A 288,358-nucleotide genomic window follows, 5' to 3' on the forward strand; every position below is an offset into this window, starting at 1 on the left:
GAAGTAAAATCATCAACTTAACAAACTGTTTTGTTTTTGTGTGTGCCATCAGCTTATTCATATTAAAGACACATGTAATTTGAAGCATTCAGCTTCCATTTTTCACCTGCACTTCCTGCATCGATAGGATGCTTCAGAGGAGCTGGAGTGGGCAGGGTCAACAGCAAACACCTCCCTAGGCACCTTCTGTAACTCTGCTCAAACACATGCACACATACAGAAAGAAAACATATAATTTAAGAACAAGAAAGCGCAACAAAAATAATGAGAAGTGCTCAAATGTTTAACTATAATCTCAGAATGTGTGCGTGTGGTTACCAGGGTATTTTTCAGTGATCTTGGTCAGTCTGTATTGTTTGTACAGAGGACTGGAGGTATCCACCTCACACTGCATTGCTTCGTACAGACACAACTGCTCCTCAAAACCACTGTTGACCCTAAAAGACATACATACAAGCAAGTGTGCTTTAGAGAATTTAAAAAAAAAAATGTAAATTTTATGTGTGGAGTAAGAAATATAATCTCTGGGGGATTTAATAAACATTAAATACAAATAACAGTACTTTAAAGTGAAACACAAACTTACTGTACATCTGGTTTGAGACTCTTTAGTCTATGATAAGCCTCAGTGAATCCCAGTTTGTATCTCTTCATTAGATAAGCAGTAACAATGGTGGCACTGCGACTCCGACCAGCCTGACTAAAACACACACAAAACCATGTTTGCGGTTTGACACTTAACACGATTGTTTCACATTGCATATTTTCACAAGCTTGAGTAAAATAAAAGGAGCATTTTTTTAAAAATCACAATATTGCGATTTGATATATAAAATTGCCTTACCAGTGAACCAGTGCAGCCCGGCCACCATCTACAGCCTCTTTAATGAACCGGAAACTGGTGTCCATGTAACTGAGGAGGTCTGAAGTCTCTTCATCTAAGACATCAATCCACTTCCTAACAAAGGCTCTATCATCAGGAAACAGTGGGCTGGGGTCTACAGAATCTACAGACAGGATGTGACTGATGTTCGCACCGACCAGTTCCTGGTGGTCGTTGAGGTTAGCTGCAGTGCCGATGTACAGCCCAGGGTCCACCAGAATCATGACTGCAGAGACAAACCCAGTAGCACTAATGTCTGTGCAGAAATATGGCCAGAAAAATATCAAGAAGTCATAAATGAATCTGGACATTCTTCCAGGCACTAACAACACAAAGTAGAATGGAGTAAATGGCTGTGTCTATAACCGTTTTTGTAGACCACCTTTACAGCTTTAAACATTCTGATCACTGCCCAATTTCTCAAATCAAACCTTTATATTTTTCCCCTTTGGATCATCTTGGCATTTCATTTGTTAGATACCAATTTAAAATTAGGAGATTAAAATGTGAACATAAAAACATCAATAAGCATCAAGAACAAAAAATACTTTTTATACATACATACATACAAGTATAGGAATAGAATACAACTACGTTTTAATCTTAGAAGCAAATTTGGACCGCTGTCTGAATTTTAATTTCAAAGGTCACCTGGATACAAAAAGTATCGAATCATCAAACAGTTTGCTGTCTTTGGCTTAAAATACGTTTTTTATTAAAAGCTTTTCCTCTTGAAAGCCACTTTTGCCACCATCGTTGCTGTTATTCATCAACTGATTACCATTCAGTGCCATGTTTCTCTATATATTGTCTCTGACACAGCAAAGGATTAAAAATAGGATACTTTGGTTCAAAGAAACCGTCACTAGTATTATTTTCAAGTAACTAGTTTTGTTTTCTGTGTCACAAGTAGCGATCGTCTTTGGTTCAGTGCCGTTGCCAAAATATAAATCTGAACTTTCACTTTAACATCTACTCATTCTGGCAACCCAAACACCCTCACATCGTTCACTCACTCGCGATCTCTCGCAGTCGTTTTCGCCTTTTTGCTGATTCTCACCGGCTTCGCCTTTTAGTGTGTAACACAGCTACTGATTTAAGAGAAAGTGAGTGCAGTGAAATACGTTACAGACTCAAATATAATCCAAAAAGTTAACGTGCTGTAGTCTGCATCAGCATTTGGTTCCTGTTTTAAAATGCTCGGTCGGAAACGTAGACGTACACACAAACACGCGTCGTTAGTTCCGGCCTATTATACTTTCAAAATAATTTCAATAAGTATAATAAGTATGGCAGAAAATTAAATAGTCAAAACGTATTTACATATACGCTCTATGTACAGCCAGTATCTCTGATGTTAAACAAACCAAGAGGAACACAATGGTGAATACCAAATCTGGGTCATTTTATTGATAAAGGGTTTTTTTTACTTGTTTTTCCTGCCCACCCCTATCGACCATACCCCAGAAAAATATTTTTAATTGAAGATAAACTAGACAACGCTTGGAGAGCAATACAAAAATTCCAATAAATAAATACAAAAATTCCAATAAATAAATAAATAAATAACCTGGAGACCCTCTTGGCTCTTGGTTAGGGGAACATTTTTAATTTCTCTTAGCTATTTGTTGAACATGAACATGAAAAGCGTTTACGTTGCCTGGCAGGGCGAAGGACACTGTCTCAGCTGAACTCTGGACACACACACACACACACACACACACACAGAGACATATATATACACATGCAGATATACACTCATCCCCCCTCCCCCTCCAAACGTCCCCTCCGATGCTAACGGTGGATCAAGGAGACCAGCCTTATGCTGCAGGAGCGGATGCACTGTCTACACTGGCTGTCTCTCACCCTTTACCCATCCCTGTTGCTTGCCATGTGTTTCTTTGGTGTATTAAGAGTTTTTTCATGTGCTATGTGCAGAGAGGTGTTTTTTTCTGTTCTCAAACTGATCTCCCTGTTGGAGCTCAGTCTGGGGGGAGTTATTTTTTCTCCTTATCTTTCCTCATGTTGTGCATTTTCCATGTTATAGTCCTCTGACCTGTCTTCCCCATGTGATGTTTGTGTAATGTATGTACGGTGGCCCCTAGAGACAAAGCATGTATAAACTCCAAAACACTTACAAATTCCAAATAGCACGCACAAACTCCTCAACACATACAAAATCCAAAACACATGCAAACTCCAAAACACATGCAAAATCCAAAACACGTACAAAATCCAAGACACGTACAAGCTCCAAAACACATACAAAATCCAAAACACGTACAAAATCCAAAACACGTGCAAAATCCAAAACACGTACAAAATTCAAAACACGTACAAAATTCAAAACACGTACAAAATTCAAAACACATGCAAAATCCAAAACACATGCAAAATCCAAAACACGTGCAAAATTCAAAACACATGCAAAATCCAAAACACGTACAAAATCCAAAACACGTGCAAAATCCAAAACACGTACAAAATTCAAAACACATGCAAACTCCAAAACACGTACAAAATCCAAAACACGTGCAAAATCCAAAACACGTACAAAATTCAAAACACATGCAAACTCCAAATCACAACGGAAGTGCTCCAGGACGCTAGGGGCAGTGTTGAGCTCGATTTGTAAAATAAACGGCAAGTTTGTTGCAAACACATGGGCTCTAGTCTCCGTTGCGCTTCCCAGGTTGCCTAGCAACTATGATACTAACAGCTGGAAACGTGTCATACAACTTTTTTTGACAGAAATGAAGGAGAACATATTTTTTTTCATTTGTTTGTTTGTTTCTACAAGAGCTTTGTGTGATTTGATAAGTATCTGAGGCTGAGACCACAGGACAGTAAAACATGATTTTTGGGCTTCATTTCTGTACTGAACAGTCATTTAAGATTAGCTAGTAAATAACAATTAGCTAATGTTGTTCATGAGACTAAAGTCATATCACTTTGGTAATGTAAATATAATATGGACAATATTATGGTTATTATATTAGTCATTATTAGGTATTACAGCAGTGAACATGAACTCTTTGTCAAATACTGAGCTTCAGTACAGATTCAAGTTGCAGTTATTTACATGTCTTACCACCTTAAATCTTCACTCAAAGACAAGTATATAGGAATGACTGCCAAATTTATTTGCCACTGAAGCCGAAGGATGGCATCTGAATAAAACCTCTCTTGACATGCCTAGATGACATTAAAGCTTGGTTGGCTCTAAACTTTTTAAATTTGAATGAAAAGAAAACAGATTTGTTGGTGTTTGGACCCAGTGGCCCCTGTGAGTCCTCTTCTTTTCATTTGGAACCCCTGGAGGTTTATTTTAAACCTGTTGTTACTGCCCTTGGTTTTAAGTTGGACCAGTCCATTTTTATCATTTAAGGCGACTGGCAAGAGTGAAATCGTTTCTTTCTAGGCAGCACTTTGAAACCGTGATCCATGCTTTTATTTCTTCCCCTGTGGACTACTGTAACGCACTTTATGTGGGGGTCAGTCAGTTGTTACTCTGACATCTGCAGCTGGTTCAAAATGTATATTGACAGTGCATATATAGGTGTATCATATATAAGAGACAAATGTTGTTCCTTCAGTATGTTGGCATTACTAAATTTGGCTCAAATGCTTACATACATGTGTAAAAAGAAAATGTACAAGCTGTGAGCTGTTTCAAATCAAATCACTTTTATTGTCACATCACATGTGCAGGTACATTGGTACAGCACATGTGAGTGAAATTCTTGTGTGCGAGCTTCACAAGCAACAGAGTTGTGCAAAATACAATAATGTAAACAAGCAAAATACAAGAATGGCTACATCTGAAACTAATAAATATATGTACAATATATAATAGTATATATATGTTTCTGATAAAATGAAGAGTAGACTGATGTATTAAATATTCCTTTATTGGGTGAGAAAATCAGACCATGTCATAACTGCTTTAAGTCATACAGAATAGATATCAGAGCTTTAAACAGGCTGACGTCTGCTAAATGGGTCAAACTGGGCAGAAAGTATACAAACACATAACATCCTTATAGAATATGATGTAACACTATAGATCAACTTACCTCAGAATATATAAAGCATATAAACAATTACAGCAATATGATGCAACAAACACAGCAGTGCTACTGATCCAAAATACTCAAAGCTTCATAGAACTGAAACAAACATTTATTTTTAGTTCCATTCTGCTGCTGATACAGACTTTAGGTTTCTGAACATTAAACTTGTTGCTGCCTTTCATAGTGCGTAACTTGAAGGCCCTGAGTACTTTCTCCCACACTGGAAACACTGGAATGATAAAATTATTTGAACATTACCTAATAAGACTGATTCAGGACAGACAATTAGTTATTTTAAACTTTTCTAGCAGTCCTTCACAAACAGGGAACAGTCTGTCTATTCTCTCCATCTGTCAGCTGCTGCTGGCTCTTCCTCCTCCTCTTCCTCACATACTGCTGAGATTGTCCTGGTGGATCATCAGGGGTGCAAAGCCTCACAGATGATGTAATGCAGTGGGTCCCTCAGTCTGTTCTCACTCTGGACACTTGCAGGTGTCACACATAGAAATCAAATGTGTGATAAGCTGCAGGATTCAAACACAAGTGTGACTTATAAATACATGTTCATACTTTTATTCCACAATCAGAGAGAAAGAAACAGAGAGAGAGTGCAGGACAGACATACAGGTGACAGTCTCAGGTGTACACACTGCTACAAAACAGCACCAGAGAAGGAGGATTTAGTGTTTGTGTCATTACGAGTGCTAAACAAGAAGAGTTCCCAGATGGTACAGTGGACACATGTGTGACTCCTGTGATTAAAGCATCTTTCTTTCAGCTTAAGGAGTGAACCGTCAGCTGACTGACATGACTGACTTTAATTACGCATAAAATCATCACATTCTCTGTAAGATTAAAGTCAGCTATTGAACGGCGAATATTTTGAAGTGAAGGCTTTAAAACCAAGTTAGTACAAACGTCGCTAATGTCACATAACTTTCCCGACATGTTGCCAACAGTAATGTTTTAATGTTCTTCATTATAAAAACATTTGCGCATAAATAAGTGACATAATATTCAGTACTTACTTCTGGAAGTTTACTCTTCGTCCGCTCCGCTTCCGCCGTTTTTTTTCGGCAAAATTATCCAAACCACCGCCGCGCTATGAAGTCTGGGATATGTTGGGCCATGAAGGCTACACAGACCCATCCTTAAAATTCAGGGAAATTAAGGACGCATTTGAGGGCCGCATTTCGAGCAGCCTTTGAATTGGGACAGTCTTTGTCGTGTCGCTGTGACATAATCGGCCTTAAAATGCGGCCTTTAAGGCTGCAGACCCCAAATCCGGTCATTGGTACTTCCTGGCTTGTGTAGTTACTAGGTAACAAAAGCTCAACACTGCCCCTAGCGTCCTGGAGCACTTCCGTTGTGTTTTGGATTTTGCATGTGTTTTGGAGTTTGCGCGTGTTTTGGGGTTTGCACGTGTTTTGTATTTTGCATGTGTTTTGTATTTTGCACGTGTTTTGTATTTTGCATGTGTTTTGTATTTTGCATGTGTTTTGGGGTTTGCACGTGTTTTGTATTTTGTACGTGTTTTGGATTTTGCACGCGTTTTGTATTTTGTACGTGTTTTGTATTTTGCACGTGTTTTGTATTTTGTACGTGTTTTGTATTTTGCATGTGTTTTGTATTTTGTAAGTGTTTTGGAGTTTGCACGTGTTTTGTATTTTGCACGTGTTTTGTATATTGTACGTGTTTTGTATTTTGTACGTGTTTTGTATTTTGCATGTGTTTTGTATTTTGTACGTGTTTTGGAGTTTGCATGTGTTTTGGATTTTGTACGTGTTTTGGAGTTTGCACGTGTTTTGTATTTTGTACGTGTTTTGTCTTTTGCATGTGTTTTTTTATTTTGTAAGTGTTTTGGAGTTTGCACGTGTTTTGGATTTTGTAAGTGCTTTGGAGTTTGCACCTGTTTTGTATTTTGTACATGTTTTGGATTTTGCATGTTTTTTGTATTTTGTACGTGTTTTGTCTTTTGCATGTGTTTTTTATTTTGTAAGTGTTTTGGAGCTTGCATGTGTTTTGGATTTTGCACGTGTTTTGGATTTTGTAAGTGTTTTGGAGTTTGTACGTGCTTTGTCTCTAGGGGCCACCGTATAACCCAATTTCTCTTGGGATGAATAAAGTATGATCAATCAATCAATCAATCAAAAGTATGTTAACTACATTTGATTTTGAAAGAGGAAGTCTTACTTTGTTTGATAGTTCTTACATCATTTTAATAACTTTTCAAATGGGAACAATGCATTTAATTTACAACAAAGATAAAGTCAACATCACTTTACAAAGTGATGTAAAACACAGAATGAAGTATAAAGTGCAGAAAACTTCAGCCTGTCAAACATAGCAATGGAGCAATATGTAAAAAAAACAAAACCTAATTAAGCATGCACTCAGTACCCTAAGAATAGTTAAACACAGTGATAGTCACATATCATATCACTTCAAACCAGGGGCGGAGCGTGGGGATGGCTTACTGGGCTTAAGCCCGGGGTCTTTTGGAGTGTAATTTTTTCATAGTTAGATGTCTGGCTGACAACTGTATAAAACAAAAAGTACACACAATATTCGAAGCACATAGTGCACACTGTGGGAATTTACGACTGTGCATGAATCCCCCCTGATATTGGTATGATCCGAGCTCAGTCACTAAGCGACTGAGCGAGAGGGCGGGGCAGCTGCTGCCTGTGAGTGCGCTGTTGTAGAGACGGAGCCAGCCATACTAAGGAGAGCTTAAGTTTGACCAGGTACCAAAGCAAATCATTCATACTGTACAAATAATGTAAATATGATGGTGAATCACGAGAGATTGATATCAAACTGATCACTTGACCAATATTACGTTACCTGCTCTTCAAGTGAATCAACAAATGGCGAAATGAAAAGCCGAACAACAACAATGCTGTTTCTTTAGAGAGTCTTAGCTTACATGTGTGTTTATTTCATATTTTCAGTTCTTACCCTCCCCGACTAAATCGGTTTCAGTTATGTACTGAAATATAAGAATGGACATTAGAGGCTTCTTTCAAAGAAAAAACTCAGGTAAATGTTATTTTATATATTATGCTTTGTATGTTGTTCAGTATATTTCTATGCAAAACAAGAGGGATTTCAGTACACAGCAGGATATTCACATTTGGTTTTTTTTGGTTTTTTCCCGATATTTTTATTAAAGTTTTTGCATCGACTTTTACAAAAGACAAATTGAACAATATGCCGTTTTCTTTTTAAAGAACATAAAGCAATATAAGACATACACTCCCACCTCATAATTATAGCAGTACCAGTGGGTGTACAAACAGAAAAAGGAAAAAATCCAATCTAATAATACTAGTAACAAACCCTAGGGTACAAGACAACAGTTCCTGAGTGTACAAGGGAGATGTGGAGAGTATCCAAAACCCCCACCTCCACACAGACACATAAAAACCAAAACACACAAACAAACAAAAAAAAACAAAAAAACCACACATGATAAATGGTCAGCTTAGTTATAGGGATAAATCAATTCTGTTAGAGAAAAGAAATATGTATAAAGTAGTTAAATAAATACCATCATAGAACGCAGGCACAATAGAATCCATATACTTAAACTTAGGCCTCTTACTTGAACATAAGATAAGAAAAAATAAAATATGATAGAGTCTGAGCTGGCTAATTGGGAGCATTGCGAGACCGCAAAGTCTGAACATGATCAAAAAAGGGTTGCCAGGTCTTAAAAAATTTGGCCGTAGACCCGCGCAGGGTGAATTTAATCTTTTCAAGTTTGCTAAAATGCAGAACGTCTCTGATCCAGATTTCCCAGGATGGGGCAGAAGGGGACTTCCAACATAGCAATATTCTGCGTCTTGCCAATAAGGTGAGAAATGCGACCAGATCCGCTTGAGGCGTCGGCAAGGCAACTGAATCAGGAAGAACCCCAAACAAAGCAGTTAAGGGCACAGGTTGGAGGGTTAGCTGGATGATCTTAGATAAAATCAAGAAAATATTAATCCAGTATTGTTTGAGGGATGAACATGACCAAAACATATGCATTAAAGAGGCAGGTGTTTGATGACAACGGTCGCAGTCAGGGCTAAGATTGGGGTATATTTGAGCTAGTCTGGCCTTAGTCCAATGTACACGGTGCAGAATCTTACATTGAATCAGCCCATGTTTGGCACAGAATGAGGAGCCATGGACCCGGTAAAGAATTTTATCCCAAGAGTCATCCTGAATCACACACCCCAGATCCTGCTCCCATGCCAATTTAATAGCCGAGATTGAAGAGTTGCCAAAGGAACATATTCTCCCATACAAACAGGAGATCAGGCCCTGTAATGAGGGCGGAGGCAATAGAAGGTTATCAAAGTCATGATAAGAAGGTCTAGATGGGAACTGAGAGGATTTCTCCTTAACAAAACTCCGGATTTGTAAATAGCGAAAAAAGTGACTTTTTGGAAGGCCAAATTTCAATGAGAGCTGTTCAAAGGAGGCAAATGTATTCTGAATGTACAGATCAGAAAAAGACCTGATACCCAAAGAGGCCCACAAATAAAAAGCACCATCAGCTAACGAAGGCTGAAAAGAGGGATTTTTCAAGATGGGTGATTGAAGGGGAAAAAAGGTCAACTTAAAATAACGACGAAATTGATACCATATTTTCAAGGTAACTTTGACAATAGAGTTATTATAAGAGCCTGTACTCGAAGGCTGCTTTTGGGCATAAATCAGGGCTGGTAAAGAGGCTGAGACACAGGAAGAAGTCTCCAAACTGAGCCAGGCCGGGGCATTATTCGTGTCTTCCCCCTGTAGCCAATACCTGAGAATACGAATATTACATGCCCAATAATAGAACATAAAGTTTGGTAAAGCCACCCCCCCCATCTTTTTCGGTCTTTGAAGATATGTCTTGCGTATTCTGGGTGTTTTTTTGTTCCAGATAAACCCAGACAGAATCTTGTCTAATTTAACAAAAAAGGAAATTGGAATAAATACAGGGACACACTGAAAAAGAAAAGAAAATCTGGGGAGGATATTCATTTTAATTGTATTTATGCGCCCTGCTACAGACAGATGGAGTAGAGACCATCTGTCCAAATCCTGCCTAACTTTCTCCACAAGTGGGTCGAAATTAAGCTTGAAAAGAGCATGAAAATGACTTGTAATTTTAACCCCTAAATATGTGAAGTTGTCTGATACAACTCGAAAAGGTAGTGCTGTGCACTGATATTTCTGTGCAGCAGCATTCAGGGGAAACAGTTCACTCTTGGCAAGATTCAGTTTATAGCCAGAAATAAGGCTAAACTGTTCAAGTATTGAAAGTACCAAAGGGAATGAGGATGCTGGCTCTGAGATATAAAGAAGCAAGTCATCTGCATATAAGGAGACTCTTTGTTCTATACCATTTCTAGAAACCCCGGTGATACCTGGGTTTGATCTTAGCGATATGGCTAAGGGCTCAATTACAATTGCAAATAGCAACGGCGACATAGGACAGCCCTGCCTGGTCCCCCTAAACAGAGGAAAGAAGTCAGAGCATGTGCCATTTGTTTTGACAGCGGCAAGCGGGGAGGTATAAAGAAGTTTCAACCAGGAGATGAATATTTTACCAAAGCCGAATTTATCTAAGACATAAAAGAGGTATCCCCACTCTACCCTGTCAAAAGCCTTCTCAGCATCTAGACTGATCCCAAACTCCGGGCTGTTGGAGTCTGAGGGATTGTAAAGAACATTAAACAAACGTCTAAGGTTAGAGAAGGCGTATCTCCCTTTAATAAAGCCTGTTTGGTCCGGGTTGATTACAGATGGTAAGACTGCTTCTACACGCATCGCTAGAAGTTTAGCAAGGATTTTATAATCCACATTTAACAAAGAAATGGGACGGTATGAGCCACATTGTAGTGGATCCTTATCCTTTTTTAAGATCAGGGATATAGATGCCTGCAGTAGAGAGGGTGGGAGGGATCCAACTTCCAGTGAGTGCTTATACATATTTATCATGAGCGGAGCCAGTTTAGGCATAAATTTACGATAGAACTCAACCGGAAACCCGTCCTGTCCGGGGCACTTAGAACACTGCAGTTTGCTGATAGCTTGCATGATCTCTTCTACAGTTACTGGTCCCTCCAGCTGGAGGCTGTGTGTCTGATCGATTGATGGGAGCTTAAGATGATTGAAAAATGAGTCCAAAGCCTCCGTACTAAATGCACACTCAGACGCATAGAGAGATGAATAAAAGTCTCGAAATTGGTCATTAATTATTCTAGGATCCGTAGAGACACCACTTAATGTCTGAATCCGAGGAATGGAGTGTGCAGCTGCTGCACTACGGAGCTGATGAGAGAGCAGTTTACTGGCCTTATCCCCATATTCATACTGGGAGTACTGACATTTCAGCAACATCTCTTCAGCCCGAGCAGAGGACAGGTGATCAAACTCAGTCTGCAAAGACAGCCTATCATTATAGACCTCTGGTGCCGGGCAAACAGCATACAACTCGTCTAATTGCGATATGCGTATTATGAGCTCGGACAATTTTGCTTTCCTTTGGTTTGCCTCAAAACCAGCATAAGATATAATATGTCCCCTGATAAAAGCCTTAAACGTTTCCCACAAAATAGAGGGTGATATTCCGGGTGTAATATTTGTCTCTATGAATAAGTCTATCTTGGAATTCAGAAATGTGGTAAACTTATCGTCTGACAGCAAGCGTGTATTCAAACGCCATGGAGCTGGCGGAGAACATTGGCCCACTGCCAAATCTAAAGTCAACGGAGCATGATCTGAAATGACAATAGCACTATGAGAGCAAGAGCGAATCTGTGAAGTAAGTCGACTGTCCAGTAGGAAATAATCAATACAAGTGTATGTATGATGAACAGGGGAGAAAAAGGTGTATTCTCTACGTGTAGGGTTGAGGAAACGCCAGGCATCAATAACAGAGAATTCTTTAAGGAACGTATTAATAATTTTGGAAGAGTTGGATTGCCTACCAGGCTTATTTGAGGATCGATCCAGCGGCCCGAGCCAGCAATTAAAATCGCCACCAAGAACCAAATAGTGGGAAGACAAATCAGAAATTTTAGTGAAAAGAATACTAAAAAAATTTGGATCGTCCCAATTGGGAGCATAAACATTGGCAAAAATGAATTTAGTGTTCCAAATACTACCACTCACAATAATAAATCTACCATTCTGGTCCGCTATAACCTTAGAAGAAACAAATGGCACTGATTTGTGTATTAAAATAGCAACACCACGAACTTTGGAATTAAATGTAGAGTGATAGAGTTGACCCACCCACCCCTTGCGAAGTCTAAAATGATCTGAAATTTTTAGGTGTGTTTCTTGTAAGAACACAACCTGGGCGCCCAAAAATTGCAAATGATGAAGGACCTTGCTCCTTTTAATAGGTTGGTTCAAGCCTTTACAATTCCAGCTACAGAACTTAAATGAGTAACCTGCTTGTTGAGTATTAATATTTAATTGCGATACCATGTTAAAACATAGGTTGAGAAAAGCCAAAGCTGACCAATGAAAAACACGCAAAAAACAAAATCAGTGTACAGAGCAGTACAACATAAAAAACAAAAAACACCCAAACTTCCCCCTAAATGCTGAAGCATCTTCCCTAACGATATTCACATTTGTAACCACATATTTACATACACTTTAGGGAGAAAACATAAAACATTTTTACTGTACAACATCAATTTAGAGTAAACTTTTGTTTTAGATAAATATTGAAATATCTTTTGAATTAGTTAAATGTCAGAATAAAGAGAGACAGAGCTGTCTATTTTTATCACTTTGATCAAATTTAGGAGTACATATACACTAAGTTTGTTAATTAATAAGAAACTCCAGACGATTCCATTCTGAGCTGAAGAAGCTTCTGATTGGTTAGTAGAGTCCATGTGAGTAAATTGGTGGCACAGCTGTGGATGCATATAAGGCAAAACACAGAGCCTGTTTCTTTGACATGGGAAAATCAAGAGATGTCAACCAAAACACCAGGAAAAGAATCGTGGAGCTCCATAAGTGTGGCTCAAGTTTGAATACAATTTGGTGCCATTTGCAATTAAGAAATACAGACAGTTTCTCTCCTTACTCTTAAAGTTAACAAATATGTTTTTTATATTTATCAATCTAAAAAAATAAACATTTAGTCTGATTTGATGTTACAATTAAAAAAGTGTTTGTGTTTTGATCTGAAGAGTTTGTAAATATCTAGTTTCAACTGTATATTTGATGATTGTCAGCACAAAGAGGGAGAGAGAGGAACAGAGAGGGAGATGGAGAATGAGGACACAACAGAGATGGAACAAGAGCAGGTGAGACACATGTTAGTCAAATGGTCGTTTACCAAAACTATCACCGTATCATAGGTACTCATGTATCTCGTACCTAGTGTTTCTTTTTAGGTTTACTATTTTTCAAATTCTACATTTATTAAGTTATGCAGGCTTGTTTGCACAACAAGGCTAAATAATTATATAAACCTTTCTCAATCTAAATAGTGGACTTTGGTAGACTTAAAAAAATAGTGTAGTGCAGGTCTATGATGATTTTTAGTGCTACTATCATCTAGTTCTGATTCTGGTTCTGTCTTGGTTAAGTCCTCAGTAGTCCTGATTTTGAACCGTTGTAGTCCTGTTTTAATTCCGGATCAGTTCTGGGTCTGGTTGAATTGGGGTTTAGTCCTCGTGTCTTGATACAGGCCCGACTTTGTTCTGCCTCGCTGCTTAATTAAAAAACTAGTTTAAGGTGTCCTGCACATATGATATATATTTTTCCCTATATGAAGTCATTCTTTTTTGAACAAAACTCAAAACAGAGCCAATTAATCTTTCAGTCCCCCCCCCAAAAAAAATAAAAAATCCCACGTGCATACTACCCTTTAGGGCTAAGCCCTGGGTGTTTCAAATGTCTGGCTCCGCCTCTGCTTCAAACAGAGGTGATACAGTAATGCTGCACTAATGAATTAGACTAACTATTCACTTTAGCTAAAGTTATTAAGTTAGCTAAAGAGTTGGGATGCTGTGTAAGACATATATAAAGCTAAAATACAAAGGTTTGGACACTGTTTTGCACGTTTCCCTACTGTAGGGGTCTCTGCAAGCATACAGGGCTCTGACAGGGTACAAGATGACAACTTTGGAATTCTACTAGAAACAGTCGATCATATTTGTCAAAGCTGAATTCAGGGCAAACTACGCTAAATTAACGTTTTTAGCTACAATAAGCATAACAGTTACTGTACGGCTATCATTTGTTAACATGACGCTTGGTCTTATACATGTAATACATTTATTACCAACCTGAGAGTTTATCCGCTGGTCATTCGACATGACGAATGACTTCTGAAGTCTTAAGTCAGCTCAAGATGCTGTAGATTCCCGTCAGTAACACTTTCGGTCCGCTAGTAGAACATAGTTGTATTAATCTGCGGTTGATTACCGGAACCGTATGTAAGTCCCAAAAAACTGAATTTTGGAACTGAAATTGAATGGTGAGAAGGGAATCTGAAATTATTCGAGAGCTAAATTTTTAAAGGATAAAATACGGTTTCAAAGCAAATGAATTCATTTTAAAAATATAAAATTAAATTTCAATTTAGGCTAATTCATATTCAGTTTTTAAAAGCATTTATTCAAGTTACAATTCAGATTCAATCCGAGCAATGCAATTCAAATTCAAATTTAACTTATTCAAATTCAGTTTCTGATGGCACAGATTTCTGCCCATAGTTTTACAGCCTTAAAACATCTAATAATAATAATAATAATAATGGATACTTTATTGATCCCCATGGGGAAATTACTTGTTTTTCTCTGCATTTGACCCATTCACTCAGTGAAGCAGTGGGCAGCCCACTAAGCAGGCGCCCGGGGAGCAGTGTGTAGGGACGGTACCTTGCTCAGGGGTACCTCAGGGTAGCCGTTAAGTGGATTCGAACCGCCGACCTTCCAATCATGGGGCGACCACTTTACCTACTGAGCTATCCCTGCCCCTATAATCTATAATATCTATAATAATTGTAAAAAAATAAAGTTAGCTACTTCGCGGATTTCACCTATCGCGGGTTATTTTTGGAACGTAACTACTGCGATAAACAAAGGACCACTGTATTGTGTCTTGCTTCTACATTCCTTTTCTCTCCATATCTCTCTTCTCTAATCTCACTATAGATCACAATGTCGTCTGCAAACATTGGGGACTACTCCTAGACCTTATCTGTCAATCTCACAGTTGGCAATCAAAAAGGGGCATGCAGGGGCATGCAGCCTCCATCTCCCTCCATCATCACTGTTACAAAAGCTTTTTAGTCTAAAAAGTAAACTTTTTCGCTTAAAACAAAATAAAACAGGAAATGACTAATCAGTAATAAGACAGACAGAGTCACAGAGACTTTAGGAAAGTGCAAAAGCTGAGAAATAAGGAATCACGAAAAATAGAAAAAAATAAATAGAAATTTTATGGACCAAAACACTAACTAAACCTCAAAACCATAACACCCACACCCCTTTGTGACTAGTCATTAAAGGCTCTCCTTTTCCGAGAATGATGTGTTACTGGGAAAAGCATTAAGTATTAAGAAGTCTTTTGATTTAGACAAACCAAAAGTCATTAACTTGTGTTTTTAGAAAGTGCTTAACAGATCAATAACTGTGGAATGTAAAAACTCAAATTTATCTGAAAACATAAGATATTGTCATACAAGCTTTTCACATTATATTCCTAATAAAGCTGAAGTTAAAAGTTGGAATGAGCTAATCAAACTAAGTAAACAAAGGAACACATTCCTTTCCCACTACTAAATAAACTTAAGCATGTAATTGGCTCTCACTATAAAAATGAAATAACGAGTAGGAACAAGTGAAGACAGTGAGAGGATGATACCAGGAGGGTGAGGTAATGTGAGCAGACACTGGTCAGCAGCCCACGGTCCCACCAGAGTCATTACCACTGACAGTAAAACTGAACAAAGTGAATGTGATTGGACAGGCACGATGTTCTGTCCCATGGCAGCTACAGACAGCAACAGACACATTTCTCAAGTGAACTGTCTGACTTGTATATTGTATAAGTGACAATTACATGTGCTGGATGAATGAATCAGTTATTTCTACTGCCAGATGCTCTTTAAATACATGTTTCATGATGTCTGTCTGGACTCTTGTTCCTTTACACCTAACAAGTGTGTGTGTGTTGCTCTGAACTGCCCGCCAACATGCATCCCACAGTCTGTACATGGTCACAATGTGGGGTGCTAATAAAGTTTTACGAGCTGCTTTAATCTGGCCATCTCGCCAATCACAATACCCTGAAGTAACCACATCCATCCTTGAGGGCTTATTAGAGGGCTCCCCATCACACATAATTGACTGTTCAAAATGAACCATATGAAGAAGACAGAACACATACACACATATATTCAGTGCAAAGGCCAGCAGGTGACTGTGAGCAGTGTGGGCGTGTTAATGGTGTGTTTGGTCTGGTGGAGTGACTCATTGACATTGTGTCCAACTCAGTATTGTCAAACAGAGCCTTTCTTCTACTTGAAAATAATCCCATATGTCGTTTGAATAAGCAGCTTCTTATGACCATAACGCTGTACATATAAAGAGATGGCTTCAAAAAAAGAACTGATACATCAATTGCCTACATGTAAGGGCTGTGTACAGAACTGACCTTCAATATATAATTGTATTTTATGCCTGATTAGTCCCATCCATAAGCAGGGACTTGGTCCCTGGTTAGACATGTTTTTTGGATAGATATGGGCAAACGAAAACGTCAGTGTGGCTTTTGTTGTGTTGGTTGTTAATTTATTGTCAATATTTTAGAGTAGATGTTTGCTAGTACAACAAGTATAGTTTTTGTCTGTCATAAATTCTGAATTAACTGCTAAGCACTGTGGAAATGACAAAAATCATATAATTATTTATTATAATTATTATTACCACAGTTAATTTTAAATCAAGCAATCAATTTGGAGTTTAACTAAGATATTGTGTTAACCTTTTAGTATTTACAGCCCTTTTTATACATAGTGCCATATTTTGTGAGGTTCAGAAATAATTGGACAATTGACTGATAAGCAGTTTCATAACCAGGTGAGGCTTGTTTTTCCTTATTACACTAAAGTGATAAGAGGTGTGGAGTTTATTCTAAGTGCTGAAGTTACACTTGGTCTCTGTTCGCTGCAACTCTGAATAAGAAGTTTAGAGAAATATATGTGCAAGTCAAGGAAATTAGAAATAAATCCACAGAAAGATCCAAACAGAAAAACAGTTTGTCACAAAAAAAAATCCTTTAATGGAAAACAACTTCACAAAATTTAACCAAGTCAAGAATACTTTCAAGGAAGGAGGCATATCATTTTCAAAATCTACAATCAAGAGATAAACTGAAATACAGACGGAAACCACTGATTACACAAAGGCCAGATTAGACATTGCCAGAAAATATCTGATTTGCATTTTTTTTTAAAAGAAAAAAAATCTTTTCAGATGAAATAAAGATGAACTTGTACTTGGGAAGAGAAAAGCATGGAGCACATGATCTGAAGCATACCATATAATCTGTCAAAAAATGATATAGCTGCTACCGCTATAAGCAGTGACATAATCAGTTAACACCAGTAGCCTGGTTCCTTTGGCATCCCCATCCCATAATTTTGCCTCCACCTCCACCAAAAAAATCTACTTGACTTTTATCAATTTTGTTTTACTGTAGAGCATAAATAAATAAAACTAATATGATGCAGTGCATATACATCAAACTTTAGTAAATGCCTCACCGGATGGACCCCTCTCAGTCATTTCTTCTTTTTGCCTCTGTTCATCTCCTCGTTAAAGTTACCCATATGTAGACACTTTTTATGACACGTATACCAAGTTGAACTATTTAAAATCCACCATAAAAGATTATAAAGCCACATGACATCAGTTTTGGATCAAGTACCTAAGTTGGTTGTTTGGAAAAATGTGGCCAAAAGGTCAACAGGTAGGAGTGGTATCACACAGAAGCAAATGTCTGTACAAATACTTGTAGTAAACATAGCTTCTGATTTAGTGCTCCTTTTTACTTTCAAAGTGCTTTACGGCACATTTGATCTCAAATACGTAAATATTATTTATGTTACTGGAGTAATTAATCTAATTACTTTTTACTTTAAGTCTTGAAAGACGTCACTCTGTGTAGGAGTTGATTTACTGACAGTGTAGGAAGTTTAAATGCATGTTGGCAGTTTTTAATTAGTCTGTGGGTGTACTGCCAGTGTGTGTTTGTGTGTGCTGCTAATTAAAAGTGTCCTGTTCGTGTGTGCTTTTGTCTCATATATAAGACCAACAGACAGCAGATGACAGACAGAGTAGAAGAGGCGAGGTGACACACTGAGGAGGTAACTAACTACTGATTATCTCACTTAGATCTGATCTGATATTGCTCACGGATAAAGGTGAAGATGGTGATGATGATTATATCACTGGGGCTTCTCTTTGTTGGACTTGGTATGACATCAGCTGCTGCTGGCCCAGGTATACATCAACATTTACATTTAATCTGTTTTTCTACAATATCGTGCTGTGATGTCTAAAAGATGTCTAAAATTTTTATTTATTGTCGGAGAATGCACTTACTAAAACAGTTAACATCCTCAGATCTCTAGTTATGTACCTAGCATGCCATGTTTATCTGTCTACAGTTTTCTAGCTATGTACCTAAAATACCAAATCACTCCACTGGCAATTCCTTGGATGCATCCTTTTTGATCGTCTAATATCCAGTAATGCATTTGTCCTGTTTTGCGCTGTATCATTTTGCATTTTACAAAGAGAAATCTTAAATAATGTCTCTACTATGCATAATATAAAAATGCTAATAAAGAATACTGAACCCAATAACTATAAAATAGATAGAAATTAAATTATGACTCAAGTCACATTTCTTCTGTCTTCAGGCAGCTGTGTGGGTCGATGCGGTGAGGTTTTCAACAGAGGCTGGCAGTGTAAGTGTGACTTCAGCTGCCTGCAACATAATGAGTGCTGCCAGGACTTTGAGGCTACATGCACCATCGGTGAGACAGATACAATAACAGCCTAAAAAAACAAAGCTTAAAAACATACAAGTCTACACATTTTACACCTCTTCTTTTTGTAGACGAGTATTAAGATACAACACAGATGAATAAAAACAGAAAAACTACTCGATGTGGAAGCAGTGAATCTATTATTGCTGTTTTCTCCAAAAGTTGAATCTGGACGTAGTGTTTTGTAGGAGAAACGTTTCGTCACTCATCCAAGTGACTTCTTCAGTCTCAGCTGACTCCAGGTTTCCCCAAATCTTATAAACAGTAAATTTGCATAGTGACTGAAACCAGCCCACTGAAGGAACAATGGACTGGGAGGTCAGTTACTTAATCATAATTGTGCAAATTCTCATGACCACTGACCAAAACCCACTGACCAAAACCCACTGATCAAAGACCACTGATCAATGGCCATGAGCACCATTCACAGAGAGTTGGGGAATGGCTGCAATCACAGCATTGTAAGATGGCGAAAGATGTACCCTTATTGTTGTTGTGTTAGATTACTTACTTATCTTTAAGTTATCTGTTTCTGTAAGCTGTTTTGATTTTCTTTTTTTTTCTTTTTTTGTGTTTGCTTTTCAGTGTTTAAAAGTTTTTTTCTCCATTTTAAAATATGATCATGTTTCTTCCTGAAGCCCACAAACGCTTCAAGCTTGTTTTGGGCTCTGTGGATCTTTTGTTTTTCCTGTTATGTTTCTTCTGTTTGCTGTATTAATTACTACAGAACACAACTATTTGTTTGGGTTTGTTTTATTTTGCGATATGTCCTCCTCTTTCTGTTTGTTTAGTAGCTATTTTCATGGAAACATAATGTTTCTAATTGTTTTGTTCTAGAGCTTTCTTCTGTTACACTTTACATTTTGGTTTGTTATTTGTGTTAAATTTTATAGCTGTTTAGAGGTTTCTTTCCAAAGAACTGTTCTTTTCACCTAGTTGCTTCAACTTTGATGATTTCTTTTGTCCCTCTATATATACTTATCAATATTTTTAAGCTAATTGTTTCTTTGATATGGTGTTTAGTTGGACAACAAGTCCAACACTGGCACCAGCCAAATACAAAATATAGTTATCTGTTATACTGGCAGTTTATTTATTCATTTTTAAACCAAAAGAATAATATAATGAAAAGCTATGCTGCATTTTGCTGTAACGTAACGGGCACTAAGCATCTGTCCTGCTGCTATGTTTGACCTAAATGCACAAACAGTGATGGATTTTTTGTGTGCAGTGTTCTATTATATATTACTCCCTTATTATCGAAGTGAAACGTTCTTAAAAGAATGAGTGACAGAAAATAGGATATTTTATGTGACTTCAAACGGTTGAAAAGTTTACTGGTTGGAAGACAAGTGCACGATTGTCTGAAAGTAAAACACGAGATGCTAATTTTTCAGTGGTGTGTCTTTTTCTTATCTTATTAAATCCCATGGCAGATAGAATATCACGGCTTTAAATTTCAAGCCAGTCGAAGCAATGTGCTGTCCTGTGATGACATGCTCCTCTCTGTCTGTGTTTTCAGCACAGTCATGTCAGGGTCGCTGTGGTGAGGTCTTCCGACGTGGTAAGCTGTGCGAATGTGATCCACTGTGTGTCCTCCACAACACCTGTTGCCATGACTACAAATTGAACTGCAGTAAGTATCCACAGTCACGGCTGCAACTGCATAGACTGTCCCATTTCCCAACTCATCTGAACTTGTAGGCCTTTAAGGACAAATGTTATTTCACATGCGATTTGAGCAGATGCTGCATCCTAGATGCATGAAAGAGCGTTTCCGCAGGTCCTTCCTCCCTGCAGCTGTCAGACTGCACAATCAAAACCGCTCCCAACAATCATAGATGTTCACATCTGCGCTGTAACTGCAATAATTTAATCAACCGATTCGCACTACAACCTGTGTTTGCCTCTTATCTGTAGTTAATTTTATTTAATTTAATAACGGTACAGTACTCTGTTTATAGTAACCATTGTCCTTAATGTAAATATGTAAGAAAGAAAAATTGTGTATGTTTCTGTTCTGTGTACTGTTTGTTTGTAATGTGTCTTTCTGGCTGCTGTTAAAACCAAATTTCCCCTTGTGGGACAAAGAAAGGATTATTCTATTCTATTCTAATTTCTAGTTTTTCATTTTTCTCTGTGTTGACAGATGCCACAGTGCCACTCTCACCAGAGTCATATCGCGGCAGGTTCCAGTCTCTAAGGGCCACAGCTTCAGGTATGCCTGTAGTCAGTTACTACAGACATCAATACAAGAATGTTCCTAATGCTTTCATTACAGTTCCTGGTATCTTATTTTAAGCCTTTCTGCTCTGTTTTATCAACCTCAGGAAAGCGGAAATCCCAGAGGAACAGGAAATCCTCCAATAGTGAGAGTGAGGAATATTTCACAGGTGAATGCAGTTCAAATTAGAGATGGACCGATCCGATATTACGTATCGGTATCGGTCCGATACTGACCTAAATTACTGGATCGGATATCGGAGAAAAATAAAAAATGTAATCCGATCCATTAAATATCACGAAAGCAGCTCACAAAACTTGCAACACGCCGTAACTCACCTCAGAACATTAGCACGTCGGAGCAGTATGCATCACGTGATAGAGCGGCTGTGGCATGCGGGACCTGTCGGTGGTCTGGATAGCATTTGGAGCTTCGCTAGCAACCTGGCATTTCATCTCCGACAAAGTTATCCCGAGAGAAGTAAAGCAAGTGTGTAAGTCCATCTCTGAATGTTTGTAAAGCATTCCTGCGTTAAGCTTAACAAGCGACTGCCTCTCCTGCTGCTACTTCAATCATGAAACTGCTTAACGATCAGCTGATCGGCTTTTCTGTCGCGAGTCCGTGTCTCTAGTTTGCTTTTGGCCCACTTTGCACCAGAAAGAGGAAACCAGCGGCTGAACAACAGCAGCACGTTTAAGCTTGATCAGCTGTTGTTAGAATTTATTTAATATTACTTTCTACTCGAGGATCTTTTTCTACGTAGCTGACGCTGGTAACTGTGCAGGGGCGGATCTAGCAAAGTTTAGCCAGGGGGGCCGATAGGGCATTAACAGGGAAAAGGGGGCACAAAGACATACTTTTCTTTCTTATTCTCATTTAAAATGTCTAGCTTTTAATAAATAATTATCTGACACCCAAAGTTTTAATTTGATGTAAAATGAATAGAAGTCAATTACTGTATATAGTAACTATTAAATCTAATATATATACCCTAGTAAGCTATAGTACTTTTTCCTTTGGGAAGGTACCATCTGTGCAGTCTGCAATTTTGTTGAAGAAAGATGTTGAATCTATTTAATATTTCTTGAAAAATAATTGATTTCTGTGCATTTTTTTTCACACTGCATCAAATTAAGGTTGATTACGTCGATTAAGCATCATGAGGTGGAGCGTGAGGGGTGGTTCCCTATTTTTTATTTATTTATTTTTGTTGTTGCTGGGAGTTGGAACCCTATTAGTTAGGTTGCTTAATATTTATGCTAAGTACTCTTTAAAATACCAGAATAGGGAGGATGGTGTAGGTTTAAGTTTATTAGATTGATCAGTATTGCTGAACTATGAAATATTTTTTTTTTGCATACAGGTATAACAGAATAGCTTTAGTGTAGTTGTTGTTTTAAACTTGAGTATGAACTTATACAAAATGCAGCAAGATATTTAAAAAACAGTTTTGTTGATTAAAAAACACTATATCGGATTCATATCGGTATCGGCAGATATCCAAATTTATGATATCGGTATCGGTATCGGACATAAAAAAGTGGTATCGTGCCATCTCTAGTTCAAATATTACTGAATATTTGCCAGTACTGAATCTGGGAACAGCCCTTACTCTGTCCAAAACTGACAAAGCACAAGCAATGCTAAATCCTTCCATCATTAGCTTCCTTTAAAAGAGTAACAAAAATGAATAATAATGCTGCATTACCGTTGTTGTATGTAGGAAGAGGCCGCTGCCCAGAGCACCTTGGGGCTCAGTGTCAGGGTTCTTCAGGCCTCCTCAACTCACTGACTGTTGGCTTATCTGACTCCACCCCTTCTGCTGTATCAGCCAATCAGCTACAACATGGTTTGGACTACTTTCTTTCTTTCGTAACTTAGTTTTCTTAAATGAGCAAAATGCAGGTTTGATTAATGGTCATTAAAGGTAATGTCTCTCATTCCTCCTGTAGGTATGAGTAGCATGCCTGTTGGCCTGCTGCCTTCCTCTCACAGCAGAGCTCCATACTCACCAGCATCAGGCTCATCTCTGCCCATCAATAATGCTCCGTCTCTGGGCATTGGTGCTCCAGTGAGCCCCCTGGCTCATGGAGCTGTTGGCAGTAAACTGGATGCCCAGCTTGTGTTATCCCCTGGGGGAGCTGCTTCATCTATGCTTAGTCAAGGTTTATTTAACAGAAATTATTTCATAATTGTAGATGAACCAAGATTTTTGCAACTTGTTTTAGGTTCATTAAAACAAGTTGTTCAAAAACAATTCCCAACATACTACAGTACACAGCAATGCCGTTCTTTGTGCTCATAGGCCTTGGTGTTCCAGCAGGTTCCAGACCCAGCACTCTTCAAGATGTATTACAGGGCTTGGGGCATGGAGGATCTGAAGGACCAGGAACAGGTAAGCAGCTGAAGGTGCCCTGTGGTTGTGGGTGTGTTTAATAAGCTTCTTCTAAATTACATAAAAATGTATGTGTGCGTGCAGGGGTCTTTGCTGATGTTGACCTATGCAGCCATTCTCCCATCAATGGACTGACAGCGCTCATTAACGGGACCATTCTGGTATTTAAAGGTGAGTGCTGTGACTGTCAAATTATGGCTAGGCGTGAGGGGGCTAGGGTTAATATGCTCTGTAGCTGTGCTGGGCAAACTATATCCTCTGCCAATATATGCTGTGAAGTTTAGTGACTGCAGGTTGTTGCAAGCATGCAACAGTTTTTTCATTTGGATTAATGTTAGCATATTAGCTATAGACTGTCCATGTATATATCATACATTATGATGTTATCAATTCATTTATAGGTTCTGCATTTTGAAGCATCAACATTAGCATTTTTAGCCATGTTGCTCTTTGGAGCAAGAAATGACCGTTCTTAGAAGAGAAGGCAGAGTGTTTGCAAGTTGGTTAGCAGGCTAAATCAAATAACTGTGTGTGTGTGTACAGTTATACATCTGTGTTTGTGTGAGTTAATTAGTGCCAAGTAACAGACTGATAACATATCTATACTATTTTCTGAGAAATTCAATTTAACTTTCTCCAAAAGGCACAAACACAGCAAACAGCAGCCTAGTAGACAGGTAGTGACTACAGCTGACTATGTTGACACAGCTATCAATCAAAGCAGCCACACCTCCAACTTTAACTCTTAGCAAAATCCAGATTCTTAAACAAACAAATAAAAAGATGTACTAGGTTGTACACCTGGGCCCTATTTCAGGAAGCCGGTTTAGTGCAAACTCTGAGTAAGTAAACCCTGAGTTAACGAAAACTCTGGGTTTTCGGTTTCACAAAGCGAGTTTAGATTAATTCTGAGTGAGTTACTATGACGACACACTCCGTGAAGCTAACCTGCCCCCTAGCAGGTTTACTTCAACTAACCCTGACTGTCTCCGCCTCTTTGTCAGAAACCTGAATGTAGGAAGTGTCAGACATGGCGTGCCCCTTCCTTGAAGAGCCAGTAGATGTTGAAGCCCAAATTCTCTCCGCCGGGAGAGAGTGATTAGAGCGCGTTTGGACATTTTATCATTTCCTGATGATTTCCTGTGTGAACGTTACCGTTTTTCAGCACAATCTATAATTTATTTGAATAACATCCTCAGGCCTAATATTGCTCATGTGACACATCGCGGACATTCTCTCAGTTCTGTACATATTATTTGTATTGCACTTCGGTTTTTTGCAAACGGGAGCTTTCTGTATAATATTGGTGACGCTGAGCACGTTTCCAAGGCTACCGTCTGTCGGGCAGTCAGGAATGTTACAGTTGCACTGAAACATCTCCTGTACTCGTTTGTGGTGTTCCCCGGTCATAGACCCACAAGATTTATCAAAGAGGGATGCCACAAAATTGCAGGTATCAGGATGAACAAAACTTAATTCATGATGTGGTGATATTTGAACTACTACTTAAATGTTACATTTATTTTCACGGTTCCCAGGCGTGATTGGCTGTACAGATGGCACTCACATTCCAATCATTGCTCCTTCAGTAAATGAAGGAGACTATGTGAACAGGAAGTCTTTCCACAGCATTAATGTACAGGTACATAGTTCCCTGTAGCATTTCAAACTAACAAATTATTTCATTATAGTAATGGATGCTAATTTGTGTTCTCTGCACTGTGAAGATCATATGTGATGCTGCCAACATTATCACAAATGTGGAAGCCAAGTGGCCAGGCTCTGTGAGTGGTGGTGGTGGAGGACCTCCACCTGTTTTTCAGGCCTCCGCTTTTTTTTCTGTTGGCTATAACGGGTCACATTTGAGCATACAGAGTAAGCAAATATGTACTTGTAATGTGCTCAGATAATTTCAATAAGTGCTTACAGAAAGAAAATTAATGTAGCCTCTAACTACAATTGATTGACATCGGACAAACAGACCAAGCACCATGGCTCATAATACAATTACACCTTACCTGTTTAGACTATATTTTTATATTTCATTTTTACTTGCTGCCAGGAACGTTTGGAGCCTGTTGGGTTGCACCTGCGCTCACATCACAAAATAAAATGTATAAAATAAAAAATAAAATAAAATATAATAAAATAACGTGTTAAATGGGTGGAAATCCCTAGGTCAACGTTTAAATTAACACTCATGCATTGACTCTGTCGGCTATGTTTTGCCATGCATGCTCCCTTTCTTTTGCAGCTGAGGCTGTGTTACTTTTTTTCCGCGGAATTTGCATGTTATCGGCATATGCTGCCATCGGAATTTCGGCCTCAAGCGCTGTGAAATACATTGACCGTGCCTTCTTTCCCTCCGTCTCCATGGTGACTCGCTTAATCTGTGCTCCACTAATCAGGGCTTTATGTATCCTCGTGCGCGCGCTTAACTTGGGGTTAAAGCAACTCCGCGTTGACTGAACTAATTGTTATCAGCCTTTCTGAAACCGAATATTCCGAGTTGGACAGTTCGGGGTTACTCAACCCTGAGTATCGTTTTTAACTCTGAGTTTTCTAAACCGGCTTCCTGAAATAGGGCCCTGCTTTGTAATGCTTTAAAGTTTGGTGTTTTAATACAAAGTGATTGAGCAGAGTGATTTACTTTGAGAGTTGGTCTCAAGTGGCCAGAATTTTATTTATTTTGATAATTACAGGTTGGCACTTGGACAGTGATATTATGTAATGTGATTTACAGGTTATGTGATATGCCTGATATGTGTATGTATGTTTGTGTGTGTTGCAGGCGAGTTATTCTGGTCCGTTGATCCCATCAGCCGCTCTGTGGGTCAGCCACAAAGTATCACAGACACTTTGGGCATCTCATCTCCCATCGACACCATCTTCACACGTGCCAACTGCCAAGGAAACACCTACATTATCAAGGTATAGATATCACTAGAATCCGTCACAGTATCACAACTAAAGCTGCCCTTGTATGTCACCTTTTCTTTTTCTTTTTGTGTCTGCTAAATGTCTAAAGTGCGTGTTGTGATACCACAGCGTCAGCAACAGCACTGAGAACACAGCATAGTCATCAAACAACAAAGCATTGATCATTGTGTGCACAACATGAAATGAGGAGGCCGAGTGCAAGTGGGTTGCAAAGCAGCTTGTATAGGCACACTAACTTTGAGCAGACTAAAACTGCTTAATCAAAGCACTCCATACGAGATTAGATGTGTAGAATATCAGCTGAGCCAGACCACCTTTGTGGATAATCTATAAGCATCATCCTGGACGCTTTCATTAAAGTTTTGAGGTTTAAAAGTCAGAATCTGACGTTTTAAACTAAATACAACAGTTGCTTACCACATTGAAAGGGGATATAGTTTTCAGTACTGGATTACTGTACCATGACCTTTTACAGCAACTAGCTATATGAATACAACAAGGGGGAATCATAGTGGAAGAGCAGTCCTAGAAGCACCCTCTGTGCTGATGGATGTTGGATGTATTAATCACTCTTTGTCTCCAGGGGGACCAGTACTGGCGTTTAGATGGGAACATGGTGATGGAGCCGGGTTACCCCAAACCTCTGGTCTCAGAATTCCCTGGTTTGACAGGACACATCAGTGCTGCACTGGCAGTGCCGGCCACCAGGAGCAAACCAGAAACTGTGTACTTCTTTAAGAATGGTGAGGAACAAAGACAGACCCAAAATAACTCCACTGTCATGGTGCCAATGCTAGTGCCCAATTTAACAGTTTTCACACACTATAAGTGCCACCCCCCACATACCACAAAATTGATGGTCCCCAGAGATGAAGCCAGTGACATCATTGGTTATGGCAGGGGCTACAGTAACAGTGTCATTATTTTATTTTATTTATTTATGGCAGATTCAACCTTGCACTTAGATTAAATATAAACACAATTAAAAAGTATATAAAAGCCTATATAAAACTGAACAAAACATACAGGTAGAATGAATCAATAGTAATGATATCTCTGTATTTGTCCACTAGGAGAAATTTTGCAGAGCTTCACATTCCCACCAGACAGCATTCCTTCCTGCAGCAAGAAACCAAGAAATTCCATGAATACTGGTTTGTAGCTCAACAAATTATTTAAATTCTGTTCCTTTTAGCTTTAAAGAGCTGGTAACCATATTGGACTAAGTGGTCCTGTGCTTTTTAATACCATGCTATTTTTTATTTCTGACATTCAGGAGTTCTTCTGGGTGGAGAGATCAACATCAAAGTGTCTCTGAAGGGATTTCCCACCCCCATCACCTCGGCTCTGTCCATGACCAGCCCTCAGGGGAGCGGCAGATACCATCACTACGTCTTCTCTGGACGTAAGAACAATCAGAGCATTTTGTTTATACACATTAAGTTTTAATAGCGGTAGAGATTACACATCGTCTCATCTTTGTTGGTTCAGTCCATAGCCTGTATATAAAAGGTGTACCTGGCCACCACGAAATCATCCAGTGAATAAGATGTAGTGCTAACAACATGCCAAAAGTTTGGGGGACCATTATTTCTCCTTGTGTGAATCTTTTCTAAAACACGGTTTGTCCTTCCCCTCCTTAAAAGCAGGACATTACAACTGTGTCCACTGTGAATGACCACTATTGATCAGAGGTGGCCTACTACACCAGCTATCAACTACCTGCAGTCTTAAGATCCCTACCCAGACATTTTAAGCCTTACTTACACGCCACCACATGGAACCTTAATGATGGCAGGATAAGGTCTCAAAAAGAACCTTGGCATCTTAATGGACTTTCAATGAATTCATTTATAGTTTTGTAGCCACAGTTTTATCTTTAGGCAAAAAGACCCGGTCGTTGTTAAAACAAAAATGTAACTAGAGCAACAGCCTTGGAGGAACATCACCATGACACTGTGATAAGCAGTATAAGTTCATATGTTAATTTTGTATTCATTGTCTCCTCTACTGCCCTAATGTAGGCAGATATAGCCATAAATACTGCATCAGCAAAGTAACTAAACTCACACCTGTTCTGTCATCTCTGCAGCTCTCTTCTTCAGCATCCAGATTTCGGGTGACCTGCCAGTGCTGACCAAGCCTGATCCATCTGCATCCTTTGCACCTTTGCCCATCCTCAGCCAAACTACTGTGGCAACCAGTTCTGCAAACATGGCTGGCCAGAACACGGTCCTTCCCCAGCCAGCCAACTCTATCAGAGTTTGGCTGCGCTGTCCTTAGGAAAGTCCTGCAGGAGACCTGTTGTGTTTTCTTTGTTAACGCGCAAAAAAAAGGCTCATAATAAATAAGTCTGCTGCTGATTTTCCTCATACATTAATATGACATTTATAATATCTGGAAGGGTCAAATAAATACCATCACAAAAGTCTACACATGTTAACCATATGAGCACAACACCACATATTCTATGGTGGGTTTAAGTTATTCTACCCATCATGAACTGCAACATAACCTTTAAGGATTATCTAAAGCCAGCCCACAGTTTGAGGAAAAAGAAGTTAATTCACAGCTATTTTCATTAAAAGTGGATTCCAGTGATTGTCGACACTGATACAAAACAAAAGCAAAACACGTGGAGCAATTTTATTATTTGATCAATTCAAAAGAAATATTTCTGGCATTGTTTAGATAATTGATCTTCGTGTCCTCCACTACATCCTTCCAAAATATTCTTCATTTTATAAATAAAAAGCATCCCATGACACTGCTGCTCCTCATATTTCCACTTTATTATTAAAACACATGTATAAACAACCAAAGATCAGAGGACAAAAAAAGAAATAAACTAACAAAATAACAGAATCAGAAGTCACACACCTGTCAGATCTCTCCAGTAATAGTCAGATTTTACGTGGACCTAAAATGTATTGACATTAAATTTGTTGCCTTGTTTATGTTTTATTGAATAAGATGATTAAGTCTTCACTGGTGATATCTTCATTAGGAGATTCCTCCTCTTCCCAGAGATCCTCCCCTCCCTTCTCGAGAGAACGTTCCTGAAATATTAGCGAAAGACGACAAAAAAAAAAAAATGTGTGAGGCGATCAGTGAGATACCATATTGTCACTCTTCTTGTTCCCTGAGTGTAATGCTGCTTAATGCACTTCAATAAACTGCTTTATCATTTAAAACTACAGGACTTGAGTCAGTTCTGTGAGTGTACACTATATTCTCACAGGCAGAGGTTAACAACCATCCCAGAAGGATAGTCCTTTAAAGCTTTGACACCTTACCTCTGCGGCTGATTAGTCTCACTCCTCGAGGTCCTGTGCTTGACAGGCTGCTCACCAGAGGCTGACTGGCCACTGTGTGACGCTGCGTCATATTGCTTGTGTCTGTAATCAAAGAAGGGAAATAAAAAACATCACACAAGAGTTTGTGCACATATGAAAGCTTTAGCTGACGAGTGCTTTTCAACGTCTTTCATTAGCAAAATAATGGAATTCCCTTTCAGACTAATGAGCTAATATATTAAACATTTAATTAAATTGACAGGAGAAAAAAAAAAGGATTGCTAATAAGTGTTGTTGGGGTTTAAAGGTTCTATAAGTCTGCACCATGGATTATATATGGACTAAGCATGGAAACAGACACAATGCACTGGGCTGAAAAATGAAGGCAGCGCAAACTCAAAAAACTGCAGTTCCTCTGATTCGCTTTCGAAGCTTCAGGCTGGTCCTCATAGATTCCCAATGTTCAAATGTCCAATTTTACAGCATTAAAAGTACATTAATTGAGGACAGTTTTCACCTTTATAACAACTTTGCACAGGATATGGTTGCTTTGACATCTATCGGTCAGTAAACAGAATACATTACCAGGGTCTTGGCTGGTAGATGGCAGTGACGCATCATCGCTTTGCTGTCCTGCTGATTCCATGTCTGTCTGACTCTCCAGGGTAGACTCAATTCCAGGGCTGGAAACACATCCACAATCAGAGAAAACTTCCAGCGGTGTCAGGTTTAAAATAAAAGTCAACATTTCTCTCACAAATCTATTTTAACACCATGTGAGAAGCTTCTTTTTTAGATTTTTATGAGTCCAAAAAAATAATTTGACAGTAAATCCTACATAAATGAAAACTGAAAACTTAAAAGCTCACCCCTCCACTTCCTGCTCCATGAACACCTCATCTCCATCATCTGTAGCAGCAGCCATTCCAGTAGAGGCAGTTACCATGGGAACTGACTGGGACGCCATGTTGTCACTGCTGTCTGAGGGCAGGGATTCAGTGAAGACTGTCACTGATGAAACAGAGACACAGGGAATACTGAGCTTTTGAGCCCAAGAGCTGGACAGCGCCGACTGAGGAAATCTCGTCTTCGGGGTTTGTGCGTTTTTCTCACCTGGTGCAGCCACTTGTAAAGGTGTGGTGGGGACACTCCTTCCTCCTCCATCTTCATCATGAGCAGCCAGAAACAGAGGAGATTCATACATACCGAGACCTACATACAGATTTAGTTTGACACAAAAAAATGAATGTTTTAACTCGAGTATCAGACTGCATGCACAAGTTACAATTAAGCGTTTGTGCAGTACCTCCTTGAGAAGCCAGCTGTCCCAGGTCAGAGTGTGAGGCTGAAGTCTGTGGCAGCAGATCTTCAGGGGGTCCAAACCTGAATCTGGTGGACAGACCTGCTACCTGAGGTGAGCTGGAGATCAAAAACATCTGCTTAAACACGTGTTAAAATGCATCTTTTCAGCAGCCCACATTTGTAGTCTCCTTTGCCTTCTCTGCATGTTTCACTCAAGAACACATGTTTCATCTGCAGCTTCCTTCTAGAATTAGTTGCTGCAATTAGAGAAAGAAAAAAAATCCCCTACAAAAGTGCTAAAATTGGCCACTTGAATGCTTTTCTAAAAGGAAATCACTTCTCTCTGCCATTTTAAACTAGTTTTGTACCAGGTTGCAGTTTTCCCCTCTAAAAGGTTAAATTGCTTTTAACTTATTTACCTGGTTGCTGGAAATACGGACACTGTAACTGACAGGTTTCTCTACACAGGGAGCAGCAGACCACTGTCTGTTCTGTCTCCATGAAAATCTCACCTCAAAAATCCCTGAGTTAATAAATCTATAATGAGTCTGAGATCTTATGATACCACTATGTCTAGAAACAGTCCAGTTAAGACACAAAATAACGGGGTGAAGGAAAGTTAAAGTGAAGCAGTGGAGTAAAGTATGGGAATCTTTAGTGCGTGATGGACTATCACACTGACTCATACCTTAAAAACAGTAGATTGTGTGAAGTTGGTCTTTTGCCCTAAACTAGATTATTCTTTATTTTGCTTTCAGAAAACATAGGGATCCTAATATTGTGTCCATTGAATTAAAATATGAGGCCTAATCAACAGGTTCTGGGAACCAGCCTTGAATCAATTTATATTTGTCCCATCTCCTCTCAAAGATCAACTTATTGACCAAACTCTAGACCACTTCTGACTCTATAAAGTAGTCCCTTTATGACTTGCACTTTGAGCTTCTCTGTCACAGTAGAGTATCATCCAGAGCTCAACTGAAATATTTTGAAATAGTTTCCTTACTTTAACATCTTGAGGCATCGGAGGCCGAACAACCTGAGCTTATTGTGTTCCAGCCCACAGTGCATTGAAAGCAATGAGAGTTTCTTCCATACAAACACAAAAGTCACCTTTCAACCACTATATTCACTAGATTTGCCTCTCTGAAACTTAATCCTCTTTAAAATAAATAAATAAATAAAGTTCCAGGATAATATACAGAATCTTATACAGCGATCTACAAACATCAGCCATGATGGAAGACATTATGAGCCAGGTGTGTGTGTGTGTGTGTGTGTGTGTCTGTCTCTCTCTCTCTCTTACTGTATAGCCTCAGCAAAACCATCAGTACGATGTGGAACAACCAGAGTGGGAGTACTGGGAACCATTCTGTCATCATCATCAAAGAAAGGCTGCTGACAACACACAGGCACATTTAGGCTAGCTGATCCACAGAAACTGAATAATATGGTCAAAGTTCACAACACACATCTCTTACCATACTGCCTATTCCAGGAGTCAGCTGAGGTCCACGTCCTGACGATGGTCTGCGCAGCTGAGAGGCCTGTCTCTGATTCACACACAGACACCATTACTGTCAGAGTGCTGCTTTCTTCTCCTCTTATATTTCCATGTAATGATTTTACCATTCACTATTGATCGGTATTATTAATCAGTCTTTGCTGATTGGCATTGTGATTTCAGGTGGCTTTATATAACACCAAATAACTGGACAGTATATGTATTAATTTGACTTACTTAAAACTCCCAGATGAATCTAAACAAAACGCTTTTGGCATCTTTCTACTAAACTCTTAATTAAACTGCATCACTCATTTAGCCGATGTGGATAACAAACCTGCCTCCTGTTCATGATAAGTAAGCTCACTCCAAATCCAAAACATATATTTTGAATGGAACAACAATAAAAAAAAGAAATGTCTGTTAGGTTATCACCTGTGTTTGTGGGGGACCCAGCTCAGGAGCAGGAGGCTGGATGTAGAGGCGAGGTGGGAGTGGGTGTGGGGGCCTTCGTGTGTGTGGCATCCGGGGTGTGAGGGAGGATGAGGAAGGTGAGGGGGCAGAGGTTGGAGGAAGGTGTAAAGGGTCTCTAGGGTGGTCGGACTCTGATGGGGCATCACCGCTGCCTTCACCTGGAAGAGATGAGTGTGTCAGGTTGCGATTTTGAGAGAAGCATGCATGAAATGAGATGTCTGTGAAGGTTCTCAGTCATCCAGGTCATCGTAGTCAAAGGAGCTTGCAAAGAAAAGCGTCTGGACTTCTTTAAGTTGCTTGCACACGTTTCACCTCTCATCCGAGAAGCTTCTTCAGTTCTAAGGTCAAATGGTGGAGAGTCCCAGATATAAACCTAGTGGGAGAAACCCCCCACAGAGGGACAAAAGGACCCCCTGATGATCCTCTAATCGCCTGAGCCAAGGTGTGAAACTGGGTGTGGGTCCCAATCAGCCAGAGTTTCGGGTGTGTTCATTGTGAAACCTGGCCCCACCTTATCATGCGAATTCCTGAGATCAGATGGCCCAGGATGTGAGTGGGCATTAAGGCGTCTGGGGAGGGAACTCAAAACTGGATTATAGATGGCAGAGAGTTGGTGTCGTAAACCCCCGCCTCTGTTCAAAGATGGTCGCTCACAGTGGACATAGATGGCTTCTTTCACTCCTCTTTCAACCACCTCTATTTGAACTTTACCTGACAAAAAAGATAAGATGTAGATGCTAAAAATGACAGCCTCAACATGGCATTTAATCTGTTATTAGACTCAATTGGTTTCTCTCAAAATGTAAAAGAACCCACCCACCACTTTAATCACACTCTAGATCTTGTTTTAACATATGGCATAGAAACGGAACATTTAACAGTGTTTCCTGAAAACCCTCTGCTGTCTGATCATTTCCTGATAACATTTACTTTTACAATAATTGATTACACAGCGGTGAAGAGTAGACTTTATCAAAGTAGATGTCTTTCTGAAAGCACTGTAACTAAGTTTAAGAATATAATCCACCCACTGTTATCATCTTCAATGCCCTGTACCAACACAGAGCAGAGTAGCTATCTGAACGCTACCCCAACAGAGGTCGATTATCTTGTTAATAATTTCACCTCCTCACTACGTACGACTCTGGATACTGTAGCTCCTGTGAAAACTAAGGCCTCAAATCAGAAGTACCTGACTCCGTGGTATAATTCTGAAACACGTACCCTAAAGCAGATGACTCGTAATCTGGAGAGGAAATGGCGTGTCACAAATCTAGAGGATCATCATTTAGCCTGGAGAAATAGTTTGCTGCTTTATAAGAAAGCCCTCCGCAAAGCCAGAACATCTTACTATTCATCACTGATTGAAGAAAATAAGAACAACCCTAGGTTTCTCTTCAGCACTGTAGCCAGGCTGACAAAAAGTCAGAGCTCTTTTGAGCCAACCATCCCTTTAACGTTAACTAGTAATGACTTCATGAACTTCTTCACAAATAAAATTTTTATCATTAGAGAAAAAATTACCAATAATCATCCCACAGATGTAATATTATCTACAGCTACTCTTAGTACCATTGATATTAAGTTAGACTCTTTTTCTCCAATTGATCTTTCTGAGTTAACTTCAATAATTACTTCCTCCAAACCATCAACGTGTCTTTTAGACCCCATTCCTACAAAACTGCTCAAAGAAGTCCTGCCATTAATTAATTCTTCGATCTTAAATATGATCAACCTATCTCTAATAATCGGCTATGTACCACAGGCCTTCAAGCTGGCTGTAGTTAAACCTTTACTCAAAAAGCCATCTCTAGACCCAGCAGTCTTAGCTAATTATAGGCCAATCTCCAACCTTCCTTTCATATCAGAAATCCTTGAAAGAGTAGTTGTCAAACAGCTAACAGATCATCTGCAGAGGAATGGTTTATTTGAAGAGTTTCAGTCAGGTTTCAGAGCTCATCACAGCACAGAAACAGCTTTAGTGAAGGTTACAAATGATCTTCTTATGGCCTCTGACAGTGGACTCATCTCTGTGCTTGTCCTGCTAGACCTCAGTGCAGCATTCGATACTGTCGACCATAATATCCTATTAGAGCGATTAGAACATGCTGTAGGTATTACAGGTACTGCACTGCAGTGGTTTGTATCATATCTATCTAATAGACTCCAATTCGTGCATGTAAATGGAGAGTCCTCTTCACACACTGAGGTTAATTATGGAGTTCCACAGGGTTCAGTGCTAGGACCAATTCTGTTTACATTATACATGCTTCCCTTAGGCAGCATCATTAGAAGACATAGCATACATTTTCACTGCTATGCAGATGACACCCAGCTCTATCTGTCCATGAAGCCAGATAACACACACCAATTAGTTAAACTGCAGGAATGTCTTAAAGACCTGGATGGCCGCTAACTTTCTGCTTCTTAATTCAGATAAAACTGAGGTTATTGTACTCGGCCCTGAAAATCTTAGAAATATGGTATCTAATCAGATTCTTACTCTGGATGGCATTACCTTGGCCTCCAGTAACGCTGTGAGGAACCTTGGAGTCATTTTTGACCAGGACATGTCCTTCAACGCACATATTAAACAAATATGTAAGACTGCTTTCTTCCATTTGCGCAACATCTCTAAAATTAGAAATATCCTGTCTCAGAGTGACGCTGAAAAACTAGTTCATGCATTTATTACTTCCAGGCTGGACTACTGTAATTCATTATTATCAGGATGTCCAAAAAACTCACTGAAAAGCCTTCAGCTAATCCAAAATGCTGCAGCAAGAGTCCTGACAGGGACTAGAAAGAGAGAGCATATTTCTCCTGTTTTGGCTTCCCTTCATTGGCTTCCTGTTAAATCCAGAATTGAATTCAAAATCCTGCTCCTCACATACAAGGTCTTAAATAATCAGGCCCCATCTTATCTTAATGACCTTGTAGTACCATATCACCCTATTAGAGCGCTCCGCTCTCGCTCTGCAGGCCTACTTGTTGTTCCTAGAGTATTTAAAAGTAGAATGGGAGGGAGAGCCTTCAGTTTTCAGGCCCCTCTTCTGTGGAACCAGCTTCCAGTTTGGATTCGGGAGACAGACACTATCTCTACTTTTAAGATTAGGCTTAAAACTTTCCTTTTTTCTAAAGCATATAGTTAGGGCTGGACCAGGTGACCCTGAATCCTCCCTTAGTTATGCTGCAATAGACGTAGGGATTCCCATGATGCATTGAGTTTTTCCTTTCCAGTCACCTTTCTCACTCACTATGTATTAATAGACCTCTCTGCATTGAATCATATCTGTTATTAACCTCTGTCTCTCTTCCACAGCATGTCTTTATCCTGTCTTCCTTCTCTCACCCCAACCGGTCGCAGCAGATGGCCGCCCCTCCCTGAGCCTGGTTCTGCCGGAGGTTTCTTCCTGTTAAAAGGGAGTTTTTCCTTCCCACTGTCGCCAAAGTGCTTGCTCATAGGGGGTCATATGATTGTTGGGTTTTTCTCTGTATCTATGAAGCGCCTTGAGGCGACTTTTGTTGTGATTTGGCGCTATATAAATAAAATTGAATTGAATTTCAAACCATCTGTCCTCTCTGTCCAAAATGTGAACATTGGCATCCTCGAAAGAGAGTCCTTTATCCTTAAGATGCAGATGGACTGCTGAGTCTTGTCCTGTGGAGGTGGCTCTTCTGTGTTGTGCCATGCGCTTGTGAAGTGGCTGTTTGGTCTCTCCAATGTAGATCTATAATCTATAATCCATCTATAATCCAGTTTTGAGTTCCCTCCCCAGACACCTTAATGCCCACTCACATCCTGGGCCATCTGATCTCAGGAATTCGCATGATAAGGTGGGGCCAGGTTTCACAATGAACTCACCCGAAACTCTGGCTGATTGGGACCCACACCCAGTTTCACACCTTGGCTCAGGCGATTAGAGGATCATCAGGGGGTCCTTTTGTCCCTCTGTGGGGGGTTACTCCCACTAGGTTTATATCTGGGACTCTCCACCATTTGACCTTAGAACTGAAGAAGCTTCTCGGATGAGAGGTGAAACGTCTTCAAGTAACTTAAAGAAGTCCAGACGCTTTTCTTTGCAAGCTCCTTTGACCATGAAATGAGATGTAAGCTGGCCTTGGTGCTCACCACTGGCTGTTGGCTCACTGGGGTGCTGTGAGCCTGAGGGTGCTCCACACACACTCTCCTCAGTGTTAGTGCCTTCTGTCAGTTCCTCCCGCCTCTGCTCTTCGGCCTCTCCGCTGTCCTCGTTACTTTCCTCTCCCGCTCTCATTCCGCTGTCAGCAGCATCATTGTCATCTTCATCATCATCCTCATCCTCTTTATACTAACAGACAAAGTTAGAAATTAACACCTGCCATTAGATTAAAACTCAAAACATGGTAGTGAAAAGCAGCAGCACCTCATCATCTTCTTCTTCCTCCTCTTCCTCCTCCTCCTTCTCCTCTCCATCTTTACTCTCGCGGCTCTCGCTGTCGGTGTCGATCACAATCACATCTCGGATGATGGCAGAGCCCTGGGAGGACATCAGGTCAGTGGGAACGGACTGGGACACGCCCTCTTCCTCACTTTCCTTGTCGTCCCCCGATAAGACTGGGAAGCTCTGTTCTGGGAGCTCCTACATCCCAAACATAAAAATCAGGTCTTATCACACACCTTTGCAGGCCTGTTTGTGTTCATATGCAAACAATCTGACAAGACATTTCAGTTGTGTGAGCCTTTTTATTTTTTAATGTGCGCTTTATATTCCAACATCATAGCATCATGCAAGTGTTTAAGGTAAATATCCTCTGCATACCCGATTTTGAACAAGATGTGCAGAATAGATGTAAATCACACCCACTGCATGTTACAACTTACACAAGACAGCTTTTAGTCACCCATTTCAGAAATACGGTTTATAATTGTGAATTGTTCACCATACTGTACATCTGAAATCTTAAATGTAACTTGGCAGTGGAAAGATGAACCAAAGGCCTGAATACTGTGTTTCTGAAGAAACTATCCAGAAGCAGCCTTTTCATTGGCTAGAGCTGGAAAATCAGGTAAAGTAGCTGCTTTCAAAAGCATCTCTGCATTTAGAAATCAGCAGAGATAACTAGCTATCAGCTAACGACTAACTTTAAGTTCTATGGTCATATGACAACCAACATTTACTTGAACCAGAAGAGTTGACTTGACAACAGACCTGATTATCATCTGGTGAATCCTGCCGTTCTTCATCTCTGAGCTCTCCTTCCATCTCCTCATCACCTTCCACCTGAAACACACCAAGGGCCATAGTTTGACTTACATTTATTAAACACACACAGACAACAAAACAACTGATAATGTCGTGCCAAGCTTTTGAGGTTTTGACACAACAGATTAAAATGGCTCCTACTGCAGATATCGAATAGGAAGCTCTGGACTTTTCTTCGTGACATCAGTTAAAATTCCCAGACTTTCATCAGTTTGCAAAACTCAAGTGGCCTGGAACAGGTCTGTCTTTAATCAGCATTCACACAACATAAGATACCCTAGAACTAACAGTTTAAGAATGACAGCACTTCTATTTCTAGTTTCTGGGTTTTTGTGTTTACCTGCATTGCTGCTGTTGCTTTGAGGCGTAGCTTTTTGGTGGTTGGAGGTGTGTGTGAGCTCTCGGGTCTGCTTTCTTCTTCCTCCTCATCATCATCATCATCATCTCTGCTTCGCTTTGAAGATGCTTTAGTGGCATCACAAAAACACACCAGGACCTCAGTTAAGAATCTGACCATCAACATTTTCAGTACTATATTTAGTTTTTTTTACTGTTGAGGTGTTTTGTGAGTAAAGTTTCAGGCTTCTCTTTCTGACCTGTTACACTCAGAGAGGAGGGGGATGAGGATGTAGATGGCCGCTCTGCCTCCACGCTGGGCCCTGCATCCTGACTGGCTGCCTGCTGCTGAGTGGGCTGAACAAACGCTGTGGCCTGAGTGCTGCTTGGCTGAGATATGGAGGTGGGTGCATTCACCATACTGGAGCTGGTAGAGTGCACAGAGGCTGATGTATTCATCAGCACTGCTAGGAGAAACACATTTCACTTTGACATATACTGACACATACTGCTTCAAAATCTCAAAGCGCATCTCCAACAGAGATCTACTTTTATTTCAGTTGTCTTCTTCTAGAAGAAAATTGTTGAATGGATGGCATTCTTGTTCTTACCCTCTTGGCTTTCAGTCTGTGTGGTCGGCATTACTGTGGCCATAGGTGTTGGGACAGGGACAGTTGCCAGGGTAACCAAAGGACGGATGCTGGCTCGAGGCGTGGCCTTGCTGCCAGGAGAGGGACTTGGCTTGTTGCTAGGAGATGGAGTACTTGGGGTGGGTCGGATGTTGGCAGTTGGAGGCTCAGACAGAGTGGAACTGATGGAGAAAAGCGATTTGTTGTGTCTGTTCTACATTTAGAAAAGCTCTCTTTCAGGCTTTGAGAGTTCATACTGGCGTCTTTGTAATGTGGTTTTTAAGTTCATCAAACTACAGCCTCATTACGTCCACTGACTTGACATTGTATGAAACGTTTACAATCATTCAGAGCAATTTATAGTTTACCTTCCTCTGTCTTGTGCAGGACTCTTCAACGATATCTGTCTCTGGTCTGCAGACCTCGTCTGATCACCCATCTAAGGACAAACAGGTGTGTTCTTGATCATTACCACAATCACATGATGGAAATAAATTTAGCAAAGCCAAAGCAAACTAATTACAGGAAAAAATGCGGGTTTTTTTTTACTGTTGCAATTTAGACAAAAAATTATTCAATTCCTCGGGGGAAAAAAAAACAAAACACTTTCTCAAAGTTGTAAAATATTGTTTCCAGAGTATTTTTAAAACGATATTTTGAGAAATTTGCAAATACTTAAAGCATACAATTTGTAATTTTAAAAATATAACCATTTGTAAAATATCTGTATTGTTAAAACCTCAATTTTAAGACAAACAAGGTTTCACATTTGAATTTTGGAACATTTTGAAAAATAAAATATTTAAATATTCATAGAAATACTATTGTAATAACACAAAATGATGGGTTATGTTATCCATAATAAAGGCTCTATTTCTGGTGTTGGTCTAGCACAGTCAGTCACACTTTGCTTCTGTAATATTTTCATCTTAGCTTGTAAAGAAGGTTTTCTTATACCACTTTGGCTTTCTTCTTAATTTTGCGACATACAAACATGCATGCACATTAAAATAACAAATCTGAGTTTTAGCATACCTTTAGACAATTGTAACAAGAAAAGGGTGAGTTTTTTCAAAACATGCTCTATGTAATCTGTGCCTTCAAGTCCATCCTGTACCTTAGCTCCACTCTGGTCCTGTGTTTCTTCTCTGGTGTCAGAGTGCGTTTGTGTCTCTCTCCGTTCCCTAAGCTCTCTGTCCAGCCGAAGAAGTCGTCCTTCATACTGAGATTTGAGGGCATTCATTCTCACCTCCAGCTCCTCTTTACTCTGCTTCAGTTCTTCTACCTCCTGACTGAGCTGCTCTTTAGCACCTGAAGGTAAAGGAAGCAAGTCACAAATTTTAGTCACGCTAAGCATATTTGCTTGTTTGTTTGGTGATATTTGTCAGCAGATTTTCATATTATAGTGTTTTTCTGAGCTCACTGTTTAGCTGGTTGATTTTGGTCTTGGCTCCCAGGAAGGCCTTCTTAGTTTTTTCCTCTTTGTCGGCCATCTGCTGTTTGAGCTGCTCCTCTCTGATTTTGCTCTCGGATAGCTAGCGAAAACATTCATAAAAAAAAAAAAACTGCTTTCACAACATCTAATTTTAATTTAGTGCGTAAAATTCAACATAAGAGACTGTGCTTGCATTAAACGATTATGGAGGGAAATCGAACGACAGTTGGACTTGAATGTAGTTTGGAGTATGTAGGATTCTCAGATACCTCCTGTCTGAGTTTTGCAAGCTCCTCTTGTTGTGCCTGGTTTGCCTCAGCAGCTGCGGCAGCATCACTTGAGTGGACAGACTGGGAACTCTGGTTTTGGCTGGCCTGTGCGGTTCGGCTTGCTTCATTAGCTTGTTTGGCTTCAGTTAGCTGCTCCTTCAGATGTTTTATGTCTGCTTCACGCTCAACAACCGTCTGAAGGGGAGGTAAACGTGCCAAAAAGATTAAAATACCATTTTATGCAAGACATTTAAATTGCCTAAATCTTTTTCTCCAAATTTCACTGAGAAAAAAGTATTATGTTAAATAACATTTTAAAGGAAAGAAGAGGACATTAATTAACAACTCATAGTTCCTAATATAGTCTTCTTCCTCAAATTGACTACTTGCTTGGTTAGTGTTTAGACGATTACAGTAAAAAAGCAAAAAACAAACAAAATGTTCGAGTATTCAGTGTCATCACTTTGCCACTTGGGGAAAAAAGACTGCTCATGGCAAAGGTTTCCCTTCAGGTCTGTCTGGTAGAAAGGCCTTTTTAAAATAACATTGTGAAGTCTACTTTAACACAAACTAGAACCTTTTCTCACAAATAACCAAGTAGTTGTTGTAACCAAACTCTGACTGACAGTTGTTAAGTGTAAACCAAATAATCCTGTATTTACTATTGGTTTCAACTACAGTCAAAGTCAAAGTCTGGTTTTTATGTTTGTTGCTCTACCCTTTTTGGCCACACCAACACAACCTTCACTCACTACTTTAACAATTTGTCAGATTCAGTCTTCCTGCAACTTGATCTGTTTAGCACAAACGGAAAACCACGTTGTTTTTGATTGAAGACGATCACATAACAGAGGTAAAAATACAAGGGGATATGACTGGCATTACTAATCCACTGAAAATTGATTGAATGATGTTGATCTCTTTCCTAACCTTCTGCAAGCTCTCCAACTGGCCTTGAAGCTCAGTCACCTGTTAGGAGGTAAGCACAGATACAGAAACTACTTGTTAGTTTACTGCAAATATGACAAAAATACTACATACTGTTAAAAGAAGAAGGCTCATCACCAAGCTGTCAGACTGCAGAAGTAAACTGTTGTGATGTAAACTGAGCCTTTTATCATACTAGGACAATATTTACACAAATATTACATGAAGATGTGAAATGTGCAAAGAATTTGTTTTGTCAAAAATAGTTTTGGTGCATATCAGCACCAGAAAAAAAAAAGATAACTCTTTGACATCACAGAGTTGGGGGGTCATCACATCATCACATGACCTCACATTGTTAATAATTGTTGCTCACCTTACTCTCTGCTTGGCTCAGAGCAGTCTTGAGGCTAGAGATTTCCTGGTCGTGGCTCTGTTGGCTGGTTTGGTGGGTCTGCTGAAGCTCTTTCTGACTGGTGAGGTTCTGCTGAAGGGTTTCTTTAGCCTGCTGAAGCTCCCTTTGGAGCTGCTGAATCTGGTTCTGACGGGCTTGAGCTTGAGACTGAGCTGTTTTTAACTGGTTCTGCACCTTTAAGAAAAAATGAAGCAGGTAATGTGGTTACTGTAGGCCTATTCTCAGATACTGGCTGGGATTCTTTTAGATCTGGTGATGGAGCTCATGTGCATTAACAGTCTTTAGACCAATAGTCCAAATAAATAAAAGGTCAACCACAAATCTAGCAAATAGGTAAAATCCCTGTTCCTGCAAGAATTCTCACCTGCTGGGTGTGACTCTTAGCTTGTTGAAGCTCTTTCTGATTTTGGGTTAGTTGGTTCTGATTCTGCTGCAGTTGAGTCTGGGTCTGGGACAGCTGGGACTGGAGCTGTAGGATCAAAGACATGACAGAGCCAATGGCATGATGAATCTACACGCTATCTGCTATCTGAGCTAGCAGCTATCTGAATATGGTGTTCATTTTTCCCATCTGTGAATAAAGACTTGCAGGCAGTTTCACCTAACTTTGTCAAACCGTACCTGTGTCAGCTGGTTTTGGACCTCCTGGACCTTTTCCTTGAGCTGCTGGTTTTCCTTCTGGGCTCTTTCCAGCTCCTGCAGGGACTTCTGGGCCTGGTGAAAAACTGACAATTAAACTAAAAGAAACAGAACCACTATTGCATCTCTGTGTATCTCAATACACATAAATATCACACATAATTATGTGTGATAAATAAAACTAGGAGATATTTTTTGCTCTGAATTGACTTCAATCATTAAGTATCAAAGTTATTTGGGTGGACTGCTGATTAACTGGATAGGAATTGATCTAGATGCATAGAGCAGAACTTTTTTGTTCCAAATATCTTAAATCCCTCCATGAGCCTTTTTTTATTTTTTGGTAAATATGATAAAAAATTAAGTTGGGAAAAAAAATAAAGACTTGCACTGGTCATGTTTAACTTTGCTCACCTCCTCCTGTTTTTTCTGCACTTCTCCTTTCAGGGCACTCAGCTCCTCCTGGGTCTTGCTGAGCTGCTCCTGAGCTTTATTCAACTCCTGCTGCACCTCCTGGTTTGGAGCCACCTCGCTTCCTGCTTTAGTAGCTGTTTCACTGACCAGCTGGAAAAGACAAACATAAATCCCCATTGCAGTTGTTCTCCACGGTCAATGGGTCCAAACCGTTTCCACAAACCTATCGCCGCACCTTGTCATGCTGGGCTTTGAGCTCCTCGTACTGGGTTTTATAGCGTCGTCCAATCTTCTTCACCTGGGTTATGGTCTTGTTCTTCTCCACAATGTCATTGTTTTTTGTTTCCAGGTCTTTCTTCAGAGAGTCTCTTTCGGACGTCAGGCGGGCAACAGACTCTCTGAGGCCATGTAGCTGCGACTGAGCTGAATTTCCACTCGCACTGGATCTGATTCACACATAATCATCTGTGTAAGGTTATTTTTTTGGATGCATTGATCAATTTTCTACTGAGTTGCTGGAAATTAGGTTCCGATCACTTAGGCAGCAAAACTGCAAAAGTCTGGTACAAACCACACAAAAGAAACTAGAGTTGGGAAAGTACCGTTCAGTTCACCTTTGTGGCGTTAGTGTATTTAACAGGTGTAAGCCTGTGTGTGTTGCTCTACCTGGCCAGCTCAGCCTTCAGCTTGGCTGTCTCCTCAGCCAGCTGTGTGATGCGCTTCTGTTGAGCCTCTCTCTCCGTGGTGAGTTTCTGTCTCTCCTCAACATCACCGTCTTTCTGTTGGCTGATCAGTTGCTGTAAAAATCAAAATCACAAATCTTCTAAATCTTTTGCTTGCTGACTGAATGTATAAACTACTACACTATGGAGCCACTATGTTACAGAAATGAGAGAGAGAGAAAAAAAGCATTTACACATGTACTCAACCTCCTCCACAGAGTGGCATTACCTGATTTTTTGCTTTTAATCGTTTAAAGTCTTCCTCCAACAGCCTCTTGTCAGCCTGCAGGGAGCCATTCTTCTCTGACAGCACAGACAGAGAGTGATGCAGAGGGCTGATGTCTGACTGGAGTTTTGTGATCTGGTGAGACACAATGTTGGGCGTTTTAAAGCTTGCTGCATGTTTGACACCAGACTCTCTGTATTTGTATCACTTCAGCTGATGTGCACCTTTTGATTTCTGTAACTTGGCACTTTGCAAAGCTCGGTTGAAGACACAAGTATACGATCGTGTTGGTTTTTTACTGCCATTTTAATGACATTCCAGTACAGAAGCTTAGAGATATATACAATTACAGTGCGATATTGCTACAGTTTGAAAACTTGTAACTTTGTGGGGGGAAAAAAGTCATTTCTTCTGGTTTTGACTTCCTCCCTTCCTATACAAGTGCTTATGTTGTGATAATGCTCGAGCGGTGGCATCTATTGTTTAGGAGAACATAGCAGCGGCTTCTTGCCTCTTATTGACGGATATAAATAGAACTGCCTGATAATATTGCAGCAGCACAAAAAGTAACCAACGTGGTATATACTGTACACAAGAGTAGTTGCAGTAGGCTTCCAGGTATGCTGTAGTGACGATCTGTATTGTAACTGACTCCACAACATTTTGTTATAGAAATTTGCTGCAACTGCTTAAGGTGAAGTATGTCAGGTAAAGGGGGGTACGTTATTTGAACTTGTTTCCAGTAGCAGAGCCATTTCTCTTCAGCTGTTTATTATTGCAGATTGTAACGTTCAATCTTTTTTTTTTTTGAAAATATTATGCATTGAAGATAAGTTATTTTGTCAGTTATAGCTCTTGGAGAGAAAGGTTACAGTTAGAAAAAAAGAAGATGGAACTGGCCAAGACAAACATGAAGACAAATGGTGACATGCAGTGCAGTGCAAACTCACTTTAGCCTGAGCTTGCTGCAGTTCTTGCTCCAGTTTATCTCGGTCCATTTTGAGCATCTTGTTGGTTTCTCGAAGAGCACTGATAGTCTCCATCTTCTTTAGCTGCTCTTCCTGCTGCACTAGAGTTTTTGCTGTAGCCTGACATAAAGGAAGAAACATATACAGAGAAGTAACAAACAGTATTCTCTATTATGTCCTTTGCACATTTAAAAGTCACACTAGCATCCTACTTGCTGCTTATTTTTAAAAACAAAAAACAAAAAAACACTCTTTCTTGCTAAATCCGGTACGGACGCTCTGTACTTACAATACAAGTTTCTGAACTGACTATCAACCTCACAGTGTTCAAGAAGTTGCATAGTAACAAATTTGTGGAAGTAAAGTTTTACAAAGTATAATGAAGCTCTTCATTCTGTAGTAGATTCTCAAATATTAATCAAGGCCTCTTTTTCCTCCAAAAATAACTTGTTGTTTTGTTTTTTGAACAAACTGATATTATTTACATTTACTCGGCTAAAGTTACAGCATTATGGTGTTTCAAGTGAGGCAAGAGGTGACTCTTACGGCAACAAAAACCAGGACCTCCCACTATATTGGTGTCACAGCTTCACTAATCTAACTAATCTACAGTCACCACACTATATACACCAGCTTTTAATTGACTACGTTATTTGATCCCAAAAGGTTGATTCTGTTCATCTGGACGTAGCGTTTTCAATGGGAGAAACATCTCATCACTCATCCAAGTGACTTCTTGGGATTTACTTACCTGGATGATTGAGCATGGATCAAGATATGTTATTTGATCAAAGGTAAAACAGATCAAACACTCCCCCAACTCATACCTGCATCTTCTCCCTCTCAGCATTTAGGGTTTCTTGTAGTTCCTTTAATTCTCTCTCTTGGTGTTCCACTTGCTGTTTGTAACGAAGAGCCTCTCCGTCAGACGCCTCACATTGCGCTATAGCGATATCCTTTTCCCGCCGCACAAACCTGCACCGCAAACGCACATTTTACACTCAGTTCTACTTTGAACAAGTAAAAGATTTATAATGAAAGAATTATTAGAATTTCATTTCATCATAAGGTGCTTCAGAGGTAACGATGTTTACATACTCTATTATAAAATAAACTGCAGTGTCAGCTATTTCAATACTTTCAATACACAATAACACAAACACTGATCAACCAGCTCGTGTTACAGTACCTGAGTATTTCTAGTATTTGCTCAGTGGTCTTTCCTTCCTCACTGAATGACAAGTCAAGCTGCTGCGGTTGCTGCTGTTGTTGTTGCAGCTGGCGGCTCTTAGCAGCTATTTCATCCATTTGTTCATGCAGGAGGGAATTCTGCTTTCCCAACTCCTCACAGTGATGGCTCTGATTTGACAGATCCTCCTGAATGACAGTCATAGTAAGGACTGTTACGATCATTCACAAACAGTCTTCTAATTACATTTTAATTTTCTTAAACTAAGATTCATAATGTGGTTTGTTCAACTTTATATATCTCAAACAGTTATTCAGACCTGTGTGAAAAGAGGGATGTTAGCTTGCCCGATTAAGATTATTGGGTTGTTGTTCTACCTTCAGCTTTTTCTCTGCTGTACTCCAGGCTGCAGTTTTCTCCTGCAGGAGGGAGGTGGTCTTCTTCAATTCCTCCTCTAACTCCATCTTTTGTGCTGCTCCTTGTTGGAATTTTTTCTTCAGTTCCTGTAGAGCCTCCACATCAGCAGCATGAAGCATTAGCTCCCGCTCATACTTAGCCTGTGCCTCTCCAGCTAGCTTAGTCTGACAGGAGAAGAGAAGGGGAGGGACCTTCAGTTGCATGTCAAGTGTGATTTTCTTACTGTAGGCAAAAATTAAAAAGAAAATACTGGCAACCACCAGCGTTACCCCTCAGCCTCCTAGTAGACACACTTATGATATCATTTTCAAAATCCTACATCACCTTGTTGTCAAGTTATAAAGTCCACAAGAGTTTTGGAAAACTTACTCTGTACTTGAATCTCAGTGACCTTGACCTCAAACTCCTTCAAGAATTTCAGTAGATGCACCTATGTTATCAATTTGAAAATCTAGATAACTTCTTTTTTGAGTTATGAAATTCACAAGAATTTCTGAAAATTAGGTCAAGGTCACTGAGATTCAAGCTAATCCAAGATGTACGTTGCCTTGTTTATGAGTTGGTGGTGGGGTGATGACAATACCCCACCACCTTTTTACGGCTGAAGGGTAAAAACTGGTAGGAGTACAGTAGAAACCAAGTATATTAATCAATGCACGTGTGTGTACCTGCAGCAGACTGTCCTGCACAGCCTTCTGCTCCAGAGTTACAGCAGCAGCTGCCCTCTCCAGAGCCTCCTGTTGCTCTACCCGACTGGCCTTCAGACTGCGTTGCAGCTCACACACCTGTACAAAGAGAGTATAGGAGATTACGGTCATTGCATTATCAAGTTGTCCGTGGATCTATATGTGCCTGAACAATTGAGCTTATTCTATAATTTGCATTTTAAAAACAAATAATTGTTGGTGACTAATTTGTCATATCATTCATAATAATTATGCTCACGTGGGTCATGCAGCACAAAGTTATTAAAGTTGTGATGGTGAAGGCAAACATGGCTGGAAGCGTTACTGCTGGAGATTCAATTCCCAAAAGAGCAGCTTTAGTGGTGTGGAATTATTTTAGATACAAACCAGCATATACACAACAGACCAGTGCAAAAAGCCTGTAATGTCGAAGGGGGGAAATATCTCTAACTTATTTCACCTTCTTAAGCATCAGCACCCAAGCCTGTATCAGGAATGTCTGAAAGCCTGGGAGGAAAGCTCTGCAGCTAATGCTACAAACTAAAACAAAGTAAGCTAGTTCAGCATGGCATCACCAAGTCTCTCGCCAGTTGCATGACTTGATGCATTCTCAATGATCCAGGTAAGTAAATCCCAAAAGGTTGATTCTATTCACCTGGACATAGACGATATTACCCAAACTGTCACCATTTGTTTGCCAAAAGATATGATATGATTTCAAGACGGCACTCCCAGACTCATTGTTATCTGTGAATTACTATGTACTAACCACAGATTTATAGTCAAGTAGTATGACAGCCTTACCTCAGTCTGAGGCAAAGAGCAGGGGGAGAAATTAGTTTTATACTTCTTAAAGTTATTGCACTTTTTAAGGTAGTTTTCATAGAATATTTCAAGTCAATGTGTTACGTTTATTTTGTCAAATGAATAACAACCAATTTTTTCTGTATTTTGGCAAATTTATCGCTATCGTGGTAATACTCTGAAATATCGTGTTTGGGCCATATTACCCATTCCTACACCAAGTGGGTCCTCAGTTGGGTACTGATTTGGGATGCAGACAATAAAACACACGGTATAGGGATTAGTAGAAAAACCTGAATTAAGCCATCTTCAGGGCTTACTTTCCTAGTGACAATGGCATACACAATTAATCATGTGGCTGCCAGTTAATGATCATTGCCATGAGAGTAGAAATAGCTGATGCTCTGTTAAAGCATTTTTGAAAAGCACCTTATATACAAATGTGCAAATAGTTTGTGACTGCCTGGCTTATTTTTTCACGTTTCTTGTTGCCTTTGTATTGTACGTATGGTAGAATCTTGAAGTCGACATCGAGTCAACATTTACAGCTGTGGTCAGAAGTTGACATCATGGGTGTGAATGTGATGGTAAATTTGGCATACAGCCGTAATGACGTAAAAGAAATCAACACAGGGACAAAAATTATACACACAGGCTCAAATATACAAACACTGACTTAAATGTTTTACAAAGGTTCTACAATGTATTTTAACTTGACACAGTCAAAGCCTATTTACTTCTCATTGGTCATCATGATTGACTAACTGCTAGTTTTTCTTTGCCAGCATAAAAATGTATTTGTCTGAAATGAAAATTAGATTGACCAATATACAACAATGGGAAAGTGCCAGAAATTCAGCAAAGATCTAAGAAATTATAGATTTACACAAGTCGGGAAGGTTTAGTGGAGCAATTTCTAAACAAATGTAGATTCCAAATTTTGTTCAAATTCAAGTTATTCAGTGTGTCTTTTTCCAGACCATGGCAAACTAACACAAGAACCTCCAAGGCTCAAGCCCGGAAACTGCTGAAACACCACTGTCACGGTCCACATTAAAGCAAGTTTAATGTAGCCGTGGACTGAGTGGGTGACATCCAAGAAAGAACCCCCTAGTCCAAAATTAACACTTTCAAGCTCAACTTTGCAGCTGCCCACACAGGCACTTGTTTTTAAAGTCATTACAGATGTATGCTGTTCAATTGTTCCACTCTATTCTAAGAGATCAGTAAAAGTCTAAATTACTATAACATTTATCCCTGATAAGTGTATATATGCAAACTTATGACCACAGCACTAAGTAAACGTGTGCTTGTATCAGAACTAGAGATGGCACGATACCACTTTTTTATGTCCGATACCGATACCGATATCATAAATTTGGATATCTGCCGATACCGATATGAATCCGATATAGTGTTTTTTAATCAATAAAACTGTTTTTTAAATATCTTGCTGCATTTTGTATAAGTTCATACTCAAGTTTAAAACAACAACTACACTAAAGCTATTCTGTTATACCTGTATGCAAAAAAAAATATTTCATAGTTCAGCAATACTGATTAATCTAATAAACTTAAACCTACACCATCCTCCCTATTCTGGTATTTTAAAGAGTACTTAGCATAAATATTAAGCAACCTAACTAATAGGGTTCCAACTCCCAGCAACAACAAAAATAAATAAATAAAAAATAGGGAAGCACCCCTCACGCTCCACCTCATGATGCTTAATCGACGTAATCAACCTTAATTTGATGCAGTGTGAAAAAAAATGCACAGAAATCAATTATTTTTCAAGAAATATTAAATAGATTCAACATCTTTCTTCAACAAAATTGCAGACTGCACAGATGGTACCTTCCCAAAGGAAAAAGTACTATAACTTACTAGGGTATATATATTAGATTTAATAGTTACAATATACAGTAATTGACTTCTATTCATTTTACATCAAATTAAAACTTTGGGTGTCAGATAATTATTTATTAAAAGCTAGACATTTTAAATGAGAATAAGAAAGAAAAGTATGTCTTTGTGCCCCCTTTTCCCTGTTAATGCCCTACCGGCCCCCCTGGCTAAACTTTGCTAGATCCGCCCCTGCACAGTTACCAGCGTCAGCTACGTAGAAAAAGATCCTCGAGTAGAAAGTAATATTAAATACATTCTAACAACAGCTGATCAAGCTTAAACGTGCTGCTGTTGTTCAGCCGCTGGTTTCCTCTTTCTGGTGCAAAGTGGGCCAAAAGCAAACTAGAGACACGGACTGCGACAGAAAAGCCGATCAGCTGATCGTTAAGCAGTTTCACCATTGAAGTAGCAGCAGGAGAGGCAGTCGCTTGTTAAGCTTAACGCAGGAATGCTTTACAAACATTCAGAGATGGACTTACACACTTGCTTTACTTCTCTCGGGGATAACTTTGTCGGAGATGAAATGCCGGGTTGCTAGCGAAGCTCCAAATGCTATCCAGACCACCGACAGGTCCCGCATGCCACAGCCGCTCTATCACGTGATGCATACTGCTCCGACGTGCTAATGTTCTGAGGTGAGTTACGGCGTGTTGCAAGTTTTGTGAGGTGCTTTCGTGATATTTAATGGATCGGATTACATTTTTTATTTTTCTCCGATATCCGATCCAGTAATTTAGGTCAGTATCGGACCGATACCGATACGTAATATCGGATCGGTCCATCTCTAATCAGAACACATGTTAAATTATAACTCACTTGTTTCTCCACTGCACCCACAGCCTTTCTTCTTTCCTCTTGCTCTTGCTGCTTCATTTTCTCCAACTCTAAAATCTTCTTCTCCAGCTGCTTCTGCACCTCTTCCGACTCTTTCAGACGAACCTCCAGAGGAGAACGTAGCTAAAGCATGAAGCAAGGTCAGTATGAGAGTATGTTAAAAGGTGCACAGAGCAAGGAAGTACAGTATTTAGTAGTATTTAGGAGCGGTACCTCCTTCTCTTTCTCTAGACTGTCTTCCAGAGTCAGCACCACGGATCTATACTGCTCTACAGAGGCATTAGCACTCTTCAGCTGCTCCTCTAATTCACTCTTTTTCTCCTCAACACTGTGCAGGAGACCTTTCACCTCTGAGAGCTCCTGCTCTGATTGGCTGGGTAGCTGGGAGGCTGCTGGGACTGGAGAGCGCACTGTGGGAGACATTACTATTGTTTTACAGCTGACTTTGAGTATACAGGTACATTAACCCTTTGTACGGCCATAATAACTTACCTCTCAACGGTGCTCGGAGGCCTACGGCCCTGGTAACTGGCGTGGTGGTGGTGCTGGAGGTGGTGGTAGCCTCAGAGGAGGTAGCAGAGGCCAGCTGGGCTTTCAGTGCTGCCACCTGCTGTTCAGAGCTACGCAGCAGCTCCCTGGTCTTCTGCTGCAGTGTGTTTTGGGTCTCCAGCTGCTTCTTAGCTTCTAACAACTGAGCCTGTAGAGCAAATGGAGGTTACAAAGGAACAAGGAATGAAACTCTTATAACACACACACACACACACACACACACACACACACACACACACACACTCAGTCTATCAGTCTACTCGAGCCATGCGCTCTCCAACAACGTTTACAATGAAAGAAATAAACACAAATATTATACATACGTCCATAGTACGCCCAAGGGCATGTCTCTGTGCCACTTCCTGTTCTAGTCTGGTCTTCATCGAAGCCAGTTCTGACTCCAGTTGTTCTATCTTGTTGTTCAGATGCTGGCGTGTCTCTGTTTCTGCACGCTCCATTGTCAACTGGACATGACATCCCAAGAAAGTGAATTTAACACTTTTAAACTTTAGACATGCTTTATACCTATACTGAAGGAGAAAGAGATGACTACCAAAACAGGTGTTCAGAGTAGTCTAAAGCTTTGGTATATTTACATACACCTCATACTACGGCTGGGCCATATTATAAAGTATAAAGTGAAGTATAATGTTAGGCAATGATAAGAAAATGACATAAAATGTGCATGTGCGGTGCCTTTGTTTTCATACGCACATGGCAGAAAAAGCATGGCGGCGACAGAAAACAAGAAGGGCAAAAGTGGATTGTTGAATGAAACAGATGAACAAGAATTGTTTTCAAAACCTGCAACTTCAGTGATGTGAAACTGGTTTGGTTTTTGTCCGTCAGATACCCACCACATTTTTTATAGAACATGCAAGTGGACCGTCGTTATTAACGTATTTTCTGCACTATAATGGGGCGACCGTGGTTCAGGGGGTTGGGAAGCTCATCTTGTAACCAGAAGGTTGCCGGTTTGATCCCCAGCTCTGTTTGTCTTAGTCATTGTGTCCTTGGGCAAGACACTTCACCTACCGCCTACTGGTGATGGCCAGAGGGGCTGATGGCGCGATATGGCAGCCTCGCTTCTGTCAGTCTGCCCCAGGGCAGCTGTGGCTACAACTGTAGCTGCCTTCACCAGTGTGTGAATGTGAGAGTGAATGAATAGTGGAATTGTAAAGCTCTTTGAGGGTCTCAAAAAGCGCTATATAAATGCAATCCATTATTATTATTATTATTATTATTATTATTATTATTATTATAATAAGGCACTCTTAAAAGCCTTTAATTTTCTCAAAAATGAACAGTGCACCTTAAAATCTGGTGTGCCTTATGTATGAATTCTGGTTGTGCTTACTGACCTCGAACTCATTTTATGCTCAAAAATCTGTCAAAAAATGTCTTAGTATGACTTTGGTAAGCTACGAAGCCACGCTACTTGATGGATTGTCAGAGCATAACAGCTACCGTAGTCAGGAGCCTAGCGGAGTAATACGTACTGCGCTTCAACATAATATTACCGTATTGTGTGTGTGTATAAGGACCCCAAAATGGCACCTGTTAAGAGATATGCGTATGAAGCACATTTTAAACTCAAGGCTATCAATCGCGCAGTAGAACATGGGAACAGAGAATTCAGCATTAATGAGTCAATGGTACAGAAGTGGAGGAAGCAAGAAGATAGACTTATCTGACTGATTTGTTTCGCTTAATGTGCCTTATAATCCCGTGCACCTTACGGTCCAAAAAATACGGACTTGACTTATTTATTTGGCACACTGCAGTTTCATATTGCAAAGCACCTCTTTTTAACTTTTGTGGATATTATACATGGTTATGCTCAGGATATGTCAGCCCATTTCCACTGAAAATGCCTTTTGGTTAAACTATCAGCAAGGAATTTGCATTTGCACTGTTACATTTTTATACAGGGAGTGCAGAATTATTAGGCAAATGAGTATTTTGTCCACATCATCCTCTTCATGCATGTTGTCTTACTCCAAGCTATATAGGCTCGAAAGCCTACTACCAATTAAGCATATTAGGTGATGTGCATCTCTGTAATGAGAAGGGGTGTGGTCTAATGACATCAACACCCTATATCAGGTGTGCATAAGTATTAGGCAACGTCCTTTCCTTTGGCAAAATGGGTCAAAAGAAGGACTTGACAGGCTCAGAAAAGTCAAAAATAGTGAGATATCTTGCAGAGGGATGCAGCAGTCTCAAAATTGCAAAGCTTCTGAAGCGTGATCATCGAACAATCAAGCGTTTCATTCAAAATGGTCAACAGGGTCGCAAGAAGCGTGTGGAAAAACCAAGGCACAAAATAACTGCCCATGAACTGAGAAAAGTCAAGCGTGCAGCTGCCAAGATGCCACTTGCAACCAGTTTGGCCATATTTCAGAGCTGCAACATCACTGGAGTGCCCAAAAGCACAAGGTGTGTAAAACTCAGAGACATGGCCAAGGTAAGAAAGGCTGAAAGATGACTACCACTGAACAAGACACACAAGCTGAAACGTCAAGACTGGGCCAAGAAATATCTCAAGACTGGTTTTTCTAAGGTTTTATGGACTGATGAAATGAGAGTGAGTCTTGATGGGCCAGATGGATGGGCCCGTGGCTGGATTGGTAAAGGGCAGAGAGCTCCAGTCCGACTCAGACGCCAGCAAGGTGGAGGTGGAGTACTGGTTTGGGCTGGTATCATCAAAGATGAGCTTGTGGGGCCTTTTCGGGTTGAGGATGGAGTCAAGCTCAACTCCCAGTCCTACTGCCAGTTTCTGGAAGACACCTTCTTCAAGCAGTGGTACAGGAAGAAGTCTGCATCCTTCAAGAAAACATGATTTTAATGCAGGACAATGCTCCATCACACGCGTCCAAGTACTCCACAGCGTGGCTGGCAAGAAAGGGTATAAAAGAAGAAAAACTAATGACATGGCCTCCTTGTTCACCTGATCTGAACCCCATTGAGAACCTGTGGTCCATCATCAAATGTGAGATTTACAAGGAGGGAAAACAGTACACCTCTCTGAACAGTGTCTGGGAGGCTGTGGTTGCTGCTGCACGCAATGTTGATGGTGAACAGATCAAAACACTGACAGGATCCATGGATGGCAGGCTTTTGAGTGTCCTTGCAAAGAAAGGTGGCTATATTGGTCACTGATTTGTTTTTGTTTTGTTTTTGAATGTCAGAAATGTATATTTGTGAATGTGGAGATGTTATATTGGTGTCACTGGTAAAAATAAATAATTGAAATGGGTATATATTTGTTTTTTGTTAAGTTGCCTAATAATTATGCACAGTAATAGTCACCTGCACACACAGATATCCCCCTAAAATAGCTAAAACTAAAAACAAACTAAAAACTACTTCCAAAAACATTCAGCTTTGATATTAATGAGTTTTTTGGGTTCATTGAGAACATGGTTGTTGTTCAATAATAAAATTATTCCTCAGAAATACAACTTGCCTAATAATTCTGCACTCCCTGTATAGCTTTAATGCACATAAAAAACAGCTGAGTGAAAATAAATTGATGGGTTTTTTTTTTTACACTAATAAAGTTGTGGAATTATATCGATATCAGTTATATCGTTATCGCAAATTTTCCAATATATATATCGTGCTAAATATTTTTGTCCATATTGCCCTGCCCTACCTCATACATATAGAAATTACCAAAAGCATCCTGTCTCCAAACCCTGCTGCTGTAATATGGTACCTGTATGGTCTTGAGGTTGGTGAGCAACAAGTTTTGGTTACGTTGTTCAGCCAGCATGGCTTCCTTCTCTCGACTGAGTCGACTCTCTGCTTGTCTCAACATGTCTCTCTCTTTTGTCAGGTTCTCCACACGCACCTACAGACAGAGGCAGGTTACTGACAAAATGACAAAGGTGACAAAAGTGCCCATGAAACAACAAATATGACCATGAACTTGATCCAAATTCAGAGGATCATATATGTAATATTTTGTTCTTGCTCTCACCAAGAAAGATTATTTTTGTTTTGTCTCGTTCAGACCCAAAAGTACACATGATTAGAATTTTAACTTACTAGGGAGCACATTCATTTCCCTTTTTATTCCGTTTATGTTTATGAAGCAACTGCAAAAGCTACGTGAACATAAATTGCTAACTGGTTATGCCTTTATGGGGCAGTCTGGTTTTATTTTTAACATGTAGGTGTCATGTGTGGCTCAGCCATTAAACTGCGAATCCGCCAATGCTAAAAGATGCTTGAAGTAAATGTGGAATTGAAGCCTAAAACGCACATTGATACAGTCTACTATAACCTTTCTTCCCAATCATTCATAGTGACGTTTAATGTACTTCCAAGGTGAGTTAATATAAACTTCTCAGACATATCACAGGTGTTTAATAGACCAAACCAGAAAGAACTCTGGAGTATTGAAAATCCTCTCTTGTTTTGATCAACTCAGGCCGCTGAAACCTAATGTACAGAGAGGCAGATGTACTTTTCCATTGCAAAGAGAGAAAAGAAGGCGCGGAAATTTTACAAGACAAAAATCTGTCAACCGGTCTTTTAGGTTAAAAAGCAGACAGACCCATTAGTCTAGCAAAATAAGTTATAAATAAAACTCCTTGCAGTGGTCAAGTGGCCCAGCTGTAAATTAAGTTACGGTATTACAAGTACAAAAAACAAAACAAAACATGTGCCTAAATTAAGCTACTATGTTAATATTATCTTAGGAAAATATTGGTTTTAATGTTTAATGTTCTCCATAAGTCCCTTTATCTTTCTAGCCGTCCTGATCCCCACTGCTCACCTCTTCCAGAGCAATTTTTTCATTAGCCTGCCTCAGGTCCTGGCTCATTGTGTGGATAATGTGCTCGTGTCGCTGGGCTGTTACAGACATCTTTTGGTTCCTCTCCTGAAGGATAACGATCTCTCGGCGGTATGCTGATACAGCCTCCTGGAGTATTTCGTATCTGGTATTTAGAAACACACACAGATCTCAGCCTTTAAAAATAAATCCTGGCAACTCCCAGTACTACCCCTAAGCCTCCTGGTAGACACACCAATGGTATCAATGCTACATCACTTTGTTTTTAAGTTATTGCATTCACAAGATTGAGAAAAACTTCTTCTGACCTTGAGGTCACTGACATTCAAACTCGTACAAGATTTTTAATAGATGCAACTATTGTATCAATTTGAAAACTGAGTCACTGCATTTAACGACAATACTCCTTCAGCCGTTTACAGGCGAGCGGTAAAAAAAGCATAAACTGTCACATTAGTGTTTTGTGTCCTAAACCCACCGCTTGTTGCTGAACTCCAGCTGAGAAGTCAGCTTGGCATGGCTGGAGCGGAGTTCCGTCAGCTGCCTTTGCAGCCGATCATTGGTTTCATTCAGTATCCTGTCGTTCTCTGCCTTCTCCTTCTTATACAGCGCGAAGGCGTCATTGAGCTGGGAACAGACGGACATCAGAAGAGCTTCAAGAATTCGATTCCTAACTCAACATTCACTTTCATATAGAGATGTGCTCGTGTGTACCTGTTTTAAAGCTGCTTTTGTCTGAGCATTCGGTGCCGACTCTGCAGCAGCAGCTCTCTGAGGAGTAGAGCGAGTAGCTGGTATTGAAGAGCGGCCCTGTGCAGGTTGGGGAGAAGAGTCTTGACCTGAAGTTGCAAACAAAATAAATAAATAAAAATAAAAGCTTGACTGTGTGTGTATTCACCAACAAAGATGCTACATACAGGTCTTAGTATTTTTTTGTCACCTTGAGGGGGCAGACTGAAGCCAGTGCTCTGTGTCAGCAAAGCCTTGTACATGTCTCTCTGCCTTGCATTTGAATCTGCCAGCTGTTTCTGCTGGTTCCTCTGCTCTCTCAGTTGCTCCACCTCCTTATGCAGTCGATCCACACTGGACTCCAACTCTGATATCCTACAAGAAACCAAGGGCACATACTTCACGTTTAAAATAGACAGATATTTTCCCTGATTAACTACGATAAATAAAGATATCAGTTGACTTCATAATTAACTGGTTGAAAACAGTAATGTGAATACCAAGATAAATAATGTACCATTATTAGCTAAAATGTTATTAATTTGCAATATTGTTAAAAATACTACAATAAAGTATTTAGAATCCCCGTTCCATGACAGGTAAAATAGCTATAATTCAATTTGATAATTTGCAAATGAATTAAACCCCATATTTAATTAAAATAGTGCAAATGCAAGATTTAAAAGGTTGAGTCTGAGTTCACTCTTAGGAACTTGGAAATTTGCAGTTTAGAAAACAAAACAATGTTTAAAATTTTCAGCAGCTCAGTAGTTCGTTGCCTAAAAAGTGTCAAAAAAATATTTTCATGGAATGAGTCTGGGCTACATGCTCACCAGTTTAGCCACCAATGTGTTTTAGCATTAATAATAACAAATAAATAATAATGCTGAATTTAATTGCAATCACTTCAATCACTCACCCACAGAGTGGCAGCAAGCCTCTAACGCAGCAGTTTAGCCATGCTGTTGCAGAATGTGTTTTAGCATTAATAATAACAAATAAATAATAATGCTGAATTTAATTGCAATCACTTCAATCACTCACCCACAGAGTGGCAGCAAGCCTCTAACGCAGCGGTCTCCAACCTTTTTTGCGCCGCGGACCGGTTTATGCCCGACAATATTTTCACGGACCGGCCTTTAAGGTGTCGCGGATAAATACAACAAAATAAAACTAGTACCGGTACCGAAAAAAGAAGATTTATTCATAACACACGTGAAAAGACCCAGGAAAACCAAGTTAACAATAAAAACAATAACAAAATAACGCTGAAAACCGATAAAAACCCTGAAAACCATACATTCCATACCTGAGCCTCAACTCTCGCGGCCCGGTACCAAACGACTCACGGACCGGTACCGGTCCGAGGCCCGAAGGTTGGGGATCGCTGCTCTAACGCATCTTTTGAGATTCCTTAATCAATCTTTGATCAAATTACCTAAAAACAAATGCTGACTAGTCCTACTATGACTACCACACCAGACATTACAGTCCAATCTTTTGTCATCTCAGTGGCGTGAAGACACAAAACTCCCAATGGTTAGATTGATTTGCTTCTGTACATCCAATTAAAATCACGTCTACTAGTTACTGAAAGTTCAGTGTTAAGACATTTGTGTTACTGCATTGTGGACACAATTGTACACCAATTATAAAAATAAGTAGCAGGGCTAAATATAATAGCCCCATCACATTTACCGTGCTGATGTTACTTGGCTCTGCTGTTTGTCCTTCTCCTCCTCCAGCTCCCTCAGCCTTCCCAGAAGGCTTTGGTTGTGCCTCTGGAGCTCCTCCACACTGCGGAAAGACAGCTGGTGAGGGCTGATCACCTCTGAAGTCCTAGAAATGTCAGCAGAGCTGCCGTCATCCTTGGTCACGTGGTTGCCCCTGGCTTCCTCCAACTCCACCAGAAGACCACACACCTGGAGAGAAATGAATCAGTGCAAGCTCTACTCTGTGTTTGACATTAATAATTTATTATTTCCCCACTCACATGATGGGCATTAAACCTAATCGGATATAACAGCACTAATGAATGAATTTCTTCTGTGTATTGCTCTGAATATCTTAGGCTACGTTCACACTGCAGGCAAAAGTGCATCAAATCTGACTTTTCTGACCCTATGCGACCCATATCCGATCATGGTATGACAGTTTGAACGGCACAAATCCGATATTTTCAAATCCAATGTAGGTCACTTTCGTATGTGGTACTGAATCCGATACATATCTGATATTTTGGAAAGCAACTGCTGTTTGAATGGTCATGTTGCATTAAATCCGTCTTTTACGTCACTGACACAAGACAGACAGCAATTTCAGCGCCGGAGAAGACAGCCTCTCACATCCCAATCCCACCACTCCTGGTTCTGACTCCATGTCCATATATACCTCTGCACGGAGGTAGCAGCCACTGCTGCAAACAAGGCCATTATTACAGCTCTCTTTTTTCTCAGTGTCCTTCTTTCTCTAATTAATTTGTCAAAATTCTGTCGGTTATGACTGTGCCCAAATTGATAGACTGCTGCAACAACACCTACTAGCTCTGTAGCCGCCATTTTTTCTTCCGTAAACAGAGCATGTGTGTGACGTCTTCTCTTGCACATGCAGGCTGCTTTGAGGGCCGTGAACCGTTCACACTAGAGCGCGTTTGCTGTCACATTTTATTTGTAATGTGAACAACCAGACAAAAAAAAAAAAAATCGTATTTGATCAAAAAAATCGGAATTGAGCATTAAGACCTGCAGTGTGAACGTAGCCTTAGCATACCTGAGCAGATGTATCCTCCAAGAGTCTTTCAATCCTCAGTTTCTCTCTCTCCAGGGTATCACAGTGCTGCTTTACCTCCTCTTTCTCTTTTTGCAAACTGTAGATTTCCTAATGGCAAAAAATGAACAATATGCAAGTTTTATGTAACCAAACAAATCAAAAAGTGAATCAATCGGGGTTATAAAACAGCTGCTTTACTGTCCGAGCTTGCTCCAGTTTGTTGCACAGGGAGGCCATGGATCTCTGCATGCTCTCATACTCCTCCCTCTGTTGTTTCAGGACAGGAGCTTTGGATTCGACCTCCTGAACAATCTCATCCAGCACACGGCTCACTCTCCTCGTCTCTTGCTTCTCCAGCTGAAGCTGTGTCTGACACTCAGCATACGCATTATACAGCTAAACACAGAGACAGCAAAAGAAGAATTCTTAACCACAAACGTCTACACTGCTCTCTACACTACAGTAGTACAGATACACTACTGGAAGGACGATTTACAGCACACTTGAAAATATCTAGAAACTTGCAATATATCAGAGTGTCTCAAGTAACAACCGCAATAAACAAATGAATGGTTATTCTTGGTTAAGCCCTCCATTTTTTTTGACGTAACATAGCAAAGCAATACAATGCTCTCTAATGGCCTAAAATTTTGTTCAAAACACTCCTTTGAAAAGCTGCTCCATGATGATGTGGTTTATGGCACCCTTTCTGGATATTCATAATACCAAATAGCCCTTCTACCACATCCCAAAGGTGTTTTATTGGATTCAGACGTAGTGTCTAATTCTCACTGACACCTTGGTAAAATCCTGTGAACTCACATCAAAGAACTTCATGCCAGGTTTAACAATCGCTGCAATGGAGGCTGCTGAAGGGCACATGGCATCCAACTGTTCTTCAGTCATAGAAGGCATGCCTGGAACACAACATGCACATGTAAATAAAGCTGTTATGTGTTTCCAGAGACATTCTCATAAAAGCAGACTTCAGCTTGATAAGCACAGGTAAGACGTGTGTGTGTGTGTGTGTTCTCACAGCAGTGTTTGCCTGCAGCCTTCACTGTAGCATTTTCCAACTCCTTCTCCATTTTCTTGACCTTCTCTTTAAGCTCTTCTTCAAGACGAGTCTTTAGCTCCTCACCCTCTGACACCTTCTTTTCTAGAGCCTTATTGGCTGCAAAGAGAGCAAAATCAACCACACAGAGGTCATCAGTAACACTTTGAATATGGAAAGGTACAGAGCAGGTTAAATATATTAAGAATACACATTTACTACAAAGGCTTTGGGGTTGATGATAGCACTAGTTTTTGTTTGCATTATAAACGAATATTCAGACTTTCATTTAATGACCAGGTGTGCAGAAACAAAACTAAAAACATGGATTTGTACCTTCAAGTGTTTCTTTCACCAGCTTGCTGAGTTCTTCAACAGCTCTGCTCAGTTCTTGAGTCTTTGTCTCCATGTCTGTTGCTGCCCCCTACAGGGAGGAAAAGAATGACTCTTAGAAGAACATGGCACTACAGTATGACAGAAGGTCTTAGTTATTTAAGCAACAACTATCTTAGTGACTTTTCACCTTATAGAGTGAAGACAACTTGACATGAGCATTGAGTTCGTTGCGGTACTTCTCTTCCATGGCGCTCTTCTCATCTTTGACCTGGAAATACATTTAGAAAATAAATGCAATGCATAAAATATGTGTATGCAATCACTGTATCATTAATTAAATTGGCAGATTAAAAAAATGCTGATCAATTGTTTGATCAATAAAACCATTAAACATACTTGAAGAGATCTTTCAATAAATCCTGGAGCACAAAGTTTCGAAGGCAACTAATTAGGGTTTAAGCGCTTTGACACAGCTCACCACTGTCACCATGGAAACACAAAAACTCATAAAGCTTTCCAAGAAGACAGAGTATAGATGACATTTTTATGACTTATCACATATTTATCTATTTTATTTGACTTTGACTCTACTTGATAGCATTTATACATTTTTGCATTTAAGAAAATGTTTTCTCTAAAAACTAAAATTGAATATGACGCATAAAAACACAGGAGTTTTTTGGTGTTTTTTTGGACAAATGAAACAGATGACGGACAAAACAAAAACAATGCAGTTTCTAAAATGGAAACCAATGAACAGTTCATTTTGAAAGACCTTTATTTTTTTCTCTTTTGAATATTTATTATTGCTCATTAAGAAGTCACAAGTATTTCTTGTCCAATTAATCAATTACTAAAATAATCAAATGCTGCAGCCCTACACAAGTGTTTCTGTGTTACCTGTTTCAGTTTGTTGTTGAGGTCTTCAGCTCTTTTATTCTGACTTTCACCGGTTTCCTTCAGAACAGTGAGTTGACTTTCCAGTACAGCCACCTGTGGAAAGGAAATATTGTTAATAAAGACGTTAGCGCTGTAGCTAGAATAGCTAATTAACCCTACATATTCCACAACTAATGCTAATAAAGGAGATTAAAACCAACAGGGAATTTACATTCAGTTTATACAGTACTGAATGTAAATACAGTACTGTATCAATCTTACCTTCTGCTCGCTGCTCTTCAGACTGCTCTGCAGCTCCAGGATCTCTTCGCCTTTCTCTCTGTTGGTGTTCAGCAGTTCCTCAGTTTTGGTCTTTAGCTCTGCAGTCAACCACTCGATCTTCTTCTCAAGCAGCTCCTTCTCCTGCTCCATGCGCTTCTCCCGGTGCTGTAAGATACATTTCCAGTAACACTTCTCTCTTCACGCCACAAAATATTTCCAGAGGAAAAAAATGGCATTTTAAAGGGGGACCAATTATGGTTTTTACTATAAGCTCAAAAATAAATAATTCGCAATCTTTGTTCAACCTGAACAGGCCTCAACACTTCTTGTCTGAAAGAAACAGTTTCATTTTCTATCCCTTTAAGACTGTCCAACTAAAAGGTCACTGTCTTCTAAAAGGCTGTCCCTTGTCTGGCTTCCACAAATAGAACTCAGTGCCAGTAAGCACCTTCTCTGCAGGACTGCAGGCCTTCTCGATTAAGTCAAAAATAATGATTATTGTGATGAGTCATTTTAGCCTCAAGCCCTTGCAAGACGACTCCAAGCCCATCTTGCAAGTGCAGCTGCTGTTCTTGGCAGACTGCAGTTTAAGCAAACATCTGAAACAGAGATTAAAGCAAAGCATCTGTTTGTGTGTAATATTATGCTTCTTACCTGCTTATTGTGTAGTTTATTTGGTGTGTTTAACATAAGGTGAACCTGTTGGGGTGTGTGTGTGTGTGTGTGTGTGTGTGTGTGTGTGTGTGTGTGTGTGTGTGTGTGTGTGTAGCGCACCTGTACAGATGCTGCAGACGACTGTATCTCGTCCAGTTTTAACTGCAGCTCCATCTTCACTTTGTTTGAGTCTGTCAGTTTCTCATTGAGACGTTTCACATCCTCTGCAAAGACAAATCCACAGACCACAAAAAGAAGCGTTAACAGGTTTCCACTGAACCAAACATGCACAATTTATCGAGGTGTATAGCTTCTGTAGTGAACTTACCAGAGACATTCTCCACCTCCTGTGTTCTCTTCTCTAGCAACCGCTCCAGCTCTCTCTTCTCTGCCTCAATCTCATACTTGGTCTTGGTTTGCTGGATCCATACATACGTGCACAAACAGTACTTGAATTATACTACTACACTAAGAGTGTGTAGAAAATTGAAATGTGTAACAATTATCCGGTATCTTCAGCAGACTTCTAAAGGAATTTCTGTGTTAATCTGTGTTAATGATGAGTAAAAGGTCTCTTTTTTATTACTTGAGGTAATGGTTTTTCACTAATTCACACAGGGTCAAAAACATACAGACTCAAACACATGCGTACATCCTCACTAATACTTGGTTAAATGTCTCTTAGCAAGATGCACCTCAAACAGACAATTTTGGTATCCATCAACAAGAGCTTCTGGTATAACTCTGGATGAATATTTCACCACTCTTCTTGGCAGAATTAGTACAGACTCTTCACTCTGGAGGAGTATGCAAAAATTGTGAAAGGAACCCGATACAAGCCAGTAAGTCAGGAAAGCTCACTTGTGACCAATGACAGTGATACTGACGTGAGTTGTTGAGAATATCCTGGTAAGCGCTGCTGTTTTTACACGTGCTAGTTACTCTTAGCCAGTTTTAGTGAAGCTTTATTTGAAGAGGCTCTAACATTGCTGGACTGTGACACTTGGTGACAAAACTCTCACACAATGTAAGAATAAACTGTTTAGTCTGAAAATGCAGAAAAGGAATTATAATTTGCCTCCATATCAGACACCACAGTTCTCTTCTCCAGACCAGTCTCTAGCACATACATAAAACCCAAGGCAACAGTGTCCATCATGAGTACTATATCCAAGATGGAGGGGCACACATGGTAGCTCCTAATAACTAGTGCCTGCTCCTATGCGTTTTTAATAGATCACTTCTGAGTTTATGAGAATGCAGTAATTACTTAGAAGATGTAATTACACACTAATCAATGTATATTTACAAGTACAATAATCCTTTTTTCTGTTAAATAATCTCAAAAGACTATGATGCTACCATTACCAAGCTTAAAGATGTTGATTTTAGAATAGAGTTTATATTTTTGGTGAGTCCACTACAGCATAAAATTCTAGGATATATGCTTCAGTGGGAAATCCCTCAGACCTCACCTCCCTAGAAATGTAACTATACGTCAAGTCAGCACAGCCCATGACTACTGTGATTGGCCTGTTCTGTACCATCGATTCCTCCTGTGCATTTCTGGCTATTTTTTCACTGCAGTTTATCAATTTATCAGTAACAGATTAACAATCATTGTCTACTAGCAGCAACCAACCAACCCACCCAGTGACATCATGCTATGTACTCGCACAACATGGCAGTAAACACTAACCATGTTCAAAGATTTAGCTAGGTGTAGCACCGATAAATGAAGCATAATTGTATCAACACAGCTTTTAAGTTATGTCAATATAAAGCCTGTTACCTGTTGCGATGGTTTATCTTCGGTGCTCTCTCCTTCTATTCCCTTTAGAGCGCTCAACTCTTCATCTGAAGAGAGAAACATTACAACCCATGGCATCACGAGATCCAGAAAAACAGTGCTAGACTACACTAAAACCTCATGATTCATTTAAAAATAGTCTCTGGTAAAGCATAAAAAGACTGTACAATGAATTACACTAGATTTCTTTTAATAACCCTCACACCCAAATCAGGTGCCATTGGCAGCTGTAACCTCTGAAATGTCTAACTGAGAGTGTCTTTGCAGAAACATTTCAGCCAGTGTTATAAACTAAATAGGCCTTGTTTAGGCCTATAATATAGAACACCAACAAGGATGGTCATCTATAACAGCAGAATATCAGCATTGGCTAAAACCAATATCACTTGTTATCAGCCTTATAATACTGTGCAAACGTTTCAAGCCACCCCTCGGTTATTTATTTTTTTCTAGGAAAAATGGGAAATTTAAGTGAATAAAAACAAAATATTGTTAAAACTGTTCAGTTACTAAAGATCTATTTGATCTGAAACAACAAAATTTTTTTTAAAAAGAAACTAAACAAATGGAATAACATATCAGCATCTGATTTCAACCTACATTTTTTTATAATCCTGTTTTCCCAGAATTTCACAATCAGTGCATCATTAAACATCAATGTATTTTTTTTTTTCAAAGTGGACTGTACAATTAAGTTCTGTGCTGATATAGACAACATGTAGAATAAAGACACCGGCTGATATGCATATGATGACTTACTGAGCTTTTTATTTTCCTCCTTGAGGGTCTGCAGATCTTTGGTAGCAGACAAGATCTGTTCCTGACTCTCCGCCAATCTCTTCTCCATGTCAAAGTACTGTTGCTCTATATGGGGCAACAGTCAACAGGAACACAGGTGTACACAAGAAATATACACTTTAGTACTTGTCCGGTCACAAACACAGAGATCTGCAATGCTGATTATTATTTATTTATATATATATATATATATATATATATATATATATATACACACATAATATTTACATATATATTAACTTATAATTTGACAAAATCCCTTTTTCAGTACTGATAAAAGGTAGTGCCAACTCTATTCGAATTTACAGTAACATTGTGTGCATTTGGTTAATGGCGACAGCATAAAAACACAGGCTGGTACAAGATGTTTTTCAATAATTTGGGAACTGTTTTTTATTTCAACACACTACACATCACTACTTAATAATAAAATAACTTCAACAACTGGACAGATCTCCCTTCCGCCAAAATTAGCCTTAGCTTGATAGCGCAGCTAACGTTAGCGTGCAGGAGTAAGGGTAGCGAAACACATACAACATGTTTTATACCCAAACAGAGTGAGTACTCTAAATACTAGAATACTGGAATCTAGCAAGCAACAAAAGCAAGTTAAACGCCAAATAGCTAACCAATACGGACTTGTTCTAGGTACCCACCGCTGTCTGCTTTGAATCGCTCATGTTGAGTCTGGAGCACCTCGTTAGCATTCTGCAGCTCCGTTACAAACTTCTCCAACTTGTTCTGGATGCCTTTCGGGAGCTTATTCAGCTCCGTCCGCTCCAGAGCCTGAAGCAGGACGACCGCCATCGCTACCTACTCGTCCCGAAGAATAACGGTAAACTCTTGTAAAATAATCTTAATCTGTGCACCGTCTACAACCAAACTAACAACTAAAAAATGTCAAATTAGACGCGTACACAGGCAGGAAGTTTGCTTCATACTTTCAAAGTAAGGTAATGAAGTTAGACGAGGTAAATGAAAACTACTTATTAAAGCTGAGATGCGATGAATCGATATACGCTCTTCGAATATAAAAGTTAAATTGTTAATTTAATGTATATGGGCAGCTACAATGTATTTATCTGGTCTTGCCTCCAAGCCTACTTGGCTCTTATTGCAGCAAATTTTATTTTGAAGAAAAACTCTCAGCGCTAGTTTGCTTTGGTATGCTGACCATTTCCATCCCGAGTCACCTATTACGACACAGACGTGCGACGGAAATCTGTCAATGCATTTTTATTTTTTTTTTTGGTCTGCTGACGAACCATTAGACCTGTCAAAATTGCCTGCTTTTTTGGTTGAGGTTTTAGCAACTGTTTTACTTCTTTTGAATATTTTCCATGGTACGTGGAAGCTTATGACGTCCACGCTGTATTTTATAGTGAACCTGAACTGTTATTTTAATGAAATGTAGCTAAAATATGAGCTAGCTAAAGTTAGAGGGGCAAACAGCTGTAAATAATCAATGAGCGACTGCATATTTACTGCTTTTAATTCAACCGTATTTATAGATTAGAAACACTCACTTGTTGTAGTGCTCCACATCTCTTTTCCGTGAACTGTTTATTTACAGAAGCTCTTGGATAAAGTGCAATGTTTTTATCACCTCTTCATTTCCCTGTCAGAAATAATGGGTCGTGGATATATAGTCCAAGATGATGTGGAGGGATATCTGTCGAAACTCTGTGAACAAAAGGCAGACCCAGTCACAGGACTGCTAATTGGACAGGTACCTGTGTATACTAACATCTGTCGTGTATTAGGCCATGTGTAAAAACAGAACTTTGCATTCATTATACCAATTTTTTTTATATGCAAAGAGTGTGTCTAGCGGTGGCATATGTAAAATATGTTCAAGATATTGAATCAGGGCTACAACCAAAGTCCTTTTTAGAAGCAAGCAACAGTCACAAATACTTTGTCCATATAATATCAGAAAATAGTTGAAAAATACTAAAATCCTTTCAGGATGGAGTCCAGAGTTACTCAGTTTTATGTGAGCTGTGAAATGGTGAAAACGATTCTATGTTCTAAAAGATTAGATGGAAATTAATTAAATGCACTACATATAGTACTGTGCAGAAATATTCTGCCACCCCCATTTTCTATGTTTTATTTCCAAAGATCCAAACATTCTTGTCATTTTTTATCATGGTCTTGAGCTGCAGTTCTTCAGACTTTCTGAAGGTCTGTCTATTGCAGTATAGTCTCTGTATGTGACCATTTTCAGAGCAATGTTTCCAAGAACTGGACCGAAAATCCATGGCAGCAGGTCTTATGGAGTGATGAATCCAAATTTGAAATCTTTGGTTCAAATTGTCAATATGTATTCAGACAGTCAGGAAAGTGGTGCAGCAACAATTGTCTACAGCCACCTGTAAAACATTGACGGAGCCTCTGTTATGGTTTGCTTCTGCATTGCAGTCAGTAATGTTGCACTCTCACTAAAGTGCTTGCTCATAGGGGTCATATGATTGTTGGGGTTTTCTCTGTATTATTGTAGGGTCTTTACCTTGCAATATAAATTGCCTCAAGGCATTTTTTTTTTGTGATTTGGCCCTATATAAATAAAATTTAATTTAATCATCTTGACAAAGAAAAAAACAAAATGCAGAAAGTCAAGAGAACAGTTCATGAAGACTGCATAAAGAAATTACTAGAAAGCTGCCTAACACAGAGTTCATGCTGTGTTGAAGAATAAAGGTGGTCATGCTGAATATTGACTTTCAAGCTAGTTGGAATTATAACTGAGTTTTAGCCTGTATACTGTATTTCCATGTATATTTGCACGTTTTCATAAATCACTGGACCTATTTCCAATTTTTCTGGCAAAATCTAAAGAAACAAAGAGTGGCTAAAGACTTTTGCACAGTACTGTACACATGCTTTAAAATTAATACGCGAGCACCATATGTCACAATACGATAGGACATCAACATGCTGTGTGTGGAGTGAAGAGAGATTAATCAATATTACTGACTAAATATTTCAGAGCTCAACGCAAAGGGATTTTGTTGTCATGGCAATTCGGACCCCCCAAAAGGAGGAGTCTGCTGCAGCAGCTAGAAACTCTGTGGACAAGGAGTGGGTCACCGAGCATGCTCGACAGGTAGTTAAAGAGGGCCATGCCTCTCTTCCAGCACAAACTGATTTGATTTCAGCATGTATTATGCTCATGTATTAAATGAGGAGTGGAATGTGCTTTGAAATGAGCTGTGCACCTAGGTAGACAGACTTGCACACTGCTAGGGTTCATGTTTGCTATTGATTTCCAGGTGTCCAGGATGCTGCCCGGAGGCCTCTCTGTAGTGGGAGTCTTCATCATCACTGATGCAGATGCCAAGGACGCACTAACTACACTCCGACAGGTGAGAGTCATGTTGACACTGTTTCCAGCAAAATCATTTTGAAATTCTTGTAATGTGCTATAGCTTGTAGTGTGAAGTTTAATCGAAAATCAACTTAAGTGATTAGAAACGAGGTCTCAAACCTGCAGCTCTAGAGCCACATTTAGCTTTTTTGCCCATAATCCAGTTACTCTCTGTGGCTTTGACCTAAAATTAATATATCAAAATGAGCATTGTAAATTTTTTTACAATTTACGTCTTTTTTTTTTATCATTGTTTTAAGTGATTCTAAAAAATGTGCAGCCTATATGTCAAATTTAAAATAAAATGTTTTAATATGTCTGTCACCTGGTGCTTTATGCTTTCACTCTTGCTAAGCTCCAGTAGTGGTGACTTCCATGAAGGTTAACACATAAGTGGCTGCACATAAATAGATAGTTCCACCAGCTGTGAATTCCAAAGCTTAAAAAAAAGAAAAATCATGGAGAAAATTCGACAATTTAAGTGCAGGAAACTTGCCTCCAAACCTCCAGTACTTGGCCTGATGTGAAAAAGTAATTGCACATAAACCTAATACCTGGATGTGCTACGTGTGGCAGCAAGAACTGGTATGTTTTTCGGAACATTATCATAACAAGTGATCTCGAGCTTCAGCGTACTGACTGATGGGAAGACGTTCTCCTTCAGGAGTTTCTGGTAGAGAACGGAATTCATAGTTCCATCAATTATGGCAAGTTTTCTAAGTACTGAAGCAGCAAAGTAGCTCAAAACCATCACACTACCACCACCAAGTTTGACTGTTGGTGAGATTTTCTTTTCATGAAATGCTGTTAGTTTTATGCCAGATGTAACGGGAATCAAACCTTACCAAAAACCTGAGTTTTGTTTTTTTCTCATTAGGCTACAAAATATTTTTTCAAAAGTCTTGGACATTTTCAAGATGTTTTTTGGAAATGTGAGGCAAGCCTTTGTGTTCTTTCTGGTCATAGATTTTGCCTTGCCATTCTCCCATGGATGCATTTTTTTTACCAGTTTTGTCTTAGGGTTGAATGGATAATAATCACTATAAGTCTTTACAGTTCAGCACAGATTTGTTAAAAAATGCTTTATTTAATATTAAAATTTGCTAACAGGGTTAGCTTAGCTTGTTCAGATGGAAGACATCATGTGACTTTCATGTGGTTCAAGACTAAACACAAAGTGTGTGAAGAGCTAATTCAGTTTGATGGTGGAAATATTGTTGGAGCATGATTTTGTTCTTTATATAGCTATAAAAGAAATAAAAATAATTCAGAGATTTATTAGAAACTTTCTCACAAAAACACTACCATCAGTGATCATCTCAACTTTTTTTTTTTTTTTTTTACCAAAATGCAAACTTCCTTTTAGCTGATGTTGTTGAACTAATTAAAGCTCTAAACCCAGTCAAGTATATCTTAAATAACATTGATGACAAAGGTTTGCCTGAAAACCCTACAACTCCATAAGGAGCTTGCTTAACTTAACTTTAATACACTGGAAACAGTCTTTCAATTTGTCTTTGACATTTGCACTTCAGTGCTAGAATAATCCCCAACTCCAAAAGGAGTTAAATTAAATGTAACCACAGAAAAGTAAAAAATTGGTAACATCATGCAGCGTGTGTGTGTGTGTCTAGCTGCTGTTTGCAGTGGAAAATCTGATCTCCTCTGAGCACCTGTGGGACCCTGCAGATGATGATGTCACAGACTGTGTCACGCTGCACATCAATCCCAAAACCAGAAAGTATCCTTTTCATCAGCTTTGCCTTTGGCTCAGGTAGCTACCATACAGTGTTTGTGGATGTTCTTTAACCCAGTGGACTAGAACTGTCTGTAGAACCTTTGACATCAAAGACCCCAAGGTCAGTTTGCATCTCTCATGTCTTACAGAAAAGCAGCTTCTATCTGCACAGCTCTAAAATATTACTCAAATGTGTACTGCCTTTTAAAAAAACATTCTTTGCTTTTCCCAAAACATGTAATCTCACAGTTTTGGAACACTATTTCAGTATGGTGTTATAAGTCTTATTCACTGAACAAGGAAATCTATTATGTTCTGACTTCACAAACACAGTGGTAAAGTCCTTCCACGTTACATTTATCAGGGGTTGTGAATTAAACCTTTTAAAGTGAGATGTAGGCCACAAGGTTAACAGTCTTGATATACACTCAACAAAAATATAAACGCAACACCTTTGTTACTGCTCCCATTTCCCATGGGATGGACGTAGAGACCTAAAATTCATTCCAGATACACAATATAACCATCCCTCCCAAACAGTGGTCACAAGTCAGTCCAAATGTGTGGTAGTGGGCACATCTGCTATATTGAGATAATCCATCCCACCTCACAGGTGTGCCACATCAGGATGCTGATCTGACATCATGAGTAGTGCACAGGTGTACCTCAGACTGCCCACAACAAAAGGCCACCCTGGAATGTGCAGTTTTTTGCGCTATTGGGGGTCTGGGGACCCAGAACCGGTCAGTATCTGGTGTGACCACCATTTGCCTCATGCAGTGCAACACATCGTCGCATGGAGTCTATCAGATTGTCAATTGTGGCCTGTGGAATGTTGGTCCGCTCCACTTCAATGGCTGTGCGAGGTTGTTGGATATTCGTGGGAACTGGTACACGCTGTCGTATACGCCGGTCAAGCACATCCCGAACATGCTCAATGGGTGACATGTCCGGTGAGTATGCTGGCCATGCAAGAACTGGGACATTCTCAGCTGCCATCTGCCCTGAACAATGTGAACCATGATTCATCCGTGAAGCGCACACCTCTCCAACGTGCCATCGAATGTGAGCATTTGCCCACACAAGTCTGTTACGGCGACGAGCTGGAGTCAGGTCAAGACCCCGATGAGGACGACGGGCATGCAGTTGAGCGTCCCTGAGACGGTTTCTGACAGTTTGTGCAGAAATTGTTTGGTTGTGCAAACCAATTGTTCCAGCAGCTGTCTGGGTGGCTGGTCTCAGACGATCTTGGAGGTGAACCTGCTGGATGTGGAGGTCCTGGGCTGGTGTGGTTACACGAGGTCTGCGGTTGTGAGGCCGGTTGGATGTGCTGCCATATTCTCTGAAATGCCTGTGGAGACGGCTTATGGTTGAGAAATGAACATTCAATGCACGGGCGACAGATCTGGTTGACATTCCTGCTGTCAGCATGCCAATTGCACGCTCCCTCATTGCTTGTGGCATCTGTGGCATTTTGCTGTGAGACAAAACTGCACATTCCAGGGTGGCCTTTTGTTGTGGGCAGTCTGAGGTACACCTGTGCACTACTCATGATGTCAGATCAGCATCCTGATGTGGCACACCTGTGAGGTGGGATGGATTATCTCAATATAGCAGATGTGCCCACTACCACACATTTGGACTGATTTGTGACCACTGTTTGGGAGGGATGGTTATATTGTGTATCTGGAATGAATTTTAGGTCTCTACGTCCATCCCATGGGGAATGGGAGCAGTAACAAAGGTGTTGCGTTTATATTTTTGTTGAGTGTATGTTGTGCTGTTCTCTTTCATACAATGCTGCTGTTGTTGTTGTTTATATGTTTTCCCAGAGTGTGGCTAAGCCTGCAGATTGGAAGTACCAGTCGGGTTTGTGCTCCTCCTGGGCCACCGTGTCATGCAGTCTAAATGTAGACATGCTGCTACCACTACCAAACAACAGAACCAGCACAGGAAATATGGAGGAATGCCTTAAGGTTGGAACACACACTTGTGCATGAGACCTTTTTTTTTCTTCATGGGAACAGTTCTGACTTGGTTTTCTGTTTCAGGAAGGACTGAAAGCGTGGGCACACCAGATTGAGAGCGGACTGTGTCTGATTGATGGAAAAAGGCTACCCGAGGACTCGGAGCTCACAGTGGGACAGGTTGTTTATGATACTTGAATGAATGAATAAATGCTTGATTGCTGGTTTAGGATCGATTATTTGCACACTTTTATGCGCAAATCAATTCCAACATAGACTGCTGTGGCTTGATGATAAATAACAAGTGATTTTTTGTTGAAAGGCAGCAATAAAATTCTGACATCCAGTGTTTTTCTCTAGAGGAGGAATGTGAGACAGACATACACAGCTCAGCTGCTCATCACAACGGTAAGAGACGCACTTTTCTACTCTAATTAAGCACTTAAAACACTGTTTTTTTTACTGCAAGCTTCATTCACCCAAGCACACACACATTCATACCCCCATTTTTCTGTACCTAAACTCCATATCTAACATTTGCACATACACTCACATTCCGATGGATCCATAGGTGGAAACTTCAGTAGGTTTCCACCTATGGATCCAGTAGCTTAAGTATCTTGCCCAATGGTACTTTGACATGTAGATTGCTGTAGCACGTAATTGAACCACAGACCTTGTGATTGGTAGATGACACGTCACACAAGTAGTGGCAGTGAAGCCATAAATGGACACATGTGCTTGTGTTTGGTACATTTCTGTTAAAATTATACATATTTGCTGGAGTAAAGCTAAGTCAAGTTTTGAGAAGTTTGTGCATGACCATGAAATAAAATTTTGTCTTCCTTTGTGTTAGGAAAACAAGAGGTTAACAGATGTGATTGAGCAGTGTGGCGGCAGCGTGTCAGTAACAGGAGCAATCCACAGCAGAGCTTATCTACACAGCAACAAGCCAAAGGCCAGACTGGCAGAGAAGGTAATTCTTTAACATAAGGGTCGTTACAGATAAAAGATATGAAGTTCAACATCTGAGAAAAAGAATGACCCACAAATGAAATGAAAACAGAATTTATTATTTTCTCACGGAAACCTCTCTTGCGGACAGCTGCTGAAGAGGGATGTGGTTTCTACGGTGGCCACGAGAGTTCAAATGATGCTGGAGGAGCTGCTGGCATCAGACCAGGAGAGCAAGGGCAGCTGCAGAGACAAACAACAGAAAGGTGCAGACACAGTATGCTCCACCAATCAGTTGCTTACAGCTGTACATAGATAAGTTCAGGGTCATGGGTGGGTTTACTGCCAGCCAATGAACACATAGAGGCAGGATTTGAACACAGATAAGACCTGACCTCAACAGTACAAGGTGAGCAATTAGTAATGGATGGCACACGCTATTGTTAATCCCAAACACCAATTTCATAGTTGGTCTGGTATGAACACAGTGTATCCACATGTATACATGTGGCCAGTGCTTCTCACAAGAATGACACTGCTTGTGTATTGTTAAGGGGGATCCAGACCTGTTAATCCATGTAAGTCTATGGAGATGAAACAGCTAAAATGATCATAACTCACTGAATGTTAAAGCAGTTTAGTTCAAATAGTACAAATGCTACAACTACAGCCCCAATTCCAAAAAGGTCAAGACATAAAAAGCATCAAATGTTTAAACTGTGAAAATGTAGCATTTTAAAATGTATCAAAGCACTGAGTGGGATGGCAGCAACACATCTCAAAAAAGTTAGAACAGGGCCATGTTTACCACTGTTTTCTCCCCAGTCATCTTTCAACAATACTATAAACATCTAGGAACTGAGGAGGCCGGTGGAGTGAATGAATAGTGGAATTGTAAAGCGCTTTGAGGGTCTCGAAAAGCGCTGCATAAATGCAATCCATTATTAGTATTAGTATTATCTTTCTCCCACAATTCTTTAAATGAGTAAGGAGGAGGAATAAGGAGTAATAAGAAAAATGTTGTCTGTCTACACCTGATCACTTGATGGTGACATCTTCAAAGCAAGCCTCCTCCGGGGTGCGGGAGCCCCTCGGGGCTCCGGCCTCTGGGCCTGCGGCTCGGTTCACTCTGGCACAGCTGGCTGCCGGCAGAGCAGCCAGCTGAGAGCGGGCACGCCGGTGCAGCCCCCTCTAGCTTCTGCTCGGTGGCTACTGGGTGACGCCTCGTCTGGGGATCCTCAGCCCTTCCCATGAGGGTGGCACGGATGCCTCCTTGGTCCTCCTTGGGCTCTCGCACTCTGAGGCCTCTGGATGTCTGGGGCCTGGATCTCCTCCATGCCTGCTTCATGCCCTGGGGGACGGGGCTATGGCTCTCTACATCCTCTTGCAGACCATTACATGTGGAAACCATTTGAATACAAGCGCGCTGATCCACATAGGTGTGCACATGGGTGTTCACTGTTCGTAGACTTAAATTACACCCTTCTTGGCTGCTACTTCAAAGCACATTGTGCGCTGTCTGTCCTGCGTGCTGCACAACAACACTGAATATTTAGTATTTACTGCTGTTTACACTTAGCTAGATTAATGCGATGGTGTTGTGTTTAGTATGTTGCTTTGGTTTTTTTTGCTTGTTTTCTATTCTTCTTCTCTCAACAGGTGATCCAGGAGATTTTTTTTTTCTCCCCCCCTTTCTCACTGTCCCTCTCCCCTTCTGTTTTTCTTTTCCTTCCTCTTTCTTTCTCCCTTTCCTATCCCTCACTCATGTCTGTCCCATCTGTAACATCTGAAAATAAAATATAATAAACAATAAAAACAAAGGTCGATCAAATGGACCAATACGGCAATGCCACGATGATCCATTTGGCAAAATAAATCCACTGGGTATCCTTGTTGGTCTTCAGACAACAATTCTGATGGCTAAAGAACCAAATGGGACAGGCAAAAAAAAAAAAAAAGAATGAATGAATGAAAGTTAGAAGTGAATAACCTTACTGTCGTGTCTTAATAGATGAGCACCATTAGAAGAGATGTTAAAATCAACGACCTCTCAATATTAGTTACTGTACCTGCGCTTCTCTGTCTGTCCTTCAGAGCTGTTCTGCCTCCCCCATCGTATCTTTTGTCCACTAAAAGTCAGCGGGCCACTCTGTGTGTGTGACTACCAGTTCAGTGATGAGGGTTTATCTGAGGTGACTGAGCGGTTGAAGGAGATGCTGGACATTGATGCAGCTGAGGAAGACTTGGATACCAGACAGGAAATGACTTTTGAAATCACAGGGTGTGATATTACACCAGGTGGGCACAGAGTTTGTGTTTGTAAAGTAGTATTTTCACACCAAAACCTAATTTCTAGTTTGGGTATCAGTTTTCACTTTCTCCTTTTGTTGTCACGGTATTGTTTAAATGGTAAATGGACACATTTTTTTATATAGCGCTTTTCTACTCACCTGGAGCACAAAAAAACACTACAACATGCGTCATTCACCCATTCATACAAGCACTTTTTATCCCTATGCTTAAGTGCTTTCTATCTGACACACACACACATCAGGATCGAACCACCAACCTTCTGATTACTAGATGACCTGCTCCACCTACCTCCAGACCAAATCTTAGTGCCATTACTATATGAATGCAAAATATGTAATTGTGACGTGCTGCTGCAGAGAACACGTGCCAAACTGCAGATGTGAGGTCAGATGTATATTAAAACAAATTAAAAACCATCGTAGCTCATCCATCTAATGGATGGGTATAAAAAAAGTTCACTTCAATGGAATTTCCTGGGTTGGGAAAATCTCAGTATCCCATCTCTGTCATCATTTGGTGATAGAGTCAGCAACCTCCTCAAAGCCTCAGCCTCAGTAATACAACAATTAATGTTTATTTTTGTTGTTAACAGTGGTGCGATGATAACTATCAGTTTACAGTTTATATTAATAATGATGTCTGTTGAAAATTCCCATCACAAAGTTAAACTGAAACAACAAATAATTAACAAGTTACTTAATGAAATCATCCTGACTTCACAAACTTACTCCCTAGCTGCAACATTTTATGACACTAACAAATTCTAACCGTTAAATCAAGTGAACATCTGTATGTGCACACTGATGGTACTTTAGTTACGCCATTTTCACAATAATCAAGCAGGAGTTGGTGATGAGGGATGTTAACCTAGCTGATCCAAATGTGTGTTGTATGTTTTCAGAGCCCACTCAAGAAAAAGTCGAGGCGCCAGAGCACAAGAAAAACTACATTGGTAAAGACCTCTCATCTACATTTAATAAATTGTGTTAGCAAGACGAATGCTACATTTGCTTATTATTTTTTTTTGTATCATCCAATCGTCTTCTGTTAGGGCTCAGTATTCAAATAACTAAAGTCTATTGTGTAGTGCTTTGATAATGATTAACTATCGGAAAAGAAAAAAGAAAAAAATATATATATATATATATTTATTTTTTTTTAAAGGACATGCATGCTTGTGTACTCTGTCCTGACTGTCCTCCTTTTTGTTGTTTAGGTGTTGCCATGGCTACAGCTGTTGCCTTACTTGCTACTGCCGCCTCGATGCTGTATCTCAATGACATTTGAGGAAAATGAAATAAAGAAATAGTGTTTTGTTTTGATCTTTTCTGCCAAGTGGATCTTGGTTGAATCAGAAGATAACAAATAGGGCTGACTACAGTTATTTAAAAAATAAAAAATCCCCAACTGAAAATAGCGTCCTGGGGATTTAAGCTATCTGTACAATGCTACAGTAGACACACAACCACCTTCAGGGAACATAAGCTAGTCTAGCTAGATATAGCAACTTGTTTCATACATAAAATGAACTGAGGGAGCGCACCGAGGCCCAGTATAAGACAAAGGATCGTTTTGAACTCTGAATTGTACACATACACTCTATTAGTACAAAAATAAAAATCGGGGGGGGGGGGGGGGGGGGGCTGGTTTAGCTCACTGGGTATGAACAGGTGACACGTGCTCTGTTATTCCATATGCCCAGGTTTTTACTGCCTCCCCCGTGTTCCTTCTCCTAGCTTTCCTGTTTAGCTCCACTGTGCATTTGAAATTAAATAATAATAATTAATTTGGAATAAAAGCTATGTATATAGCACCAGAAATGAGCAGAATTCCTCTTCAATAAGGAGGTTGAGTTTGCCACGTGAAATCACAGCCTGTGGTTAGTGTCCTTGGCTGTGTCAAAGAGCACATAAAGCGCTAGATGTATAAAGGCTAATTTACACCATTGAGGCCTGCTCTCAAAAACTGAAATAGATGTAACACTGTCTGTTAAGCTGGATTTAAGAAATAAGTGAAACATGTTTAGCGCCATCTTCTGTAAGTGTTGGAGTCCAGCTTGCCGCTGTGGTGGCTCTCCTCCACACAGTACTCAAAAGAGACAGACAGTGAAAGTGGACAGTATATCCTCTGTTTCTTAACATGAAACTCGGTGTTGCGGCCAGGGGCAGCACAAATGTGATCCCCTTAAAGTGATCTTTAGTTTTAGTGTCCTTATTTTTCTCTCGTTATCGATTCTGTCACTAGTTAGCTAACATAAACTAATGTAAGTCTATTAACCAACCAACCACATGACAATCATGTTCCTTACTGTCAGAAGATGGCGCTAAGCTGTGTTACATCTAAACCAGTAGAGACTATGAAGGAAGAATCAGTTATATAGCTACAGGAGAACTTGCTGATATCTAGTTGCTTGATCAGTCAAGTTCTGGCTGTCTTGAATAGCTGATCTCTCCTCTGTATGGAGAAGGAAGCGCCCGCAAAGTAGAAGAAAAGAACAGAGTCCTTGAGACAAAAAAGGGTTAACACAGAATTGTTTACCAGATAGAAGAGGGAAAATATGCAGAGGTCCACTCCCCTCTTAGAGGTGGAGTTTGAACTTTGCCGTGGTCACTGTCTAGCTTACAAACTCGGGTGCAGTGAACCCAGAATCTGCTAGCTGCAGCCGAGCTTGTAAGCTGAACTTTAACCCTCATATGAGTGATAAGAGCTCTGCCTGTGTGTTCACCTCATCAACAGGTTGGCAGGAGAAAGTATGACGTTTGATGCCTTCAAACTGTCTGTCTAAAATTTTTGTTAAGAGGGGTGACGCGGTCGTAAGCTTATATAGTTCCACTTGTGAGCAGAGTAGTCCCGGACAGTGCTTCGGACCTCTAAACCACAACACCAACCACAATCTGCAGAGGATAATTTTCAACCTTTTAAAAGCTTTTATTCCGGAAGCTGGGCTGAAGCACCATGTTGAGTAAAGATCTTCCAGACATTGAGGTAAATTTGCTGTGTTATATGTTATAGCAGGATATTCTCATATGATATATAAGTGGAAAATGCAATGTATAGCATTCTCTAGCAACACATATACAGGTGTTGTGTGGATAACAAATGATAATAAAATGTTTTCCATGCCATAGTAAAATAAAGTCATTCTAATTGTGTCCATAGAATTTTTATGAGTACAGATGGGGATTTAAAGATTATTCTCCACTAATCTAGAAGCTTAACAGCAGGCTAATTTGCACATGACTGGCCTCTAATTATGACCATTTCACAAGAAAAAATTGAAACTATACATACAGCTGTGATCCTGGAATAATAATAAGTCAGTCACAATCATCTGTTCATATACAGTTTCATCAGACTTGCAGGCATATCACAGTTTTCAAATGGACTTCCGCCATGCACAGGGCACTGCATATCCTTTGAGTCCATCAGTTTCTCAGCACAAACAGTACTTCCCTTACTGTGTGTGTCTTTAGAAAAGGCCTGTGTATAATTCAACATTCGGCTGCCCACAGGGTGAGACGTTTCTTTCTATAAGAAGCAAGCCTGACCGCAAAGTCACACGATGGAGATTCATTGGGTTACTCTTTTTACTAATGTAAAGTATTGACTTTAGTGTGAGAAGTGCCCTGGTGTGATTTAGATGATACGGAAATAGAAATGAAAGTATCCAGAGTTTTTGGGACAAAGTAAAAACACATCTTACTAATTTAGAAATTGGCTTCACTGAGCCACCCACAGTTTCTGCATGTCGCACACTGATGTGTTCTCTGCCTTGTGGCAGAATAATACATGTCAAAGTGACATGAAAATAAAATGTCTTATAAAATAAAAATGTTTTTTTAATGAAATAAAACCGCTTCTACAAACACAAAACAGATAAATAGGAGGGAAAAAGGCACTGTCAAAGTGCCTGAGAACATGGGTGTCTAAATGCTTTTTAAAGGAATCTACTGAGTCACCTGATTTTTACTCTTTTAAAAGTCCTCTTGGGTGCACCAAGTAGAGACCAGTAGAGTTATCAGAGATATACGACAGACCTATACATTGGCTAATCACTGTAACGTGTTGCAACGGTGAGGATTTAGTGGGTAAAATGCCACACGATGCAGTCTGAACATGATCGCCTGGTATTATGTAACAAGCCATGTGTTTGATTGTACAACCTATAGATAACTGACACAGGGTCAAAGTGGAGATGTCAGTGTGCATATGTATGTATGTGTGTATCTATCTATCTATCTATCTATAAAAAAGAAAAAAATTCCCGACTCGCCCCTGTGGGCGGTCAATCCTTCAAGCTTGGGTCCTCTACCAGAGGCCTGGGAGCTTGAGGGTCCTGCGCAGTATCTTAGCTGTTCCTAGGACTGCGCTCTTCTGGACAGAGATCTCTGATGTTGTTCCCGGGATCTCCTGGAGCCACTCGCCTAGTTTGGGAGTCACCGCACCTAGTGCTCCGATACTTTTAGTTAGTCTAATGCAAAGCCCTCTCCAAATTGTTTGATTTTAAAATCAAATAAATTATTAAATTATTACATTTTTGAATGATTTGATGTGTTATCACTGTACTTCCAATCAAGTATAGACCACAATGAACTGATTTTTTTAAATCAAAATTTTATAAAATGTCCCATATTTTTGGAAACTAATGATGGCGTTGATATGCTAAGACCAGTTCAATAGATCATTAGCCACTAATGTTCAAATAGTCAAGGTCAGGTTGGATTAATACATTCAGTGATAATATTCTATAATGGCAGAATTTACATGAATAAAATACTATTCAGTATTCCCCCATGTAACAAGGTGTCAGTGTGCGACAAGCTTAATTTCTCGATTTCTACTGTTATATATGAATGCAACACGTGACATTGGCTCAGTGCATCGACCTGGCAGCTCACCATTATCTTATCATCTTGACCCCGACCATGAAACAGCCAGACTTCCTAGAATGTTCCACAGTTTCAATGTTCATGTCGGCAAATCTCAGCAAATGTGCTGTCAAGAAAAATAATGTTGTTACGGTCTGCATATTATGCAGACTGTGCAGTGTGAAGTTGAGGACCCAAAATGCAGACACAGAAGCAGGTAGGACTCAGAAGAAAGTAAGCCATTTTATTAGGCTGTAAAAAGTCCAGCAAACAAAACTTAATGTCTAAAAGGGAATTGCAAACTATAACAACAGGAACCTGGAATGAGGAAACTATGAAGCGCCTTGAGGCGACTTTTGTGTGATTTGGCGCTATATAAATAAAATTGAATTGAATTGAATTGAATTGAACAAGGGTGGCTGTAGCTCAGGAGGTAGAGCAGGTCACCTACTGATCGGAAGTTTGGTGGTTCGATTCTTGGCTCCTCCAGTCTGCATGTCAAGTATCCTTGGGTAAGGTACTAACCCCAAGTTGCTCTCTGATGCGTCCATCGGAGAATGTGTGTGAATGTAGTTAGATAGCACTAAGTATAGATAAAGTGCTTGTGAGAATGGGTGAATGTGGCATGTTGTATAGAGTGCTTTGAGTACTCCGAGAGAGTAGGAAAGGGCTATTACCATTTACAAGAAAATAGAGACTGACAAGGAATAAGAGGAAGCCAGCACTATATAGACACACTGAGGGGAAATAGCTCGGAAAATAAAACACTCTCTGTGGAGAAACTGTGCCTGTTTAAGATGCTCTTTTTTATATTCAATCATATTGCTGACCTTTGACCAGTTATCCTAGTTAGTTGCAAAGTATTTTTCCAGCTGTTTCTTTCTAAGACCACTTACTTTTCCAGTCTTTTGTTGCCTTTGTTGTCTTTTGTTAACTTAATTATGATAATAATTATAATTGTATAAAGGAGCCTTTGAGGTGGTCTGGGCATCTGACAAGGATGCCTTGTGGGTGAGGTGTTCTGGGCATGTCCAACCAAGAGGAGGCCCTGGGGCAGATCCAGGACACTCGGTAGAGGTTTATCTCTCAGCTGGCCTAGGAAGCCTCTGTGCTACCTGGAAAAGCTAGATTAGGTAGTTTGCTAGGCTGCTGTCCCAGCAACCTGACCCCATATAAGCAGAAGAAAATGGATGGATTATTATTATTAAATATGAGAAAATATATTTCATGAAATAATAAAAGGTTAGAAATATGTTTTATTGTGAAGAAAATATGGATGGGTTTGTGCCCCAATTTTTTTGGAATTTGGGGTTGTGGCATAAGACTTCTCTGAATATAATTATCTAGTTCCCTCTGCAACCATACCACTTTATAAAAACAAACACACTGGATGCTTTTCCTGGATCATTCCTTTATATGTAAAGCAAAAATGTGAACCACTATACTGTGGAGCCACTTGAAATGCTAAAACAAAGTCTCTGGAAAATAAAAGAAGATTCTACTCATGTTTATTAGGACGTGCAGTCTAAGAATCCAATCCTGTGTCTTTTTCTTTTCAGAGCATCCTAGCTCTGAATCCAAGGGTGAAGCATCATGCTCAGATCATATCCACAGCCAGTAAGAAGAAAGAAAAGACACACTGGAAGAGGAACCCTGAAAGGAACTGCGGTGTAAGAAAAATACACAAACAAGACGTAGCTTCAATTAAAAGAGTATCTTTAGTCAAATTAGAGCATTTGCATAATTTAATGCTTGGAACATCATTCATCTTCTTCACTCTTTTTTCCAGTCTTGTGTGAAGTTAGAAAACAACTTTGACGACATCAAGCATACAACACTGAGCGAGCGAGGAGCACTACGAGAAGCTCTCAGGTGAAGATTAATGAAGAGGCTACTTTAGTTATTTGTTTTTAATATAGCATATGTCACAAATATGACATATGCTAAAAAAGATACCAAATTTCAGATGGTCACAACAAATGCAGGCTAAAGAAGAGTATTCTCATCATTGTCAGGCCAGTTCCACACATGTACTTTTTTTTTTATCACCATTAGAGAAAAAGGGCAGCAGTGCAGTTGGATGAATCCAACTGTTAATTGAATAGCCATGACATTTGTACACACAATATAATAATAATCCATGTCAAAAGAAAGTTTTTTTTTCCAGGACTTTCTTTATTTTTTCAGTTAGCTACACCATCATGACAAAATGTACAAAATGTACAAAATGAACAAAATGTAAATTTTATTTATGAGACGAAATCGTGATAGTGACGTACTGGCACATTAAACTAAGACACTGTACATGAAAAGTATTATCTTAAATGTATCCATTATAATATTAGACATTACAGCACTACAAACTGTGTTTTTTGTCTAAAATAACAAAAATTCTCCAAACTGTTTGCATGCAATTTTTATTTTTTAGAAATCTTACTTGGTTAAGCTGCAGAAACAAATGAAAAATTTGTGTTTAGATGTCTAAAATGTGCTGATGCTCCCTGTCAGAAGAGCTGCCCAACTAATCTGGACATCAAGTCATTCATTACGAGTATCTCCAATAAGGTAGAATCCACTCTGCACTCTTTCTGTCATGATCCCGAGTCTTGTACCCAGCGTTTCCTGTTTTGGACTTTTAGTTTTGGTTTATTTTATAGTCTGAGGTTGAGATTCTGTTCTTTGTTTGGTTACTCTTACTTATTTGTATTCCTAAGTCATCTTGGTTTCTTGTCTAGTTTATGTTGTCTTATCTCTGTCTCCACACTTATTCGCCTGTTCCCCAGTCGTGCCTCTGTTTCTCTCACTCCCTCTTTTCCCTGTATTTAGTCAGTCAGTGTGTGTATGTTCTCGTACTTCCTTTTTTACTTTGATAGTCTCCTGCCCTGTGTGTAGCATGTGCAGTTTTGTCCTCTGTCTCGTCAGTTAGATTATGTCCAGCTGTCTTTGCCAGGTTATTCCTCTTTGTCCTGATTCCCTCGTGTGTATATATTGTCTGCATCTCCCTCATTCCTGGCTGTGTGTTCTGCCTGTGTGTTTAGTTTCCAGTTTGGTTTTGTATTTCATAAGTTCGATAATAAAGCTGTGTTTTTGAGTTAAGGTCCATATGAGAGTCTGCATTCTGGGTCCCCGATCCTGTCTTCACATAGCCTTATGTCTTCAGATATTCAAAGTAATACCAGATAGCAGTACTCTGATGTCAAGTGTGTGTATTTGTGTAACAGAACTACTATGGGGCAGCGCGTGCCATTCTATCTGACAACCCTCTGGGTTTGACCTGCGGAATGGTTTGTCCCACATCGGAGCTGTGTGTAGGGGGCTGCAACCTGTATGCTTCTGAAGAAGGACCCATTAACATTGGAGGGTTACAGCAGTTTGCTATTGAGGTACGACAGTTTTCAGAAAACACATTTCTAATCAATTATATTGATTTAACATCAGCCATGATGTAAAAGTAGTGTATTAAAGACTATTCTTGGCATGTGCATTTGTGTATGTTTCTTTACAGGTGTTTAGTAAAATGGGCATCCCTCAGAAAAGAAACCCCGAACTCCCACCATTCAATGAGCTGCCAGAGTCTTACCACACCCCTATAGCTCTGATTGGCTGTGGCCCAGCATCAATTAGTTGTGCTTCTTTCCTGGCCCGTCTGGGATATGATAATATCACAATATTTGAAAAACAGAAGTACACAGGAGGGCTGAGGTATCTTAACATTATTATTATATAAAATATTATATGACAGTGTTCATTTCCCTCAAGCTGTTTTATATTGTATTGTTAGTTACTTGGGAAGTAAAGGTTCAGTCTTTTTAAAAAGAATTTTAATATGTCTGCAAATTAGAGAGAGAAGCTGGCACGAGGACAGTTGAAAGACACAATACCAACATGATAGCATTGGGGAGACAAAAATCATTCAAAGAGATATGTTCTTCTATGCAGCACGTCAGAAATCCCTCAATTCCGGCTTCCATATGAGGTCGTCCAGTTTGAAATAAACCTGATGAAGGACCTGGGAGTGAAGGTATGAAATGTGGCACGTATTTTCAAAATAGTATTTGTAGCATCCATTATATTAGTCGAATCTCTTTACATGAGTCAACAGTTCAGTTAAGACATTTTGTTTCTGTGGCGTCTACAGGTGGTGTGTGAGAAGGGCTTGGGTGTTAATGGAATGACTCTGAAGTCCCTGAAGGAAGATGGATTTAAGGCTGTCTTCATAGGGATTGGTGAGTTTCACTTGACAACCATTATGAATAGATTCCAGTTTAGTTCCCTGTAAATTCATCTGGAATCTGGATGTGTCTGGATATTATGCACATTTGTAAAAAGTTATAATAAACTGCTGAATTACATCAACCATCAAATTTGTTTTTCTGCATGCATTTTAAGTCCTCATCAAGTCCTGTTTGCATGTGTCTGTGAATGTGTGTGTGACACCAGGTCTCCCACAGGCCAACAGAGCTGAAATCTTCAAGGGTTTAACTGTGGATCAAGGATTCTTCACTTCTAAGGACTTTCTGCCCATGGTGGCCTCTGCCAGCAAGAAAGGTACCACTTAATTTTTGTTCCTCTACCAGTCCACAGGATTATAGTTCACATGTGCAGTAACAAAGTCACAATATACACATTATTTATATGAAGTCACGATCCCAAACATACGACAATAGCATCACTTCACAGCCTTTGATCAGCCCGTAACTTTTCATGTGTTAGTGTATCCGCACATACTCATTCAATCATACAGTACTTTTGCTGGTGACATGTTTTTTTACATTTTGGGCTCTCTGTCGCTTTGCCTAGGTATGTGTCAGTGTCGCTCCTCTCTGCCAGAACTAAAGGGAGTGGTGATAGTTTTGGGGGCCGGTGACACTGCATTTGACTGTGCCACCTCAGCCCTTCGGTGTGGAGCCAAAAGAGTGTATGTCTGCTTCAGGAGGGGATTCACCAACATTAGAGCTGTTCCTGAGGAGGTGCTGATGAGAGGCAGATGGATCAACTGACGCAGTATACAGACAGATCACCAGATGAGTGTACTGATATGTATGACGTTTTTTCCTCTCAGATGGAGTTGGCTAAAGAGGAGCAGTGTGAGTTCCTTCCTTTTCTGTCTCCCCGTGAGGTCATTATGAAGAATGGGCATGTTGCTGGGTTACAGTTCTGTCGCACTGAGCAGACTGAGGAAGGTGACTGGGTTGAAGACGAGGAGCAAATTGTCAGACTGAAGGCTGATTACATAATCAGTGCTTTTGGATCCCTGTTGAATGAGCCACAAGGTAATGAGTAATCAGCTGCGCAACACATTACCCAACTTTTTGCTTCACCTTTAACTAGAAGTAGTAATGACAAATCCAGATGTAATTGTAAAACTTTGGTTTCCGAGTGCTGGTTTGTCTTTTTTAATTTTACTTTTTTTTTTTTTCAAATATACATTACTGAGCAAGTCTCTTGACCAACTCCCAGTTTCTTAACATGGGAAATAGGTGCAAAACCTGTAATTTAAATACAGCACAAAAACGTTGTTCTCTGTTAGGTGTAGACAACACTAGTTCATCTTTTGAGTAAGGAACCTTTTAATGTTTGGTCAATGTTCAGAGGCTTGACACACAAAAACACATTTCTCTGAAAATCATCAGTTAAAAAGACCTGGACTACCAGCAGCCCAAAACAACATAACAAAATTAAATCTGTAATGGTTTGAAAGTTTGCAGGTGATGTTTAGACTGAGGCAGAGCATGAAACTGACTGATATGCTGGGTGCTTGTAGTGACTGAGGCCATGACGCCTGTGAAGCTGAGTCGCTGGGGTACCCCAGAGGTGAACACAGGCACCATGCAGACCAGTGAGCCCTGGGTTTTTGCTGGAGGAGACGTCGCTGGTTTGGCAAACACCACAGTGGAGTCAGTGAATGATGGCAAACAAGCCTCGTGGCATATTCACAGATACATACAGGTAAGTCTGCTAAGACTCTAAACACCAATGAGTTCGATAAGGAGAGATCATTTGGAAGAACCGAACAAGATTTACCAAGATGGAAAAATGAATTGGACTCCAATGACCCGTTATCACAGAAAAGAATCCCAGTAGCGATAGGATTTAGAACAGGAAACCCCAAAACATAGGCACTGATGGTGTTGAAGATTGAGATGGAAGCTTGGATGGGGCGAGATGGAGAGGTGGTTGGTTGCATGAATGAGAATCCGATGGAAAAGCACAGATTTTAAACCAGTCAGAATGGAGGCTTTGCCTTCTTTGATCCAATCAAAAAGGTGACTGGGCTAGTATAATGATGACAGCACTGAGTTTGACAGCATGGGAAGGTTATAGTGAACATCTAGGAAAGCAAGCATATGAATGACTGCAGATCTTCCTTACTGAACTTGTGCCTATTAATGGTTTGTTTAGTGTCCATGTACAATTTTTGTACCTCATGCATAATACACAAAATATCATACCAATAATGTTACCAAAAATATTTATCCCTTCTCTTTTACTTGTATAGTCTCTTCATGGACAAACAGTAGACCCAGTTCCAAAGTTGCCATTGTTCTACAGTGCTATAGACCAGGTGGACATCAGCATTGAAGTTTGTGGAATAAAATTTCCAAATCCGTTCGGCCTGGCCTCTGCTCCTCCTACCACTAGCACAGCCATGATCAGAAGAGCTTTTGAACAAGGATGGGGCTTCGCTCTGACTAAGACATTTGGACTGGATAAGGTACCACACATGCAAACAATGTACCAAACCACCAGTCACTAGAACGACTATACTTGCAGGCATTAAAGAGATTTATTCACCCGAACATGTATTTTACGATACCTTACAGTAAATCATTGTAACATATCAATATTTCCTCCTTGCTGACCTTTGCTGTTTTTGCATTTTTATATTTTTCCCATACCAATTTATTATGTAACCTCAGATTTATTCCTCAGGAAATTGTGAGCATACAAAAAAAACGAAAAAAAAAGGGATTTGTTTAGGATTCTTTACCAGATGAACACAAGTAAAAGCTTCAGAAAGAAAAACACGAAAGCTTTGTTGTGTCTAGCAAGTTTCACTTTAAGGACCCCAAAAAAAGAAGTTAACCTCATGAATGGGCTCTATAAATCTGTGTCTTTAGGATCTGGTGACCAATGTGTCTCCTCGAATTGTGCGTGGTACAACATCAGGCCCTCTTTATGGGCCTGGTCTGGGCTCCTTCCTCAACATTGAGCTCATCAGCGAGAAGACAGCAGCCTACTGGTGTCAGTCGGTTGCTGAGCTGAAAAAAGACTTCCCCAACAACGTAAGTTTGATATTACATCATACCTTTCCTTGGTGATAAGCGTGTTGTTGCGTTAAATAATTAATATACATTTACTTTTCTGGATTGTTTCTGTACCATATTACATATTTCTTTGATTTTTTCCATGAGCTTCATTCCATCACATGTGCTTTACCAGACATTTCATGTCTTTAGTGCGTGTTCTCTAGCAGTGTCCATTTGCACCACTGTACCAAAATTCACCCAAGTTTGAAGTACAAAGTTCTAAAATAAGTCTAAAATGTGTGATGTTTAAAATCGAAAAAAAAATCCCTCTGTGTCCATCAGGTGGTGATTTCTAGTATAATGTGTGGTTACAACAAGGAAGACTGGACAGAGCTAGCCAAGATGGCTGAGGTGATAAAAACAATATACCACTATAATCAAACATTTTTACAGAATATGTAGTCTAATGATGATTTAATTGTAAAAATAACGAATGTATGTGTTTAGGAGTCGGGAGCAGATGCTTTGGAGCTGAACCTCTCTTGTCCTCATGGGATGGGAGAGAGAGGCATGGGACTGGCCTGTGGACAGGTACGCACACCCCCCCCCAAAAAAAAAAAAAAAAACACACCCAAATATACAAGGGAGGAAATGGATGTAAGAACAATTAAGTGTAAAGGTGTAACCATTTATTCATTTGTTGTGTCATCAGGACCCAGTGCTGGTAAGGAACATCTGTCGCTGGGTGCGTGAGGCCATTTCCATTCCATTCTTTGCTAAACTGACACCAAATGTTACAAATATTGTTGACATTGCCAAGGCAGCCCATGAAGGTAACCACACTTCACCTTTTCATTCAGTATCATTTTACATTGCTCAGTACTAATCCACAATGTAGCGAATGATTAGCAGATGCCTGTTAACAAGTCTGTAAATGTTGTGCTGTGTTATAGGTGGAGCGGATGGAGTCACAGCCACCAACACGGTCTCAGGTTTAATGGGACTCAAAGCTGATGGCGCTCCCTGGCCAAGTGTTGGTTTGGAAAAACGCACCACATACGGAGGGATCTCTGGTAAGTGCACACACGGTGAAGTATAGCGCAGTGCTGAATAAACTTATTTATCACATTAATGGTGTGTTCAGGTAATGCCATCAGGCCCATTACTCTCAGAGCAGTGTCAGCCATCGCCAGAGCAATTCCAGGTTTTCCTATTCTGGCCACCGGGGGTATTGACTCAGCAGAGAGCGGACTACAGTTTCTTCATGCTGGGGCTTCCCTGTTACAGGTGATAACCAATTTACTGTAACAGGTTTTGCCATTGAATAAAAGTTGATCACAGACCAGTCACTTAGATCAGCTTTCTCATTCTGTCGGGATACCACAGGTGTGTAGTGCAGTTCAGAACCAGGACTTCACATTGATTGAGGATTACTGTGTGGGTACGCAACTGCTTTTTGGCTGAGCTTAACAGGCATTCATTTACATTTTTAGAGCTTCAAAATATTTACTTTTGTATTATTGTGACATTACACATGTTTAGGTCTGAAGGCCTTGCTGTACCTAAAGAGCCTAGAGCTAAAGGACTGGGATGGTCAGTCACCTCCAACAGCGAGCCATCAGAAGGGAAAACCAGTTCCCAGACTCGAAAGCCTGGTTGGAAAGGTACAACTACAACAGTTATAGTAACTTTTTGGTCTTTCTTGGCCTTATATCAACCCACACCTGAATGCTTCAGGCCAGCAAACTGCCAAAACCATCTGCTAGCTGCTAGTAGAGGTACTCTCGTTTGCTGATGACAATGAGTTAACCAGCTGCATCTTATTATCATTGCCACACTGGTACTTACTCTCTTAATTCCTGAGGAAGCAGTAAGAGTGCAATTAGTTTTGCTTCTGCTCCCAGTTACAATTTTGTTAAATAAGTACTGAACCTGGGTAATGTGTTGTTATTTTCCTTAGGTTGTATTAAACCAATTTTAAAAGATGCTAGAGACCAGATTATTTTTATTACATCCTAACATTTAAAACCTTGAATCAAAAGAAGATGCCTGTTCTTTTTCACATTAAATGGTTATTTGTCTAATAACCATTTGTCACCTCTTATTGGTCAATGTGCATGTGTTTAGAGTCTCCCTAGCTTTGGTCCATACCTTCAGGAGAAGACGGAAGCCATTGCTGCATGCAAGAAACGACTCCGAGATGCTGGTGAAACCAATGTGGTGGAATCCAACGTCAGCCGGATCAACGTGCCCCAGAAGCCTGTTCCTCCAGTCAAGGTCCATACGCATACATACGTGCTGCACGTTGAGTTCAATAAAGCTATATGTCACAGTCGGGCTGAGACTGTAAGGAGTGAAGAAGGTGGACCCAAGTGTAGACACGCAAAATAACAAAACTTAATATTAACTGAAGAATAAGCCTGGACTTATAAAGCAAAGAGCAGAACTAAATCATGATCTAAACCGGGTGAGCTAAACATAACAAAACCCTGGAACATAGAAACCTGGCATGAGTTCATAACAGAACTTATTTGGGGAGCATTACCTTACCTTGTTTCCATGAAACAAGGTAAGGTAACAGACACTCAGGCAGGGAAACGCATGGGGAAACAGCTGACACAAATGAGCATAACGACTTCACAGTGGAAGAGTAAAATGAAACACAATGAACATAGAAACACAAGACCTCTTCAAAATAAAACAGGAAACATGAGATGCAAACATGACAATACAAACTTGACAACCTGAAATCACAGACAAGAAATACATGAGACTAACCAGAAGACGTAAGTGAAACATAACTAGATTAAACTTGAGGCAACTAAATAATGAACCTAGAACTTAACATTATCTTCAAAATACAACAAAAGAGATCAAAAGCCAAATGAAAGGCTGGCTCACAGACCCGGCCCCTGACACTGCATTTGGTTTTTAACCATAAATGTGTTTTTATGTATGTGTGTGGTGACGGGTTGTGTTATAGGACGTGATAGCCAGAGCACTGCGCCACATTGGAGCATACCAGGAACTTAACAACATGGAGCAGGTACACAGTTCTCATTCATTCACTCTAACCAGGTAATATTCTGACCATTGTAGTGATTTATAGGAAAAGATAAATGAACAAAAGGACATTGCACCACATGTGTAATCACTTTTTATTTTCTAAATCAGGTTTTCTTCTCATGATCACAGATAGCAGTAAAATATCATTTATCAAAATCACAACAACAACAATGGCCTTTCCCTGTGCTCTCAGGTCCAGGCTCTTATAGATGAAGAGATGTGTATCAACTGTGGGAAATGTTACATGACCTGCAATGACTCTGGATACCAGGTATGTTTTTCTACTATATCCAGACAGTCATCACTTTCTTGTTTTTCAAGAGATGTATCTGCTTCAGTCCCATTATGTGACTCTTATTTCAAGGCTATAACATTCGACCCTGAAACTCATCTTCCATCCGTGACTGACAGCTGCACTGGCTGCACTTTGTGCCTCAGTGTCTGTCCCATCATAGACTGCATCAAGATGGTCAAAAGGAAAACAGCCTACAAACCCAACAGAGGTGTACCTATTAGTCCTGTCTGCTAAAGGCGAGGATAATAATAAAACAAAGACATCCAACTGGATTGTCTTATACAGTAAATTAATTTGTGTGAAGTATAATCTTAGTTTGAAAGCCCAGCTCCAGTGGCACCACTGAGCAGAGAGGCAGATAACATCACAATAATTGTATAGTGTGTATATATAGTAAGTGTATGTCAATAATTCCACTCTGATTTAGTTGGTAAATCTGAATCTGACTTTGTTTTTATTCTCTTGTAGAAAATCATTTCAATGTTAAAAAGGCATTTACAGAATGTCAAATTAATTCAAGTCAAATGAAATGCTCCCCAAATAAGTTCTGTGATTTCAAATGTCTGGATTTTTGGATATACAGAAAATATCTGTAAGATGGAGCACATTTTTATACAAATTTGTGAGATTGTGTAAAAAAATTAACCAACATAAAAATATTCTGTTATACATGTGTTATCAGGAAAATGTTGTGAAATGTTAAAAATAAAAGCAACCATTACTTTGTGTCAAGTTATTTTATCATCCTAATACATACATTATATCTATTCAAATATTTAAGTACAGCTTTGTTGTGTTTTTGATATTAGGTAATATTATTGTTCCTATATATTCATATATATTCATGAAAGTTGCACTAGTGCATGTAAACAACATACATTCTGGGCTGGTTAGATTATACTAAGTTTGAGGTTAGTAGACACTTTACCTCTAATTTCTGTGAACGGTAAGAATTCCGTGGCTGAGTTTAGTTAGGCTGGAAGCTTTTTGTTGCTGAAACATTTTGAAACAACCTTTGAAATGGTTTGAAAATATTTCCCTTGAGTATTTGGTTAGTTTCTTTTTAAAATGTAGCATTAAATTCAGGAAAAACATTGTCACCTTTTCCTCATCAATTCAAGAAGCTAAAAATCACTATTTTGGGAAACACTTTTTTTTTTTTTTTTTTTAGATTTCCTCTTTTTTGCACTAGGAAATGTGCTTTGTTCTCTTACTAATATTAGTCCCTTATCACCCTTAAAAAATATTTTAACATGATCGTTAACTAGACTAACTAAGAACAATATTCATTTAAAAGATTTCATTCACTTCATGAAACTGGGGTTGTATAAAATACATTTTAGATATTTTAGAAAAGCGCTTGTTCTTCGCTATAAATCTGCACATTTAAATGTTTTTTATGAGTCTTTGACCTTGCCACTCTGGTGGTCCGTGGGAAATTCATCTCACCCTAGAAGCTGAAATTGACTATTTTTCACTATGTCCTGCTAGCACACTCTTTTTCTTTCAGCTTTACTTTTTAACAAAAAACCCCCAAAACAAACAGTTCGCCTCATCATCCTGCTGTGCTCTGGTAATTTTTCAGAAATCATCCCATATATAGCAGATTTATTAGTTCTGATGTTTGTTTGTTTTAAAAAAGACATCCCTAATATATGCTTGTGTCTGTCTGTTCAGGAAGACAAAACAAACGTTCAAGTAGGAGCTATGTCTGTCAAGAGAACACAGTACAATATGATCCACAAGTAGCTTCACAAACAGACATAGTCATTTCTGTAATTTATATCCCTATCCATTCCACTGTAAAGGATCTGACTGATTATGATGTGAAGGCGATGCTCACCTCTGACACCTGGTCAGTGCTGGGCCTTTTTGCAGGTGCACAGGGGCATATATTCATATCATTGTCAAAAATTACACCAATTTACCACCGGAATTCAGCATTAAGAGCATAGCTGCCTGTTAGAGCTGGAGTCTGCTGCAGTGCTCACCAAGCAGACACTCTCACAAGCATGTTGTAGACTTCTGCAGGACTGGGTTGTTCCGTGTGCAAGTGGCAGTGTGTCTGTGAAATTAAATTATTTGCTCATGATTTGATGTTTTATCCTACGCAGGGATTTTAACATAAATATAATTCAAGCATATGAGTCTGTAGAGATTCATTTGCTTTTGGAGCCAGCTTCAAGCAGCCTCTAAAATTCTACAGTCGATCTCCCTTTCCCCTCCTCAGCAAAGGTTGGCAGTAAAGCACCTGATGTTACTGTTGTTCACCCTTAAAAGACACGAAGAGGAAGAAGAAGAAGAACGCCCATTTTGCTTAGAGTGTCCGCATCGAAGAGTACAGAAATATCAACAGACAGAAGAGGACAAAGAGCTGCAATGGACGGGTAAATGTATTTATGTTGCAGCTGGTGCTTTTGGGTGTGCCCTCCACAGCTATGCGTGGGCCGTATTCAGAATAAAGCATTTCCCCTGCTCGGTTTGACACAGGCTAAATGTTAGCTCCCCTGCAAATCGTGAAGCTGTATAAAGCGAAGTGCACGACGTTAGCTAGCTAACGTCACGAAATGTATTACTGAAATGTCTTGATTGTGTGGGGAGCATTATTCAGCAGTATGTTTTATGTGTCTTTTTCTAACGTAATGGTAATGCCTCGTGTTAACAACCTAGTTAGATTAAGACACTTATGCGTTTCGACGTAATAATGCATTGTTTTGTGTGTAAAATAAAATTGAACGTTTGCTTGCTACATTAACAAAGCTGCCGGTAACAGTGGAATCAATGTAAGTGGTTTCATGGCATTGGCGACTATTACTGTCAGTTATTACAATTTTAATAAGCGATTAGTTAACCCGGCGTTAATGAATCATGTCAAAGCCGACATGACTTGACAGTTGGAGCTGCTCCCGCATTAACTGAAAGCAGGCTCCTTTGTCTGGAATAATGTATGCTACACTCACCTCTGTCGGGGTATTGTACATTAAGGGTTTAAAAATATATATATTATTATTTCACTGTGAGAGTGCGTCGCACAACAGTTTGTGCAGTTAACTATATGCAAAATAATGCAATAAATAAAGGCGGTTTTTTGGATTTAGGTTTGTTTTAAAACACTTTAGCATCAGTATCAGGTGCTCATACTGCTCGGACTGTACATTTGGAAAGAAAATGGATAAACGAAAGGTGTGTAAGAGGAACGTATATCAGTTTAGTAAATATGGCCATATTCAAAGCAGGCTGTAAAGTTGGTGGGTGTGTTGAAACAGAACAAATGTGATCTGTATTGTTTTTCTTCGAGTAGTAATATGATTTAAGGGAATATTGGCACCAAAACGACATATACTTTGTCATTTTTGTTACTCGCCTAGACGGTACAGTTTCTACTTAAAGCTCTGAAATAAGAAAATCAGTTGTTTTACAGACTGCATTGATAGTTGTATCTGTGCAGTCATCAGAGCTCCAAAGTATCGACAGTAATAAATGAACACAAGTTAAATTCTCACCAGCAACATAATCATTTCCAATTTTACTAAGCAATACTTCAATTTTGGTTTTAATTATGAGAACAATTACATTGTTTCAGTGCTCACGAGATTTGCAGTTTATCCTTAATCTCTTTTCCCATTTGTTTTTGGCAGTGATGTTGCGGTTGGTGTGAAAGTAAGTTGTATTGCTGAGTTTTGGTTTTTTTTCCCTCTACTCTTAACAATGATGTATTCCCTGACTGTTTGACATGATCTTTTAGATTTTTCTTTGTATACCTTTCAGATTTTGTTGAACATAGAAATTTTAACTTTTTTTCTTTTTTTGCTTGTTTTACTAGAGAGGCTCAGATGAGCTCAACATGTACGGTAGCAGCCCCAACTCTATGACTGGTGAGTTCAGTTGTAGCTTGAATGGAACCCACAAGCACCTCCTTAAAAAGTGTTTTACGTCCATATGATACGTGACCTAAAAGATAAATTCAGTGCTAACGGTTCCCAATATTTCTTTTCTTTGTCAAGTCATGATTTCACATTACAAGTTCATAATAGTTCTGTTCTTACTTCTTTGTTACAGTGATCCTTGAAAATGTGTCAGTGAACAAGTATGCCCAATAACATGACCCAAACTGTGTGGTTTGATATGAAAAGCTATTGATCCTTAATGTTTGTCTATATGTGCATATTCAGCGAATGGCAGTGACAGTAAGAAACAACGCCTGGACGAATCACCTCCCTCCAGAGTCCTCCACATCAGAAAACTTCCCAATGAGGTGTCAGAGACTGAAGTCATCGCTCTGGGGCTGCCCTTTGGAAAGGTCACCAATATACTGATGCTAAAGGGGAAAAACCAGGTGAGCTACAGTGAAATATTCTCGTTTCGGCTAGTGCTAGGATGGAAAATAAAACATTCAACTTTTACACAGAATGGGAAATTAACTATTATGCACTGGGCCTAATGCAAGGAAAAAAGGCTATTTTCAGCCGCTCCCTTATTCCAAAGGTGTCACAACAGCAGTGGTGTGATTTGTCAGAATCCAAGAACTGAATACTGTAAATAGATGATTTTACATTGTAAACTGCAAAAGAAGATAATACTAGTTATCACTTTACCCCCAAAAGCAAATGTTGAAAGGACAAAACTTTCCTAGCGAGTACTCTTGTAACAGTTACGTTTCTCTATCAAAATATGCTAATATTTGCATGTGCATGTGCAATGACAATAAAGTTGAATTCTATTCTATTCTATTCAAATACAGCAAATTTAGAAAAAAAAGCTCTCACATTATTTTAGTCACGGAAAGCCATTACTAACATAAGGTGAGCAGAGTTTATTTCCCCCCCAAAAATTCATTCCTATATTGAATGAGCGTCTGGCCAGTTATGAATACAGGTGGACTTACTAGTTCATTAAATTCAGTGAGACTGTGTCTGTTCCCCGGGGGCTTTCATTGGTGTTATTGATGCTCTGTGAAATTAGCCATTTGTGTTAATTTTTTCCTGGATTTTTTGTCACCTCAACTGTAGCATTATCATTCTTCAAAAGTTGAACATGGTGTACCTTTCCAGGCTTTTCTTGAGTTGGGCACAGAGGAAGCTGCTGTAACTATGGTGAACTACTACACAGCTGTCACACCACAGGTCTGAAGTACAACCTTTTCTATAAGCATTAATGTTTTCCGCTGTTGCTTTAATTCTTAGTAACTAATATGTGGATTTGTATTGTATTCAGGTCAGAAATACTCCAGTCTTCATCCAGTATTCCAACCATAAGGAACTGAAAACAGACTCTGCTCTTAACCAGGTAGATGGATTTATTTATTTGTATTTGTCCTTCACCCAGTCCTCGATGAATTAATCTTAAATCACCTTATATTGTTGTGTCTTTTCTCTTTCCATTCAGAGGGCCCAGGCAGTACTGCAGGCAGTGTCAGCAGTTCAGGATGGAAGCTCTCCGTCCTCTGACCCAGGAGTTTTGGACTTAACTCCACCCCCCAGCCCTGTCCTGCGAATTATCATTGACAACATGTTTTATCCTGTCACATTAGATGTTCTACAACAGGTAAAACATGAATACTAAATTTGGCATTATGTTTGATATTCACAGTCTGGTATTTTCTGATGTTTGGACTACAGGTCAGAAAAAGAGCACAGAAATAAACTAAGGGTGCATATATCCGATATTTCGATCAGATATCCAGTACTGACCCCAAAACTGGATGGTAAAAATGGTAAATGGACTGGTTCTTATATAGCGCTTTTCTACTGAGCACTCAAAGCGCTTTACAAGATGTCATGACAATGGACTGATCTATAGTTTGAGTCCTTCCTTTCAATTCTGTGTTTGTGTGCTATCCAACAGCTAGCTGCAGAGCTAAGGTAGCATAAAGCTAACCTCAGTTATACAAAGCAGCAGCAGTTTGGATGCATTTCTCATTGCCAACAAAGTTTTCTTGCTCAACTGTAAACTGTGGTTAGAGTGACCTGACATGACTGAAAACATAGGATGACACAACTTTGCTTTTTCTCACTTTGTCTCCCTCGTTCACTTTCACTCCTATTATATTCTTTCGTAGAGGCATTACATCAGGTCCCAGAGTGAAGGACATTGGTTTGGTTTAACACTTCATGGGAAGCTTTTATTATGGTAACATAACATGATGTTGTCAACTCACTCATATTATTTGCCTCCAGATCTTTAGCAGTGCCACACTTCAAGTGTCTGTGAGAAGAAAAAGCATTAATTACTGTGACTGTAATTGGTAGCACTATGTAGGCAGGATAGCGACTTAATTTAAAACTGGTATCGCATCATACTCAGCATTGGCAGATGTCCGCAGCCAACGTATTGGATGTTATCTGGAAAAAAATGAATCGGTGCATCCCCACATTGATCATCATCCCCATAAGACTTTTCAAAAGCTGTTTTTGCTGACTAGTCATTTGTCTATATAGTTTGAAACTGTTATCATAACAAATCTAATTGGTGGGACACTGGTTTAGCTCACTGGGTTGAGCATGTGACCTATATATAGCCTTAATACAGAATCCTGGGTTTGATCTGCCTCGAGGCCATTTACTGTACATTTTGCACGTGGTTTTTCTCCCAGCTTTCGTCTCTTGTCTCCACTGTCCATCATTACAATTAAGGGGTAAAAAGACCTCAAAATACATTTAAAAAAAAGAAAAAATTGTGAACCTTACTCAGTTTAAGTTTGCTGCTCATGGTTTTATGGTGTTTGGTTTTTTTTTTTCTTTTCTTTTCCTCTTCTCAGATCTTCAGTAAGTTTGGGACCGTAATGAAGATTATAACCTTCACCAAGAACAACCAATTCCAGGCTCTTCTGCAGTTCAGTGACCCCGTCAATGCACAGCAAGCTAAACTGGTGGGGCCACAAATACACAAACTGGAGCTAACACTCAGAATGCAGACTTACTTATTTCGAATTAGAATGGGAAGCAGATTCCAGGATTCTTGGTTCTGTGGAACCAGCTTCCAGTTTTAATTGAGGAGCCAGACATCCTCTCTACTTTTAAGATTAGGCTTAAAACTTTAATTTCGATAAAGCATATAGTAAGGGCTGGATCAGATAGCCCTGAATCCTTCCTAATTACACTGCAATAGGTCTTTGCCTTCCCATTGTTGTAGAAGCGCAAATAAAGTATGCAGGCAGATGCATAAATGGCTGACAAAACCAGAAAAAACAATGCTTAATGTGTTGAGCCACTACATGCTGACAGAGTAGCAACAGTGTCTAACACTTTCTTTTCTCCAGGGTTATTAAAGTATATCTCTGTAGGCTTTAGATCTGTCTTTCTATCTGTCGCCATCTATGTACCAAAATACAGTTGTACAACATTGTCGTTGTTGTTATTGTTGTTGTTGTTATTAATAAAAATAATAATCTGGTACTGACCTCAAAATATGAGTTAGGAAGTGCTTTGCTCTATTGATTTCGTCTGACATCTTAAAAAAATTTCAGTATTTGATACCACAACATTGACTGCATGAACAGAATCAACTTTTGGAGACTATTGTACAAGCTTTTATTTCTCTTTTGTTCCTTTTACTTCAGTCTTTGGATGGACAGAACATCTATAACTCATGCTGTACTCTGCGGATAGACTTCAGTAAACTGGTCAACGTTAACGTCAAATACAACAATGATAAGAGTCGAGATTACACCAGGCCTGATCTTCCTACAGGAGATGGAGAGTCAACCAACAAGGATCATTCTTTACTGGGTAAATAGACCACCTCCTGAATCCATCTATCAAACATCAACTTATCTGTCCCTCCATTTATCCATAACCCTGTACTGTCACGTTCATAACTCCATTTTTTTGCTTTAGATGGAACACATCCACAAAGAAATTCTTTTGCCAGTCATGGGTCAATTTAAGGAAGTGAATTTGAAGCCAGTTTACCGACACATTATTACAGTTACACTGAATATGTCGTAATCCTTTCCGCTCTGTATTTGTTTGTGTATTTAAGAATAGAGAATAAAGAATGCAGTTAGTCATTATAATAATCAATCAATAAAGGCCAATAAATGCAAGTAAATAGATTGTTTGACCTACAGAGGGATGCATTTAAAATTAACTTTGAAAATTAAAGTGAATAAATGATCTGGCAGACATGTGTGGGTCCCTTCATGTGTATGCCTCCCCAGACAATTATGACCATCCAACTGGAAGCATAAAGTTCTCATTGGATTCTCCAGACCCTTTCAGATCGTTCACATGTGCTCATGATGAACCTGCTTTTTCTAATCTCTGAAAAACACAGTGCGCAAGTGGTTGACCTGCCAATTCTGGTATTCTGTGGCAAATGCCAGTCGGGCTCCACAGTGCCAGGCAGTGAGTCCAGGGCCCACTAGAGAACACTGGACCCTAAGCCACCCTTGTGAAGTCTGTTTCTCTTGTTTGGTCAGTTTGGAAATTTACACTACTGGTCTCCTGGAGGTCATTGTGTTGGGCAAGATTTCTGTCTCCCATCTGTGTCTTGGAATCTCCCGAGACTGTCCTGGGAGACATCGGACACTAAGAAACCTTCTGGCCGTGGCACGTATCGATGTGCCATACTGGAGGAGTTGGAATACCTGTCCAATCTCTGTAGGGGCTAGGTATCGCTGGTAGCGTCTCGCTACCAGTAGAGACACTGATAATAGCAAAATGCAAAACTAGTTAAAAAACATTAGAAAAGATAAAGAGGAAAACTTGTCAGTGGTCCCTACTTGTAAACCGTTCTTGTCACATTGTTGCCCCACTAGTGCACCTGTTGTTACTTTCATTAACACCAAAGCAGCTGTACCTGATTAGCCTTGCCCTTTGCTATTTACCTGACCAGATCAATATCCCATAAGTATAACTGACTTGGTGCTAGGGTCTGGTCTGGGGTGTTTAAAGTTTCTGGGTAATATTATGAGTTGTCCTCTTTAGCCTGATAAAGTCTAGCACGAAACCGTTACAAAGAAATATATTGCACAAGTCGTTGATGGTGCATGGGAGTCAGTTAGAAATGTGCAATACTTCATACTTTTGCAATTTATGCAGTATCAGACACAAAAGCAACTTTTCGTGTTATTGTCTTCATAAACTTGGTGTTCGTTTCTACTGCCCTTGTGCTCTTCCCTTTTACATTAATGTTATTCATTAATCACTCTGAATATATTCTGCAAAACAATCAACTTTGTTACTGTATTGTGTATTAGGAAGGGGCAAGTATTTGAATTGATCAACCAATCAAGAGTGTGACTTTCAAACAGACCCAGCTTTTTGCAGTGTAGTGCACATTAGTCATTTTGCTGTTTATACAGGATATTGAAAGCTTATTTTTCTCACAGGCTTCCTAAATATGCGTCTTCTGGGTCAGTACAGTAGGTGCACCGGGTCATCTCAACGAACTGCTTATGGTTGGGAAGCATAATGCTTGTTGCCAAATATAGTTGCGGCAAACGACACAAATTCTTACAAGCTTACATTACAAGATTACAAGTTTGTTGTAGTAGCTACAAATTAAACTGTAGACATAGAGAAGTATCTTCCATCTTTGAAGCAAAAGAGATCTTACTTGCATTTATTTCCATCAGGTTGTAGCTGTGGGTCAGTTTGTTACATTTTATTTGAGAAGCAAGTTTCTTTCTCTTAGACAAGTACACGTTATTCATAGCAAATGACACCATTTGTATACTGACTTTTGGATGTCCGTAACTTGTCTCTGGTCATTCTACTTGTACATAAATCATCTCTGTTCCTCTTTTTGTGAGGTGTCAGCTTACAGGTTGCTGGTGTATTGCAGCCGTGCTGTAATGCTGATATATCTTAGATCTCATTTAAGCACAGAGTTCTTTTTTTAATGTTAATTTTGTCTCTTCTAATCTGGTGACGATGCAGTATCTGACATGCACTATCTTGAGTAGTTTTCGATAAATATTTACTTATTGACTGTAATAACTCATTAAATATAATACTGTTATTTAGGCCAGTATGGATTTTTGTGATATTTGTACTCTTTGGTGCTAGGTTAGCTAAGTGTTGTGTGGTATAAATCTAGCTGTTATTGTCTTGTAGGTACCCCATCTGGAGCACTAGCTTCCTACTCTAGTGGAGGAGGTTACTCATCTTCTCTCTCCCTCTCCCAGGGTGGAGGTACCTATACTTTTTTTTTTTCTTATTTTTGTTTTTCCATGACTCTGCCTCTGTTACTGCTGCCCTGTCTCCTGTCATGTCCAGCTATGATTACTATAAAAGAATAGTGGTTACGAAATAGGTCGGTTGATTTTGGAACTAAATATATAAATGAGGCAAATAGTTTTTATTATTATTATTATTTTTCCCAATAATGTGCTGGCATTGATTAACCTGAACTATTTTTATGAGCTTTTTTAATCTTATTTTTAATATTTAAATATATGTATAGGTTGTGTTAAATTAGCTGAACTGTTTAAACTGTGCTTTTTCAGCTTAATTTAATAGCAATACTGAGAGTTTCAGAGATTTAAAGATTGCTGCGTTTTGAAGTCTTGAAGAATTTCTCTTTGTAGATTAACTTGTTCTGTTCACCAAAACACTTAAATGGTTTAAATGCAGGTTGTATGTTATGGCTGTTGATTTTTGTAAAAAAAAAAAAAATAGAAATAATATTCAGTCAGATGTGTGAAAACTTTGCTCATGGTTGTTTTTCTTCCCCATGTTTTAAAATGAGGGGTCTTTGTTGAGAGTGTAAATCTGTGTTGATTCAAATGGCCCTGTTAGTTGAATGCAGTGAGATTTGGGGGGGGGGGGAAATGTTATGTGTGCTTCATTGTTGTCGACAGCTACACCTTCCCCCAGCTGTACAGTTACAGCTGTTACCTGTATCCACTAGCATATTTTTATTGGGTATGAAATAAAAGCAACTTGGAAAAAGCTTTAAAGGTTAATTAAAAAAACAAACAAACAACTCAATAATAACTTATATTATTTACTGTTGTTTTAACTGTTTAGCTGTTATCCATCCACATATGTTCCCCATTTACAGATTACAGCAGCCTTGATCATTCTTTGCTGTATGAATGATGTTGACTTTTGAAGGTTATGGGGCTAACAGCTTTTCTACTGGAAGCCCTGCTTCTCTATGTGGTTTACCTCTATAGAGAAGAAGCAAAAATGTTAAATGGTATAGTGCAGGTAATGTTCACTTTGGTGACCGTTCCCTTTCATTTCTGTAGTGCCAACAAGTACTCCTTTTTTTTTTTTTTAAAGTTGAGATAGTTAAAGTTAAATGGCAATTGTCATACCACCAATAACCTCAATCATGTCAGACCCTACCCTGAATTGGTTAGGTTGTCCATTTTGATTTCTTTTCATGTCTTTTTTTCTTTATCACATTTGAGGAATTGTTACATATTTCGCATTTCAGATCACAGTAGTTCTTTCATTTAGAATCTGTTAAACTGATTAAAAATAATAGCCCTGCCAATGCTTCATGCAGTTAGCTGACAATAAACAAGTGTGTTGGTGTTTCTAGTTTTTGTAGTTTAGTGTCTAATTCTGAGATGTGCCTTCTCTTGTGCTTTCCGAACAGGAGCCATCAGCCCTCTGAGTGCGGCAGCAGCGGCAGCAGCAGCTGCAGGTCGCGTTGCTCTATCAGGATCAGGAGTGTCAGGGGTCCTGTTGGCATCCAACCTAAATGAAGAGGTACACAAACCATGTGCATAATGTTAAAGTAATATTTTTAAGTTCTGTAAAATGCACTTATTTGAATTGTTGGATGCTGCTGAGGTTGGTAGTAGTGTAAATTCCTGTGTGGGCTGTGGTTGGATGTGTGCTATGTCTTTTGTGTGCTAAATTTTTCCCATATCTTCCTCCACTTAGCTAAAGTATAATACATCGTCTTGACCCCTAAGCTGTTTCAGGGTTTTCTTCACTTAGCACCAAAACTTTTTTCCCCAGTTAAATTGTCCAGTGTGGATTGGCCTTTAGTGTGGATTGGCCAATTTATCTTGTTTTCAAGAACTTTCTCAGATTCAGGAATGACTGTTAGGGAGTGGTGTGAGGGTGTGTGTGTCTGTATATGTGTGTTTTTGTGTCTGTGTGAGAGAGAGATGAATCTCCAGATTGATTTTGTTCTCCAAGACCCATCACAAGTCCTAAATTTTACTGTCTTAAAATATTTTCAACTACTTCATGTTTGATCCCATTGTGTCTGTCAGATGGTGAGAGGTTTCTCTGTAATAAACACCTGCATACTTGTATATTTTTTATCATAGCATTCTATTTAGTCTTTCAAGTTTTTGTTAATTTTCTAAGTGTAAATGTGCAACTATTCTGTCATCTGTTTTTCCAGTATCTTCTGTACCTGTTATCTTTTTCTGTGTTCCATCTCTCTATCAGACTCCTTCTCTTTTCCTCTCTCTCTGTCTGTCTTTGTCCCTCTCTGTATTGAAATGGACTTCTTAGTAAAATAGTGGTTTCACACTTCTACCCTTAGTGCAGGAGCTGTATCCTGACCGTTTCATAAGAGCACACAGTTTTCTCTGGTGACCAATCCGCTTGAGAGCAGCAACTTCCACATACACTTGGGAGTCTGCTCAATACAGTCCATTTGTTAAGTAGTGTTTGGGTGTGGTGTGGCCATTCTTCATATTGTAAGTGTTGAACCCAAGTGATGTTTTTCAGTCACTTGCTCATTCTTTCTCAACTCTGTCATCAAATGTATGGATGGATTTTAGCTGTCTTAACACAGTAGACTTGAGTTTCCAGTTTTCATAGTAAAAGAAGTCCCAGACAATGAGCAAAACTTTAAAAAAAGCTTTCATCCATCTTGAACATTCTAAAATTTTTCGACTAATTTTGGTAGTAGTAAAATGTGACAAACTGACACCCTTGTTTTGGCAATGGCCTCTGTTAACACAGAGGATCTTGTTCCAGGGTTGGACTACTTATAGTGATGACACAAGGACTTATTTGAAATGTTAGATTTTTTTTTTTTAAATAGGATGAAATTTGTAAAATGAATACATGTTCTTTTATGAATAGCTTTTTAGATCGTCCTGGTTTTAAATTGCCGTACATGGGAATGCGCCGACCCAATGCCAGTCATGACTCTGAAAGCTATATTAGGTATCAGTGACAGCGGGCCAATGAGAAACCAGTGTGACCATTAATGACATCACAGTAGTGTCACACTGAGCTTAAATGACACAAATGCATTCTTTCATTGTAGTTTGCTTTTACAAACAATGATTCCGAATCTCCTCCTCAGAGGGATGGAAACAGCTTTGTATTTTAGTACTAGCGGACTATTGGATCGGTACTCCGTATTAGCAGGTATATTACAGGTGTTATTGCCTTGGATTGGTGCATCCCTAGTAATGTTTGAATGAATAATTTATTGCTTTGCATTTAAGTGGTCTAGCTCCATTGTTTGTATAAAGCTCCTCCACACTTGTCAGTTTGATCTGCCAGACATGGATGGTGGTTCTTGTGGTGCTCGATGCCTCCAGCCATCTGCTTCATGGTACTGTGTCCTTTTGGTTTGATGTGTCCTGCTGCTCACTCTTCCACTCACTCTTTGTTTTTTTGTTTATTATTCTACCTGCCTTCCATTGTTTTGTTTTGTTTTCTTCGCTGTTAAATGCATTCCGAAAGAAATGTTTGCATATGTGTGTAAACAAAACTGGACTGTGTGTTTGAAATCCAGCCAGCAATCAATCAGACTCCGTTGATATTCCACTGATGCTCTGTTTACTGACCTCTGCTTTGGTTTTTGTCCTCCTCTCCTCCTTTCTCCTTTCCCTGCCTCCTTTTTTCCCTCCTCTGCTCCCCCTTCACACATTTATTTTCTCTCCATGTGGCCATCCATTCTTTACTGCCGCACACTTCTCTTAACCAATCATCTACATTTGCCCTGAATTATTTTGCCTCCTTTCTCACTTTTTACTCTTCACTTTTCTCACTCTGATCTAAAACCAATTTGGTTTTGCCATTTTGACCCTCCTCCTCTCCGAAACTCCCACTCCCCCATGGCCTTCATCTTTGCTCCACCCCTCACCATCATGGAAACCACCACCCCTCGTCCAACGCTGGGCGGTCTGATTTCTACCTTCGTCTCTCCTCTTCCTCCTCCTCTGCTCCTCCTCTTCCTGTCCTCTGCTCTGCGGTCTCTCTCTCTAAAGATGGTCACGCCTCAAAGTCTCTTTACCCTCTTCGGTATGTTCAACCTCTACTATTCTATCTGTATATCTCTCTCTGTTAATCAAGTTTTGTTCACTTTCTTCAGTGATGTCGTGGACTTCTGTATCTTCCTGTATTTCCAAGCCTTTCTCTATTATATTGTGTACTCAAGAGTTCAAATATACTTCTGTCACCACATTAAAAGTGCAGTGAGTCTGACAGATTGTCCATTCGGTCAGCTTATCTCTAAACTCAAGACACCAAAACCACTTACATATATACCCTATAACGCATAAGAACTCTGCCTGGTCCACAGTTGGTGTAGCAGGCCTTCAGTCAAAAGACAAGTTTCTGTTTGGTTTTTTGTTGTTGGTGTTTTCTTTTTACATGTACAATTGCAGAAAGACGAAAAAGCCAAACTGTCAACTGCATATATGTATCTAAAATACTGCACCATATTTTCTTCAACTTAAGAATTTTTTCAAGTCAATAGTCGGGTGTCTCTGTGAACACTGAGAGAGCTTTTAATTGTTCATACTGAGCATGGAAAAAATGTATGGTATATGGACAAAAGTATGGGGAATCTTAAAATTTAGGTGTGTTTTGACTCTTTGCCACAGGAGTATAAAATTATACATCTAGCCATGCAGTCTGCAATTTGTGGAAGAACTCATTGAATTGGAGCATGGTACAAAAATAAAATGGTGATGTTGCAATAATTCAAATCGTAAAAGTAAAGTAAAGGTACAGAGAGGGGTCACTAATGCTCTGCTGACCCAAACATCCTCTGCCATTAACATCAACACAAAAACTGTCCACCAGGAGCTTCACAGCATGGTTTTCCATGGCTGAGCAGCTTCTGTACGTGTAGCTGGCATTGACAAGGTTTCAGACTGAGCTTAACAGTTTATGATATATCTTTAGTTTTGCATGTTTCTCGTACCACAGCACACACAGACCAGTAAAAACAAGAGAAAATGTTTTTTTAATGTCCATGGCCATTTAGAATCACCAGTTAATCTAACATGCATGTCTTTGGACTGTGGGAGGAAGCAGGATTTTTTTTTAGTGGAAATCCATGCAGGTACAGGGAGAACAAGCCCCAGCCAGCCAGTGCTTGAACCAGTATTTGCATTAATCACCCTAATTTTTTTCTTCTTCTTATAATTTTAAAACTGTACCCTAAAAGTGCATTAGGAAAGGGATTATTTAATGACTAGGAACCTGTTTCAGTGTTGATATGAACACCTGACTATTGTTTTAGGACTAACCTTTAAATACATTGAACATCTGCCTGTGAAAATGTAATTCAACTGCTTCATTGTAAAAGTGAGTGCTGAAAGGTTTTACAGCCAGTAGAAGTAATAGAAGCGTTGTTAGAGCACCACAGCGACCACAAATGAGATAAAATTTGTTTTAGATGAAATGGCAAAATAAATATTTGTTCCACTCTCAAGTTTATTAGCAAAGACCACAGCAGAAAGTATTGCATCCCTGCAGATTTCTGCTGTCTTTCTCCTTGTGCCTTGGCTACCATGTGTCTTTTAGTGGTTTTTTATTTTTTCCTTCCTTACTGATAATCAGGTTGATCACGACAGTCCTGTGTACTCATTAAGACTCATTCTTGCGCTACTTTTCTTTCTATCCTTCTTTTCCTAGATTTTGTTTTAAACAAGTGCAGTCAGTTTGCAGTTGGATTTTGCAGCCAATCAATCCTCTAAATAAGTTGTGTCACAAAGGTCACATTGGACTGTCGAGTAGCACGAGAGTTTCTTGCCTTTACACTCATATAAACTAGTTTTTAGTTTTTGCAACTCCAAGATGTCCACGGTTCAAAATATCTCCATTCAAAATCACTGAAAAGATATCAGTCGTTCTGAGTTCTAACTAAGTCATGTTCCTGACTTAGTTTACTCTATATTTGTTTAATGACGTGTATTTTTGACCATGTCCGTGTCTAGTTTTCCATTTTGAATTGCATTATTAGGCTGGATTTGTGAGTCCTGCATACACTGCTCAATAATCAATCAGGTGTCATTGCTAAAGCTCAACCACGATTTTCTCATTGGTTCACAGTCATGATATAAAACTACTCAGGTTCACAGAGGCATTTTATTGACTTTAAAGTTGAAGTCAAATGGGAAGATTCCATCTTTTTCATTTGTCTTTCTAGCACTAACTTTATTCCTTCCATCCTTCACACTTCTCCTTTTTTTATCTTCGTCGGCTCCATCTCTCCTGCTCTATCTGTCTTCTTTCTCTTCTCCCCTGCTCTCTTTCTCTCCTATCGATCTCCCTCTCTCGCTCGCGCTCGTTCTCTCTCGCTCTTTCTTTCTGTACCTTCAGGGGTCTATGGTGATGTGCAAAGGGTAAAGATACTCTACAACAAAAAGGACAGCGCTCTGATTCAGCTGTCAGATGGCAACCAGGCTCAACTTGGTAAGTTTGAGATCATTTAAGGCATGATGCTTGTATTTTTACAATCACTGTTTCAGGCTTAATGTGAAAACTTGCCAGTTCCACTAGTTGACATATTTTGAAGAACTCTTTAGGAAAAATGTATTTATTTATTATTTCACTGAAAAAAATGTTCTGTTAAAGATTCTCATTGATATGAAGAAAATGAAATGTGCTTTTGTTTTTGTAGCGCTTGAGATTTGCATGTACAAAGTCACTCGAGTAGTGATTTTGATGATTACAGTACAGTAATCATCAAAATCACTGCATCAGAAAATTTCATATTCTCAACATTTGTCAGATTTCAAGTTTTTTTTTTTCTCTTGGTTTGCATTTCTCACCTGTAGCCATGAGTCACCTGAATGGTCAGAAGGTGTTTGGTAAAGTGATGAGAGTGACACTGTCCAAACACCAGACTGTGGCTTTGCCCAGAGAAGGACTGGATGACCAACTATTAACTAAAGGTAAGATGATCCTGGAAGGCAACAAGGCAGTATCTTTCATGTTGCTTGTTGTGTATCAAAGGATTAACCCAGCCACGGGAGGCCACAGTATAATGGCTTGTCCAAAATAGTAGCACTTTTTCCTGTAATCATCATTAAAACCTTTACTGGAAACAGCTGGTACTTACCTTCATCAAACCACCTGTTTAACAAACTCTGATGTGAAGAAAAGCAAACTTTGCAGCTGCTTTCATCCACTGCCACTTTTTACACAGTGAAAAATCTGCAGTAAAGCTACAAAGGTTGTACTGAAATATACAGAAGTTAAAATGAAACATGCAGATGAACTGTTAATGTAATCCAATTTGGTGTTTAAATTAGACAACTGGCTGAAGGCTGGAGACAGCCATTCTGTTTTAATTTTTTAACAGTGTACAAACTTAAAACACTACAATTTCTAAAACTTTTGTTTTTGCACCTTTGAATATTTATTATTGCTCATTAATGAGACAAAAGTATTTCTTATCCAATTTATCGATGGAATAATCAATGAAATACTTGATTACTAAAATAAGTGATAACTGCAGCCTTACTCCAAAGCTGCAGACCTGACTTTTAAAAAATAGCTGGTGTCAAGCCCTGCATCAAGAATAGCTGCTCCCTACAGGTGTCGCCACTGCAGCCCAACGCTCTGTGTTTTTTCCTTCACTACACTCCAACAAATCCTGTATGGAAATCTCGTTATTTATGATCCACATGTTTGACTTTACCAAAATTTGTGTGGCATACCAAAAAGATGATTGTGTGTCAAAGGAGAGACTTGACTTAAAAAAAAAAGTTTGCTCACTTTGCCCCTTTGGATGTTACACTTCTATCGCCAACTTCATTATTTTAAATAAAGAACATTGAAACAACTGTTATTTGATGAAAAACAGCTGTGGCCTGATCTAGTTACATAAGTGCATAAAACAATATGTAATAAAGGTAATTTAAGATGCTAGAAAGTTTTTTCTCTGTCTTAATGGCAGCGCTGTCCTGCTTGGGAGAACCAGATGCCATATTCAAAGATTGTTCACCTAGTCCAGGGGTCAGCAACCTTTAACACCGAAAGAGCCATTTCCACGCTAAAGAAAACACTGGGAGCCGCAAATACTTTTTGACATCTAAAATAAAGATAACACTGTATATACTGTTTTTACCTTTATGCTTTGTGTGAACAACTAAGGTATGTTGCTTATGAAATCCTTGAAGTGCTACAGAGAAAATTACATTTTATTTATGCAATTAACACATTTTGAACTCTTAAAGAAATATAACAAAAGGAAAGACACCCAGCTGAACTAAAATGATCCATGTAGCAAACAAAAACTGTTATATCGCCTTTGGGCTTTTGGAGCTTTTGGAGCTTTGACCTGACTTTTAAAAAATAATTGTAAAAAAGCACTATGCTGCTGAAAAATGAAAAATAGATATTTGTTAAATTCTGCCTAAATATGTATTTTACCTGGTTAATGTGTGTGGCGGGGCGTGGTCTGCAGCGCCGCTGCAGGGCAGGCGACGCACCTGAGCGGTACCCGCATAGATAGCACCCGTCTGTGCTATCTATGCTGTTGTGTTATTATGTGTCGGGCTGTGAGCTGAAAAGCTACAGCCGGCTGTATGCGTACAGCAACCGTGTGTGAAAAGTGGTCAATAAAGAGATGCTGAAAAGCATGTTCATGGAAACATCGTCGGGTCTGCCGTGGTATGTTTACAATGGGACTTTCATCTTTACGCAGGACTGTAAGCTGTCGTCTGTGAGGCGTGAGCGGTGTTTGTTTTTAACATAGTTCACGGTGGAGAACAGCTGCTGACATAATGTGGATCCGAAGATCCATAATTGGCCTACCTGGGGTTGAAAGTCTCGATAAATGCACGGCGTTTCGGCGGGTACACCGGCTTCCACGAGTGTGACGCTTATTTTGAGCAATGAAAAAATAATAGAATATAATTTTATTTTTATATTTCAATATCACAGTAATCTTCCAATTTAGAGCTACAAGTTAAAAAAGAACTAACATAAATAAATCACACTTCAGCTAAATACTTCTAATTTATTTTCCCAAACCACGCGGAGCCGCAGTATAAGGACTAAAGAGCCGCAGGTTGCCGACCCCTGACCTAGTCCATGAGTCTAAAAATGTTTGTAGTTTCTAGATTTGGTTATTGAATTATTAGCAAAACTTTTTAGCAGGTGTTTTTGTCAAGATGTGGATATTTTGTTTTCAATACACAGATTTTTCTGGCTCACCACTCCATCGCTTTAAGAAGCCAGGATCGAAAAACTTCCAGAACATCTTTCCACCCTCAGCAACGCTTCACCTCTCCAACATTCGGTAAAATAGCCACGGACACATTGTATTATTTACACTGAACAAAAATATAAACGCAACACTTTTGTTTTTGCTCCCATTCCCCATGGGATGGACGTAGAGACCTAAAATTCATTCCAGATACACAATATAACCATCCCTCCCAAACAGTGGTCACAAATCAGTCCAAATGTGTGGTAGTGGGCACATCTGCTATATTGAGATAATCCATCCCACCTCACAGGTGTGCCACATCAGGATGCTGATCTGACATCATGAGTAGTGCACAGGTGTACCTCAGACTGCCCACAACAAAAGGCCACCCTGGAATCTGCAGTTTTGTCTCACAGCAAAATGCCACAGATGCCACAAGCAATGAGGGAGCGTGCAATTGGCATGCTGACAGCAGGAATGTCAACCAGATCTGTCGCCCGTGCATTGAATGTTCATTTCTCAACCATAAGCCGTCTCCACAGGCGTTTCCGAGAATATGGCAGCACATCCAACCGGCCTCACAACCGCAGACCTCGTGTAACCACACCAGCCCAGGACCTCCACATCCAGCAGGTTCACCTCCAAGATCGTCTGAGACCAGCCACCCAGACAGCTGTTGGAACAATTGGTTTGCACAACCAAACAATTTCTGCACAAACTGTCAGAAACCGTCTCAGGGACGCTCAACTGCATGCCCGTCGTCCTCATCGGGGTCTTGACCTGACTCCAGCTCGTCGCCGTAACAGACTTGTGTGGGCAAATGCTCACATTCGATGGCGTCTGGCACGTTGGAGAGGTGTGCGCTTCACGGATGAATCATGGTTCACATTGTTCAGGGCAGATGGCAGCTGAGAATGTCCCAGTTCTTGCATGGCCAGCATACTCACCGGACATGTCACCCATTGAGCATGTTCGGGATGTGCTTGACCGGCGTATACGACAGCGTGTACCAGTTCCCACGAATATCCAACAACCTCGCACAGCCATTGAAGTGGAGTGGACCAACATTCCACAGGCCACAATTGACAATCTGATAGACTCCATGCGACGATGTGTTGCACTGCATGAGGCAAATGGTGGTCACACCAGATACTGACCGGTTCTGGGTCCCCAGACCCCCAATAGCGCAAAAAACTGCACATTCCAGGGTGGCCTTTTGTTGTGGGCAGTCTGAGGTACACCTGTGCACTACTCATGATGTCAGATCAGCATCCTGATGTGGCACACCTGTGAGGTGGGATGGATTATCTCAATATAGCAGATGTGCCCACTACCACACATTTGGACTGATTTGTGACCACTGTTTGGGAGGGATGGTTATATTGTGTATCTGGAATGAATTTTAGGTCTCTACGTCCATCCCATGGGGAATGGGAGCAGTAACAAAGGTGTTGCATTTATATTTTTGTTCAGTGTATAATTCTTTGCTTCAAGGTTATAACAGTTGCTGTTTTCCTGTTTAGTGATGGGGTAGGAGAGGATGACCTGCGTCTTCTGTTCTCCAACAGTGGAGGGACTGTGAAGGCCTTCAAGTTTTTCCAGTAAGTAACCTTTCAGGATGAAGTTATTTAAGACACTATAAGTGGTATTCGTTCTACTTTAAGTTAAAAGCAGTAAACTTTGAAACACTTTAGATAAGTAGCATGCAATTCACTGGGGTAACTTACAAAAGAACACTAGAACCACAAGGGGATCATTTTGACCCTTTGGAATTTTTTAAATTATGTAACTGTGGTCAAATTAAAACACTATCATTTCATATTCCCAAACCATTCCTATAATGGGTTTTTTCATCAAATGGGACATCATTTTGTTCCCATAGAAATTAATGAATAACAAGAACAGAACATGTTGGGTTGCCTAGTAACACATATTGTTTACACACATTTTGATGTGCATATTGCTATGACATGAGGCAGAGCTAGCTGGATGTGATGGATTGATAAAAGATGAATAGTTACTCCGGGATTGAAAGGTCGTGGGTGGGATGCTAAGTCGTGTCAGAGCGCGTTAAAGAAGGTGGAGTGTGTGAGAGAACACATGGAGAACCTGGTGGCTGTACAGAGCAGTGAAATCCAGAGCTCAGCAGCCTGAGCTCCAACTGTTTATTGATTGATTTATTAAAACATTCTAATATATATTTGAACATTGCAGCCTGTAATGAAATAATCAAATTATCAAATTCTGGCAGTTGTAATGTTAAAGAAGAAGTGAACATGAGTGAACATGTTTTTCTTGCTCCCTGTGACATTCAACTTTTCTTTGTTTCCCGATTAAGAGACCGTAAGATGGCTTTGATCCAGATGTCATCAGTTGAGGAAGGGATCCAAGCCCTGATGGATCTTCACAACTACGACATGGGAGGAAATCACCATCTGAAAGTCTCCTTTTCAAAGTCTACCATCTAATCCAAATCCTTGTCACATTCAGATCTGTGACAAGCCAACAAGTCACTGTCAGTGGTCCCCTTTTTGAAAATTTCCTTGGAATAGTTTTCAGTGAAAAAAATGAGAAAATCAGAATTTCACTACAATATATTTTCTCAACCAGTAGAAGCAGTGCTTACCTCAGTCTCAGCCCAGAGGCAGTTCTGCTTTGATCCGTACAACATGTTAAAGAGCAACTAAACACCAGCTGAATGTGTTATCTTTGTTTACCAGGGTTACAGGTGAAAAAGACTTCAAATCTAACCTGGTGTTGAGATCCTCTTTAGAGCAGTACAGACTGGTAGTTTTCATTTAAAGTGCGGTCTGTGGTTTATTTCGTGTTGAACTGTCTGTCAGAGTTGACCTCTCCCTGAATTTATCTTTGAAGTCTGAGTCACTTCTCTATGTATTCCTTTCTGAACCACCTACTCTTTCAGCAGATACCAGTTTAAACATCAGGCTGGCATTGTTCTGAAAGCCATTTACATCGTCTCTGCTCCTCTTTGGTTGTCTGTTATTTTAAGATGTTTTCTGGACTGTTCCGCTTCTTCAAATCTCATGTAGTTCATTGCCAAAGTATGACATGTTCAAGGGAAAAAGAAATCTAGCAGTGGGCATACAGGAGTCGAAAGAAATGTAAATATGACCAGTATTACATTAGAAGCACTCGTTACTTAGAGGGGGTTTCTTTACCTACACCCAGTCATTTTAAAATGTAGTTTAAACACCAAGTGTAACAACAGTTTTTAACACTTAATGCACAAGAGTCATTGTGTCAGAATTTCACCATTTCTGTTTTTTTTTCCTTCACTTGCATACTTTCTTGCTGGTTATCCTGTCTCTGAACAATCATTTTGGAAATTGTTTCTACATTTAAAGAACATTAGAAAGTCTATTGTACCTTTTTTCTATATGATTTTAAAAAGATTTGTAGGAATGATAGTCATCGTTTGAAGTGAATTATGCTTGTTTCGGACATGTATGTCCCTGAAATGTCCTTCACAGCACAACATAGAATGTATCGACTCATTGTAATCATATTAAGGATACAAAGGTGATGCCATCTGTTTCCTGTTTAAATCCCATCTTAGTCATTGGAAAAGCAGCCGTAAGTGGATGCACACACTCACATGCACAGGATTCTTGCTAATGCTATCTGTTTAAACAAGGGTTCAACATGTCATTTTGGTCTCTTGATATTAGGATAACCCATCGGGACCTAAGTACATGTGCCTTTAGTTTGATTTTACTGTTGTGTTTTTAAACAACATGTGTATTGGTAATGATTGCCAATCTTTTGTTGTAAACCTATGTTTGGAAAAAATGTCTTGTTAATTTTAAAAAGAAGCAAACCTTGTCTTTCAGTTCTCTTTGACAGTCCGTGGTTATTTATCAAAGTGAGACGCACAAAACTTGTCACTGTTTCAGCTGAGGTCGCCTCATAAGTTGGTTTTATTTCTCTCACCTCTCGATCTTGTTTCCAGCTGCAGAGTTTATTTTTAGACCGTTTTTAGATGATTCTTGTAAATTTTCTACCTGAGTTCAGTTTCTTTTGTGATAAGATTCAGATTAGCACAAATTAAACACGTCTTTTCTACCAACCAGCTCAAGTAAAATTGTGTTTGTGTATGTCTGGGTAGTTTCAGGCCTCTGCTCTCATCTGTACCTTATCTATAATAAACGTCTCTCACTCTGTTCACTTCTCTCTGCTCTCACTTCTTTCTCTCAGCTTTTCCCTCTTTTGGCTATTCTCTTCTTACCACACTTGCAGAGAAAAAACGCTGCACCTCCAAGGAACATCATTTGTTCTGCCTACAGTCTCATTTAAAATAGAAAACAAAATAATTTTTAATATGAAGACACCTCCAGCAGAACAAGGCTCAGAGCTTTGCCTCTGTTGTGTTTATAGCCTTTTGGTGCTTGGATTAATCAGAAATAACGCAACCTGCTGTGAGGTACAGACCATCCAAGAAATTTCTGCTTTAAATGGGTGAAATTCCACCGGAGTCCCTTGGCATTCTGACTCTCAAATAATTGTCTTCAATTGTATTTCCATTTAGTATTATCTCATGAATATTTGTTTCCATACATGGAGTAGCTGTGACTCAGGAGCTAGAGCAGGTTCTGAAGTATCTTTGAGCATGATACTGAGCCCCCAGTTGTTCCTGCTTTGTGTGTGTGTGAGAGAGAGAAGTGATGTACACCTTAGAGTAGTAGTGTAGTGACTGTTGAGTGCACAGTATGGGTAGAAAAGTGCAATATTGGTACCAGTTCATTTAAACATGAATAGTCGAGAACCATCAGGCTACTTTTTGGTCTTCTGGTTTGGGAAACAAGTGGTTAATAGTGATGTGTCACTATTAACAGCTTTGTAGTGAATCAGAAGAGCAAACTCCCACCAGTGAGAGCCGGCTCTCCAATTCTTTTTTATGAGGTTTGTTGTGTTGGCAGCAGGGGCGTTTTAGCCCATTTTTGGGGGTGCCCAAAATGAATCAAAGCACCCCCGAAGATTTCTTACTTTTTTGACAATATTTGGTACAGGATATTGTCTTTTGTGTGCGTGTGTGTGTGTGTGTGTGTGTGTGTGTGTGTGTGTGTGTGATACACTGCAAAAAATATAGAAAGCATACAGTACTTGGTTGAGATGTAATATTTTAACAACAAAAGTATAGATACCCCTCTCCCAAAATGGTTTGTTCCAGCTCGCCTCGCCCCTACTCTGGCTCTGGTGCCCTTTGTGCCAGACCGATAGTCGCTGAGATGCAGCGGAGCGGAGGTGTACGTGCCTGCCTTAAAACAGGACATATTAGCTGCATTTAACCTTCAGTTACTCTTTATATAGTTAGGTAGGAGTCAGACCATGTTTCTTTTTAGCTGAAAAATATTACACCCGGTAACCTGCTGTGTTGAAAACGTGTTTTCCGACGATGTTTGCTACCCTACAATTCGTCCTACTCTGTAGTAAAATAAGCGACATTTGACCGTCCTGTTGCTCCCATTGAAATGTATACAGCCTATTAAAACTTAAAAGTGTCTGTTGCCTGCTGTTGTTACCACTGTCCTGTCTGAAAAGGAATGAGAGATGCCGGTTATTCTGTCATATGTGCCGATATTAAACCCAAGGTACTTACCAGCTAACTGACTGCATTCCCATTAGCCTTATAACTCCTGTTGTGTGTGTGTGTTCAGAGAGACAGCCAGGTTCATAATGGATATGAGGAAGTTTTTTCATTCAGTTAAAAGTGTAAGATCAAATTATCCGTCAATAAAGGATAATGTTGGATCAGTGTTTCAGTATTTATATCTTTTATTAGATGTTCTTGTGTTTGGTTATTTGCCTGTTGGTTGAAAGTACACTGAGAGGGGACTTTTATATTAGTGATTTCAATAGTATTTTTTTCATATTAATTTAACTTTTTTCATCTAATACAATCTATTTGTGTATGATTGTCAGTCCAAAGAGGGAGAGGGGAAAGTACAAGGTCAGGAAGAATCAGGTAAGAAAACAGACAGGGAATAGTGACGGGCAAAACAGAAACTGTTAAACTGCTTGAGAGAGTTGACCACCAAACAGTGCTAGATTTGCCAACCTCAAGGTGAGCTAAATAAAAGAAAAAATCTGCAGAGCCATATTAGTAGTATCTGCAGTAAAGATCTTTTCATACATTGTACCATAGGCACAGTTGTCTCCATTTTTATAATTTTTTTAAAATTAATATTTTGTACATTTCAAGGACTCTTCTATTTTTGGAGTGTGTTTTTTTTATGTATCTGTATTATATTATATATACACTTTAAAAGTGAATCTCTGTCCAAAAAAATGCACTCAGTTTACTTTTTACTCACTGTGAGCATCATTCATTATTCTCCCCCAGTAATTAAGGTTAGGATATGTTTTTTTTTTATTCTAATCCATTCTTCTTTTGCAGCATTTAAATAACCTTTGTCAGATTGGATGGTTTTGATACATACTTTTTAAAAAACTGTTGCTTTTCTTTCGCAAATGTGGGGATTAGAAATTTTTTTTTAGAATTGAATATTGATTTATTGATTAGCATTCAAATATCTCAGTGAAAACAGAATAAAGATCTACCACAAAGCAAGAAACCGAGACAAGGCTAATCAAAAGGTATTGGCTGAAGCATATGCTTATTAAATTGTGTTAAAATGTACAAAACAGTGATCTCATGTTTTGAGACTTGATGAATTTAAGAATCTTATTATTTAATAAAGAAGTTTGCAGACTTGCACAGAGATGGTAAAATTATGATGACTGATAACGGAGACGAAGATAACAGTCGACGAGGACAGGGAGGAACAGGGGTTTAAATGCACCAAGGAGACAGTCAGAGAACTCGGGACAACTGGAGACATTTAGGGATGCAGGGACTGACAGAGATGGGGAAGAAGTCTCATTGTGACAAGTAAAGTTTATCTTCCTTGGCTGGGCAGCTCTTCTGGTGCTCAGCACCCCCAAAGCCCTGATTGCCGAGTTTACTTTTGTCTGTATGTCATATTTATGATTAAAAGAAAAAAAAATTTTTTTTAAAAATCTAATGAAATTATTAGATATTGATATTTCATTGATCCTGCAACATGAAACGCTGGTAATGGAAATATCAATATTTCAGGATCGCTACGCACCTCACTACCCCCTCAGTCAGTAAGTGAAACGGAGGACAGCGGAGAGGAAGAGGGTGCGAGTGCATCGCAAAAACACATAAATATGACTGACACCCGTAAACGAAGCAGCATGTGGCTCCCGTTTAAAGAAGAAGCAGATACATAAGAGAAGAAACCAAATCAGCCCATCCAAGCTGAGGCATGTCAGTTTTTTGAATGTCAGCCTGCACTGAGGACATACTGTTTGGCTACCGAGTTTGGTTCTGTTTCTGTTCTGTGTGTTTGTTTGCAGTGTTTTGTCTTTGTGTTAAATTAAAATTAAAAGTTTGATTACAATATTAAACAAGAGTAAGAATGCCTGCTTTTGTAACAGAAGAAATACACAGAATTAGGAAATTATAGGGCTTCTTATAAAAAAAACCATATATGAAAAAGTGTTTATCAGCACATAAAGCATTCATATTTGCCAAGTAAAGCTAAAATATGAGGCTACAGATGATAATAAACTAAGAGCCATTTGGGAGGCAAAAGAGACAGCTCTTCTTTGGGAGGCGTGCCACAAGAGGACCAGCAGAAAGTGGCCCATCTGGCCACAGGTTGTCCACGCTAGGAGAGTGTTGACTGAGCCTGAAGCTTACACATTTCCAGTGCACAACTTTGTAAAGACGTGATGTGTTTGGAGAAAGGACTGGGAAGAACTGCTGTAACGTGCCTCTGATATTGAGGATTGTGTGGTATTCTTGCAACTAGCTGGGCTGACCATGAGTATTTTTAGAGGTTAGCTGAGCACGAGCTGGAATCATAGCAGGGCATGGCCCAGCTTCAGCCACGCCCTACAGCTTAAGCATAAAACAGCTGTTCAGATGTGAAACCAGTGATAGTTTGATCGAAACATGTCTCTGAGCGGCCTGAAGCTGGAGAGATAGTCACTCACTCAGAGAACCAAGGTTACAGAGTAACCATACGTTCTCTATCATATCGAGACTCTCTCTCCATTCTGTTACATATTCTTTAAGACACCCCGTGAGGAGACAGTGCAACTGAAACACCACAGTGACTTTGTAGCAAACATATATACACGGCACCCTGGTCAAGGCCCCACCAGACGCATAGGCCAAGCAGCTCGGCCTTTGCGTCTGGCAGTGTGGACATCTAGTATCCACACTGGATCCAGTGTGGGTAAACACACTGGACACCCACACTGGATGCACACACTGGATATGGAATGAGCATGCTAAGCATCTTGGACACGAAAAAAGAACCTGCATCTGTGAACAAGAGCGGTGGATGATGCCGGCTGCCAGTGATTCCTGAATATAGTTTTCCATGGCCTCTCTTTCCCGTCGAGACAGGTTGTAAAGCCAGCTAGGTGGCAAAGGGGTACCTGGGAAAGGATCTATGGCACAATCATAAGGTTGATGTGGTGGTAGGGATAATACCTTGGTCTTACTAAAAACAACACCAGCCGCTCACTCGAACCTTGATATAAAGCTTGCTAACGCAAAGGCAGCAGGTCTTTTCTTGGGTTGGAAATATGCTTCTCCTCAAGTGGCTGCATTTTTCTGCTGCCTCAGTTAATTTTAGTTGGGATGCAGACACTTCCACTTCCAGACAATCTTACGGCAGCTGGGTATAATAGCATCTATGATGCGACTCAGACTGTAAAACATGAGTGTGGTTCAGGGTTGGACTCCTGCAGAGGAGGCTAATGACCACAAGTTCTTGAGCCCATGGTTCTCTCTGCCCTTGTGAGCTTTTTCCCTTAAGAATTAAACAATAAAATTATGTTTTAAAAAGTGCATTTTGTATTTATTCTGGTCATCATTGCCTAATATTAAAATTTGTTTGATGATCTGAAATGTTTAAGTGTTAAAAATATGGAAAACCTAAGAAATTCAAAGGGACAAAAACTTTTTCCTATCCTAAGGATTGGGAAATGACAGATTTGAAGAATAATGGGCTGAATTAAAGCATCACAGGCCTGGATACCCTTAATAAACTTACCAAATATCTTAGTCCCTCCCAATCATTCCACAAAATGAGGCTTCCCTTTGGCGCCAGCTGCGGTCTCAAGGGTGGAGCTGAACAGCAACACCCTGATAATGGACTGTGTTTAGACTGTTCTTCCCATTCTATGCAAGGCCACCTGGGTTGGCTGGAAGACTGTTTACTAAGCCTGGCAGGGCGAAGGACACTGTCTCAGCTGAACTCTGGACACATACACACACACGCACACAGACATATATATATACAAATGCAGATATACACTCATCCCCCCTCCCCCTCCAAACGCCTTCAATGCTTATTTCCCTCCGATGCTAACGGTGGATCAAGGAGACCAGCGTTTATGCTGCAGGCCCGGATGCACTGTCTACACTGGCTGTCTCTCACCCTTTACCCATCCCTGTTGCTTGCCATGTGTTTCTTTGGTGTATTAAGAGTTTTCATGTGCTATGTGCAGAGGTGTTTTTTTCTGTTCTCAAACTGATCTCCCTGTTGGAGCTCAGTCTGGGGGGGGAAGTTATTTTTTCTCCTTATCTTTCCTCATGTTGTGCATTTTTCATGTTACACCCCTCTGACCTGTCTTCCCCATCTGATGTTTGTGTAATGTATGTATGGTCGGAAGGGTAAGATGGCGCTGGCACGGCTGGCAGTCTTAACCCAATTTCCCTCGGGATGAATAAAGTATGATCAATCAATCAATCAATTTGTTGCCTTTGAGCTTCACTTTAAAGCAATGTTGGTTAAGTATAATGTATTGCACAGCCACATCATCTATCCACGGTTTTCTTACAGTCTATTTATGTATTTATGGTCTCAGATGTCAAGAGCTACAGTGTTCAACCTCTGTCTTTAGGGGTACATACATACTATCTGATTTGAGTTTTAAAAAATTAAAGCAACTTATTAATAAAAAGCACTAGTTGTTTTTTTTAGTTGTTTTTTTTTAATTGAGTCATCCTCCCATCATTATTTGTAAAACCCGGCCAGTGTGTCACACCTCTTTCATGAGTCACAGGTAAAAACACTGCAAATGCCCTGTGCAGTCTTGGTTATGCCTCCTTCAGGAAGCCGCTTCTCCTCTCCAAATGTATTTTAGGAATTTGATCCTTTAACATGGTGTACTGAGATTGATTTCTGGGTGACATGCACAGAGGAAGACAGGGACAGAGAAACTGAGGCACAAGTTCTAAAATGGGAAGCCAGAGATCTTTCCAAATTAATTATTTCTGTAGGGAATGCAGCCATCCATAAGGCAAATGCAGAAATAATTGTGATGACACAACGCTAAATGTCCACCAATTTCAGGGTCATAAATTTTAGCTCAGTCTTTCAGCTCCACAATTTTTTTTTTCATTTTTGCATTACTCTGCGGTTACAGTGATGATATAAAAATGATTAGCAAAAGTGTAGAATCTCATGTTACTAACCCATATCAGTGAGAGGGAAAGAAAATACCGTTAATATTAAATGCAGTTTTAATGTCGTCCGGTAGAGGTCACTGTGAGCCAAGTCCCGCAGGCACCAGTCACTGTCTGCAGTGGAAAACCTTAAACTCAAAACGATATTTTACTAGACTACTCAAATGTACGAGTCATTCTTTTTGTCTGCATCTCATTAAGGATCTCCTAATGTGTGTCATAACAGAGCCTTCATTGCATGATGGATGCAGTGGATGCATATAAGCGTGTGTATTTATGAAGAAGAATAGAGAGGGATAGACTTACAGTATGAGTGAGCGTATCCAGGATGAGTTCATTAGACAACTGTTGCCCAGTGCAGATGGTGAACGTAGCTTTAATCCAGGTGCTGCTTTGATGAACTCTACAGGAGGCGTTCAGCTAATGTGGCAACTCTGTTAGCCATATTGACGCTCTATGGGCTGTTCGTTAACCGGACTTACTTTATCATTTCATCACTCACCCATCAGACTCTTACACTTTATTTAGCTTTAAACCACGACTTGTAACTTCAGCACTGTCAAATGTAGTTCATTTTAGTATAAAATCAGGATTCTACAAATGTGTTTATCAATTTCTTGTCTAGTGATGTTTTTCCTGCCAGTTACACATGAAGACCACAGCACTCTCTAAAACTGTAGCAATATCTAATGTCATTTGATATCAATAAATGTTTGCTTCATTCTTCTTTTTGTTATAGCATTTGTATGCTCAGTTTTCTCAAAATATTATAATTTAAGCCTCTGACAGTCTGGCTGTATCAACAACATTTTGCTATATGTCCAAAAACGAGCATTAAAATTTTTTTTTCAAAAAGCTACATTTGGAAGCAAACTGGTTCAGCCTTGAACATAAAGTGTACCCTTTTACCCTTTGGATTTGGGAAAATGTTCACTGTGTATCAACATGAAGTCTACAAATGCAGTATTAGAAGCAATCCAGTGACCAGTGACGAACTTTAAAAAAAAGAGTAATACATCATGCAAATTTGAAGGTGCAATTCTATTTGCTTTCTTGAGTCAGAAGGAACGCTAACTGATGTTCCACAGTATGTAACCTCAGCCTTTTTACACATGGTGTCTGGACAATGTTGAAAGAACTTCAGGACATCACTACTTTGTCAGAGGCGTTACTTTTTCATTTTAAAGAATGTGCTACTCACAATAGGTGAATGAAGCTCAGCTTCTACAGCATAGTCCCCCTGAGAGTGGCCTATTCTTTGACAAATGTTCATAGAAGCATGCCTAGGCGCCTGATTTTGCGGTCAAGACCTGATTTCAACGATTTGGGTGGGTAAGTGAATACTTTTGGCAATATAGTGTATGATATAGACAATAAATATTGTCAAAAAATTATAGATGTATAATCTAGACTTCCAGTTTCATGTCACAACTTGAGTAGTTGTTTATGATCATTTTCTCTTACTAACTTTTCTGTTAAATCAAATTTTTATTTATATAGTGCCCTTTCACCTCTGAGGTGACAGTCTAACAACAGTCACCTCGAAGAACTTCATGTTGTAGGGTAATGGCCCTAAAATATTAGAAAGACACCCCAACAATCACATGACCCTCTATGAGCAAGTTGGCTACAGTGGGAAGGAAAAACTCCCTTTTAACAGGAAGGAATTGCCAGTAGAACCAGGCACAGGGAGGGCAGTCATCTGACATGACTGGTTGGGTGTGAGGGGAAAGAGAAAAATGGAAGGGAGATAGGATAAAAGATACACGTGGGAGGCAGCCCCAGAGTTTAAAATGAAATACTAATATATAATGATTATATGCAGTTGTGCTGCATAAACACATGGAGAGTGAAATAGGCGTGAAGAAGAAATGCTCAATCCAATCATGGGAAACCCCTAATGGATTGAGCAGGGAGGGTTTACCTGATTCAGTCCTAAGTTTAAGCAATATCAAAAAGGAAATTTTTAAGACCTAATCTTAAAAGTAGAAAGCCTGTCTGTCTCCTGAATCACAACTGAGAGCTGGTTCCAGAGAAGAAGGCTTTATTCTATTTTTAAATATCCTAGGAACCACAAGCAAGCCTGAATCTAAGAGCAAAGAGCTCTTTCAGTTTGATATGGTACTATGGGGTCTTTAAGAAAAGATGGGACCTGACTATTCAATATTTTGTGTATGAGAGACAGGATTTTAAGTTAAATTCTGAACAGGAACCAGTGAAGAGAAGCTAATATGGGAGAAATACGTGGAAATATAGAACAACCTGATAACGATGATTTACAGTATTTACAGTAGTCCAGCCTTGAAGTAATAAATGTGTGAACTAGTTTTTCAACATCACTAATATGCACACTGAGGGACATATCCTGGTAAAAAAAAACAACAACAACAAACAAACCCAAAAACCAAAAAAAGAAAAGAAAACTGTGTTGCTGAAGCCAAGGTCACCATGTTTGACACCATGTTTCTAAAATTTTTAGGGCTGAATAGAATAACCCCAAATGTTTCTGATTTTGGAAAAAGAAATTAGAGGTCATCTAGGCCGTAATGTCTTTAGGACATGCCTGTAGTATAAGTAATTGGTGTGTGTCATCAATGAATAGATAAAGATGGGCGTCATCTGCATAGCATGTGCCATCTAATAATATTGCATAAGGGAAGCATGTTTAATGTAAATAGAATTGGTTCAAGCACAGAACCCTGTGGAACACACTGACTAACTTCTCTGTGTAAACAATACTCCTCATTTACTATTAGAAATATATGATTTAATCCATGTAGCACAATTCCTTTAATACCTATGGTGTGTTCTAATCTCTGTAGTAAAATATTATGGTCAGTGGTATTAAATGCTGAACGTAGGTCTACAAGGACAAGCAAAGAGGTGAGTTTACTGTCGGAGGTCATAAGCGGGTCATTAGTAACCTTTACAATTCTGTTACTTTACAATCATTGAATCCCTTTAAACTTCATCACAACACTTAATCTTAGTATATAATATGATATCATCTGTTTCAAACAGCTGTTTTGAGCTTTTTTGGTTTAGGTACTATGCAGCTAAATTGAACTCATCCAGCATTCATTTTCTATTTTAGTCAACTAGCTCGTCAGTACTGAGGGTATAGCACACAAATAAAACCAAAATGGCAAACCTAGAGTAATTATCTTTTGAGTAACCCTATCCTTTGAAATTCAGGTTGGTGAGCCCACATTAACATATCTTTGTGTTGTTTTATGACAGGGCCTTAGTTTTATGATAGGACCACTGCCTCCTAAGTTCCTCTTTTTTCAGTATGATCTCCTGCCATTATGCAAATGAGCTATTAAACATAAGGAGTAAAACCTGCTGTACACTGTGACCAATCTGAAAAAAACATTGAAAATGAAGCATTTATACAAAGCATTTGCCTTAAAAATGACAGGCAGTGCGCTTTTTTCTTTTCTTTTTTGTTATCCAATGCAGAATCTGTCCATCTTAATGAGTTAAACAACGTCAGGTGGACTGCAGATGCTAATTTCTCCAGAGATACATGTCTATCTGTGTTAGCTCTGTGTGCCTGAACAGTGGCCTTCCTGCCTGTCAGTGCATGCTGGGATTGATTTAAGCTCCAGGAAATGAGCGAGGCAGGGAGGGAGAAAGAAAGAAATTTCATAGAGCTGTATACATTTCCAGCTGACTGATAACATGTAGCCTTCGTGATGACCTCAGAGCCCCTCCCTCCTTGGTATGTGTGCTCAGTGATGTTGATGATCCACAGATCTGTGCCTGATCTGTTCCTCCTCCATTTTCTTCAGTCAGTCCTGGGGTGAGGGGGAGGGGACACATGGTTGGAGGGTGAAGTGGGTGTAGGTCGTTAGTCAGTGAGCTAAAAGAGAGAGCAGGAGAACCGGCACACACACAGCCCATATACATGGATCAGTGACACTCAAATCAGTGTGTATGATGCTGTCATACTGGATCCCAGTAAAAAAAACAAAAAACAAACAAACACTGACTCTTTATATTAGAAAACAGTTCTGGGGAAGAGCCGATCCTTCAACTCTCTCAGTTCTGCATTGTCTATTGTACTGGACTCCAGCTCCCCTAGTCTGATGCAAACCCGTGTAGAAAATGTATGTATATTACCTGCATTACGTGTCTGTTCCCATTTCAGCCACCAATGCCCAGAGATTTACTGACTCATTAAAAAGCTGGCTTGAACAGGTAAGGGACTATGAAAAGCAAAGAGCATAAAACTCCTTAAAACAACAAAGCACATAGAAGCACAGTCAATGGTACCTGTGGATAGTTGAACGTCCTTTAAAATTTTATCCCCACAAAAGAAGTTGTTTTGTTGTTGTTGTTATTTTTGCCTTTTACAACTGTTTTCTCCAAAGTAAGGGCAAAGCTTAAAGAACTAACAACAGCAGAAACTTAAACAATAATAGTGCACATTATCGATCGGTCCACATATTTTCAACACTGCCCCCTTGTGACAGTACATAGCTATAATATGCAGACACATTGTTCTGTGTCTGAAAAATGATATGGCCTGCTGTGAAGTAGTTTGTGCTTCAGTCTTTGTGAGCGAAATTCTAGTACTTTATCACTCAGCACTAATTAGTATGTTTCTGTGTGTGTTGCATCATTACAGCTTATGGATGCAGCTTACTAACCATGCTATAGCACTTCACCTACTTCCAAATATGTGGAGTGATTTTGAGGTAAGGTCACGTTAGCTACATCAGTCTGTACTTGTAAAACAACAGTCATTGTTATGCAATTATTCTGTGTTGTTGTAGTTAAGTATAGTGAATGTGTAAGTCAGCATAGTAATGAAAACTACATCTCACGTGCCTTCAATGTCACATTTAATGCTTTGCCTTCGTAATTATCGATTGAACTGCAGCACTGATGAAGTTATATGTAATGACCAAATTATATGAATGAGATTACCTCCACCTTCAGATGGCTATCCATCCATCCATCTGTCCATCCTTCCACCTGTGTACTCTTTCATCAGTCCATCACCCCTCTTTCAGCCAATTGATACTTGATGTCAGGATGAGGTAAGTGATGACCTCAGAGTTATTAAGTGACAGATTGACATGGTGCCATCAGCAGCCACTGCTTGAAATGGATGGACCCCAGACACTCTGGGTCATATTTCTCCAGTTTGTGGTGATCAAACATGTGTGTGCGCGCACACACACACACACATGCACACACACACACACACAGACACCGGCCCAGTGAGAATCTTGTATTCCGCTGCAGACCACACAGGGCTGACTCATATCTCTATTGATTCAGATGAGGAGATGAACTGAATGGAACAGAATGAGACCAGACTCAGAAATACATGAGGAATTAATCAAACTGGTCTCTTTGAGATACACACACAGATACAGTTACATATATATAACAGATTTAGTTGTGATGAGGAGACATTAAACATTGTTCTGTTTTAATCTAAAATGAATTATTAGATAATACTGCTGAAATGGTCATGAGTCACCGCAGACAGCTGAAGGTCGTCACAGTAAAAAATTGTGGTAATGCAGCCAGATGAATGTTTACAGGAAAGCATTCAGCTGTTTCACACTGGTTTGGCTGCTCGTCTTACCAGTCCATTTACGGGAATTTCTCAATCGGACACAAAACTCCTGAACTGGATCAAATTAGAGCACAAAGTAGAATAACGAGACTGCTGTGTGAAATGTAAGCCCTAAGCTCTGGTGTCAGACGCACATACCATCATCCATACGCGTCTCTAATTTTTATCACCTTTATCACCTTTATTTGATAACCAGCTACTCAAAAATCTACAAATGTAATACAAATCTCACTGTAGTGAACACACTTTTATCCAAGTTATGAGCACTACTCAGAAATTACAGTGGTCCTTCACCCTCCATCAGAATGAAGTTTCTCAGCAACTCTTCAGTTGATTGACATTGGAGAGGAGAGGACCTCAGTTCCTCCTGGGGAATGCCAGATGAGCTATATAATTCTTCTAGCAAGCTCTGGGTCTATCCCGGGGTCTCCTACAACACAAACTAACCCTTCCTTCCAGTATTCAATTCAACTCATCCATCCATCCATTTTCTTCCACTTCATCCAGTGCCAGGTCGCAGGGGCAGCAGCCTAAGCAGAGAAGCCCAGGCCTCTCTCTCCCCAGCCACCTCCTCCAGCTTATCCGGGGGAACACCAAGGCATTCCCAGGCCAGCCGAGAGATATAATCTCTCCAGCGTGTCCTGGGTCTGCCCCGGGGCCTCCCATGGGTCTCTTCATTGTCTAAGGAGCTTGGAAAGAAAAGCGTCTGGACTTCTTTAAGTTTCCTTGAAGACGTTTCAACTTCTTCAGTTCTAAGAGCAATTGGTGGAGTCCCAGATTTTAAGCCCTATGGGAGTGTCCCCAAGAGCCCCACCTTATCATGTGATTTACTGAGGTCAAATGGCCCAGGATGTGAGTGGGCACCAACTCTTGGTTGATTGTGACCCACAACCGTTTTTACACCATGGCTCGTGTGATCAGGAAGAGGATCAACAGGGGGCCCACGACCCTTGTGGCGACACTCCCATAGGGCTTAAAATCTGGGACGCTTGCTCAGTTACACCCCACTCACCCTGCCTTCAAATTTGGTCCATGACCACAAACAGCTACAAAATCCAAATCAAGTAGTTAATTGATTATTCTGAATTTGCTGTAAATTTGCTGCATCAATAATGTTGTCCCTGTGTTATCCCAGCAATAGACTGGCAACTTGTCCGAGCTGGACCCTTTCTCTTCCCCTCTGACTGGGATAGACTCCAGCCAACTCACGACTCTGAATTTCATAAGTGGAAGAAAATGGATGGATCAATCGGGAAACATTAATTTTTTGACAGAAACATTTTAGAACTCAGAAAAACATATTTGTTGCACAAAACTGTCATTATGTCAGACACAGACACGAGGAGGAAGTGAGGTTCGATGCACACCTTTGTTCTCCATGCATGTGTGTATGTCTGTGTGTTTGCACAAGGACCAGTTTGAGTTTTCGACCATCAGAGCAAGGACATTTTGGTTCAGACTTGGTTTGGTGACTAAGGTTAGAATTAGGTTATTGTTAGGGCTGTGCACATGGTTAGGTTTTAGGGTTAGTAGCAGCAAAAAGGAATAATGTCAATGAGTGTCCTCACAAAGATACATACAGTCATCTGTGTGTGTGTGTGTGTGTGTGTGTGTGTGTGTGTGTGTGTGTGTGTGTGTGTGTGTGCGCACGGGCAATTGATGCACTGGCTCCCAATGTCACGTTTCAGCCATTTGTCTCCCTTGGAAACAGAGAGAGAGAAACTTAATACCCCAGAGCAAACAGGGGGACATCTGGACCTGTCTCTTTCTCTATCCTCCTCCTTCTCCCTCTTTTTCTTCTCTCTCCTCCTCTCTCACACCCACTCTGTCTTCCACTTCTTTTCTCCCCCTCCTCCCTGCCTTCCTCACTTCTCTCTCCTCCCTTTTTATCTTATCCTCTCTCCACTCACTCTGTCACTCTCTGGGGGCTATCAATCATGGTTGCTGTGATGGCGGTTGGGCTGTAGGTGGTCATGCTGACGGCAGATGGCTCTTTATCGCTGGAGGCCTGGCCTCTCCATGACAACCGCAGAGAGCAGGAAGTGACACATCCAGCCGAGTGGAGAGAGATTCATCTGGACAGGGCACACTCACACATGAAAGAGTAAGAAAAATAAAAGGGCCAGGACAGGAAGCTTCCAGTCCGTGGCTTCTCAAGTGTATTTGTTCTGATTTTTTTTACTTTATTTACTTTTAGTAGTATAAAATTGATGACAATGCTGGTTTTAAATGCTCACTATCCCCCACTTCTTTGAAATTGGAAATTAAACAGTGTCAGTCCGTAAGATCAGTCAAATCTGAGAAGTGTTCTCACCATACCCCTCACACACAATATCTTATTCAGTGATTTCTTTCTATATTTTTGAGCATCAGTATCAGTTTCAACAGCAAAATCTGTCAGAGTAATGCGTCTGACTTAGAGGAACATCTATTGATATCCTTTTTGACAATTCAGTGGAAAAAAAAAAGTTTACCCGAAAAGATCCTTTTCGGGTAAACTTTCAAGTGTAAAATCAGCATATAATGGTCACAATACCCCAATGACAAACTTTGATCTTTTTTTCTCTTAGATAATGAATAGTCAGTTAGTTTTGCATCGTGGGCTTCACAGAAATGGAATCTGTAGAGCTGAATCAAACTGGATCATTTCTGGATCTTCAGAGTGTCGTGCTTTTCAGAAATGCTTCTTCTCTAACATTTCAAATGTTTTTAGTTTTCACTGCTTCACAACACAAAAAGGAAAGTCCTACGTGATAGAAAGTATTAAGCTGAAGAAGGACAAAGTAGGAACTTTTTCTTTAAAATTATTGCTTTGGGGTTGCCAGCTGTGCAAACAAGAGCTTTGACTTTCAATTCAACTCAGTTTTATCTATACAGCGCCAAATCACAACAACAGTCGCCTCAAGGTGCTTTATGTTGTAAGGTGGATCCTACAACAGTAGATACAGAGAAAAACCCAACAATCATATGACCCCCTATGAGCAAGCACTTTGGCGATAGTGGGAAGGAAAAACTCCCTTTTAACAGGAAAAAACCTCCGTCAGAACCAGGCTCAGGGAGGGCTCCCCAACCGGTTGGGGAGAGCGAAGGATTCATCCTTTAACTGAGTACGGTAAGCACGTGGAGTTCAATTTTAAACCTCACCTTGCCTCTATTAATATTGTCTCTATTGAGTTTTTGCTTGTTTCCTTGTTTTTTTCTCTTCCATCACTTTGAGAAAAACTGAAATGGAAGCACACCATCTACTTGTCCTCACTTCGCTTTTGTGGATTTTGCAATTTTATGCAAAAATCTAAATTCATTTCTTGTACAGAGCTGAACAAGAAAAAAATCTCAGACTGTAATCATCACATGGCAGACCCGTCCACATTTTCATGCTTTTCAGCTTCATCTTTTATTCTCCACGGTTGCTGTACACAATACCCGGCTACAACCACGACAACGGTCCGAGCACAGACTTTACGTGATTGTGGATGTTGCTGAAATTCTACTGCATGCGCATTAAATATATTTTTCCCTACATTCTGGTTAAGCATTTTGTGGACAGGAGAGAAACCAGCCATTCACCTTAACCTCCTAGGACCTGGCGTCCACATATGGGGACATCACCTCTCGCCCTCCAACAACCCTCGATCCTACATCCTAACATAAAAAAAAAGAAAAGAACATTTTTTGTCTTGTTTTTGTTTCGCTTTTCCCTCCTGATTTGATATCTGGATTATGACTAGCATGTTGCGCAGTATGTTAGACGGATATTCGGTAATCTGGGCAAATTCACAGGAAATTTGCTGGCAGAGCAGAACCTGGCAAGACAATGACAAGTGATATAAATTGAGACAGAGCCACAATGACAGCAGAGCTGCTTCAGGCTGTAGATCCCTCTGAAATCACTGCTTAAAGTGGGGATTTCCTCAGTTGTTGTGTTTATTGATAATGTAAAGAAGCAGAGTCAGAAAGCAGCAAGTAAAGTTATTTCATCAAAGCTTGAAATGATATATGTATACAGTAGAGTACATGCCACATGCATCAAAAGACTTTATTTTTATCTTAAAACCCTGCTTGATAATTTTCATATTTTAACAATGACCTTCAGTAGGTGGACAGAAAATAAAACACTTCCCCCCGATTTCCTGGAAGGAGAAATGAGGAAAGAAGACAAGACTGCATGCTGAGTTGGTAATTCAGTGTGTGTGTGAGAGGGGCAGGGGGCATGGGACGGCTGGTGGATTTCACGTCCCACTTCCTCCTGCAAGGCGATTAAGCCAGACGTCTGTCACACAGAGAGAGAGGAGAGCGAGTGAGAGACCCACCTCTCTCTACCCTCTGCTAGAGTAAACACACCCTCGCTTACACACTTATGTTTGCTTAACTAAAAATGTGATGATATCCTGTTGACTTTCATTCAATCCAGTCTGGACAACTTTTTAAAGAATTGCATGAGTGATTTTGATTATGTCAGTATTAACTCTGAGATATTGGTATGGAAGTACTGATGTTTACCGTAAAGGTCGCATCAAAAATCATATTGTCGCTAAAATTTTAATCAAGTGGCTGAAAAGTGAAAAAACTGTAGTTTCTACTCGTGGCCACTTGAGGCTGGCTCCAAAAGCCATTCAATCCCCACAGACCCTCATGTCAAAATCTCCAGTTTAACAGCATTAAATTAGTGTATTTACGGCATAGTATGAACAGCTGCTGTGGATAGTTTAGCTTTCATGACTGGTTGTGTGTGTGTTTTTTTAAATAACTAATCCAATTAGATTTTTTAAGGCTTTCAATTAAAGATGCTTTCATCAACGGGTGTGTCAACACAGGCAGCTGTAGTTGATGCTTTCAGGCTCCTCTTCTGTGGAACCAGCTCCCAGTTTGGATTCAGGAGACAGACATTATTTCTCCTCTCATCTCTGTATTTAGGCGAGAGCAAAAACATATGGTTTACCCTCTCTGGATAGTACAATACCACTAATAAGTGGTTTTACTTTTGTCAAAAAACTGCGGTACATTTATATGAGTTGAATTTAGTAGGAAATTTAGTAGAAAAGGGTTAAAGCAAACCTGCAACTGATGGCTGGAGAGCTTTTAACCGTATTAGCATTTATTTGACTTTATTAAACACATTGTGCTTTAGCTGTGCTATCACCATAAGAGAGAACTGAAATGCAGTGTAGTAATAAATGCCTAATTTCACAGCATGAAAAAGAACAGCCAAAACATTACATGTTATTGTCCATTAACTGAAACACAGACACACACACGCACAGAGGGAGACAGTTGGGTCTTGCTGTCGGTTTGTGTTTTGTCAGCAGCTCCAGTGGGAGAGAGGCCATTTTTGATGCCTGGCCGGAGTGGTACACACACCCAGACACACAGCTAGAGTTTCCTGTTCCTTTATTTCACCTCCACTTGACCTGAAATGTTAAACTTTGAGTATTTTCCTCATTTATGGTGTCACACTCTGCACTCACACTCCTGTATGATCCCAGCATCTTCATCCAACCAAAGGTCTGACCTCTCTGATCTGTTCCACTCGTGTGTAATGACCACTGGATCCTCTAGGGGCAACTAAGAGGTTTCTAAGGCTTTAGTGACACACTGTACAAACTGTATTCACACTCATGGTACTGTACGTATATTTCATCTAATATCCAAGCAGTCTGCTGGTCAGAGAATTAGCATCAGCTGCAACGGTTAGAGTTGAGCAGATGATAAAATTATGGTGAGATGAGATCAAAATGAGAGAATTGCTCACCGGGCCTTAGTTTGACAAAAAAGGCCAAAGGCTGCAGCTGGATGGATGATGATCTCAGTAGCATCAATCAGTTTTGCAAAGGGAATTCTACTTTAGATTCAACTTTATGTGCTAGAAATCAGGACTTTTATTAAAGCGCTAATTTTCTGTGAGTCTACTATAGTGGCTTTCACATCCATCTTCTTACATTTAACCAATCCGTGGTCACTGGACTGGAGCCTACACCAGCTGTCGGGCCAGGCACACCCTGGACAGGTCCTCAGTCTGGTGGCGTGTTCACAAGAGTCCCATTTAAAAAACCAAGAAACCCCACAAACTTTAATCTTATATTTTGGTCCCTTCAGCTTTCATTTAAGTCCTCAAAAAACAAAAACATGTCTAACTTTTTATAAGTGAGGCCCTTTTTTGGTACCAACTTTAATTTTACTCAAAGGTCAACACTATAGCTTTTAACATTTGTAAAGGAAAAACAAAACTTCCTGTAATGACTCCCAGAGATTAGTTTCTTCACACAAGCTCTTATAAAAGACAAAAAAAAGAAAAAGAAAAGAAACAAACAAAAAAAAAAACCCTGAACATTTATTCAAGTGCAGGGAGGCAAATGATGAGACACAGGCTGAGGATTGGTTTCCTAGGCGAATATCATGATTCACTTTTATTAAAAGCATCATAGCTACAATTCATCATACATGATGTCTCAAAAAACAAAAGAAATAAAAACAAAAAACAAAAGACACACACCAAAAAAAAAAAAAAAAAAAAAAAAAAAAACATTTAAAAAAAAAAAAGAGGAAAAAACATTTACATGGTATGTCTGTAAACTTCAAGGCTAGATAAGAATTGAGGTAATGCTCTTCAGCTTGCTGGCTAAAAGTAACAAAAAGTCCTTTTTTCAAGAAAAGTAGCTAAGTAATAAAGGTACCTGATTATTTTAACTCTTTAACACCAGTGCATCAACAGGAACAGCGTGAGACAAAATTGATTGCAGTACTTATTTGTCATCATTTACAGTTTTAGTTTTGTTTTTCTATTCATACGACACTTGTGGTTATTTATAGTGTGTGTGTGTGTGTGTGTGTGTTGGGAGAGTGATGCTGGAACATTCAAAAGCTGCCTTGGTTATTGCTGTCTCAGCGTTAGAGAGGAGAACGGGGATCTTTGATGGGGAAGGTGTTCCCCTCACCTCTAACCCACTTCCCTCTCTCTGCATCTGCTGGGCTGGCTGTGAGAGCAAATGTTTAATAATAAAAAACAAAAAAAACAAAAAAAAAAAAACAAGACCTGGCCACAGTGTGTGTCTTTGAATGTACTCTCAAATATCTGAACCACTCGCAGCACTTGATTCATATCAGACACTTGAACTGGCCTCAGGGGGGGAACGGAAAATCAAGCACCGCTTGCGCTTTTTCAAGTATTTCAAACATACTCAGTGAGAAGAGTTGAACTTCATATAGAAAATGCAATTTTCCAACTCTGCTGAAAAATGTGTCTCAGTCCTGCGTTGGCCAGGCCTGGTGTCAGTGTGTGACTAAAGCAACAGTCTTTAAAGTGAAGGTCGCCAGGGAGCAGCACTTGGCCTGGAACTACTGGGAGGAGGTGAAGAGAACAAAAACAAAGTATTTATAACATGCTGCCCCCCTTTAAAGAATAAACCTGAAGCATCGCATCCCGTTGTAGACCACTTCTCTAAAATCCATTTACAGAAGCCTCCCAAATGAGGACGCCTGGATTAAGCAGCTCGAAGTGGACCAATCAGAAAACCTGATTGGTGTCAGACCCAGCCCGCTCGTCACCCCCTGAGCCAAAACCAGGCGCCTTGAAGCGGGAGGAAGGTTTTGAGATGTGGCAATGGAAAGACCGGAGACTGGTATTCAGTGTGGGACTGGGTTTAACAGTATTGGTTCAGCGTGCACACAAGCACACACACGTACACTCAAAGAGAAACAGTCCTCCCAGAAACAGTCACATGACAGAGAAAGGGGTTAGTGTGAGTGTGTAGTGGTGGACACCTGAAAGAGCGTGTGCAGCTAATGATCAAGTACGTGTTGGATGTGTGTGTTGTGGAAGTCAGTGTGTGAGACTGAGCTTTTTTCTTTTTTCCTTCTTCTTCCTTTAGGCCAGTCTGGTTTTGTTTCCTCCTCCACATCTACCTGGTCTGATATGTGAGAACTTAAAATCTGTTCTTACTCAGAACAGCTCAACTCCATTACCCACAATTCCTTTTGCAGCAGCTTTGTCAGACAGACAGTCGGGTTAGCTGTAATGCTGTTTTCCTTTTCTTTTGAGCTCACGGGGGTGCACTGCAAAGCAACCTCAAACCCTGAATGAGACGGTTCAACTCTTCCATGACCCTTTCTGCTTAAGGCTGTGTGAGTGATCAAAAATGTGATCCGTCTTAATGTACAGTCAGTTAAGTAGTTATTCTACCACTCAGGTGATGGCTACACATTAGAGATGATAAACCTCAAACCAATCAATTTAAACATGATAAATCTGCATTAAGGTTTTGACACCAATGCAAAATAATTAAAAGAATCTCACTGACTGAATATTCTGTGTCAGACTTCCTAAAACAGTGTAGTTTCTGGCTTTAGGCTCTTCCAACTTCGCAGTACACCCCTTAAACGCTGGAAAAAGTGTTGGCAGGGGATGCTTCTCGTTTTGATGAGATGCTGCCGACAACAACAAAACAGTCCAGACGAAAAAACAAAGGAAAAAAGGAGGAGGCAAAGAAAAAAAGACATTTGAGAGCTGAAAGCAGCAATAATAATAATAACAATAATAATAATAATAATAATAATAATAATAATAGTAGTACTACTGGAACCCTTGTGAAGTCTTGTTTGAGGGATTGTGGGAGGGAAGCGTGGGTGCACCGTTCACAGTGTGCGCACACAGGCCAACCAAACAAAAAGAAACAGTCTTTGAAGAGCAGCCGAGCACTCGGCGAGCGGCTGTGAGGATTTTCCCTGACTACACTATCGATCAGAAAGATTTAACTTAACACGCACAAACCTCGTTCTCTCTGACGCATAGGAAATATAACTGGCCAAAAAAACAACAAAGTGAAAGTAAATCATCAACAACAATGCAAAGAAAAAAAAAAAAGAATTTATAATAGTTTGGATATTTCTGGTGGAGGCGTGTAAACGTGGTGGGTGGAGGAGGTGAAGAAATGTCCAAGGCCAGTCAGTTTTGTATTTTAGTTCAGCAGTCACTCTTGTCCTTCTGTGAAGATGCTGCTGCTTCCTCTGCCGCCGCCTCTTCCTCCTCCTCGCCCATCCCTCCATCCTCTAAAGCTGAATAATCAGCCTCACTTCTCATCTCCCCCTCCTTCTCCTCAGCTAAGTCACTCTCTCCTCCTCCCTCTTCATCCTCTTCCTCTTCTTCCTCCTCTTCTGCTGCCGCTTTCAGATCTGCCTTCTTGTCCTCCTTCTCTTGGTCTCTTAGGACATTTGGAGTCCCAGCACTGCCCCCCAGCGCTCCAGCCATTGCATTCTGTAGTTCAGCAAGGTTGGAGGCGGTGGGGAAGCCCGGTAGGCTGAGCCCTCCAAGGCCTGGAGGTAGGAACATAGACGGGTAGAGGAGACCAGGGGCCATGGTGGAGAGAAGAAAGGGGTTGAATGCCAGGGTGTTAGCAGACATGCCAGCCGCAGCCAGCAGGGTGGCAGCGTCACCGTTGATGGTTGCCTCTGCTGACGAATCGGCAGCTGGGATCTGAGGCGCCACGGCGTCTTCGCTGAGGGATGCCTCAGTTTTCTCTGCCCCATCCTCTTTCTCCATCTTCTTCCTCTTTGCCTTCTTCACTCCTTCATCGTTTCCCTCAGCTGCCTCCTCGTCCTCTCCCGCCTCATTGCGGTTTTCTGCTTCGTCTCTCTCCTCTCCCTCCCTCTTCCTCTTTGTTGTTGCCGTTTCGCCACAGTCTCCTCCCTCTCCTTCGGCTGTTCCGTTCGTTTTGCCTGCTGTGGTGGTGGCTGTGGAGTTGGGTGGAGCTGGGGCAGCGGCTGTGGCTGTTGCCAGGTTACCACCAAAGAGCCCGCCGAGGCTGAACATGTTGGGTAGGGCGGTGGCCATGTTGGGAAGGCCTCCCATGCCGGGCAGCATGAGAGGCAGCATGGAAGCGGCGGCGGCATTGGCAGCGGCCTGTTTGGGGTCTGTGGGAGGAGGGAAGGCCATCAGACCTGCAGCCAACTGGAGAGACTGAAGGCTCTGGAGAGAAGACAGGTCCATCCCTCCAAACAGACTGTTCAACAGCAAAGGGTTGATGCCTCCTGCAGACACAGACACATACAGTAAGTGAGGGTTCAAACACACAGTCTACTGAGACACACTCCTGCCTGATCCAAATGCCAGACGGTTGGTTGGTTCGTACCTGCTGATGAAGCAGCCGTGGCCAGTGAAGCCTGTGCAGCCTGAGCTGCAGCAGCTGCCTGCGCAGCAGCAGCTGCCTTGGCGATCTCAGATTTGGGGCGACGCCCCCGACGGCGGACGCCCTCCTCTCTGACTACAGGGCCGGTCAGAAGGCGGTCAAACATCGCTTCAGGGAGGAAACCCTGTGTAGACAGGGATTTTTTTAAAGTAAAAACTTCAGTTAACTATATTATCACCAAGTGTAGGTTGTGCCTTCGTTACTCACCGACTGTTTGACAATATCTGTCCAATCAGGAGCAATCGAAAACTCTGGGTTCTCCAGCAACCACCTGGGAAGCTCTTTCATTGGAGGAGCCATGGCTCCGCCCATCTAGAAAACAGGAAAATGAAGTGAGGTTGGTGTTGAAAATGTCATTTTTCTGAAACAAAGAGACGATCTTGGAGAGGCAGTGATAGTGCGGCAGTGTTAGCTTACCTTGCGTCCATTCCTTCTGTTGACCACAGGCACTCTCTCATCCCCCGTCAGTGTGTTGATGTCTATCTTGTTGGGGTTTCGACAACGATGGCGCTTCTGCTTAGGCTTAGAGAACGGAGACAGCAGCAAGTCCTCATTCTTCTGTAACACAAAGAAAACAACACAGGGCACATTTAAGAAACGCGTCCACAAGTCGCAGCACAACATCCATCAAGTGATAATCTCGCTTGAGCTTTAATCCACAGTAATTATCAAATAAAAATGCAGAAAAAACAAGAGGACTTACTGGTGTGAAGCCAGGCATATCCATGGTGTACGTTGGGTGCTGCCTCAGCCATTCGCCGAGCTCTTTGTTGGAAACCGCCGTCTCTTCTTCCTCCAGATTGCCTGAGGCGAGAGATCTTGCACTGGGGCTCTGCTCAGAGACATTGCGGGGTTTGTGGACATGTGAAGCATCCTGAAGCCCCTCCACACCTGAGACCTTTGGCCCATCTGCATGATCCTGAAAAAATGACGCAGAAGGAAAGATTACCTTGACAATCTGTACAAGGATCACATCTGTGTGCATGACACAAATGACCACATTTGCCCTCCTACATACCCCTTCTGTTCGTCTGTTGCCCATGAACAGCAGCTCCAAACCCTCCACATTTTTCCTGCGGCCACGCCTCCTCTTAATGACAGGCAGGTCAGCCTCCAGCGAACCGTTGGCTCTGTGTCCAGTCGCTGGGCCTTGCTGAAGCAAATCCATCTGCGCCTTGAGGGAGGAGTTTGTCACCAGGGCACTGGAGAAGCTGGTCAGTGAGGGAGAGGCCTTGTGGTGATGGGGCATACCCTGAAGATCAGATCAGATCAGTTGTAATGCATCAACTTTTACACTTTAAACATTAATACAAAATCTGTAATTCTGTCAGGACCAGTTCAGTTAAAATAGGACTGGCATTCCTTCTGAAGTAATTTTTATGGCTCTGTAGTAGCACACAAAAGCTAAAGAGGCCAAATACAGCAGGCGTGTAACATCATACACATTAGAGGAAATGCTGCTGACTTCATCAGCTGATGTAGGCTGGAACTGAGACAAGCTGATGTGCTAAGACTGCTGACTGAGCTCAACTGTGTAGCCCGCCAAAACTGAAGTGATTTAGTTTAACAACAGTAAGACTCAATCGTTAAGAGCTAGTAACTAGACTGAACGTGTTAGTGAGCACCTTGGTGAGGTCTATAGCCTGGCTCTGGGACTCGGCAGCAGCATGGCTCTCTCTCAGCTGTGCCACCATTTCCATCAGGTTACGTCTCTTGGCTGCCCTCTCTGCCTCAATCTCAATCTTTTTCCTCCTCCTCCTTCTCTGTCGAGGCACCGTCAGGCTCAGAGTCTCCTCCTGCAATAATAGGTCAGCACTCAGTCCTCCTTCTGTTCCAAAACTGCATTTCACATATGAGCTCGGCACAGTGTCGTCATTTCCAAAAACATGATGATGGTAAACTGAGAATACTATTAATGGGTAACGTCATTTGTTGAACTTGTTTAGTGTACATGTGTGCAAACACTCACATGAACCTGAGGTGATAGTGTTTTATCTTCACTCCCACTAAATGGTGTATGGATGCCGGCCATTGTCAGCTCAGCCAGGCTCCGCCTCTGGAGCGGGCTCTCGGTCGCCATGGCTGCAGCCGCTGTTGTTGCTGAGGAGCCGTGCCCTGGCAGGAGGTTGCCAGGGAAGTCGAATACGTGGCGTCTGTTGACAGGCCACTTGCCCTTCAGGACGGCCTCGCAGATGTTATCCATCCTGTTGATCATCACTCGATCCTGAGTGGAAGAGAGAACCGGGTGAGGTGATGGATCATTCTGTCAGTTCCTTTGTCAGCTTCATTTCCTGCGTACTGTAAATCTCTCAGAACCACGGTTTTGCTTGAGAATCAGACTATGTTTCAGTTTTCTAAAGTATATTTCAGCACATTTTGGGGAAAAAAATCAAACAGAAAACTCTCTTCTGTAATTCTTTCCAATCACTCGCTGTTTTTACAATTGCTGCTGAGCTACTGTCAAGTAAACACTTCCCGCACAGATGTTTCATATTAAAAGCCTTGCAGTAGATCAAAAGGCATAATCCTCCTTCTGGTAAGCAGTTCATGTAGGGCTGGTTCTGATTATTTCTTGGCCTAAAAACTATCAGTACATAGCATAAAGAATTCCTCAAACTTTAAGTTGTAGGTTTTTACAAGGTCCAGTTTCAGTTGGAGGACAGTTCAGTTCATTATGGGAAGATTAATGATGAAAAAAAAAAAGTAATATATATATAAATAGAAAAAGAAGAAAAAAAAGAGGGGGCACATTAAAATTTTTTTTGACAAATCTTAACAGTTCAGACTTAATGTGGAATGTTTATACAAAGGGTTGAGTTTAAGTACTGTGACTGCATAGGAACAGCCAAGCCAAGCAAAGAAAGAAAGCAGAGCTACTGTGTTGTGTGCATGATGTGATTCATGTGCTGACAGAATTACTGCTTTAGAAATCGAAATTCCTGAAATTAAAGGAGACTGGGTATGTGACGTCATGGGTATAGATATGCCTAATATGCCAAGGAGTGGCCAATCAGAAAAGGGTCTGCTTTAAAAACTTGGAGCAGAAAGTTAAACTGGATCGTAAAATGTGAGTCAGGAAAAGCTGCTGTAGTCGAATAATCTGTTCACTTTAACATGTGAGAAATTACTATATTGTAATTCCAGCCTCCGTTGTTTGTATCCGCTGGCTAGTATTTGAGACTCACCTTAGGCCAGAATGAGAAGCCAAAGGCTCGGTCCTGTAAAGCCTGCAATGCAGAGGTTTCAGGCAGGTCGTCGGGGCAGAAGCCGTCTCTGGTTTCATCCCGGGCCGAGGTGCTCAGAGATGCGATGCTCTCCTCGTCAAAGTTCTTCTGCTCTGACGCAGCACTCACTGTGTCGAGAGAAGGAAAGTCATGCTACAAGCCTTAATTAAAAAGACATTCTGAATTGTTATCGAGGGAGCTAAACTCATTTTTTCCTCTCGCCCCTGGAACTCGGGCCTATTTCTGGTGTTTCCCCTCATGACTCGTCAGGGTTTTAATGAGCCTGTGACCGAGTGTAGGCCCAGCAATAACAGTGACTGACAACCAGGGCAAATAAAGTCAGTAGCAAAAGGGTCATAACACACAAAAGTGAAATGAGAGAAATTTGTGCAAGCTACAGTTAGATTTGTTTTATCAGAGATGAGGCGAAGAACTCATGGTTCAACATTATCCCTGCTCAGATCACTAACTCGGCCTTCACTCATACCTTCAGCCTGAGAAGACTTCTCCGATTTGTCATCTTCATCTAGCCTCTCCTCCTCTTCCTCCTCTGGGCTTTTCTCTGTGTCAGCAGACTTTGGAGATTTAGGAGACTCTGGGTTCTCCTTTTCTTCTCCATCTTCCTCCTCTGCAGTCTTTTGAGCTGGTTGCACTTTAGGAGAGGAGTGTTGGAGTTCAGCGAGTGTGTCCTTCTGGTCACCGAGTGTGCCGTTTTTCTCTTCTGTCAGGTCTTTGTCCTGGTCATTGGTTAGCTTCTCTTCTTCACCACTTTGCTCTTCTTTGTGCACTTCTTCCTCTTCGTTTTCTGCCTTTGGCTGGACCTCTTCTTCTTTCTTGATCTCCTTACTTTGTGATGCAGCGGTCTCATCTTTATCTTCTCTGATCTCTCCCTCATGTTCCTTCTGTTCATCGGGAGTTTCAATTTTAGCACACGGAATGTTGTTGGCATCCCCTTCCTCCATTTCGACCACCATTTCTGCTTTCTCGTCCTCCATCTTTACAGCCTTCTCTTCCACCTCCTCCTCTTTTGTTGCATTGACAGCAATTTTGGCAGCAGCTGTGGCACTTGCCAGTTCCGCAGGGGTTAGGAGCGGAGCAGAGGTACTTTCTGCCCCTCCCATCCCAGCTTTGGTGATCTCTAATGAGGCTCCTATGCTAACGTTGGCTCCTCGCTGGCTGGTAAAGCGTTGGTGGGCCTCCAGGAAGGCCAAGGTTGGGTCGTTCAAGATGTGATAATCTGTGCGGCTCACACCATGTTTCGAAGCACCCAGGAGGAGGTCCCGGTCGTGGCGGCCACACTCCCACCACTCTGGAAGGTCTGGGGAAGGCTGACAGAGCTTGAGGCGTTCAGAGAGCTGAGGGTGAGGGAGGACCTGCTCTCGGATGCGGCGGAGAAGCTCGATGCGGTAGAGGGTCCGAGAGGCACGCTCCTCTGTTATGGGGTCAATGATCAGAGTCGGGTCTGGAAGTTCTGACGACAAATAAGGCAAACAAGAATTAGGAAAATAAACATCACTCAAGTTTAAACAATCTCAAGAAACGTGTCCATAAGTCCACCTTACCTGTTTCAGTCTTGACTTGCATTCTGCAGACCCGTTTACACATGGCGATGAATGAATAGTAGTACTTCTCCAAGCTCTCGTCTGTTTTCTTGTCCAGTCGAGCAAAGGCTCTGAACTGCGTCCAATCAAATTTCTGACGTTTGGTATCAAAAACGACTCCAAAGGTTGAAACAACGCGATAGAAGTCAGCCTCTTCACGACGCGTCCATCTGAAAAAGAAATGTAAAGAAAATTACTGGGGGCTGTTGTTAGGGAGTCACTGTCTCTTTAAACATAGAAGCATTCAATAAATAATAACTTGCTAATAAATGAAACGCTACCTCTGTCTTCTTTCCTTGTAGTACATTGCTCCCTCAGACACCAGGGAGCTGGCGTTCAACACTGGAGATGCCTCTGGCATAAACTGTCCACCTTTGACAAAATAAGCACTTCCTTTAGCCAAATATGGGCTTCCTTCTGCCATGAACATCCCTGCGCCATCTTGGATGTAAGGTGCTGCTCCTCCCGTTTCAGTAACCATACCAACTGAAGGCAGGAACTCCCTGCGTCTTCGTCGCCGGCCATCAGGTCGGTTGAGTGCCTCCTGGCGAAGCTGCTCTCTCCGGTTGGAGCGCTGGTAGGCGGTGATGAGGCGGCGCAGACGAGCTGTCAGAGCTGAGGCTGCTGGCCAGTAGAGGCGCTCATTGGAAGCAGGAGCCCTCTGACTGTTTTCATCTGATTTTGCTACCGGAGAGAAGAAATGATCTCAGCGTCTGAATAGTTGTTCTATACTGTGCTGCTTCTGGCAAAGCGTACAATAATTAGTCAGTAATGGCAGCTCACTGTGCTTTATATCTTTTTTTTGCAGTCATAAATATTCTGTCTCAATGAACATGGTTAAAGTTTGTACAAGTAATCCCTGTGAGCCAAAAGCTCAGGCTTCAGTCTGCTATGCACTCGTTTTTTTTCTACTTTTGGATGTGTGATATCAGCAACGTTTTACTCCGGAGAGGCAGCAAATCAGAATGAAGTCGAGTTAAATGAGGGGGAATTAAAACACAGAGGATGAATTGAGGTGGTGCTTCAACGCTCATAAGACACATGAGAATTCAAGTCAGTTCAGTTTTATTTAAATAGCACCAACAGTTCCCTCGAGGCACTTTAGACTGTAAGGTGAAAACCCTACAATAATATAGATTATTCCAATAAAATACGGCTTCATTTGAAAATTCATTTTTTGTAATTAAACCACATGACAAATGGTTTCAGTCAGTCAGCACTTTGTCAAAAACTACTTTTGGACAGTAACAATTTTTGCTCGCCTCCGATCTTTCTGGACATTAATTCATTAGAAAAAAAGAAGCATTTTTTTAGGTTTTTCAACCTGCTTTTATGTGTGAAAAGGTAAGAGGAAGAAGATTAACGCCATTAAACGATCCACAGGGTTTAAGTCAACTGATCTTACGATAAACCAGGAGCGATTTTAGCCCATTTTTGGGGGTGCTTCAGCAAAATGAATCAAAGCACCCCCAAAGATTTCTTACTTTTTTTGACAATATTTGCTGTTTTTGGGACACACTACTAAAAGTATAAAAAGCATACAGTACTGAATTGAGATGGAACATTTTAACAACAAAAGTATAGATAACCCCTCCTCCCTCCCAAAATAGTTTGTTCCAGCTCGCCTCTCCCCTGCTCTGGCTCTAGCGCTGTTGCTGCCAGAGCGATAGTGGCTGAGACGCAGCGGAGCGGAGGTGTACGTGCCTGCCTTAAAACAGGACATATTAGCTGCATTTAACCTTCAGTTACTCTTTATATAGTTAGGTAGGAGTCAGACCATGTTTCTTTTTAGCTGAAAAACATTACACCAGGTAACCTGCTGTGTTGAAAACGTGTTTCCCGACTATGTTTGCTACCCTACAATTCGTCCTGCTCTGTAGTAAAATCAGCGACATTTGACCGTCCTGTTGCTCCCACTGAAATGTATACAGCCTATTTAAAATCTAAAACGTAACATTGTCCGTAGCCTGCTGTTGTTACCACTGTCCTGTTTGAAATGTAATGAGAGAAACTGGTTATTTTGTCATATGTGCCGATATTGAACCCAAGGTACTAACTAGAGGGTAAAATTATGATGACTGATAATGGAGATGAAGACAACAGACGAGAACAGGGAGGAACAGGGGTTTAAATGCATCAAGGAGACAGTCAGAGGGAACTCGGGACAACTGGAGACATTTAAGGATGCAGGGACTGACAGAGATGGGGAAGAAGTCTCATTGTGACGAGTAAAGTTTACCTTGCCTGGATGGGCAGCTCTCTGGGTGCTCAGCACCCCCAAAGCTCTGATCCTAGAATCACCCCTGCGATAAACTGATGGGAACCTACTAAATTAATCAGTAGGTGCGTTAAAGCCACCTTTCACCCCTTCCCCTCTTTGTCTGTATGGAGTTTACCTTCATTCTCTCCCTCTACACCCTCATCTTTGTCATCAAGTGGAGAGTTGGTGAAGTCATCCATGTCGTCTTTAAAGGGCATCCGCAGCGGCTTGTATTCGGGATCCTCATCCTCACTGTTGAAAGTCACAGGGAAAACTTAGAAATTCACCTTCTGGAAGACGGATTCATTCCTTTGTCACTTTAAATCAGATCATTCCAGGCCGTGCAGGAGTTCTGAGCACCACTTGAAGAAGCTTAAGTGTTACAACAGAGTGGGAAATTGGACAAACTTCAAAGGGCATTACAATGTGACTAATGAAACACAGAGATGGGGACTAAAACAGACAATACTACAAGGACAGGAGAGTAAAGAGCTGCTGGTCAGTGAAGCCTGCTTTCTTACCCCTCAACACCATCTGCCATCATGTCAGAGCCCCTCTGCTCAGCAGCAATGGCTTTGGCGTCTGGCATGCCCACTCGCTCCAAGAAACACAGGGCGGGGTCAGCACGCATTGAGTTGTACTTCTCATAGCCTGAAGAGGAAGAGAAAGGCATGAGAAATACAGACACCAGAAATCGACGCCTGCAGGTGTGGGAGGATAGAGATTAGAATAGTCAAAACTGGAAAAGAATAACTAAAAGGTTTTCCCTTCAAGACACACCCAGCTACGGGCAAACTCCTACAAGGGTGGGTGAGAGAGAAGTTGTGCTTTCTAGCTCAATACTAAACAGGCAGAATGCCCCCCCACACACACTTCATATTAAATGAAGGAATAGACAAAAACAGCAGCAGAAGGGCAGACCCCAGGAGCCAGCTGCTGACAAGACAGTCTGTGTGTCCGTGTGTGCATGTTTCTGAGTGCATACACTTGCCCATGTTCTGCCCGTGTGTGTGTGCTTATCCAAGTGAGCCTGCAGGTGCTCATTTGTGTCAGAGGGGGAAACGGGGGAGGGGGGGGGGGGGGGAGCAAGGAGGGATGGAAAGGAGAAGGAGAGAAGAGAGTGTGTGTGTGTGTGTGTGTGTGTGTGTGTGTGTGTGTGTGTGTGTGTGTGTGTCGTGGAGTCTGTGAAAGTGAGCTAGTGAGTGTGAGAAACTGTGCGTGTTTGTCCGTTAGGAGCGTTCAGGCAGAACAGATTAGAATGTGCAGATCCTACCGAGACACATCAGGAAGGAGAGAGAAAGACGGGTGAGAAAAATGGAAGGAATGAGAGGAAAATACAGAAGAGTGGGGTGGAGGGTGGGAGGGAGGGAGGAGCATGAAGAGGAGGCTTGCAGTAACAACCGCACCACCTCTTCGCTTATCCCTTATTCCTTCTCTTTCCACCACATTTCAATTAGGAGAGATGTCACACATTGTTCCCAATCTCTGTCACACACACACCTCTGTGCCCGCAGCCAAACTTAATCATTGGGGTCTTTATAGGCTATCACTCTTTCTGTGCATATGTGTAACATTGTCTTGTGTGGCACAATCTGTGTCTGCATACAAACCTGTGTGTGTTTTATATCCCCCCCCCCGAAGGCCCTCCTGAGTGAATGAGGATTATGATTAACTATGGGTGAGCCCTTTTGTATTCCTGTGTGTGAGTGTCCTAATTGAATCATAGAAGGTGGCAATGATGGAAAAATTATGAGAATTATGCCAAATTAATATGAATGAGGGTCTCCATCCACAACGTGCACACACGCTTAACTCTTCCCCGTCAGTCTCTGACACTCACACACGCAGTCTGCACCTAACATTGGCCCACTGGTCAATTAATGATGCACTAAACAACCAGTTCCACAGTTAACTGAGGTTTTCTTATTGAAACTCTAAAACTAGACTAAGACAGAGCATGCAGACGCGCGCGCGCGCGCGCGCGCACGCACACACACACACACACACACACACACACACACACACACACACAGTCAGTAGCGAAAGTAGCCATCAATCACACTCCCAACAGCACACCAAGCCGGCCAGCTGCGTACAGCTATCACTATAGCAACACCAGTCAACTGGTGGCAGCAGAAGTGGGAGGGACGAATACTTTCGACAGTAGTGTTTGTTTGTGTGCGTGCATGCGCGTGTGTGCTTCTGTGATGCTCACTGTGCCTGGATGCAGCAGGAGTTTGTCTGTAGGTGCTGACATGTTATCTGAGAGTCTCATGGCTGCCATGTTGGAGGGTGTGGATCTGTGTGTATAGGCAACGTGAAAAAAAGCTACCGTGTTTGAAGACGCCGATGAGCAGGGATTTGTCAGCTTCACTGTCCCACCAGTCAGCCGGCACCTCAGCATGAAACGGCTGGGGGATCCAGATGTCCAAAACACTGTGGCAGAGATAAACAATGTCAACTAAATAAACTCTGCAGGCTTAGTTTGATCTGGTACTGAATCAATCTTTATTTCAATTTTAAACAGAGCATGAGAAAAAGGCTGAGGTTGAGACGATAGACCATTGAAGCTCGATCAGCTGTAAGCAGGCATTAAAACACAGTAAAGCTGTATGTAGGTTCATTTTACTCAACTAAGATACCCTGATACAACTGAACAACAACATACTGATGCTACCATCATGGTGCCTAAACTCAGCCTTAGACCATGCGAGGGGGGCGGGGTGGGTTAAATCCATTTCCCCCCCAACCAGACTGAGACATCTGGTTTGTCCATGCCTGTAAATAAGCTGAATACTTTCAATTACTCTTAGCTCTTCTATGTTGTAGCGCCAAAACAAAAAATAAATAAATAAAATGCATCCATTATGGAAAGAAAATGGCGTTTCCAGCTAGTTACAGAGAGAAAAGGGTACAATACACAATGGAGCAGAAAGACAGAGCATGACAGGAGGATATAAAAAAACAAACAAAAAAAACCTGGGGAAATGGTCCCTTATCTCTGCAAACAGCAGCATTCCCAGCCTTGGCAACACACACACACACACACACACACACACACACACACCAAGACTGGCATGCTAAATCCCCCTGGCATATGTTGGCACGATGGCACCCCGTATGCTCACGTCTGGCACGCGCTGATACACACAAACACACACACACGGTAGTCACAGTAGCCACTGAAGGGGGAGGGACAGAGAAGAGGGGGTGAGAGAGATCAACATGGAGTGCATGTGTTCCACATTATAAATGCATTCACATCTGGGTGGCAGCGTGATGGAAGGGGGATGGGAGCTGATGAGAGACTAAAGTGCACTTCAGAAAAAGGCAGGGATGGACAGATGGCAAGGAAAGGGTAGTATGACAGAAAAGAAAGGAGGAAGCCATGAAGGAGCTGTCAGAGTAAGATGAAGCTGACTGCTGAGGTGAGCAGCATATCTAACCTTCACATCCACACCTCTGCACCATGAGGCCTTGTGCCAAATCATAATAGGCAACAGCTTGTCAAAAAACTTCTAAATGGGTCAAAGTGTGATAAAAGGACCGGTCCCCTGATAAAGTAACTGAGTGTTGTGTCTGTCAGAATAGAAAGAACCCTGCCAAAGAGGCCACTAGAACAGCCTGAAATATACTTGAGTAATAATTCATCACAAGTTCATATAAATATCCGCCTCTCATCTCACTTTCATAATGCATCCAATACTTGAAGCCTCTCCATTCCTCTCAAAGTTCTTCTAGGAATAATACTCTCATGCACAGGGTATTTATTGTGTTTATTTCCTTTGACTCGCATCCAACATCCTCATGAGAAAATGCAGGAAAACCAAGATTTCACAAAGGCAGAGGGCCTTGGGTGTGTCTTTTATGTCAATTACAGCATTTTAATTAAATTTGATCACGGATCAGGCTCAAGATCCCTGAACTTTTGAGAGACTATTTACAATGCCAAAATAGTTTAGAACGGGCTCGTGAGAGCAACAAAAGACATAAAACAAAGATTTGTGCGTGCAAATCAGTCTTCTGTAGTGTGTAAAGATATTGTCCAATAAAGTGAAGAATTAGAAAATAGCACTGAGAAAGTCTACTGACCTGGAGTCTGCACCTTCCAGGATGCGCTCAGCCTGGTCACCTATGACTTCCTGTCGCAGATAATACAGCATTCTCACTCTCAGCAGGACCCTGAGGACGAGGAGGACAGAGTTAGCAATGAGGCTTTGTGACGTACTGGTGGAGAAAAAAAAAAAAAACTCGTAATGAGGCAACATTTTCAAACCCTCTATTAATTGCTTTTTCCATTATTCAAGTGTTTGATGGGATTTCTGGATCCAAATGCTTCTTCAGTTTTAAAGGAAAACAAACAGAGGCACCAGTGACCGTTATAAACAACCAATATTCCTAGTCTCCCAATGCAATGATATGATGTGAATGACACTGTGAACCCAAGCTCTGAAAGCAAACATAGGATCCAGGCATTAATCAGAGGTGGAGAGGCAACAAAAGCTTGTTTATCAAAAGATGAGATGGTAAGTACTTAAAAAACAAAAAACTCTTTAAACAAGTTAAAACGGCAGCAGATTTTTGGATGGTCTGTGAAGTGAAGGATCATTATAGAATGGCACATCTGCCAAATGGTGGCTAGCGAGGTTTTATTAAGCTAATACATACATGGCAGCATTGACAATGTGCCTACAAAGCTTTAAAATGAGGATTTAAATGCACAGACAGCACTGCAGCCAAGACAGCGTGCACCAAAAGTGCATCACCAACCGAGCATGGATGAAGATACATTTTGTTGTGTGCTATTTTCTAGTAAAAAGCCATCACCTCAACACTCAGTTGGCCTGATAGTGATTTATTTTCAAAACTTTAAATAGCCATTAACAACCATATTAAATGTCATCACAATGCCTCAGTTTCCCATGACATTTTCAAATTGCTTGTTTTTCCTGAACATGAGGCTTCAGATACAAAAATAATGTAAACCCTAGAAAAGAAGCAATAAATATGTGACAAACAAGAACAAGACAATGTCATATAAGATCAAGAAATTAAACTGAATCATCTTCTGTAGTTAACTGGTATTAAATAAAGGATCTTTTAAGAGATTTAGTATGGTTCACATTTTGCGTTACAATGTTCTCTCTTTTGAAAATACAATTCAAATGTTTCAATATAAAATATAGTTCCTATGCATTTGCTACCACTAAGGACAAAATAATTATGGTCATCTCTGGAAAAGAATGAAACGTGTTCCGTATGATAATTAGCTTTGAACGCCTTAACATGTAACATGAATCAGTTTAGCCAAACACTGTGAATCAGATTTGATCTCCTGACACTGGAAATGCTGCTATCTGGGAGATCTGGCTCACTGTAAACATTTGTCACAAGATTTGTCACCAGGATTTAATGCCAGTAAGGATGTTTGGAGCAGGACACAAGGGGAGGACAGCTAGGTTAGGTTGGTTGGTGCAGAGAGGAGATGGATTGAAAGGACTGAGGAATGCTGAAAGGGGAGTTAACGCAAAGTTTGGAGAGGCAGCGAATAGTGTGTGTGAGTGTGTGTGTGTGTGGTGGTGGTGGTGGTGGGGGGGGGTTGGTGTATGAAGACAGTCATTTGCAACTCATTCTGCAGCATGTCTGTGTGTTTGTGCATCAATGGCATCACAAGTTGCAGAGTGTGTGTGTTTGTTGGCAGGCTGTGTGTGCTCATCCATCAATGTGCCAGGTCTGATTAGCCACACAACGCTGTGCTCCAGCCTAGCAGATGGCACCACATAATCACCCCCAAGTGTGTGTATGTGTGCGTGTCTGTGTTTATGTGTGCCTTTCACCCACTTCCAACAGGTCTGCCTGCCTAGCACCTGGCCTGGCATGCAGCCAGAAAAACACACACATGCACATGCACACACAAACTTCCCCTGTAGACAAAAAAAAAAAAAAAAAACCCTTGGAATTGAATCGTGAGGCCAAGGAAGCATATCTCCCTGACAACAGGAGAGAGAGCTGACCACACACACAAATGACTCAGTGTGTGTGCGACAGGGGAAGTCATGAGACTGCTACATCCGTTAAAGTTTTGTTTTTCATCTTCATCTTGTTTTTAAAGCCACAGTACCATCCACTAACTTTCCATCTAAATGAACATTACCCACAACAATGCCTTCGTGCTGCTGGCAACATAAGTTGGCCACTAGCTGCCCTGATGTGCCACGTGCCTTTAGATGTCTGGGAAGTGCCAATACACCCTCCGCAGGGGTCGCTTCATTATCGCATAGATGCAGCCATTTATAGCCTCTGCACTATTCTCCTAAACAATAGGTGCTGCTGCTCTGACCATTTTGCGTCATACGCACTGATCAGGAGCAGCAGTGTTTTTTTCCCCCCCCCCCCAAAGTTCTTTCCACAAACTCTAGTTTTCAAACATTTGCCACATCGTACACTTGTGTCTTCAACCCAGCAGCGACGGCCGTGCCATCAACTTACAAAAATCAAGAGGTGCATGACTAGCCGACACGCCACAAAGATTGTGTCTGTCAACATCATAACACAGGATATGATGTGGAAAGTTGTCATGTGACAAGCATAAAAACGGACTAACTTGTTACAATGATGTTTCAGGTGTCTCTTGTAGCTATCCTCTTGCAGTAAGTGGTCAGGATTACAGCTAGCCAGCCAATCAGCACGCGGAGTCTGTGGAGGTGGGGCCTGGGGCTTCCCCTTTTTGCCCTTCCTGCCCCTGGGCACAGGGGTTGAGAGACCTAAAGGGAAAGACAGAAGATGGTGAGGCAATAGTCAGGGGCGTCTACAAATAACGACCTCTCAACTTTTATGATACATTGTTAACAAGTCAGCACAGTTTCATACAGAAAACATGACAGCATTTTGCAACTGCAGTCTGTTTGTTTCCACTTGTTGTTCTTGGCCTCTCTTTTTCCTTCTCCTTCCCCAGGCCCTGAATTCTCAGGGCGCTCGAGTAACCACCGAGCAGGCCCTAAAACTGCCTACAGTGTATATTTAGTGCAATCAGGGCTGAGAGTAAGGCGTGTGTTACCAGAGTGGTTGGTAAGCGTCCTTGTGGTCCCATCTTCGCTCGGAGTGATCAGGTCCCAGATGAAACTTTTGATGTTTTCATCTCCACGGTAATGTAACAGACAGTAGGCCAGGAGGGCTCTGCAGATTGTTTCCACATCGCTCTCCTTCAGCGGGCGCTTGAAGCGGCCGTGAGCCAGAATGTCGCTCCATCTACCCCAACTGGAGACATTGAAGGGAAATATGAATGCCACCACTCTGTCAGTATCTATGCCAGTCTTTCATATGCAATATTTAATGGCCAACATTAGTTTAAATGCAGACATCACTATTGCTCTGTGAAAATGAACTTGACTTCTTGGATGTGGGAGCAGGTATTCTGGGGGAGACCAACCCCTCCCACCAACAATGGGATGAAAAAATACTGATTGAAACTTGAGCGTTTTTAAAATGGTACTTTTATTTGGTCAGAAATTTAAGTGCAAATAAATACGTTCATTTGTTGAATTTTAATTTTATTTCATTTGTTTTTTACTAAAAGTCAAACCGTTCATAATTAAGTGCTACACTATTCTGTGGCTCCCACGATCCATCATGAATTCAACGTACAGACAAGTCCTCAACACGCTTCTGTCAGTCACACAGCCACTATCCCTGCGGAGGCACTCGTTGACATATTTTCACTAGCCCCTTACCCTAACCATCCCAAATGTGTTACACTAACCTCATTCAAACACTACGGTTTAACCCTCAAAAAGCAGCCTGTAGCCATTGAGACCTCAATTTTGCCCCCCCAGGGCTTAGTGCAGTAATTATAAGGTTCCCATTTGAGCATAACACACACAAATGACTGCTGGGTTCCCGTTATGCTGTACCTCCTACCATTCTGCTTACTTAACCATTACTGGCATCCAACTAGTGTAACGCAGACATCACAGTGTTTTCATGGACCACAGTGTATCTCCCCCCACTTCCACAGTGGAACCAACCTAATGGCTGATGTGGTGGCCGGGAAAGCTCAGACTCTTATTCTCAACTGAAAAATTTTTTTCCACTGCTGCTGCTTCCCAATATTCAATGAACCATGTGCACCAGCCTACATCTGAAGCCTTTTAAAAAAAGAGGGAAAATGGTGGGTGACAACGAGCGAGAGAGACGGATGATGGGAAAAGACAACAGAGCGGCGAGCAGAGACGACTGGCCCAGTCAGACAGTGTGTTTGTGTGTCCTACAGCCTCAGGCCACGAGACTAGACTGTAACAATAACAACGCTGACATCTCACTAGCACCACTGTTCATTGCATGCACGCACACACACTGACTATTCAAGTCAGGCATGAAAATGGAAGGGCTTGCCAGATAATCAGTCTCCATGGTAAGTATGTCAGTCTCACTGTGTAGTATTCTGCTCTCATATATGTGACTTTACAGACCGTTGTTGAATACAGTTGAGGTTAAAGTTGAGTGAACACAGGACACTGTGTGCAGCAGAATAAGAATGTTTGGTATGTGCATGGTTGTTTGTGGCACTGATTAGCAGATCCAATGGCCTTGACTTCACTGATTTCTGTCTTCTCCACTCCATGTGCATTACCAGACAACCTGCTCTGCCTCATGAACCACAGCTACCATCATCAAATCATATTTAAAATGTTGCTGACATGTGTGGTACTTTATGCCTTGTTTAATACCGCACACGTAAGATAAGGTTAGTTTGCACAGCAGTGTATACTCAAGCAGCCCTTATTCCCTTCCATATGCAAGATGTGGTTATGCCTCAGTTTATGCTGACACAGCCTACATCCAGCCATTTATTTTCAGCAATACTCCACAATAACCTGGTTATTGTTCTTTTTTTTTTTTTTTACAATTTCCTGTCACAGAGAGAGGGATATGCAATCTACTAGTTGCTGCTAAAAACTTGGACCCAAAAGCTAAAGCTGTTTGCTTTAGATCAAGGGGAGTGCCAAGGTCCACTACATATTTATGTGAAAGCAGTGTAGCAGGGAGCGCTAACAGAACGCTAAAGAGCAGCTACCATTGAACTTAGTCAACAAGAAACATGAAGATGTGACAGACCCATAGACCAGCAGGTTCTTCTCCACTCTGAAGCACTCTGATCGAGGGTAGCCCTGCGTTTTGTCTTGGGGCCGCCGTGGTTTGGATGAGGGTTTGCTGGGCTCATCTTCATCGCTCTCCAACTCTGAGAACTCCAGCATCTCTTCCTCTTTGACGCTGCTGAAGTGCCGTGTCTGCTTCCTCACTCTGGGTGTGTCGATAACCAGCGTGTTCTGGAGACAAAAGAGTTTTGTTTGAATAATTTTTGTCACTTTATTAAAAACCTATGTTCAGTTACAGCTGGCCTGAAATATGAAGAGCACTGTCTGCTTTATTCCCATGAAAATGGCCCCATTTGTACATTTCGTGTATATTCCGACTTCTCCAATTCCTGAATACATGGCATCCCCCTGAACCAAATCTGAATAATTGGATATTTGGCCCCACGTTTCATACATGATACTGAGAAATTTGCTGCCTAGCTCAAACATAAACTGGCATTAATTATGTTGTCTAATGAATTACATTTTTGTTCAATTAATTTGAACCACCCCCACCCACTTGCAATCCCATTAATATGCACAAACAGGGCAGTAGTTAGTTCCACAATTATCACAGAGCTGCAGTCATTTCCATTTTAACACGGTACAATAAGAAATCCCAGGGGAGAGGCCTGTATTCATGCTCGTAGAGCTGGATTAAGTGTTCCAGTGGAGGGTCCTCCACAAGAGAGGCAGTAAGGGAGCACGGAGAAGAAGTCGTCAGGAGGGAGAAACGCACACGAGGGGGAAGGGGGTGTAATAAAAAAAAAAAAAAAAAAAAGGCCAATGATATAGAGAGCGAAGGAACGCAGGAATATAAAGCTGCCAGTTAGCAGAGCGCTCAGTGTGTGTGTGTGTGTGCAAGAATGTGACGGAGGTTGTGTCTCTGTGCGTGTATGTGTGAGCACGAGCCTAAGTGATATCTCTGTACCCTCCAGGCATCTGTGCTCTGTTAAGTGGAGCTAAGCAGCTTACTCTCTCTCGCTCAAACACACACACACACACACACACGAGCAGGGAAACATGGGTAATTAAGGAAGAGAGGAGATTCCCAACTGTCAATATTAATCTCTCTCCCCCCTCTCTGTACCTCCCTTCTGTCCCGACTGTCTCACTCTCCAGCCGTCTCACATTATTTAACTACCAATAACTATTGTAACCCCCTTTAAATAACAGAACTCAGCCCAGAGCTTTGTGTCCTCAACTTTGTGAAGTATTTAGATACATGGTGTGACGGTTCTCTGTGGATTTATGGCTACACTGCATGTTCCTGTGTGGTGTGTTAGACGCCAGGTACTTGTGTTTGCCACATGTGTGTAGTACCCGTCCATTGATGGCATCCAAGTCTAGCTCAGCCTTCTTTGCCCATTTCTGCCAGAAGTCTGGATCCTCCAGGGAAATGTCTGTTCGGTTGCCTGTCGCAACAAAACTAGCCTGCAGACAGAGGAACACTTGTTAGCGATTTATTTTTCATATACAGATTCTCTCTCCCCCCCGCCCTCACAGTAATTGTTTTTGTCACCTTAGCAAAAGTGGAGCCCTTGCCCTCGGACTCAATGGTGATGGTGTGCGTTCGTCTCTGGAGGATCTGGTCAATGTCTTCCTCGCAGAATTTTGAGCCTTCGTCTTCCTCGTCCATAAGAGCTCCGTACGCTCCCTTTCTCAGCAGGTCCTCGATTTCTTTCTTTGACAACTGCTGGACCTGGACAATGACGGAAAATATTTATTTCCTCTCTCTTTCTAAAGGGTCAGGTGCTTAACCCAAAGAAGAAGGATATGATAATCTGAAGGATGAACTTTAAAGTGGACTGATGCTGTTATGTGTGGATATATCCGCTGGTGTGAGGTCTCACCCCGCTGTTGGCATTCTCTCGTCCACTCATGCTCTGGAGAACGGCCTTGTCAAGTCCCAGCTTCAGGCTGGCCTTGTCAAACATCTCCCTCTCATAGCTGTTCCTGGTGATTAGGCGGTAGATCTTGACAGACTTGGACTGGCCAATACGATGACACCTTGCCTGGGCCTGGAAGAAGACGCATTTAGAGTTGTAAACACATTTCTGCTTTTTTCTGTTGATTCTCAAGGACACTATTCATTTGGAGATGATTGAAGATGCAGCGCAGATTTATTTCAGAGCACACATCGGGGGTGGGGGTGTACCTGGAGGTCATTCTGGGGATTCCAGTCAGAGTCAAAGATAATGCAGGTATCTGCTGCAGTCAAGTTGATGCCGAGTCCTCCAGCTCTCGTGCACAGCAGGAAGACAAAACGATCCGAGTCTGGTCTAGAGAAGCGGTCGATGGCTGCCTGCCGCAGGTTACCACGAACTCTACCATCTATACGTTCATATGGATATCTGGACACGGAGCAAGACAACCGGTCACAATTACAGTTAAAGTGGAATTGCACACAGCAGTACAAGTTTTGTAGCAGAAGCAGAAGTTGTCTCAAGCGGCCTGCAATGCCAGTCTGACCATATTTTAATGGCTCATCGCAGCTAAAATAAACCTGATGGAATGCAGATCCTCTCTTTGTTCTGCTCTGCCGAAAGCTGATGTTGAAAAGTGACGCTCCATTTTGTTTCTCGGTCTGCATTTCACTGCACATGTGAGCATTCCAGTACGAGTCAAAGCGAGATGTCTGTACTCGAGTTCATTAAGTTAGAGATATCTGCATGACACGAGTGCTTAGAGCAGTCGAACCTTATCATCTGACACTTTAGTCATGTTTAACACGAGCATCCGCAATTAGTTCAGTGAGTTACTTTTGGGTAAATCGAGTATTGGATACAACCATGCTGACAAAAACTTGATATTTAACTTCCGCAAACTTCTCACCGTTTCTGGATGAGGTAGTCCTCCAGGATGTCCAGACAGCGGACCATCTGACTGAACACCAGGACTCTGTGACCGCCAGCTTTGAGTTTGGGAAGCAGCTTGTCAATGAGCACCAGCTTTCCGGCAGCCTGAATCATGGCTTGGAGGGCCATGTCTGGCATATCTGCCCCACAACTATGGGAGTCCCTGAACTCCTCAATGATTTTTTCTTCCGCTCCTGTGCAACAAACAAGTTTACAGTTACAAACATTGAGAATTACAAAGTCATTCTTTCATTTTGGGGAGCTGAGTATGTACCATTAATGAGGTAAGGGTGGTTGCAGCATTTCCTCAATTCCATCATGGTGTTGAGGAGGTTGGGGACACTGGCTCCTCCGCCTCCAGCCCCTCCAGCCCCTCCTTTGGACAGGAAAGAGAAGTTCTTCTCCAGAATGGCCCGATAGTATTTCTTCTGGATGTTGGTAAGCTCCACCTAACAAAACAAAAAGTCATTTATTCAAATCATTTTAATTCCAAACTCCAGTGTTGCCAGGACTGAAGTGGGCTTAATGTTTCCCCCCCTTTTATTATATTTGCTTTGTTTAGCAACTGCAGAATCACTGCTGTTCTGGTAAAAGGGTTCTACCTCAATTATGGTCTCCTCCTTCGGGGCCAGGTTCTTTTCCACATCCTCCTTCAGTCTTCTGAGCATCATGGGCTTCAGAATGCCCTGCAGTTTTTGAACCTGATATACACAAAGGACATGTCACTGCAGTGAGAATTCAGCAAACATGAAAAGTGGTCCTACAGCAGAGTATCCCCGTTACCTGTTCTTCAGTCTTAAGGTCTCCAAATTCAGTCATGAATGTTTGTTCAGATGGGAATCTCTCCGGCTCCAGAAAGTTCAGTAAGCTGAAGAGCTCCTCCACAGTATTCTGGAGAGGAGTTCCTGTCAACAGAACTTTGTGCTCCTAGAGAGACGGTGAAGAAAGATTTAGAGTTTCTAAAAATGCAAGCAGGAAATGTTGACAGAGCTTTAACCCACTGAAGAAAATCACATTTGTCCTTTGGTCCTGTGAATCAAAGAAAATTACAACCACATACATCTGCCACTCACCATGTCCATCATTTTGAGTCCCTCCAGTAGTTTGCAGTTTCGGTTTTTGAGACGGTGGGCTTCATCTATCACCACACAGCGCCACGGGATGCTGCGCAGCTCTGGACAGTCAGCCAGAATCATCTCGAAAGTTGTTATCACCGCATGGAACCGATACACTCCCTTTATTATTTTACCCTGGAGAAGTGATTAAAAAAAGAGAGGAAAAGCATGAAGGTCAACAAAACAGTCACCATTTGTTGCAAACGCGAGTCAAAGACAGACTTTGAAACAGAAAAAGTCTGGACATTAACGCTCTGATGTCTTCACCTGAGCATCTGGTTTCGGTGTTGTTTCTTGAGTATTTCTAGTTGTTATGCAGCTTTTAATTCAAACCAGGTCAAACGCCCCAAAACCTCCTCTTGCTATCATAATCTGTAAAGATCTACCTGGAAAAGTCCCAAGCATTTGGTGCGTGTGAGAAAGCAGATAGGCTCCGCACGACCTTGAGGATTACCCCAGTCTGGATTATGAACAAGAAGCTAGGCAAGCACACTAAAATGCTGCTTCGCAGGCTTGCTGTGACACAGGTTACACTAAAAGCTGTTAGCAGCATTGCACAAAAAGAGCTTACAGTTTCCGGCTTAAAGCTAGAGGACTAAAAGAGCTTATGCAGCAGAGGAGCGCTGTCCATCCCCAGCTAGCTGAGGTGGTGTTCAGACCTAGAGACCTTCTCACACAGCAGCATCCTGTTTCTGCCTCCCTAATCTACACCTCTATGATCCTTCTCATTTTTCCTCATACAAGCTGTCACAAATATGTTAGCTGCGTAATGAAATATTTGACTTTAAAGCCAGGATGAAGCAGGATTTAAAGATTTAAAGGTAAACATAAGCAACTCTATTACTAGTACACGTCTCCATAATTGTTACTGGTATGATGCTGTTAATTGCACCCCTAATGTCAAACCCAGAGGAAACCCGGGGATAACTTATTGAATAGATAACTAGCTGTGTGTGAACATTTATCCAGCTCAGGAGGATACCCCGAATATGTTTGAATAGGTTTGCTTTATAGTACAAGGCAAATGTATTAAAGGGGAAAAGGTATTTGATATTTAAATGTTTAATTCCCTCTCACCTGTGCATCTCTGTAGTACATCTCATAGGCCTGGATGGTCTTCCGGCTGGCCTGACTGCCATGGTAGACCACCACGTTGAGCTCAGTCCAGGTTCTGAACTCTCTCTCCCAGTTGGGAATGGTGGAGAGCGGTGCGATGACCAGAAACGGCCCTTCAATGCCCTTCATGTAAATCTCATAGAGGAATGTAATCGACTGGATGGTCTTCCCCAGACCCATCTCATCAGCCAAGATACAGTTACGTCTGTGGGGGGACAAAGGCAGACAGACGCCTTTTATATCACCTGTATTTGCGCACACTGACCACAAATTTCTTAAACAGTCTTCCATAAGCTCTTTGCTTATTACATTGCTTCACCCCTTTGGAAAATCTGTTTTCCAAATAAGTGTTCTAATGACAAAAAAAGCTGGAAAATATTTGGGTGTTAGCTCTCCTGTTGGATTTGACTGATTTGACTGAAATGACAATTATTCACATTGGTGCACATAAAAGCACAACAGAGGTCTAAAGGAGATCTGCTTATTTCTAGCTCAAAGTATTTATTCTTGTGCTCTACAGCTCACAATAATCAACTTTTATGCTATACTGGTCTTTGATCCAGCCCCTCAGTTTTTCCCCTTCTTGATGTGCCTGTGACCTCCATATTAGAGATAACTACTCTTTCCGAGTGCAGGGCCTAGAGTAGGAAAAACTGTGTCGAACAGAACTTCCTGACCAGTTTGGAGGCTAAGCTTTCACCTGACAGGGATTATGTGTGCATACACTGATGTGATCATCTGTCTCCCTATGCTCTCTCTCTTCTTCTCTTTGACCTAACCAACTGCTCATTGCTGCCTCTCCCTGAGCCTGGTTCTGCTGGAGGGGAGTTCTTCTATCTCAGCACCGCAAAACGCTCGCTAATAGGGGATTGTTTGTCGGGGTTTTCTCCAGAACACTGTAGAGTTCTGAGAACTCTTTAGCTTAAAAGTATAAAGTGCCTTGAGGGAACTGTTGCTGTGATTTGGCGCTATATTAAAAAACAACCCTGAATTGAGCACCACAGAAAAATATGAAGAACACAACAGCTCCAGTTTAAAACAGTCATTTCAATTCCATTTGTGTCGAGCTGCCTTCCTGAACACTTTGGCGGTGTGATTTCAGGCACAGATGATGACGCCAATGGGAAGGCTTAAACAGCAGTGCACCACAGGGCTATTTAATATTCACTTTAATGCCCACTTAAGAATATTAAGTAAGGTGATATCACATGTGCAGACTGACAGAAGCAGTTAGGAGACTAATTCAAAGAAAATGCAATTAATGGTGACTTACGAGTTGTACCAGTTGAAAGTTAGCCAGTTGAGGCCTTCTAGCTGGTATTCCCTGAGTGCGTTGCCGTTCCTGTATTCCCTGGAGCCCTCCAGCTTTTTCCAGTCAGCTGCAGGAGGCCGATCCTGGACACAACAATAAAACAGATAGGGTTATTAAAAAACAGTCAGTGTTAATGACTGCAGTGTTTCATAAAGATGCAGATACTGTTTGTGTGTTTGAGGGGTTAGGATTATGTGTGTTGCTCTGGGTGCTTTTGCTCACTAAAAGCTTTCACCCTTCACAAGTTTTCCTTTGCAAACACTTTTTTCACCCAAACCCTTTGCGGCAAATAACTGAACCCCAACTGCCTCTCCTGTGAGTCTTCGTCCTGGGAGTGTAACTCCAGAACTACTGAAGGCAATACTGCCCCTTGTTCTGTTTTGCAGTCTTGAAGTTATGCAGAGCATCTTCAGAACAGAATGACAACTACAGTCCAAAATGGTGGAGTTGAGCATTGCTTGTATTGTGTAGGTAGATGGAGACACGACGGCAGAGTAGTCATTCCAGTTTTACTTCTTGGTAATCTACTCAAGTCTGCTACTTGGCAGTCTCCATGAACAAGTATGGCTGGTCATGGAAAAAACAAAAACGCCTACAGGTATGCGGACGTCTGCACGGACCCTTGGGCTCACTGATGACAAGATGTTAGAAGGCATCCAACTGCAGGTGGAGATCCTTTAATCCAGCCAAAGAACAGGGATGGCCAGACAGGCATGACAAGCTTTTCTTTTCTTTTAATACATTCAGTGTTTGTTTTCTGTTACATAACACCCTGATTTCAGTTGTGTTTACACTAAACAGCGCCCCTTTCTGGGTAAGTAAAGTTTCAGTCCCAAATTAGCTAAAGGCATTAGCAGCACCGTGCTGTTGAGACAATGAAATACAATCCAGGATGCACACTTGGACAAATTAATGTGATAATACTGCACAGCTTTTAATACAGAACTTTACAACTGGTTGTAGCCATTGGTGGCAGGTATTTTAGCGAGTGAGCTGTACACGTGTTTGATTAGCTCGCAGGACAAAGTCACATTGCAGGAAAAGTTTAACCTAATTCAACTTTTTGGCTAGATGACCCAGGGTTTTTTGGCAGGAGACCTTGCTGACAAAAAAAAAAAAAAACAAAAAACCCCAGTGTTAGTACCCTGCTGCACTGACAGACTGGATCCATTCTAATAAATGAAAGGGTTATATCTTTCACACATGGTTTCTGTCAGCAGCCTTAGGATGCCTCACTTTTTAAACCACATATTACAAATGAAACTGATGTTGGGTTATTAAGGATTTTTTGACCAACTAAATTGATGGAATTCATCCTCTGGGGAAAAGGCCCTTGGTCCACACTGCAAATGAGGCTAAAAACTGCCTCCCAATGCTGCCACTATATGATGGAGCATTACGAACACGGCCCTTAAGGAGAAACAGTAGGCAGGAGTTAAAATAGATGGATGCAGGCTGAGGAAAGAGTGATGGAAGGAGAGACCACAGCCAGTCAGCTGCTTCTGTTCAGCATTAAACACACTGTTAGTGGTTTGGCTTGGCCACAAGAGCAGGGCGTATGTGTGCGAGTGTGTAAGACCGCAAAAACGTGGCCCTGTGGAGAGCAGTTAAGGGAGCTGTAAATCTGGAAGAGGAAGGAGCAGACAGCAGGCCAATACACACGAACACGCCTATAAGGAGGAGACTAGGAGACAGACAGCACCCCAAAGCACAGCCACTCACCACTCTCTTAGTGTTGGGCGTGCGTGCTCCGATACGCTCAAATTCGTCTATCTTGGACTGGTCGATGTCGGCCTTCAGCTCCCAGGTGGAGTCTTCGTAAGGCAGACTGCACCACTTCACCAGATATAAGGTCACCGTCTGCACACATAAAACACAGGGCGCTTTGGTGAGTGTGGGTGTAGAGAAAAAAAAAAGAGAGGCTCAAGCCCAATGAAAGAGATCAAAGCACCTCTCCATTTTCATCTGTGCTCTCTGAAACGTCCAGGACACGGTCCACCTCCACATAGTCAGGGTTAAAAGGCTCATCATCCATCTGCAGAGAAAAGAAGTGGAGTTTTAAGATACACTGAATATGAAATAATGAGGCCTTGCAGAGTAAACTCCTCTGTATGAAATGTGTTCTTAGTTTTATCTACCCAGCTTTTCTATTTAACAGCTCTATATGAAACTCAAGTCAGTGTCTGTATAAAGCAAAACTCTGGGGGGGAAAAAACAATTTTATAGCCAGCAACATTTCTTGACACATTCCATTCAGAAGCACTCCTTGTGAGTGGTTACTTCCATGCAGCGGAAGGTCTGGTTTGTGGTGCAGCGTTTTGGTCTTACCTCAGTTATAAAGGTGTTGAGTTGTTGCTTGGCCTTAAACCTCTTGACCTTCTGGTGTATCCTCTTGTCCTTTTCTAGTTCCTCCAGGTCAGCCCAGCGACAGTGGAGGTATGAACTGAGAAGCACAAAATAAATTTCACATCAGTCATTTCAAAGAATTGGATGCTATAAACTAGAGGAAGAAAATCGTATGTGATGTCGTAGGGAGATCTCCAAGTCTATCAGCTAGAGTACTTCTTACAGAAACTGTGTCTCACGGATTAAAGACATTTGTATCTCTGTTCTGGACTGCTTAGTCAAAAGTCTGGTAAAGTCCATCACCTCCGATTTGACACCAGTGTTTGTGTGCAGATGTGTCCCCCAAACATCCAAATTAAATCTATTTCAATGTCTGCATATATCAGCTCTCCTTGCCTTCTATGGCTGTGAGCTCAAAGTATTTCGGACTCTGAATCAGACAGTAGAAGCTCTCCAAACTCATGAAAAATGTATTGTTTCCGGCATATCATAGACTTAATTATTATTGAGAAAATAATTGATCCAGTATTAGTTGTATCCCTGTCCAAAGGAGGGTTAATTCTTTAAACTGCCAGCTGCTAAAATCAAAGCTGAAGCGAATCAGGAATTAAGCACACTTTATTTATGTTAAATGCTGGGGGGACTGAAAACTACATTATTTGCATGTTGGGGTCAAATTTGCTTAGAGAACAAGCAACTTTAAATTGTTTTTGTAAAATGCATTTTTACATTTCACACAGCAAGAGACAGAAATGACACAGGTATCTAATGAATGAAAAGCATTCCATGTGCTTCTCATTGTGATAGGATGCACCTGCACCAGTTTTGTTAATAATGTGAGAGAGGATCTGGATCACATACTTAAAAATGTCCCTGTGTTCACTGAAATAGGTCTTTAAATAAATAGAAAAAAGAAGAACGAGGCAGCTCTGATGTGAAAGAAAAAGAGCAAAAAAACCAAAAAAAGCCAAGCTACTACTCACAAGCCCTTGAACTTGACGTAGAACTCCTCCACCTCCACTTCCTCCCCCGACTCCCGCTGAAAAGAAAAACAATACAAAAAAGGGATCATAATCACAGCAAATACAGCAGCTGCAGAAGTGGCTCAACATTATTATACAACATGTGGTCGAAGTAGTGAAGGAGCCTGCACGTGAGTTTCACTCTGACACGTCATTCAACAGTAAACTGTCTCAAACTGAGAGAAAGGGGTGCCCTTCATGTAATGTGTAAGCAGCCTTGCACCTATTTAACATTTTGGCTACAACATGCTGATCAAAAATAAATAAGGCTGTTGAAGAAGTTTTAATGGGTTTTAACAGGAAATACTTGAACAAATTCAACTGCTAAAATCTGTGTGACTGAGCATTTTGTTTCATAAATGCATAAAAAGGGGAAATACCAAAACAGTAGCTCTTTCAAGCAAGGCTGTCCACTTTCATTCACCATTACTACTGCACACACACCCTCTACCATGCTACTACTACTGTAATTCCATGAATCATCAATCACACACACACCCTGCCTGAGGAAACGCTAGTTTGGCGTCTGGTGTAGCTAGTATTGCGGTTTTGGCTGTGTGCCAAGCCCGAGGTCAACTCTGAACAGAGCTGCAAGAGAAAAAGAGTGGTGTGAGTGTGCTTGTGCACGGGAGTGTGTTGTGGTGGTGGGCGAGGGGGTGGGGGGGGATAACCCATTGGCAGCTGGCTAGCAAAGGAGAGTTGGCTGGCGATTGTGTGTGTGCGCTTGTGTTGGCTCAGGGATGATCTCTCTTTAGACAAGGCGTAGAAAACAAAGCAAGGCCGACACCTACACACAGTCAATCGCAGGCGCACACAGAGCTCAGAGCATACACATGCTGAAATATAAGGAATCTGCTTTCCAAGTGAAAACATGCTGCATAAGCAACGTATGTATGTGTAATGTGCTTATGTCAACTGTGGGAAGGCTAATCACATGACGCAAACCACGACTCTGGCCACCCTGTGGATCTGTGTATTGTGTTAGTGTCATTAGGGTGTGGATCTGTGCAGCTCACTTGTTTTTTGGAGGTGCGCATGCCCATGATCTTCTCTACAACTGGTCCTTCAGCTTCAGCCACATCCTGGAAACACAGAACAAGCAAATTCATTCACCGTGCTGGATTGTTTCATGTGATGTCTGGATTGGATACTGGTCTGATCTGGATTTAAAAAAATAATAAAAATCTAGCTCGGGTATTAGTTACATCAGGCCAATCTGTTATGTTCAATGCTGTGCGTTTACTACACCACATGTTAGCAGAAGTGCACTGGTTGCAATCCAACACAACATGAAGGAAGCTGACAGCAAAGCGTTGTCAATTTGGATGCATTTCCTCCTAACTGCCTGCTTCAACAACGTTTACTTCCTATATTTGCTGTAGTTGTTGAACTAGCTGCAAACCAATCAAATGATTCGAGATGAATGCAAAGCTCACTCTTAATATATTCATCACTCCACTTATGGTAACATAAGTACATGGACATTGTCAACAACTTGATTACAATGATTTCACTTCATGTGTCTCTTGCCAGCTTCGTTCCACATTTCAGTACATCAATGTTCAAATGCAGCCTTACACATGTTATTCCAAACGGGCAAATATGACAAACAGCATCATTCAATCGCGTCATTTAGCTTCTGACAAGTGGTTCACTGAAGACAAACCAAAAACTGAAATCTTGGCTGCACCTGTTGCTGCGATGAGGACGATGGAGACTTTGGCGATGGCGAGTCGTCTCCGCTGTCATCGTCTTCAGAGATCCTGAACTCCAGATCCTCTGTGTACCTCTTCCTCTTCACCTGACGGCTAGACCGACGCTTCTGATAAACAGAGGGAGAGTAAGAACATTTAGGCTACGTTCACACTGGACGTCTTAATGCTATTTTTGATCAAATCTGATTTATTTTTGTCTGTTTGTTCACACTACAAATAAAATGTGACAGTAAACGCGCTCTAGGGTGAACGGTTCACGGCTCTCAAAGCAGCCCACATGCGCAAAAGAAGACGTCACACACAAAGCGTGTTTACGGAAGAAAAAAAATGGCGGCTACAGAGCTAGTAGGTGTTGTTGCAGCAGTCTATCAATTTCTGCACAGTCGTAACCGACAGAATTTTGACAAATTAATTAGAGAAAGGACACTGAGAAAAAAGAGAGCCCGTGCTTTAACAATGGCCACCATGCTTTCTTGTTTGTCTTCTCCGGTGCTGATAATTGGCATCTGTCTTATGTCAGTGACGTAAAAGAGCAAAAAAACAGCAGTCACTTTCGAAAACATCAGTATGTATCGGATTCAGTAACACATACGAAAGTGACCCAGGTCAGATTTGAAAATATTGGATTTGTGCTGTTCAAACTGTCATAGCAAAGTCGGATTTGATGCACTTTCGCCTGCAGTGTGTAGCCTTAGTCATCTGCGAGATCTCAGTGATTTTTGCCTTCCTCCTTCCACTAACTGTACAGCAAATTAACTTAAAAATTCTGATGACACTCATTGTATTGTATATTTCCTCCTTTTTCTATGCTTCACTACACTTTACTACATGCTGTACAAAGTGAGCCACTTCACTGCCACTTGCTGTAGTGGTTCTACTATATTTACTCCTCTTCCTCAGGTGGAGACAAGTGGGGACTTCACCTATTTTACTTATTTTATCCAGCCGTTTTGTTTTAGTGTCATTTTTTGATTCGATTTTGCTTTGTACATTTATTACATTTTTATTTAGCATTTTATTGTGGTTCTTTTTAGTCTTTTAATTTATTATTTATTGTGCAGAATATTTTTCTACTTCACTAATTTAATTCTATTCTACTTTCTTAGATATATAACACAGATTTCATTGTTGTTGTATGCGTTTACTGGCTGCATTTAGGCTGCTATCCCAACTTTTGGGATGAATATAATATCCTACCAAATCTGCACTGGTAAGCGGAAAATGAAGGGCTGTACGTCATCATTCACCAGGCATTATTATTTATTATTCACTATTCTGTACCATATCGCCCAGCATGTTATCCATATTTAAAAAACCAAAACCTTTACAATTCAAGGGGCTCAGAATGTTTCAACATAAGAGTGCGAAAACAAACTAGGGTAGCAGCCTGGAGAGGACATGTTTAAGGGGACATACAGCTGCTAAAGTGCTTTCCTGTTTGAATTAGAGCTACAACTCTTCATACAGCTAATAGCCAGATGCTACTCTCTTCAAGATCCACATAATTATATCTGCACATAATTTCATGAATCTGTTTATGGGTTCATGGACGCGTTCCAAATTCTAAACCAGTACTTAAAAGTATATTTTCAACTATTCTCTGCAGCCTGGTAGAGAAACTACACCACACTTGAAATGTAAAATTAAAAAAAAAAGAAAAAGAAAATGAATGCAGCAGCTGAAAAGTTGCTGATGATGCATGATGTCAACTTGACAGGAGGGCTTATCTGCTTGGTCTGTCAACATGGCTGGTTTACAACACAAACAGCAGACGCCTGCTGGCTCAGTGCCGTCTATCTCTACAGGCCGTGACACAGATCTGCAAAGGTTTTCATGACCTCCTGCTTTTTTAAATTACTCTGTACATGTGTTTTAGTCCTGCTTTTATGGCATTGCAAAACTTTCTACGACAGCTTTCCTTTTCATACCTGTACGCCATCATCATCCTCTTCCTCGGGTGGAGACAGAGGTGGAGACTTCACCTCAGCATCATCGTTGACCGAGAACTCTCTCTTTCTCTTTGAATCCTTCTTAGCAGCACTGGCCCCACCCTCTGACTCCACTTTTTTACTGTTACAGGATACAATGGAAAGAAGAGAGAGAGAGAAAAAACCCAAGTTAGAATGAGCTCATCAAAAAAAAAGAAAAAAGTGTCTAACCACAAAATAAAGCCATTATTCAAAGTACTACCTCTTTTACATGTGCGCGCCCTTGTCTGTCCCCAAGGCAATCGCCATGTTTGATTTACCCATTTAGAAATCATTAGTGTGCCTCAGGCTCTGGCACACAGGGGGTTAATGTGATGAAAGACTGCATGGAGGCACAGGGAGAGAGGGAGCAAGAAAGAGAGGGGGTGGGGTGGAGGGCAGAAAGAAAGACCCAAAAGGAGGGAGGGAGGGAGAGAGAGACAGGCAGACAGAAAGAGAGAGGGAGGGGGAGAGCAAGGCCTGTGAGAGGAAGGGGGAGGGGCTGAGGGGCCCCCAGGCTTCTTCCAATCTATGGCATGGAAAGAAAGAGGAGCTGGCTCTGTCTGAGAGCTTGTGTGCATTCACACCACAGAGGTGAGAGGACACTCGGCATCCTTCTGTCTGGCACGCAGCCTCGCATTTCTACCCCTTCCAAACGGCAGATGTTTGTACGATGCAGGTTGAGTGACACCTCTGTTTGAACCATTCATCTCTAAAGTGCCAAAGACTATGAATTCACATAAGATATGCGGGAATCCCATCCAACACCCCCAAAAAGTTGTCTTTTCTTCAACAGAGCCTGGAGGCTGTTGAGCTGAGCCCAGTAAACTGTTTTATTTTAGCAGGTACAGAGACCTTGTACAACAATGGAGAGGTCATGCTGAGGCAGGGATCACACTACTGACTAGTTAATTTTCAAATGTTAATTTTTTCCTTTCTGGGTTTCAGTTTCAAAACTAGATGTATTCTGAAAATCTGACAACGAAAAGCCCAATCTTTCAAACCAGTCCGAGCTTATTAGCCTTTAACTACTCTGCACCTGCAATCTAAAAATCAGATGACAGAATACTGAGAAAACAGTATCACACCTTACTTTTTACAGCTGTGCGCACCAAAAACACTCAGAAACACAAAGCAACTCTGGTCATGATCACATAGTTTTCGTGTTAATGTAACCTAAAGCATCACCATAGATTTCACTTTTACACACCCACTGTGGAATCCTAATGAAGGGTTCAGATGAAAACAAAATGCATTTTCTCCTCATAGTTGATAAAATGCAAAGACGCACACTGATGCAAATGGCTGTTGAGTGACACAAAGTTGGAAATACTTTGAAGCTGTGTAATAAACATTGTTGTACACTACCCAGTGATGGTGTTTTCCTGGCAACTACTTTACTAGTTTATTGAATGGGAGAAAAGTCTAAAAGTGAGACAACACTCAAAGTTGAAATACTGTTTGGGCATATGAAACTATGAACAAATGTCTGTAACACAACACACACATAAGTTTGGTAGTGTAACTCCAACATGATCTAACAATACTTTGAGCACAGGGTCAAAGTATTTTCAACTTTTTGCCGCTCGCCAGGCTTCTGCATCATTCTGCATTTTGGGATTTTATCAGTTGTGAGAAAACCTAGTTTCATCTGAATCCATCATATATTACAAAAAAAACTAATTTGTAGGCAGCAAGAGTGTGCCATTTATTTTTGCATGAAAATTGCAAGCAATAATTTAGGTCTTCAGTAGTACTTTGGAAGGAAAATGGTCCCACGACTGACTTAGGGTTGAATATTTGTGGGTTTTGAAACAGTCCGAAAAAACAAACAAACAAAACTACAGCAACTTTATTTGCTAGAAACCTAGGAGGTATCATTCATACTTGTTTCAAACAGGATCAGGATCACCTGATTCTTGGTAGGTGCATAATTTTATACTTTTCACGATAAACACAGAGTGAACAACGTTATCTTCTTAGATTGCTTTCATCACTCCACTTGAGACCTCACCTTTGAGACACTACATGGCTTATATAGAGCAAACAATCAGAAATACTTCATAAAGCTTCAATTAACAGTTACTGGAAGACTTGACCCACAAGTTACAATCTGCAGCAATGGAAATGTACAATGGTATTCTATGACAAAGTGGCTGACACCTGCCTGCAAAGAGAACTTTGCAGTGGATAGTTGTTGTTTTTTTTTTAAATATGTTGTTACATAAAAGTTACTTTTGAAATAACTGGCTACAGATGGAATCCATGATTTTAAATAAAAAGTCAATGCTGGCAAAAATTTGAAGGCTAAGGACACTGCATGTTGTTAAAAGGTTTCATAAGTGATTAGCTGGCAGCGGGGATTAGCAAATCCAGCTAATTTGCAAACATGGAACTGGATCCACAATCAAACTGACTATCTAAACCAAGCTTTACACTCCACTTTACAACATGTTGATTTATTTCAGAGTAAAAGTTATGTCAGGCCATCAGGCAACAGCAATTTGTTCCACTAACTAACCTACTATGAAACAGAACATAACCATTTGTGTTGCTGCCTGTAGTGTATGGCCGATCTCCTTTCTCTGCTCTGTGCCTGTGTCGCTCGTCCCCTTTCCTGCTTGGTGCCTCTCTCCCTCCTTCCCTCCTGCTCGCTCACTCACCCTCCCTCTACATCTCTCACCCCCTCTCTGTCCCTGGGGCCCTTCTCCTTTCATCCTCACGCCAAGAGCAATCACCATCTCCGTGGTAACGGCTGGTCATGTGACCTGCACCTGTTCCTCTGGCTGGTCGCCACACGCTGGAGCCATCTGGCCACACACACAAGCACGCACACAAACACACTTCTCCACTTGGCTGCCTTCTCTCTCTTCCTCCTAGCTTCGTCACGGCCCCACTTCTTAATCGCACCCTCACCTCTCTGCAGCTTTTCATGCTCAATCCATCGTCTTTCATCGTTTCAACACTCTTCTAAAGATCTGATTTTCTGTCCAGTTTAATTAGCAAAGAATATATATCAACATTTACTTTATAAAAGGGCTAAAGCAACTTTTGCTTGAAACAAATGTTTACCTGAAAATGTGACTTTAGAATATAGTGTACTCTACTATTCCAGTATGCCTGTGGTGCAAGCATATACTTGAATGCATTATGACATCGCTACAACTGTGTTTACATGAACAAAACCCATCAAGTTCCTAAAAAGGAATAAATGAGTCAAACAAATCTTGTAAGATAGTGTAGATTCTTTTCTTGCTTCTATATCCCTGCCTGCTCCCGCTGGCTGCAAACAAGACACTCTGTTATCAACTCATCTCTTTAAGGAACTTGACCTAAGCCACCTATTACAGCATAAACCTAACATAAAAGATTCACGCAGCTACGGTTACGTCATTCACTGGTTAGCAAGAGGACGTTGCAACGCACCAAGTACGCAGACTCCAAAAAAACAAAAAACAAAAATCCAAAACAAAGTATAACAGGAAGGAATACATGGCCATCAGGCCTCCAGCTGTCCATTTCCACAACAGAGTGTAATCTAGGCTTTGGCATTTTGAAGCCTCAAGTGAGCAATAATTAGATCTGACACTGAAACCGAGGGCAGTTATTAATAGTTTTGTATTTGTTTTTTTAGTTTTTGTTTTCACTTCGGTATTAGCGCAGTTAGTTGCAAAAGTGGTTTTTAGTTCATTTTGTTTGAAATGTGTTTTATTAGTTATGAAAGTTAGTATCTTCAATTATTACAATATGGAGGCCATTCATCAGGGGAAACGTTCAGGATATTCAGAAGAGACATTACAAGTCAAATATGAATCGGAAAGCCTCACATCCATCTGGAAGTAACAAAGACTAGAACTTCAGGCACTTCCAATATTTTATCTAGGGGTTTGTTTGTTTTTTTGAGTTATTTGAGTAATTTTTAAGCCAACAATATCAATTCTGTTTTCATTTACCACTTTCCTCATTTTTTTAATTTCCATTTCAGGCACCCACAATGGTTTTGTTGTCCCCATAATGTGGAATATATTTTTATACAAAATGTATGCTTCCCCCCCCCAAAGCAAATAAAACCAACATGAAAGAACTGTGGTGATGTATTTGGTCAGGGCTCCACCAACGGCAGCCTGTGATAAGACCAACAGTGCCACAAATCTCACAATGGGACTGCTGCTATGAGCTGTGTCTACTGGCTAACCGATAAGAATGAAGCATGAAATTACACTGTTAATTTGCTGAAAACAAAAAGAAACAAACAAAAAAAACAAACAAAAAAACAAAAACAAAGAAGGAAAATACAATATAAAACAAATTGTTTGGGATTGCAACAAAGAAGTAGTTGTGGCGGCAGACTTGTTTGTATGATGTGCCGTTACCATGGGCCAATGGAGACAAAACATGGGAACAAATGGCAACAACCACCCTTGTTTTGGGTATGATTCACAACAGATTATCACTGAAGAGTTCACATTCAAACTTGGCCTAACCAAGTTCATCAGCCCTATCTATGCTTACAACACTGCACAAATTGTAGTCACCTGAAGATTACATTAATAGACTGCAATGTCGTCCATCATTTTAGGTTTACTTAATAAAAGTAACGTAAAACACTGTTAGGGTTTTGTTTTTGTAAATAATGTGGTAATTTACTTATGCACACCTTCACTGAAGTAACCTGCTGTGTGTGTCAGTGAGGAGCTAATATGCTCCTTTCAGACCGGGATAAAGGAAAGACAGGAAGCCGAGCAGTGGAGTAAAATATTGGGATACAAAACGAAACCGAAGAAGAAGGGCGGAGTGGAACAGACACCTGCTGCTGTGATGAGTCATACCACTGAACCCCCATACACAGATCCACACAAAAAGTCCAGAAGGCAATGCACATACGCTTCTGTGTGTGTTCAGAAAGTGCTGTATTTGCACACAAGGTGTCTGCATGCATGTCTGCCTTCTTTGTGTGTACAGCAAACAAATCACCCTAGTGCATGCACACGTACACGCATATATGCACACACATCGAGGGAAGGGTGTGGCGCTGAGAGCTGTGTTATTTATAGATGTACTTCCTCAGAGAGGGAGCGCATGCGAGCAAGGGAAAAAGAGGATGGAGAGACAAGGCAAGGTCAAAGGAGAGGAGTGAGCTGACTGGACGAGTAAACCACCTGATTCTCCCGGCTTCGCTCACATAAGCACACACTCAGACCGTCCTGAACAGCTGAGACAATCTTCAATTTTCATTTATTTTGTCTGCTCATTAGGATCCAGTTGGCCTGCACAAATTTGTGGGGCAAATTTTTAACCTTTTCAAGCAAAACAGCTGCAATTGGAGGAACTTATTCATGCTCTCCGGTGTTAAAAACTGAATAACCATCAAGATATCCAGCAAAAAAAAAAAAAACTTGTGTCAACAGGTACTACAATCATCTAATACAGGATAAAACTTGCCTAACTAAACTCAATTTAGCTTACAACCGAGTATCTATCCATCAATGTAAGATGCTGGCAAGCATCATGAGCCTAACGTATAGGCACAGCTTGTGACAATGCCACAAACCTGTAAATAAAAGAGCAAGAACCAAATGAAAACCACTTGTGTTCAAAGGGTTAAACAGCACAGCGGAACATCTTGGTTACACTGATTAAGCAAAGACTTCAGTCTGCTCCTGTGGTGGTTTATTTGTTCGTAAGGAGATGCAAATACACACAGCAGAGAGAAAACATACTGTAGTATGGTATGGGCCACAAGAAAAACCCTTGAGCTTTGAAGATTATTTCTCTACCCACTGGTGGAAATCTCACATAAATCCCCCCAAAATGTAACGGAACATATGTGCTAGTGGCCTTGCAGAGCCTTGTCAAAGTTGGCTTTAGATCAAAAAGTTTAGCACTAATGGGTACATTTCATCAGGTTTAGAAAGGAATTCCAGCCCCTTGAAAAAGACAACACACAAAAAAAAATGAAAGCTCAAATTTATAAAAGCCTTAAGATTAGATTGCAATTAAAAACATACCATTAAAATTAATGGTATGTTGCACAGTTGTATCTACTTGTCATATAGATACAACTGTGATACAACAAGTGAGAGACCAGTGTAAAACTCCTCAGTGACAATCAATACAAGCTATATACTTACATTACAGCCAGCTGGCTGATCCAATAACTACTACAGAAAGCCTTGTTACACATCTTTGCTCCTCATCATTAAATAATTTACTGATTGTTAAAAATTATAATACGTCTGTTGAAATAAACAGGCAGGCAGTTTTGCTGGAGATAACTTTAGCAGACAAGATATGGTTAGGTGAATGGTAAATGGAGTGGTATATATTGCTTTTCCACTCAATTTAAGCACTCAAAGCTCTTTCTTGTACAAGTCTCATTCTTCAAATCCACTCACACTCAGTTCAATCTGACTGATGAGGATCAATCCACTGACGGCCCACTCACCCACCCCAGATGGCTAGTTACATTTTGCTGTGGGTAACTAGTGACAGTTAACTCATAGCATTAACTTTTTTTAATTTCAAAACAACTGACAGCAAGCCAGCAAGCCCCAGGTGATTAGATAATTGTAGATATGATTTTATCCACAGCTGGCAGCGAGCTGGCTAACCTTAGCTTACCACTCAGGTGGCGCAAAATTATATTTGAAGGATTCTAGGGATGTCACCAGAACTAATGCTTACAATACCTTTCAATCCGTAAAACAAAGGTACTATTTTTACTTTTTCTTTTTTAAATACGCTGCCTCATACCGCTGTATCAGCCAGTCTTTGATAACTGAAGGGGGCAGCATGCGCCCACAAGTCTTCTCGTATAGCCTTAGACGCAGCAGAAGGACGACATATACAAGCACCGGAAAAAATACATGTACAAGATGTATTTCACTGATAAGAAATGCAGTAGGAGTTTGGTAATAACTGCATAAAGGTAACATGCAAATGAAGGTATCATTCTTTTCAGACCAAAGGAAGAAGTGCTTGCTTTCGGAAAAGCACCTACAGGACCAGCATCTAGTCAGCAAGACCCATTTCTTTCAGGAACTCATAATACAAATTTTCTAATAGACACTTTGAGTTGCAAAAACCATGTTCACAAGTCATGGTTTGCAAGAAACCATGACTTGTGAAGAGCTCAACTTAATGAAAGCAATGACAAACTTCTTCTCAAAATATGGAGATTTACTGTTGCCTTGCTCATGTGCTCAAAACTTCACTCCTCAGTCCTCGGCTTAAATTAGAAAGACAAAGGAAGGGGGAACAAGGGGAGGGCAGTGAAGAGGAAAAGATGAAAGGATACACTCCTCTTTGTCAGGAAGGGGTGGGACTGGAGGGAGGAGAAGGGAAACGAGAAGAAAGAATAAAACAGAAGATAGTTGGGTGATTGCAGAGGTCCACCATTTTAGAGCAGCAGTGAATGGCCGGCAGCCATTATTATGCTAAATTAACCTGGGAGCTCCAGGCCGCCACTCAAGATGGAGGAAAGCCTGACAACAGATAAGAGCTAGTTTACCAACACACACACACACACACACACAGAGAGAGAGTTGAGAATGGACTCCTCACCCCCACATTTCCCACTGCCCTCACACTCACAGTGTTGAGCTCAGGGTGTGGATTGGTCAGCAGCATGGCCTTCATTACCATTAGACGCAATTTTCTGCCACAAAGATTAGCAATGGCCCCTCCCCCAACACATGCATTCGCCCACACACACACACACACTGCCCACCACCCCCACATTACACACACACTCGCTCCAGCTGCCTCCCCCCTCTTTCCACACGCCCAAACTCTTTTCCAGTGGCCGGTGCATGCACACACACCTCCCCCAGTGTTGACCCCACTTGCTGCTTTGGCCCTCCCTCTTCCTTGGGATAAAAGACTCCAAGAGGAAAGAGAGATGGGCCACGGACTACGGAAGAAGGAGAGAGAAATGGGGGGCCATCCTGACACATTCCTCAGACCGATCGAGTTTCCACCTTCACAATGAAACCGCTGCTGATACTCTCATACGCAAACACCCTGAGCTCTTCTTGCCCAGGAAGGCTCTCTGACTGACTGGAAGAAACCAAGGGAAAGAGTAGCCACCGATTCAGAAAAACAGCTGTTTAAACGTGTATTTCTTAGAGAAAGTGAAAAAGGGGATGTGATAAATGAGAGAGGAAGGGTGTGAAAAGGCAGGGATAAGACTACAGAGTAAACAAAGTGAACTGAAGGTGATATCGGCAATCGCTGATAGGTGCTGGAAGTTACTCATCTATAACCTTGTACAGGAAGTTTAAACAGGCCCTCACTCTTCCTCCAGAATTAAATGTGTAATACTGAATGTTAAAAACGGTGGCAGTTTAATTTTTATTAATAACATTAACAAAAATGTTATTCGTGTTGTTCTTCAGAGACTTTCGACTAAAAACCAAAAACGAGTTCTTGGCTCTTCTCTTTGTTTAAAAACGAAGCCTGACTCTGTTTTAATATTAGCGGTAAATGCAACTGATCCTCAGATGTGCCCGTTAGCAGGCCTTTGATCACTAACTCACACTTGTACACAGGGTGCAGCGGCTCACTGCTCAGGAGTTGTGACCCTTTTGGTTCCCCGTGCTTGCCCATGATGGGCCTAGAGATGTCTGTCTGTATCTGCACATACTATTTTTGTGCATTGCATCTACACTCAAGACAGCTTCAGCATTTGACATTAAAATCGAGATATCTCCAGCATGCTGAACTTCAGCACTTGAAATGTTACCCACATGACCCGAGACTGCCCGAGCTACCCTCCTCAAATTGATCTGCTTCTGTTTTCATGTGGAACTGAAATCTTCACAGTTCCACTTAGTGGTTAATGGTGCCAAATGCACCGTTGGGACGCTCTGGACATGAGCTCTTTACAGCTGATGAGAAATAAGCCCTTTCACCTGTTACCTGACACTTTAATCTGGTTTACTACAGTGACGTCCCACTCAACACCAACTATGACACACACAGTGACCGTAATAGTGCATTAGTCCTACCTGGTTTTTTTGGGAGTCTTGGGCTTGGGTGTGGAGCTCTTGGCCTTCTTCTCCTTGGGCTCTTTGGGGGTCTTGGGTGTTTTGGGCGTCTTCGGGGTCTTGGGCTCTTTGCCCTCAGTCTTCTCCTTTGGTTTCTTTTTCCGTTTTTTCTTCTCTTCCACCGGTGGTGAACTTCCCTCTAAAAGTTCTGTGCCAGTAATGTGTTCACCACCATCACTTCCTGTTCCTGGAAATTCAGACTTTACGTCTTCCTCGCGTCCTTCTCCCGCTTTCTTCCCTGTACCTTCTTCCTCTCCATCCACTACTTTTGCCTTCTTCTTCTTCTTCTTTTTTGGCTTGGTCTCCTGGTCGTTGGGCTTCTCTGTGCTGATAGGCTGACCGGGGGCACCGGCACCAACTGTTGGCCTGTCAGGAACCGCCATCAAAACGTCACCTGACGGGTCCGTGGGGGAATGCTAACAGGAAGGAGAAAGACATGCAAGTTACTCGTCAATTGAAAATTAGAGGCACTGAGAGAATAATACATACATTTACTATAACAAATTACAGAGAAACTGAACATAGCATTAATGTAGACAGTCCAGGAATGGTGCAAAGCCGCTGCCAGGAGATCAGCTGATCTCAATGCAAACAAGATGTATGCAATGTTATATAGTGTGCGCCATTCATGTTGCCTTAGCAGGGCCCCATTTTCTGTGCATCTACAAGCAGCTTTACAGTCCACCTCCACCCAGTCTTCCGCTTTCATGCTGCATCTAGTTTAGTGTCTTATCAGTTATTATTGATGCCTGTTCTCTGCTGAGGTCTTACGCTTGCTCTCCCTACCTCTGGTCATTCCCTCAAATATATTTACATATATTGGGATGCTCTCAGGAAGTAGAGCAGTTCATCTACTGATTAGGAAGGTTGGTGGTTCAATCCCTGGCTGCTCCAGTCTGCATGCCAAACATTATTGTCAAGATACCAACTCCAAGTTGCTCTCCAATACATCCATCGGAGTAAGAATGTCTGTGATTGACAGATAGGAAGCACTTAATAGAACAAAGTGTTTGTGTGAATGAGGCAATAAAGCGCTTCGAATGCTCCAGGAGAGAAGAAAAGCACTATATAACAATTTACCATTTATTCCAACAATCTCAATTTGCTGACATGTGAGGGATCTTTTATTGAGGCTATGATTATTATTTTCTCACTGATTCATTCAAAAACTGTGGCAAAAAAGTACCCAGAAATACACAGGAGTACCTGAACAGGCCAATAACAAAAAGGTGTACCACATCAGTGCAGAGTTTCAGAGTTAAAATCTAACTACAGCATAAATATACCACAGAAGCAGAAAAACAAAAACAAAAAAAACTGGGGCTCAAACACTGATTACTCTACCATATGATCGTGTTCTGCCTGCAGACAAATATAAAATTGTAAATTCTCAAATGAAAGAATTTTTGTTTTTTTGTTTAAAATGACCTCGGTGGTTAATCAACCTTATCAGTTTAATTAACCCATCCGGTCTGGATGGGCCTGGGCCCCCTTTCCCTGGCGGGTCGCGGAGTGTGGGAGTGCCTACTGGGGTCAGCGGGGGAGCTGGCCCCAGGGAGGGGTTACCTGCCCCTCCCTGGATGTATGGAGTTTTGATCTCCTCCATACCTGCTTCACACCCTGGAGGACGGGGCTGTGGCCCCCCCACACTCCCTAGCAGATCGTTACATGGAGAAACCTTTGGAATACAAGCGCGCTGATCCACACAGGTATGCACACGGGTGTTCACTGCTCGTAGACCCAAATTACACCTTTCTTGGCTGCTACTTCGAAGCACATCTGTCCTGCGTGCTGCACAACAACATTGAATATTTAGTATTTACTGCTGTTTACACTTAGCTAGATTAATGCGATGGTGTTGTGTTTAGTATGTTGCTTTGTTTCTTTTTTTTTTGTCTTTTTTTGCTTGTTTTCTATTCTTCTCTCAACAGGTGATCCAGGAGATTTTTATTTTTCTCCCCCCCTTTCTCACTGTCCCTCTCCCCTTCTGTTTTTCCTTTCCTTCCTCTTTCTTTCTCCCTTTCCTATCTCTCACTCATGTCTGTCCCGTCTGTAACATCTGGAAATAAAATATAATAAATAATAAAAACAAAGATCGACCAAATGGACCAATACGGCAATGCCATGATGATCCATTTGGCAAAGTAAATCCATTGGGTATCCTTGTTGGTCTTCAGACAACAATTCTGATGGCTAAAGAACCAAATGGGACAGGCGAAAAAAAAACAAAACCAAAAAAAAACAAAACAACCAATTTATTATTTTTGGATTACTGATTATAAATCTACTAATCATTTAAACTCTAAAACGAATAATCTCAAATGCGGACTGGCTTCACTGCTGGTTCACCTGTCAATCAATACTGATATAAATTCTGCAGGGTGGGGTATGAATCTGTCAGTAATGGCAGACCAGAGCAGAGGGGGAGAAGGGACTCAATCATCCATCCATGAACACGGCTGCCACCTCCTCCCTCCCTTCAACTCCCTGTTGCTGCAGCTTCCGCCCCCTCCTGCCTCGACTCCAGCAGCCTAACCTTAGTAAACAAACTGGCTGACACTTCATCTTTCCTCCTGTCTCCAGCAGACTAAATCCCATCTCCTTGCTCCTTCTCCCCTCCACCACCACCACCACCACCACCACCTCTTCTTTGCTCCCAAGTAAGCTTTCTGTGACAGGAAACTGGTTACCAGCTGTTGGGAGCCTTTCCAACTGCCTCTCCTCTTTCTCCCTCTTTCTTCCATCCCTCCCCCCTTTCTCTCCCTCCAGCTGCTCAGGGTCCCAGTAGCAGATGGGAAATCAGGCATCATGACACGAATAAATTATCTCCATACTTCAAAAAGGCGCAGCGAGGGAGCGTGTGTGTGTGTGTCATATGAGAGCAAGAGACCAAGCCTTTGAGAGTGTGTGTTTGTGCGTGCATGTGTAACACATGTGTGCAGTTGTGTGTGTTTCAATGAAGTGTATGAGCATCAGCAAGTTTACAGCAAAATGCCTCAGCAGCGCACACACACAGCTTGTTCACTTGGAGGAGGAAGCGCTTGCTATCACTGCAAGTCCACTTCCATCAGGAGAATGCAAATATGTGTGTGCGGGGACACACACACACACACACACACACACACACACACACACACCTAACTACTGCAAGGTCACATCACACAAACCTCTACACACATGCACACAAACACCTGCTGACACACACGTAAACTGAGCCTTTTAGGCACACAAACAGGAGGGGAGTGAGGGATCGAGAGAAAGAGGGAGAGATGGCGAGGGGGGATGTGGTGCCAAGAGATAAATCTGTCCTCCTGCCAAGCTTCCTAGATAATCAATCACAGGAATGACAATGGAGACACACACAGTGTGTACACAAACACACATGTTCGAGTGCTGCGTCAGGTTTGGCGTTCTGCAGGGTGAATTCATCTGCCATTTCCACAGGTACTGGTTTAAATCCAGTGTTTCCATCAACAATGGAACGTTTTATTGTTCTTTTCTGAGACATGATCTCCATTCACTTCCAAAACAGATTGTAATATCATACCCAATAATTGGATTTCATAAAAGGGGGGAAAATCCTTAAAAGACCACCAACAGAAGTGCTGCATGGCTAATGTAACAGATTCAGTAGGTGAAGAGCGTCAAGTGTCAGCTCTCAGCGAACAGAGGGGAGGACAGGAGGGGAGAGTGTGAGGATGAAGGTGAGTGAGAGGAGAGAATAGTGCCATGGTTAAATCAACCAGGCAGAAGCACTTAATATACACCTATTACGCTCACATCTTGCTCCATGTTTTTATTGTTTGACTCCACTAAAGCTGCACTTCTTGATTCACAGTTCAAAATCTTTATCACACTGTGGCAGACTACACATTTGATTAACAACTGAAAGAATCCTGGAAAATCGGTTATAATATCCTGGGATGTGGTGCAGCCCCTCCATTTATCCTCCATCTAAAACAGTTTAAGCTCATTCTCCATTAAGCCAACTTTGTTCTAATTGACCTCATTGACAACTCGTCAGTAATAAGTCAAAATATCAGAAGAAAACTGAACAGTGTCCAACATTTGTCACGTTTTGTGACTATGGTATAAAACAGAAATTACAAGATCAAAATTTGAAGCACAAGCTTTGATCAGTTAGTTCTCACACAGAAATGGTTGCGTAAGCTTAATGTACTGGGTATGAGGTTAACTTTTTAGAATCTGAGAATCTTTATTAAAATGTAAATTTCTGAACAAATCCCAGATTCACCTGATTAACTCAAGAGAATCGGCCCAACTGGTTAAAAAGGGGAGAAAGGATTCACATTCTAATTATATCTGTATCTATATCTCTATATCATATCTAGGATTGGGCGGTATAAACGGTATATGGTAGAAACAATATGAATTTGGCCAATGGTAGAGATTTAGACTATACCGCTCCACCGCGATAGCGCATGTTGATGGTGTCATCAAGCTGCGCCCGTTTTGGTCGAAAGCATTGCAGCAGCTGCAAGCAATATCATCTGCAAATTATGTCGGGCGACAGTAATAGTGAAGAGAAAAGCATGTTCTGGAATATGAGGAAAGCCGAAAACTGCGCTTCCTCTACTTCCGTACCACTGACTAATGTTGAATTCTCTGGCAGCTGCTCTATTCCCATGTTGTTGCAGTATATTAATGACTAACCTCGTATTATGGATGGATTATCTCAGTTATTCTCCTGACTGAAGTTTGGTCCTTTTACAGCATCCTGCCATGCGATTGCATTTGTCCCTAACCATCGGGAACCCTCACGTTAACTTTTATCAAGTGGAAAAAAGTTAGCGTTCATCCTTCAGCTTATGCTAACATAGCTGTGTCGCTAGCGATTACGTAGCACATCATTATATACCAGCTAGTCCAACTTCAGTAACCCTACAAAAGTCACTGCTCTTTATTTTCGGTCTTCATTCATGTTGGAAGTGATAGCAGAGCTGTACGTTTGAATTTTTCAGAAATCTCTCAGTCAGAACCAGAGATGGGCAGTAACGCGTTACTGTAATCTGATTACTTTTTTCAAGTAACGAGTAAAGTATGGGATTACTATTGCAAAAACGGTAATTAGATTACCGTTACTTTCCCGTAGGAACGCTGCGTTACTGCGTTACTAAAACCGTGATTTTTTTTGCGAGAATGTCTCACGACAGTGACGTAAGCGAGTGCGACGTTCGTGACAACAGCTGTCTGCAGATCAACAATGGATCATATATGAGCATGCAGCGTTTAAAGCGTGGAAGTACTGACCTTACTTTGAGTTTGATTCCATAAAAAGTGACAAAAACATTAGTGTCCGTTGTGTGTGGGAAGAAAACTTATTTTTACTCCGAACCCCCCCCCCCAAAAAAAACCCCTAAACAAGCTCCGAGTGCGCAACGACGTAATGGGAAATTCACAGAGAAACTCGCGGATTCTTCCACTGACCGCTGCGCCACACCTGCACTAGAGCACACCTCCACCTACCCCACTCCTGCTTTACAGGTGAAAATAGAGCAACAGGACTGCTAGTCTTTGATTTTATTTACTTTCTGCTGTGTTTTACTTGCATCTATTTGAAAGACTGAGTGTAAACACAAAAAATATTTTATTTTATGTGCTGGAACGTGCAGAAAATAGGTTTAAATGTTAAACTAATTTCTTCAAGTCAGAGAATGGTGCATATAATTTAATTTTTGCTTGACGCATAAAGTTAAAAGATTAAAACTGATAAAACAAGTTTAAAAAAAAAAGAGAGACTTTTCCATTTGATTACATTTTGTATGATGGATTATGCAGAAAAAGTAGAATTGGGTTGAAAGATCTATCGCTTTATCACCTATTCAGGTTGTAAATCGTGTTTTTAAAAGTAACTAAGTAATTAATTACTTTTGAAAATAAGTAATCAGTAAAGTAACGGGATTACTTTTTTGGGAAAGTAATCAGTAATTAGTTACTGATTACTTTTTTCAAGTAACTTGACCAACACTGGTCAGAACATGGTATGTCATGTTCAGGTGGAAACTAGCGAGCTAACTTCCTGCTAACTATTAACTCGGTTAAATTTAATAAATTCTGTTTTCATGGATGTCTGGATGTTAAACTTAATTGTTAAACCTGGTAAAGCAGCAACACTGATCATTTTATTAAAGATGAACGAATTTAGGCAGTTTTTAACTCTCAGTGATGCCACAGTGATCGTTTCACTTTAGGACCTGAAGCAGACGGAGTTTTGCACCCAGATTACTCCGCGAGGCTCCTGACTACAGTAGCCGTAATGCTCCAACAATCCATCAAGCGGTGCGGCTTCGTAGCTTACCAAAGTCATACTAAAACATTTTGACAGATTTTTGAGCGCCGTGCACCACATAAAATCGGTTCAAGGTCAGTAAGCACAACCAGAATTCATACATAAGGCGCACCGGAGCATGTTTCAAATTATACCACAATATGGATTTTAGGCCATAAGCCCAGCCCTAATCATATCTAATTGGTTAGATCAATGGCAGTCACTAGACCAGGGGTGGGCAATCTCAGTCCACGAGGACTGGTGTCCCTGCAGGTTTTAGATGTGTCCTCGAACCAACACAGCCGATTTAAATGGCTAAATTAGCTCCTCAACATGTCCTGAAGTTCTCCAGAGGCCTGGTAACGAACTAATCATGTGATTCAGGTGTGTTGACCCCAAGGTGAGATCTAAAACCTGCAGGGACACCGGCCCTCGTGGACTGAGATTGCCCACCCCTGCACTAGACTATAATGTAAAAATTTGCAAATGTTAGCAACTCTCAGCCTGAATTGTCACCTTTTGGGACAAGGTGACTGTGGCTAAGATGGTGTCAATGCCTCTAAAAGGACACATGCTTCTTAACCTCCTAGGACCTGGCGTCCACATATGTGGATATCACATTTTGGGTTATTTAGACCAAAATACTCAATTTTGCTCTACAAGGGCCTGATATCCACTTACGAGGACATTATACTGCTACTGTTCTATCGAAATTTTAAACGACTATCCTCATAAGTGGCTCTCATTTTTCTCAGAAACAAAAATTAGGTAAAAAAATAAATAAATAAATAAATTAGTAATTCTTTGTTTTTACATTCATCAGGTCCCAATCAGCCCAAATATCAAAGAAATTAAAAATGCATGCCGTGGAAGAGTTTGGGTTTTAGGAGGTTTAAGGAATTTTTAACACCAGAAATTCCTTAAAAAAGAAAAATGGTGCATTTCTTTCACAGATATGAACACTGGTGATCTGGAAATTTCAGTTTAAAATATAATGCAAGAAAACCTGGATGCTTACACTTAAAACATAGTCCTGAGTTTGACAACTTAAGCAAAGGTCAAGTGAGCCATATGCTGAGGGGATAAATACTGCACACCACTTTGTTATATTATTCTAATAACATAAACGTTGCTTGCTTTTGTTGACACTTTATGTGTAAGATGGGGAACATGTTCTTTTTAGAGAGAAGATTCAATACAAACAAATTTCTATCCTGGTGGAACCGGTTCCCACCTATAGCACAAGGGCTCACTGACTCACTGGTTTTATGAGTATAAAAAGGATGTGAATCATATACTGTGGCCTTCTCAGTCACCAGTATAACACAGATAAACAGCTTTAGGAGACTTTGGACTGTCATGTAAGGCAGTGCTATCCAACAACATAATCAAAGCACCAATGAGGAGATATCAGGAACAACTGTACTGCCCGAAGAGGTACTAGAACAAAACACTTTTTTCCTTAACCTCTAACATGTCTATGTTGTTATAAAGTATATATGCCTATAACTTGTTACATATATATATGTCTATACAAGTACAAAGTCATACTATCTGCTGTCAATCTCCATTGATCATTTTCACTTAGTTTGACTTTGTGTGTCCAGTGAATCCAGAAGACAAGTGTCCATCCCAGCATCCATCTATTATTATAGACAGACAGTTCAGATGGGATAAATTTCAACTTTACCAAGAGAAAAATCAATGAAAAATGAACTGTGCTCGTGTGTTGAGTAAGCAGTCAGCTGCAGAATATTTTCATTCGCCGAACTTCGAAAAAACGAGCACCCGGCGTCTTCATATCAAAGCAGCATTTCCTCAAAGCTGCAGAACCCCAGTAAGCTAGATGTATAGCAGAGCAGGGGGAGGGGTAAGACAGGCGCGTTATATGTCAACTAGAGTGCTGCACACAACATAGTGTGCGTGAGATGTAGAATAAAGGTCACACCCCAGCACTCTGCCAGAGCTTTGACCTTGAGCTGCTGACGAAGGCACGCGTGCATGTGTGCGTGCATGTGTAATAACCATGCTTAGTGAACAGATGGAGCTTAGAGTACCAGACATGCAGTCATCATGACTGACTGACCAGCTTGGTGTGTGTGTCTGTGTGTGGGGCTCTTTCTAACAAGTGCATCATGAGGCGCACAGAAACCTTGCTTCCCGGGCCACATGCACACGCTACTCTAACTCCTCTAGTTAGGCTATCCTATTTCTCAAGGCACATTCACTATTCCGTTCCAGAGCACCGTTGGTGTGTGTGTGTAATGACGGGGGCTGCTGGGCCTGCAGCTAGAGCCAGAATGGCAGAACGGCACATGCAGTGCATGCCCCAGTGAGGAGCAAGGCTCACCAGTCAACCTGGCATGTAGGTCAGGAGTGCTGGATAAATTAAGTGTGACGGCTGAAATGTCAACCACTGAACACAGCGATGTAGGCTTGGAAGTGGGGAGGTGGGGAGGCGTGGGGGTGGAAGAGAAAATGGGGACTGGATCTTTGGGTGTGTATGTCCATAGGGCTGCTATTGTGTGTGAATGGGTCAGTGGAGAAAGGGGGCTTTGAGCAACAAAACAAGCTAATGGAAGGCGAGGACACGTGACGCAGGCGGCAATGGTGGCAGGCGGCACTCAAACCCACAAACGTGCTGGTCACCACTGAGAATGTCTTCCCACCATTCCTGTCCTCCCTTCACTTGAGATTTTCTTTCAGTTTTTCACTTCTTTCCTCTTAATGTTTTTTTTCTCTCACTCCAAATCACTTAATCACACCCCATCCTCACGGTCTCCCTGTTGTCCAAACTGTCTCTCTGCACATCCGGCTACACAACATTAACTTAATGATGGCACCCCTGAAAAGGAGAGGACAAATAGTAAGACAGACAGGGAGAGCGGAAAGAGAGGAGACTGGGAGGAGAGAGACAGGAAGGGAGGTTTCCTCTACAGAGGAGGGGGATAGTGGAAGCAAGGGGGAGGAGAAATTATGCTAGTGGCGCCTCTGTGCATGCGTGTGCACGCGTGTCGCAGGATATGCAGCTCACAGGAAATAAGCGGCTGCAAAAATCCATACCCCCTCCCCCCACCACACACACGGAAACACAACCACCGTGCACAAGGCCCGCAGCAGAACACACAAAAGGAAAAAAAAAAAAAAAACCATGAACAAACATACACAAAACCCCAGTGAGCCAGTGCCCAATGCACCGCTGTGTTCTCAAATGTCATGTACAGACACACACACACTCCTGCACACACATACACACTTCCCTTACACTCCAAATACACACATTCCCCCACCCACATGAAAAATAAACATTCACATAAAATACACCCACACATGAAAACAAATGCACATAGTCTTGATCTCACTCACACATACTCAGCCTTGCTACCACATCAAAGTGTCTGTTTGACGGAGACTCACCTGTATGTGAGGCACTTTCTGTGGGGTAAGAGGGGGTGAGGAGAGTGGGTGGGAGGCAGAAGGTGGAGGTGCCCACGGGTGGGAGGCCTGGTTGGGGGGAGGGGGCGTGCTCTGCAAGTGATGAGGGTGTGAGGGCAGGTGTGTGTGCTGCGTCTGAGGGCTCTGAGTGGGTGGCCCAAGGCCCTGGTTTGGAGCCGGGATTCCATGTTGACCAACAGGCGGTCCCTGAAAACTCATGGGTGCCGGCTGCATATGCTGCCCACTTCGAGAGGCCTGCTGCTGGGTCTGGAGTAGACGCTGGTCTCCGCCCTGGCTTGCGGGGGCTTCGTGCCCTGGATAAAGCGACAGGACAAAAAAGGAAAAAACAAACAAACAAAAAAAAGAATCATTATCGTCGTGTCACCCTTGTCAACTATTTAGATGGAATCAAGGCAGTATTCCTTTTTACCCTGTGTTTGATAATGAAATTCATCTGAACACTTTGATGCCCCCCCCCCCCCCAAACAGATGTGGACATACTCTTACTTTTCCATATTTTGATCATTTCTCTTAAACAAAAGTCACATTTCAAGTATCATGGCATCAAATCATGTGCCTGTTTAAGCTTTACTCAGTATTTAGCCAATACAACCATGATGGAGATGGCTTTAGTTTCTAGTTCTGTCCTTTTGTAAATTGAAGAAACTGATCTTGATCGCCAATAAAGGATCAAAGTGAAGCCCGTGAACAGAACACTGCTTACCCTGCTGCTGCTGGAGCTGAGGCCTGTTTGGTCCCATTTGTGCACCACGCTGTGGCCCCATACCAGGATACATCTGCCCCGCACTGGGGGCCATGCTATGGGGTTGCTGGTGTTGGGGGTGTGGGGCAGGCAGCGGGGTTTGTGGAGTCCTCTGTGGATGGGCCATAGCACTGGGTGGAGAATGCATTGCTGTGTATCCTGCAACCTCTGGGGGCCCAGCTAGCCCTGTGCTAGGAGGTCTGCCCTGTTGGGCGGGAGGAGGGGTCGGGGCTCCCAAAACCCGCATTGGGGACATGGATGAAGGAGAGGAGTAGGTTCCCTGAGCTGGGGGGGCAAGATGGGACTGGGCTTGGTTTTGGGGTTGGGACATATTTTGCGGGTGGTTTAGGGGGTGCATAGGCTGGCTCTGCTGCCCTGCCTGCTGCTGCATTGGGGCAGAATGAGTCTGATGGGCTTGGTGTGGTGGTCCAGGGGGGTATCGTTGTCCCTGCTGCCCTGCTGCCGGGCCTGTTCCCTGGTTAAACCTCTGGCCAAGCTGCCCTGATCCCATGGGCTGGCTGGCATTAGCACTGACATTAGTATTAGGAGCCTGGCCCATCCCAGGTCCTATGGCACCATACTGGGGCTGATAGCCAGAGTACTGAGTACCCCCAAACCCTCCCATGCCTTGTTGGTGGTGGGGGTGCGGCGGCTGTCTGGATGGGGAGTGTGGATATCGGGATGTGTGTCCCATATTGGGATAGCCTTGGGATTGTGCCTGAGGCTGAGGGTGTCTCATCTGGTTACCCCCGATTCCAACATGTCCCAAGTAGTGAGATGTGTCCTGAGCAGGAGGGGGTGCCATGCTCTGTGGAGGGTAGTGTTGATTCATGCGGGCTGCATTAGATGTGGGTGGACCTTGAATCCCACCATAATTGCCTTGAGACATTTGGTAGCTTCCCATCTGGTTGGGAGTAGCCCCTGGTTGTGCTGGAGCCTGTGGATAAGCTGGTCTGGTCTGCTGCTGCTGCTGGCCCCAAACTCCCCCACCTCCTCCTCCTCCTCCAGTATCACCCTGGTACCCATGGTGGGGGTTGCTAGCGTTAGCTGGGTTACTGTGGTAGTGGGAGGTCATGCCATTCATAGCCGTGTTCACATTTGGGGGACCCTGGCTGGGGCCATTCTGAGCCATCATTCGTCCTCCAGGGGTGCCGGCTTGATCATAGCCTGTATACGGGCCATGGTCGTACATTTGCCCCAATTTAGGCTGTGCTGGGGTAGGCCCACTCCCATGCATCATCCCCTGGTGGTATCCCCTGCTTCCCTGGTGTTCATGGTTCAGAGCGGAATTTGTCTGCTGGGCAAGAGGAGCAGACTGGCCTGGGACCGACTGCTGAGGAAAGCAGTCTCCTAAACCATCTAACCCATCTGAGAACAGCCCTGGGTCGTCCCCGAATAAGCTCAACATCCCAGGGTCCGCCATGACTGGATGGAGGCCCCACAGATGGCGGGGACTGGATGGAGGGAGATTTGTTGTGCGGTGAGAAGCTAATCAGATAGCTGCTAATTTGAAGCTTTCCACCATGGTCCTCATGAAGGTTTCTGGTGAGACAGGAAGAGAAAAAGAAACAGTGGAATTAATGCAGGTATTCAGAGAAGGGCAAAGAGCTCCTGGATGCTTCACTATGAAAATAATTTACTTTAACAGTCCCCCGATGAACTGTCACATGCTGCCTTTGTTAATTGATACAGAACTAGTCTTCAATAGTTCTGTATTAATAAAGTGTTTACATAGTAAATCCACAGCCACCTAACTTAATCTACTCATGTAGTGTGATACTATTAACAGGTATAGGACTCCATATGCCAGTAACAATATAATATACCAGTTTCTCATATTAACTTTATATTCAGCAAGTTGTTTTATCATTTTTTGATGAATATGAGCGAATGACTTCATCCACAATTACTCAGTCCTCCTCACTCTTATTTCCAATGATTAGTCACTGCTAAAAAGCTGTGAGAGTCCCCAGCATCCTTCAGCAGCTCACCTAGAGAGCATCTTATCTGGTTTGCTCCAACTAGACTATATTAGGCTGCAGCTGGTCAACGAACCCTTGTTCTGCTCTGCTCCAGGGCAGCTCTAAGCAGAACCTACAACAGGTGGAGAGCTGGTTCATTTTCAGCTACACCAAGCTCACAGAGGGTGGAGAGCAGAGCAAGGAGTACAGCCATCAGCTGCAGTCCAACACACGGACGTGGAGACTCACTGGAAAAGCAACTGATTTAGAGGCTAGTTACACTAATAATAATAATAATAATAATAATAATAATAATGATAATGGATTGGATTTATATATATATATATATATAAAAAAAAAAAAAAAAAAAAAAAAAAAAAAAAAAAAAAAAAAAAGGATTTATATAGCGCTTTTTCAAGGCACCCAAAGCGCTTTACAATGCCACTATTCATTCACTCTCACATTCACACACTGGTGGAGGCAAGCTACGGTTGTAGCCACAGCTGCCCTGGGGCAGACTGACAGAAGCGAGGCTGCCATATCGCCTACACCAGTAGGCGGTAGGGTGAAGTGTCTTGCCCAAGGACACAACGACCAGGACAGAGAGCCCAGGGATCGAACCGGCGACCTTCCGGTTACAGATACGCTTCCCAACCCCCTGAGACTACAGTAACTTTTGCAACAACATAATCATATCATAAACCTGAGTACTGATGGTGCTGATCACCTGTACAAAGAGACAACACAGTTTAGTTTAAGCTAGCATCTAAGATGTATTGATCAGCAACGGGTAATCAGATGAGCATGAAAACCATTTTTTCTCCTCCGTGGTTGGTATCGTATAAAGTTAGACATTTCTTGTAGGGACATTTTCTACAAAGGTAGCTTTTTGAATTCAGGAGTAAAAGCCAAGAACACAATTTATTTTGATTCTTTTTCCATTCTTAGAAAATGCTTTTCTTCTGCATGCAGAACTGAACTGCCATCTTTATTAACTATGGTATGATGGTCTCACTCGTAAAGATTTGTTTATCCGGTGAGGTAAAACACGAAGATGTTAAAAATTATTTTTTTTTAAAGGCAACCACTGAATCAAACTTTTCTATATCACCCCACCCCCAAGAGACCATCCCCCACCTCCATTTTTACTAAACAAAGAACTTCTTTCTTTTCCAACACACACTTGGAGTCATTGAGTGTGTGTGTGTGTGTGTGTGTGTGTGTGTGTGTGTGTGTGTGTGTGTGTGTGTGTGTTAGAACAAAGGACCCAGCAGATGCAGCTCTGTTTGAACAGCAGCAGCTGCCATTCAGCCAGCCAGAAAACAGCAAGCCAACAGGCCACAGAGCCTGCCCATACACCAGTCAGTCAGTGGTTAGCTTTTCAGTCAGCAACTCATTCAGCTGGCTAACTAACCAGTCAGTCCTGGCAGATGTTTGAAGGTACGGGAATTAGCCACCTGCTACCTGTGGGCTTCCCTTTCCCTCTGTATAAAAAACTAGATTAAAATGCGTATGGGAAACTTATTGCTAAGAACTCAGCATTATTTGTGTGATAAAATTAGGAATCTGAGAAGCTTAGAGGCCAATGTAACAAGCGAGTGAGAGGATGGAGGTAGGTGGATCTGAGCATGCTTGAAGTGTGTGTGTGTGTGTGTAGTGGAGATAGAGAGGACTGGGGGAGGTTTGCTTGTTGCTTCTATGCGCTGCAAAAACCAACAGCCAGCCGCTACAGAGTTCCCCACCCCCCCAAACTCCTTCGCCCCATTTCTATCCTCCTCCACTCCTCCCTCCCACATATTGGTTCATTATAGAGCTCGGCGGGTATCGGGGATAAAACGTGTCATTATTTCCACTCACGTAAAGTAGCACACAAGCATTAGCAAGTTTTCCTTCTTAATAAATATTTGGCACTGTAAAACTCCTCATGCCCACACAAATAATCAAAGTAGGCAACTGACATTCCAAATCGTCAGATTTAGTGAAGCACCTCTCACTGCGGGCTAACTAGGTCTGAGCATACAGTCTGCTGAGGTCTATCACAGCATGGGGTGCATCCTGGACTGGCTCACGTGCCTATCACAGAGCTGGGCCTACATTTGGTGCAGTCTGCATGGCAGAGAAGCAGCACTTCTGCTACTGTTTTGTCAAAAATATGACCACACTTCACATAAAGCCTGCTGCTTCCTGTCACCAGGCAGATGTTTTCTCTTCAGCTTTACTCGAGAGGATAAAACTGTTAGAACTGATTGGTCCAACATCCTTTCACTGCTCCCACCATCTGCTATTGCCAGAAACTCTGAATGCTGTAAAAACTACCACGTTCTACTCAGTTAAAACACAGAAGTCAAAGTGATACTTTTAAACTAATCCAATACTTTTTTTGTTTGAAAAGTTTCAAGAATCTAAAAGTTAACGTTTGAGACTAACAAGCACAAGTTATTTGTAACCAGATGTGATTCCTCAAAGTCTCTTTGCATACTCTTTAATGTCTGCTTTTTGGGTGACAATACCCTTATAAACTAAAGCCATTCACTAAGTAACATGACATTAGCATGACACAGCGCTACAGTGAAAAAGCTCTCCTTTAAGCCTTGAGCCTTTCTGTTGCAAAACTCCAAGATGCCAGCTGGGAGCATCCACTCTTGTTGTGTAAATAGCATTAAGAGTCCTTTCCTCCATACCTATGAGCCGTAAACAAGCTGCCTGTACGAACAAAGAGCTTATTACGGCAAAATGCAAAGGCATCCAAGACTTAAACTAGTGGTAGTTTCGTCAACAAGAGTTTAACTTTATATTGAGAACATTTTCACTGCTTTACCTGGAGCCATTTCTGACAAAGTGCCAGTCGCCAGTGACAAAAATACTATATCTGTCCTGTAAAGCAGGAAATCTGTTAGTCTTGGTCAGTTGGTTTTTAGTATTAAGTGACTGAATTGCAGGGAGGAGAGCTGCTAACACCTGAATGGCTTTACAGACAGTAACATGTTTGTTTACAATCCGAGTCTCCTCCTCTTCTGAAATTATAGCTATATATTTCTATAACTATATATAAAATAAGCACATTTAAGCTCGTCTCAAGCACAGTTGACTTTTCATGCAGTGTTGATGTAATGTGTTTTTTCCCCGTGTTCCTGAAAACTAGTTTAATCATCAATTAAAAATCACTAATTGGTAATTTAGACTTCTGAACATGTGAATTTAATTTACAAGGATAACAATTCATCTGAATTAATTATTTCACTCTTCTGCCAGTAACGCAACTTATTCTGCCACACCTGGATGGAGTCTCCAAATATCTGCACGTTGTCCTAATGGCAAAACTGTACAGTTGTGACTTACACAGCAGAGTGTTAGTCAGAGGGAACAGGAATGAAAATAAATTTGACATGCATGTGTTGAGACAGGGCCTCTGGATTACAAATAAGAACTTGGAAACTTGATTCTAAATACACATCAGCTAGGGCACACAGGTTATCAGTATCATATACTGGACAGGACCAATGATAAATGGGGAATTCACTGACCTTGGTCTATAAAGGAGATCTGATACTGTTTGTGTCAAGCTGACAGCACTTTTCTTGTAGAATTTGCTAACTTTGCACAAAACTCAGACACGCCCTTTGCCCCTTTTTAAGATCCCTGGTTGAGATGTGTTTCCATAAAGAAGTAGAAACACCTATAAAAGCTTTTCACTCGGTCAGCTATATTTTTGCTAGCTCCAGTAGGGCATTACTATAAACAGTAAACATGGACATGCCTGCTGGTGCACACTGAAGTTCAGCAGGTTCAAACTTCAAACTCAATAACCAGAGAGTGAACGTACATTTGTGTGTCCACTTTTGTTCTCGAACCGTTAGCTATGCATGATACACAGGTCAAAATGATCCTTATTCATTTCATATTTGGGAAGCAACCTCTACAGCTTCGTACACTTCAAGTCAACATTTGATTGGCTGCCCCTCTTAAACCGCAAGTTTAAGAGGGGCAGGGCTGTGTGCCTGAGAAGACCAAAGTAGGATATCTCCTCTGAGTAGAGCAGTGTGAATCATAAGCATCTGACTCACTAGGATTAATTGTACATAGATTAAACTCCTTTGAAAAATTGGCCGTGTTTAAAATGAGTCTCCACCAATGTAACACTATGACAGAAAATAAGGAAAAGATATTATGCCATGTCTAGTTGCTTTTGTATAAGTCATTCAAACATTGCATGGCAGCTAAGGCAATGTGCTGCGTGTTCTTAAAGCAGCACATCAAGTGTTGCATTAGAAGAAGAAAAAAAAAAATTTGTGTTCAGCTACTAGATTACCAAGAATACAGCAGCTCGGAAACGCAGTGCATTTCAGTCACTACAGGAAGGAAAGCTTTCTACTTGTGTCTGTGTCTCAGGTGAGAGTAATTGAGTGTAATGTCACATCCTTTGCAGCAAACTAGTGTGAGGGTAACTGATTTCCTGTCACACACACTCTACATATGAGTGAATCCCACATTACTAAATAAATGTAGCTATATAAGCACTTACTTGAGCCATCTATGTGTGTGTGAGAGAACAGCGCAGTTGCACGTGTGTGTGTGTGTCTCGAGGCTCCTTTGCTCCACTCATCCTCCTCATTTCTTGTCTGGCATTTAGAACTTAGCCTCCCACAAGATAACACTCGTCTGCAACGAGTGGATGGAGCAGGATACACTTCATCTTGCTCTTTATTTCATCCTCCATCTCTCTAGCGTATCTGTTCATCCCTCTGTGAAACCTGCTTCAGTCATGGAAAAGACAAACTCCTTGTTCTCTTGATTTAAACTTTCTGTACCACTTTCTTTGCAGTTTTAGCCCAAACTTGAGTTCTTGCAGAGATCACACAGTGACATACATATATGAAAACACGTGCACAGTTTGGCCCAGCTGTCATTGCACAGGGAATTAGGTGAGCGACCAGTGTGCCACTTTAAATGCCAAATCTCATCAAAGGATGAGGCTTTTAGGCCCCTATGCTCCTCCTGCCGGCTCCTCAGCATAAGTGTGGTCCAAGTAGAAATTCAGATATATCCATACTGAACACCACAGATGTATCCGTTTAAAAAAACAACAACAACAAAAACCCCATAAAAACAAACAAGCAAGCTGTCATCTGAGCCAACTGAATACATAGCAGTCAATGTTTAGCATGAAGCAGCAAACACTTTGTCCCTTCCCAGCTATGCAAATCAGTATCTTGGCATGTGATGAGCCTTCATGCTTGACCCTCAACAGCAAGTATCCTTAGCAGCTCACATACAACAACATAGACCTCCCATTTTTATGATGCAGGGCAAGCTGTTGATAAGTAGTCTGTGTGCTATCGGCAGTATGGTAGGCACTTCGACCTCCTATCCAACAAATTTACTCAGCCATCCAGTGACATAAAAAAAAGAAAGGTACTAACACAGCCGAAAGCTCATGCTCACTTAATGTGGCTTCACACGACCACACTGATGGTTATCAGCATTTTCAGAGGTGACAGTCAATGTAGGTTTTAACAACAGGGGTCAGTTTGAAGGCGGATGACTCAGATAAACAAAACTTCAGTATTAGAGAAAAACATTAGTCAAAAACATTGATGGTGATGAACAAGGTAAACATCCTTTTTAGTTGCTGTCATGTTATTAAATGTCAGTAACAGATTTCATGGGAAAAAAAGACGACAAGAAAGTGATCCACTTTCATGTCACAAGACACTGCAAAAATCCAGAATATCAATCAATTATATTACAAGAGTAATATAATTACAAAACATACTGAGCAGAAAGTGGCAAGTGAAACTAGTGGGGAAATCTATTTTGAGCAGCTTAAATATGTTATTTTAGCTCCAGTCTGTCACTAATTGCTCATATATAGAGTTGGAGGATGTGCTGGCGTAACAGCATCAAAACTGGATAAACTCGACCGCGTTTGGATAAATGTCAAATCTACAAAATGACATAAAATGCTGAAGGAGACGTAAAAGAGCACAACAAAATGCGCTATCAGCCGATATGTGCCTGGCTGATTACCACTATCACAAGATTAACTGATGTTTATCTGCAAATATATTTATAATTTTATATATATTGGCTAATGTTTGATTAATTTCACCATACTGACAGTTATAATGGACAATTACAAAATCAACAAATCTAACAGTCGTCATTAAAACAATTCATTGTCAAATATGAGAACTTGTGTGAAAAATGATCTACAGCACACAAATGCTGGGTTTTATTAGTAATTTCTGTGCAGTGTAAAGAAAGCACTGGAGGCAGCTAAGACAGGGTCAGGATGGGAGAGAAAGGGCCTTTCCTTTGCATTTCTTTGTGTTGCAACTCCAAGCAAACCGTGTCCCAAAATAAAACCTAAGATACTGTATCAAGACACTGACCTTGAAGCAGCAGACACTCTCCAGTTTACACACAGCTAGAAGCAATATGAAAAGGGTTTGGTTCGGGCACTGTCAGAGGAGTGCACAGGCCTGTGAGGCAAATAACGTAATTACCAGCTCCACCTCACCTGAAAACACAACTGAAAGGCTCGTGTACGTATAGTTTTAACCAACTATACATGCATGAGTTTCAGCCAACTTGAAAAATACACATGCAATCACCAGCCAGGCTCAGGAATTCACACTGACTGTGCAGCTCTGTCAAACCACAATTATTGAGGCCACCCATTCAGCCAAGCCGAAACCGCAGAATATCACTGCCAAGTTAGTGCAACTGAATGGCCTTCTCTGGCTGCCGGAGGCATTACACAGCCTTTCACTGTAATGCATTAGAGATGGGCTTTCATTTAACAACAACCCCAAACAGGAACTCTAAGAAAAGACTGGCAGCCAGGCCCAATCAGAAATGCCCACTTTATTTTTTACAATTTCTGTATATTGAGCATTTTACACATATCATATATCTGTTGGCCATTTAACAAAACACAGCGTGACAAGTCTCCAAGTTTTCAGTGCAGACAATCACCCACGTCAGGTGATCTAACTGATATGTTCTTCCCGTCGGCGTGAAGGCATGTTTGGGAGTGACGTCACCTGGTGTAAACTGGGCTGGAATGAAAACCCGCAGGCAGCAGGCACACCTCACCTTTTTCCTGCTCTGTAAACATTTCTGAACACCTATTGAAGTTGTCATTTTAAACACTCCAGAGAAATCTCGAGATGTTGACGATTTGCATGGGGCTGTCACCTTCTCGATCCACAGGCCTCATTTTAGTGGTTTCCTCTACTCTTTTTCCTCTCCACTATTATAGACACTTGCTGGTTTTTATTTGTTAACATCTATTACACTTGACCAAAATGACTGCAAATCACTTGGTGCATGCAGCGTCAGCCTGCGGTGAAGGAGGGGTGTGAGGGAGGGAGATTAGCCAACAGTGGCTCAATACAGTTCTGTCTGTGCCGTCGACAGTTTGGCAGCTAAACTGTCTGTAGCCTCCAGGCTTTACTACAGGAAATCTCTGCCATGTCAACAACACCATGTTTCCTCTGAGGCACAGACAGGTACAGACAAATAAAACCAAGCCAAAGAGTAAACTACACCAGTGCCTTAGCAAGCGCAACTTCACTAAACACCTCCGGGGTGGGGGGGGGGGGGGGGTTTTTTTTTTTTAAAAAGCAAATGATCTCCCTCTTCATCTGCAGGACACGTGTGCACCCACCCACCTCCCATTACCACCAGGATCTAAGCCACTATAATTTATACCTTTGTTCCCAAATGGAGGACAGCGTGCAAGAGCTGGCTAGCTGTGTGTGTAATTACGCTCAAGTGAGGGGATGCATGGCCGTGTGTTTGGGGCTGGGATTTGAGGGCCGGAAGGAAGGAAGAAAGAAGAGGAGGTGGGGGTTGACGGGGTGGCGATGAGGGGGGCCAAGAGAGCAAGGCGAAAAGAGAAAGAAGCAGTGAAGCTAAAGAAAATCTGGTTATTTTACGCACGGCTGCTTTGTTAATGGACACTGTGTGTGTTGGTTTGCGTTTGTGTGTGTGTGAGAGAGACTGGAGAAGGGGGTGGGTGGTGGCGGTGGGTCAGCAGGAAAGGGCTGTGTTTATCCAATCTGTTCCCTGCCTTTACCATGTGGTAGGAAAAACCACTGGCCGGCTCTCAGTCTGATCCCAGAAGACAGAGGCTGAGAGACAGACACAGGAGAGGGAGGGAGAGAAAGAAGTAGGCCACAGGGGGTAGCCAAGGAACCTGCTAAGAGAGAAAGAGTGCATGTCTCTGTGCTCACTGAGCTAAAGAACCTGTCATGTGGTTTGTGAAGCTATATGCTCCCTGAAAATCACTGGTTTAAGCAAGCCTATTTAAAAAGTGACACATATATGCCCAGAAATATTGGCCAAATAGTTTAAAGATTCTAGTGGGTTTAGTAGGTTTTCGGGCCTAAACAGGATTTTTGAGTTCTTTAAACCAAAGCTATAACTGAAGCTTCCAAATTTTTCGAGACACCAATCTGTTGCCAATACCAGGGTTTCTGCCAGCACATTACCAGGGTGGGGAACCATCACACTGATGGTCAGCTCAAAAGTTCCAACCATTGATTTAGGTAACATATCTTACACGGTTCTCCTGATTTGAGAATTAAATAATCAATAGCCAGGTTAACATTTATGAGAACTGTTTAATACTGTAATGTTGCTGAAACGAGAACTCTACCGACCTCTTTGAACTCCTTACAACGTGTTGTTATGAGTCATGAACATCAACCACTAGTAAGAGCTGAAGGGTGGAGACAAACACGGTACTGGCTTCGCAACAAATAAGTACCTAACCCTGCAACCCTTATATATCGCCCTGAAGCTCCTGTTAATCCCTTTTAAGGCATTAAAAAGACATTTTTGTAAGTTAAAAAACAGGACTGAAGAAGCAGGCAAATGCTATGACTCAGTGCCGGTTTACCTGTTCAGCTTATATCCATCCATTTGTGCTCACTGATTCGGCGAGTCTCAATCATTCATTGGTGTATGTAAATGAGGTTAAGTATGATTTGTTCTCCATCTGTTACATGCATTACTTTCTCTTCATGCTGGAGCTAGGAAATAAACTTGACAGTGTGTCGTCCCAGCTCCCTCCTCTCTGTTCCCGTGCACAGCGCTACACACAAGCTGTTCTGTCTGTGTCACTGCGGAATTAGCGATTAGCATTATCTCAGCTGATAGTGAGATAATACTCCATTACATGAGTACAAAACACTGTTTACAACAAGTATCAGTCATTGGTAATTATATGTTAACATTTCTTCTGAACAGAAACTGGCATTCCTAAATTCTGTAGATTCTAGTCATCAAAACTCAACAGCAGAGTGAAGCAAATCAAAACCAAATGTCAAATGTAGGATGTCAAAATAGACTAGACTGATTCTCAGTCTTCTTTTCTACACTTTGTGTCACTTACTACAAACAGGAAAACACAACCAAGAACAAAGGTTTAGACAAAGACTTGAATCTTTTTCAACAGACTGCTGAGAAATGCTTCCTAAGAACCTGAATGTTTCATTTGTGCTTAGCTGACGGGTTTCCTCCACTCATCTACTTAGAAGGTCACTGGATATATATGGTTGTAGAATGCATTTAGAATCTGTGGAAAGAGCTTATGCAAATCAAGAAAGACTTATGCTGGTTTAAATTGTGATAGGCCCTCACATGCAATAAGGTCATTGGAGTATCTTTTTTCCTATAAAGCAAATGTCTCAAATTTATAAATTAAGCCAGAGGGATGCATCTTTAAAAGATCTCTGCAGCTCCTAAAAGTACTCTACAGCCTGTCCTCTGCAGTACTAAAACTCTAGGGATGAATGAGTTTCCAAAACTTCTGCCATAGACTGGGACCAGATTAAGTATCTTATCTGACCTTAATACATACAGTAGGCTGAACTAATATTTGACTTGTAGCATCTGACCCACATTGAGTTCAGATCAGGAGGCAGGTCACAATGCCCAGTCAGACGACATGTACCGACGCTTTCAGGATGAGCGCTGTAGTTAATGCTGGTATTTCCCCTACCACCCCTCAGAGTCTGTAGCTGTAGGCATTCAGAGCCGAAGGAGACAGGCGTCCCCTGTGTCTAAAACAAACCACTTCATTAATATGAATATTCCAGTGTTGTTTGAATCTTGATCAGAAAGTCAGAGCAGCAGGCATAAGCTGATATGAAGTTCGGAGATCAAACGGCTGCAGGTGAGGGGGAAATTGTAGCTTGGTAATGCAAATGACTTATCATAGTGTTACACTGCCACTATTACAGGCTTTGGGGAAAACCCTGCAAGTGTTCAAAAGCAGTAGTCTTTTCAAAAACTACAGGATTTGTCAGTAGCAGGGAGTCAGATCAGCTTGCTGAAAGAAAACCACCAGTGGTTTTGGGGCTGTTGAGAGATTTGTCATACCTGTTCAGACCAAAAAAAAAACAAAAAAAAAACAAAAAAAAACGAAGCTTTGGAAATACTTCTGAGCAACAAGAACATCACAGGCAGTACTTTCCTGACTCTCGGTCTAGATTTTCATTTTTGTAGAAAACATGAATACACAGGCTTCCAAAGAAAGGCTTTCATGGTGAATTCCCCATGAAAGTCAAAATGCTTAGGTATCCCTTTATGCAAGAGCAAACAGGAAGGCTCACACACTGATGATAAACAGGCTCTCCAGAATGCAACCCCCACTGCTGCTCAGTCAGTCACTGCTATCGACATGTCCTTTTCAACCAATGGGACAGCCAGGTCTGAACCAAATCCCCTGAGCCTGGATAGCTACACTTCTTGCCCCACCTGCCCAGGTGCTAAGACTTCCAGAGTCTACTCCAACTCCTACTCCAACAGTAGATGGAACTAGTCAACAACAGTAATGTGTCAGGGTGGTTTATAATCTATATTTATAAAAGTTCAAGACCCTACATATAAAAGGTGAACTCCTACAATCTGATGATGTCCTACGATTAGCACTTTGCAACAGTGAAGAACTCCCTTCTAAGAAGAAGAAACCTCCAGGCTCACGGAGGATCAGTCATTTACATGTTCAGGAAATTCCAATATTATCTGCCAAAAACAAAGATCTATGTACCTCTTACGAAAGTGTCTTTACTGGTTGAAATCTCTTTCACGTGTAGTTAACATCATCCTGTTTTCATTCCATCTCCCTAACTGGATGCTGATTCCAAAAGCAAGCAGCACTTAATCTTTCATCAGCAACGTGAATCACCGAGGAGAAATGGTGATCGAAGATGAGCAAGAAGGATGCGTGGATGCCACAAGAGTGCCATTAAACCACAGCAAGCGCCGGGAAACTGATGAGATTTTTGCATGGCGCTGACGGAGCTTTTCAGCAATAGGATTCATCAGCAGCTGATGACACAAAACTCCCACATATTACCAGTGGAAAGGCCTTGGATTTAGCTTTGCTTATTTTCTTCCCATGTTAGCAAAGAGCTGAAGAGGGGAAACGGGATATTCCAAAAGTATATACAGCAGCAGAGGTCAACAACAGACTAAAAGGCCCATACTTAACAGGCCGTCTCCTCCAGCACATACAGAACACACGTACAGCCCACACACAAACACTTGAGAGCTGTATTAATGCCAGCCTCTCTCCTAGGCACAGCACTTGGTCCAGAAGGCCCTCGCTGCAGGAGGAGGATGGGGGAGGCAGGCGCAGAAGAGAAGGAGGGGGCAGAGGGAGAGACAGGTGAGAGGGAAGGATGAGAGAAAGCAGTAGACACAGTGATGACACTCAGTTTTGAATGTCACCACAGTGCTAAAGACCCCCGCTAACCTTTTGGCTGGAAATGAGAGCGCTGGACGGAGGGCGGGGGAGAAAACAGACAGCCAGGCAAAGATGGAGAGTGAGAAAGAGAGATGCAAAGGGTGAGAAAGAAGACTAGAAAAAAAAGGAGGTAGGCTTATGCAGAGGGGGGCAGAAAGGGAGTGGGTGGGTGGCTGAGGGGTGGAGGTGGAGCAATAGATAGCGAAGATGAAAGAGATGGAGGCAAACAACAGCACCACTTCTCATCCCCACTAACAGAAGTGCCATCTATGACACATGATGATAGGAGACAAAATGGCCCCCCTAACAAACAACAGTAATCTGATTCAGACACCCAACAGCAACCTTTCGGCACCAGATTGTCCAGTGCGCTGCATTACCTGCTGCTAGCTAACCTGCAGACAATCCACTCAGTTCAGTTTTGGCCGGGCAATCAGTGTCATCCATCTTATGTGCGCTTGTGTGTCCAGTGAGAGAGAGTGAGGCCATTTTCATCATTACTTTCAACTACATAACTACAGCGAAACCTCCGCTGACCTCAAATGGATTTCAAAAATGCCTGCAATGCATCAGCTCTTAACGCCACAGACGTTCCCATAAACAAGCAGCTGTTCTTTAATACATGAGAAAAAGTTATTTTTCTCGTAAGCTCCACTTCTACAAAGACGTTGTGAAGATAACCTATCTTCAGTTATAAATCATATCTACATCAGAAACATTGTATACATTTTTCTTTTGTTACAGTTCAACCAGAGGTTATCTGTACTACGCAGCGTGTCTATAGAGCTTAACTGGAGGCTGTTCACTGAAACTTACAGAAAGACTAGCTCCTCATGGAGCGTCTCCTGCGAGCATAGGTTAAAATCCAGAAGAAACATTTTAGAAGGTTTCAGGACCCATTGTTTACTAACTGCAAGTCAGCTCTCTTAAAATAATGTAACAATTTTCTTTTTGATTTCTCATTATTATTCCATTTAACACTACTGTCCAGAAAAACATCAGCTGGGGCATTACAACTTATCTCAGGACTAAAGGTGGCAAATGACAAATTTCTGCTTCCACTATTTACTGATTTTATTCTGAAAGTGCTGACCAACTGGAGTGACTTGCATATCTCCCACTAAAACATCTTTTATGATGCTGGTCTACTTGATACTATTCTCTGCACACCATTCCATCTTCTGTTTGAAATCTGTGTTTTTGTATCTCACTATAATTTATTTATGAAGTATTCTGTTTTTAAAGTTCAGGTGCTGCTAACCAGCTAAGCCCACGCTATCTGATGTTTCCCTACCTTCAAGCTGGCCTGGTCCTTTCTGTCATTCGGCTGCCTCTCCAGTGAGTCCCTTAAAACATTTTCAGTTCACTAGGAGCCCTTTCTCACTAGTACCTAGTCAGCTATTGTGGTTTTCCATTTGGTAGTATTACCTGGTACCAGGTACTTTTTTAGTACCTGCTTTGCTGGGGTTCCAAGTGAGCTGAGTAGATCGGAAAATGTGACAAATGGCATCTTGGAACTTTCAGCTGCATAGACCACGTGAGGTGGTACTCTACTGAAGTGGAAAACAACCAAAAACCGAGTAGAGTCGAGGCAGTACTAGTGGAAAAGAGGCTTAGATAAACCAGTTACTGGTTACAATGGGAGTCTGTGAGTGTGGGACGAGTGAGTCTGCAGAGGCAGCTTCATAGATCACCTGGCCAACCTGCAGGCAGGTGAACACAAATCAAGACAGGGAGGAACGTTCACACTAAAATGCATTTACAGAGCTTTTAAAGAGCCTAACCACTGAAGAGCACCCCACGTGCCAAATCAAGATCACCCTCCAGACAAGTCACTCTGCTTCGCACTCAGATTTAATTGCAACACAGGCAAGAATCTAGCACTTCCTTTTTGTGGTCAATACTTTATTTGCACTGTTAACCCCACTGAGTGTGTAAGATAACTTCAACACTTCGACAGACCAAGAGAGTGGGTGCTAATGCATTAAGTCAGACACAAAAATCACTTCGGGGCAGTAGGTGCAATGCTGAAAGTGAAAATGCGCCTTTGATATTAAAGTTGCTTTTTAGCATTTTGAGAAATGAGGCTGAGAAATTATGAACTTGTGTACATGTGTACATTAAACTGAGAGAGGAAGGCCCAACATGTTAACAAATGTCACTTTAACCAGCATAATACAAAAATGTCAGTGTTCTCCCACATGCCAACAAGTTTACTTCTGATTTCTCCTCTCGTTTGTCTTTAGTTTCTCCTCATCTGTCATTTTTGCGTACACTTGTGTAAGTTTAGCCATATTAATCTGAACTATTCTTCACAGCATGAAAGTAGCAAGAGCTGGTGAAAAGGTCATCAGATGACTGCACACCAAAAGTGAAATGTCCAGATAACCAACACTGACCACACTAATGATTCATAGACCACAACAACAGGGAGTAGGCTTATTCAAAATCATGACAAACTGATGGGCACCTGCTCCAAAGAAAATGTCAAAGTTAAAATAATGGATCAGGGTAAAGTTGCACAGACAGATGTTCATTAAAAATCACTGAATATAGATAATGGGGGAGGGGATACATGGCGACAATGAGCATCAGTGTACAGCTATAAGCACGGAAATTTGATTGCATCATTCTGAGCAGAGCTATCTTAAAATTGCATTTCACTGTATGTGTGGTGTATGCCCCAATCTTAGCCCCACTGTAAGGTGGCAGGGATTTCCCTAGATGTGGCCATGCTGGGACCACCACCAAAAATAGGAAACAGAAAAACTCCTTAATCTCACAGAATCCCCATCTTTTAGAGTTAAAAATGAGACAAGAGGGCAGATTCTGCTTTGTGTTTTTAGTGGAACAAAGAGTTTATGACAACGCGACAAACAGATTTACCGGCAACTTGCTTCATGAAGTTTCAAATGTTAATGGTTGTATTATTTGGCTCTTTGAGTGAATAATGCACACTCACCAGCCAAAATTAAGACAACTCGAGGGTAATCAGCATGACTTCCACATACTTCAAACTTAAGTCAGAACTATTTAAACGGGGGGGAAAGGGCTACTCTAAAAAAATAACAACCATTGTGTCTACTTTAGTAAATCAATCTAAATATGTGCAAAATTAAAACATTCACCTCTGCACACGTTGTCAAAGGGAGGGGAATCTAACTTTATGTAAAAGTCTCAGGTTAGCCAAGACTAACTGTCTCTAGCAAACTAAGTCAGCCTTGCAGCTGGGAGGGGGGCTCAAATTTTACCACAAAAAAGGGCAGTGAGAGAGAGGGGAGAGAGACCAAATAGTGCTGAGCATCTGTTGTGTGTGTGTGTGTGTGGTCAGGGCCTCTGTGGCCCGCTAAACATGACTAGCTGCCATCTTGGCTCAAAGACACAAGGTGGTAGTGGTGGGGGTATAGCAGCTCCTGCCTCTATGGGAAACGGGAGGAAAAAACATAAAGACCCAGCACAAATCTACTGAAATGTGTCGCACTGACTAAAACCACAAAGTAAAAACGAATAGAAAACGAGCGCGTGTTTCTGAGGGGGGACCAAGCTCGGTTATTTTCCAGAGATTTAGTGCCAGAGTTGCGTGAGAGCGGCAGGGTGACCATTATGCAAGTTGGCCGATTACAGAACACATAATGGGGAAAGAGAACAGGATAGCGCAAGAAACACACGCAATTAAGTTAAGACTGTACAAAGAAAAAAATACGGTTTTAGTATATGGTAAAGATGTGTCAGTGGAACTACAAGGGCAGGTGTTTAGGACTGCCTTTCCCCCCTTCCACATCGAGTAACAAGTGTAATCGTAAGTGTAACCAAACTTCGGTCGCCGGATACAATGTAACACAACAAACAAGTGCTCCTAACAAAAGCCGAAAGGCGGAAAGACCTAAGGAGGATCTGTAATGTAACTTTGCATTTTTACCTCGTCAAAAAGTGAAGTGAAAAAAGAAGCAAAGTTAATTCCCTTGCCCAAGAGCTATGCACTGATCGATAACCGTTTCGAGCAGGTTAGTAGCTAGCCCGGTGGGGCTAATAAGTGGTCTTTGCCCGTACACAATGAGGATGAGAGCTGGCTAGCAGGCTAGCTGAACTTCTGTGTCCTAGCGCTGGGCCAACCTCCAGCGGCTAGCAAAGCTAATTAGCCTATCAGCGGTATTTCGCACGTCGTTTCGGACCAGGGAACGATTCGCTCATCTCGGTTTTTTTGTTAAAGTAAAATACTTTCTCCGCCACTCCAAAGCTGTACACGAGTAGGACAATTTTTTCAGCACATTCCAAAGTGTTTTGATAACACAAGGCATGGTAAAAACAACAAGAAAAACACGGTTGTATGGAATGACCGCCTGGCCTCACAGCTTCCCCCCTCCTCTCCTCCACTGCTCTGTCCCTTTCGTCCAATAAAACTACCGACTACTACACATTCTTAACACTGTCCCCTTAACCACAAAACACTACAATTCTATTGAAATCAAACTATTATTTATACTTTCATTGTTAAATGGTGCAATTGAGCCAGTGTGCGGCGTTTTTGGAGATTTCTGCCAAGTATTCTCCGCTGGGAATCTCCCTCGGTGCTCCGCTCATTCAGTCGGCTAGTGACTCACCTCTACGCTCGAGCCACCTCGTGTCTCCTAGAAGCTTCAACACAATTAGCTAACAGGGCTAACACTCACACTTTAAAAATGAACTAAGTTCAAGTTTTATATTACACAGGACGATAAGTTGTCTGAGGAACTGACTCAGAAACTACGAGGCTCTCAGTGTTGTGCTGGACATTTTTCTTTCCACTTTTCAACTAACTAATGGGACTGTTGTGCGTCTGTGTGAGTGAGCGATGCTGCGGGTGGCAAAGCTAAACTTGCTATTGTTAGCATGTCGGCATGGCAGCTACACGGACCTTCAATGACTTTCTACTGAAAGAAAAAAATAAAACAGATGCGAAATAAACCTGCAGTCTAAAACAGAACCTTCCCCGCGAGTTTGCCCTGAAAGAAATGCTCGTCGGTCTAAAAACCACAACTCACTGGGCGGATTAAAGAGTCCGATTGTGCTGAAAAAGTATGGAAAACTTGCTATTCAGAAAGAATATAAACGATTTTAATTCAGGACCCTGTGTTATTATGGAAGCATTGCACTTGTGCCAAAATCTGTTCGAATTTTTTCTTAAATGCACTCAGTGAAAAGGGACATTTGTTAGCTTACCCAACAAGCTCGGTCACTTCGGGCTCTTTATCAAATCAACTCCTCGTTAGTAGGGTTAGTATCTCCGCTTGCTTGAAAAAAATCCACGGTGGTCCTTTTCAGTTTGAAATATAAATAAACAGAGGGAAAAAAGTTCAAGTTTCGTGTTTTTCATGAATTATTTCTCCGGCGTATCTCGCATCCGCGACCTCGCCGACTACTGTGCGTTGCTCTTCTCTCCTTTGTGTTAATTTCACTCAAATCGAGTTTAATCCGATCGATCCCTCGGCTGGTCGCGCTCCCGAGTCCTCCCCTCCAGACACTCGCTCACCTTCCTCGGCCAGGGGGGGCGCGCTCCCGAGGACCTCTCATACAGATAAACAGGCAGCGTGCGCGGTCACTGACCCGGCCGTGCCCGTAAGTTCTCATTAGGGGATGGAAAAAAATAACTGGGGCGTCATTTAGAAAAGGAGCTTCTGAATAAAACCGTAGAAATTAGGCGTATTTTTAAATATATATTTTAAATGCATTTTTATTTAAAACAAACAAACAATGGAAAGCATAAACTCGGTTAGAAACCTAAGATAAGATTCTAAAAAAATTAGAAGGTTTTGGGGTATGTGCCCTAATGTTTATCATTGTGAACAACTTTAAATTCTTCTAATCATTTATATAATATTTAGGTGAAGGTGTAGGTTAGAAAAATACCTGAATGTATATGTGTATTGCTGTAATCTTTACAGACTTATTTATATTATTTTTACACATTCACAATTTCTTCATCTCCCTGTTCTGGGTGAGGGATCTAGGCAAGCAAATGCTCCTCATATTTTACACATCAGGGACTCACAAACTATTGATTAGGGACACGATCATCCATTGGATAAGAGTGATACAGATAACTGTAGACAGGCCACAATCTATTGCATGCTTTGTTAGATACTATTCAGTCACCAGATCAAACAGACTTAATGTCCACGATTGTGCATATGTGTGAATCAGGACTGACATCCAACAGTATGAAATCATTTGAAATAGTCTTTGAGCTGCACATTATTGAACATATATCTCTATAATTGTAATGAAAAGCAAAACGTGTGTGTGTGTTTTCCTGCTGCATCTTGTTTGTCTGTCTTGAGTCAACTGCCGTACCAGAGTCTGGTGTTTAATTGGTGATAAAGCTAAAGATAGCGTCTCACAATTTCCCAAATCTGGGATAAACAAACTATAAGTTTTCTTATCTTATCTTTTCTTATGTTATTTTATTTTATCTTAGCTCTCACTGCACAATCAGACAGTCAGATTTCATGAATACACATAACCTGTTGTCCAGAGGCCATGATAGACTGAACATCTATTTGTGACTGAGCATCAGGGAGTTGTTGGTATGACACTGATTTGGAGAAAGCCTCACAAAACTGCACTTGTTGATGGGTCTCACCAAGAAGGCAGTGCAAGTTGTCTTTCTGTATTACTTCATCAAATCAGTGAAAAGGGAAAATCAGTATCTTATATGTTAGCCTTTTTGTCAGGAATTCCAAAGTGTTTCAGATATTGTGACAGTAAATAGGTTTAAAAACATCCATTTTAATGCCCGGCCCCAACACCACATGTCTTTAGGATCAGACTATTCTGTTGCCTGTATTCTGAATTGGGTATTATTTTCTTGATCATTGTTAAGTTGACATGTAGTGTGTGACAAGAGCCATCCTCAGATATGTTAGAACTACTGAAAATACTGTATTTGGTCTAGGAGTGGGTGCTGCCTGGGTACAGCACACAGTGGGCAGGACACATGACGTGCGCTCATTCAGCGTGAACTTACCAGAGAGTTACCTGTTCTGTTCTCACATGAGTGCAATCAGATATGCCAGATGCTAAATTTGTAACATGGAGCTGGCAGGTTAATGTTTAATGCCTGATGAGGCGATGTCTAGAAAGTTTAGTAATTGTAGTACATGTGGGGAAAACATTTGGGCTGCTCTTTCTACATGATAAACAAGGACTATTATATTCTTACATTTTATACAGCATCCAATCTCTTGAAACAATCATGCACATATTAGATAATAAAAACTTTGATTGCAGTAAAAGACTGCAAGTTGCAGCAGGGACATGCTAAGAGTTCAATTCAATTCAGTTTTATTCATATAGTGCCGAATCACAACAGCAGTCGCCTCGAGGTGCTTTATATTGTAAGGTAAACATCCTTCAATAATACAAAGAAAACAGAGAAAACCCAACCATCAGATGACCTCTATGAGCAAGCGCTTTGGCCACAGTGGGAAGGAAAAACTCCCTTTTAACAGGAAGAAACCTCCAGCAGAACCAGGCGTAGAGTTAGGGGAGGAAGACAGGACAAAAACATGCTCTGAAGAAAGCCAGTATAACTAATAATTAAATGCAGACGTGTATGTGTTTTGGGGAAGAAGTAGTTTTAATGCTTTGTTCTGTCTTTTATTGGTTTGGTGTTATAGTATGGTTTTATACATGTTTGAATATATTTTGCATGCTTTTATCTCGAAGTATTTTTTTACTTTTTACACCTTATCAAAGGAATTCTCCAGACCTGCTCACGCTGCATAAAAGTAGGGAGGTGAGAGCAGTCAGAGGAGAGGAGTCATGGAGCATGTACACAACTGGCACAAGCATGATGACTGCAGAGCTTCGGCAGACCAACGGGATCGAGAAAGACAGACTCCAAAGAGACTGGCCCTGGAATTGTCCGTAGAACCGGTTGACGGATATGGCGGAGGAGTTGTATGCAGTAAGAAGGCCTTTTTCAGCGAGACACAACCAGTGAAAAGAGGGATTTCTGTGATGGTTGGTGCTAGAACATCCATTTCAAGACTGCTGCACCTGTGCATATATTGTAACTCAATGTTATTTAATGCATCTTCTAAATGAGTTTTGAACTTCTTGGCTCCCGTACCCGTTCATTTATTTATATTTTTTTAGCTGCTCTCCACCTAATGGAAAAGGACCTCCCTATAAACACTTGGTGAATGAAAAAGGTGACTGAAGACTCAATGCATCATGAGAATCCCCCAGCAGCCAAGACCTATTGCAGAGGATTTCATGGTATTTTAATGATGCACGGCTCTATAGGAGATTAAAAGAAACTCACCACACTCAGTCAAGTGCAGGAGACCACCCTGTTTGTATTACATGGTACTTTTATTTTAAGCCAGCAAATGACCTAAAATATGAGGAACCAGCAGTAATGTGGCAACAACTTGTAATTTGCTTATCATAACAATCTAGTCCTCAGTAGAGAAGCACACATGCTCACACACAAACACTTATTCATGTAAATGCACTTTCTTAGGTCTCCAATCTCTACAACTTCCACCTTTCTGGTTAAAAGGTCACAAAGTCCCTAACATGCTGACGTAGTTTGGAAGTCGCATTCAGCAAAACTGCAGAGAACACGCTGTACTTTGTTCACCAGAAAACACGGCTTCTAAATTAATTTCCACACATATATGCTGTTTTTTCTTCCCCTAGTCTGTCCTTCATCAACCATTTTGTATATATTCTACATGTTTTGCACTCTGCTGGCTGATTTCCAGAGATATCTGAACATACTTCACCTTCCTTTCAGGCTTCCTCTCAGTACATTTTGAAATTCAACATGCAGAGACTTGAAAGTTGCTTGAGTCACCGTGAACACGGTGTCTGTGGTTAATATAGTCACAGCCATAAATGTGGATTTCAGGGGAGAAGCAGAGCACGCCTTACACACACATTTGCCCCCCACTTAAATGACGATATAAAATAAGACGGGAATTAGATTTTGTATTTTCTTTTACATTAATAAAGATTTCCTGAACTGAACTAAGGAAAGGTAGAACATGAATGAAGTTGTTGGGATGAAAAGGACTTATTTTGGGGGTAAATTTAGGAAAGAAAGTTCAAGTTCATTTTTGCCGCAGAGATATTTTTATATTATTAGTTGATTCAGGCTTGGAGGTGAATGATGGCTGTTATAAAGCATTAAAACAAGGTATACTAGCAGCCCAGTAAATGCCAGAGTGAAGCACAGAGGAGAATCACTTTAAGGAACAAAAGTAGCATCAGAAACAAATCTGAGCTGATCTGGGTATATGAGTATAAATAGGTGTGTGGGATGAAAATAATGTAGCTCATTAGGAGGTTATGAGTGACAAATTACTTTTTTCTCTCTGTCTTCGCACCATTTACCACATGTGCAGTGTTGTGTAGGGAAGAATTATTTCTGTGTGAAATACATAATATTCTCAAAGCCTGTTTGACCTTGGACATCTACAATCCCATTTCTCAAAAAAAAAAAGCTGGGACAAAAATGCACAGCAAAACAGGAATTTTAAAATAATTTATTTGACAATAATACCAGGAAAACATCTTATCTTTTTTTTAAAAAAAGGCCCATTCCAAATTGAATATTTTCTGAGATTGTCCTATTGATATTGGTTACATTTTAACCAAACTAGCTCAAGACTTCAAAGAGCACTTCCAAATCGGTACAGCAGAACAACTAGAAACAAATAACTAACGACCTTTTTTAAAACTAATACAAGTACCTTCAGGGTAATTTTGAGACAGTACGCAGTACACATTTTTCAATTATGCTTTTTAATTATATGCTGAAAGACTATAACTTTATATGGGGTGGCTGTAGCTCAGGTGGCAGCGCAGGTCAGCCACTAATCAGAAGGTCGGTGGTTCGATCCCAGGCTGCATCCTGGCTGCATGTCAAATATCCTTGGGCAAGATACTAACCCCATGTTTGCCTACTGGTGGTGGTCAGAGGGCCTGGTGGCGCCTATGTCCGGCAGCCTCGCCTCTGTCAGTGCGCCCCAGGGCAGCTGTGGCTACAATGTAGCTTGCTATCGCCTGTGTGTGAATGGGTGAATGACTGAATGTAGTGTAAAGCGCTTTGGGGTCCTATGGACTAGAAAAGCGCTATACAAATGCAGGCCATTTACCATTTCTGAAATAATTTTTTTTTTCTCCAAACCAACATCTTCACTGTTGCCCCTTCCAAAACTAGGAATTATCAAAGGAGATTAGGATACTTTGCAATGCAGCCCCACTCCCCCAAATACTAACGTGACCTTAATGAAGAATAAAATTTCACCTCATGTGAAAACATGCGCTGGAATGAAAAACAAAAACCGCTGAATCCTTGAACATGAGGGATGGCTCCTTTAAAGTGTGTAAGGGTGTGGACTTGAGGAGGGTTTATTCTGTGTGGTGGGTGCGTCAGAGGTATTACCCAATCAGCTGCAGCATGTAAGAAAAACCTCACTATTATAAAGGAAGAGTGATTATTGCTGACAATGGTTCAACTGCCATTGGCATAAAGCTTGGAGAACAGGATGTATGAATGTTTCACCATTTGCTTAAATAAACAATACATCACAGGTCACATAAGTGTACCATGTATAGCAATGTGGTTTGCACACACTGTTCACTGATCCTGATGTTGTAAGTTTCCCTTAGATCCCACCGTGACGTTCACACGTACTGCAGAAGCACTTACCACTCTTAAGATGAAGTCTGGTGCCTTTTGGTTAATCATGGCTTTGGATTTTACACCATCATTGGGTGAAAAGTAGACTGCATACTTTCTGACTCAGGCACTACACCTGCAGCCCAACTGGCAGTCAGGTGCCCACTTGCATGATGTATTTCCCAAGTGTCCCTTAAGATTCCAAACAGATGGACACTGAAAAGTGCTGACTGGGGCAGGCTTAATTATTAAATATCCTGTCACTACTGGAGATAATGAACATGGCACAATCCAGTTAAAATAACCGTGTTGTGACAAATGAGGAGAACAACTTTGGGTCCATCTTCTAGTTTTCTGTTGTGTTTCATGATCCCATATCTGTCACCAGTCAGCCATCATGTTACAGCTACTATCAGGTAAAGTGAATGATATGGATTATGAAACCCTGCATCCTGGAATTGCTGCAGGTTTTGCTTTGTGACAGAAAGAGACTTCCAGGGAGCAATCTAAAAACAGCAAGGAAGTGAGGTAGAGATCCATGAGGTGGCTTTCAGGTAGAGAAAAACCCAAATTAAATGTGGATTTTTTTGATGTGCAATAGGGACTATTCTCTGAATTTTTTATTTGTTGGTTAGGATAATGAGTCTTATCAGTTGTACGTCATCATCGGCTGTCAGTGCGATGACTGCTTGCTTGCCTAACTTGTCTGAATGTTCTGTTTTCCGCTGTAGTAGACGGGTGGAGCAGATTCATCAGGTTAATTGGAGAAGCAGCGGCCCAGTATTTCCCCAATAAAACCCAACCTTTCCTCAGACCTTTGGGAGTTCTTCTTTCACGTGCATCTTTGTTTCATGTCACGCAATGCATTGAACACCATGCTATCCACTCATGCACTCACACACCCTTACGACTCATTATCCTGATGTCAGCACTTTCCCCCCCGCCTGTGCTATTTCATGTATTTTGTTAAATATTAGCAGCTAACCTTGGTAGTTTTTTTTCTAATGAGTTAACTTACACTAATATCCCAAACATGTTCTATATTCCTGTAAATGAAGGAGTCTGACATTGGGCTCATGCACGCTGAGTGATGATTCTTGTAATAATATACTAGTAATGCTGCTGACTGAGAAAAGTGACTTGTTAGGAATCCATTACCAAAACTTGAAACCCTTTTGTAGCTGCTTTGTGCATGTTTGTTATATAGCTTACTGTACATCTACCTCCTGAGTGTAACTCAATTATAAGCTAGCCATGACTATTTCTGAATAACAGGACTAGAATCATTCTCCTTCTTGTCCTTTTCATGATCACATTGATGTGTAATAATTGTTTGAAATAATTTTGATCTTCAACGTTTTTGTTCACACTAGTCGTGTTCATGGTAACACACAGAGCAGTGTCACACTCTTCCTTGTTCCGGCCCACTTGTCAACCAATCAGCATACGATCTCCAGTGGACGGGAGCTTGTTTGCTTAGGTTGAAAACCCGTTGATGTAGGCCTACACACAACTACAGTCCCACAAAACAAGTGTCAGCAACCTGTTTGCAGGTTTAAATCATTCAATGGTGGCGGTAACCTCCACCAATCACAGACATTGCCGTTTCAATTTAGAAGACTGCAGGCAGAACGGTTCTTCTGTGAGTGAAATGCTTCAGTTAAATAAAATAAGCTTGATATCACGCAGCCTTGTAGTTTCTACGAGAAACCAGGTTTCACATAACTACTTTGTACGGTTACATTATGACTCATAATGAAAACCCATATGGAGAATACGAATGGCATCTTTTCTTCACGAACCTGCCACCATGATCCTCTCCCTTATAGCTGAACTATGCATGCTAACTGATGCTGGTGTAAAATAGAGTAAAAATGTGAAACTTATAAAGTACCTAAATATTAAATGTGCGTGTTATTTGCTAAGATAGTCTGAGGACTCTGATATAAAAGTCACACATGTATGTAGTCTTATTTTTTAAGTGGCCCTGGATTGGACCAACCCTCCATGATGCCTCAAGGTCAAACAGCACAGATCCAAGGGTGCACACGTCCCTGCTTGCTCAGTTTAATGGATAAATCAGACACAGAGAAACAAAATGTGGACGCAGTACGACTTATCAGTGAGAAGTGGCACTCGAAAATAAAATAAAATGATAGAAAATACAACTTTTTTTTTAACACTGTATTTTTCCATCTCCACATAACCATCAAAATGACATTTTTAGAGTTTAGAATGTTTTATTATAGTTTATTGTGATAGCATTTTCTTTTTTTCCCCTTCTTTTTTTCAAGGTTTTCTTTTTTCCAAAGAACAAACACAGCAAATAACGTTGAGGGGAAGGGGAGGAGAGGCAGGTAGAAGAGGGAAGAGTGAGAGGAGGGCCACATAGATAAGATAGATAGATAAGTAGGCAGATAGACGCATCAGGTAGGTTTGGCTTGATCCTCCCCCTGTAACCCCTCTGGGTCCACACACACACACACACACACACACACCCACCCACCCACACACACACTACACGTTGCTTTACAAAGAATATTCATCATCAGAAGAAGATTAATAACTGTCTGAATATATCTAGTACTTTAAAAAAGAAAGTAAAATAAGAACACAGATTCACTCGCACTGCCGTGAAACCCAAAACAGTTGTACGGTTAGCCAGGAGAGCAAACACAGCGAGGTTAGATAGAAGGGAATATATGTATGCACCATCTACCTTTGCATACATATGAATTTGTGGGTGCGTGTGTGTGCAGGGTGGACGAGAAGCAAAGAAGAAAAACAAAAACCTAAATGTGGATTTAGATTCATTTTAAATGCCCCGATTCAAACTGGGCTTCTCTCCAAGTCATATCACGGTCTCTAAATGTGCACGTCTCTCACTGTGTATGTGACTCTAGCTAATTAGTGGTCAAATGCCTATCTGCAGATAAAAGGGTTGCTCTTTTTAGCAGCTGTCCAAATCTCTCAGGGGGGTGGAGTTAAGGCAGACAGCTGATTTTGGGTCAGATTTATTTTTTCTTCATCCTTTGTTTGATGAGAAACACAGGTAAACACGATCATTTGGCATTAAAAACTGGTAGAGTGGTATTGTTACCAAACAGTTTGAGAAAGAGGGGAAAGGAGTGAACGACTGAAGCAGTACAGCATGATCATAACAGTAAAACGGTGCCATTCCATCTGGGATCTTGAAGCCAAAAAACCCCCCAAAACAAAACAAAAAAAAACATTGCAGCAGCCATCGATCAAGCTCTAAACAGTATACATTATATATCTGCAGGCTAACTCTGGGTGGAAATCTTAGCTCACTTTGACATTTTCAGCTGGAGTCCGTTCTCCACCAGGGACTGTGAATGCCTCTGTGCACCCCTGTTAACAGCTTGTTATCATTCATACTTGTCATTTAAAAGAAAGGACACCATCGACCCTAATATAACAGGGCAGCTCGGTACCTTTGGGTTTAAATGAGAATTGTTTAAAACGCTAAAAAGCTGCTTGAAGGCTCTTTTATTCCATCGCATGGTGTAGAAATAACTAGACCACAACAACATGCCAAGCTTCAGCTCAAAAAAAGCCACAGAAATCTAAAGATCTATATATACACACACACAAAAAAAAAGCGCCTGATAAATATAGAAAAATAAGAAAAACACCCCCCCCCCCCCCAAATCCTAAATTACCAATTCATTTTTCCTAAAACTTCATAACTTCATCATGGTAACCACTGCTCTCGACATCCCTTTATCATTTCAACTTTCCTGTTTTTCTTTTCTTTTTTTACATCTCTCCCAAAGAATCCGTGTTCACGCTCAACAGTTTGGTCTTTTATTCTCTCTCCATGTGGTTTAAAACACTGTAAGCAGTTTTTAGTGTTCAGTAATACAAATCATCTGCAAATGAACAAAAAGGGCACAAGGACAGAGAGAGAACAAGGACAAAAAGCAGGGAAAAGGAAGGACAAAAAGGACATGATTTGCACATTTTTTTATGGACAAAATACAGAACGACTTGGAGCCTCCCCCACCTCACAGACTGACAGTGGAATACTTGTATCATCCCTATACACACAGGCACAGAATGAAAACTGACTCAGCGTGTTGAAACATGTCCTGCTATCAACACGGTCTTTAAAAACATGTACAGATGTGTGTATAGACAAAACACAGCGCCCGCTTTATTCCATATAACCAGCCAGTTAAGAGTGTTTCACGTCTACCCTCGGTCATGTCTCCATCTTGACAAAGTCGACTCACCGCAGAGCTTTGCAATCCTGCGGCACTGAATCATCCCAACAACACCCAAAAGAATTCAGAAGAACTGCTGGAATAACACTCCGATAGGTGTCTAACCAAAATCTACTGAGGAAAAACTACAAATTAGGTGGGCACATCTGCAGGTGAGGCGGACTCTGTCCTCATAAACCTGCAGGATGACTGGTTGGGGTGCAGCTCCTAGACCTCATGAAAATGGTTAAGAGACTCGGGGGAGATGAGATGCAGCGAAAAAAATGCAGCAGGAGAGAGACAGAGAGAGAGAGAGAGGTTAAACTGTTAAGAGAGCCTGGACATTTCTGTAGAAATGCAAGAGGGTCGGAGCAGGCGAGGAGGAGGAAGGGTCGAGGCTGGAGGTTAAGGAGGCGCGTTCTGGGGCTTCAGCAGCAGCCCCCTCCAGCCTGGTGGCCTCCCTGGGTATTGGACAGTGTGGAGTTGGTGGTGGGATGCTGGGGTCCAATCTTAATACCGTTAGCCTGGGTGGACACAAACACAAAGAGACCAAAGGTAAATAAAAAATCTCATCTGAACAAGAACAGAATAAAGCCTCCATGTCACCATTACATGCTTGTGGGAGGCCTCATTATTTCTTTGTACATTTCATACTGACACCTGTCTGTTTAGTTCAAGCTGGTCACTTATTTTCTCTCCGGTCTACATAAAACATGAGAACCATGACTCTACACCCAATTTAAATACTAGATGGACTATTTTTAGTGTTTTACTCACTACCTCTTCTCACACATAGCACAGACCTGTTCCTATACAAAAGTTGGATTCACTAAAATAATCACAAACTAATTTGCAAGCATGAATAATAAGTCATGGTTGTAAATCCACTAATGATTTAGCCAAATATTCAGTGATTCTGATAGTCATCGCTTGGGCAGGCATTGGATTTTAATTTTTGAGAATTGGGAACTCTGCTTGTTCAGCATGTGAAAACACTGTACTGTGTCTCCTTTGTCAAACCCTATTAGTGGATTTTAGCCCACAGCTAAATAAAATCCACATAAAGTTTCCTACTTCACAGTGGTATCTAGCACCACAGTGTTTGCTGTGTTTATCAGTGAGGCCTCAGAGTGAGAGCAGCAGTGTGGCAGAAGAAAGTAAAGACACCTCTGTCTTTCTTTGAGTGACCATTTCACTTGTAAATATAGTCAAAATCAGGCCACAGACATCACCTTTCAGTCAAGCACATAGTAGAGCAGGGCGAAATGACCAAAAATATTTATCACGATATACATTTGAAAATTTGTGATAACAATATAACTGACGATATAATTGACACTAGACAAAATGCTTTACAACTCCACAACTTTATTAGTGCAAAAAAACCCATCAATGTATTTTCACTTAAACAAGCAGCTGTTTTTTACGTGCATTAAAGTTATATAAAAATTTAACAGTGCAAATGCAAATTCCTTGCTGACAGTTTAACCAAAAGGCATTTCCAGTGGAAATTGGTCGACATGTCCTCAGCATAACCATGTATAATACCCACAAAACTTAAAAAGAGCTTATACACACACAGTACGGTAATATTATGCTGAAGCACAGCACGTATCACTCCGCGAGGCTGCCTACGATAGCTGTAATGCTCCGACAATCCATCAAGCGGTGCGGGTTCGTAGCTTAGCAAAGTCTTACTAAAACATTTGACAGATTTTCGAGCGCCACATAAAATCGGTTCGAGGTCAGTAAACACAACCAGAGTTCATACATAAGGCACACGGGATTATAAGGGGCTCTGTCGATTTTCAGAAAAATCAAAGGATTGATTTTAAGTGTGCCGTATTTTCCAAAAAAACACTGTAATAACGACGGCCCGCTAGCATGCGCTACCAAAAATAGTGCTTTGTTGTGTATCTGACGGACGAAAGCTAAACCAGTTCCACACCACTGAAGTTGCAGCATTTTTACAAACCAGTTCTGGTTCATCAGTTTCATCCAACGATCCGCTTTCGCCCTTCTCATTCTCCGTCACCACCATGCGAAAAAGCATGGTGGAAAAACGCCATGTGCGTACAAAAACAAAGGCACTGTGCATGCGGTTTTACCCATATTCTATCGCGATATTTCATTTTCTTATTGTTGCCCAACGTTATACCGGTATTACTGTGAACGGTATGATATGGCCCAGCCCTAGCGCACAGTGCTTTCGTTGCAGCTATAAAAATAATCAGACACGAGTAGAACATAAAGTGTCCCACGAAAGAGGCATTGACAGCGTGAGAGACCACAGCATCAATTCATCTTTGAGTCTTTAAGTGCTCAGAGTAGAAAAGTGCTAAAGCAATTACTAACTGAACCTGGAGTCTGGAGGGGAGGGACGGAAAGCAACAGCTGATGTCCAACAAAGTAAACAGCACAGTTTGGAAGGTAAGAGCAGGTATTTCTATCGGCACTATTAGGAAATATATTTTAAAATAAGCAGGGATTTTTGTCCTTTTTTTTTGTTTGCTGTTGTTGTTACCCATTTTATTGACCTATTTGCCATTTCGGAGACATGACAGTGTTGGTCCTGGTACCACTTTACCCAGTTACCTGTGACATTTTCCAGTCTGTAAGATGTCACGTAAAACAAGGCAGACCAGTTTATATTATTCTTAAAGGTTCATGTTACTGCAACATTCAGGTGACAGCTTTAAATTCCTGTAAGAGAGTTTAAGCAAACACTCCTTCGCAGACTTTTCGATGTCTCTCACTGTGCCCATAGTGGGACCAGGCCCCTATCAAACAACAGGTGTGCTAAAGCTAGGAGAAGGCGGCGTGTGAACATGCAGCTGAGCTCAGTGAGCTATGCAAGCTGGCAACTGTCGGCAGTAACAAAGTTAACCAGAAAACTTTTTTGGGTCTGAATGTAGTCCCGTGGTGAAGTATGTTTAACAGGATAAGGCTTCAAACCAATGCCTTGATGTCCACTTTATTCATCCAACTAATAGCATCATAGCATCATTCACAGTGTAGCTAAAGTTACAGAATAGAATAGCCCTTTATTGTCATTGTACATGTACAATGAAACTGTAGGATTACTATCGGTGTCTAGACACAGTTAGATTAACAAATATCTAATTCGCATCATAGATTTCTTCTCTTTTCGTTTTTTTAAAAACACAAAAACAGTCATATACTGTATAGCTCAATGAAATGGAAAAACAGGCCCAGCTATAACAAAAAAGTGCAGTCGCAGTATTGGACTAAATAAAGCCACCTCAGAATGACTGTGTTATAGCTTTCATGGTGAGATTAACACTGAACCGTGCCTGTGGGAGCTCCTATTAGATCTCATCACAGAGGAAGCAACAGGTGCTGCTGCGTAGCACAAAAGAAAAGGAAACACCAGCAGCACTCAAGGACGCTGGGGGAAAAAAAGAAAAGCACTTGTAAAAGAAAAGAAACGAGGAAAAAGAGAGGCAGGTGGGTGGTAGGGAGACACTTTCATCTCTCCCTCCCTCTCTCTGTACTGTAGTGCTCACTTTCCCTCTGTGTTTCATCATGTCTCTCTCTGTGTGGCTGTAGCACAGTCTCAGCCTCCCTCGCTCTCTGCCTCTGTATATATTTATCTCCTCCTCTCACTGTAACCCCCCCTCCTACATTCAGTAGCAGTAGTGCCTCTGGGAAACCCTGTATGCCTTTAAATCACATTTATTGAGCTAAGGCCATGTGTGTGTGAGAGTGAGTGTGTTTTCTCATAGTGACTGCCAACATTTCTGGTGGGGCTTCCCTCTCTCTCGCAGCCAGTCAGCTGATGTGGTTTGGCCGGCCGGCCTGCCTTCGCTCCGTCTTACTGTTACTAATAACAAAAACACTCTGTGGCTGGCTTCCTCCAGCTCTGCCTGCCCACTGCCTGTACTTGAGGGCTGGCGAGCCTGACAGGCACCAAACTCTGGCACTCTGCATGTGTGTGTGTGTTTGAGAACCATTACACGACTTACATCATGTGACTACAGGAAACACATTTATGTGCTTCACAATTTGGAGATAACCATCTGGACTGGATAGCCAACTTGGTGCACGTCCACAGTGAACTTGATATTAGCCTCTCGATGGAGATTCACCTTCAGAGATTCATCATGGGGTTGCATTATTATCACAGCCAATCAGAGCATTGTAGGCAGTATTATCAACTGTGGATGTTACAAAAGCTTGTGTCATGTTTAAGTTTATAACTAAATATGTTTAATAATGTGGAAAAAGATCTTAAACCTACAATGATATTTGTGTTAACAGGTCCTGACTTTAACCACAATGAGTAACTATAACTTGCATTTTTCTGTAAAATTGAGGGATTTCTTTTATCAAGAAAAAAAATATTATGTAATTATTTAGTCTGTATATGCTGTCAGAGCTCATAGATAGAAAACGTGAATCAGCTAAAATCGGTATCGGCAGAAGACACAAATCCCCTTTGGGGTTGTGTCAGGAAGGGCATCTGGTGTAAAACTCTGCCAAATCAAACATCCGGAGCTACCCGCTGTGGTGACCCCTTGTGACAAGGGAGCTTATACTTCTGGGAGAACAAGAAGGAAAAACCCCCACAAAAAAAACCAAAAACCAAAACACAAATTGGCCAAGAAAATTGCAGTCAGTGCATTTCTATTACAGTTAGCCATTTTTATTATTTATTGTAATTGTTTATTTCATTTTCCCCCAATTTGAATCTGTATACATCCTTCTCCTTTTAAACTCACTATTCAGTGCTGTCACAGTCTATTCCGTATGTTTTTCAATACTTGGAATGTTAATCCTTTTTCCTACACTGGGAAAGCACTTTGAGTTCACTCCTGTCACGCTGTATAAATAATAGTGCTCTGAATTTTAATGAATGGATTCCGAGTGTTTGGATTTTGCACTCTTTATGTGAAATTAGCCTTTCTTACACTTAGTCTTTCACTAAGATGATGATATGAATCTCAATGTCTGGTTCACAAACTTTCTATTTGGCTGGATGGGCAGCTTCCAGTCTGACTGGCTGGCTGAGTGTTTGTTTTCTTGCCCAATGACTGAGACCTTGTGGGATGTGAGGAATTTATGAGCTGGCAAGATGCCGAGAGAGAGACAGAGAGAGTGAGACAGGGAGAGAGCGCAAACTAAGAAGTGAAGAGAGTGTGTGTGGAAAATAGAGCAGAGGAGAGGAGGAACACTGGGAGTTTTGCTTGGCTGCAGTCAAAGGAAGCTGAGTGGAGGGCTTTTTTCCCCTTCTTTTTGAAAGAGAGGGAGCATGGCAAACCACACACACTGCTGCAAAACCACACTGAGGAAGAAGAGGGGAAGGAAAGAGAAGAACAAAGAAGAGAGAAGGCGGCTCAGGGAGGAAAAAAAACCCAACACAGGAGGAACACAGTATCTCACCTCATTGTTGATATCAAACACTCCCTCCTGGATCTTCTCATAGATCTCCTTGGCTGTGTTGATGAAAGCCTGCCGTAGAGACAGGAAGTGAAACAGACAGAGAGGACAGGAAGGTTAAAACCATCTTTTTATGCTGACTCCTATAAATGAGCCTCATGTCATTAGGAATGCAAAGCAAATTCAAGTTTCAGTAACATAACCAGGCTCTGACTTTCAGCCATTTACTGTTCAGCTGCAGCCCGAGCTTCCCGTCACAGCTCAAAAACACCTCACAGAACTTTGAAACTTGACATCACAGTGAACTTACCACTCCCAGTTTTATGCCCTCTCTCACATCAGTGACACAAAGCATGAACTGATCTGTTAAATATTCCATATAGGTGTGTCAAGTGCAAGTAACAAAGTCAGACGATCTATATTTAATTATTGGCTGCTGAACACAAATAAATTCACAAGTTTGTGTGAGTGGAAAAACACACCTGGCAGGCAAATGATAACCAAAAACGGTCACCAAAAAATCTGTGTTCGATGGTGCAGTCTCCACATGATAAAGGCATAAAATGTCTGCGCAGCTGTGCTTACTCTGGAAAAAATGCTAACTGCTAGGCTAGGTCAGACGTATCTTGACTTCAGCTCTCTATTTAAAGCACAAACAAATCCTTTCAAACCTTTAAGTTACTTATTGGACAACAAACACACTAACACCAATGAATCCACAAGCAGATAATATCAGTCTTAAGTAAATGCATTTCATAAAGTGTTGTATGATTAGTCATGCTTCTAAAATAATGTTAAGTATTTGCATGCTAAGTTAACCCTAAAATTAGTAAAGAAAAAAAATGTCAACCTAAAGAAAGATTTAAAAAAAAAAAAAAAAAGGTGACATCATGCTGCATGCGACATAAAAGCTGCATGTAGAAAATGACAATCTAATAAAATAAACCCTCAGAAAAAGAAACAAAACTTAAGTTTAAAAGGCTTCTTCTGCAAGCTATGTTTCTAACATGTAAGCACACAGTTGTATAACTCTGCAGCCTCTAACAGCTCATTAGAAGGCATGTAGGTCCATCTTTTATATTCAGTCTATGCTTCTCACATGTAAATTCAGCGGGAGTTATGTCTGGTGTTTTTGTGTTTTGATTCTTTGAACAAATTAGCTCAAACATGTTAAAGATATCTCATATTTGACTTCAGAGCTACACATTTATCATAACTTGCAATTTACCAAATTATATAGACAGAAAGAAAGAAGAGTAAAATTGGGGCTTTTGGCACCCCTGAGCTCTTTGGAAGATGTTCTCAAAATTGTGTTTTGTTAAGGCTTAAAGAGCTTATGATGTACACTACTACTGAGAAGTATGATTGTTCTGCAAATACTATCCAAGCCCTTCAAGCCAGCTTTGAGAAGTTAAGGCGATATGGCGTAAGACCTTGTTAGAAGATGCAGTTGCCCTTTTGAGCAGATCAGCAAGAGAGATCTGAGCAGAACACACAAGCAGACAATACAAAGTTTGTCACACACACACACACACACACACACACACACACACACACACACACACTTTGGGCTTACTAAGAGCACAGCAAGGATCAAAGATGATTGAATAAAGTAGAATTAATCTCCCTGAGCGACCGGCCTATGACTACGGTATCGATGCATTTGTCTCCAGGGGGAGTCTTTCTGTCTCAAGGGTCCGAGCTCAAGAGCAGCTGGGATAACTAGAAATGCGACACCAGCTCAGATGTCATAACCTTCACTCTATGTAGAAATGATCTAACAATGCCGGCTCATATAAGTAATGGCAGTCAAAACTAAGCCTCATCAGAAAAAAAGGAATGTTCAAGAACTGAAAATATGTCCTGAACTTCTATCTGACACCCTGTCGGAAATAGACTGAGCCCAAGGGTGCACTCTAGTGTACTCTGTCCTCCTCATGCTGTCCTCTTTCCCTTCTTCAACTCATCACTGCACCCTCTTTACCATCAAATGTACTTAGACTTTCTTTTTTTGAGTTAAACTAATGGACCTGCAGATATGTGTAGAAAGTGAAAACAAGAGGGAGAAAACTGAGGTGACTACAGAAGATTTATAGATGGTGATAGGGCAAAGAATAGAGAGTGAAAAACCATTACATGGCTGATAACAGAATACTGGGAAAAAATATTTAAAAAAAAATTAAATACAGTAAACAAGCAATTAATCAGTGGGCAAAAAAAAAAAAAAAACCCAGCAGAGGTGAAGAAATATAAGAAGAAAGACTGGTGAACAAGAACAGAAGCGAGCAGAGGTTAAGGTTAGGATCTTAGTGAAGGAAGGGTGGGCAGAAGAGATGATGAAAAGGTGCTTACAGCAATTTCTCTCCATCTATCTGTAAGGACCATCCTATCAGCCTCAATGTCCACCCACAGACCCTGACGACAAACCCAGCATGCTGATTGGCTGCTGAATGTCGCTGTGAGGGGAGGCGGGGTGGAGGTTATGAATATGTATGAACTATAACCGGTTGATATACTGCTCGAGAGAGGAGGGGAGGCGATGGGTTGAAGAGCAGGAGAGGAGGGAATTGGGGGAGGATAAAATGAATAAAAAAGGGCAGGAAGACACGTTGGAGGAGGGGGGAGGAAGAAAGGAATCGTGGAGCAGGATGGGGGAGGTAAAGGAGGAGAGCTAAAGAGCAAATGATGGACGTCAAGGGATGAGGAGGGATGGAGCGAGGAGAGATGAAGGGAAGGGTGGAGAGGAGTGGTATCAGGAGGATTCAGAGGACACTAATGAGACAAATTAATCATACCACACACGCGTGCATGCACGCACACGCACACCTCCCCCTTATCTTAACCCAAGAAAGGACTCGACTCATCAGTGGTGTTGGTGTATGTGTTTGCATGATATAGGCCAGGCGTAAGACGGTATGAAGGAGATTGGGGGGAAATAAAAGCAAAACAAGACACACACCCAAAAAACCCCAAAACCAAATCACCACTGACACCCACCCACACATGAACATACAGCGCCGTGCTCCTTGCTTGCATGCTGCACTGTGTAGGATAGGATTTATGTGATTGGATAAGTGAGAGAGGGGTCCCAGAAGACGACGCCATGCATTCATTACACACAACATCACCAGGGGTGTCTCTCTCTCAGGGGTGGAGAAGGATGCTCAGAGTGCCAACTGGAGTTTGTGATACTACTGTGAGGCTGGTAAGGTTATACACCACCATTGTGATCCTTGACACTGCTGGTTAATCAGGAGGTTTGAGTCTGATGTGGAATTTAGTCAAATGTTAAATCTGTGACACAGAACATTATAACAAGAAATAAAATGTGTGTTGACTTTTACTACTGATCCAAAATGTGCACAGACTTGTTTATCATGGAACATGTAAAAACAAATGCCAACAGACTCAATAAACCAATCCGTAAGGCCAGTAATGTTGTGGGGATGGAGCTGGACTCCCTCAAGGTGGTGTCGGAGAGGCGGATGTTGTCCAAAATAAAGACAATGTTGGATAACACCTCCCACCCACTCCATGACATGCTGGTCAGTCACAGGAGCTCGTTCAGTGAGAGACAGAGTACCGAAAAGCACCACTGAACGACACAGGAAATCTTTCCTGCCTGTGGCCATCTCCCTGTACAATCCATCCACTTAACACACTGTTTGCTGCTACAACTACACATGTTTCTTTTCAGCTATTTATTAATAAGTGAAATATATATATTGTACTATTCTTAGTTAGCCTATTGTCTGTCTTGTCAATGTTTGTTTATAATGGAGCACTGTAACAAAAAAATAAATAATTTCCCCCAGGGATCAATAAAGTATTCTGATTCTGAAATACATGTGTTGTTGGCATAGACAGGTATATGAAAGATGGATGTCACCCAATGGATTGTAAAGTGCAGGTTTGAAGCCTCGACTGAGCGTCTTCTTCACAGAGAGTGGAAAATCATTTACATGGTGTTTTTTTGGTGTCCTGAAGCCAGATGTGACGAGCCAGGGGTGTGTCTAACTGAGAAACCACGCTATTTGGGTAACAACTTTTCAATCACAATGATAACATCCTGGACAATCTTCTCTTGTCTAACTTTTAAAATACTTCACACTTACACCATGGGCTTGCATGACTGAGACTATGAAGGAAAGGGTTTGTGAAGGTCAGAGCAGAGGGTTGTTTTCTGACAGACTTCTATAAAACCACAAGTCTTATTGGAACAACAGTTATTGCTGGTCATTAAAAAAAAAAAAAAGTTATGTAGTGTTTAAGGCTATTGGCAGTAAACAAGTCGCCACATCCAGGGCTGGTAAATTAAGCTATCGTGGAACTGCCGAAAACTTTTTATAGGCAGTTCCAGTTTTCTATTTTATAAACAATCTCGCAATCGCTAAAAAGTATCTTACATGTTTTTTAAGCTTTAAAGTTAGAGTTGTGGCAACACAGCCACCTGATTGTGGTCTATTAGTCATGACCTCTGGTGGCGAATTATCAGACAAATCCTCAGGCCTGCCGCTTGAGACATTCAAACATCTTGTACTCCAGTTTCTGTACATTTTGTTTATCAGGTTTCTGTGTCTACATGTTGCATCCATACAGTTTTTGTATGCAGTTCTCTAACCAAGATTGCCATTGTTAGCTGATAACTTTGCATTTGGCCCTACTGTCAAAATATGGTCTTTTCTGGCTGCAGACGATGAATGTGGCAACATTACAAATGTTGAGGCTTTTCAGGCCAGAAACCAACTGACGAGGAAGACTGTGAGTGTGAGTTTGCAAGTTAGACACAAAGTTGATTTTGTGTTACTGTGTTTCTGAGCCCCAATAAAACTTTTTACAGGTAATTTGTTAAAGCTAATGCACTGAATGGTAAATACAGGAATATCAGGGGCGTGTAAGAAAATGAAGGGGTACCGTTATATTTTTAGACATATTTGCACATCTTTTAAAAATAACAAGCATTTAAAATTCAGTTTGTGTAAGAATGGAAAAACTAACTTAACTAGAAGATTTACGTTAGAAACTTACAATGTACTTTGGACCTATAAAAGGACAAAGATGAATTGTGCTTGATTAATGTGTTCCACAAACAGCATGAAGTCTATGAATTCTTTATAGGTTGGTTTTCAGCATTTATCTGACCTGAATAGTAATTTTGAATACAAATTAAACCTGAAGGAAAATTTGTTTTGTCTGTATGTTTGCTTCAGAAACACAGCTGCAACTTGGCTAATAAATTACAAATCTTACTAATTCAATGGACAAAATATTTTTCCATCCATATTGTTACTTTGGAGATTTTGAAAATTCCCAAACTGGGCTGAATGCATAGACTGTATATACAAGATGGCTGTAGCTATTCGTTGCAATCCTGTAGCTAGTCCTGTTGCAGTGCTGCAATGTGAGTGTTTTGGCAGTTAAAGTCTTGGTGTCTGGACACTGAGCAAAGGGTGGGTTCTGACTCAGAAATTGAGGGACACAGCACACCCAAGAATCAGTAACAAGGTAGGTCCACCCTAAATCATATCCTTCCTCTCCCTTTTAACTAAATGTGATACAAAACAACAAGTATGGTGTACACAAAAAGATCAGAATCTAGACCAGATTGAGGAAGCTGGGGGCCATTTTTTAAAAATATATTTCTATAAAACTAAACTCCTTTAAAAAAAAAAAAAAAAAAGGAAAGAAAGAACTCTCCCCCTGCTGGCGATTAAAAAGAAAGCAAGTTAAAGACCCTCCATGTTGGCCTCACCAGCAAGTTATGCTGATTTTTTATATACAGTCCATGTGTTTCGTCTATGAGCCTATGGCAGCGCTTATGTGATAACATACTCACAATAAGCAGATATTTAGCAGGGCTATCACCATCTTCAGATGAACTACCATCACAACCAGCTGACTGTGATTATAAAGACTTCCTAAAATATATTCAAATATAATGCTGACCTCCAAGGCAAATTCCTAATTCAGATAAATAGGTGGTGAAAGCTGGTAGGGTTGCGTGTATGGAATTACCTCCTCTACATTAGAGGCAGTCTTAGCTGAGGTCTCCATGAATATGAGTCCATGTTCTCTGGCAAATGCTTCACCTTCCTCTTTCTTCACCTCTCTCCTTGACTCCAGGTCACTAAAACAATAGATACAATCAATTATAAAATGATGTAGCAAGCCATGAATTACAAACTAAATTGCTAGGCAGTTCAGTGTTGGTCACGTGTATCCTTATTTGCTACAGGATTACTGATTTTACAAAAGCAGTTTTGGTAGAAATTGCAGAAGATCACTTTAAACTATGTTTTTTAAAAATGAAGCACCCTTGTAGCCAAACTCATTACAACTATAGCGTGCAACTGAATTTTCTCTGGGTCCATTCTTGTCAGGGGCTTGTATTTTGTGTACTTCTGGTAACTACTCATTTAAGAAAAATTAAAGCCATTATTTCCATTCTGCATCAAAATGATGAGAAATATAAATTAAACAAAAACAAATTAAACATTTTATGCTCTCTTTGTAAATCCCAAGAAATCTGTACCTACATTTGGCTTGTCTGTTTACTAGTGGGATTATTTAGAACGTCATGGATGGATTTACACAAACATTTTACCAGACACTGGGATTAGCCCAACAACTCAGAAGTGATTAGATTTTGGAGTTGATCTGGATAAAGATCCAAGACATTTTGGAAGGATTTTATTTTTTTTATTTTTTTAAACACACGGCAAAACCGGACATATAACATATATCAAATTAACATTTTCTTGTTTGAAAACTTATCCTCAAGCTCGTTGAGGTGACTGATGTTGTGGTTTGGGACTATATAAATAAAATTGAATTGAATTGCTACTTCATGATATCATGAAGCTACTTTAAGGTCTTGACTGGGAAATGTCTAGCAGCAGAGAGTAAGAGAGTAATGCCTTCTGCTTTTAGGTGGCTAACTTACTGCTAGCTTAGTGTAGATTGCCGTTTTCTAAATTCAACAATTCCACCTCAGATCACACAAAGTAAATGTCTTTTTAAACGGCAGAGTTAATGCCAATGTGTCTGTAATTGTATCAAAAGCTACATTTTTTGGAAACTGTCATTTTACAGAATATGAGTGAGCAAGCAGTTTGTTCAATACCAGCTGAAGAGAACTGTGGAAAGAAACTTCCTCATGTAAGTTGTAAATATTAAAGCACATTTAGCAATGGACGTCACTTGTTGTGACAAGTTTCTTACATGGTGGTGTGTTATGTAAGCTTGAGCACAGAGTGTGTCTGGGGGAGAAAAGCAGAAGTGACTGAATTACACACTTAGTGACAGTGTAAAATTATGACCAGCCTCAGCCATAAAAAACAAAGTCAGACAAGTCATCGTTACACAGCAACATGTTGTAAAACACACTATTAATGGTACAGCGTTATGTAGGGCAGTGGGCAGCCATCACCGTAGAAGGGGGGAGGGGGGCAAACTAACAAACTAAAAAACATGTTACCTCTTGTTGCCAATGAGCATGATGACCATATTGGAGTTGGAATGTTGGCGGGCATCCTCTAACCAGGTCGTCAAGTGGTTGAAAGTGTCCCTTCTGTTCAAACGAGCACAGATTGATGGTTTCACTATGACTGCATTGAGATCAAACTGAAAGCATGCCAGATAAAGCAGCTGTTGTCACGCAGACGCATAAACATAACTGATTTTACAGATCTGCCGTTTCCTTTTAAATTGGTGACTGATGTGTGTGCCACTTCCTCTTGCAATTATGCCAACTATTTAAACAGAAAACTCCCTCATCCTGAAAAATATACATCTACCTCTGTAACTCCTTTATGCACATTAATCGCAATAATTATTGCTTCAGTTTAATTTCTTACAGGTGACAAATGTGATGGGAATACATCTCCAGACAGTTTTCAACTCTTCATATACCTGAGCACTAACGGATGAATTGTCATTCACTAGGATTGCTGCTTTTATTAGAGTATCTACAGCAAACACATGAAAGGAAACAAGAGACGAAAGAGAGACAGATCATCAAAGCTCGATTCGCCAGCTGGTTTCAAACACAATGCAGTTAATGGTCAGGGCCTTTAAAACACACCAGTGCACCTAATAAATGAATTTTCTTTTCTTAATTTCAGAAAATTTCATTCATGCAATCAACAGGGTTGGAATTAAAACTTAATATATAATAAAAATGTTCTGATTTAAAAAAACAAAAAAACAAAAACACTTCGAGACAGTACAACTGGCACTAAGACTGTGAGCTATAAACTACTGCTATAATGAATCTTTATCACCGTATCACAGTTGACAGGATGTCATTACATATCTGACCCCACACTGGCCTTTTTTCCCCAGCTCATCCTATAATTTCCAGGGCTCGCGATTTTGCGAGCTCTGATGTCTGAAGTCTCTTCAGTGGACTCCAGTTTCCCAGTTCTTAATAATACTTGAATGAAAAACAAAATCTGTTCTGCTCATTTCCAGCATTTTATTTTTCACTCTACTATAGCAACTCTGTGAGACTCAACATTCAAAATGATCCTTATTCAGCTTGTAGTAGGCCTTGGTGCATTCTTTGTCTAAAACAAGCATTGAACCCTTCCCCCTTTACAGCCACCCTCCCTTAAAGCCAACTGTTTTCTGACTGACCCTTGTAAACATTAGGTTTGGACAGCAGGTGGACATATGCCTGAGATGAGTGTATTAGGGATATTGTCACAAACATTACTCAAAACTTTTGCCAGTTTAATGTGAGCGTCTACCATTGCAAATGTGTTTATGTAACAGAAAATTCAAGACTACAAAAGGGCTGACTCCATAGTCAACTGACTGCAACTGCATATAGAATGTCAGAGCTATGAAGGGTAGGATTCTTCCACTGGGGATCATAAATATTCCAAAGAAAACGGATTATCATGAGTTGGTGGAGTGGAAATCCTGAATGAATTACCCTGGACAAAAAGTCATGGGACAGAAAACATTTAACCCCTTAAGAATATGAAACTCAATCATCACAATTAAAGGTAATTAAACTAGTAAATGACAATATATATGTTTCTATGGCTCACAGTGTTGAACTGCCGGTGGGTTTTAAACAGCTCGGCTAAAATGCGCTACTGACTTTGGCCATCCTTTCTTTTTCAACAGCAGCATGATGATTTTTACACTAGTATCTTTATAACTTTTGGATAAATTAAGTATTAGGGATACCTCTTTCAACAACATCTGATCTAGCCTCATTGCTAGTTTCTTAGCTCGCTAAGGTCACTTCCATTTATCAGTGCTGTAATTTAACTTTCAGGGATAGCTGGTAAGCCAGCAGATGACAATGGTTAGCATTCAACACTAGCAACTAATGGGTGACGCCAGACATTTATATAGAGTCTACGATGATATCACAACATGCTCATAACATACAAGTGGAGATTATCCATAGTGAGGAAAGGATGCTTGTAACATGACTGTAGTTCTACTGCGGTTCATCTCTATTGCATTGTGTCTTATAAACACTCAGCTAGCATGTGTATGATTGACTGACTGATTGTTACCTTGTGATGTCATAGACTAGGAGTGCTCCTGCCGCTCCTCTGTAGTAAGACCTGGTGATGGACCGGAACGACTCCTGACCAGCCTGGAGAAACACATGCATATATTAATAAACAGAAATTGAAAGCTGAATAATTGAAATGTCTGCAGACACCTGCAGAGTTGTCGGTTTTTCAAGGGCCCCAACAAAGACTTTGGCTTCACAGGTCTGCTTTTTTAGCTCTGCAATTCATTCAAACAGCTGAGCTCTTCTGCAAGCTCCCATGTTGTCTAGTCCTAATACATGTTATACATCAGTCCTGATTCTCTAGCAGAGTCCAGCTCTGGGTTTTCAGTCAGCTGGGGAGAGGACAGGACAGAGCACAGCCTGTAATCGGATACAATAGAGTTCTCTTTCATTCTCCATCTATCTTTCACAATCCCTTTCTTTCTCTCTGCTTGTATGTCTAACCTTGCTGTTTCTCCATATTTATGATGAACAGAAGGACTAGCTCTGCTAGTCAAGCTGGCTCTCTGGGTCACCTTGTTCAGTGAACCCCACTACATTATTATCATCCCCTCGTTATCTCACTTTTTCGATGTCTTTCTTCGATCACTCATCTTTTAAGTGATCGAAGAAAGACATCTTTCCTTCATTATTTTCATCATCCGGTATTCTTACAACCCCCCCCCAGTGCAATATCTATTCATGTTCTCTTGCTATTCAATGTACAGTAACAATGTCGCCTGTGTTCGTCCAAGCCCGAGCAGAAAACAAAACGACACTCTATCCTAGCAGCTGCAAGTCCCATGCTGCTCTGACCTCATCTGAACACCAGACAGTCAGAAAGACAGGGAGGTGAATCATTCAGCCAGTCAGGGGACCAGGCTGTCAACGTCTCACCCAGCGAAGCAGTTGGTTTGTGAGTCAGAAAACTAGTGAGGACAGCCAACAAGCTGGGTAAGTTAGCCAGATAGAAAGCCATTCAGAAGTTTGGTCAGCCAGTGCAGCAAACACCAAGTTAGCTGGTCACTAGAGCAGTCTGCGAGATGTTCAAGGAGCAGTCAACCAGCCAGTAATGCTATTAGTGAATAAATGATAAATAAGGGTGAAAGAGAGGGAACGCTGTGCCTGTCTGCCATCTGGCACACAGGCGTGCATAAAGAAACACACAAGCATACATGTGGCAAGTGCAGCCTGCACAATAACCCAAGTGGCTTCTCTAACTATTCGGAGATTATGTACTATACAAATCCAAATTTGTTGCTGAGATTTTCACTTTGGCCAAACCCAGAAAACCAGGTAAAGACAATAATCTCACTGGTGGGCCCCCCAAAATGCACTATCCTGGGACCAGAGAACCAGGACTGAAATGCTGGTCCCTTTTCTCACACTGCTTCCTTAAGATCAGAGAACAGGTATTCAAAGAGCTCTAACGCCATCTGTTGGTTAAAGCTGTAAGTGCAAGCTGTGAAAAATCACAGTCCACCAATCCAAAAGTCACAATGTTACATCATTTTCTGGGACTGTCCCATAATGCAGGCATGCATTTTAGATAAACAAACGAAAAGGGTCCTTGCTCTGCAGTGCTGCACATAAGTTAAATAATAATAAAAGAATAATAATGTTGCAGTTTTTGGAAAAAATAAAAGCCAAACAAAATTCAATACATTCCTGCCACATTATACTAACAAGCTTGAAACCTTCATTTATAAGACTTAAATACACTTACAGTTGAGGAAACAAATTCAAGTTATATTTTCTGTTTGAAAAAGAAAAAGGTAGAAAAACAGTATATGTATTACCGTATCCCAGATTTGCAATTTGATCTGTTTGCCATCTATAGTGATCATCCTCGCGCCGAATTCCACACCTGCATAGACACAATCACAGAAGATGGGTGAATAACCCTTTCTAAATAAAAGCTACACAGATCTTACACAGAAGACTTTTTTCTTAACTGTTAATTATCTGTTGATGGATTCTGATAGCAATCAAATGCTTTTAAAAAGACATGCGTCTGTATTCAAGCTAGAGGTCGATTCTATATAATATCCATTATCATCTGCCTGCAGGCAATGTGCAGGATATGGATAATGTCCTTAACATAATCGCAGTTTGACAAGTAAGCACTTGAAACACCTCAAAAGCTTTGCAGATCGGCCATTTGTTGATTTTAACCGAGATGATGAAAATCCATTTATAATTTCTGTTGGAGAAGTCAAACCCAGCTATGCTTTTCTTTCTGCACAAGCGTATAGATCCCTCAGCCTAGTTCACAGGAAGAGAGATTTGTGGAGCGGTCTGATGCCAGACATTTTATTTTAAATATGAGCAAAGCTGAGGAGATGGACCCACTTGGACTTATCTCATACTCTCCAGATCCACCTTTATACAGACCATGAAGAGTACCACAATGTAAACACAACCTTAATCAATCTTATCTACAATCTTAAATAATGCTGATGGAGGCTGTGGGGCTTGTGTGATGGCTTCATGCTGTTCTTGTCACACAACCAGTGATCGCAAGTGGTATGCATAATGTGTGTAATCTGAGGTTTGAATTTCTACATGACATAACACTTGATAAGGATTATAGCTGCTATAATTACTGGGTCATCTGTGTTTTGAGCCCAACATAAATTGCCCCACAGACACAAAAAAGTATACATTGCATTGTGCTTAAGATCAAATTTGAAGTTGAAATCACATATCTGCTCTTAGGCCAAAGGCTAAAATTGGATGTAAATATTGGCTTTATATTTTATTTATTTATTTATCAGTGGCTCCTCCCCTGTAGCAGGGGTGGTGTTGCGGCTGAAGCTGCTTTACAAAGCATGTGATTTCCAACTCATTCTTTCATTGTACATAGATCACACGAGCTGGCAAGAGATCCAGTATATGGCTTAGGCCGCTGACCCACTCGGATTTAAACAGCACTATGGAACTCAGCACTGCTGAGAATCCATACAGGGCAGGGGTGGGTTTTTATTTTGATGGGCACACCGTGCAGCCAATCACATGCAAAGAAGGGCTGTGTGAAAGAAGGAAGGGGGCAGACGTTTTGTGGTGGTACAGACCAGGTACACAAGTGTGTCGAGGAAAAATGAAGAAGCGAGCGAAAACGTAAAATGAGCAGCATCTGCATTTCAATAATACTGGAGGCTGCAAAGCTGAGAGCTGGCTTTATGGCCATTCATACTGCACAAAGTAATTAAGCAATTTTCTGTAACGGATGCAATTGTAAGAGGTTACTCCTCTCTGTCAAATCTACTGGAGTTGTACACAGTAAAATCTGAATTATCTGAATATCAGAAGGGTTTTGGTTAACTCAGCATCTAATTACTTTTTACTTAGTTTTTTATGTTGTTAACATAGCATCAGCTATATTGCTTTTACTTTACTTTAGTCTGACCTAGTCTATCAAGTTTAATTAGTAAAAGTCATCTAATTATGCTTTATGTTTTTATTATAAATGATGCAGGTGGTCTTACCGATGGTGAGGTCGTGAACTGGCTGAAACCTCTTGTCTGTGAACTGTAGTAATAGACATGACTTTCCCACACCTGAAAAGAAAAAGTACACAAACAGAATTAAAGGGGATTCATTCATATGCTGACAATAAAATACTATAAGTCAGAGCCACTGCTGTTTGTAGGTTGGCAAAACACCAAGTTACAACTCTTATATTTTTAATATAAGACAACTGGAGTCAACATCATGTTCAAATGACCCAGCAGGGAGCACACCATTTCATCAGCTTTGCTCCAGTTAACTAACTATTAGCAAGCTAACTGAGCTATAAAAGGTGGCTAATTTTTATGTAGCCAAAAGGGCACTAATGAGCGTGCCTATTTTCAATGGCAATCCACACATACCTTCAGCTCTGAATGTGGCAAACTCCCACAGATACACAAACACTTACAAAAGCAACACTTTCATTGTTCATAATTCTGTTTTAGGTAATTTATTCTCAACTGGAAAAAAAACCCCAAAGCGAAACAGCGAGTTAGGAAGTCAGATGACAGGTGTTTGCAAAAGCAATCATTAAATCAAAGACACATTGACTTAACTGCATTACAAACTACAGATGGAAATGGTGAGCAGATTCTCAGAGAGAGTGCGAGCTGTTATTTCCTCAACACAAATATCTAGAAGCATGACAAACACACTCAACAGGTTTGGTGCCACAGTACTTCTACAACATTTAAAAAAAGTTAGTCACTTGTCACTGAGATGTGTGTGTGTAAGTGTGTAGTAAAAAGAAAATTTCCTTTAGTGAAGAGCAGTTACGAAAGCAAGGAAACAAAAGAAAAAAATAAATAAATACAGCCGTAATTCCTGCCACCTTGAACCCATTGCCACCTCCAAGGCTAATATGCTACGGTGAGGAATCCCTTAAGAATATCGATGCCTATTGGTGAAGAGATGCATTTGAAAGCAAAGAAACTTTAACTCAACCTGATACCATTTTAACCCTTTTATAAAAAGACCAAGAGTGTCAGGAACATTCAAGAAAATGGAGAATGCTGGTATAGAATGATTTACTCAGCAAATATGGTAAGTAAGGCTTTGGAGTCAAAGGGTTTGGGAGTGTGTGAACATATGTGTGTGTAAGAAGAAAAACAGGATGAGGAAGTGGGGGAGGGATGACCACAGGAGAATAAAAGAGAACGTTAAGGAGACAGTAGCTGGCAGAAACTCAAGGAGGTGCGACATGGTCTTCCTCTTCCATGGTTTCCACGGGTCACAAGTTGCTAAGCAGGGCCTGTGCGATGACGCTGTTGCTAGTAAGGGATGGAGGGATCTCGAGAAAGTTAAATAAAGGTGTAACAGTGAAGTCATTGTTACCTCCGTCAGTCAACAGACACCTGCTCATAGCCACTCTTGCACTACTAAAGCAACAAAACAGTAATAGCAATCTTTCTAATTAGCCACAATGCAATTAACATACATTTTAACATAGCAGAACCTTTCATTTCTGACAAGAGGTAACAGCTTGATGGCTGTGACACAGAGCAAAAGCAACCTGTCTACAGGGGCCTAGAATCAAAGCATGCTGTGTCTTTAAATGCAGAGCATGGCTACAATTGGAGTCATAATTAGTGACTGTAATAGGTTTCTGTGAATGTGCTTTCAAACAGTCTAGCTCTCACCAGATCTCGTCACACAGAGGAAAATTTGGACATACATGCTGGGTTGTCAGACAACAAAAGGAACATGTTGACTGGATTACTGACAGGTGGAATAATTAAATTGCGCTTTTTGAGCAAACACCAGTATGACTCAACAAATGTGATCCACTAACAAGTAAAAATATCCACCTCCCATAGTTGTGGCAAATAACAAAATCTTTAATGATGGTAAATGGTAAATGGCCTGTATTTGTATAGCGCTTTTCTAGTCCCTAAGGACCCCAAAGCGCTTTACACAACCTGTCATCCACCCATCCACCCATTCACACACTGATGGGAAATCTCTCACAAAAGCCTGAACAGTGGAGCTTTGACCTTTAGCAACATTAAAAAATAAAAAAAAAATAGGATGCATTCGACAAAATGATTCATAAACCACGGCCCTGTTCTTTAGACAAGGATACCTTGTAAAAAAGTATCCTTTTCCAGCTCACTTCAACAGTTGTCATAGTAACAGGTCCATCATGGCCGAGCACCTCACAAGTTGTCTCATACCATGGGGCAATTTCCCAGACTGAACTAGTTCTTACCTTTATTTGATACCTATTTCAAATTGTTTTTAATTACAATAAATCACAGCTAACACACTTCAACCAAAATCGATTGAAAACCAGACAGTACAAAAGACTGACATCGCTTTAGGGTTTGAAAAGTGAGGATAATGCAACATACTTTTTTTTAATGGCCATCAGGGGTGACAACTGCAAAAGGACTTTTGGTTCCTACAGATGTTTGTGTGAAAACTGCCTTTGAACTCCATCTCTGTAAATACTTTCCTAATGGGATTATGGGTTTATGGGCTCAGTCATTCATTTTGGGTATGAATAGCACATTTGTAAATTCTGTTCATTTTAACTGTAAAAAGAGGGAAAAAACAGTGCTGGCTAAAAAGATGGTCACTGACTAACAACTTGTGACTGACAAGTCTGCTAGTATGAACCACGCTGTGGTGTGGTTTCAGCCAGTCACGCACCACTCAATTTTTGTAAACCCAGCCAGTTGGTGAGGCCAGGTTGAAAACAAGAGTGTACGATTGTGTCCATTTTTACCACCAGTTAAAGTGCAGAGATCTTGGACTGTACAGAAGGAGATATTGGACGGCTTGAAGAGTAAGACGTTCTGGAGAAAACGTTGAAAAAGACAAAAACAAAAATACTGCAATCACTGTGCTTCCTCTTTCAACTTCTAGTCCTATATCAGTATTGATGTTGAAGTTGACGTTTTGCTTCAGTGGTGACACCTATTGTCCACGGGAGGACTGCATGGCCTCAGTGCCAGTATAAACGGTGAGGAGGCATTGATGACGTCAGGTCTTCTGACACAACCAACACAAAACCATAACAGACATTAACAGGGCACAAATCAGCGAGTGACGTCATGATGTCTGTGTTCATGTTTTATACTGAGGATGCAGAAAGTGAGCTGATTTGTGAGCACCACAAACAATATTATAGTGAGAGCAGAGAAATGTCAAATGTAATGACTTTTCCCTTTTATTTTGCTCACAGCTTATCAATAATCACAACTGAAGTTTTCTGTGTGACTGTTCATGTAAAAACATTGGATGCTGTTGTGCTGCTGTACATGTAGTATGACTGCAGTCTTTGCTTACCCATTCCAGACAAAAACCGTTGAAACTGTTAATCCGGCAGGACAAATTGAGCATTACATCCCTTTCCAGGCCTCATCTGCTGAAAAATAAGTCGAGGCTCTAACACATGAAAATGTGTAAATATGCTCACTTATAGAGCAGGGCGATATGACCAAAACTATTTATCACGATATACATTTGAAAATTTGCAATAACGATATAACTGACGATATAATTGACACTAGACAAAATGCTTTACAACTCCACAACTTTATTAGTGAAAAAAACCCATCAATGTATTTTCACTTAAACAAGCAGCTGTTTTTTTATGTGCATTAAAGTTATATAAAAATTTAACAGTGCAAATTCCTCGCTGACAGTTTAACCAAAAGGCATTTCCAGTGGAAATTGGCCGACATGTCCTCAGCATAACCATGTATAATACCCACAAAACTTAAAAAGAGCTTATACACACACAATATGGTAATATTATGCTGAAGCACAGTACGTATCACTCCGCGAGGCTCCTGCCTACGATAGCCGTAATGCTCCGACAATCCATCAAGCGGTGCGGCTTCGTAGCTTAGCAAAGACGTCTGACAGATTTTCGAGCGCTGTGTACCACATAAAATCGTTTCGAGGTCAGTAAACACAACCAGAGTTCATACATAAGGCACACGGGATTATAAGGGGCGCTGTTGATTTTCAGAAAAATCAAAGGATTGATTTTAAGCGCGCCGTATTTTCCAAAAAACACAGTAATAACGACGGCCCGCTAGCATGCGCTACCAAGAATAGTGCTTTGTTGTGTATCTGATGGACAAAAGCTAAACCAGTTCCACACCACTGAAGTTGCAGTTCTGGTTCATCCGTTTCATTCTTTCGCCCTTCTCATTCTCTGTCGCCGGCACGCTTTTTCCTCCATGTGCATATGAAAACAAAGGCACTGCGCATGCGCGTTTTACCCATATTCTATTGCAATATTTCATTTTCTTATCATTGCCCAACATTATACCGGTATTACCGTGAACGGTATGATATGGCCCAGCCCTACTCACTTATTCCTGATACTGTTATTCTGGTCACTAAAAACGTCAAATGTTGATACCATTTCATCTCTAGCACTCAGAAATGTAGCAATTACGTTTTATGAAGAGATGATGTGGGCTGAGAATTAAAGTATAACACAAGCGAAAAAATTACTATTTCGTCTGAAATGAGACAAGAAAACGCTGACATTAAGCAGGCACAATACACAACCTTGTTGCACATGGTTGGTGCCGATGTGTTAGGAGTGTCCAGCAAGCCAGTGAGATGTTGCTCTGCTCATTTACAGCAGTAACTTGAAGCTTGGCTAGGTCAGCAGACTGCACCACAATCCCTGCTGAGGAATTTGACAGGAACTGTCCACGGGAACAATTTTTTGCACATTAAGTATTACTCAAGTGCATTCAAGTGTGATCTGAAGCTGTCATCCCCATAGGCTGTCGGCAGGGGATTTCAGAAGTTGAGAACAATATAAAATAGCTGAAGTTATAGTTTTAGAGATCCTTAAAACTTAAACTCAATCAGCATTCTATTCTGAATGAAGGACCCTATATACAACAATAATTATTAGATCCCAAGTTGTGGGACTATTTGTTAATCAAACCTGGTCAAATTGCAGTCCCACAATCCTGACAAGGCAGATTTCACACAGTTAATATTTACTGTTATAGGTCCCCCATTAACCCAGTTTAATCACACATGAACGCAATGTTATCCCTCAAACACTACTGTCATCAGAAAACCACCTCAACTATGAATAACACACTTTTTAGCTCAGTTCACACTCCAGTCTGGTCATTACTGCGAAGAGGTCTTTTAAATTAGGGCTTATGGGACACCGTACTCTGTATACCGCAAAAAGATTAATGATAAAACAAGTCAAGGACAGGTAGTTTCTGTTTAAGTTATGTTTCTGCCTGGTTACAGTTTTAGGTGGTTGTATGACCTAACATAGATGTTACTAATGTTTGCTTGAGCAATTTTCTTTGGTATCAAAGGTTTCATAGACCAAATATTTGAAGCAAAACACTCAGGTGATTAATAACTAATGAAAATGTGTTAGTCGCAGCCTTTCTCATGAACACATCTAAAGAGTTTTAAAAAATGACGTCATTTGTTGGGGGGGGTGAATTGTGGAAAGCTAATAATCATAATTATTAGACAGGAAAACTACACACAAACATTTACCACAACTCCACTGTAAGTTCCCAAGGATACCTGTAAAAAAAAACTTTAGTCAAAGCAGATACACACGCAGGACTTAACAAAAGGTCCATGAATGAAGGATTTGTTCATTTTAGCCAAAGACCGGATATTATTGCATAAAAAATCCCAACGAACTATAGCTGTGCATATTGAAATCTGTCTGTGCTTTTCATAATGAAAACTGCTGTGAAACAATGAACCTCAAATTCTCTGAATGGGGTCAAACTCTAAAATTTGAAAAGCTGGAGATCTACAGGCTGTGTTCAGTAGGACAGAGCCTATTTTTGGACATTCAATCTGTACTGAAGCTATAATTTCTGTTCAGATGCAGTTTGTCTTCTGCAAGCTATATCTGAGGACAGCCTGGCAATGGGTCAGAGAGACAGTCAACACTGAATTAACCTTTTCCTATGTCTCAGAATAGTCAATCCAATTTATCATTATTCGCCTGTGCAAGTCCCTGCTACTCCTTTAAGTCATAAAGCAAAGCATCTCCTCTCAAACACTCCACGAAGGGTTGAGAGAAAATAAGAGGAGAGAGAGGTGATGACACCTGGAATGATATCAGAATCAGAATCAGAATACTTTATTCATCCCGAGGGAAATTAGGGGTTACAGCAGGCAGCACGCTAATGGCGCATGCGCACTCACAAAGGAACCTTCTGACCAACTTTACACAAACATCACATTGGGCAGACATGTCAGAAGGTAGGCTGATAGGAAAAAAACAACGAAAATACACTACATGAGGTAAGAGGAGGAGAAAAAAAACTCCACTCAGACTGAGCTCCTAGTGGGAGAACAGTTTGATAAAAGAAAAAACACCTCGGTAAGTTTTGACAAATGTCACATTTCAGAAAGCATCAGCAACACAGCAAGGATGCAGGCATTAGAGCAACAATGGGTAGACGCCAAATTAAAATGACACATGGACAAGTTAGATAAAGGTCAAGAAAATTAATAGCAGGCCATGAATCTACACCTAAGGTGAACAACTACCAAAACACATACTACATGCCAAAAAAGGTAGGATGCCACTGGACAAAGTGACTTGTCTCTGTGTGTTTTTCCCCCTAGAAAGTCATACACTGCAGCTGTATTTCTGTATTAATTATAGTTAATATTTTAAAGAAAAATCTCTGTGAGAAACTAGTTGAACTATTGAGTTCAACCAAAGGAAAAAAGTGTCAACTCAGAATACATGTCTGGCAGGTGGGGTTAAGAGCACCAGCTGCATGAGTGTATTAGCTGGGAATCAAAGGAGCTTGCAAAGAAAAGCATCTGGACTTCTTTAAGTTGCTTGAAGACGTTTCACCTCTCATCCGAGAAGCTTCTTCAGTTCTAAGCTCCTTTGACTACGATGACCTGGATGACTGAGAACCTTCACAGACATTAGCTGGGAATGTTTCCTCAGACTAAAATGATGTCTACGCATCACACCTTAAAACCCAACTAAAACTCACTGACTGGAAATACATCTTCCTCAGTCTTCATGTGTAGATGAATGATTACAGCACTAAAAGACTGCCAATCTTACTGGTACTGACCATCATACTAGGCACATGGGGAAGATGGAAGCCTTAATGATTACTTTTCACAATAAAAGCCTCACTGAACATTGATTAACCTGGAGATCGGAGGTTTTTCTGGTGTTTAAACTTGTGGATTTGCTTTGACTCAGCAAAGCAGTTACAAGGTAACAAGATGACACACCCAAGTTAAACTTGTCCAACTACTAGTCTATGACTGGTTTTAGATTTTAATAACCATCATATCTCCTTTAGGGTGAAGATAAGACCAAGATAAGATGTGTTATATTCTATAAAATTAAACATAGAAGAAACAAATAATTCCAAAATAAAATTATTAAATACAGTCATACAAAAGTGTAAAAACTGACCGCCTAATGAAAATACAAAAACCGATCACAGTCAAAAAGAGTTCTTCCAGAAAACAGAAGAGTTCTTCCAGAAGATGTCCCTTTCTCTTTCGGACACACTTTTCACATTCAAAGGCAGGCAAATCGCCCCACACTTTGTCCACAAAGTTGCCACAAGCCAAGCTGATGTTGTCTAACTAGTTAGTTAAGTAGTTAGGTGGTGGCAAAAATTAGCAAGTTCTACTCATACCAGTGATTCACCCACTGAATTACATGCCTTGCACTGGGCTTTTTGTTGTTTTTTGCCTAAGCTATAGCCTGGTGTTAACATTGTTTACAGATAAAATATAGCTCTAGAAATTTTCAATTTTAGCAAGGGAATAAAGAACCAGACAAATATTTCATACTGTTATACCTGTTCAGCTAACATCTATTGACTTATGTTCACTAATAAAGGTAGGCTAAATCATTTATTTCTGTATTGAATAAATATGATTGGGTGCCATCCTGCTGGTATGCTGGTAAGCAAGAGATAAACTCCCCACTGTCTCCTTCCCCTCTCTCCCTGCATCTACATGCAGCAACTCGTAAGCAGCTTCGCTGTTCCCAGTCACTGCTACATAATTAGCAATAAGCATTGTAGCTTATGAACAGTGCTACATACATTGTTTGCAAGATTAAATCCCTTCTCCCCAACCCACCTTAGTTTAAGATGATCTGATCAGTCTGACTTGCATCATAGTATGATAACAACATTGCAGGCTAGTTTCTTACTTAAAATGACCTGTCTCCTATACATAAGTGTAACTGCTGACCTTTCTGTTGACAGAAATCACATGACCTAGTATAAGTAAACATCATGACTCCTGCACCTTTGAGTCTCATCATTGACAATGCTGGAAAATATTTTTTACTCAAGCAATCGCTGGATAGGTTTTTACTTCTGAAAATCACTCTTGATGTATCTCTCAGCCCCAGATGAATTGAGCCAGACAGAACAGTCAGATATATTGGGATTATGTAACGTTGTATTAAAATGACATATTACATGCAGAAAATGATGTTTTTACAATTATTTACTGTTGTATACAGTTACTACTACTCTGCCCCTAAACCTATTTAGAAGCCTTTCTACTGATCACAACAACAACAAATCAGTGAGCCAATTAGATTTTCACCTGGCAGACTAATGTTAGGTTTCTTTCCAGGGATTCCTGAAAGTGATCCCAAACACCCCACGCTAAATTTGTAATGTCATATGATGAGAAGATGATAGCTATGGAACATTTGGCCCAGCAGCTTTTTTGACACTAATATTAATTACATGTTATGTCCTGGACACCAGATATTTTAGTTAAAAAATAAATACTATTTCCCCCTGGAAATATGCTTGAAAAACAAAACGAGGCTAGCACTGCAATGCCCGCGTGTGTGCTTAAAAAAGCCTCTTGAGGCAAAAGTAAGTGGCGCACAGATGGAGTATTTCTGGTGTAGACATCTGTGTAATCAAGCTGGGACCTTTTCAACATTCACTACTGAAGATAAACAACATACTTGTACGAAATCATAACAGCAGCAGGCAGAACGTGACCCTGCTTGGCAATAACAGTGTAGTAAACATGAAACCCACCACAGTGTACATCATCTAAGACAAAACTACATATCCGCACAATGGGAGTCTTTCCCCAATATCTATTTACTCTGAAAATTTTCTAGCTGCCTCTTACTATCGCTGGCAGTTTATCTTACTAAAGCTCTCGTTGTACCTCACAGTAAGACCTGCCGCCTTTTCTAAAACTGGTGCTGTAACAGTATAATATAGAAATGTACCTGCAACTACACAGCGGTACCCCTCATCAGTACAGCCTGCTAAAAGTAAACAGATGACAACACCGCCGGCTAATTGAGCGGTTTCCAGCACAAGATATACAAACCTATATTTTGGTAAATGAAGCGCAAAACATGGAACCATGCAACGACTCCAAATCGCATGGATATATGTAGCCAGAAATTAGATCTGCTCTACGCCATTTCAGGGAATATTAGAGGTGCAGCTTGGCGTCTTGGCCTTCTCTGACAAGAAGCTAAGCTAATGTTTAGTAATTATAAGACATGAACAACAACAGAAATTGGTAGTGTGGTTGTCTGTCGTATGTAGCTGCAGTGAGTGAAGCATTATTTGGATGTCGTGACAGTCGGTTGCTAAATATTTGGTGGAAAAGCTACTTAGCTGGGCTGGCAAGCTGTGGCTAACACCCCCACCCTCGACGCAAAGGGACAAAAGGCCCAAACATTTATCAGCCGCTATCAACCTTGACACAAGCTACTCCAAGGCAGCTTGTGTAAAGATTCCTCTGTAGATTTTTAACACTGCCAGGGGTCGCTTATTGTTATCTAAATATGTTAATAGAGAAGGATTGGAGCTGTCATCCCACCCCTTCTGTCTCTGCTTTTACCACGTCATTGAACTATCCAACACTGCGGAAATACGCCGCTAGCTAGCGGCTAAGAGCTAGGTAAATGCTAACTGGCAGTCTAACTGGCACTTGTTGTAACTTACCCGTGTCTCCGATGATGATGTATTTGAAGAGGTACGCATACGCCATGACCCCTGGTTTGTGCAGTTAGCTGTCTAGCCCGTTACACCTTCGTAAAATCGAACGTTACCGTGTGAAGAAAGTGGCTGACAGACTGTTAGCCCGTTTCTCTCTGTCCGTGCTGAGGAAGGAACAATAAACAGCCAGAGCCTCGGCTCGACGTCACACGGTCCGCCCTCGCCACGCTACACAATGAGGTCTTCAGGGTCTGCTCGGAAATTTACGATGCATTTCACTAATTCCACTCTTAGTGGAAATGATGGGGGGAAAAAATCACCTTTTTTAAAAAAAAAAAAGTCAAACAAATTTTTCAGGAGGTATTAGAATCACTTCACTTTGTTATTAAATGAATAAAAAATGAAATAAAAAGGGAGCAGAGATCACTGCTGCCACCTTCACAACATATAAAACAAATTCAAGGATAAACAATGTAAATGACACAACACCGTGAAGCGGTATGCATAATACCATAAACAGTACCACATAGCAATGGCGATTCTAGGCTCAAACCTTTAGGGGGACTCAGCTCCCAATCATGTCATGCATGCAGTGTAATTAGTATTAATGGAATATGGTGTTTGCAACAAATATAATAATCCCCTTTTACAGTTGCAAACCTCTATTCGACTGGATAAACATTACAATTTTACCTTCAAAAGCAGCCTAATAATTGGATGATCAATTGTAGTGTCAAAGAATAATTCAGAGTAGTGATGGGATTTCCGGCTCTTTTTAGAGAACCGGCTCTTTCGGCTCGGCTCATTAAAAAGAGCCGGTTCTTTTGGCTCCGAACCGGCTCTTCAGGTTGCTTTGTTGCTTTAATTAATTTAATTTAATTAACATCCATCCATCCATCCATCCATCCATCCATCTTCATCCGCTTTGTCCAGGGCCGGGTCGCGGGGGCAGCAGCCTAAGCAAAGAGGCCCAGACCTCCCTCTCCCCAGCCACCTCCTCCAGCTTATCCGGGGGAATACCAAGGCGTTCCCAGGCCAGCCGAGAGATATAATCTCTCCAGCGTGTCCTGGGTCTGCCCCGGGACCTCCTCCCGGTGGGACATGCCTGGAACACCTCACCCAGGAGGCGCCCAGGGGGCATCCTTGTCAGATGCCCGAACCACCTCAGCTGGCTCCTTTCGATGTGGAGCAGCAGCTGCTCTACTCTGAGCCCCTCCCGGATGGCCGAACTTCTCACCCTATCTCTAAGGGAGAGGCCAGCCACCCTTCGGAGGAAGCTCATTTCTGCCGCTTGTATCCGCGATCTCGTTCTTTCGGTCACTACCCACAGCTCGTGGCCATAGGTGAGGGTAGGGACGTAGATCGACCGGTAAATTGAGAGCTTCGCTTTTACACTCAGCTCCCTCTTCACCACGACGGACCGGTGCAGCGTCCGCATTACTGCAGCTGCAGCCCCAATCCGTCTGTCGATCTCCGGCTCCCTTCTCCCATCACTCGCGAACAAGACCCCGAGATACTTGAACTCCTCCACTTGGGGCAGGAACTCATCCCCGACCCGGAGTGGGCACTCCACCCTTTTCCGGCTGAGAACCATGGCCTCAGATTTGGAGGTGCTGATCCTCATTCCCGCTGCTAATTTAATTAACAATAATATAAAATTATGCACAAAAGGAATGTAAAAAATGTAAAAAAAAAAGTGTTTTATTTATATATGTTTATATATAAATATTTACGGTGGCCCCTAGAGGCAAAGCACGTACAAACTCCAAAACACAGCTACCTAGATCACTTAAATTACACAATTGAAAGCATACTTGTATGGTTTGTGTATTTATACACAAGCACTCATATATATACAAATAATTTAAAAAGTTCATTTACCTGTTACTACACCAAATCCAGTCGTTGGTACTTGCTGGCTTGTGTAGCCACTAGGTAACAAAAGCTCAACACTGTGCCTAGAATTCTGGAGCACTTCTTGTTGTCTTTTGTAGGTGTTTTGGAGTTTTTACGTGCTTCTGAGTTTTTACGTGTTTTGCAGTTTTTACGTATTTTGGAGTTTGTACGTGCTTCAGGGTAGTTAGCAATGCTACACACCTGTTACTCTAGTCTGTATTATGTAATGATTCAGCACTCCTTAGGTTTTGTTATACATTTTTAGACAGCGATAAGATCAGCTACACACTCCACAGAGGCCCAGAGTTACTGTTAATATAAAAAAATGTAATGCTGTCCTTTGAGATTTTAGCATTTAAGACTATGAGTGTAATGGATCTAAAACTGTTTAAATCTTCAGAACCGTCTACAGTCAGGTGACATTGAAACTAAAAACAGCAGCAGAAGGTTTCAGTAATTTCAGTAACTAATTTGTTCTTTTCATTTAATAATAGAGTCTATATTATATCAACAGCTACATTCACCCTGGAGAGAAACTAGTGAGGCAGACCATGAGGACTAAGCTGGGTTTCTGGGACCAGAGGTTTGGAGAAAGGTCTTTCCTTTCTTTCATCATCACAGCTGTCCTGTGCCAGATATTCTGTTGACCAACTGAGAGTCTTCATTTAAGAAACACCAGGAAGACCGAAGCTCATGGCATTTATCAAGCGGGACTCATCATCTTCACCAGCAGCTCCCTCACAGGGAAATCGTCAGCACTCCTCTGTAGGCCCGCCCCAGGAGATGGATAAACCCAGCATTTCATGAACACTGTGATGGAGACCTTTGGTTTGTGTAACGTTATAAATACTCGGATACTCTCCAGAGTCTCCGGACTTTTACATAAAGATATTATATTCAGTCCTGTAGAAAGTTATATATTTAAAAATATATTATCCTCTCTGATTACTCTGGTATGAATAACTCTGAATCACTTTATGGTAAATAACACATTATCTGCAAAAAACTGAAAGAATTCCAGATGACAAGTTTATAGTTAAACATACAAGTGACGACCTTTGACCTTCATCAGGTTTTATTTAATCGTGTCAGAGAAACTCAAACGTGCTCTTCATGCAGCTGAGTACATAAAGTGTTTAAAATGGAAGCTGTGCAGGTCTGAGATCAGCAGCTCTCTGAAACACCAAACAGGTCCTGTTAATGCTGATATACAGTGACACAGCTACATGGGTGATTAATCCTGTTGACTTTTTGTCTTTAAATGTATCAATAAAACAGCTGCAGCTTTCACTACAGCACATGTGGTACTTTAACCTTTGCACTGTTTTCATCAGTTAATTTTGCAGTTAACATGTGAACATGTTGGATGATCTGTCTGCTGTCATTGGGTGGTGCTGAGGTCTGAATCTGAGGGCAGCTCCTGTAATCACAAATAGAACAGAATCATCACAAACTGAATTATAAAATTTATCTCTTAAATCTGAAATAAAGCTGATCCTTCTGTCCTCACACACTCAGGATCTTTAGCTCTTCTCTTACATTTTTTTTCAGTTCTACAGTTTAATCCACAGTTACAGATTAATGAGTTACTGAGGTACAATCTTAAAAATTTTTTAAAAAATGGTGTTACTGTCTTTACACATGTGGAGACTGAAAACATGCTGTTGTTTGCACATATTTAATAATCAGCTCTGCACAGGAGCTGAAGCAGAGTGCAGCCTGTTGCTTTTACAGTATAACACTTGTAATGAAAGTACAGGAGCTGAAGCAGAGTGCAGCCTGTTGCTTTTACAGTATAACACTTGTAATGAAAGTACAGTAACGATAATTAGTTACTGACGTTTCTCTTGATTTCTTTAGTCAGGGTAAATTCATTCACCTGCACGGGTTAGCTAAACGAACTTTACAAAACAAGTTTCCCCGACAGCCGAGTGCTCATCTTAGCTAGCGAGGTCCTGAGACCTAGCTAAGGACGGTAGTTACGGATTAGCTTACAAACACGTTTAACTTACCGAAAAAGTGCAGCGGGGCCTCGGGTCCTTATGTCGGTCGGGTAGTCCAGTTTACTGAAAAACGCCTCAGGCTGTCAGGTTAAAACAATCAGGCGTGTTTTCGTAACGTAAACGCTGGCAGTCCTCTCAGAGCCTAAGCTCTATCTGCTATTCCCGAACAGAGATACGCAAGTTTCTCCGTAACTGCAGCTGTCAGTCAAAGCTGTTATGATGACGTTACACCCCAATCTTTGGAAAAAGTTTATTTTAGGAGAATTAATTTATTTTAGTCTGACCCTAGTCCCATCCGCTAACATAGAGGAGGCGGGGTTTATGACATATACTGCAGTCAGACACCAGGGGGCGATAGAGACGTTTTGGCTTCATTTTTGGGGTGCTGTCGCATCGACCATCTTTTATACAGTCATTGGTTTATACGTGCTTCAGAGTTCGTACCTGTTTTGAAGTTTGTATGTGCTTTGTCTCTAGGGACCACCGTAAATATACTTTTATTTATTCACTCCACATAAAATGTAATAAATAACTCATATAATACAAAAACAAACTATTCACGTTCCACTTTTAACTATTTCAATTTTCAGCTTCTTCTTTTAAATAAATTTAAAGTGAAACAACACAAAACACTGCAAACCACAACACAATTAAATATAAATTAAAATATGAAAACAAAAAGAAATGGTAAATGGCCTGTATTTATATAGTGCTTTACTAGTCCCCAAGGACCCCAAAGCGCTTTACATATCCAGTCATCCACCCATTCACAGACACATTCACACACTGGTGATGGCAAGCTACATTGTAGCCACAGCTGCCCTGGGGCGCACTGACAGAGGCGAGGCTGCCGGACACTGGCGCCACCGGGCCCTCTGACCACCACCAGTAGGCAACGGGTGAAGTGTCTTGCCCAAGGACACAACGACCGAGACTGTCCAAGCCTTGTAACCTTCCGATTACAAGGCGAACTCCCAACTCTTGAGCCACGATCGTCCCCAAGAAGATGCACCTTCTCTGTCACATGCATGAATAAACTTTCTGAGTCCTTTATCATCCACAACTGAAAATAGTTGTGGATGATTACTATACCTTTCTAATGTGACATTGTTGTCCCTGGCTCTCTTTCTCTGTCTCTCCCTCCCACTCTGTTTCTGTGCAACTACCGCCCCTCCCCCCTCTTCCCAGCGCAAAGCACAAGGCTGGCATGCGGAGTGAAGCGAAAAAAAAGTGCGAGAGAGAGAGAGGGTGAGAGAAAGAAAAAAAACCCCCACAGCTCGCGATAAGGAGCCGGCTGGCGTCGGCTCTAAAGAGCCATTTCGTTCCCAACCGACACATCACTAATTCAGAGTAAGTAATCAGAGGTTTCAATCTAATACACCATTTTAGTGTGAAGCCTTTAGTTATTAAACTCAAGCCAAAGGCTCAGTCATTAAAGACGTTTCTGAATTATTTGTGGCAAAGCAGAGAAGACGAGAAACATGCACAACATTATTCCAGTCTCTCAATCACAGGCAGTCCATCAAATCATCAAGCACTTATAGTAGCATTAATCAGTACAGAAAACCAACCTGCCACTATAGAGTGGCAGGATGGGTTTCTGTACACAAAGCAAACTGTAATAGAGCTGTTTTATATTAAAGCTTTTGAATCCTGTAAAATGCTACCATATCAATATGCCCTGTTTAGAATTTCCATTGGCATTTTTAAGTATGCTACTGCAAGCATGCAAAGCATCTACGAATTACATGAAAAACTACTTTATGAAAAATAACTTTTATTTTTCCAGCTAACTTCACTATGTGCTCCCTGACCTTCCTGTTCTTCTACAACCCCTCTGTCCTCTCTCTCTCTCCATCCTCTTCACTCAGCTAGAAGCTAGAAAATGACAACAAATATAATCTCATAATAGTTATTATAGAACAGTAATAAGTATAAGAGGGGTATCCACAACTGACAACAGGACAGCAGACTGCTTACATGCGCAAACTCATCGTCAATTATTATTAACCTTTATTTAACCAGGAAGATCCCATTGAGATTAAAAACCTCTTTTTCAAGGGAGACCTGGCCAAGATAGGCAGCAGCAGATGTCTCACAGTTACAGAAATTACTCAAACACAGGCAGCAACAACACACATGCAACAATAAGAATAAGAAAGAATACAAATAAAATAAAATAAAATTCAATAAAATTCAAATAAAAATAAAAAAGTCAGTTAAAATGACAATCAATCTAATTGAAACAGTTGCATGTTATGGACTTGGCCTCAAGGATTCGTAGTTTAGATTTAAAAACACTTAATGAAATGAATTCAGTCATTTTCCATTCCTTCTGCGGTTTGTTCCAAGCCAAGGGTGCTAAATGGACAAAAGCTCTTTTACCAAGTTCAGTTCGGGCAAATGGAACAGAAAGCAACAAGTAACCATGCGGACGAAGAGAATACCGACCAGCATGTTTCATTACAAGCAGGGAACATAGATAAGAAGGCAGCAACCCAAGTATCACCTTATATATAAAACTGTATAAATGAGAGTTCCTCCGACTTACCAAAGCAGGCCATCCTACCTGAGAGTATAACTCACAGTGGTGAGCCTGAAATTTACGGTTAGTGATGAACCTCAGAGAAGCACGACACACAGAATCAACCATTCGAAGACATTGAGCAGAAGCATTCATATATAGAATATCACCATAATCCAGCACAGGCAAGAATGTTGCAGCAACAAGCCGCTTCTTTGTATTAAAAGAGAAACACAATTTATTTTGAAAATAAAATCTCAGTTTTAACTTCAGGTTTTTCACAAGATTCTCTACATGTGGTTTGAAGGTAAGCGAGTCATCAATTAAGATTCCTAGATATTTATAGGTGTGAACCAACTCTATTTTATTACCTTCAAGAGTGGTTACTGATGGGATTGTTTGGGCTCGTCTCCTTGATTTAGAAAACAACATGATCTTTGCTTTGTTTGCGTTGAGAACAAGTTTAAGCTGAAATAATGAGTGCTGGACAGCAAAAAAGGCTTTCTGCAAGGAGTCAATGGCTTGGACAAGAATTGAACCACAGCTGTAAATAACTGTATCGTCAGCATAGAAGTGCAAGTTTGCATCTGGCACATGTAGACTAAGATTGTTTACGTAAATGATAAATAGAAGGGGACCTAATACAGAACCCTGTGGCACTCCGTTGTGCACTGTAACAAAGTCAGAACATAGACTGTCAGATTTATTGCACCGAGTCCTGTTACTGAGGTAGTTTGAGAACCATGCCACTGCTCTCTCAGAAAGTCCTGACTGGAAGAGTCTAAGTTTTAAAATACAATGATCAACAGTGTCAAATGCTTTTGACAAATCAATAAAAAGGGATGCACAGTATTGTTTTTTATCAAGTGCAATAGTAATATCATTTACCACTCTAATTGCAGCTGTGATAGTACTGTGATTCTTCCTAAAGCCTGATTGATATTCAGATAAAATGGCATTGGTGTGTAAAAACTCCTTTAACTGCTCACACACAAGAGCTTCAAGAACTTTGGTCAGCACAGATAGATTAGATATTGGTCTGTAATTAGTTAACACTGCTGGGTCGCCCCCTTTTAATAGTGGAATAACAAAAGCTGATTTCCATACTGAGGGAATTTTATTCGTATCCAGTGTGAGGTTGAAAAGTGTTGCGACAGTCAATAAATGTGGTAAAGCTACAGCTACATAATCTTTGGTGAATTTGACTACATGTCCACTCTCACCAGTTTCTTTTTGCTCTCTCTCTTTGCTGTCTTCACCCTGCGCTCTCTCTTTCTCTCCCTCTCTGTCCTCTCTCAGTCTTAAAACTTAAATGTTACAGTGAATAAAAGGCATATGGATTTGGAGCTGTACTGTAAACAAACACTGAAGCCCAATTGCTTGAGCAGCCCCAAAAAACAGTTTTAATTCACCTATGCCCCATAGCAAATGCCTTTCAAGTTTCAAGTGAGACCATGCTTCATGAGCTTTTTTTTAGTTTCAAAAAGACATATATATGAATTTACAGACTCCCCAAGGTCCATGTCAGCTGAAAGGACAGGGTAACCTGGGCCTGGACCCCTGGGAGCCATTCATCACACAAGTATTGACTTGGGACGACAACGTTTATGAGTAAGTCAAATATGTTAATATCTCTATAGTTAGAAATAAAGCATGAAACAGACAATGTCATGACATTAAACAAAAAAAATGGCAATAAGATGTGGACAGCCACTTTGAGGCCCACAGTGGTTGAAATGTTATGACTGAGGCCACGATTGTGTTTTGATGCTCTAACAGTCTCCTGCTGGCAGGTCAGCAGTCACGGCTTGGATCCAACCTCCACCATTTCTAACTTCCTCTGTTCCTCCTCCAGGTTTCTTATCTCAGTTCTTCTCTGTCCACTGTGAGACTTCATATATTATGATGAGTCACATCTACCTCGGGAGCAGGCTGTGTTGGTACAGTCATGCCTTAAGCCTCCCTGGTAGTCAGATTTATCAGTGTCCTTCAATGGTCCCTCTGCTTGTGCTGCTTCTTGTGTTGTGGATGTTGTTTCTGTCGCTTGGTGAATTGTCATACCACTTTCTCAGATTGCACTTGTCAGCGATGTTAACCTAGAACCTAGAAATCATCTTGGCTGCATGTTGGAAGATGTTGTGACTGTAAGGTATGAAGCCCCTTATTGCCAGTTGTCTTACGTTTTCCACTGCTCCAATGATAGTGACGTTACGTTGAAGTTAATGCTCATAGCGAACAGGAATGGTGACCATCTCTTTCTGTAGGTAGTCTTTGGCCTTGAAGTGACGCTTGAACCCTCTCAGGTAACTGCTGATTATTCCCTTGATATGGTTTGGGATGTGATAGTGCTTCAGTGCTGTTCTGAGAAGATTGTGAGGAATTAGGCGAGTCCAGCCAGACTGCTGTCAGATTTCTTTGACCTGGCTTTCATGTATAATCTTGCTCAGGACCAGGGCCATTTTTTTTGACATTTATGAGGCAGCAGACTAAGAAAAGATGCTTAGACCCACTTCTTACCTGGCTATAGCCTCTAGGTTATCCAGCAGAAATGTTTTTCACCAATGCTTTCCCAAGGCAAGTGAGAGTCGTCATCTCTCCAGCATGTTCTCTCCCAGTTACACATGCAGGATCCATCCTCGTCAGATGTTCTACTCTGAGTCATCCTAGATGAACAAGCTCCTCACTCGTCTCTATGTTCCTGAAGTCAACTTGGGCAGCTGGGGATGTGGCTGCCAAAGCCACTGACTGCTACTTGATCTACAAAGCACCAGACCATTATAGCTCTCTCTGCCCACACAGGAGGGTGGACGCATGAATCTTGTTCTGGGTAGGCCCGACCTGGCCCAGTGGGCTAAGGCTCGGCCACTCAGTGCTCATTTGAATGACACTTAATCTAACCCACCGCTGAAGACCATTTTGTGTTGGGAGGTCCACCAGAAAAAGTTTCTGTCGACAACACAGGTCTTGGGAACATGATTAGATGGTGATGGATGGAGGGGTTATTACAGTAAATCAGTGCAAAATATTAGACCGTACAAAAATAAATCTAAAGAAAGCAAAACAACATAAATCTGTGCAGACAGAATTATCAATATGTTCAGAAAACCAGCCTGAAAGGCTTGGAAATAATATGACAGTAAGTAAGTTTAACACCCCCCCAAACAAACCCAAAACATCCATTTGTAAGAAAACCATTTACTTTGCCATTACTCCTTGAATAGTTTTACAATGCTTTAACATCAGTTTAAATGGGATTTTTCTGATTTAACATTATCTTGAAATAAAGTGTTATCTCTTTTTAATTCAAATGTGATTTTTTCACATTTGTAAAAAGCAACCGCTGGAAAATAAAAAGCATCATCTTATGCAGCTATTCTTTCAATAAATTCAAAAAGCCACAATTTTCCACAAAATAGACCCAGCCTTATTTCAATTGCAGACTCTCAAAATTGTGCACCATTCTGCTGACAGCTGTTATGTTTTAGGACATTCATTTTCTGGATAGACCTGTCTTTATCTACTTGTAATCCCAAAATGTAACAATTTATGTTCAGTTACTTTTGCCCTCATGACATTTTGTATGTCCTCACAGTGGGACACAGAAAATAAATTTGACTCAAACAAAAAACTAAAGTCACACAATGAAAACAATGTTACCTTTGATTCCAGCCCACATCTAAGTTCCAAGCTCAACAGACAGCTGTGTTTACACCATGTATTCAAGAGTTAAACCAACCGGTTACAGGTGGACATTTTAAAAGCAGTGATGTCCTAGTCCTTGAACTTTAAATGGATCATTGTATTGTAGAAAACAAATATTCAACCATGTAAAAGCCTGAAAGGAAACTCTGTGACCATTATTCACTGCACAGAAGAGCAGTGGCTCTTTGTAGTGCCTTAAACCTGGATTCTTTTTAGCACCGGGCCAGCAGAGGGCGACTCCTCTAATTGTAGATAAGTGTAAGGAAAATGGCCTTTCACTTTTTTAATCTGTAACCTCAGTTATACTTAAGATTGTAAGTAAAGCTTTAATAAATAGAACACAGTGCTCATTTATGATATTATTATGCCCCCAGTCAGAGTAAAAAAGAAACATAGAATAGGATCTACCTTCAGTTCTAGCCAGTAAGCCCTGACGTGCAGGGGTGGATCTAGAGAAATAGTCCTAGGGATGATGTGAGGGTGGAAATCCCATGGGGTGGCAAAATCAATGTGCAGGTGTTACATTCTGTAATATTTATTAGATATGCTTAAAATACACCAAATGCAGTAAGTATACACATGTTTCATATAAACATGGTCAGTAACCTTCTTATTGGCTTTAGGCCAAATAATAAAACATTTCCGTTACATAAAAAATGTGCATTTTGATTAAATAAAGATGTAGCTCAATAAATATAAAATCCAGAATACTACACAACATGAGGTGGATCAGTTGGAAATACAGTTTTTCTAATTTCAGTTTCACATTCTTGCGTTAGAAAATAATCAAACTGTTACATGCTTACAAAATGTCAGGAATCTGCACTGTCATGACCAAGTTTTTCACCAAAAGGTAGTTGTTTTTTTTTATGATTTATTGGGTTATGACACTCACCTTCATTCAATTTCCAGAGTGTAACAATCAGCCACCTGTGCTGAATCTGAAATGCCCATGATGGTGATTCAAAATATGTTCTGGCACAATCACAGATTGTTGCTACTGACGACAAGAAATACATTTTTAATTTTTTGAATCTATATTGAATTTTAACTGTCGCTAGGCTCAAAGTGTTAATGTTAGCTTATTTTAATAAAAAAAACAAAACAAACATTGTCATATGTCAGAGGATTTGCTTTTTTTGATACAGCTATGATGACACTTGCAAAACTGAGAAAAGAAAAAGAAAAAAGATCCAAGGCTCTCTATCTTCTTTGCTGTGTGGGTAAATATAACACAATACCACTTGGTGGCAGCAAGCAAGCAGGTAAATGCAAAGCATGAAAAGATTTTTCCAAAAAGCTAATTAAATACTCATTATTGACATACTGAGCTGTAGTAACTAATTGTTTCTTACAGAGCAAAGTAATCTGACAGAATGTGATGTGTTTGATGGCAGAAAACAACAGGAGGAAATCACTCTGGACAGGAGAAGACATTGGCATTGATAAAGAACATACAATAAAGATGTGAATAGGTGTCACTAGGTAAGTCCATCAGGTTGATTGAAATGCCAGTATTAAATAGAATAATTATAGGCTAAATTCTGCTGGTTTTGAGTAATATCTCAGCAGTTTCATTGTATTTGAGTATCACCACAAGAAAGTGACTGTGAATTCTTTTGGTAAAACTTTGTAAAGCACAACAAGATCAAAGTTTTGTTATAACCTTTAGCAGCACAAAGGTGAATAGAGATTAAAACTTGTTCGGTAATCACATAGATTATAATCTATGAAATTTCTACATTCAATTAGTTTGTCGTCATTTCTTTACATCTGAAGTAGAATATATCAGAGGGGTTCTTCATCTTCCGACTTACAAGGCGGTGGAAGGCATGCAGCCACTGACTGCTTTAATTATTAATAAAAGGTAAAGGAAACAAAACTCAAAGTAGTATGCAACAGTGTTCCTACCTAAAGAAAAACCTCCGCTCATAGCTTAAGGTCTTGTGTTTGATTACACAACCACCACACGTTCCGTCTCCAAACAGGGATTCAGTTGCTCTTCCTGGGTGATACTATTACAGTTTAAGAACACTCATATGTCATTTCAGCATGAACTCCTATAAGGTTTTTGGGAGTCAGAGGGTAACAACCTGTTCTGTTACTTAAGTAAAATGATATGTTGTGTAATTTAAAAATTTGAGTGCAAATTAGACTTCTGCACTTCCTCTTGGCTCTTGGAAAATCTAGCAAATCCCATGATTTGGTAACTTTGGGAATTTCAGATCGGGAGGACACTCCTGTTGGCTGTTCTTTAAATGCTGATGCTCCTGCATATCAAGGGAGCTCTTCTTCATTTAGCTTGCTCTGAGGACAGTTTCCAAGGACAGTTTCCTGATAAAGAATGTAGGGTAATTAACGAGAGCAGCCTGGAGGATATGGATTAGGAAAGCAGGGAATGAACAAAGGAAAAAATGTCAATACTATGAATTATTTGTCCCATTTGAGACTCCACCTCCCAAAATACAGTAAAATTGAAAAATATATAGTTAACTTACAAATGACAACAACTGGTAATTAAAGAATGTATAACAGGGTGAAATATAAAGCACTGTTCAGTGTTCAAACTCATTTGTGATAGGCCATGAAGTTGTAGCCAAAGGTTTCTGTGGGTGTTTGAGAGCCATTTTCTTTGTCCATCTTGAAGTCATCAAGTCTGAAGTAGAGTTGGCCTTTCACTTTCACCCTCATGCTACTTTTTGCATGTTTTCTCAACCACTGCTGTTTCCTTCACCCAAGGGTGGATCTGTGACCTCCAACAGAAACGCCAGCTCGACCTTCCTGCCAGCATTCCAGCACACACACATACACACAACCACTGTGGTTCCGAAAACAGCAGAAAGGGTAAACGATCATAACAAATAAATCAAGAAAGAAAAAATAATTAAAGCCGATATGCTTTACAGTTTATTTTCACCTCTGAACACAGGGAGCATACAGGGCAGGGAGATGAAAAAGAAACACTGTTCTGACATTTTATGGCAGGGTGAGCAAGCACACCTGCAGAGACACAGAAAGGAAGAGAGAGAGAGGGGAAGAGAGAGAGATAAGAGTAGAGCAAAGTAGCGAGAGAAAAGAGGTGGAGCAACACAGAGTAAAGAGCTGCTCAGAGAGGCAGAGCAGTCTGCACACATCATCAGCTTGTCTCTTTAGGAGGACGAGAGCAAGAGAGAGTAAGAAAGAGGGTTAAGAAGAGACAGACGGAAAAAAGGAAGAAAAGAGAAACTGCATCAAAGAAAAGAGAGAGTTGTTGTTGAGCTGGGAATCCATCCAGCAGACTTCAGTTTGTGTCCAAAACCAGTTAAAACCAGAGTGACGGGGAGCCGTGAGTGGGAGGACAGACTGGTTTCTAGCCACAGGGAGTAGACTGCAAAGCACCATGGCTGACAATGTGAATGAGGAGTCGGATTATACTCCGGGGAAAGATGAGCTGGACTGGGGCTATGAGGAAGGTAGGCTGGGCTCTCTCAGCATGTGAAGGGATGCTGGAGATGTGTGAAAAGCTAAGGATCAGGAGGAGTTTTAAGGGGGACAACCCAAAACTTTACACTTTTTCAAAACATTTAAAAAAAATGCAATTTGATTCTTTAGTTGGATTTGGGTTATACACTGTACAACATCTGTCAGACCAATATGTTTTTAAAACACCACTAATGGTTTTACTCTCTCATCTCCTATGCTGTAGGTTGCTCGAACGGCATGATTTACAGTCAGTCATATAGAAAAATATCACAAGAACAATATCACTTTTTGCTGGCAACAATATCAAGTTGCCAGCAAACAGCTGTTTATCACTGCACTGCTAAAAGTATAGGAGACTTGCAACAGACAGTTGTTGGTCAGAGACTTACAGCAGAGCAAAGATTTCCTTGGACTCTACAATTCATACAATAAAACTCAAAAATGACTTGGCATTAAGAGCTGTCACTCATATATCACTCATATATCTTTGTCTACAGAGAAACTGAATAAAGCACATAAACACTTGAACATAGGTTACAAACATTACTGTCATACTTTCAGTATGTCATGTAGTTATGTGTTCACTTTGTCTTTCTGCTAATGCTGCTTTTACTGAGCATCGAGGGATATACTGTCACACTGAACTGTGAAATTCTTACTGTAAGTATACTAAATTATATGGAATACCATGTATATCTAAGACACTAATATTTGACATGCAAATACCTGGTTAGCTAAGAGGAGATGAGAGGTTCCCACAGGAAATTCTTCATCTTAATTTATAAGCACAAGTACAGAACTTCCTTGCCATGAGCTGACAGAGCTCACTGCTGTGTAATAAGCAAAAGTTTCCTTTCTTAGGACTTAGCTAAGGTGTCAGTCACATAGACCTAGAGGTTGGTTGACCCCCTGACAACCTCTGGTCACCAGGGAAAAATGTTGCTGGCAAATTGTTGCTGCTATTGCCAGGTGAAATCAGTTACACCAAGAATCTGCTTGTGATAGCTTTGGTCACCTGCAGTTTGCATTGAAGACAGACTTTTCTACAACGAGTTGTCATTTACGCCACAAGCTTTAGTCAAAGTGGAACAAGTGCAGTATAAATTGGGTTAGGGTTAGGGCTAACCCTAACTTTTACTCTGACTGCTCTCAATTTCTCATTTTCGTCACTCTTAGTTTCACTAACAGTTGGTGAGTAGTTTGCAAGTGTTTACAGAAATTTCAGCATCTTCCATATAAACTGCTGCAAAGGTGGCAGCCTGCTATCAAGTAAAGCAAAGGGGGTTTCTCAAAGAAGGGTTTTGGTGTACCACTTTACATCTGCTTGCAAACACTTTCTTGATAACAACAGCCAGCAACTTCCAGCAACCACCCACAACCAGTTAAAGAAAGCACATCTTTCTGCTGCAACCAGTGAATTACAAGGTCACTGACTAACTGGTCTGCGATTTGATCAGTTGGTTTCACAGAGCCTGCCAGAACCTCCAACAACCACTGAAGGTGCACATTTTCCCTGCTGAGTGGTGGCTATCAGATGGCCACCAACTAACGCCTGTGTGGCTAACAAGCTGGCACAGTCATTTCTTGATTAGCTTACACATAAGAATGATATCATCTAACACTAAAGTTAACAACACCAAATTCTTTTCCAATGGCTGAAGCAAAAAAACCGTAATTACTCACAAAGCTAAGTCCTTAATTTGAGGTCATTAAAGCAACAATCCGCAATTTAGTAGTGCCACTGAAATTCTCACTGCCTTTAGTAAACTGTTGTTAAGGCTTTAGTTGCTGAGGAAAGCGAGAATGTGACCACTGCCCCATGCTTCTTTGCTATGGTGTGAGTAGTCAGCCAGTGAGGACCGTCTATCTGCAGTCCCAACAGAAAGGCACACTGTGAGGCCTGAGCTCCTTGTCTTGGAGGCAGATGGGTGTACTGGACTTTCCATGAACACGATACTGCCAGTGTGTATTTCCTTTTTCTAAAAACACAGCAGGTTGTGCACATTGTACACATCTCTTACTGTTGCAGTCAGCTGAAAAGTGAAGCAAATTCTGTCTTTCAGTGGGATCACTTTCTCTACACTTGTTTATCTTCACACTCTATTAAACTGATAGCAAAGGCCTTACTAGTGTTGTGCTGTGAACAGGTGATCTGTCTCATTTAGGACAGACTTGCCCTGTTTTTACAACTGCAGTCTGCTTAATTTTGTTTTTATGAACAGTAATCTCATTGTCACACTCACTGCAAGAAGTCCTGTTTACTAGACACTGAGAGGAAGCAGAAAGAAACTCAGGACCAGAATGAGGACAAGGCAAAGAGGAAGAGGGACTTAAGACCAGTTTTAGCCAGTCTCGTGTCCCCACACGTTCTTCTGAAACCACCGTTTTCCTCTCAAGCACACACCCAGATCTGTTTATATCACGTCAGGGGATATCATTTGACTTTGATATATATATATATATATATATATATATATATATATATATATATGAGAGAGAGAGAGCAGCAAACTCCAGTAAATAACTATCCATCCATCTTCATACTAATCAAACAGTTGTCTGTGTTGTGCCACTTATGGTACCATAAAATGTGCTTTCATTGTTACTAGGCTACCATTGCCATATTTATTATAATAATTACAGGTTATGACTTTACTGCTTGTAGACTTGCTAATAAAAAAACATTTCTGACTCCCCTCTTATATAAAACAGCCCCCCCACGTTCCTCCAGTAGGAAGAGCAAATGACCAGTCAAGTTGGATGACTTGTTGAAATCTTAACTGGTAACTGTACTCTAAACATACAATTCCCTGTCTAGTACATGTTTGCTCACTTGCGAGGCTAGTGAGCAAGCACTAGCCATGCAAGTGAGCTTTGTTAGCATGGCTAACAACATGAATGGGATTTTTTCTGGTATGGGAAAAAGACCAAAGTGAATGACAGCTGAATTGATGGTTAAGTTTCAGGGTCAGTGATTGGGTTGGACCAGCTGTTGGTAAAATAAATCTCTAAAGGTGTATCTTAATTTGGATACTTGTGTTACTGGCACACAACATTAAGTACACAACATATTTCCTTCCTACATGAATTTAGACTGATTGCATGTTCACCAATTAAAACCTGAGTTGTGAGTATGGCATTTGAAACCTTTGACTGTGATTGGATTTCTGCCTGCTGTCAGCATCTGATCACAGATTGTACAAACTTTCACCAAAAATCCAGAAGCAAAACTGCAGAAAGTTAGAAACTGATGTCATTGAGCGAAGAAGAAAAATAGTGTTGCTATTTTTATGACCGATTCCATGAACTCATTTGGGAAGTTTTTACAGATTTTCCCTCTAGACTTCACCGGAAGTCTTTTTGTAACCATAGATATCTATCCAATCCATCCATCCATTCATCTGAGAGGCAGGGTACACCCTGGACGCCAGTCTGTTGCAGGGCTTATTGCAACCTCGTACCCTTCATATGGCATGCAGATTAAGCCACTTCCATGCTGCTTTCATTTTTTTGACCCTTAAACAATATTTGATGCTGCTTATGACTGCTCTGAATAAAGCTGTCAGTGAAAGCCATTATTTACCTCAAATGGTACTTAGGGAAGTACTTGATTTGAGGCACAGGATGGACGCCTATTTAGCAATGACCAAGCCCTTCATAAGAGCTGTTTTATGTGGTGTATATTGTTTAAATTAAGTGTAGATGATGACTTTGGTAACATATTACAGCTAGTCAAAGTTTGAACTTTGAAACAGCTGGTGCAACAGTTCCCTTTACTTTTAAGTGTGACTTGGCAGAACACTTAAAACTGTGCAACCATTTTTAATGGTCATGTTCTTAGTAAGCCTATATGTTACAACAATAATCTGAATGTATGCTCTATTTCATGTGCATTTTTATGCCTATTTTTGCTCATAAAGGTGTAGAATGGGGACTTCATTTCCCAGCAGCCAATGGCGAGTACCAGTCTCCCATTAATCTAAACTCCAGGGAGGCTCACTACGATCCGTCACTCCTGGATGTTGGATTGTCACCAAACTACGTGGTGTGTCGAGACTGCGAGGTCATCAATGATGGACACACTGTCCGTATTATTCTCAGGTCCAAGTCAGGTAACTCCCAGCAGCCATGACATCATATCAGCAAACACAAATTGTTGACTAAACTGCTTTGAAACAGGATGTATGAATAGTTTTTGAGATTTGGTAGGAGGTGATTAATGTATATTTTTCTCACAAGGGAAAAGCAAAAAAGTTGCATCGCATCACAAATGACCCCTTTCTCTCACACCGACTATTATTCTGACCTATTTAGCCTTCTTCCTGTACGTGCTTGATCATAAACCCTCTGGTTTCCTGTGACAGTGGTTACTGGAGGTCCACTGCCAAGCGATCACGAGTATGAGCTTCATGAGGTTCGATTCCACTGGGGCAAAGAGAACCAAAGAGGATCGGAGCACACGGTCAACTTCAAGGCTTTCCCTATGGAGGTAAACCAAGGAGAAAAAAGAGAAAAAAGCAAGGCCATAACCATGAAGCACACCCCAAACACCAAAGAAATGCACTGATTTGTTTAGACTTGTCTTCAGCTAACACTGTAGTTTGATGAGTCCTTGAAGACAAAATCTTTTTTTTCTTTGAAAAGTATCTGCTTTGATATCAATAGCATTGTTCCACAGTCATAATCAAACATTCTGTGACTCCGTGTGTCTGTGAAATCTTTACGGTGCGTTCTCTGACAGTTCATCAAGAAACTGTACCACTCCATCCAAAAACCTACATTTATATTTTCATTTTTTTTTTGTTTACAAATGTGTGAGCTGTTTCTACTTTGGTTTTTACTCCACGTTAGGTCAATCCCATTTTTATCTTGTCATCTACAACAACTTTGCATTTCCCAAAACTGGACTCCATCTTCAAACACTAATGTTATAAATTCTGGTGAACTTTCTTAGATAACGTTCCTGCACAATATAATATCTGGCATTTTACTGGACCTCAAGGTAAATACCTAATAAATTCCTAATTATTAGGACACCAAAAATATATGAATCTGACAACAGAACATTGGACTTGCTGGTCTACAAATGTCCCATTTTCCCATTTTTAGTGTTTGTCCGTAGTCAACAAGGGAAAATTGTGTGAAGAGAGCTTGGCTTATTTGAAGACAGTGGTAAATACAGTTTACTGTGCCGATTGTACTGAGCTCAATCTACTGCAGATATTATTCTCAGTATAGCTCAGTGTCTCTTTCCATTCCTGTTTGTAGCAGCAGAACTACCCTTTTACGATAGCTTATGTTTCCTTTTACAAAACACATTATCAGTTCTCAGTGCAGAAGGCTATTGATAATGAAACAGGCAGCTCAGAGATCACAAAGATATTATACATTAATGTTTTTTCCACTGTGTCTGTTATAATAAGACACATAGCATGGCAGCTGTAAGTCTTATCATGTATGTAACTTCAGTCTGGTCTTGTATTTACTGCTTTCAGGGTCGAAGCTTTGTACACGTCCCTTTGTTTATGTGAAAGCCCTTACAAAAAGCCTTCAGTCACCACAAGCTGATGGTTTCTCACTCACTCACAACTTGTCCTCTCTACAGCAAATGCCACTCAATCACAGATTGTAATGTGTTGTTTCTTTGTGTGCAGCTTCATCTGATTCACTGGAACAGCACTCTGTTTAACACATTGGAGGATGCTCTAGGGAAGAAGAATGGAGTACTTATCATAGCTCTTTTTGTGCAGGTAAGCATCCAGAGCCAGAAGGCTGGCAAAATGACCTGATAAAGGATTGATTTACAATGTCTGTTTATTCATAGCCAAGAAACTATTTTCTATGTCAGTCAGAAACATCGTTAAAGTCAGTGTCTTTTCAGTCCTGGAAGTTAGGAGGTGGAGCATTCATGGAATGAAGTTGTTTTTCCTGCACATTCCACATACACTTGTTATTGTGAACTGGGAAATCTGGGGGCCCAATACTTTGAACTCTTTGTCAAGTGTTGTGTGTATTATCCTACTGAAAAAGACCAGTGGCATTAATGAATACTTTCTCCACAGAGAAATACGTGTTCTGCAGTAATGTTTAGGCAGGTCAAAGCAACATCTACATGAATGCAACTGAGGCTTACCAGCAGAAAATCATCACACTGTCCCCAGTGTGACAGACATTGTCAAAACTAGTTATTGCTTGATATATTGCATTTTTTAAATGTTTGAAAATGTCTGTAAAGCTTCCACTGAAGAATTTTAAAAGAAAGAAAGAAATACAGATACCCCCCCCCCCCCCCCAAAAAAAAATAACATAAATTTAAATACATTTCTTCATAAAACAGATGCATTTTTTTCTCCATGCTTAAAAAAAGACACTTAAACACACCATTTCTCCCTGTTAAGTGCAGCTCAGGGGAAGTGCCATTTAAAAAGGCTGTCCCATTTTCCATGTATATGATCCAGCTACAGAGTGTTTGGTGACATCTTATGCAGCCTGTGAATGCTCAGTTAAACACAAAGTAAAAGGTGCTGTCTTTCTGTGGAGTTCTAAGTTATATGCTGGCTCCCTAAACTGGGACTGAGCCACAATGCCCGTTTTAAGTCTAGTCTTGACATGCATTTTTATAAACATTTGCTTTTATCAGCCCTAATGTACTTTCCTTCCTAGCATTGTAAAAGCTGTTTTCCTAAATGACTGATCAGATAAATTCTAGATATGCTTGGTGTGGCCTGAGAATGAGTCAGTTTGGAATGTATTGTTTGCCACGTTCCTGTGAAATTCCCCTGATTTACATGCTTAATGCACTCCATAAGGAATAATCCTCAGCTCATGAAATGAGACCGGGTTTTCAAGAACTCTCAGTAGACCTCTTGAAAAGCTAGTCTGCTGAGAAACCTGCTCAAAAACCTTGACAAAAAACAGTGGCTATCTCACTCTTTCTTCAACCCAAAACATTCCTGACCTCAGACCTAACACTACACACATCCTGTTCTCAACAGAATTCTTACTTCATTCCCTGTTTACTTCCTGCAGACATAAAAGTATAAAAGTCCTGCTTAAACACAATCACTGGTAGCATTATCGTTATCAACTAGTTCAAGCTGAAATAAGGACTACTTTGTCAGTTGTGAAACCAAACATGCTTACTTTTTTATCAGATTGGTAAAGAGCATCTGGGACTGAAGGCCATCACTGAAGTTCTCCAGGACCTGCAGTACAAGGTGTGACTGAATTAAAAAAAAATCTGAGCAGATGAAAGCATTTTAAAATGCTGGATTTGTAGGATGCATGTACAATGAGAATAATTATCTTTGTGTTAATGCCACCAGGGGAAGAGCAAGATAATCCCCTGCTTTAATCCCAACACTCTGTTACCGGGTAAGCAAGGATGTCTTGAGCACCGATGCAGATTTGTAGCTATTGCCTCCTGATAACACCCATACGATTTTTGTGTGGGTGTGAGATAAAGTTGAAAAAAAAAATGCAGATCATGTCCTCATTTCAGAAAGTCAACTGCATGATGGGATGAAGAAATTGTTTTTTGTTCAGCCTTGAGAGCTGAAACAATATCATCAAAGTATAACTGATGTTTGCTTTTTCCACAAAACCTGCCCACAGATCCATTACTGAGAGACTACTGGGTGTATGAAGGATCTCTGACTACACCACCTTGTAGTGAGAATGTGACCTGGATTCTCTATCGTTACCCTCTCACCATCTCACAGTTACAGGTAAAACAAATAAAGCAGGTAAAGTAAAGCATCCTCTGCCTTTTTAAGGTTTTTTTTGTTTTATTTATTTTTCTTCTTCTGTTTAATCCCAGAATTATTATCTCAGCCTTAAAGGCCCTTTCAGCTCAGTGTTTTGGGTTCCTGACAGGCAAAGTCCTCAGGCAGCTGTTTTCTCAGAAGAAGCTACAGCATCAGCTGCTGATGGTAGTGGAGTGTTTAGCTGCTGATGAGACGGATATATTTTGCCAGAAATCAGTGGAGAATATAATGGTGAATACAGTAAAGGGTTAATGTATAATTGTCAATCTTTCATAATAAGAAGAAAAGAAAAAAAACCCTAGATGCAGAAAGCTGCAAAACCGCAAAACCCTGCTGCTATTTCACAATAAAAGCATTTCAGGAACTTTATAAAGTGGTCCCAAAAAGTTGATTCTGGTCATCTGGACGTAGCGTTTTCAGTGAGAGAAATGTTTCGCCACTGATCCAAGTGACTTCTTCAGTCTCAGCTGACTGCAGGTTTCCAACCTTATATACAGTAGATTTGCATAATGACTTAAACTAGCACCACTGAATGAACAATGGGCTGTGAGGTCTGTTTCTTGATCATTAGTAAGCAAATTGTCATGACCATTGATCAACAACCACTGATCAATGACCTTGCCTGACGAGTTACTTATTCTGTGTTGTGCCATCTTAGCCAGAGGTTGTTTGGCTTCTCCAATGTATAAATCCTGGCAATCCTCCTTAACAGCGTACAGTATATTACTCTGTTTGTGTCAGGGGACCTGATCCTTGGGGTGGACCAATTTTTGGCTCAGCGTGTTTTGGGGTTTAAAAGCCACGGATGCAGTGTTTAGAGAAAATGCGTCTCAGCTGTTCCGATACTCCTGACACATACAGGATGACCACAGGTTTTCGCTTAAGCAGCGGTTGCCCTTCTCTCCTGGATCAGCTGGAGCTTTCTTTAGGTGCTCTAACAAATGTCCAGCTGGGATAACCACATTTACTCAGGGCCTTCTTGAAGCGCTGTTCTTCTGCTTCGCTGGCTGCTGAGTCTGTTGGGATGGTGTTCCCTCTATGTTGCAGCGTCCTGATGACACCCAGTTTGTGCAGCAGTGGATGATGAAACCTTAAATACTGATCTGTATTCGTAGGTTTACGGTACACACCAACTTTTAAATGTCCCCCATTACTGATGGAAATCTCACAGTCTAACAAGGCTAACCTGTCTTTTTTTTTATTTTTTATTTTTCACTGAAAATTTCACATCTAGATAAACAGAATCAACTTGTTAGTATTTCCTTACCTGGATGGCTGAACATGCATCAAGATCTATTAAGTGGTGAATATTAAGAATATTAGCCTAACACTGATATACAAAATTTCTGTTACTAGTGAATAGTCTGTTTATCGGCAAAACACATTTTATTTCTCTTATGAAACAACTTGTAGATATCTGCTGCAGCAGTAAAATAAAGTAGACATCAGCAAAATTATAGGCCATGAATCATACATGGTAACGGCTACCCATGGCAAGTGTAAGCCAATCAGTTACATTGCTTTTACTGGCGTGGCTCTTCTACTGCGTTCAGTGTCTGTATTGTTCATGTTTGAGGGGGTTTCTCATTTTCTACATCCTGTCTTATATGATCAATATGTCAGCCCTGTATGTATTTTTAAATTGCACAGTAATGCTAGTCCACAGCTCTCTAGCAGTTACTCACAGTACAGGAAACCTTTACACTCACTACCAATCAATAAGTCTGTCGAGTTTCTTTTGATACATTTTTATTTGAATTTAGCCTTTGGGTCTCTCATGCTTTACTCCAGCAGCCTGATGTAAAGGATGATGACAGTAACCATCTGACATTTAATTCAGGCTTTCATGTTCCCTGCTTTCTGCTCCATTGAACCTGCAGAAATGCCAACAGAAAGGATGACTTCAGGCTCCCTCAGGCCATGCCCTATTGTGAATAATAAAAGCTGGAAAGTATCAATGGGTTAAAGATGATAAATTTTCTTATTTTTAGATGATAACAAAGCCAATCCTGCAAACAGGTGGTATATAGTATGTGTTTAAAGTTTTAAGTTAAGCCATTTTTATGGCTCCTTCCGCAACTATTAGTGCTTCTTGTTTGCAGCGTACAAATAGAAGTCCTAAAAGCAAACACTAAAACAGAAAAATCTTCAGTTGGGTTCTGGTTTTATGAGGGGCGTAAGTATAAAACCTGCCAAGTGTTAGGCAGTTCAGACAGCAGCTCTAGTTTCTCACCAGTTGATAAGCAGGCCCAAGCAGTGGGTTACACTAGAATAATATAGTCCTTTAACTATGCTATACATGCGACCTTCTGCCTGCCACCCTTTCCATTACACTTCTCTCTACATCCCTTTAAAGTAAAAAAGCAAAGTGTAAAAAAACACAGTTAACTCCAGCACACTGACCTGTATGCTGTTTTTTATGCCTACTCATGTACTGTGCTGCACTTTACTGTTCTTCTTTCTGTAACATGTTCTGTAACCACAGCAAGTATTTTAAAACAGCAGGTCCTTCTTACCTAGAATACACACCTCAAACATCCGGCTATTATTGACTCTGTGTGTGTGTGTGTGTGTGTGTGTGCGTGCGTGCGTGCGTGCGTGTGTGTGTGTGTGTGTGTGCTCAGTGAATGTGTATACATATCAGGCAGTTACTATGCCTACTATGTTGTTAGTATGTTGTAATGCACTTTGACAGCGTGCTATAAAGCTTTCCTCTGTGACACAGCTGCACGGCTGCATAAAAAGCCTCATATTTGTTTTGCCTGATATTGCTACCCCCTGCACAGTATGTGTGTGTAGATCATATCTGCACTTGCAGCATTTTCTCATGAACAGGAAGTCAGGTGAAAGATTATTCTGATCTGAGAATTATAAAAAGCCCAGAATGCTCTTTTTTGTAGATGACCTGTCGAGCTTTTATATTCAGAGATGAGTAAAAATGGTTCGTTTGTCCATCTGACATGCTAAACCAAAGCAAATAGTGAAATCACCAGAAATAACCCCTCCACTTTCTCTGTTATGAGGAATCACACATAACTTTAGTCCTTCCTTTTTATACCCACAAGCTTGTTTTTAGGAAGGTGAAAGTGAGGCTCTGAAGACTTTATACAGCTGACAGTTTGTCAGATTCTTTTCCTTAGACATGAATAAATACCTGCAGCGACACAATGCAATATAAAGTGAAGGCACAGTGGAACCTAAACCCACAATCACCACAGTGCTCCTCTTGTTGTGGTAAAAAGAAGGAAAAAAAAGAAGATTGCTATTCTACTACAGGGTAAGACATCAGAACATTTTAAATTAAATTAAAGTAAATAATGATAATTCTAAAATTCAGAAAGGAGGATTTTCTGGTGAAAAAGTAGCCCTGCGTCTCCAAGACCTCAACAGACTCCCTCAGTTTCTGTGTAAACATCTTTGTCATTGCAGATTGAGGAGTTTCGGAGACTACGGTCCCACGTCAAAGGTGCGGAGCTGCCAGAAGGGAATGATGGGATGCTGGGGGACAACTTCCGTCCCACCCAGCCGCTCAGTGACCGGACAGTTCGCGCTGCCTTCCAGTGACTCCCACTTTCCACCGCCATCTCAGACAAACTGTGGGATCTACAGATACAATCAAAGAAGGTAGCATTGTCACAGTGAGTTACACTTCAATACAGTGTTCTGAGGTGGTCACGTCCTACTTTGAGGAAAAGGGTTTGTCTTTTCATATAAGGTCAAACCTATTAATGGAACGCATGCCTGGTATCGTACACCTTTCTTGCAGAGGGTTCAAGACAGATAATAGCAGTTTGTTAGGAAACAGTGACAGTACAATAGCAAATATAAAGTATTATTAGGAATTTTTTTTAATCAAGATGGTTTAAGATGATATTTACGCTCATTGTAACTCTGAGCCTCTGAGCGTGTTGTTGTACAGTGAATTTTTCTGACAACTCCCTACTGCTGTAAAAAAACCCTGACAAACAGCTGTTGATGCCCTCAGTGAGATCAAACTACAACAGCAAATCTGATGTAACTAAACTCAGAAACAGTGAGCTGAACAGCTCTAAAATGCTGTTTAGCTCACTGTAGATGGGGAATCAATAATTATCTGTAGATGTGATGACTGATATTTGAAAAAGTAACTATCACTTGCTCTACTTACCACCAAACACTTTGTATTTTTAGTCAGTTCAGCACATTTCCTCATGAGGGACAGAATTTTAATGAACTAGGCATACTGTCCCTGAGGTATTTGGGCCCTCAGAATCCATGGCACATAATAGATCAGGCCCTGGAAGAACTAACCCAGTTTAGTTACTAATGTGGGACCAACCTATATACAGCACAAAGTGCATGGAGAGATCCCAGATTTAGCTCAGCAGCACTGCAGGAGGAAGGCAGGGCAGAACTTTAGAACATCAGAACAGAGCAGGACGCTTAAAAATGCGACGACTGTAAAAGTGTAAGGCTAAAACAAACAACCTTGTTTACTATTTTTTATGTGCTGATGTGAAATAAACACGAATATTAAGCAGGTACGTCACTTTCCCCAAACATTGCATAATTACAGATGAGGTCACCTAGTACTGTTTAGATCAAAACAAATGCTTCACTTTCGAAGATAAACATTTTTGCGTTATTGGTTATGAGTCTGCATTCCTTCATTCTTATGGTGTTTCTACGCTGTTTTGAAGTTGTGAAGAAGAAGAAAGAGGAATATTTGTAGCTTTTCAGACCTCATTCTGGCTCAGTGTTAAAGGTAAGAGCACAAGTGCCTCGTGTTAAATACAAATGAGCGACGGTGGGCAGAAGCAGTAACCTTTTCTCACATCTCTACACTATCAGTTAGCCTTTTGCAACATAATGTCAGGGACAGGGACACAGTGTCTGCCTTGCAGTAAATTATCTCATCTGACATCGATGTAGCATCTGTAACTTTTTAAATCAGAAAGTAAAACATGCTGAATTTGAGTTCATAGTCTGGGTAATGCTTTGCCACATGCGTGCCACATTATAATGCCGCTAAATAGCTTCCAACTTTTGTTAGTCCTACATGAATGGATAAGACTCATGCCCACGTCCCGGGCTTGGCTCAGCTTACAGAAAGCCTGTAAGCCGAGCCAAGAAATGCCAGAAAAACCTTCTGCAGAACCACATGGAATGATACTACAGAGAGTTCTACATGAGCTAACCTGTAAAATCAGTGGTGTGTCACGTTAAATGTCCAGAGGAAAACTGAGTGTTTCCATGTAGTCATGGTGTTTTGGGAATTGTGATCACATAATGAGTAAAACTGTCAGTTTACTGGTTTCATTTGAACTGAGTCATTTTGCCCAAAACAGCTATTTTTGCAGATGTAACAGCTTAACAGTGAACTCCCAGCTAGTGTTTACGCTCTGAAGGCTACACGGTAGAGCTCTTCAGGGTCATATAACTCTTATAGCCCTGTGATACCATAGAATGCTGTGGAAGATCTGAACTGACGTCCACTTAGGCCAAAGTCAAAGGACACAGACGAGAGTAACAGACGGAGTAAAAACTGAAGCAGAGGACAAAAAAGTGAGGGCTTGTTGAGAGCGAGGAAGTAGAGGGGTAACTTGGTGAAAGGAGGTAAAAATGCCAGAGGGATGAAAGAGGAGTGAGCGAGCAGAGGGAAGAAAATGGAAAGAAACAACAGAGGACTATTGTCTATGGTGTAAACAGATACTGATCTGGTCCCACCAGCAAAACACACCTAAGACAAGAGTTCAGACTATGGGAAAGACAACCCCTGGGGGAAATAGAGCCCCAGAGGTGGAGTTAAAAAAATATTTGTATGAAGTGTTATACGTAAGTAGGATTTTCAGGTATCTGTACTTGGGTTTTTATTTTTTTGATGACTTTTTGCTTTTAATCTATGCATTTTTACTACACAAATATCTGTACTCAAAACAGGCTTCTTTCTTCAAGTTCATTGTGTTTCATGTCACTATGTGTCTTTAAGCATCGACAAGCAAAGAGAGGAAAGAGGCTAAAACATATGCATATGCATGCATAATTCATAGGAGTATGCGTTGAGGTTAGAGTTGGTCTGAACCATCTGGAACAGCATTTTTGGTGCAGAAGCTGTGGTCATTGTGCTTCTGTTATCACCATGACAGCTGTAAGCATGAAACAGACTCCAAAGAAGCTCACGGGATACAACGGCTCAAAGTTGACAGGTTTTATTGTTACAAAGGGAGGTTTCTCCAAGGGAATTTAGTATGGGTGCATGGATGAGTGGCGCAGTGGTGATTTGAGTTTTTGATTTACAATTGAGTTGTAATTTCTTCAGCTGTGAGTTGACGAGCAAACTGTGGGGGAGCCAATGGTCAGAGCTGTTCAAATTTGATCAATGGGAGGCTGAGCAGGCAGGTAAATGGTAAATGGCCTGTATTTATATAGCGCTTTACTAGTCCCTAAGGACCCCAAAGCGCTTTACATATCCAGTCATCCACCCATTTACACACTGGTGATGGCAAGCTACATTGTAGCCACAGCCACCCTGGGGCGCACTGACAGAGGCGAGGCTGCCGGACACTGGCGCCACCGGGCCCTCTGACCACCACCAGTAGGCAACGGGTGAAGTGTCTTGCCCAAGGACACAACGACCAAGACTGTCCAAGCCGGGGCTCGAACCGGCAACCTTCCGATTACAAGGCGAACGCCCAACTCTTGAGCCACGATCGCCCGTTAGGTCCAGAGGGTGAAAATTTGAATCAGCCAGACCAGCTTGACAGAGACAGGTAAAGGTAAAATAAACACAAGGGAGTGGATACTTGGACAGGTCTGAGAGTCATATAGGAGCCTAAAAAGGAAGGTTTTGGAATTCTGCGGTCAAGTTCAGACTCACACCAGATTGAGATACTTTGGCATGACTTTAAGCAGGCCTTCAATGCTAAAAACGCTCCAAGGTGGCAGAATCAAAACAATTCTGCAAAAACGAGTGGGCCAGAATTCCTCCTCTTCTTTGTGTTTGTGTTATTTTTGTTCAGTTGTGTGATCAAAGAGCTACGCAAACAGAGACCAATGCTGAACCAGCATGGGAGTAAGTATTTAATAGATTTAGTTGAGCAAATAAAGATCCTGCCTTGCAGCCTGTCTATCTTAGGAAAATAGTAGGGGATCAGACTAAATAATAACAGTACAGTCGTTACCTTGAAATATGAAGCGCCTTGAGGCAGCTGTTGTTGTGATTTGGTGCTATGTAGATAAAATTTAATTGAACTGATTTTGGGGCGACATGAACAATATTATTTTCAAACTTCTGAGTTGACTTCATTTGTCAGAACAGTGAAAACAAAGCAACCCTGGAGCTGAGTTAAGACAATAGTACATATCCGCTACCAAACAACCGATTTCATATCATTCTGAAACTGATGTTCGACTACCAAGAGATGATTTTGTTTGTTTGTTCTCTTTTAGCAGCCAGATTTCTTGCTTTTTTGACCAACACTATGAAGTTGTTCTGAATTCTCTTTGGCAATGTACTTTCTTCCCACCCTGCTGCAACATGTGCCTCTTTTTGGCTCACTAGCTCAGCTCACATATATGTGACTTTATGTGGTACCTTCGAAGGAAAAAATAATGAACTTTTACAGAGGCTTTTTAACACCTCCTTCTAAAACACCTCAGTTTTGCTGGAGTTTCTTTCTCCAGTTTAAAGTAATTGGTTGTAAAAGTACAAACCTAGCATTTCCATCTGTGTGTTACAGTTTAGCTGCTGGACACATCTGGTTTTTCTCATTCTCCTAATCACATCCATATTTGTCTTTTCTTACAGGAGAGAAGAAAGAAGAGGCGTGAAGAGAGTAGCAGCAGTGCAAGGATGTGGTTCTAGATCAGCCGCAGATTAAGAGTGAAGGTGGACAAAGAAGCTATTGATTACACCCCTTTACAGTGTGTGTGTGTGTGTGTGTGCTTAAGTGTAGTCTCTACACCCTCCTGCCCCTCCCTTTTAACATATGTAAAATCCCCCTCTGTTTGTGTACTGTAGTGTGGTATTGTGTTAATCTGCTGTGTCTGTCCTGGTGACAGGAGGCTTATAATCAGCCAATCTCTGCTGTCAAAACAAAAGGAAGCTTGAACCACAGATGTGGTACCTAGACACATCCGTGCGCGTACACACACACACACACACACACACACACACACACACACACACACATCCTTTGTACATTACGTGAATACAGGACGTTAATTATGCAAGACTGTACACATTTTACACAAAGTTTATGAGCTTATTTGAAGCTAAATTTCAAATTAAGTCACACAAAGAAAATATACACGTGTATTAAATCAAGCATCCAGCAAGATCTTAAAAGAAATCATGTTTCTATACAGCCTCTGTTTGAATCTTTTTAGCAAATCTCCATTGTTAGTATTTCTTTATTAAATGTCCCCCAAAGGGCTGGAGAGAGACAGGTGAAGGCAGGTGTACTGGCTGAATATTATTGGAAATTAAGCACTGAAGGAATCTTTGAACTGAATAATTTTCCATTATTTCCATCAGCTTCCTGTACCTGATGCATTTTCACATCCGCACTCTGGAGGTTGGGCTCATTTTGTAGGTTAACCCTTCAATCCAGTGTATTTTGCTTATTTTCCAACTCAATATTTGAATTCTGGGACTAACATTGTTTAAAGGTTCAAAATAATCCATATTTACAAGGTGTTGCTCTCCATGCCACTACCACACTGCTGCACCAGTTAGTGAAACAACTATGTTTAAGGGTAAAACATCAATTTTTACATGCATCCTGAAAATTCTCAATATTTCTGAGGCTAACAAATAATATCCAGAACATCCTAATAACAAGGGAAAAAATTAATTTGCGCAAATTTATATTCTTGTGCATTTTTACATGACAAGTAAAGTAAGTAAAATAAAAAAAAAATGAGTTGATTAACTTTTTGAGCATCAAAACGGCACCATCAACTTTTTATTTTGGCAAAGCAATTTATGTTAATGTCATTGAGCCTATAGTCAAGTCATCTTCGCTTATGACCTGGATTACTCCCTGCAAAGCATAAACATGATGCAACGATGCTGTGTGCACAGATGTGGGCGGTGAGCCAACGCACTGCAAGGCGAGCATCTCAGCTTGTATTTTGTTTTGTATTTTTGACCACCTCTCTCGACAAACAGGTTTGAACAGCAGGTGGGTGAAACTAGGTGCCTGAGATGACCATATTAGGGATATTCTCTCTCTCTGACATCATAAAAAGTTTAGAGTTAAAAAAATGTTTGATGCCTGAACTCACAGGGGTTACTTGTACATACACTGACCTCATTATTTGAACCTTAATATGAATGTCCAGCATTGAGACTATGTTCCTGAAAACCAGGGCAAAGCACAGTCAGTCCACCTTATCGTTTAGATACATTTCTGACCAAACTAACACAAACTAAAAAACTATACAGCCCATCATGAACCAGCAATTCTGAATAAAACAGTATTATGCTGGATGTCTTCACACAATCAACAGCTTTAATACTGGATATCAGTGTTCCTACTGAACTTTCAAATCCCATTCATCAGTGGGACACTGCAGCCACTACCACAACTTATGTGTTACTAGCACTGTTTTTTTTTTAAAATTTGTGTATGTGTCAGTGTATTTGTGTGTTTGAATGCCTGGCCTCACTGTATGTGACTAACTGATCTGGCATAAACTGTGAGAACTGATGACTATTACTGTAAAGCAACAATAAACCTGACACGCTGACTTACTAAAACTCTGAAATGGAAACTGTGTTTTTCTTGACAATGAGCCATATCTAACCAAGCGTCATGAAAAAAAGACAAATCAAACAAGGAAAATAAACACGGTTTGTGTATCCAGTATGATATAAAGATTAATTAATTATTTTAGGAAAGAACCTTAAGAAATACGGAGACAATTATTGCAACTGTGTACTATGAACCTGTTGCTTCTGGAATGGTTGCTTTGCAGACTGGAACTGATCGTGCACTCAGTTGTCACCGCCATAGCAACTTTGGCACGCCATGATAGTGATAAGGTGGCAATAAGAGTAAGTCTGCTATGAGCTTGCTATCAGTTTGCAGTTAAATAGGGTCAAGCTGGCAATTACATATAATATGTTTGTGATAATACAACAATTAACTGTGTTAATCTTTTGCAAACATTTACAGAAATGTAAATGTGCACAGAAAATATGATGTAGGCTTTAAGAAACTGTGCTCTGATATAGGAATACAACCAGAACCACTGTGAACCAGTTGAGTCCCTTATCGTAAAGAGACACAGATGAGTTGCGCCCATCAGCATATACTCACTCGGAAATTTCAGTCTGCTTGAATCTGTCTGTCTCTATAAATTAGATAGCAGTCATTTGCAAACTCCTGTCTGGAGACAGGTCACGTTGTGCAATCAAAAAAAAAAGCCAAGCAAAGGTTGAAGGTGTCGGATGCTTAACCTCTGGGCCAACAGTTGGTTGATGTGACTGGTTACAATCAGTTGGTGGATGCAAAAATATTTCCTGCAGTCAAAAGACAACCACCAATTTTTGTGATCATCAGATTTCATGATTCTGATGCTGAGCATGTTGTGATCATTCAGGTGGCTAAGAGTGCTAATTAAAACTATTCAGAATGACCGCCTTAATCCCACAATGAGGAATCTCTGTCCTGACATGACTGGTTTTATTTAAGATTACAATAGTCCCATGCATATGATACGAATCATCTGTTTTTAACTTCACATCCCATCAGCTATGGGAGAGTTTATACAGACGTGTTAGGTCACCAACATCAAAACACTAAATTAGGGAATACCTTTTAAATGAATGGTGTTCTATTCAGAGCTCCAGACACCGAAGCTGCTCTTAAGTGTTTTGTGTAGTTTTCCCTTTAATTCATTATCCAGTGGTATCTATAATGTCAATTTTTGTCTTTTTTTCTTCCTTTGTTGTCCAAAAACACATCAAAGAGCCACACTATTTCTCTGGGCAGTGCATTTCTTTTCACCCTAAATACACATTGTATAGCTAGCACCAACCATCCTGCTTAAATCACAAATGGTCCAAAAGCAAATCAAATTTCATGATAGTGAAGTTTGCAAGCATTGACACGTGGATTAGCACACGGTTGACTTGGTCCTTTCATGGTGTGCTTAAAAGAACAAGCAAAACTAAATCAGCCATACCTTATCCTTTGAGTAAATATACTGTAGAGCATTGACAGATTTGAATATGCATTCTGTTCAGCCAGCTGTGTCTGCTCAGTTAAGTGCAAGATGGTCACACCATGGAGAGGCACAGCTTACAGGGCTATTTTAGAAAGAAGGAAGAGCAGCAAGAAGAGGAACCATCAAGGTAGGATAGGCCCCTGCATGATAGAAGTGGCTGACATCAAAAAATCCTACCAGTGGCTGGACAAAGCTGGACTCAAAGAAAAGGCACTAATCATGGCAGCAAAGGAACAAGCTCTAAGTATAAGATCAGTAGAGGCTGGGGTCTATCACACCAGGCAAGACCCCAGGTGCAGGCTGTGTAAAGATGCCCCTGAGACAATCCATCACGTAACAGCAGGGTGCAAGATGCTAGCAGGCAGGGTATACATGGAGCGACATAACCAAGTGGCATCCATAGTATACAGGAACATCTGTGCCGAATATGGCCTAGAAGTCCCGAGGTCAAAGGGCAGTTGAGAATGACCGAGCTAAGATCCTTTGGGACTTCCAGATACAGACGGACAAACTGGTGATGGCTAACCAACCAGACATTGTAGTGGTGGACAAGCAGATAGATGTAGCTATACCAACTGATAGCAACATCAGGCTCGAGAAATACCAAGGGCTGAGAAAAGAGCTGGAGAAGATGTGGAGTTTGAAGACAACAATGGCCCCAGTGTTAATCGGAACACTCGAGGCAGTGACCCTCGAGCTGGGCAAGTGGCAAGATCCCAGGAACCTAATCTGAGAAGATCAGAAGTTCAGAAGGGTGCAGTCCTAAGAACAAGAACAATACTACACAGGACCTTCAAGCTTCCAGGATTCTGGTAGAGGACCCAAGCTTTTGTTACAATACTACAATTTTTTAATACTTGTTAAAAAAAAAAATCCACTCATTTTGAATTTGACTACACAACAGATTTGGAACCTCTGTATCCTTTATTTTTGGTTTCACATTGGAAAATATTTTCCGCTGATGACAAGTATGAACTGCAGGCAGACAATATTAGTATCTGGACTCTTTACCTGTGGAGCCATGTCGTCAGAATATGAGTAGAATGTGATCTGGTGTTGTTTCACAGAAATACAATCCTCTTTAGCCCAGAAGACACAGTGACACCACATGTTAAATGAGAAACCAACACCATTTCTGAATCTCATTTATATTTATAGCATGCTAAAATGTAAATTTGGATTTGTGTATTGTTCCTGAGCCCACGCTGTGATTTTGTCATGTTGTTTTTAGTGCAGTGTTGACTGGAGGCCATCCAACATTAGTTGTGACCATGTAGTTTAAATACATATATTTCTCTGAAACTTAAACTGATGCAAACTCAGTTGATATCACTTTGGGAAATTCATCAGACTTCAGTAGCAGCTACTAGTGTTGCTACACCTACTCCTGAGTGTAGCAACACTAGTAGTTGTTAATCCTCAAGGCTTAATCATCTTCCATAAAAATGTTTAAAACTGATTAAGTTCCTGTTTATCTTGTACAGCGTTTTCATGCAATTTGGGTGAAAAGTTTTGGCCCGGCTTGTGTCCAGTGTAACATGGTTACAAATGTAAGGAACTACCTGAACAAGTAAGAAACCAAACTGAAGGTCTTTAGCAAAAAATGAAGTGCTACTGTGTGTAAGCTGAAACATGGCTGCAGCTGCAGTTAGGACTTCGTGGAAGAGTCAGACCATCAACAACGTGAAACATCAATAACGGATGCCCTTGATAAATGATAAGACCCTAACCCTATGTTACTGTTTACACAACCTTGCATTGAAAAAAAACATACAGTACTCTTCCTCTGACTTTTCACGAGGGTTATCTATCAAGACTTGGGCACTGTGAAAGATAGTGTCCAAGAAAAGAGTGCACTGGACAAAAACTGTAAAACTTTTTTTTTTTTAAAGTTTGCAGTATAACAGGAGAAAAACCTTGAACAATGTTGGCAGTACGTTCTTTGTTCATTTGGGGATTCAGGGATTATTTATTTATTTATTTTAAAATCATATATACTGGAATAGTTTTCCCCCCTACATAAATAGACTTTGACTTGAATTGACTTTCTTTTAAAACCTTGAAAATCTCATAAAAGTGAAATAATTGATTTTCTTCTATCTGTAGTATTAACATTCAATTAAAACGTAACATAAATTCATTATATAACAATGTCATTTTAAATGCCTGTGAGTGATTTTAAACGGGGTGTCAAAGCTGAACAGGTTTTTAATGAACAGTCTTGAGGCTTGAGAGTTGACTTAAAGGATCAATATGAAACTCTCCTGCCCCCTCCTGTTAGAAAGAGGCATCACAACCCACCGTGGGTGGGTTGTTTCTTAATCAAGAAACATTTGTCTTCAAATGTTTCTTGATTAAATAAAGCTCGCGTTGTTTTCACATCACTGCCATTCGAGGTTCACTTTTAAAGACCCACACTGTGAATTTATCAGTTTATATGTTATATGTCATTTTTAGAGTCTATCGTTGATTTTGGAGATGATGGCATATTTTTATGTTTATTTTCAGACCAAAATATATTCAAGCATATATTCACTAATTTCACACATAATTACTCTTTCTTTTCATTCTTCTTTGGTTAGCAGACTTTATGAATTGCGATACCACACGAGGTAACCATTTAAAGCACTATAATGTGAGTGAATAGTCTCCTGTCAGTGTGTGCAGCCAGTAGCAGTTCCCGTGGTGGACAGCAGGGGGCTCTGTAATGACGTAAGAGAATTGCGTAGAGCTGCAGGGTTGTGAGGAGAGAAACGTCTCTGCATTTTGAAAGGGTTTGAAAACTGAAGACAAAGTTCAGCTAACAAAAATTGCTGAGGAGTCAGTTTCCTGTCCTCTGATTTGTCAGAGTGAGACCTTCTTCTGCTCCTGGACAGTATTGTTTAGATTTATGACTGGGGTTGAATTTGGATGGAAAACATGCTGTTCAGCGTAGTGTGTGGAACAAACCCTGCTTGTAATGTCAGAAAATGACATAACTTTTGTTGAGTCATTTGTCATTTCTTTTGCTGTTAATGTCCTCAAACTGATTCTAGGTTATTTGATGAAAGTCTCTTATACCACTGCTTTGGCTTTCATGAATAGGAGTATAAAAATACAATACAATACAGTCCTATTTATATAGCACATATAAAAACCAGAGGTATGCCAAAGTCCTTCACAGAACCAATTAAGAGTAATAATAAATACAAATAAATAAAATAATCTTATATAGCTCTCTTCTACTCTGTCTGAGCACTTAAAGCGCTTACCCATTCACTTCTTCTAAGCTCTTAAGTGCTCTATCTAGCATTCATACACATTGGAGAGCAACATGGGGTTAGTATCTTGCCCAAGAAAATTTGGCATGCAGACTGGGATCAAACCACCAACCTTCTGGTTAGCAGCTGACCTGCTCTACCACCTGAGCTACAGCCACCCATCAAAGCGCAAAGAACAATGCATAAAATCGTCCACTTCACAGTGTTCTGGAGCTGACATGATCTCAAGTGATAAAATGATAACGTGATTTGAATGATGAAAGCGCAAACTCTATCAGTGAAGACTACTTGCAATACTGTAAAAAGATTCCAGGAAGAAGACAGTGGATTAAAATTGTGGTAAAATACTCAAGGATGCCAAAGAATGACATTTATTGTACAAGAAATACAATAGGAACACTGTGAGAGATATTCATTAATCATCTCAGTGTAATGTGCATATTGTGTGTATGGCATTTACACATTGTTGTTCCCCTGCTGTTTGTTAGCTTGACCATCTGTCTGACCTTTGCACTACTGATACTATCCGTGCGTGTGTTTATCTGTGTGTCTGTGTGTGTGTTGTTGTTGTTACTATGGCCTAGATCACATTAGAACAAACCATTACACCAAAGAATAACAGATAAGGATGGATGCGGAGGAAGAGGAACTGGAGATGTGTTGGAATAGACAAGAGGGGAGGGACTTTTAGAAACAAGAGACACACCATGTAATCACATGGAGTGATAATGATCATAATTTGATCTTATTTTTAAAACTTTTAACAAGTTTTGTCCTAGAGATGGATCCAGTCCAAATGTACAGGCAGGTTTCTGAGCCACCGGTAGGATGCTTTTGCAGGAAAACAGTAGAAAACAAACTGATATGTGATGTTATAGGTTTATCAGTTTCAAACTGTTTTTTGTGCTTGAAACGGCATAAATTACAAAAGTAATGAAAAATATGAAGTAATTTAACAGTCAACTCTCAGTTATGCAGTTATTATTATTGTTAGAGTTCCATGTTTCTGTTTATTTGGGTTTAAGATTTGTGCCCTCATGTTTTGTGTGGGTTTAGTTTCATGTGTCATTTTCTGTCTGTCTCTCTATGTCGAGTCTGCGTCTTAGTGTGATGGTTTCTTGTTCCTGTTTTATTGTGAAGGTCTGTGTCTCATGTGAGTGTGTTCAGTTTTACCTCTGTCTCGTCTTGTTGATTATTCCCAGCTGTGTCCACCACCTGTGTGTAATTCCCCTGTGTTTCTCTGTGTGTATTTAAGTCATGTCCTCTGTCATTGTAGTTGCTGGTCCGTCTGCGTATCCACCATGTTTCATCCGTGTGTTCCCTGCCGTCATCATCATGTACCATCGTCTTCCTTCCTTTATGTTCAGGTTCGTGTTCGGGCTCAGTAGTTTAGTTGTCCCAGTATAGTTTAGTTCTCCGTTTTGCTGTTTGCCTCTCTTTTTGTGTTCAATAAATCACCTTTACACCTTCACGACTGCCTGCGTTTGGATCCTCCTTTTCCTTTTCTACACGGCTCTTTTCACTCGCCGTGACAATAACTATAGGTATGTACAGGCTGTAGTGAGTACAAGCTATGTACAGGATATGAACAGGCTATAAATATGAAAAACTATACAGAATATGAAATAAATAACTTTACAGAAATCTGAGATATACAGCTATACAGAAATGGGAACTATGCAAGTTGTAAACAGTTGTGGGGTTAAAAATTATCGTATGTACAGAATGATTATTTACAGAGCTATACAGTAGTGCAGTTAAGATAAGTGAGATATGTGGATAATTTCTACAGAGGCTATATAAAGTGCTAGTGGTTGTGAGTGGTGGTTCAGTCCATGTTATTATTGTGTGTTTGAGGGTACAGTTGTCCATTGTGAGTGTGTGTGTTCAGTCCATGTGTTAACGTGGGTCAGATATCAGGAGGCAGAGTTCAGGAGTCTGACAGCTGTGGGGAAGAAGCTGTTCCGGTACCTGGTGGTCTTAGTCCGGAGGCTCCTGTAGCGCCTCCCAGAGGGCAGGAGGGTGAAGAGTCCATGTGATGGGTGACTGGGGTTTCTGATGATTTTCCCAGCCCTTTTCAGACACCGCTTCCTGTAGATGTCTTTTATGGCAGGAAGTGGTGCTCCGGCGATGCGCTGGGCAGTTTTCACGACCCTCTGCAACGCCTTCCGGTCCGAGGCAGAGCAGTTCACGTACCAGACTGTTGTACAGTTGGTCCGGATGCTCTCGATGGTGCAACGATAGAAGTTCACCAGGATGTCTGAGGACAGGTGGTTCTTCCTCAGAGTCCTCAAGAAGAAGAGGCGCTGGTGAGCCTTCTTGACCAGCTTGGAGCAGTTGGTCGTCCAGGTGAGATCCTCGGAGATGTGGACTCCCAGGAACTTGAAGCTGCTCACACGCTCCACAGCCGTCCCCTTAATGTGGATGGGTGGATGTGGGTCAGCATTCCTCCTGTAGTCCACGATGAGCTCCTTGGTCTTCTCGGTGTTAAGCAGCAGGTTGTTTGTGTCGCACCACTCAGCCAGACGATCCACCTCCTCCCTGTAGGCGGCCTCATCGTTGTCACTGATGAGGCCAATCACCGTGGTGTCATCTGCAAACTTAATGATGGTGTTGGAACCATCAGCAGGTCTGCAGTCGTGGGTGAAGAGGGAGTAGAGGAAAGGGCTCATCACACAGCCTTGTGGTACACTGGTGTTCATCGTGATTGTAGATGAGCAGTGGTTATCCAGCCGGACATGTTGGGGGCGGTTGGTCAGGAAGTCCAGTAACCATTTGCAGATGAGGGAACTGATGCCCAGGTCTGTCAGTTTCCTGATGAGCTGTGAGGGGTGGATTGTATTGAATGCTGAACTGAAGTCTATAAACAGCATTCTGGCGTAGGTGTTGTTGTTGTCCAGGTGTGAGAGGACAGAGTGCAGTGCGATGGAGACCGCATCCTCTGTGCTCCTGTTCTGGCGGTATGCGAATTGGTGGGGGTCCAGGGTGGGGGGGAGACAGGATTTGAAGTGTGCTAGGACCAGCTGCTCTAAGCACTTAGTGATAATGGGGGTGAGTGCTACTGGGCGGTAGTCATTGAGGCAAGATGGGTTGGAGTTTTTGAGTATCGGGACGATGGAGGTGGATTTGAAGCAGGCCGGTACCACAGCGTGGGCCAAGGACAGGTTGAATATGTCTGTCAGCACTCCTGCAAGCTCCCCAGAACACGCTCTGAGAACACGCCCGGGGATGCCATCAGGACCTGCAGCCTTGTGGACATTGATCCTGCTCAGCACCGCTCCTACATTGGTGGGGGAGAGAGTCAGAGGTTGGTGGTCTGGCGTCACGTCTGCTTTGGTTGTGGTTGTGGGGTTCCCTCGCTCAAAACGAGCATAAAAGTTGTTGAGCTCGTTGAGGAAGGAGACATCAGAGGATGCGGGGGAGGGTTTGGTGGTCCTGTAGTCTGTGATGGTCTGGAGTCCTTGCCATCATCATCAGTGGGGTAAAACTAACCTTTCTCACAATGGTTTAAACCCAGGTCACATTCCCTATTTAAGTGCACAGAAGTAGAATGACAAATTAATTGCTTTTAGGACTCTTGTCCTCTATACTAATACATGACAGATTCAGCCAGTGTAGCACAGGCTTAGATCTGGCCCGTTTATTATTGTTTATATTGTTTCATAATCAGTGAAATTGTTTAAGGGGAAGCAAGGTAGTGATTGCATAAATAAAAACAGACATCAATTAAAATATACAAAGTAAAGTCATCTCTCACCTTTCATCTCAAACACCAGTCTGTCATAAAAACGATCTGTCTTGCATCCATCCTTTACTTCACTGCCATCTAGTGGTTGCAGTTAGCTATTGTCTCTGGAAGCAGAATTAACGCAGCTTGACAGTGGAGCCACTGGATCTGTATGAGCAAGCATTTTCATGGCCGTGTCACTATCCTGTTAACAATGGCTTGTCATGCCCAGAGGGCAGCAGCTGTTGTGGTCCTCACAGGACATCCACTATTCACTCTATGCAAGGCCACCTGGGTTGGCTGGTAGACTGTTTACTTAGCCTGATAGGGCGGAGGACACCGTCTCAGCTGAACTATGGACACGCACACACATACACTTACACTGATAAGCACTCACACATCCCCCCTCCCCTTCCAATGCCTTCGATGCTTGTTGCCTCCTGGGAACACGAGGCGGGTCTCGGCCCGCGCTGGAGAGTCGGCGCAGTGGCAGGATGGCTGCTGTGTTGCCTGGGATTACTCCTCATCCCCTACCCAACCCTGGTCACGTGCTGTATAATGTTGTACTGTGGACATTTATGTGCTTTCTGTGCAGAGGAGTTTTTTTGTTTCCTGTTCTCATGCTGTCCTCCTATAGCCCAGCATGAGTAGAGGTCTCTTTTTTTCCTCTTGTACTTTCCCATTGTAGTGTACATTTCAGTGTTTTTTCTGTAATGCAACTGTTCTCTGACTTGTATCCCCATGCGATGTCTGTGTTGTGTGTGTATGGGGGGCGGGTTCATTCCACTGCAGGGCAACCTGCCACTGCATGTGGCAAATAAAATTTGAACTTGAACTTGAACTACAAAGATATGATTTTATAGACTATGATAAATCACTGTAAATTACACAAGATATAAAGTGTTTAAAATAAGCTCAACATTATCCATCAATGTTAGTACTACTTTGAACCACATAACACTATTGAGGAATATTTCTCTAAAGAATAAATACTTTATTTTAGAAGTTTAAGCTCGTCTTTTTTGGAGGTTGCTGGGTGGGGGAGCTATAGTCTCAGCTATCCTTTCTGTACAAGTACCTGCATGCCACGCTTTTAATGTATATGGGGAAAACAGGGAAATGAAAGTTCAACTGGAATTGCACATTTGAACTTGAAATTCCAAATGCTTTCATCCAACATTTTATTACTGAAAAAGTTTCATAGGCTACACATTTTGGGTTGCGGGTCTAGGTTATCATTAGCAATGCTACTAGCTGGTGTTTTTTACTTGAACTGTTATCTGAATCAGCCAGCTTACATATAGATACATATATATGTGCAAGAACAAGTTCTTTATAAAAATGGGTATTTGAACAGCATTTTCACTGGTTTCATTTGGCTCTTTCATCATGAGAGCTTTTCAGATCTGCTGCAGTTAGAGGACTGGTTAGGTAAAGGCAACTAATGGTATTATAAGAAGTTGCTAGCACTGAAAGTTGGAAAAAGAAAACAAGCACCCATTTATATTTATATGGGTGCTATTTGGTTATTGGGTCTAAATACCATACTCATGAACCCGATGTGTCTTGTCTTGAAGACAGCAGCCTGGGGTATAAATTTAAATGCTGAAGGTAGTTATTCAGAAAGGATTCATTGCTTCGTACGTATTTGACAAATACTATAAAAATAGATTTTTTAAATGATTTAAGCTTTCCTACGTTTATTTTATGTCATTTTCAGGCTTAAGAATATAATGTTTAAAAAATCAACTGTAAATTGCACCCTAGTATGTCTAGCAAAAAGAGTGTGTGTGCGTGTCCATCCATTCCTGCAGTGCAGTGGTGCATCCAGGGAGTTGATAGGAGCTGAACTGTAATTGTGTCAGAGCAAAGACCCAGAAAATGCAGAGAGACAGCCAGATAGATAGAGACAGTAAGAGAAAGACAGAGTCCCCCCATCATCCTAAACTTAGCTAAATGTCATCCATCAAGGCATTTTAGTATTTTGTAGTTCAGTCTGCTGCACATGGAATGCTGCGGAATTTGTTTGATTCACCAGCTTTCCACTTGCTTTACATGTTCTGTTATCAAGGCTCCAGCTGGTGCTGATCACAGTCTAATATCATGTAACCTTGAATATATTATTTTGATTAAATTAGTAATAATAATCTGTGTAGGATACAATGCAGCTCCACTGAACAGGAGGTTTAGAACAAAGCAATCCTGTTTCTATGCCATTAATACCAGGCAAATTAAAATGATGTATTTAAATGGCCTGTATTTGTATAGCACTTTACACTACATTCAGTCATCCACCCATCCACAGACTGGTGATGGCATGCTACATTGCAGCCACAGCTGCACTGACAGAGGCGAGGCTGCCGGACACTGACGCTACCGGGCCCTCTGACCACCACCAGTAGGCAATGGGTGAAGTGTCTTGCCCAAGGACACAACAACCGAGACTGTCGGAGCTGGGGCTCGAACTGGCAACCTTCTAAATACAAGACAAACTGCCAACTCTTGAGCCACGATCGCTTTGTATAGTCAAAACTGCAAAAAAAAAAAAAAAAAATACTGACTGTTTTTTAAACAGAAGTTCATTTTGGTGACATTTGAATATTTTTTGTTTTAAAATGCACATACTTCATGTTTATAAGGGCAAAGAAATGTGTTTTGGAGAGTATCACGATGCATGCTCTGTCATGGTCCTGACAGACTCAGTTTGTGAGTTTTGTTTTGGACTTGTTATTAACTTCTTAGAAAGTATAAGTTAATTATATTCTAGTTCCTGAGCATGTTACTTTCCACACCCTCTGTGTTTGTAATTATAGTTTTTGGTATGTTCATGCCTGTCCTAGTCTCCTCTCCGTATTTTTTTTCTTCAGTCTCCCTGGTCATGTCTCCATGTCTGTTTATCCCCAGTCCAGGTATCAAGCCCAGGTGTCTTAATCTGAATCTCATTATGTGCATGTTACTTCCTGTTTTATTTTGACAGTCTGATTCTGTTCAGCTGTGTGCCCAGGTATGTCCACTCTGCCCTAATCTCTAATCTCTCTTGTGTGTGTATATATTGTCTGCATCTCCTCTGTTCTCTGTCATGTTGACAATTCAAGCTTTGTGTTTCTGTGTTTCTTGTGAGTTCTGTGTCATCCTTTTTTTTTGTGTGTGTGTGTGTGGCTAAACTTAAACCTGATGTTTAGCCGTGTCTGCAAGTCCTGAATTTGTGTCCTTACCTTGCCTGCCATACCAAACCCTGACAGAATGACATGACCAGAAATGGACTGAGCGGACTTTGGAAGACCTCAAAACCCCACTGCGGGTTCTAGGAGGGGGGAATTCTGGCGGGCCCTGGAGCATGGGTTATCTTTCAATTGTCCCTAGGGGTTCCCCAAAGTTGCTTTGCCGCTCACTCTCCAGCCTTACCGCTTACCAGCTCCTGTTCCCTGCTGCTGGACAGCTACAGGTGCCTTGGTGTTCACCTGAACAACAAACTGGACTGGACTCATAACTCAGACGCCCTCTACAGGAAAGGGCAGAGCAGACTGTACCTGCTGCGGAGACTCAGGTCGTTTGGAGTAGAGGGCCCACTCCTGAAGATCTTCTATGACTCTGTGGTGGCCTCAGCCATCTTCTATGGTGTGGTCTGCTGGGGCGGCAGCATCTCTGCTGGGGACAGGGAGAGACTGAACAGGCTGATCCGAAGGGCCAGCTCTGTTCTAGGATGCCGTCTGGACCCAGTGGAGGTGGTGAGTGACAGGAGAATGGCGGCTAAGCTATCATCCCTGTTGGACAACATCTCCCACCCCATGCAAGAGACTCTGACAGCACTGAGCAGCTCCTTCAGTGGGAGACTGCGGCATCAACAGTGTGGGACGGAGAGATTTCGCAGGTCTTTCCTCCCCACTGCTGTCAGACTCCACAACAAAGACTTTTGCAGCTGATCAAACCCTCACACGTGCAATAAGACTGCTATATGTGCAATTCTTGTACAATTCTTCTTCTGACAAAGTTGTACTTTTGTATTTTCTTACTCAGTTGTATATAGCATTTGTATTTCTATTTTATTCTATTGTATATAGTATTTTATTTTATTTTATTTTATTGCATTCCAGTGTTTTCTAATTTCTGCTACATAACTTTGCACTTTTGCTGTAACAAAACAAATTTCCCACCTGTGGGACTAATAAAGGTCATCTTATCTTATCTTATCTTATCTTATCTGCTTCACACTTGGGAAGGCGTGGCTTATGTTGGCGGGGGAGTTTGTTTGGGTGACCTGCAGCCTCACTCCGCTGCAATCCTTCATCCTGTTTATTGGGGCTTCCTCATTCCGAGTTGCACAAGCTCTATGACTCACTACTGCAGCCGAAGATCAGCACTTTTTCACCACTTACCTATTTGTCTGTCAGCTTTCCATTGCCTCGCCTTCCACCCGACTCCTCTGGACAGCAAGCTCCTCAGAGGAGGAACTGCTGTTTCCAGTGGCAGAATGGGCAGCCCCTGTCTGTTTGGAGGGAAGCGGTGAATGAAGTTGTGTGGAGTTTGTGTGCAAGTTCAGCAGTGCCCTAGCTTCTAACTTTTTCCCTTGCCTGAGTTTTTGAATTTTTGTATTTTGTTGAGTTTTCTGAATATTACAGCAATAAAGCTGCCTGTTTCAGTTTACCCATTTGTTACAGAGCCTTACGTCAGCTTACACCTTTTTTAAAAAAATAAATATTAGCTGCTCCTTCTTGTTTAAGTTCCTTGATGTTATTGTTATTTTGAAGTTTTTAGTTTCATTCAGGGTCATAACCATGTGTCCAGTGATGTAGTGTTTAACAGAATACATTGGGAAGTGAAAGGCCACTTTAGCTTTTATTCAGAGCCATGATCAGGATTTATAAATCAGTAAGGTTCCTAAAGGTATTGTATTTAATGTGTAGTAGCTGTGTTTACAGAATACACTTCTGTAGAGACTACGTCTTAGAGTAGCAATACAGGGAGTGCAGAATTATTAGGCAAGTTGTATTTTTGAGGAATAATTTTATTATTGAACAACAACCATGTTCTCAATGAACCCAAAAAACTCATTAATATCAAAGCTGAATGTTTTTGGAAGTAGTTTTTAGTTTGTTTTTAGTTTTAGCTATTTTAGGGAGATATCTGTGTGTGCAGGTGACTATTACTGTGCATAATTATTAGGCAACTTAACAAAAACAAATATATACCCATTTCAATTATTTATTTTTACCAGTGAAACCAATATAACATCTCCACATTCA

General features: G+C 40.9%; 9 protein-coding genes and 1 long non-coding RNA gene across 19 annotated transcripts in view; 5 read left to right on the forward strand and 5 right to left on the reverse strand.

Annotated features, from left to right (window-relative positions):
• dusp12 (dual specificity phosphatase 12) overlaps nucleotides 1-2,106 on the reverse strand; it is a 4,945-nt gene extending 2,839 nt beyond the window's left edge. The window contains exons 1-5 of one of the 3 annotated variants that reach the window (XM_085439576.1): nucleotides 1,900-2,104; nucleotides 845-1,109; nucleotides 587-700; nucleotides 319-437; nucleotides 107-194 (exon numbers count right to left, since the gene is read on the reverse strand). In XM_085439576.1, coding sequence (XP_085295702.1) covers nucleotides 107-194; nucleotides 319-437; nucleotides 587-700; nucleotides 845-1,107 — 584 coding nt within the window. In that variant the 5' untranslated portion in view covers nucleotides 1,108-1,109; nucleotides 1,900-2,104. Of the gene's footprint in view, nucleotides 1-106; nucleotides 195-318; nucleotides 438-586; nucleotides 701-844; nucleotides 1,140-1,899 lie in introns of all 3 variants that reach the window. The other 2 variants (XM_085439575.1, XM_085439577.1) reach the window with 2 other exon arrangements.
• A 2,445-nt stretch (nucleotides 2,107-4,551) lies between these two features.
• LOC146688329 (uncharacterized) lies at nucleotides 4,552-6,364 on the reverse strand. Its single transcript, XR_014916524.1, has 2 exons — nucleotides 5,985-6,364; nucleotides 4,552-5,480 (listed from the first exon to the last, which is right to left on the reverse strand). It is a non-coding gene; the product is annotated as an uncharacterized LOC146688329 (long non-coding RNA).
• Nucleotides 6,365-7,639: 1,275 nt separating this feature from the next.
• On the forward strand, nucleotides 7,640-29,284 carry prg4a (proteoglycan 4a). Its single transcript, XM_085438945.1, has 17 exons — nucleotides 7,640-7,703; nucleotides 7,911-7,998; nucleotides 13,200-13,271; nucleotides 18,375-18,482; nucleotides 18,905-19,021; nucleotides 20,556-20,669; nucleotides 21,183-21,251; nucleotides 21,364-21,426; nucleotides 22,981-23,106; nucleotides 23,210-23,422; nucleotides 23,563-23,652; nucleotides 23,737-23,823; nucleotides 26,444-26,583; nucleotides 27,176-27,335; nucleotides 27,666-27,746; nucleotides 27,869-27,997; nucleotides 28,685-29,284. Exons 4-17 carry the CDS (start codon nucleotides 18,410-18,412, stop codon nucleotides 28,873-28,875), a joined length of 1,653 nt encoding a protein of 550 aa, XP_085295071.1. The 5' UTR covers nucleotides 7,640-7,703; nucleotides 7,911-7,998; nucleotides 13,200-13,271; nucleotides 18,375-18,409; the 3' UTR covers nucleotides 28,876-29,284.
• An 81-nt stretch (nucleotides 29,285-29,365) lies between these two features.
• LOC146688331 (nucleoprotein TPR-like) lies at nucleotides 29,366-66,824 on the reverse strand. 5 transcript variants are annotated; one of them, XM_085438942.1, is made up of 55 exons: nucleotides 66,553-66,824; nucleotides 65,858-65,962; nucleotides 65,081-65,145; nucleotides 63,617-63,707; nucleotides 63,409-63,512; nucleotides 62,635-62,799; nucleotides 62,374-62,466; nucleotides 61,661-61,741; nucleotides 61,474-61,561; nucleotides 61,120-61,257; nucleotides 60,906-61,000; nucleotides 60,282-60,479; nucleotides 60,084-60,191; nucleotides 59,013-59,236; nucleotides 57,526-57,689; nucleotides 57,300-57,424; nucleotides 57,064-57,212; nucleotides 56,568-56,730; nucleotides 55,503-55,637; nucleotides 52,105-52,245; nucleotides 51,725-51,929; nucleotides 51,446-51,642; nucleotides 51,215-51,355; nucleotides 47,669-47,785; nucleotides 46,961-47,164; nucleotides 46,584-46,771; nucleotides 46,222-46,369; nucleotides 45,377-45,514; nucleotides 44,430-44,561; nucleotides 44,145-44,275; nucleotides 43,714-43,924; nucleotides 43,479-43,628; nucleotides 43,047-43,139; nucleotides 42,790-42,894; nucleotides 42,387-42,599; nucleotides 42,014-42,052; nucleotides 41,084-41,278; nucleotides 40,803-40,914; nucleotides 40,497-40,690; nucleotides 39,748-39,818; nucleotides 39,362-39,561; nucleotides 39,011-39,214; nucleotides 38,755-38,879; nucleotides 38,361-38,432; nucleotides 37,575-37,790; nucleotides 37,301-37,499; nucleotides 33,130-33,326; nucleotides 32,672-32,743; nucleotides 32,497-32,585; nucleotides 31,195-31,307; nucleotides 31,002-31,100; nucleotides 30,758-30,899; nucleotides 30,474-30,571; nucleotides 29,889-29,990; nucleotides 29,366-29,651 (listed from the first exon to the last, which is right to left on the reverse strand). In XM_085438942.1, exons 1-55 carry the CDS (start codon nucleotides 66,701-66,703, stop codon nucleotides 29,596-29,598), a joined length of 7,551 nt encoding a protein of 2,516 aa, XP_085295068.1. In that variant the 5' UTR covers nucleotides 66,704-66,824; the 3' UTR covers nucleotides 29,366-29,595. The 5 variants fall into 5 exon arrangements, with proteins under 5 accessions (XP_085295068.1, XP_085295067.1, XP_085295066.1 ...); XM_085438941.1 differs by having other exon boundaries at nucleotides 32,497-32,588; XM_085438940.1 differs by having other exon boundaries at nucleotides 39,011-39,217.
• Nucleotides 66,825-67,109: 285 nt separating this feature from the next.
• On the forward strand, nucleotides 67,110-77,560 carry odr4 (odr-4 GPCR localization factor homolog). Its single transcript, XM_085438946.1, has 14 exons — nucleotides 67,110-67,239; nucleotides 67,522-67,625; nucleotides 68,889-69,005; nucleotides 69,172-69,264; nucleotides 70,901-71,007; nucleotides 71,089-71,125; nucleotides 72,837-72,980; nucleotides 73,056-73,151; nucleotides 73,332-73,379; nucleotides 73,828-73,947; nucleotides 74,077-74,191; nucleotides 76,020-76,223; nucleotides 77,140-77,190; nucleotides 77,455-77,560. The coding sequence occupies exons 1-14, from the start codon at nucleotides 67,125-67,127 to the stop codon at nucleotides 77,523-77,525; spliced, it is 1,422 nt and encodes a 473-aa protein (XP_085295072.1). The 5' UTR covers nucleotides 67,110-67,124; the 3' UTR covers nucleotides 77,526-77,560.
• A 319-nt stretch (nucleotides 77,561-77,879) lies between these two features.
• dpydb (dihydropyrimidine dehydrogenase b) lies at nucleotides 77,880-92,443 on the forward strand. Its single transcript, XM_085438944.1, has 25 exons — nucleotides 77,880-79,223; nucleotides 82,666-82,776; nucleotides 82,896-82,978; nucleotides 83,584-83,671; nucleotides 84,328-84,489; nucleotides 84,612-84,808; nucleotides 85,046-85,127; nucleotides 85,245-85,332; nucleotides 85,547-85,654; nucleotides 85,907-86,076; nucleotides 86,169-86,379; nucleotides 86,871-87,055; nucleotides 87,606-87,821; nucleotides 88,228-88,392; nucleotides 88,699-88,767; nucleotides 88,864-88,947; nucleotides 89,069-89,189; nucleotides 89,310-89,429; nucleotides 89,501-89,643; nucleotides 89,743-89,797; nucleotides 89,899-90,020; nucleotides 90,484-90,633; nucleotides 91,340-91,402; nucleotides 91,616-91,693; nucleotides 91,787-92,443. The coding sequence occupies exons 1-25, from the start codon at nucleotides 79,194-79,196 to the stop codon at nucleotides 91,949-91,951; spliced, it is 3,066 nt and encodes a 1,021-aa protein (XP_085295070.1). The 5' UTR covers nucleotides 77,880-79,193; the 3' UTR covers nucleotides 91,952-92,443.
• Nucleotides 92,444-93,971: 1,528 nt separating this feature from the next.
• LOC146688334 (polypyrimidine tract-binding protein 2-like) lies at nucleotides 93,972-115,231 on the forward strand. Of its 2 annotated transcripts, none has more exons than XM_085438109.1 (17): nucleotides 93,972-94,104; nucleotides 95,356-95,377; nucleotides 95,541-95,592; nucleotides 95,890-96,053; nucleotides 96,769-96,840; nucleotides 96,932-97,003; nucleotides 97,103-97,261; nucleotides 98,475-98,585; nucleotides 99,276-99,444; nucleotides 101,776-101,853; nucleotides 103,271-103,383; nucleotides 105,864-105,897; nucleotides 108,208-108,300; nucleotides 108,666-108,782; nucleotides 111,037-111,136; nucleotides 112,570-112,647; nucleotides 113,385-115,231. In XM_085438109.1, the coding sequence occupies exons 1-17, from the start codon at nucleotides 94,097-94,099 to the stop codon at nucleotides 113,512-113,514; spliced, it is 1,572 nt and encodes a 523-aa protein (XP_085294235.1). In that variant the 5' UTR covers nucleotides 93,972-94,096; the 3' UTR covers nucleotides 113,515-115,231. The 2 variants fall into 2 exon arrangements, with proteins under 2 accessions (XP_085294235.1, XP_085294236.1); XM_085438110.1 differs by lacking the exon at nucleotides 93,972-94,104 and adding an exon at nucleotides 94,868-94,900.
• An 18,314-nt stretch (nucleotides 115,232-133,545) lies between these two features.
• Nucleotides 133,546-205,777, reverse strand: chd7 (chromodomain helicase DNA binding protein 7). The gene is made up of 41 exons (XM_085439989.1): nucleotides 205,477-205,777; nucleotides 186,517-188,097; nucleotides 185,775-186,106; nucleotides 176,030-176,484; nucleotides 166,983-167,124; nucleotides 165,030-165,161; nucleotides 164,356-164,421; nucleotides 163,301-163,356; nucleotides 162,300-162,414; nucleotides 161,923-162,006; nucleotides 161,694-161,831; nucleotides 159,933-160,054; nucleotides 158,621-158,864; nucleotides 157,502-157,678; nucleotides 157,212-157,355; nucleotides 157,031-157,129; nucleotides 156,703-156,877; nucleotides 156,406-156,622; nucleotides 155,729-155,924; nucleotides 155,424-155,591; nucleotides 155,093-155,272; nucleotides 154,894-155,004; nucleotides 153,551-153,762; nucleotides 151,494-151,693; nucleotides 151,041-151,200; nucleotides 148,529-148,618; nucleotides 146,769-146,872; nucleotides 144,958-145,087; nucleotides 144,573-144,688; nucleotides 142,458-142,860; nucleotides 142,138-142,346; nucleotides 141,063-142,046; nucleotides 140,537-140,703; nucleotides 139,321-139,575; nucleotides 138,977-139,147; nucleotides 138,370-138,603; nucleotides 138,055-138,270; nucleotides 137,769-137,909; nucleotides 137,559-137,663; nucleotides 137,295-137,475; nucleotides 133,546-137,193 (listed from the first exon to the last, which is right to left on the reverse strand). The coding sequence occupies exons 2-41, from the start codon at nucleotides 187,976-187,978 to the stop codon at nucleotides 136,130-136,132; spliced, it is 9,957 nt and encodes a 3,318-aa protein (XP_085296115.1). The 5' UTR covers nucleotides 187,979-188,097; nucleotides 205,477-205,777; the 3' UTR covers nucleotides 133,546-136,129.
• A 7,225-nt stretch (nucleotides 205,778-213,002) lies between these two features.
• Nucleotides 213,003-243,777, reverse strand: rab2a (RAB2A, member RAS oncogene family). Its single transcript, XM_085440374.1, has 8 exons — nucleotides 243,568-243,777; nucleotides 233,584-233,655; nucleotides 231,895-231,962; nucleotides 230,112-230,194; nucleotides 228,053-228,145; nucleotides 226,591-226,702; nucleotides 220,579-220,647; nucleotides 213,003-215,699 (listed from the first exon to the last, which is right to left on the reverse strand). Exons 1-8 carry the CDS (start codon nucleotides 243,611-243,613, stop codon nucleotides 215,604-215,606), a joined length of 639 nt encoding a protein of 212 aa, XP_085296500.1. The 5' UTR covers nucleotides 243,614-243,777; the 3' UTR covers nucleotides 213,003-215,603.
• Nucleotides 243,778-256,764: 12,987 nt separating this feature from the next.
• On the forward strand, nucleotides 256,765-273,232 carry ca8 (carbonic anhydrase 8 (inactive)). Of its 3 annotated transcripts, none has more exons than XM_085439027.1 (9): nucleotides 256,765-257,138; nucleotides 261,069-261,260; nucleotides 261,513-261,637; nucleotides 262,803-262,898; nucleotides 264,303-264,365; nucleotides 264,474-264,522; nucleotides 264,763-264,875; nucleotides 268,344-268,552; nucleotides 272,701-273,232. In XM_085439027.1, exons 1-8 carry the CDS (start codon nucleotides 257,066-257,068, stop codon nucleotides 268,476-268,478), a joined length of 846 nt encoding a protein of 281 aa, XP_085295153.1. In that variant the 5' UTR covers nucleotides 256,765-257,065; the 3' UTR covers nucleotides 268,479-268,552; nucleotides 272,701-273,232. The 3 variants fall into 3 exon arrangements, with proteins under 3 accessions (XP_085295153.1, XP_085295152.1, XP_085295154.1); XM_085439026.1 differs by having other exon boundaries at nucleotides 268,344-268,538; XM_085439028.1 differs by having other exon boundaries at nucleotides 261,075-261,260; nucleotides 268,344-268,538.
• The last annotated feature ends 15,126 nt before the right edge of the window (nucleotides 273,233-288,358 follow it).

The sequence above is a fragment of the Copadichromis virginalis genome, linkage group LG18, assembly GCF_057382275.1.
Source record: "Copadichromis virginalis isolate Kocher_CV1m ecotype Utaka linkage group LG18, C_Virginalis_male_GT1.1, whole genome shotgun sequence".
NCBI lineage: Eukaryota > Metazoa > Chordata > Actinopteri > Cichliformes > Cichlidae > Copadichromis > Copadichromis virginalis.

Bases quoted from the DNA above. Each gene is read 5' to 3' on its own strand.
- prg4a (XM_085438945.1), top strand. From the start codon at position 18,410: ATGGTGATGATGATTATATCACTGGGGCTTCTCTTTGTTGGACTTGGT. The intron at 18,483-18,904 runs GTATACATCAAC...TTCTGTCTTCAG, and splicing joins ATCAGCTGCTGCTGGCCCAG to GCAGCTGTGTGGGTCGATGC. The intron at 27,747-27,868 runs GTTTGTAGCTCA...TCTGACATTCAG, and splicing joins AAGAAATTCCATGAATACTG to GAGTTCTTCTGGGTGGAGAG.
- LOC146688331 (XM_085438939.1), bottom strand. From the start codon at position 66,703: ATGGCGGTCGTCCTGCTTCAGGCTCTGGAGCGGACGGAGCTGAATAAG. The intron at 47,786-51,214 runs GTGAGTTATAAT...CTCTTTGTACAG, and splicing joins TGGGTGCAGTGGAGAAACAA to GTGTGTGAGCTGCAACGCAG. The intron at 37,791-38,360 runs GTCTGTTGTCAA...TTTGGGATGTAG, and splicing joins ATTCACCAGATGATAATCAG to GAGCTCCCAGAACAGAGCTT.
- odr4 (XM_085438946.1), top strand. From the start codon at position 67,125: ATGCATTTTTATTTTTTTTTTTGGTCTGCTGACGAACCATTAGACCTG. The intron at 67,240-67,521 runs GTACGTGGAAGC...TTTCCCTGTCAG, and splicing joins TCTTTTGAATATTTTCCATG to AAATAATGGGTCGTGGATAT. The intron at 76,224-77,139 runs GTGGGCACAGAG...GTATGTTTTCAG, and splicing joins AGGGTGTGATATTACACCAG to AGCCCACTCAAGAAAAAGTC.
- dpydb (XM_085438944.1), top strand. From the start codon at position 79,194: ATGTTGAGTAAAGATCTTCCAGACATTGAG. The intron at 86,077-86,168 runs GTGCTGATGAGA...TTTTCCTCTCAG, and splicing joins TTAGAGCTGTTCCTGAGGAG to ATGGAGTTGGCTAAAGAGGA. The intron at 89,190-89,309 runs GTAACCACACTT...GCTGTGTTATAG, and splicing joins TGCCAAGGCAGCCCATGAAG to GTGGAGCGGATGGAGTCACA.
- LOC146688334 (XM_085438109.1), top strand. The intron at 96,054-96,768 runs GTGAGCTACAGT...GTACCTTTCCAG, and splicing joins TGCTAAAGGGGAAAAACCAG to GCTTTTCTTGAGTTGGGCAC. The intron at 97,004-97,102 runs GTAGATGGATTT...CTTTCCATTCAG, and splicing joins CAGACTCTGCTCTTAACCAG to AGGGCCCAGGCAGTACTGCA.
- chd7 (XM_085439989.1), bottom strand. From the start codon at position 187,978: ATGGCGGACCCTGGGATGTTGAGCTTATTCGGGGACGACCCAGGGCTG. The intron at 157,130-157,211 runs GTAACGGGGATA...TGTGTATATCAG, and splicing joins ACCTTAAGACTGAAGAACAG to GTTCAAAAACTGCAGGGCAT. The intron at 153,763-154,893 runs GTACTACACACA...TTTTGTCTCCAG, and splicing joins TGGATGCCATCAATGGACGG to AACACGCTGGTTATCGACAC.
- rab2a (XM_085440374.1), bottom strand. From the start codon at position 243,613: ATGGCGTATGCGTACCTCTTCAAATACATCATCATCGGAGACACGG. The intron at 233,656-243,567 runs GTAAGTTACAAC...TTTTCTTTTCAG, and splicing joins CATCATCATCGGAGACACGG to GTGTGGGAAAGTCATGTCTA. The intron at 231,963-233,583 runs GTAAGACCACCT...GTGTCTATGCAG, and splicing joins AGTTCACGACCTCACCATCG to GTGTGGAATTCGGCGCGAGG.
- ca8 (XM_085439027.1), top strand. From the start codon at position 257,066: ATGGCTGACAATGTGAATGAGGAGTCGGATTATACTCCGGGGAAAGAT. The intron at 257,139-261,068 runs GTAGGCTGGGCT...TTGCTCATAAAG, and splicing joins GGACTGGGGCTATGAGGAAG to GTGTAGAATGGGGACTTCAT. The intron at 264,523-264,762 runs GTAAGCAAGGAT...ACCTGCCCACAG, and splicing joins TCCCAACACTCTGTTACCGG to ATCCATTACTGAGAGACTAC.